The 288,358-nt window shown below is 39.3% G+C and overlaps 9 protein-coding genes across 13 annotated transcripts; 3 read left to right on the top strand and 6 right to left on the bottom strand.

Annotated features, from left to right (window-relative positions):
• Positions 1 to 34,952: 34,952 nt before the first annotated feature.
• cadm2b (cell adhesion molecule 2b) lies at positions 34,953 to 180,359 on the top strand. 3 transcript variants are annotated; one of them, XM_080054102.1, is made up of 10 exons: positions 34,953 to 35,212; positions 137,155 to 137,181; positions 153,416 to 153,565; positions 163,459 to 163,611; positions 164,406 to 164,543; positions 169,922 to 170,080; positions 170,392 to 170,482; positions 170,659 to 170,837; positions 178,383 to 178,505; positions 178,623 to 180,359. In XM_080054102.1, the coding sequence occupies exons 1-10, from the start codon at positions 35,152 to 35,154 to the stop codon at positions 178,739 to 178,741; spliced, it is 1,200 nt and encodes a 399-aa protein (XP_079910228.1). In that variant the 5' UTR covers positions 34,953 to 35,151; the 3' UTR covers positions 178,742 to 180,359. The 3 variants fall into 3 exon arrangements, with proteins under 3 accessions (XP_079910228.1, XP_079910229.1, XP_079910230.1); XM_080054103.1 differs by having other exon boundaries at positions 164,409 to 164,543; XM_080054104.1 differs by lacking the exon at positions 137,155 to 137,181.
• Positions 180,360 to 192,529: 12,170 nt separating this feature from the next.
• Positions 192,530 to 195,346, bottom strand: rwdd2b (RWD domain containing 2B). The gene is made up of 4 exons (XM_080053746.1): positions 194,972 to 195,346; positions 194,807 to 194,874; positions 193,998 to 194,366; positions 192,530 to 193,664 (listed from the first exon to the last, which is right to left on the bottom strand). The coding sequence occupies exons 1-4, from the start codon at positions 195,185 to 195,187 to the stop codon at positions 193,406 to 193,408; spliced, it is 912 nt and encodes a 303-aa protein (XP_079909872.1). The 5' UTR covers positions 195,188 to 195,346; the 3' UTR covers positions 192,530 to 193,405.
• A 147-nt stretch (positions 195,347 to 195,493) lies between these two features.
• On the top strand, positions 195,494 to 201,446 carry usp16 (ubiquitin specific peptidase 16). The gene is made up of 18 exons (XM_080025109.1): positions 195,494 to 195,728; positions 195,915 to 195,981; positions 196,073 to 196,272; positions 196,707 to 196,810; positions 196,894 to 197,006; positions 197,107 to 197,357; positions 197,443 to 197,538; positions 197,623 to 197,753; positions 197,838 to 197,925; positions 198,309 to 198,390; positions 198,530 to 198,621; positions 198,714 to 198,767; positions 198,864 to 199,031; positions 199,307 to 200,012; positions 200,166 to 200,260; positions 200,461 to 200,547; positions 200,664 to 200,811; positions 200,904 to 201,446. Exons 2-18 carry the CDS (start codon positions 195,921 to 195,923, stop codon positions 201,023 to 201,025), a joined length of 2,598 nt encoding a protein of 865 aa, XP_079881235.1. The 5' UTR covers positions 195,494 to 195,728; positions 195,915 to 195,920; the 3' UTR covers positions 201,026 to 201,446.
• Positions 201,447 to 201,554: 108 nt separating this feature from the next.
• Positions 201,555 to 206,731, top strand: LOC307271482 (transcription regulator protein BACH1-like). 2 transcript variants are annotated; one of them, XM_080053961.1, is made up of 5 exons: positions 201,555 to 201,635; positions 202,784 to 203,041; positions 203,829 to 205,001; positions 205,100 to 205,306; positions 205,565 to 206,731. In XM_080053961.1, the coding sequence occupies exons 2-5, from the start codon at positions 202,802 to 202,804 to the stop codon at positions 205,925 to 205,927; spliced, it is 1,983 nt and encodes a 660-aa protein (XP_079910087.1). In that variant the 5' UTR covers positions 201,555 to 201,635; positions 202,784 to 202,801; the 3' UTR covers positions 205,928 to 206,731. The 2 variants fall into 2 exon arrangements, with proteins under 2 accessions (XP_079910087.1, XP_079910088.1); XM_080053962.1 differs by lacking the exon at positions 201,555 to 201,635 and adding an exon at positions 201,643 to 201,728.
• Positions 206,732 to 212,891: 6,160 nt separating this feature from the next.
• Positions 212,892 to 240,075, bottom strand: LOC307271343 (glutamate receptor ionotropic, kainate 1; the record flags this gene model as incomplete). 2 transcript variants are annotated; one of them, XM_080053763.1, is made up of 16 exons in its annotated part: positions 212,892 to 213,253; positions 213,643 to 213,868; positions 214,145 to 214,362; positions 214,509 to 214,627; positions 216,080 to 216,303; positions 216,400 to 216,603; positions 216,707 to 216,820; positions 217,196 to 217,237; positions 217,613 to 217,720; positions 221,424 to 221,567; positions 222,761 to 222,934; positions 223,663 to 223,716; positions 224,268 to 224,449; positions 232,312 to 232,569; positions 232,703 to 232,870; positions 239,991 to 240,075. In XM_080053763.1, 16 exons carry the CDS (start codon positions 240,073 to 240,075, stop codon positions 212,964 to 212,966), a joined length of 2,610 nt encoding a protein of 869 aa, XP_079909889.1. In that variant the 3' UTR covers positions 212,892 to 212,963. The 2 variants fall into 2 exon arrangements, with proteins under 2 accessions (XP_079909889.1, XP_079909890.1); XM_080053764.1 differs by lacking the exon at positions 217,196 to 217,237.
• A 2,742-nt stretch (positions 240,076 to 242,817) lies between these two features.
• On the bottom strand, positions 242,818 to 243,891 carry LOC307270656 (claudin-8-like; the record flags this gene model as incomplete). The annotated part of the gene is made up of 1 exon (XM_080053506.1): positions 242,818 to 243,891. One exon carries the CDS (start codon positions 243,889 to 243,891, stop codon positions 242,818 to 242,820), a length of 1,074 nt encoding a protein of 357 aa, XP_079909632.1.
• A 364-nt stretch (positions 243,892 to 244,255) lies between these two features.
• Positions 244,256 to 246,651, bottom strand: cldn8.1 (claudin 8.1). Its single transcript, XM_080025027.1, has one exon. It carries the CDS (start codon positions 246,636 to 246,638, stop codon positions 245,859 to 245,861), a length of 780 nt encoding a protein of 259 aa, XP_079881153.1. The 5' UTR covers positions 246,639 to 246,651; the 3' UTR covers positions 244,256 to 245,858.
• A 1,739-nt stretch (positions 246,652 to 248,390) lies between these two features.
• Positions 248,391 to 249,699, bottom strand: cldn8.2 (claudin 8.2). The gene has a single exon (XM_080053487.1). It carries the CDS (start codon positions 249,674 to 249,676, stop codon positions 248,801 to 248,803), a length of 876 nt encoding a protein of 291 aa, XP_079909613.1. The 5' UTR covers positions 249,677 to 249,699; the 3' UTR covers positions 248,391 to 248,800.
• Positions 249,700 to 256,972: 7,273 nt separating this feature from the next.
• Positions 256,973 to 279,743, bottom strand: LOC307248343 (rho guanine nucleotide exchange factor TIAM1-like; the record flags this gene model as incomplete). The annotated part of the gene is made up of 25 exons (XM_080024746.1): positions 256,973 to 257,505; positions 257,992 to 258,164; positions 258,279 to 258,366; positions 258,498 to 258,603; positions 258,820 to 258,878; positions 259,037 to 259,145; positions 259,233 to 259,351; positions 259,456 to 259,635; positions 260,192 to 260,300; positions 260,396 to 260,521; positions 260,859 to 260,927; positions 262,162 to 262,347; positions 268,939 to 269,039; positions 269,457 to 269,669; positions 270,406 to 270,492; positions 270,773 to 270,854; positions 271,371 to 271,475; positions 272,832 to 273,002; positions 273,237 to 273,314; positions 273,442 to 273,588; positions 274,902 to 275,087; positions 276,457 to 276,681; positions 276,886 to 277,058; positions 277,497 to 277,953; positions 278,844 to 279,743. 25 exons carry the CDS (start codon positions 279,741 to 279,743, stop codon positions 256,973 to 256,975), a joined length of 4,782 nt encoding a protein of 1,593 aa, XP_079880872.1.
• Between the last annotated feature and the right edge of the window lie 8,615 nt (positions 279,744 to 288,358).

Genomic DNA, 288,358 nt, shown 5'->3' on the forward strand with positions numbered 1-288,358 from the left:
ATGTTAACACTCTAAAAATTAAATAAATCCTCAGTTTGTTCTGCCCAACCTTTTCATAATGTTAGGTGTAATGAACAGTGCAGTCCATAGGGGGCCACTGGGGCTGGGGCTTTAGACCTTAAAGGTGAAGTAAGCGGTTTATTTATGTTAATATAAGTGTTAAATCGCTATTTATTCATACAGTGATCACTTACAAAAGGTGTGCGTTTCATAAAGCCGATCTCTCAGTCAGCTGCTCTGCATGTAATCAGCAAATAAACTCATTGGAGGATCACAACATTTTTATCCAAACATCAGAGAAAACGCTACAAACCGAGACCTTTCTCACTAATGGTCTCACTGCCGGTGCACGCCAGAGCAACAGATGGGTGAATGTTTATTAGCCTACAATGGCGGAGCAGGTAAAAATCCTTCCCAATGTATGTTTTGATGGTTTTTATAATTTTTTTCAAACATGATGATGCTAGATAACTCGCTGCTTGAAGACCGCAGTGCATTAATGTGGGATAGGGATGAGCGAGGGGACTGCTAACTGCAGTAACTGACAGGAAGTTAGCTAAAAGAACCATTACAGCACCTTTAAGTTTTTTTTTGCTGAGTTATTATGAAGAGCTGTCAAGTTATTTATTCAAAGTTATTCAATGTCAGTTGAACATGTGGCTTTGCACTAAATTATGAATGCAAAGCCACATATGTCATGTAAGTTGGTCAAAATGTAACGCAAATCAAAAAATAAACTGCATTGATTTATGTGGCCTATAATCAGAAACAGACTTCGTGGAGCAAGATCCCATTGATTTGGGCAAAGTTTAATTTGGATAATGTTTATTTAGTGTTTTTTAGTTTTAGTTTAGTTTAGTTTAGTTTAGTTTAGTTTAGTTTAGTTTAGTTTAGTTTAGTTTAGTTTAGTTTAGTTTAGTTGTTTATAGTATCGTGGACAGTCCCCCTTTATTAACTTTACAGTAGAAGGAGCAGCTTTATCCAGGACATGGTCAAACCTTACACCCCAGCTTGTCCACTATACGCTCTGCATGTGCCAATCTGCTGGCTGCTCCCTCACTCCGAGGGTCACCATAGTCACTCGACTAAATCACGACTGTTTGTTGTCTTGGCTCCAAAATGGTGGGACGAGCTCCCCATTAACATCAGATCAGCTGATAGTTTACACATCTTCCTCCGCAGCCTTAAAACACAGCTCTTCAGGTTGCACTTTAACAAAAAAAAAATTAATAAAAAAAAATTATAATATTTGCATTTGTTACATCTCCATGTAGCACTTACGTGTGTCACTTGGTAGTTTGGTTTATTTGAAGCTATAGTACTTACGAGATTCTTGTTGTTCTGAGTTTGCATCTTCATGGTTGAATGCACTTAAAGGTGAAGTGAGCGATTTATTTACGTTAATTCTACAGTGATCACTTATGTAGTGTGCATGTTTTATAAAGCCAATCTCTCAGTCACTCGCTCTGCATGTAATCAGCAAATAAACTTTTCGGGGATCCCACTACTGATAACCAATCAGAAGAGAGAACGCTACAAACCGGCACCCGTCTCACTGCCGGTGCATGTGCAGAGTGACAGATGGGTGAATTTGTATGCGCCTACAATAGTGGAGCAGGTACAAATCCTTCCCAATGTCTGTTTTTATGGTTTTTATCATGTTTTATCACACTTATTGTCATGGTCTGGGTTGGGTTTGTCTTGTTTTGGTATCCGGGTTTCCTGTTTTATTTTGGTATGTCTGTCTTGTTCCTCCCCATGTCCTGTCAAGTTTCCCTCCTGTGCTGCTCCCTCCCCTAATGTGTTACACCTGTGTCTCGTTGTGTCTTGCATATATACTCCTTGTGTTCCTTTGTTCTTTGTCTGTGCATTATGGTTTGTCCTGTCGTTGTTGGTGAGTCTCGTCCCGTGTTTCTTGTGAACTGCGCTCTCTGTGTGTTGTTTTGCCTTCTGGCCTTTTGGCCTTTTTGCCTTGGGAGTTTTTGTCATTTTTTGAGCCTCAATAAACTACCCTTTACTTTTTACGTTCTGCATTTGGGTCCTGCTTGCCTGCCTGTCTGCCTCACCATAACACTTATGGATCTGAGATGATGCTAGATAACTCGCTGCTTGAAGACCGCAGTGCATTAATGTGGTGACGAGGGGACGAGGGAGGGTATTGCTAACTGCAGTCACTGACAGGAAGTCAGCTAAACTGACCATTCTGCTTACTGAACCTTTAATTGAAGTCGCTTTGGATAAAAGCGTCAATTAAATCAAATGTAATGTAAAAAAACTAAAATAAATTAGATGAAATTAAAAATTATAAAAAAAAAAAAAAAAGTTAAATAAGAATTAAATACATTACATTTATAATTACAGCAGACCTAAGCAAAAGGGGAAAAAGACAAACAAACGTATTGCACACATGTAAAGCAAGAACAAACAAGTAAGCAAAGCTGTTTGAAGATAACTGGATGAAGCTGCCTGTTGACTTAAACAGCACACTACAGCAAGTAAGGGACCAGGGGGGGATTTTTAAGACAGTGAGTTGATCTGCTAATCCATTATAACAGTATAAAATGTATCTGGTTTTCTCTTCCACTTCGCTTGTTCCCTTTTTTCTCCTTAAAATCTGAATCTGAGAAGGATAACCTTGCTATCATTTAGATTAAAGCCCTCTTGGAAAAGGCTGATAAATATGCATGCTGACTGAAGAAATAGTAGGGCTCTTGAAAGTGTTGTCCTTGTCACAAAATAAAACTATCCCAGCTTCTAAAGGTCACAAAGGGAGTGTCATTGTAAAGAGCCATCTGTTGGTAATAGATGAAACAAGCGTGTTACTGTCCACACCAGAAGGTTACGCCAATAAACGCTGTCTCTGTGATCCACAGCTAAATAACAAATATTTACAGGGATGTGTGGAAAGACACAGTATCCAATGACATCAACTGACAGAAATGTTAGATTTTATCTTAGGGATGTTTACTTGATGAGCTGAGGTAAGTAGTTGATTGATTTTATCTTAGCAATATGGCAAAATAAGCCGCCCATACCCGTTATATTACCCAGGCAATCAGTTTGATTCAGTTGAACGATTTTCTCAGCTGTAATGGATGACACAGAGGTTTTCTGCATTACAAATCGCAATAGTGCAGTTTATATATGCTTGTTTCACCTGCTTTTAGCTACAGGAAGCAAACATAAATCACCTGTTTGGTAGAATCTCCCTTAAAAGTTAAACTCACGCCGAGGAGAATGTGTGCTAAAATATTTCCTCACCGAAAATCTATAAAAAAGTAGTTAAACCCTGCACCACATTTTAGGGTTTCATTTTCTAAAATAGATTTTTTTCTTTCGCACAAAGTCATTAAAGGCCTAAATAACACTTCACTGATGATACAGTCATCACACACTAGGAGGCTGCACAGTCAACTATATGCTGATGGCAGTTTTAGTGAAGTAACCGATCATCCTATTGGTTAAAACAAATTACGTGGCCGTAGACAAAATAATGAAAACACTTAAAAAATATATCACAATTACAGATATGCTACAAACATGAGCTACAGGTATGCTGAGCTAAAGGAAACATTTATCAGCCATTAAGAGGCAATCTGCTCTTTGGTCCTTTTCTCAGTTTAGTAACAGAAACGGTAGCAAATATAATGAAAATGTGTAGACGACACAAGGAGCATACAAGAGAAATAAAGCTGCTTGGCTTGTGGCCTAATATAATCTCACATTGTATCAGACTTTGCAGGGGTTGTTGCTGCCAATCGGCTTTTATGTTTTGTTGTTGTTGACACTGGCCTGACCCCGGTATTAGAGATAAGACATCCATTTTTATAGATGTTTTTTTTTTGTATTTTGTCTCTGAAGATGCTTCGACAAAGATGGCTCCATGGCTTGCATCTCCTCTAACTTTAATACAGAGAGAACCAGAGTAAAAATGGCAGATTTTGTTATTATTTGTCATGAAAATACTATGCGAAAATAAAAGACTACAACCTATGACAGCATTTTGTAATTTCTGAGTAAACTGTGCCTCCATTGATTTCATCCTATTCACCCAACTTTCACCCAGATATAATCTTGTTTCCTTTCCCCAAGACACCATGGTTACGACCCTGGGCGGCCGTTATTTATTAATTCAGAAGAATTACAATGATGTTGTTGATGAAGTTTTGAGCTCTCCCTCCCTGTGGTACCAAACCGTGTGTCCCACTGCATTATCATATTCTAGTTGCAAAGACTGATGATAGGTGCAAATCACAATTGAAATACCAGTTTCAATTACCAGGGTGAATTTAATAGCCAACACAAACAAGCTTCTCATTCAACTATACTGATGTGCATATAAAAGCATGCCCTACTGATATCATCAGTAATAGAGAAAAAATACAATTTCAATACCTGTAATTATTCATCATAGCATTACAATGCATCCAGGCTGATAATTACTTCTTCCTCCATACAACACCTCTAAGGCAAAATATTGTTGCTGCTGGGAGCTAGAAGAACTCTTAAAGGTTCAGTAAGCAAAATGGTACTTTTAGCTAACTTCCTGTTAGCCAGTTAGCAGTCCCCTCCCAGGTCCCTATCACCACATTAATGCGCTGCGGTCTTCAAGCAGCGAGTAATCTAGCGTCATCTCAGATCCGTAAATGCGATTAAACATGATAATAAACATCAAAAAAGACATTGAGAAGGATTTTTACCTGCTCCGTCATTGTAGACGCATAAACATTCACCCCTCTGTTGCTCTCTGCGTGTGCACCGGCACGTTTGTTGCATTCTCTCTTCTGATTGGATATCAGGTTGTGGAATACCGGAAAAGTTTATTTGCCGATTACATGCAGAGCGGGTAACTGAGAGACCTGTGTTATGAAGCGCGCACACTATATACATAAGTGATCACTGTATGAATATATTTAACACTTATATTAACATAAATATATCGCTCGCTTCACCTTTAATGTTTTTAATATGGCATCACATGAATAGACAGAGACAGAGTACAGAATGTTCAGTCATTTATTAAACAATTAAAAACTATGAAGAGCAAAGTGGTGCATTCGTCTAAGCAGCATCTCTTTGCAGATCAAAGCTTTGAGTTGTCTTAATAGTGGTGGCTCCAATATATAATAACTGCATGCAACCGTATTAATGTGGAGCAGGGAAATGCTAAAAACCTAATTTTCTCCACACGAATCCTGAAAAAATATAAAGGTTACAGGAACAATAACTATATATTCAGTATTGTGTTTTAGGTAAAAAAATGCAAAAGAGGTTTGAGAAAAAAGCTCAACGTGTTGCATATTAAAATAGCTGCACCTCTCTGTTGCGTATTTTGTCGGAAAAGGTCAGCAAGAGGAATGATTGACTGATTTGGGAAAATGCCTCTCATGTTTCATTCACAGACAACGGCAACTATTTACATATAATTTAAGAAAACACGCTTTTAAAATGAGCCACAAATGAGAAGTTGACAGTTTGATGTGGAAATGAAATGCAAATTTATGTGCCATGTTGCCGAGGGTTATGTGAGAAAAGTATCATAGGTAAATGAGCATGACAAAAAAAAATAACACTAAGACAGAGAAACTGAAAGTTGAATCACACCATATGGATCAGAATTTATTTAGAAGTGAAAACATAGCTCCACAGATTGCAGAAAGATGGCGAGAGAAAAGTTGCTATAGCAAAAAAGATAAAACCGCATGGTATTTCCAGACTTCATGGCCAAATGTCAAGGCAAAGAGGATAGATGAATTCAATGTCAATATAGATGAACAGTGGACAGCTCAGTCTGCCATTTGAATCCATATTTTTTCAGCTAGTTTGATTTCCTGTCACAAGCACAGTCTCGGAAGATTGCAGCTCTGGTGCTGTATGTGCAGGACTTGATTGAGATAAAGATGGTGTGTTTTTGGTTGGGGAACAACCATTTGTATGGGACTGCTTGCGCGTGTGTGTGTGTGTGTGTGTGTGTGTGTGTGTGTGTGTGTGTGTGTGTTCCTGTATTGCTATCCTTCTTGGGACCTTGGCCAGTAAAATCACCTTCCATATTAGGACCTTTTGCCTAGTTAGGACCAAAATGGTGGTCCTGGTGAGGACAACCACTAGAACAGATAGAGAATGTCATTTGAACATGCCTAGTGGTGAAATCTCAAAAAAATGGTATGGACCTAAGAAGAAGGTATTTTTACAAATGTGTGTGTGTGTGGGTTTTGGAAGTGCTCCCCCTTTGGCACCTTTGTGTAATTGGTCCTAAGAAAGTAGGTATTTTTACAGACGTGTGTGTGTGTGGGATTTGGAAGTGCTCCCCCTCTGGCACCTTCGTGTAATTGCTCCTAAGAAGAAGGTATTTTTTACCAATGTGTGTATGTGTGGATTGTATTTGACTTCAGACATGTATCCATATTTACAAATTCCATGTAAGACCACAAAACTATAGAATTAATTATGATTATTATATATAATATTCCTATATATAGATGACGTTCTACACCAGGATAACTATCTGCTGTGTATTTTAGCTGTTAAATCAAATCCACACAATTTCCTTTTTATCTTTATTTTATTATATAGCACATTTAACAACAAAAAAGACGGGGACTGAAAATTCTATTTGTCTCCGGTCAGATTATCTGGTTGAATTAATTCCCTCTGCAGACATGAATTGTGTTAATATGTTAGTGATTTTTCATATATTTCCTTCTACTGAAACCATAAACAAACCATGAGTGTTTCTGCCCCGGCTCAGTCGCTCACACTGAGGTGACAATGTGAAACGCTGCTTTGCTCGGAAGAAGGCTTTGAGTGTTTCTTAAGGTGATTAAACATCAGAAGAGGAGTGATGTGTTGTCCTTTCCCTTTTCAAGTTAAAAGTAAATGCAGTTGTATTTTTAACTAGTACTATAAGTTAATGGACATGTACTTATATGGCACCTTTTTAGTCTTCTGACTACTCAAGGCGCTTACACATCAACACAGACAGTCATACTTATGGCAGAGTAGAGGCTACCTGCCCATCATCTGATCTAATCATCCAAACTGTAACTATATTCACATCCATGTGCAGCACGGGGAGCCATTTGGGGTTCAGTGTCTTGCTCATGCACACTTAGACATGCGGACCAGAGTAGCCGGGGATCGAAACACTGATCTTTTGAATGGATGACGACCTGCTCTACCGCTGAGCCTATAGTGCTACTGCTACTATAACTATACTATTGCGATCTTTACCTTTATCTACCCAGGGTAGGTTCACTGAGTACTCTTTTTCAGACTCATACATTCACACCTTAGAGCTGCCACTACCGTTTTCTATTGTTGGCCACTGAGCAGCTCCACTGGAACGGTTGGGGGTTAAGTGCCTTGCTCAAGGGCACTTCAACAGTGAGTTTGAGGGAGGGGAGAGAGTTACTTATTCTCTTTAACCCAGTAGAAAAGGTGTATATGACCTTTTCATTTTGGACTGTTAACATTAAAATAATGATGGACATGGTCTCGGCACCAGTCACCACATACTGCCAGGTGACAAAGGGCCTGACGGAGCGTGTGCCAGCCGGTTCCTCCGCTCGACCTAGCCCCCTGTGCTGTCTTTGGAGCGAGGTTGACGCTGCGTCGCCCCAAAGGACGCGTTCACCGCGAGGATGGCCGATAGAACGCACCAGTGTGCAGCTCAGCAGAAGGCTGTCATGAGTAGTGTTGTCCTGCTGGCCAGCAGCATCACTGCCATCGCAGAGCCCGACTGTCTGACTCTGGATGAATGCGCCGACGAACTGGCTAAGGCGACAGGAGCAATCCTCTGCCTCTGCACCACCAGCATGTCAGCACTTGATCCAGCATAACATGTGCCTTACAAATGTCACGCAAAGCCGTCGACCAGTGGTGGAAGAAGTACTCTACTTTTATTCAAGTAAAACTAGTAATACCTCACTGTAGAAATACTCTGTTACAAGTAAAAGTCCTGCATTCAAAATGTTACTTAAGTAAAAGTACAAAGTATCATCATGAAAAGGACCTTAGTAAAAAAAGTAAAAGTACTCATTATGCAGAATGGCCTATTTCAGAATATTATATTATCATATTGTAATTAGTGAAAGATTAATGTAAATATCACTTTAATGTTGCAGTTAACAAAGATGGTGAAAACTTTAATTACTTTAGATAGGCTACTGCTGTGTAGCTTAATCTATAACAATATATGGTATTTTGTTTTATGATAATATTTTGTATTTATATTCTGAATCTGTGAAGTAACTAGTAACTGAAGGAAGGCCTACCACATAAATGTAGTGGAGAAAAAAGTACAATATTTCCTCTGAAATGTGGTGGAGTAAAATTATAAAGTAGATTAAAATGTAAAACTCATGTAAAGTTAAAGTACCTCAAAATTGTACTAAAGTACAGTACTTAAGTAAATGTAGCCTACTTTGTCACTTTCCACCACTGCCATAGACTGTACAGTATATGCCTAAAACAGTGTGTGTGTGTGAAACACACTCGGTCCTAATAAGAACTATCATCTCATATCTCCGTGTGTGTGAAACACACTTCGGTCCTAATAAGAACTATCATCTCATATCTCCGTGTGTGTGAAACACACTTCGGTCCTAATAAGAACTATCATCTCATATCTCCGTGTGTGTGAAACACACTTCGGTCCTAACTAGACCCACTTAAATTTACCTTCCCGCTCCCCCATGATGCCAAGCATAACATAATGTTTGTGAAACACACTCGGTCCTAATAAGAACTATCAGCTCATATCTCCGCCCCCTCCACACCCCATGCTCCACACAGACTGAAACGTGCTGTGTCATAAGGGAATGCTTCTCACTGCAGTGTGACAGACAAAGAGGACCTGTGGAACTGCAAAGAAAATGGTAAGTTTTGAGTTATTCTACTATGTTCTCAATATAATATTGCACTGTTCAGTTGACTTACACAACGTTTTCACATGTAATGCGTCTGCAACTTAAAAAGAGCTAAATTGCAATGCAGTGGAATTTTACCAAGATGGCTAATTAGCCATAGCACATGTCCCAATGTAGCTAATGTCTACACATAAGCTAGCCAACATTAGCCATAGCACATGTTCCAATGTAGCTAATGTCTACACATAAGCTAGCCAACATTAGCCATAGCACATGTTCCAATGTCAAGTAAATGAGGTCTGAAGTGATGTTAGCCTACTACCAAACTATGATTTACACTCAAGGGACGTTATATATATATTTATTTTTTTACCCAATGTTGTTGTAACAGAATGTGAGTATTATAGTGTGCCAAGGCAAGTTTTAGAGGATTTTCTGGAACAAGGCTGATTTCTCCAATTATTTTGTAAATGTAGATAAATAGAGCATGGTTGATAGAGAGCCAGGGAGACTGAAACACATTATTGGTAGAATGTCAGAGGCCGTGTGGTGGGAGGGGGGGGCAGCCGTCTGTCTCTCACACGTGCAGATAGACAAAATGGCGGAGAGAACCAAGCGAGCCATAGTGTGGCTTTATTTAATCAGAACTGATGCATCATATTCACACCAGAGAATATTTGAATTAAATTATTATTGTTTTTGAAGATAATCTAATATTGAGGATAGTCTAAAAAGTTTTAAAAAATTGATCTTTGACCAGAAAAATGGTATTTAGTAAGTCAAATATTATAACCAGCATTGCAACAGTGTAATGTGATATGTCAGGCCACCATTGTAAATGAAACTCATTTGTTGTTGATGACTTGAATTTTGACTGACTCATTTGTGCTTCCAGGAGGATGACTTGTTTACACCTGACTGCTCTAAATGCCCAGGTGAGATGTAATGACATAATATGAATTTGTGTAATGGGGTTTGTAGGAATTATTTTGTAGTAGTGTAGACTATTATACTGAAACATAATCCTTAAAGCTAAACTATTTAGCTTTAGACACATGAGCCAGATGTTACATTTAATACTGTACAGCACAGGGCTCCAGACTGCGACCAAATGCTCACATTTTGAAACCATTTTTTGAGACAGTGCGATTAATTGAATTTCGATTTCGATTACAATTTTGGCTTCCCTCGATTATTAAAACAAGATAATCGTAATAAAACGATCATTGTGCCACCGGCAGTGTCTTGTGTGGTAAAAGCAGCGCACCCTTCAGTCTCCTCCTGTGTGCTACGCTCTGTCCCCCCCCCCCCCCCCCCCCCCTGAACAATGTATCTTTCATCCACGCTGGTGCGTATTGCTGTTGGGTGTTTGGAAAAATGTGTAGAAGATAAAACAAATTATAACCAGGGATATCCTGTCTGTTAGGGTTTTTGAGGGGAAGGGCTTTCGCCATCTAATGGCATTTCTTGAGCCTGGATACACAGTGCCATGTCGGCAAACTGAATGTGCGACTATAGACAAAATATACAGTGGCTGCCTCCCTCTGTGAGATTCTGTGTACAGCCGGAAAAAATACAATCACCACCTAAGCATGGACATCGTTTAAATAAATCCTCCCATTTTAATGTTCATAATGCTTTGATGCAAACAACATTACATTACGGTGGCAGCTGTGGTGAAGTTTTTTTCAGCAACTCAACCTGCATAGCAAAAAAAGCAATGAGTCAATCTTTTTGTAGATTCATACCTCCTTTATAAGTCATCATACAAATCAATGAGTGGTTCACAATCGTATCCCTAGTAAATACTCATTTTACTCTTAGGCTAAGTTGCCATCTTGAACCAAATTAACAATTTCATCTCCTGTCATTTTTGCAGCTGACTTTGACTCTCAACAGAAGGAAGAGGTAGGACATTTCCCCTTCTTTGTTTGTGTTCTTAAAATCAACTGTTAACTGCTAGTGAGGAGAATGGGTGGATTAACAAAGAGATAAGCGTTTTCTTAAAGTGTTTAAGATGTGTTTTATTCAGTGTGGATGACATTATAACTGTCAGTGACGTCAGTCAGCCGGAGCGTCTGTTTAGTAAAGTTTCCTTTTCTTTATCTCTCTGTTGTGTGAGCGTGCAAGTTGCCGCACTAAAATATCATTCCACGGTTGCAACGTGCTTTCCCTGAGTTTGTTTGCATCGCCCTTGTGAGTAAGTGCATGGAGTTTCCCGATCTCTATGATAAGTTATAATTTAAGCACGTTATTAAACAGCCACGATTCGCCGGTCACAACAGCTGGTTAACGTGTCATCACGAGCGGAGTATTGCTATTGTTCTTTTCCTGGGATCTGTATGCTGCTGTGCATGTTAAAGAAGGAAGAAAAACATGGGATAAATCCTTATTCCTCCTCTCATCATTTCATGCTTCATAGTCTGACGTTTTTGGCCTTAAGTGATGTTCTGGCCGACACTTCTGAAGTGAATCCAGTGATTGCAGATCAGCGCGCTAACGGTACATCCACCAGTTCCCTCTACTGGTGGAGATATAAGCACTACTTCAAATTCATTGAGGTCAAAGGATGTTTACTTTTGTTGAGAACTAAATACTAGAAGTGCAGGATAAACCTCTTGCTGTCTGTTGATGTGCAATACATATTGAAGGTTATGTACATTAAGTACCTGTCTGTTCTACACAGTAGGCCTAACGCAAATAGTTACTTTCCCTGGTAACTAGTTACCTCTATTTTAAAGTAATTCAGTTACTAACTCAGTTACTTTTTGAAACAAGTAGTGAGTAACTATAACTAATTACTTTTTTAAAGTAATGTTCCCAACACTGGACACAACATGAAATGGAGTACATCTGTGATATTGATACTGAGACTGCTGCAAGCCAACACAACAAATCAGACAAATGTGCCATTTTCATTTTGAGTTCTCTTAAAAAGAGATTTTCTGCTGTTTATTTTTCAGGAAAACTACTGGTATTCCAGTGACTGTGGTACTGTTTTCCTTGACCCCACTCCAAGAACCAACAGTGGAGTTGTAAGTAGTTTTTATAACTTCACATTCTAACATAAAAAGTGCCATTGTATCTGTCAAGTGACTGCTAATGTTTCACTTTAGTCAAGAACAAAAATCTAATTTTCTGCCAAACATTTAGCTCTTTCTAGTCTAAATCTTTGTTTTATATTGACATTTTCGACCTTTTTAAATGCATGCGATTTCACAAAACCAAGGCTGTTTGAATTTAGGCCTCCTCTGAATGCTTCACCTTATTTAATATTTGTATTATTGTGCAAATGACTACAGAGAGATGTACGCTTTCATTTCCAGCTAGCCTCTCTCTATCACTAACTTACATGAAAATTTAGATTGTGATTACTGATTGTGAGCATAATATTTAACAACTTGATTTGGCAGTAAATATAGTACTTCATTAGTTACAGTTATAGTGAGACTCAGACAACCCTTTGGGGCTATACATTCGAGAGGCATCTATTTGCGGACCCATGGGGAAACTGGAGCTCCACTTTGGAACGGAAATACATCACAGTTCTTCTTCTTCTTCTTCATTGGTGTTTTATGGCGGTCAGCATCCTAAGTAGTTGCATTACCGCCACCTTAGTATAACAAACTTTATTGTTATAACCTATCCCTGTCCCCTTACCCTAACCACCCTGCCTGTGATGCCTGAACCTAATCGCCAAAACAATATAGATAACACAAACCGGGTAATCGGTCTTGTTATTGTTGGATGTTGTTACTTCCTTATTCAAGAAACGGTGACGTATTTCCCGTTCAACAGTGGAGCTGCGCTTCCCCATGGGTCTGCAAATAGATACTCTTGATACATTCTGCAGACAAGGCTTTAGGAGTTTGCATATTTAACATGGTCAATACGTAAAAAGTAATTAACGTTATATTGCTTGTAATATTTTCCAAATGCTTCAGTTTAAATTGACTGATTTCCATTTTCCACTTTAGCAGACGGACATAGAGGAAATAGAGGTTCCGCCCTTATCAAGGACAGACAGCATATTTGTAAGTAAAGTTTAGGTTTAACATGTTGTACATACTTATTGTTCGGTTTAGTGGCAGGCAAATGTGTAATTTTTTGCATTAGGGTTCTCATTTTGTCCAGAGCAGCGCTCCCTCCACAGTAACCACACCGGACACAGACGTTACAGTAAAGTTCATTACTTCCAAAAAACCTCACGGAGATCAGTGAGGGCAAAACAGCTTCACCTATCAGTTTTAACAGAATATTCTCAGGTCTGTCTTTGCTAGAAACACTGAATCTGTCAGCACGTTAGCGTGTTGTTAATGGGGCAAGGGGCCTCTTAAAAATGGGGTCACTAATTTAACAATTATGCAGCCATAATTGCACCATCATTGGCCCCAATGTCCACCATAACATATTGTTCCTAAAGCTTTCCATTGGCCCTGAATAATCAGCCAAACAAATGAATTGGTTATCATGCACCATTACTATTAGGGATGTTAAACGACTCATTATTTGCGTGTCGATGTGTCGGAGGCATGAATCGTCAAATCGATCGATTTACTGTGCCATTCAAAAAAAATAAAAGGCAGTGTGCCTTTTTTTTGCGGCAGCAGCACGTAGTTGTGGTGCTGATAAACTGCGCTTTCCTTTTAAAAATTCTGCTAGATTCGAGACATAAAAACAGATTGCGGAAGCCGTTCCTGTAGACAACGTTAACGGGCAGGATACCCCCGGTTATCATTTTATTCAACAAACCACAGAGTTTTTCTGCACGGCGGCTCACTCACTCATACTTGCGAGGTCTCCCGGTGATCGTCACCATCACAGCGCTACTCGCTGCTTTGCTCGGGCGGAGGCTTTGAGTGAAGATGATTTAACATCACGGTCGTAGACGAATATTATAACTTTATGCTGCATATTCTGCTCTGCACTGTTGACCCACACCGGACAGGTTATGCGCGCACATTGCAGAAATGAAGCGCCTGCAGCGCGCTCGTGACCACACGTGAACTCGCATCACGGACGTCTCCCTTGTCCCTGAAACATTTAATAAAGTAAAACACCCGATTTACCGATTTCTATTTTTAGAGCCGTCTTGAGCACGTGTCGAAAATCGAGCCGAGAATCGACACATTGTTCACATCCCTAATTACTATACTGTCAAACCTTGATGTATTTAGAGAAGATGGGTGTATTGTGAAAATATAGTTACATTCCTTTTCCTACTGCTCAACATTTCTGTAACTCTCATGTTAAATAATCCCCTTTGTTTCTATTGCAGCTGACCAAAGAAATGCTTCGGTTCAAAGAGTGTTCATTTTCAAGCATAGACGGTAGTGAAGAAGAGAATGTCCCAGCTACATCACGCTCTAGCGAGGAAGAGGATTCAGGTGAATTCTTCTGCACTAAAAGAGGCAGTGTTTTACAAATACAAATTGTATATGGGGAATATGCCTTGGGAGGAAAAATAAGATTTTTAATTAATATCTGACAATTTTCAATATTTATATAATGTATTATGGATTAAGTGTTCTTGCAATCTTTTTTTCACAGGTGCGAAAAAGGCTAAACGAAAGTGGTCAATGGAGGAAGTGAATGCAGTTGAAGACTATCTGTTGGTTTTCATCCGAATGCGGAAGATGCCTGGAAAAGAAGATTGTGAGAGGTGCATTGCTGCTTCCCCTAACGCCCTAGCTGAGAGGGACTGGAGAGCGGTAAAGTTCTATGTGCACCACAGAATCCTTTCAGATCGGCGAGAGGGGGAGAGGGAGAGAGAGTGGGGGTGGAACGGCATCCACACACATCCTGCGTCTACCTCTGGAGCGCGTCTCCTTCCGTTTATGCTGCGTCTCTCGCGCTTTTTTCGGACACACAAGGAACGTCTTGGCAGCTGCTGCTGCTGCAGCACTGCTCCTAAAAGCCCTGTCTTTCTACATAGAGTTTTCATAGATAATTCCCGACAGTAATCCGTGCGCCCCATTGCCTTTTTTTTTTTATTATAATTTTTTGCCACATTTTCGCTTGATGGAAGTTTTATTTTGAAAGGGACACACCAGGAAATGGAGAAACTACAGTGAAAGCTGCCGGTGTGAAGTCAATATGACTCTCAGCAGAGTATTTCTTTATCAGTTAAAGCAGAGAGACCCGAGAGAGACGCGCGGCTCTCAGAATGAAACAGGCTCCTCCTCCTGAGGTGAAGGGGAGCGTCGCTGCAGACGTGCCTCCGACGCGCCTCAGCAGTGCGTCTGAGGTTGGATGTGTGCTCGCTCTAGGTTGATTACACGGTCAGTGACAAAAAGTCAGACGCAGACACGCAGTAGAGGTAGGATGTGTGTGGAGGCCGGAAGAAAGGGGGGAGTTAGCTCATACAGCAGTAAAGTTTTATAATTGTTTTAAAATGACATTAAGGGAAATTTACACATTTGTATCGCATAGATACAGTTTTTAATTTTTTTTAAATTGTGTATTTTATTTAACAATTTATCCAGTGTTCCATTTTCCAATGGTATCTACATGCAGTGGCCAAACTTGTCTCTTACACAATCAATGTCTGGCTTGGACAAATACAAACTTTAACATATAGGAGAGGGAGGGAAAGAGAGAGAAAGAGGGGGGAGGGAAGGAGAGGGAGGCAGAGACAGGAGTGAGTGGGAGAGGGAGGGAAAGAGAGAGACAGAGGGAGGGAGAGAGAGAGAGAGGGGGGAGGGAAGGAGAGGGAGGCAGAGACAGGAGGGAGAGAGAGAGAGGGGGGAGAGAGAGGGAGACAGGAGAGAGAAAGAGAGAGGGAGAGAGAGAGGGGGGAGAGGGGGAGACAGGAGGGAGAGAGATAGAGAGGGAGAGAGAGAGAGAGGGGGGAGAGAGGGAGACAAGAGGGAGAAAGAGAGAGAGAGGGAGAGAGAGGGATGGAGGGAGGGAGCTCATACAGCAGTACATGTAGGCACATTTACAGGTGTAATAGATGCAGTTTATTTTTTATTCCTTTGTTTTGTTTACAGATTGTGTATTTTATTTAATTTTTTACCACACAGTTTGTTTAAAGGCTTTTAGACCTAAAAGGCCATTGAAGGCCACAGAGTTGATATTGTCTGACATTAAAAGGATAATGTTTCTCCTGAAGTATGTTTGACTTAATTTTGTCTTTTTAAGATTGCTGGCACTATATAGTGTGTTTGCCATTTTGTAGTGGTGTTCGAATTCTCGTGGTTAATTTCATTCACTATATAGCGCACTTTAAAGTAACGACAATGCACAGCTATTGTGTGTGTACAACGCTGGAGATGATGTGGTTCTGGGTATGGTTGGCTGGAAAGGTGCAAGGATATAAGCAGGTGTGCTGATGATCACAGCAGAGGCACAGAGGCCAGAGCACAGGAGACGCATGGAAGGGAGAAATATAAGGTAAAATACTGGGCCGCAGCCATGACGGACACCATTTACTCAGAAATAGACTAAATCATAGTTGTTTCAACTCATTAAAAGTGAATCAGTATGGTTAACCTTTTTTTCAACCCATTAATGCCTGATGCTGCGCGACAGACATCAATGGGTTAAAGACGGACCTAACAAGTATAGTAAAAATATGTGGAAATTATAAAAAAATTAAATAATACTAATCTTAAATCTGAAGTTATATAAAAAAAATAGATTTTTTTTCAAGTTCAGGGGTGCAATTTAGAAGTTTCTACTATGTCTAGAAAGGGTGGTCCTAAGATGGTAGGCATTTTTGGGGTGGTCCTAAGAAGGTAACAAATACAAGACTGTGTGTGTGTGTGTGTGTGTGTGTGTGTGTGTGTGTGTGTGTGTGTGTGTGTGTGTGTGTGTGTGGAAGTGGCATCACTGCATTCTACGGAGGATAGATATTTTCAGGGGAGCAGGTTTTTCGAAACAACAGACATCTTCCAACTCGGGCTGTCAGACAGGAGTAGAGTCAGCTCTTCTGCTTGTGATTTTTTGGGGAAAAAAGGCCAATTTATTTGCATCAATGTGAAACCCATCAATCAAACCAAAAGCATAAGGCAATTGGTTTAGAACGGCATCCATCCAACAACATATTTAGTATACATGTTCTCCTGCTGATTTCAGAGTCTGTGGAACTGAACACACAACCTTATTCCTCATCAGACAATTAGGTTCCAAGCGTTTAGTGGTTTACAGTCCATGAACACCCTAAAAATATGCACTTGAAGATGCATTTTTGTTGGCACCACTCCCTCCTATATGGAGCTGTATTACTGAGACTGCTCGTACACCACTATTGTAACAGGTTTCACAAAAGGGAAATGAATGACCATTAAAATAAATTAAACCTAGTATAGCAGTTTGATCCAGGACACCAATACAGAGACAACCTCATTCTGTTGGAGATCAAATGGGACGTCAGGGATCAGTCTCCTGAAATATGGCAAGTCGTATAATTCCTCTCTTACAAAAGGACACCGTGCACTTCTCCACGAAACGCCACGGAGTGAGAAGGTTAATGCTGAGCAATAAAGGGAGTCAGGGAGAATGGGAATGAACCTAATGAGAGGCGATAAGATTCATTCCTAGCCTTCAATTTCAAGGATGGAGAAGCCGCGCCATGTCAGAAAGGACCAGAAGAGCGAGAGAGAGAGAGAGAGAGAGAGAGAGAGAGAGAGAGAGAGAGAGAGAGAGAGAGAGAAATATATCTTTAATGAAGGACATTAGTGAGGGGCGCGGAAGCACAGATATCGCTGTGTATGTGTGTGTGAGACAGTACACAAAGCATGTGCTGACTGAGCCTATAGCAGCAGACATTAGACTTGAGATTTTCCCTGATGATATATGTCTTTCTCATCACACCCATATCGCAAGACCCATTGTCTACTTTACCTGAATAATTCACAAGAGTATAGGGCTATTGAGGATATGGGCAGTGAATGCAACAGAGGCAAAGTGCTTTCCTGTTGTCTCTAGTGTGGGTTGAGGACACCATGGAGGGAAGCAGAGCCTGTATCACCACACTCAAGATTGTTGGTCGGAAAACCCACAAATAAATCATACAAGAAAATTCATTTCAAACTAGTGAGCCCATGCAGGAGAAGTGAATTGTTAACACCTGACCTCACAATATAACAGACCTAATGGTTTAAATCAAGTGGTGGGGTCTCGGGGGACGGCTTCCAAGAAAGAGGGTAAAGAGGCCAACTTTGAGCTGGGCCTCTGTGAGCGGAAGTCAAGGCTTCTTTAACAGACACAATGTAGAGGGTTGTCACATAAGGTTAGAGAAACATGATGACATTGGCCCCTCACTATTGAAGAAAATACACATCTGAGGATTATTATTCAGTGTGTGCTGTGGTCATTTATGACTTGCATGGCATACAGAAGGAATAACAAATCCCTCTTGGCTCCAGTCCCTTGACAAATCGCAATCCCACTGTGACTTAAACTCGCAGAAGGATACGCTGTCTGCCTATGTTGCAAATCAAAAAGGTTTGAGTTCAGAGGATCAGTCCATCTCCTGAAACAGGAAAATGCACAAGGGAATATGTATGCTGTGAAAATACTGGTTGAGATTAGGCTCCGACATCAACATAACCCATATTTTCCACAACAACTGCAGTGCGTTAGATCACACCTAACCATTTTTCATTGTGTTGCAGAGATGAAAGAGGCTTTAAAACAATGAAGGCATGTGCTGGATTTACATTTTACCCGCAGCCTGCCACAATGACAAGCCATGAAAAAAAAAGAAACAATGTCCACACCTTATCTGGGAAGACATAATATGAGATAATTGATTTTTAGACAGAAAGACAGAGGGTGTGCAAAAATATTCAGACACATTAAAGAAAAAAAAAAATCTTATTTTGTGTCACAAAAATACATAGGCCTACGCTACTGAGACCATGCTGTGGTATACATGATCATGTTTAGCCTTCTGTATTTGAATACATTCTATAAGTAGAAATATTTTTGATGAGTAACCTTTTCCCATTAGGCTCTTGTCCGTTTTTGGTTCCTTTTACAAGTCTTCAAGCTCAAAACAGGGATAAATGTGAGCCAGTGAACATTGCATATTAACTCAAGAGGCACATGATGTTCTCCATTAGCCTCAATGGCTGCATGAATGCCTCGGAGATCTGTATTCAGTTGAGTTTAGTAGAGTACCCATAATTTGACTGAACATGAAAATTAATATATAAGGTACATAAAAACCTTTTCAGTCAGGGCCCATTGTTGCCGACTTCCATTAAAAGGCAAGGCTACGCAAGTTTAATTATATAGCACATACACAGATGCAATTCAAAGTGCTTTACATGAAATATTTAAAAGAGAAAGGAAAAAAGAAGATGCTACAACATTTTTATACTTAATTTCACATGACACTTGTCACAGTGGTTAAAATGTTGATAGTAACGTACCTTTAATGTATCCTTTCATTAAAGGCAATTGTGAAAATTTTTTAGCTGTTCAGCTATTTATTTTTATTCAAAACCTTTTTTTTACAGATCAGTTTAAATGAAGCGTGGCTAAGTTACAGAAAAAAATATTGTCCTAGTCACTGATACATTTACAAAGGCAAATTGAGAATTTCAATGAAAAATGTATTGCTGAACAAGTATTTGACTATTCAAAATCCATAGAAACCCCAAAATACATGTAGGCCTATTGACGTTCTTGACACTGTTTTCCTTTTTGAGAAGACAAGATGAATCTTTAGAATTAATTGCTAAAAACTGTTGCACAACCATTGTTTAACATAACAAGAAATGTTGCCTAAAAGCCTTTAGCCTCCAGCCATCAGTGGCAGCACTGAGTGTAGCCAGTATGCCATGCATGACAGGCACTACTCCTGTTGCTTTAATTCACCTTTTGTAAATTGGCGGACCATTTAACTTTGCTCACTGATTCACGCTGCAATTATTATTTTTGTTGAGTGGAATTGTGCAAATTATGATAAGTGTATTTGTTCTCTAGGGCCTATTGATCAAATCTGCCTGATTGGCCACTTATAAATCCAATATGGCCGCCATTTTTCAAGATGGCCACCATGTGCCTTCCTGCTGCTCCTATTGTTGAAGCTAACTCACCTGCGGACCGACTCACCATTATGATAATGATGTGTGGCTTTTTTGGAATAATTATTTTGTTTGGAGCTTCCATTCAAGGGCTGTTTGACATATATCAGTCACAACAGTGAACTTCAGGCCAGTGGCTGGAGTTTTCTGTCCAGCCATTGACCAGCTTCACTTCACCAAGGTAAGTGATGCTTGTGCTAACATAGGGGTTGCTCCACTAACATCCTAGATAAAGAGTTTTGAAAAAAGGAATCGTGACAAAGCATTCTGCATAATCGCTAACTCTGTCTTTATTTTTCTAGGTTCATGGAGTTTTTACATGAGTATCAGTTATGGATCACTTGTTGTAGTTTAATTATATAGCACATTTCATACACAGATGCAATTCAAAGTGCTTTACATGAAATATTTAAAAGAGAAAGGAAAAAAGAAGATGCTTCAACATTTTCATACTTAATTTCACATGACACTTGTCACAGTGGTTAAAATGTTGATAGTAACGTAACGTTTTTACATGAGTATCAGTTATGGATCACTTGTTGTAGTGTAGCTGTTGGACTCCTTTAACTTTGATTCTGGTTTTATTCCCTCCTGTTGCTTCCTTTTGGGTCTTCCTATCAACTCACTGTAAACTTGGGTTTAGGAGTAATATTATACATATGTCAATGTGGCGGTTGTCTAGCCGGTCCACATTCTAAAGAATGGTTTTACTATACCATTGAATGCTGTTGTCACACTATTCATATTCGCCAAAGCATTAGGAATATTTAACTTGAAACCAATAGTTGTGTGTGACCGCTGCTCTATTCTTCATGTCATTGCATTACATCTATACAGCCCGAGAAATACGAAATAAGCGCTATAAAGTGAGAAATACATGAAATAAACCCTTAAAAAGAGAGAAAACAGACTCAGGATCAAGCATGCACATCATTAGGATTTCACACTTATGCATTTGTGCACTCTCACATGTTGACTTGCAGACTGTATAAAACGCTCAAAATTAGTTTTGGGCCCCCCTCAAATATTTTGTCGTCAGTAGGCCTATGCTTCTACAGTTTACAGATGTTACGGCCAAGTGGGAACATTTGCAAAGAAAAGAAGATAGGACCTAAAATTGAACCCTGCGGGACCCCGCCAGTTATGTCTGACGAGGAGGATGATAAATTGCCTCTAGTGAAATACAAGGTTATATGGGAAATGTAGGAGCAGAGCCAGCACAGGACTATATCTCTGATTCCCACCCTGTGCTTGAGGCAGTCAATTAGAATGGCATGATCTACATTATCAAAAGCCTCACTGAGGTCTAAAAGGATTAAGATCATGACTCCCCAGGATACACTGTTAAAATAAGTCATTTTCAGAAGGCCTATCAATGTAGCCTTTTTGAAAAAAAAAAATTCTGGTGTAAAAGCAACTTGTTAAATTTTTTTTGTTATTATTATTATTTTTTTAAATATAGCCATTTGGGAATACAGTAGGTGCACTTCTGAAAACTATGTGATCTAAACGAGGGTTGGTAGGTGAGTGAATTTAAATTTATATTACATTAAAGTCAAATGATAGCTAAATATATACAGTTTAACATGTAGAGAGCTTTTACAACCAAGTCCAGGTTGACAGCCCAATATTGAAAATGTTAGTACCTCAAATGTATTTATTTTCAACCCTAAACAGGACATAAAATCTCATGTTTTCAACAATTGATTTAAAAAATAATAAGTGGGCCCTCAGTGCCACAACTGGCAGTGGTTAATTATGAGGTTTCTCTCAACAGGAATCTCGAATTATGTTTAGTAATGCCATAAAGACAGTCTACTCTTCCATTTAAACTCAGCTTTTTCACTCACACTTTAAAGACCACCATTCTATGTGGCCTCATTCTACCATTCAAATGAGCTTGTCCACTTTGAAAGAGGCACATTACAAAGAGCGATATATGATTATTTCCATAAGTCTCAAGTTCAGGTTTGCATGTGAAATAGAATCATTCCCTCTTTGCCCTCTGAACCAATGCTTTGCTTGCAAAGGTTCTTTGAAAATGTTCAAATGGTTGATGAGGTCGCAGGAAGGGTTAGCATAATGTCTTCAAACAGCTGTGAAAAATCTTTCAATTATTGACTATTTATTCAAAAAAGAAACAAGGCATGGCAAAATCAGTACTAGAATCAAGTACGCATATCCTCCACTGTGATTTTTCATTTGCCTCAGTCGTAATATTACTGCTAAATGGCATAACGGCATCTGAGAATATATCTATTGAAATGCAACTAAAAATTAAAAATGTGATGGAGGATAGCTCACAGAAAATATTAGGGATGAAGTGTAGTAATAACACATACCATATATTTGCATTCATACAAACACATTTGCTTTGGTTAAAGAATACTTAGACCAAAGGTCTGAACGTATAATGAAATTGCTATTTATCAAATTTGCCTTTTCACAGAATAGATACTCAACAAGGGACAGAGTTTTCAATGCAGTAATAACTGTGAAATCATGCACTTGAAAAATGTAATCTGAGAGTTTTTGAACAAATATACAGTCCCTTCACTTAATGCAAAATGAAAACAGCAAAACCTTAGGTGTTTTTATAAAACTGTCTCCTCATTGATTAGCTATCTCATTTTCTCAATCTAATCTCACTAGCATTCTTTAAGGATATAACCCCTCTTATAATGTAGTCGCAAAGAAAGGTTCATAAATTAAGAATTTTACCACCAATATCTTCTGTTTTATCCCAGCATGCATTGTGCAATAAACCGGAAAACAAGCTTCACAGGTCTTTTTTTGCATGTGTTTGGAATATGAAAGAAAACTGGAACTAAAATCCCCAAGAACACTGGGATTCTTTTAGTCATGTCTTATTTAAAAATCTCCAGGTTAAATCAATAGGTTTAATATTGGTTAATGTTTTCTGAACTTCTTTCTGTCATTGTCTTCACCACCAGGAATCAAATGAACTTCCCCTCAGGCTTTGGAGGTTCACTGTAGAATGAGATACTTGGTGGAGCTGGTCACCTGCTAAATGTTTTGTTAGTTAGGCACATCGCATGTGATAGATCCATTTAGGGGATCGAATTTGGGGAAATAGAACAGACACGGATGTGATCGGCCTACATGATGTCTAATGAAGGCAAAGATTGCCTTGAAAATACATTAGGTTTAGTGATTCCCCAAATGTTTTAATTTATTTTGAAACTATGAAAGAGTAATACAGTTAAATAGGCTATGTAAATAACTACATATTGTCAATCAAGTAATTTTCATTGCAGCCATTCTACATCACTGTCTAAATGTTTAATGTCTAATCTTGAATCTTGACGTATTGTATGCCCCTGTAAAGATCTTTGAATAGCCTTGTGCCTTGTGAATTGTTCTATATAAACAAACTTGCCTTACCTTGCCTTAGTTACTGCAGTTGCTTGTTCTGATCAGTGCACTTAACAAGTTTAAACTCAGATCATCAACATAATTTTTTGGCATCAATACAAACTCAGATTAGAGCAGGGTCATTGTCATGGTCACAGTCTGCAACAACATAGCACCGATTAGTAATGCGATTCTTATGTACTAGATAATTAACCATAGTATCAGTATCTCCCTGTTTATTTTAACATGGACTAAATGTGCTGCTGACAGATTTATTAACCAGAGTTTTTAAGTAAAAGAATAATAATAATCTGTGATCTGGAAAAAACACCACCAAACAAAGAAGGGATACAAATCTCTATCTGGGTCGGTTTAGAAAGAAAATACTAGCAGCGGTTAAAGATGGGGCCTAATGTTAAATATGTAGGAAGTGGTTATTTGGTGATTTGTATGAATACTTGTGAGACAATTAATAATTCATATGGAGAGACTCTGCTGAAAACATCAAATATTATGATTTTACATACTTCAGTGTGGATCTACAGTATGTTTGTAAATATGTCTCTGGGTTCCCAATAAAAAAATTGTCTATACTTGCTCTTCTTTTGATTTTCTCTTTTAACTATTAGAACTACAATAGGGCTCCTGATGCATACAGGACCTTATGTTAGTCAAGGGCAGAGGAATATTAATAGTGCTTTTCATATACATACACATTTGCATCTCATTAATATGCAGGTTGTATACACATGCATGCATACATGCACACTTCTATGTGCCAGTTTATCAGATAACCTCCATGTTAAGGTCTGAACATAGCTAGAAGCTGATTTTGAAACTTTGATATTTTGAAGCTTTATACCTGAGATGGTTTTGTAAAATATTCTATTATTATCAATGTTTTTAATATGTCACCAAAATTGTCACTGTCAGATGTGTTGACAGGGTCCGTCAGTCATTAGGAGCCTGATTTGTGCAGCTGTCAAATCAAGTTCTTTCGAAGACTGCATACAACATCTCTTACAAATCACTACAAGATGATCTTTATCCTACATCAAGTGTGTGATGCGTGACGTTTTGTTGTGCCTTGTGTTTTGTGCGTGAAATTCCTGTGGGTCACAGTTGTTCCAACAGAAGTATTGGTTTGGGTAAAATAGAGAACAGGGATTTGAAGCATTTACATTTTTTTTAATCCTCGCTAACAATAGAACATCTGTCTACCTACATATCAAGGCTGTTCATTCACAGTTAAAAAAAACCTTTGTACAATATCTACAGTAACAGGAAAAACACAGTAGGTAATTAAATTTAGTTTTATTTAAAATAATTTGGAAATTTAACATGATACATCTCAGACATCATTGTACAACTACCAGTTAAAATTAGCCCCAACTCCCTCAAATACAGATCCATATATACACTGTGTGGGTGTGTGTGTGAGTCTGTGTGTTTGTGTGTGTGTGAGTCTCTGCTAACAGCCCAATTAATGGTGATTGCATTGTTCTACAGATGAGGTGAGAGCGGCCCATTATATGTCAGTCTGCCTTTGCCTCCTCCTCTCAGTCCCCCTGATGCGGCTCTTTTTCTGTGCAGACCTGTTTTTGGAGGAATGCCACAGATGGTGATGAGCCTTTTGTAATCCCTGTAGATTTCCACGGTTTATAAACAGCAAGACAAGCAGCAGGTCCCTCCGATTTGAACAAACACTTCTAAATCAGGGGGGGTGTTTATCATGCCTGTTTGGGACGGAGTTTGTAATTATTGCAAACAAGAGCAAACATGCAAAGAGAAATGGATTTCACAGATCTAATTGATTGAGGGGAAGAGCAGCAGATTTAGCTGATGCTATTAGATTTATTATTGTTCATAGCATCTGAACTATTCATCATCATTTCAAATGAGATGCATTCAAAGCCATATAAGGTGCATCTCATTTCCTTGGGGGTGAAATCTGAAAAACCGTTTGCACAGTTGCAAATGGCTTGTTGCTATGTAGCTCACAGAAAATAAGAGATTTCTGGCTCATAATAGGCAGGACCATGAATCTAATCCTGCATGCGCACACGCGCAGTGTATCGAGATAATTGACAAATTCCTTGGCGAAATGAAATGCTGCTGTGCACGCTGAAAGTGACATCAGTGTTTGCTTTCTGTCTGGCAAAAGAATCGCAGCATTTTGATGTATTACCTCACCCCTGCACAGAAATACATTCTTTTTGTCAGGTGAATTCCTCCCCAATTTTCCTCGCAACAAGAGGAACATAGCAAAATTGGTTTGATCCATGACATGTTGACATTTCATTTGGAGAAATCAATCAAAATCTACTAGTAAAAAGGGCACAATATTGAATGTGTCAAATGAAACTGCTGAAATGAAAAGTTTTATGGCAATGGATTTGGAATATTTATCAAGTAAATGAGATATATCAGAGAGCCACACAAATCACAGGAGAACTAATCAAGATTTTTGATTTGTTTTTATTGCAATGTTTTTAAAATGTAAGAACCAGGGGAAATTATATCTGCAAGGCTAGTTTTGCTTTCTGGTGATTGCATGTGGAAAATGTTACTGTAGACAAATTACAAATTGGAAAATATATTTTGATCAGTTTGATGGTTTGAAACTATAAAAAATCCTCCATTGTCTGTGCGTAGCACCACAATAAAGGTTGTATGTTAAGTATGCTTTTGTTTTGTGTGGTTCACCTTGTTTTAAATTTACAACCGCACGACTAGAGCGCCATCTAAAATTAGCAGCACAGTTTGAGAAACAGCAGGTAGTGCACCCTACTAATAGACTCTAGAGGTGAATTTGTCATTAGCTGAAAAGGCTAATTCACCTCTAAAGCAGATGTCTTTGTTAAAGGGAAAAAAGTAAAACCGTAAATTAAAGCGTGAGTGCTGAGAGAGAAACGTGTTGATTGGACCAAAGTAAATGTACAACAGTGCAGTACTCCACATCTGAATAGATCTAATATTGTTCCCAAAATAGGATGAAGGTTAATATCTTAACAAGCGAAGCTAGATAGGATATTAAAGCGTCTAATTTGGATTCCAGGTCATTTATTCCACTTCATCATTTTAAAGTTTGTTTCCCCAGGCAGTTTGTCCTCTGAGATCTAGCACTTCTACAGTCACAGCTACGTTTGGACCAAAGTATTTTCAATATCTGACATATTGAAGATACTCTCTTTTGGCGAGAGGTGCATATTCCGTCTGATGGGTCTGGTGTGGCACCTGTCAGGCATGCACACACCTCAGCAACACATGCATCCTAAATTTTGAAGCAGCTAAAAAGATGAGTGCATTTTCAAATTCTGTAAAGTGTAAAAATTCAAACATCAGCAGACTGTTATGTAGTGTATCAATTTGTCTGCGGTAGTTCGCTTGACCAGAAACATCATTACACAACTTAGCCTGAATGCATGTTTCTTTACGTCCTATCACTTATTTATATCAGTTTATTTGACTTTGATGTGAGCAAAGCTTGTAATTGCCTGTACCTCAGTCATCGTGTTTCCTTGATGAAATTTTAACCAGGCAATGAATTATATATTAGTTATGCATAATGCACTTATGGAATTCCACTTTTTCTCAAAAACAAAACTTAGGAAAGTGTTTTTTTTTTCAATATAAGTTGGTGGTAGCTTTCATATAATGTAATATCATATTTGCATTAAGCAAGCTCGTAGAAATTCTCTTTTTCAAACAGCATAATACCATCTGCACTATGACCCGAATGTTACAGAATAAGCAGGCTTCACTTTTCAATATGTTGACCACAGTATATTGCTGCACCCACATGGCGTCCTTCAGCGGTTTGCAGAGAGTGTATTAGTCATTCCTTTAAAAGCCTGAGGCAAGCAACAGAGCTCTTAATACTCTGGAGTGGACGCCAAAAGAAGTGGTGGCTCTAGAGGCCTGTCAAGGAACAGGTACAGTACTGTGCAGTGGGAGAAAATAAGCTTGTGTTTTAAATTTGACATACAGTCTTCTTGGGCACACAAATAAATTTTTTGCACAATAATATTTTACCTGCAGAGAGAGAAATCTGTTCCTAGCCTATGGTAGCCTATGTCTATAGTGTGAAGTTGACACACTTAACAACTTGGTAATGACTTGTATAGGCTAAGTACGAGACACTGAATAAATAGGGCTTGCTTACAGAGAATTAAGTTTTTAACAAAAAACTTCACACACATTTGCACTAATTACTACCACTGGGGCCATAATATATTTTCCTTTGCATCAGACTTCTCAGTAGTACAATAAAGTACATTTTAAAAGAAGGGTGGTGTTTGAACCCTTTCATACTTTGTTGCAGAGTGATCTTTTCTATAATCAGAACATTACTGTTGATTTACTGATCCTATTAAATTTTGCAAAGTAAAAGGGAATCAAATTCATTGTAATTCATTAAATCCATGATTCAGAAATATTTTAATTAACAGTGATCACCAGCAGCTGCTTTACTCAAATCAAATCAGTTTTATTTGTATAGCCCAAAATCACAAACACATTTGTCTCAGTGGGCTTTACATTTCATACAATATGATACAATACAATATTTACTCTATTTCAACATAATAGTCCTCATAATTTAGCTAGCTGTGTGTGACTTGGTCATTATTTTACCATATAACTTACTGGTTATAATTATGATACAAACTATAAAGTTACCAGCATGGAAAACAACTTTCCATGTCATTAGAGCACGAGTCATAGTAAACTAGTAAAGTGTGACTTTCTACTCAATCACAACCACAACAACAAAAATATAAGTTGACAACTCAGTAATTTAAGTTATAGAATATAATTATATCATTATTATTAATTCTTCTATTGATAACTTTTTGTTATTCTTTTTAATCTTCATATATTTAAAGTCCAAATTATCACCCAAACAATATTTAATACCATGCAGCCACACATATCAAGAGTTTTCTTTTGCTGCTCTATTGCACTTAGTGTGTGTGTGTGTGTGTGTGTGTGTGTGTGTGTGTGTGTGTGTGTGTGTGTGTGTGTGTGTGTGTGTGTGTGTGTGTGTGTGTGTGTGTGTGTGTGTGTGTGTGTGTGTGTGTGTGTGAAAAGGTTGGCAGAGAGAGAGAGAGAGGAGAAAGGGAGAATATGATATCAATACTACGATTGACTCAGTGGGGAGTGAGGATGTAGAGGCAGAAGCTGGCAGGCTCAGGAGATTGGCAGCAGGGAACAGATGGTCAGGAGGAGAAAGGAAACATGACCAGGATGTGTAGTTATGCAAAGATAAGCAAAGGAGGTGCTGAGAGTGCTGATGAGCTTGAGATGCCGGTATCATAATAACACACACAGCTATCCAAGTATCAAAACTTTAGGCAACGCTTACCGTGTCAGACTTCTAGAGGAGTGCGTTGCTACATAATCGTATTACTCATCACTTTAAATTTAGTGTATGATAAATAAAAGCTGTTAGACACCAGATGTGTGTGTTTGTACTTACGGCAGATATACAGTTATCGGTTTCGTTTAGGTTAATATGATAGCTGCTAAAAGTTGCCTTTTTCTTTTCATTTGAATGTGATGCAATGACCTTGAAGTTTGACGTGACATGCTATTTTATCCATGCGGTCATAATCAGAGACTGAATCTATTGTTTAAATGTAGACATTAAATGTAGCTGTATAAACAGCAGCAACACTGACCAGCACGTAACAAGGCTCGAGACCGGGGACTTAAAGTCTTGTTGTTAAGCTCACAAATAACTCCATATCAAAGTGATTCTGGCCCCAATAAGCCCAGAGCTTGAAACTCCACCACGGGCAGCTAAATCCTGAAATCAGCCCATTTTCCATGCAGTGGTCTGTGAGAACGCCAGCTGCCGTGGGCTATTGCGGACGTGAGCCCTAACACAAAGCACTTCACTCTGCATAACCAGTCCAGGGGCAAGCTTTTTGTTTGGAAAGGTATAGGAGAGAGAGGGAACGTCTTCTGGAATATGCCTCCATACTGGTCCCAAGGGGCAGCAGTATGCGTGTGCCCTTGAAAAGATGCTTGGTTTGTAAAGAAAAGACAAAAGACAAAAGGGCAGTATTGATTGAATTATAACAGCTCCACGCTCCTGGAGCAGTGCAGTAATGATACACAGTAATTACCATACACCTCTCCTTTCCCAAAAGATGACTCATCTTTCTACTGGGGGGGTGGGGGGGTTGTTGTGTCATTATATTTACTAAACATTTAGTTTGCAATTAATGATCCATACTGTGGACCTGCCCAGTAATTCTGTGATGTGAGTACAAGATACACGTTTGCACTGTGGTGCTGTGAGGGCAGTGTTGGATAATAAGGCTTTTAGGGAATAGTGTGTAAATATTTATATTCTAGTATGTTTCAAGAAAAATCTCAACTCATGTTATATCAAAATACTGTTTGAGGTTTATTGTCGGTTAATTGTTTGAATGTTGAACGAGGGTGTCCTTAGGCCTTTTCTAAACTTACTAAGATACTTGGATGACTTACAGTAATAGCTCAATAACGTATAGATCATGTGCTTTTATCTCAGCCCAGTAACATTTAGTTTTGCAAATAGATGTTCTGCATTCACATATTTAACATCTAAATTCATTCAGCTATGTCATTAAAATATGGAATATGTAGTTTTCATGATGATTCCAGTATGATGTATCTTTGTGTAATGACTGCATGAGGCCTAATGTTGCTTTGGTTCCCCTTCATCAAAGCTGAATCACTCTTCATTTGATTGCCAGTCATCCTTCTGACGGACACGTCAGTGTGTTGGCAGCATGTGGCCGTTATAAAGAATGCCTTATTTAGTAATTTTCTTTTAGATTAGTTAGTTAATTAGATTAGATAAACATATGGTTACACCTTCACTTATCAAAACCTAACAATCATGACATGGCAAGCAGTATGTTATTTGTAGGTATATGAATCTGAAGTAACATGAGGTGCATCTCCAGGCAATCAATTTGAGCAAGTGTTACAATTTTGCCGCATTTAATGACATCCTTACTGACTGAATGTTTGAGATTTCTTTTTTTGGCACAGAAAAAACCTTATTAAATCAAGCTGTTCTCAGTGTCCCATCAATAAGGCAATAAACAGATGGAATTGTATTATCGTCAGCCATCAATAGCAAATATGCTTACAGGGATGATAAGGAAACGCAAAGAGAACATAAAGCTCTCTCATCAAAGCACATGTGAGAGCAAGTGTTATTTCCCAGTGGAGCCATGACAGGAAAAGAAACATACACACACACACACACACACACACACACACACACACACAGACAGACAGACAGACAGACAGACAGACAGACAGACAGACAGACAGACAGACAGACAGACAGACAGACAGACAGACAGACAGACAGACAGACAGACAGACAGACAGACAGACAGACAGACAGACAGACAGACAGACAGACAGACAGACAGACAGACAGACAGACAGACAGACAGACAGACAGACAGACAGACAGGAGTTAAGACAACTTATGTCAATTAACAGCAGTATTTCTACATTAAGTTTAAAGGGTGCATCTTTTACAGAGTCTGACACTAATGATTGGGTGTTATTTGGTACTATATTGGCCGGAAAATATGCATTATACACCATACACACCATTAAGAGAAGTGGTATTAACTCTAAATGCTTCTCTTCATCTTTGTCTGCCACTTTCTTCTTTGGAAAATTGTAAAGCATGCTGCACATCATTACGCAGAAGTGTGATGCAGGATAATGACAATGGTTTGAGAACATAAATATTACTGCTTATCTCATTGCGATAAAGTGACTTAGAGCTAATCAAAACATATTTCCTAAGCACACTGCTGTTTACAGCCATGATCATATGAACGCATTAGAAAAGAGACATTATAAAGGAATATATCCTCAACAAAGGACATGTTAACTCTACAGTATATTTGCAGGTACAATATTATAGTAATCTCTATTCAAGTATTGGTTAAATGTTGTGCTAAATGATAACAATGAAAAAGTTCAGCACCTGAACAACATGCCAAAACATTCAAATTTGCCTGGACATCCCTCAAAGTAAAATGACTTTCAACTGTCAACAGAGGGAGACAGAAGTACTTCAAAGTGTGTCTGATGAAAATCAGGATTATAAATTGTAATCTCAGTGACATTTGCATTATGTATTTAGTACATTGGGATGGGAGGAGGGCTATAGCCTTTGTAATCCTAATGTGTAAAATACAACTGTTATTCTCCCTCAAGGTAAAAACCGGAATGCTTTGGTGACTGATACTTTTAATTGAATCTTATGAATTGATTCATTCATTACGGGTGTATTGGGAGCTCATTAGTATGAATACTGAACATTGTTATCTTAGTGCTGCTTTTTTCTGATATTTCTGAGAAACAACAACAAGCACATACTGAGAAAAAAATGTTTGATACAGCTTTTTCAATTAAGTGTGCAACTCATTGCATGCTGTGCTTGGTAAACCTAAACATTATAGGAGCGTTCCATGTTTACAGTAATTGGTTCACCTCTTTGTTTTTTGTGTTCTCTGATTAAAGGCAATTTTTTAATGGGAATCTCTAACAGCAAATGTCAAAATGAGACGTAGTCTTAGTTGCGCATTACCAATGCTTAAATTGAAGAGGAAATCATATCAGTAATATCCTACATTTTAGAGATCAACCAGTAATGGGTTTGTGAGGCCAATTCATTATAAATATCAGTATTTGCAAGTTAAGAAGTCAGCTAAACATATCATTCGGTCAAACGTAGACAAATATTTTTGATATCATTTACTATATGGCCATTTGCATGAACTCATCGGGACAGTTGAAATAAACTTTTCAATTCCCTCTGGTAGACAAACTAAGTAGGCTAATGTACATGAACATTCAATGTATTGCAACATATTGTACGGTGCCAAACATGGACCGCCTGAATGTGGATTCTATTTTTCACAAGGTTTTCTAGAATATTTACAGAATGTTTTCTTTAAAAGTAAAGAATACAATCTACAGTTTTACTTTTAAATCTGCATTTTTAAATCTGAGCAGAGGAATCACGTACCAAGGGTAAAAGTCTTAACTTTTAATGTAGTTCTTGTTTAGGTTTTGAAAGATTAAGAAAAATGTCATCCAAACTTAATGAATTGTGCACTGCGTTGTACAGTCTTTGCTGCTTAAATCACAAAGAAGATTGACACAGCTCACGTTCTGATCCTGTGTGCAGCACTTCATCACCGGAGGTGGGTATTTACATAAAGCATTCAGCCTTCACGACTGCTGTCACTCAGGCCCATCCTGAAATGGATTGTGCAGCCAGTGTGTCTGAAGGAGTCGTTTTTCAATCAACCAGGAGGATTAAATGCTATCAGTGACAAGTTACTGCATATTAATGTAATTCAGCTTAGTCCATTGTTGATTTTCTCCATTGGTCTTTGCAGACATTCTATATTTCCTGTTTTCATTTGTCAGTAAAAAACTCACTATTGTCGATGGAAACTTCAGGATCAAAAAAGTGATATTAGATATCTTTTTATATTTTATTGTAGCCCAACAGTCTGGATCCTCAAGTGTTGGTGACCTTGTTCAATATACCAATGCACACAAGGTGGCATTTAAAAGAATACAAAGAGATACAAAGCATGTATTCAGTCTAATGTCACAGATATATAGCTATGCAAAGGAAAACATGCTCCTCTGCATTACAGATCTGTGTCAGCACCCTGTGCTTTTCCGCTGAGCACACATGGTCGATACATTCTCGCCGTTTAAAAAGGTGCATGAGTAGAATCCTACTCTCAAAGATCTAATGAAATGACGAGGAATTGACCTTCAGGACACATGGGATTGATTCTTTACCATCATCCTCATGGTAATTGGCTTTATATGCTACTGCTCTGAATGGTAAGTGTGCTGTATTGAGGATGTATGTCACACACGGGCACTCAGTCCTTCAAGGTGTACAGTTCAGAAAGGCAACAATGGTTCCACAGGGACCAGAGATACGCATCATTCTCCCAGTAAAAAGCGTAGAACGCAGCATCAGCATACAGAAGTGAACGAGTGCTTGTCTTTGTAAAAGGTCCTTAATCAACCCTGTTCTGATTAAAAGCTGCAATGCATTTGCACATGCAGAAAAAACACGGCATTTATTTCTTGCTTGGCAATGATAATTAGTGCTCCAAATAAAAACTTGTTTAGATAATGAATGGCAGAGCCTCACATGTCATTCACGTGAAAAGCCTGGGCATATATTTTAGCAGCACCGCAGCTTTTTCTCAGGTGGTATGGCCAGGTCAGCAGTTTGATTTGAAGTGGGAGAGGCGTGGAAGGCCACTGTGCAAAATTGGACAAAATTCGTCCGGCAGCATGTTAAACCATGTGTAAAATCCCTGCGATGGGCTTAGAAAACGATCCCTGGTGAGCTGCTGCTTTCCCCCACCTCTGTCTTTAGGGATGGTCACACTCATTTCGGTCTACTCCTCACAGGAGCCTTTGAAGGAAGAGGGGATGTCCAGGAGCCCATTAACCTCCCTAGTGCCCTGAGAGTCCTGACACACACACACACACACACACACACACACACACACACACACACACACACACACACACACACACACACACACACACACACCCCAGGTCACGACCTCTGGGAAGCAAGCCGCCTTTTCACATAGCATGGCAGGTCTTTCTTTTTGATGACTGCATGCTGTCCTTTTTTTATTGTGTCCCAGACTCCAAGAAAGATACTCAGTGTACAGTTTTCCAAGTGATACTAAGTGTCAATTTTGCAGTGACTTTGAGGTGCCTAGTGTTGACTGGCAGGCTTGTTTGTCTGCTCATAAAGCTCATTTGACTCTAGGGCAAAAACGTCTTAAAGTCTTAAATTAGCTCTGCTAGCTGTGGGCATATGTAAATGGGTTAGTGGTGATTCTAGAGAATGTTGTTGTCAAAATCACTTTTTATCAACATCAGTGAATATCTCCTCACGATCCGCTACCTGCGGTTTGTGTGTGGTGAAAAAAAAATCCACAACCTATAGGCTCTGTAAACTGGTATGTAAACTACGATATGCAAACAAAGGGGGCCCACCTGGCCGTTTACAGAGCCTATGCTGTGTATTAACACTAGATTTTTTCAGTGCACACAAAGTGAATAGGCTACAGGCAGCATATCATGAGGAGATATTTACTCATTTTGACACAGTGATTTTGACAACAAGCATTCTCCAGCATAGCTGACTCCACCTTTAAATACTGGAACAGTGATTTTTGCACTCTCACAGTTGAGTCACACTGAGAAATAAAAAAATCTTTTTTTAAAGCTTTTAAGAGTTTAAGAAGCGGGTCTGGTGGCCTACATTGACAGGCCTAAACTATCATCATATTCCTGCATAGGCTTATTTTTCTTAATTTGCTATATTCTCCTTCTAAAACTGATGATTACCGTATTACTGATTTCCCTCTCTAAACTGGTTGTAAGCAAGTCACCCTATGTCAACGGTATAGGCTAATTGTACTTGTGACAGTTTACCGGAGATCAGAACTATTTCTAGGTGTTGTCCATTGGCGAAGCGTCTTCATTAGTCAAAAAGCGTGGGCGGGACTCTTGCTCTCTGCAGCGAGTCAAAGAGAAAAGCAATAAAGAGAGACAGGAGCTGCACTGCCGTCCGTCCTGCTAGACTACAGTTACCACTCACACAGCCCCCGGATCTGCTGAATATACACACACAGGGACTTCATCAATGTAACTCCGGTCAGTCCGAAGAAACTGCGCCGTTTACCTGGATAAGTCCAATCCCGAAGAGAAGAGAAACAGACAAGAGACAACGCGAGTGGAGTGTCGACGTGAAATTGTGAAGGAAACAAGAGAAGAATATGATTTTCAAGCAGCACTTGATCTTCATCCTTTACAGCCTCTGTGCAAGCATCTTTAAAGGTGAGCGCTGGATGTTGATGCTATAGAGAGAGACGGGCGTGGTGTGCGTGCGTGCGTGAAGGTGGTCAATGCGTTAAGTGTAAAGATCATATGTGATTTGTGACACGTTAGTTCCAAGTATTCAATACAAAGAGAATTGATTTACCAATTATAGTGATGCGTGTGTGTGTGCACGTGTGTACAGTGGTTTTTGCCCAGAGGACGGCTGTCGTTGTCTGACTGTCAAAGCCCACTGTGCTGGAATGTCTGGAAGTTAAATTGTGCAGCGCAATAGCAGAATGCGGCGTGCACAAGTTTTTTTTTTTGTATCGGGAGTGAACTTGGATGTTGCCCTTTCTTTGGCATAGGCTATTCAGTGACACAAGGGTGCAGATGAGTCGCCCGCAGTCACCTCCTATTTGTCTGCTTATCCACTTCTGTCCCCTGGCGCTGACACAGGGATGCACGGAAGGGTTGCAGCAGCTGGCTGCGTGCGTCTTGTTTGTTGTGAGATTGGTTTTCATTGAGTGGATACATGTTTAAGTCACATAGGCTACTGTGTCTGGTCTCTATGTGCCATACCCTTACGCATGACTTTAATTCGAGTCTTCGACATAACGATGACCGCATGTGAGTTGAGTTTTTTGTCTCAAGCGCGGTCATTTTACGCACTGTGTAAGTGTAGGCAGAGCGTGTGACTTGCTGTGTGTGTGTGTGTGTGTGTGTGTGTGTGTGTGTGTGTGTGTGTGTGTGTGTGTGTGTGTGTGTGTGTGTGTGTGTGTGTGTGTGTGTGTGTGTGTGTCGGTATGCAATTACTGACCGTGCAATATATGTAATAGCTCATTTAAAGTTGTGCTGCTGGGATCAGTCGCAGGTAAGGCTGGGGTTGTGATGCGTCTCTGCAGCCAGGCATCAGTGTCTCCTCATGACAACTCCCTCAACTCCCCACAGACCGTCCCGCTCTTGGACATGCTTGCTCAGCCACCGCCCTATAAGCGACCGGTGCGCAGATACCTAACGCCTATATAACTTGACCAGGGTTTCAGGTCAGAGACTCCCAAATCAAAGCAAATATTAGGCTACTAATAATTCCCCAAAATCATCGACTTTTACAAGACATTTTCTCATATGATGTTAAAAGGAAGATGTTGATGTAGTGAGAGTGAACTACATATGCTTTCAATGTTATTCCTACAAAGCTGAAAATTCATTCTTTAGAGGGTGCTCATGCTATTCCCACATTTCTTCATCTTGTCAAAAAATATATCTTTGATTTTGACAGCAACTTCACCCTTTGTCACATGGTAAATATTTTTGGTCCAAGTGTCAGACCAGTTCATGGTCAAGACACACAGCCGGGGCTCCGTTTACCTCCAGTGTTAGCCAGCTCATTGTATCCCATGTTTGCAGGCTAAAGATGGTTTGCTCTTTCAGTGGACAACATAGTTTAGATGTGCTCAACTAATCCATTCATCCTCTTCATTCCCTTTACTTAACATTATAAATTGTTGCGTTTCATTGTTAGTTCAGAATTGGGCTTTATAAGAAGGTTGGGGTCAGAATTTATGCTTTTCCTGCTCAAAACTCAATCTATAAACACTATCACACGGAAGGACTATGACTTGGTGGCTATACAACTATAAGCATGATAACCTAATATAGCTCTTGACAATAAAAAGGACATCAGAAGGCTATGGCCCATTTTTGCAACAGATTTGGGTTCATGACATCTTCATGACATCTTGCCTGAGAGAACAACTCCCAGCGAGTTGTATCATCTTGTCTGCTGAGATAGTGTCCACGTCAAGGGCTACTTAAAATATTTATGTAATGTGGAGTTTAGACACATGAGCTAGGAGGGCCCAGGGCAGTGCCTCAAACATCTGTGTAGGAAGCTCTTGGAGAGCACACACCTCCAACAAGGCTGCACAATACAATCCTCCAAATTTGTAATGAAGATGGCCAGCGATATTTAATTTGAACTGCAAATTATAAAGGGTATTTTTCAATGCAAATATGAGCAGTACTTTGAATTGTATTAGTTTGTAGGACATATTCAAATAATTCCCTTTTGTGTTCCCGCAGTGTTAAGAAATCCTTTCATTTACTGCAGGTGTGCATCTAGATCCTGTTCTGCTCCGGGCCATGGCTTAACCTTTCACCAAACTCAATTAACATCTGTAAACACTTTGTAAGATATCGCGCTCGCTAACAGACAAACAAACTAACAAATGGGACTGACAATATAACCTCCTCAGCAGAAGGTAATAAGGTGCATGCATCTTGTGTTCACACAGGGTCACAGCCTAATCGACAGTTAAATTGCAGTGCGCAGCATCACACGCTGCAGTGATACTGTAGACAAGACCTCAGCCTCAGCAGCTCTGTTCATGCTCCATAATGCTGGGCATCATTTCATGCATAGGCTCATCCGTCTTAGAACAACTACACTATTAGCAGTTTGCTTAAATGTATTGCTGGGCTCTTATCTATAGCTGCAGCCTATGGAATGCTACACTGCCTAAACGTTTAATATGCTGTAGTGACACAATAGATTCATTCTTATGTAGAGTTACTGTTTATCTTTGTTCTCCTCTCTATTGTGTTCCCTGCCTGCCTGTGCTTCTTAAGTCCTCTTGTGCTCGCATGTGCACTAGGAACTTATGCCACTGTATTAGTGAATGAGTTATATTTCACCAAAGGCAGCTAATGCTGAGTGCTGACACCTGACTGACTGGTCCAAGCCAGTGAACAGGTTAACTAGCAGGCAGGCTAGTAATGCTAATTAGCCATATGTTATTGCAATACTTCAGTCTCTTTGCAGACCTGTGGGATGGCTGTCTTCAGATAAGAAGTTTCATGAGCCGTGCATTTCTTATGTTGGCCACAGTTTCTCTGGTTTGCTCTGACATTCCGTCTACTTAAGTGTTTCATCACTTTTTTTCTTGCGAAGCCGAAAAATCTCTGCACACCACCACACTGCCAAGGGAACTTTTCTTTTGTTTGAGCACCGAGCCTTTCATCATTTCTCATATAGTCAGACATTTTGGCAAGAACAACCTGCAGGTGACATTTGAGCGTTGGTGTGTTTTTGACCATGATGCGTGGGGGCAGTAATGAGGACAAAGCGAGAATAAATAAAACTTTCTCCTTTTTATATTTTTCAAAATATATATATTTTTTTTCAGCATTTAATCTAGTGTCAAAGCTACAGACAAAAGGAGACGAGGATGCTGAGGATGAATACATCCTTCATGTGTAAACAACCTGTTTAGGGATTGAGGCGAGGCATTAAAAATGCAAAAGCATCTTGTAAAATGTTTGATAATGTCTTTGAAATATTGGCCCAAGAGAAGACCCATCCATGTTTGAGGCTTAAGACCCCGACTTTGATTATTAAATTGAATTTGTGGACATATTATGAAGTGTAGAACATGATGTCATGTTTTTCATACGAGCGCAAGCAAATATATGTATTACTTACATTGCTACACAAAGTTATTGAAAAGTTACTTGACATTTTCAGTCGTCAGACAATATATGTTTATGTAAAACTACATTTCCCCAGGAACTTTGAAAGTTTGCCAATTTTTTTTTAATCAAAACTCAATTTAATTATAATTCAAGCAGTTTTTCAGTGTTTATATTTGCATCTGGAAAGAAACATTTGAAACACAGATGTACTGGAAATCAAAGCTCTTTCAACAAAAAGAATCATGTTATCCACAATACATGTTTGAATAAGAAGACATACACACAAATGTTTTTATTTGCATTCATCATATTTAAATTCCCAACTGATAAAGCACCATAAACTGAATATTTAATATGAATCCAAACACATTTTCTGGTCTGTATGCATATGGTTGAGATTGTGTGTACTATGTCACACAATCCAATCCTATCCAATGTAAAATATGTATGCTTTGAATAAAAACAAAACTAAGCAAATGCAGCAGAGATAGGAGGATCAGAGTCAAAGTTTCTCCTTTTAGCTTCCTTGTGTCGCCTACAGTTGTGTGGGGCAGATGCCACATGGCATATTATGAGAAGCAGTGAGGAGTGTGCAGACACTCGGACTGTGGTCTGAACTGTCCTGTCAGTCCATTTGTCATTTTGATTCTACTTTGGCAGTCGGTGCATCATTTCTCAGTTCCTATAGGTGAAAATGGGCTGGGATCATGATGTACTGAAAATCTCTTTTAAAATGAATACATATTGGACCCAAGTAAAATTTAACCCTGAAAAATAACAAATAATGCAAGACACAGGGAGTCTGTGAGATGCATGCATGGGTGCATCTCCTGAATAATCAGGCAGCAGGAATAAACTGGCAGAGCCCAAGGTATGGAAGTGGGAAGGTGGTTTACATTCAAGGATACCAGTTCCTCACTGCTGAGAGTGGGCTTATCCCTGCAGAATGTCTCTCGGCTGCCAAGTTCTGCCCGACTCTGGTTTCTGTGCTGTATACCACTGCAAATGAATAATCCAGTAAAAAGGACAAATGTGCTCAAAAAGGAGCCTCTCCCGCCCCGCTTTGCTTTCTGTTGACAGATATACATCTGTAGGGATAAGCCTCAAGCCAGAGGCAAATGTGCTCAGACAAGTGGGGAACGGGCTCAAAGATTAGCTGCTACGCTGCCCCAACTACGCCGCGAGCTGTCAGTCTCTCTTCGCCATGCTTTTTGTCACAGCACTTTTACACGCCGTGCCCCCTGTGTGAGTGGGTATATGAGCTTAGCAATGAGGCTGATAGACTGGAAGGGCAATTACACTATTAAAGATTATTTTGACCCCGTATTTGAGAAAAAAGATTTGAAGAGATGTTTTCATCTTGCAGAGAAGCCTGTCTCAAGATACTCCATGATAAGTTGAATGCCACGATTGGTCACGCTGAAAAGTGGTTAAAGCAGTGCTTACATTAAGGCCCCTGGAAAGGCATTTGTGTTCACACATCTTAAAGGGGAAGTCCACCATAGCAAAACTAAACAGAATTTATATGTATTCTTTGGATCTCAGACAGCCGAGTCAATATTTCTAAACATGAACGGCTCGCTGCCGAAGCCAAGTATTTCATTTGTCATGTCATCAAGTAGCAACATGGAGCATACTCCAATTAACAACATTATGAGAGCTACTGTTTTCAAACGTGAAAGAGACTGACAGCCACGTTGATCCAAACACCCTGTGGATGGAGGCTGGCTATTAGAGTAAGATGGTGGGACATTTGTAATGCAGCTAATTGTCAGTCTATTCATGAACGTAAACACACAGGTATTTAACAAAACTGCGCTGTCACCTTTTGTGTTGCAAGTTGAAGTTGATGAATTGGGACTATCAGCAATGTGTCTTCTAAAAATGATTATAATTCAAAATAATGAATCAGGCATTCCTTAATAATAATAATACAAATAAATAATTGAACACGTAAATGACAAGGGTTTACTTTCTGTTAAGTGAACACATTAGTGAATTATTGCAGTTGTCAAACACAAGTAATAGCAAAATAAGCAGTGCAAACTGGGGTGAGGCATGCAGGCTATACCCTTTCTTTTGAAAGAAGGACCTCAACATGAAATAATTATCTAGAAAAGATTCAGTATTCGATCGTACTGTCAACACATGGACTCAAACTTTTTATGGAATCAGAATAGAATGGAAATAAAGAACACTTCTCATTATAGTTTTGATATATGATATTTGGCTGTGCTGTTGGAAAGGTGTTAGACGTGGAGGTTTATTTTAGCATTGTGCTCAAAATGAAGCCTATACTTCATTTTTTGCCTGTTTGCAGTGTTGACCTTTACCAATCTCTCTTGGCTCTCATCTCTGTTGAAGTGGGCTTTGTGCCCGACTATGGATGAGCCTCTGAATCTCATTTAGCACATGTGATGATCTCCCATTCCTCCTCCTGCTGCAGTGTCTATGAACAAAGTTAACACCTTTTTGTTCGGATATGACATCTATACTCCATTCAATGACTCAGTGGGTATGTCATACATTTTCCCAATTTTTTCTTTTGTGGGGGGAGGGGTGTTTGTTGTAGAGTGAATGTTGTATCAGATTAGAGTTGTGACACTCGTTTTTTCTGATCTGTTCCTGAGCTTTTCCTGACATTATTTTCACAGACAAATGGAAGCCATCTTCACAAATGTAGTTCTCATTCTACCAAGAAGAAAAACAAGTCTGTAAATGCAAGTGATAGAGGTGTTGGGTGCAGAATGTTAAGCATGACATATTAGGAGCATCATTATGTGTTTGCCATAATAAATGTCCTCTTGTGCTTCTGCTGTGCATGTTTGGGAGGCGTCCAAAACGACTGATTGACTATCTGAGGTATCACACTGGAGCAAACACCTGGCAGCCTGACCACAAGTGACTGTGCTCTTTTTGAGCAATGTCACGGTATTTGGCCAGTGCACAAACAAAGCAGTGAAACCTTTTGTTTAGTGTTTATTTATTTAATTCCGATATGTGTTTTCGGTTCACACAACCTTTCATTTTCGATGTTTTGTTTGTTTGAAGCTTTGATATCAAGGAACTGATGTCCTCAATGATTAGGATATTTAGGGTTAGTGCATGGGAGTGCTAAATATTTATTTTTTTAAATATAAATATGTGTGTTCATTCAGTGGTCACCGGTTTAAATGTTTCTTTTTGTATGTGCTTACACAGATCATCAATAGGATTTGCAGCACTTGGTTGCTGTGCTCATAAAGCCCCTTCAGTCGATCAGCTAGGCTGGATGCCTGAGCTCTCGATAAAGGAGCCTCTGTTGCACTATCTTTGGAAATGTAATAGCTTGCTGGAATATGTCATGCATTTTCCTAGACTTGTAAGCAGCAAATCATTGAAAACGAGTTATTTATCACATTGCTTTGTGCACAATAAAACAAAATTATAGAGCCTACAAATACATGAAAATGATTCTAATGGAAACCTGCTAAGCACAGATTATTGACTTGTGGGGGAAATCTTCTAACCATTTGTTGGGGGCATAAATGAAAACTATTCAAATTTTCACCTCAATGAATCCCTCTTATAAAGGTTGGAGCTATAGACTTTCCCAGTGTTTTGCCGGAAGCAGGCACCTGTGCACCTGGCCATCACAGAGGCCATCATACGCAGTCCACTTTGGACTTTTATGTCTCTAAATTTTTACGAAATCCGCTGGAATTTTGGGAGACATGCCAACTTTAAGAAAACACACTGCAAAATGTTACAGCTAGTTCATTAAAATTATCTTCGTGTCTGGCAATATTTCAAAGTATTTCGTGACATTTTACCATGTGCTTTTGGTTTTTCGCTACTCTCTTGTGTTGTTTTCCCTGTGAACTGCAACTGTTTATTTGCCAAGAAGCTTCATGAAAAAAATTTACCGGTCCAACCTGTTTATTTTCTTACAGCAATTACATTCGACAATTTTATTAAGTATACTTGCTTGTACCCAACAGTAGTCTTGTTCCTAATTAATTCACTGTCTGAAGGCAGTACAACATGCAACTATCTCTGTCTATGAGTCTTCAGTCCCATTTTTGATTCAGTCTTTGACAAGAGAGAATTTCACTTCTGCATCAGTGAGTAATGTTTTGCTTTGAATTATTGGTGCAGTAAAAACAAAGCCACAGAGGAGCATCCTACACATGAAACATGGCTGGCTACTTTCCAGGTTGTGCCTAGGTGATAGTTCTATATCCTATTCTTGGTTACAGCATTGACGGACTATACAAACGTTCATATAATGCTGTGTTTCCTATACTGTGTACACTTTATATAATGGCTGATTAAAAATGTCCATTGTTTTGGAGTGAAGTTTGCAGTAGTCTGCCCAGTGCATAATGTCCACTAATAAAGTATGTAGCCTGCACTGTGTGCGGCAGTAATGCAATGAATGGCATATTCTAACTGATAGTATGCTGTTAACCAGATCTGCTAATGCTTATACAAATGTAGCACTTTAAATTTTACCACAAGGGCAATGTGTTGAAATAATTAAAATAGAGAATGTCACTGCTGTGAAGGTCCTTATAAGGTGGAGTTTTTGGTTTAATCCAAAACACTCTTTGTCAAAATCAGACGCAGAGGGCTTATCCAATGGGACGGATGCTCACAGCGTTTTATATCTGGATGGCTTGAGCGCTCGTTCTGAGTGTCAAATTACATTCAAATTTAAAAACAAGCATTCTCTGGGAAACCGTATACCCAACCTTTAATGTAAACATGAGTTACAGTTTCTTTTGAATTTATTTTCCTTACTTACTATAGATGCAATGCAAAACAGACATATTGAAAACTCTGTTTCTGCTCCAGTGTAAGAACTGGAACATTATTTTTTTTCTCCATCACCATCTCTAAAAAAAAAAAAAGATAAAGACACGAAAAGCACAATCTTAAGCTCATGCATGTTTATAGCCTTTTATTGACTTCCTCTGTAAAGGCTTCCCACGGGTCTCTAACGTTGGAGTGTAGACACTGAATGCAGGCATATTTGCAAGTGAAGGTGGGGGATAAAGGCATTGAAACTCATGTCCTCATAAAGAGGGATCAGCAGTGGGAACGGGAGCTGCATACCGATGGCAGAGATGCCAATGCTCAGAGCCAGAGAGCAGCACGCTTTGCTGAGGGAAAGAAAAGGCCCAAAGCCACTAAGCTGAGAGCAAGGAGGGGAGAGAAGGGTAGGTGTGAAGCAGGAAGGCACACACACTGCAAACAGCACAGAAGAATACCGTGCTGTAATGTAAGATACAGCTGCCATTTCCTCCACTTGCTGTGACTGAAACCTGAAAGGAGTTACAGTAAAGCGGTTTTATGGTTCCGGTTAAACCATTACATGGAGAATAATAAGTCACACTGTGGTTTCATATATTTCAGATTTATATAGTTGAACAGCAAATTTGATCTATTTTTCTTCACATATTTACATGAGGAAAGAAGGCCTGAACAAGAAAAGACTATATTACCTTGGGAGATGTTTTTATGGAAAGTCTTTCACCATCTGCTGAGTGGCATTCTGAGGGTGTGTTCGCATGGAGCGTGTTAGGAGCAGTTGATTCTCACCCTGAAGCTCTGTTATTTCAGTTTTGTTTAATTTGGCAGGCATGAACTATGCATCCTAGCTACCAGGGTGCACAGAGACTAATCACTTTGAGAAAAAGGGTGTATACACACACACACACACACACACACACACACACACACACACACACACACACACACACACACACACACACACACACACACACTTGTGAAATTGTAGCAATTGGAGCTTCTCAAAATGACTCATTGTTATTGTTAAACACAGTTTGTATCTTCAGTATAGGCAAAAAGACAGAGGGAGTTTTAATTCATATATATGATTGGTCGTAGATAGGACGGGGCATTGTATTTTGCCAAGAGCAAAATGTTTCTCTTCTCAATTAATTGGGCCCAAACTGGGCTCTGGTGGGAGGGCGAAGACTTTTCTTTAAACATTATATGGAGCACCGATCACTTTTTTATTATCAATATGAAAATGTCTATAGGTTAGAAAAGTATTCACATAATGTAATAATAATAATGTTAGAATGTAGTTTAAACGTAGTGTGGATGAAAAAGAAAAAAACAATACTTGGTGTTTGCGGTATTGGAACAGCAAAGACGTCCAAATATACGATGTAAAAAGAACCTGCAGGGATCGTAAAGAAATGTTTCACCAAGTAAGCTTTTTATTTAACTGGAATTCTAGAAGAAGGAAGTTTTGAAGAATAATGTTGTGAAAATATACATAATATATATTTTCTTTTACTACTTTACGAAAGAAAGAAAAAAGGGGTCCAGATGAGTTTAATTTGTAATGACTCCATATATAATACATTCCGAGCAGTTTAATTAAGGCAATTTATTGCATATTCTCTGAGAGTTTGCATATATTAAGCATACCTTTTGTTTTAACAAATGTGTTAAGAACTTGGATTAATTACATTTCGTTATTAGAGGGTTTCGCTGTTTAATCGTTGAACAGGCAATTATCATCAATGTGTCTTAAGGGTTTTCATTTCAAACAGGGTCACTAACCTTGTAGTCTGAACATCCAAATCAAACGCCTCCAGATGTACCTAGCTAAAGCAGAGTCTTTATCCTTCTTAAACATTGAAAATTGCTTCTTTTGTGGTAATTATACCTTTAATGGGATCATTAGCAGAGCTTAAAGTCAAAATGGCCAAAGAAGTGAAAAACCCAAGTGGATATGGTGAGTAAAGGAAGAGGCAAAAGGATGAAGTCAGACCTGCTAACAGAATTGATGCTACAGCTTCTAATCAAACGTTCAAGGAGTCCAACTGTCTTCAAAAGTCCTTGTCGTCATTAACACAGTATTAACTCAATAGTAATTGATCAGATCAGGTTTCACAATAGAAAACATTTGAACCAATGAGAAGAGCACTAGACACTTTTGCTATCTGTATGATCTTTGATCCTATAAGAATCATGCCTTCACCATAGTCAGCTGTATCTGATGATACCACAGGAAAGATGTACTATTCTGGAATGTGTAGCTGAAATAGCAGGACAAAGCCAGGATGGAACCCTACAATAAGCTCTTATAATGGCCGTTCTGGATAGACCTTTTTGCAGGATCAGAGATGATTACACGTTTAGTATCCTTTAGTACTGGTGGAGTGTGAGGACATCCTGTGTGTAGCAGGTGACCTTAACTACTGGAGCTGTATCATCCCCCAGATAATGACCACTCTGAACCCCAGGAGCAGGCCTCATCCCCCATAAATACAGGGACCATATGGACTCGCAGAGGAAAGCTGCAGACAGTCACTTTTCAAATGGACGTGTACTTGTAGGGAGGCCTTTGTGCTGTGAAAAAAAAGACTGGGCTTAGCATTTTCTCAGGTTCATGGAGACTGTGTTTTGTGGAGGTTGGGGTTCAGCTACATACTGACCAAATGGAAGATGTCTCTAAAAGTGTAATGCAATTTTTTGGTGGTGTTTTTAACCTGGAGGTATTTTTAACCTGGAGGTAACAATATGGTCAGATGTACCGTTGAATCTGTGGTGGTTTGAAATTGCTCTTCAGTGTTAAACGGCAGATTCAGGGTCATTTAGCAAAATATAACGATGAATTTCTTTTTTCCAACAAAGCAAGTTTTGAAACTGTAATGTTGCAACAAGATACTTGCATAAGTATTTGTTCTGAAACCCCAGCCTTGAAGCAATGCTCAGGATGTGTTTGAAAAATGTGTGTGTTTTCTTTGAAAGAACAAATCATTCTTAAACCATTCCGGATATTGGAGCTTGAAGGCTCTTGGAGATGATTAACCAACTCTGACCATTTAATTTTTTCAAAAGCAACACTGTAGTGATTCTATATGTATAGTGTACGCCCTGATTGAACAATCACTGTCAGGTAGCGTCTTGTAGATGTACGCTCCCGGGACACAATTGCTTTTTTTTGTGGTACACTCCAACCAATTCTGTGATGCTGGGCTTGAAGCACTGACATGACTACAATCTGATGGTTTGCTTCATATGAACGAGGTTCCTAAAGGCACTGAATTCTTAAAGGTCGCACTTGCATCCATATCAAAATTGTACTTCTTGATTATCATGAATATGATGATAAATATATTACATACATGACAGTATCCTTTCACAATATATAAATAAAGCAATACATTGATTGATATTCCTTACTCCTCTTTGGTATATTTACAAAACTGTTAGCACTAAAACAATACTAAACAAATATTTAAAATCATAATGGACTTTTGCCAACAAAAACAAATTCAGGCTACTATATTGACCATTATCCACCACATCATGTTGTGTTCTGCTGATTGAATGAACTTGACAGATGGAGAGAAGTGTGTGTTTTGTAGTCATGTGAACATGTGTTGGCAACCTGGATAACATCACAGTGACTGTAGATAAGATTACATCATTGATGTAATCTTTTACTCTACTGAACACAATGCAAACTGGAGGCAACAGTGCCACATCTAAACTAGGTCTGACCTCATTTACACCTGCTTTTTACATTTAGATATGTTGTCTGGATAATGACATCTGATCACAGGCCTTTGCATTTTACCCTTAGGTTAGGGTTCTGTTTATCTTGATTTTTCCCACGCAATGTGCAAATAAGATGGGTGGAGCTGGTGATGGTAAGCTGTAGTTGGATGAGATGGAGTTAAATTGTTAGACATATTTATTGATTTAGAGTGTGCCAGACTTACACTACTGTATACATTTAACTGCATTTTCCCTATAGCGGTTAGACTTCCCGACCCATAAACGTAAACCAGGTGTAAATTGGATTCCTGTTCAGTGACTTGTTCTGTGACTGCCGAGATGACTTACGTGGTATTTCCTCATAGCTATAACTGGAGATTCACCTCCAACAAAGAAAAAAAATCCATACCAAGTAGTAGGATCTGAGGGAGGATAAAGTCTCTCCCTCTCAGAATAATGTTTTGTTGTCTGCAAAGAGTCAGTGGAGTTGTTAAGGATGTCCTGCCTGCTCAACGGGTGTGTGTGTGTGTGTGTGTGTGTGTGTGTTTGTTTTGCATGGGTGTGTCAGAGTAGAAATGTGAGACAGAGAAATAGAAGAGGAGAAGTTATTATATTGTGGCTAGAGAAATATAGGTTATACTACAAATAAAGTGAGTTGCAAGGGTAACTGGGAGACCCTTTAAGATGTTAAGTATTATTGTAGCCAGAATAATAGTATTGTAACTAGAAATAATTCTATTACTATTTTATTTTCTATTTTTTTACCAATATAGTGAGTCGCTCACAACACTCAAAATCAATATAATCACAAAGATAACAAGACAAAAATGACACACAAGACAAAAATGACACAAACACACACACACGCACACATACACACACACACACACACACACACACACACACACACACGGAAATGGAAAACATTACATTTCAACCCTGGGTTTTATCACATGTAAAAAGTTCACTGAAAGTGAAAGTATGACTGATGAAACTTGAAATTGTGTCTCACTACTTTTCTTGGTTTTGAATCACTATCAGGATCTGTAAAGAGATTCTTCTCTAACTCTGCACTGTGCTGATTCTGAATTACTTACACTATTGCCAATGGCAACACAAGAGCACTAATAGAAAATATGGGGTGTCAAGATATTCTTAGCTCCCCAAAGGCTATGTCAAATTTATCCCAGATTGGCAGACTCCAGTGGGATTTTTACATTACATTTAGTAACACTGAGACTATAACCCACTCACTCTCACTGTCATTATTGGAGAGAGTCAACAGAAAATGGTAGAAAGTTGATACATATTTTTTTTTGTATAATTATTTTTATTTTGTTTTTTTTGTAACAATAATCAAACAAACAAACAAACAACACCAGACAATACATACAAACTAAGAAAAGAGAGAAAAATAATTAAAATAAGAAAAAGGACAAATGTGTATGTTGTTCATTATTGCATGATCTCACTCACTCACACACACACACACACACACACACACACACACACACACACACACACACACACACACACACACACACACACACACACACACACACACACACACACACACACACACACACACACACACACACACACACACACACACACACGTAACATTTAAAGACACACAAAAAGAAAAATCCATGTCCTGTGATCTCCACCGTAGTTCCCCCCTCCCATCTCAGCAATGCTAGAAGCTTTATTTCTCATAGTGCCTCATAGATGCGTTTCCATACTTCATTAAATTGATTTGTTTTGTTGTTGTCTTCGGATAATGTATTTTCTATGGTCAGATAATATTTCATAAGTCCTTTCCAGTTCTTTAAAGAGGACCTATGATGCTTTTTGACTTTTATGACCTATAAACGTTGTTATGATGATTCATAGTCATGCTTAACCATACTAAATTATCAAATAATGACTTACATGCATTTCGACGTATTCCCTGCTGACCGTCTGGGGTGTCTGTGCAGAGCACTAAACACTATTCTAGCCAGTCGAGAAGTCACGTCTTCAAAGCGGTCTACCCTTTCATAATTCGTGACGTCGCATAAAAATTTGTGACGTGACCACGCGGATGTTTCCATGTATGGTAATGCTGTCACTTCCCTGTTCGCGTCTGCCTCGCGCCCTTATAGGTCCATGCTCGCGCTTCCCGCCACTGAAAGTGTTCCGGAAGGAAGGTAACCAATCACAACGGAGTGGGGTTTGCAAGAGGGGGGGGGGAGGGTAGCGGAGATGGCCGATGCACAGGCGGAGGGAGCGGAGATTGCCGAAGCACACACACTCAAGTGTTGACAGGACGTGCTGGATCGCCAAAATAAGAGAAAGAGCTTCCCGAAAATCTACATAGTTTTTTGTGATGTGATTAGTGTCAGGTTGCTCTATAGCAGTGTAAAACAAGAAATTAAGACCAGAAAAGTAGTATAATAGGTCCTCTTTAATGTAGGGGCCTCTGCATCTTTCCAGTATTTTAAAATTAGTTTCTTGTAAACAAGGGAAGAAAACATAATTTGCCATCCCATAGGGTACCTTACACCCTCGGGGTTCTGAAAAATACACAGCTGAGCTGAGAACTGCATTTTTGTTTTACAAATGGTTGATATCCATTCTTGGATTTCATTCCAACCTTTGTTCACTTTCATACAATGCCAAAAGGCGTGTATGAGAGAGTCTTGAGAGCCACACTTCACACACTGGTCAGAGGAGTCAGCATAAAACTTATGTAATTTATCTCTAGTATAATATATTCTTGTCATCAGTTTATATTGTATTAACCTGAGATTTTCATTTGTGGTAATTTTATTTGTAAGATACAAGCATTTCTTCCATTTTATATTGGCTTCTTTGAATTGGAGATCTTAAGTTGATACATATTTGATCAGTTAGAAAACAATTTTGTGTTGTAATCATGGAATTTAACTTTTCCATTCAAACTTCACCAATAACAGCAGTCAGTGTCTAAATACACTATTTTCACAATCCTAAATATTATCACTAAAGCCAATTAGTATAATTCCTTATTGAATCGCATACTTTTTTTTCTTATGATGTTGGATTGTCATCATTGTTTTTGTCAAGCAAAAAAAACATTAAAAAACCCTTGAAGATCAAATAAATGAAATTCTGCTGCATTATTTATAACGATTCTATTAATTTATGATTATGGTGAAATGTTTTTTACACTTTATGCACAATTTATATATGTCTGTAAAGATGCATATTTTAATAAACTCTTAATTGGAAACATATTCATGATTTATTTATACATTTTCCATATTTTTTTCATTGGTATGCAGAACCTTTTCAACTCTTTTGTGTATGCCACTTAATTATTTGACACTGCATGCAATGCAATGCAATGCATGGATGTGCTTTGTGTACCATACCACAGATTGAGCCGTATATTCATTTCATAATGCTTGTAAGAAGTTTCTTTGTTGACCACTAATGGAATGATATCTTGACTGTTGTAACATTCAAAGCTCATGTCCAAACTGAATTTCAAATTATTGTCCATATTAATTGCATTGCAGTAGACATTCCTTCAACACAACATTATGGCATTGACCTCATCCTGCAATACACAGAGCACCCTGTGGTTTGATATGCCTGGTAATGACGTGACATTTAGTAAGGGGAACATTACATTAATTGCACGAAAACTGACTAATTTTGAACCATGGTCTCAAAGGACGCATGCTTTAAAAGGGAATTACGTTGATGCATTATTGCTGTGAATTTATGGGAACCATGGAAACAGCACTGGCATTATGCTGTCATGAAGTCAGAGAGCACAGCTCTTACAATGGTTTCCAATAATTGGCTTAATACTTAAACATTCTAACAGATCTCTCCAAAGAACTGAGATTGCCACAAGCACTTTTTCCGTTGAAACCAACATACTCTAGTTTGTTTTAATTATTTCCGGTACCATTATTTTGACTTAAGGATTTTCTTACCTTCATCTTATACTGACCCAATTATTTGTATGCAGAGCTTTGGTGTGATGTTGTATGTATTGCTATATGGTATGAACTGCAGGTGATCATCACTTTTGAATAAACTACTACAGAGAGACTAGTGAATCAGGGACTGTGTATATGCATTAAAAGATGCCCCATGGGTGTGTCTTATCTTAATAAGTTTGGGCGTGGGAGAGAGAAAGCACCAGTCCAAGCAACATTTCAAACTGCTAATGAATCATTTTTTTTGGCATAGCATTCATTCCCTAAGCAAATTTGTTTATGACTAGTTTTTTCTTTGTTATATTGTGCTTTTAATTTACACTTATTTCCCCTGTCTGTAGCCAATACCACCCCCATAAGAGCTGCAGTCTGCTGCTTTCATCTTCTCTGATGATGCTCCAGCTATCTTTTTTTCTGTGTCCTTGGTTATTTGAGAAATTGATTCTATTTTTATTTTATATACATCAATAATTATTTACAGAACCATGCTAAGACAATAACCATATGGACGCCCATCTAAGTCTTTTTAATGTCTTATTAAAGCCAACACATCATCTACCTTTTTTCCATTTGAACTGGAATAGCTAATAACTGTAAGAGTAGATTTCATTGTTGTGGGGTGCTCAAATTATTCTTGTTACATTATAATCAAATAAAGAAGCATGCATTTCCTTTACTGTCAGGAAGGATTTATTCTCATCATCTCTCAGCAAGCGATCACGTTACAATGTTCCTTCCCTTCACCACCCCGCCCCCCCACCATCAGAAACTTAAAAGCTAAACTGATTTACCTGGGAGCAACGTCTTTGTTTATTTATTATTTAAATACACTTACAGTAATGCACTCTCCATGGACTTTTGTTGCATTCATCTGTCACTCTGAAAGGGATGTTGCCACTTGAATAGCTTGAGGACTGCTTCCAAATTAAAGATGAGGCCTTTACAAAAAAACGTTACTGCTGAAATTAGTCTACATCTAATCTCACTTCTGCAAACACTAGATGTTTGGCCCTGAAAACAAAACCTCTTGAAAAGTGCTGCTGACAGAAACTTTTGAGGACGTTTTCAATGGCTCACTGATCCTGACTAAGTCCTTACCTTTTCATTGGCTTGTGTGACATTTTGTTGCTTATAGGTTTATTTATATATCATGGAAAACAGTTCTCAGAAATACTGATAAGGGGTCATTCAAGTTAAACTTTCCAAATTGTTCCATGATGTTGTTTCGGGTGTTCTTGCTTTGACTTGCTTGTGTTCAGTTGTTATGTAATTGGCCTGCATACACAAAAGACTGCTACGGGGTGCCCATTGCTTGTGGTTTTCACTTGAGCTCTGTAAAAAAATCTTTGTTAGGCCAGGGCTACGTGTGGGGATATGAAGTTATTATACTCGTGATGAGAACAACATTTCATGAGGTACTCAAAGAAGAAGAAGGGATAAATAGTAATTACAACAGACAATGTTAACAACAAGAATAACTCAGTGGTGAGTCTGACTAATAAAACACAGTGAAGGTGACACAGGAGAGCAGGAGGGCACAAAATGGAGGTTTAACCAGTTGAGACTCAGTACAGCCTCTATCAGACGATATTTTTTTTCACAAACATCATGTCTGCCAATGAATATCGCTTTAACACATCTTTAATCAAGCTAAAAGGATCCTTATCAAAATATAAGTATAAAGTTGTAGTTATATTTTTATACAACAATATTAATGTTGGTATATGCGTTCAAAAACAGAATACATATTGCTTATGCTTAATTGCCTTGCAACCAGAGGAGAATGACTATTGTTTTCATTTTTTCAGTGTGATTTATACAAAAACATTATAAAAACGCTAATGACGACACCTATTGTTTTCACACGCAAACAGCGTTTTCACATTCAGCAACAAAAAGGCTTATCTGGTCGTGCACAGACAAACTGTGTGTGCAGCGTTAATAGCGAGACGCAGGCATCCAGTCTTAAGATCTGAACCAGCTCACATCAGCACCGTATTGAGGGTCATTGAAACACTCCAAGCAATATCCATGTTTGCTCATTATCGCCACTGGTACGAGTTTCAAGAGGGTGCTTATGCTTATCAAAGAATGAATTATCAGGCATGACATAAACAGGCATAATTAGACCATCAATCAAGTAAATTAGTTATGGATTATCTCTCTGTAATTGACCCTTTTGTATTATGGGTTCAAAGTGAAACTTAGCTGAAGGTTTTAAAAGTAGGATGGGTGGCTGGCTGTGATTTATGTTTTCTTTCCTGCCTCTTATTTATATAGTGGAGGATCCTTTTGTTATATGCTCATCAGATTCCTGCAATTACCATCTCTGTGGGCCACGCAGCTGTTGTTGTTTTGTCCCTGCTGCATTAGTGATGACGGATCTCCTTGAAATGTGTCTGAAGATTTCTTCAGGAAAGAGAATGGATGTGCACCGGCTTTTCAACAATAAATTATTTGATCTTGAAATGGGACAGGAGTTGCTGTTGTTTTTTGTACGTGATGAATCATAGGCTTATGCTCAAAGGCAAAGCTTGGCGGTGAGCAGTCCATGCCAACACGGATCCTGGAATGCTTTCTGGCCGGGCTTCTCTGAGATCTCCGAGTGAACTTGACGTATTGTATCACAGGAGATAACAACAAAAGAGCCAATGTGTGCAGATGATTTGCATTAAGGCACTGCTGGGCCTTCTGTTGTACCTGAGTGAGCTGAAAGACTTCCAGATACTTTTGGTAAAGCAAGCAACAAGAGATGGTGATTGTCACATCTTGAGATGTTTACTGCAGGGCTGTGCAAGCTTCAAACTGGAACAATCTTTGCCTCTCAAAAGTAAACATTTTCAGCTTTTCAAGGTTCTATATAATTAAACATTTTATATCTCTTGGTTCCAGACTGTTGGTCGGACAAACAAGATGTCACCTTAAGCTCAGGTTGAGAATAAATCTGTTAATTAGGAAAAAAGCAACCTTTCTGTTTGTTTAAAGACATCATTTTGAATTCATACTAGACAGTATCTACATATACCATTTTATTAGGTAGCAAACACCTCTACATTTGGACAACAAAGGTCAAGCCTGGGAGGTATTGTGATGGACCAGCAACCGTCACAGCTGAGTGCAATTGCATGAGACACCCGTCAGTCAAGCGAACGTGACCCCGAACGTACCACTCTTTATACATTAGTATCATCCAAACAGAAATGGAGCAACGTTAAAACAATTTGGCAATAGCTATTCTGAGCCACACCTCTGCAAAAAAAAAAGAAAAGAAGTTGACTTTGTATTTCCAGAGAGAAGTTGGAAGTTTTCCCATTCACTTCAAAACAGTTTTATTCATAGCCAGCATCTAGCAGCCATCAGGGAGCTGCTTCTTAAGGCACCACATTAATTTCAACATCCAGCCGTGGTTGTTGGTGCTCTAGGCTGCGTATAGCATCTGTGGACCTTGGTGTTTCTTCTTGTGCTTTTTACGATAACTGAAAGCGCCCAAAGTTTGGAGTTTAAAAGTGCAGCTTGTTCAAGACTTTAAGCCGAAATCAATTTTTTATTTTGTCAATTGCCTCATTCAAATCACATTTTCATAACTTTTACTCTTTTGTTTTCAGCACTAACCTGGATTTTAAAGCTTTTATTGATGTTCTGTTGTATGAGTCCATGGCAATAGATAAGACAACAGATGATCGTTTAACTGAAAAATATTCCTTCTCATGGTTGTTCCGTTACACTGCGAGATCGGTCTAATATCAGTATTATGTGGTATTTTTCAGTTTATTGGGTAACAAAAACTCTATAAATATCTTCTTAATGTAGCGGCAGACATTAGCAGCAGGAGACAAACATTAAGTTGTGCAACGCTGCTTTGACAATGGCCTTTGTTGTTTTTTACACAATAGGCTTCTCAGTAGTTGAAAATGTATTTTTCTCAATTAGCTTAATTTATTCTGCTTTATTGATGCACCCAGAAAGTTCATTATTCTTCTATCATATCATAACTTTTCAACTCCAATCAGCTCTAACAGACGCGATCGAGACATTTTGACATTCAAACCTAAATAGCATGAAGATAAAACTAGATAGTTGTTCCTTAATCATTATGCATCTGCTTTAGAAATGTGAACCCCTTGCATATCAGATCTTGTGCCTTAAAAATCATATTCCCTTCAGACAAAACCAGATGATGGCAAGAAAGTCAGTTGACACACCAGGAACCAGATTTTTTTTTTTACCATTACATTCATTGTTGCTGTGAGTACCAGTGTCCTCAGTACTGGATACGTGTTTTCCTGTACCAGTTGTGAAAGTAGTGAGTGTGTGTGTGTGTGTATGTGTGTGTGTGTGTGTGTGTGTGTGTGTGTGTGTGTGTGTGTGTGTGTGCGCGACGTGCGTGGGAGCTTGCAGGCAAGGCCCTTGCTGCGGATATCTGTCACTCACATTTTCCAAAGAGCTTATCACAGAGGGAACATTTTCTGCTTCACCAGTTATTTGAATTGGAATCTTTTTTTCTGTATGTCTGTGTAATACAGATTCTTACAGGATGAAATTGGAAGTTTTAACGTTCAACTTTATACTGTATAATGTGATATTAAATACTAGATTATTATTATTATTATTTGATGTAGAAATACAAAACTATTTTAAATTCATCTCACATATGTTAGAAGCATGAATGAATGGATGATGTCAAATGACAGAGGGATAGCAGACATTATTCTAATTTTACCACATTTTGAACCATGAACCGAATATTTTTCAAGATGATCTTAATTTTTACCTTCAGTGTAACTGTGTCAAAGCTATGAATTAAGTACTTTTTTGTGTGTTGGTTGAGTGTTGTCACAGCAGGCATTCATGTCAAAGCCATGATAGCAGATGGCAAAGAGATGCCTCAAGTAAAAGTCCCTTAAAGGCATCTGTTAATTGTTTTTGAAGACAAACAGGAGTAGCTGTTGTATGCAGAAGGTGTTCCTGAGCTTGACATCTTTTCTGAGTTTGATTTCATTATCATATCACCAGCTGTACTTTCCGATCACCATCAAGCATACAGTATGCAAAAGTTGCCGCAACTCCTGTGTATCTTTATGGCGTTGGAGGTCATACATCATGAATTTTGATTTCTGGTGCTCATCCCAGGGGCCCTGACTTAATGTATAGCAGTGAAACAGCAAGACAGCATAAATTATCAAGCATATATTATCAATGGTTGAGAGATTTGGATAATGAATTATGGTACATAAACACAATATAATACACAGTTGACATGGTAAATCAATATAATGTACATCTCCACAACACTTTAATTTAATTTCAACAACAACATAGCAATGTCATGAGCACTTATCTGGCGCTCTGATATATCTTAATTGAAATTCATTTAAATAATATCAAAATACATCTTAACTATTTATTTGAGGTCAGCTGATTTCCTCAAATGGGTCTTAGCAGTGATGAAATTAACTGCCTGCAGATCCTCGCCACACAATTGAATGATAAAGGTTAAATCGTCTGGTCTGTTGTGGACTTTTGAAGAAATGTCAGATTTAATGTATGTCAATGCAGTGGCAACCCTTACTCATGATCGATGTTCGACTAGTAACCAAAATAATAAATATCAAATTGTATCCCGACATTCATAATTGTTGTATTTTTACTTCCCACTGCTGCTTGAATGCATTGCCTGCCACACATTGATTTGGCCTTTGTATGCACTGACAAGCCCCATACTAATTCCCAGAGTAAGATATTCAGCCATTGCCCTTTTTAACAGCCCAAAGTTTCCTCACCAACTTTACGTTAATAACCAATCAGCCCCAGAGTCCGGTGTTGTGTTGTTGCCTGGAATTTATTTGTCCTCCCATAAATTATTCAGTATTTTTGCATCGACTAACTGCCATACCTTTAAGGTTGCGAATCCAAGGCCTTGGCACACCTTGCATGTTAATATGGCAGGACTCACAAGGTGAAAGTGGATCCCGAAATGACCATGGCTTTAGTAGAGTTAACCACAAGAAGCAGAAGTTGTGTCATGTTCCTCCTTATTCTCGACTTTTTGTTGTGCTGAGAGATCTGTACATACATTTTCCAGTCCTGTGCTTTAAGCCTATTGCTATTAAGAGGCTAAGTAACAGCTTGTTGGGCAGAATGTCAGATTATTGCACTGTGGAAGTCTTCTTTGTTGTCAGGCCAACGTAGGGTGAGGTATCATGACCTGTCACCATCATGATGTCAATGCAGATCCTCACTCCATCTGTCTATAAACATTTACTGTGATACCACTCTGACACTCAATGCAATTACAAGCGACTGACAGAGGCATGGCAGCCCGCGGCCGAGATAAAACAAGCTCACAGGGAACCATATTGCTTGCGTTCGATCTTGCTGCTTGTCAGGAAATGAAATTGAACCAGTTTGCTTTGGCAGAGGGGTATACTACAAAGCAAACTCAACAGAGCCCGGCTCTCTTTTTTTGATCTGGTTCAACATAACACATACCCTCGCCAGAGCCGGCCCAAGCCTTCAGGGGGCCCTAAGCGAAATATGATTAGGGGGCCCCTCTCCAATGTTAGCGCTGCTAAAACTATAGATCTGTGTTAAATATCATTCACACACCCAGTGTTTTCCGCTAGTGCCTCCACTGTGCGGCTGTGCGAAAATATTAGACAGCCGAGATTCAGACCCTCGTAGGGGGGTCCGGGGGTATGCCCCCCCGGGAGATTTTTTTAACCTTTTTAAAGTGAAATGCATGAATCTGGTGCACTTTGAGAGGAAAATTAAGAGGCTAAATCTGAGAAATTTTGTGTGAACAAATAATTTGGAGACACTGGGTCAGATGAATTAGAAGCTATTGAAGAAGGACACATGGATTTTCCATAAAAATATTAATATAAAATAAAATATTATGGAGGGTCCTCTGGGTTGGGCTTGGAGCTCTTTTTCTTTTACGGGACATATTTCTCTGTAATATAATGAATGCATTTAAATGCAGTGTGAGGAACGAAGCAGAATAACTCTGTTGTCCAGCTACTGTATCTTTTTTTCCACAGACAAGGCTGAAATAGGCTATAGACTATACACAGTGCATGGGCAACTGAGGGCAGCCCCATTTCCAATTGTTTTTAAATAAACTCAATACACTGTGCATGGATGTGAACGTGACATAATCACATAATTTCGGATTTCCTCCCAGATGAACTGATTACATTTTTAGGCTATTCATTATCTAGACCAAAACATTTTATTCCTTTTTTTGTATGATAACTCACATTTGCATAATATGATGTTAATATCAAACACACAAACTAAAAAAAAAAAAAAAAAAAAAAAAATTTTTTTTTTTTTTTTTTTTTTTTTTTTAGGGGGCCCCCCAGGCAGTCGGGGGCCCTAAGCGGCCGCTTAGTTCGCTTATGCCTCGGGCCGGCTCTGACCCTCGCTCAGAGCTAACCGGTATCACGAAGGCAGTTATCAACCTCTTATGTTGAACGAGGGTTTCAGCTTCAGGCTCGGTGCGCGTCCCCATAAGAGGGGGCGTTTGGCCGTCATTTGACTCTGCTTCCGCACAGACTGGACTGATCTTGTGCCGCTAACTTTTTAAGGCCAGGACACACCAGTCCGACTACCCGAAAATGGTGACTGCCGATTCAGGGAGCTCCAGTCTTCCCGTCGCTGCCGAAAAAGTGCAAAGAACACACCAAACCGACTGTTGCCTTTCCGTACGCTCTGCGCTTGCGCGGGACGTAATGTCTCCATAACAGCAGGCGGCGCTAATCTGTATTGTGGCCCGAAAAAATACGGAAGCCGGAAATGATGGGACGGCTCTCTAGTCCATAAACATAGATAGAAATACGTATTTATATTTATGGACCATAAAGAGCACCATTTTTAGCAAAGAGTGTCGAGCATGGTGTCGAGCAGTCAACAAGGGTTGATGCATGTGAGTACTCGTTGAACGAAACAAACAAACACATTAAAACGATGGCTAACTGTTGTTAGCTGTTTGTGCTACCCGCCTCACTTCCGGGCTTCACTGATTCGCTAGCCCTCCACAAATCAAATTGCTCAAACTGAAAGACTGTCCGCCGCCGATTGAACATGTTCAATCGGCTCAAAAGAAGCCCGACGACATCAACTACGACCGATTTCACGGCACACACCAAACAGATTCGTGCCTCCGTCCCCTCGAAACTCTACGACGGCGATTATCGGGCCGGTGTGTCCTGGCCTTTAGACCGCTTTAGACTCAACAGACCTCGCTCAGCCCTTAATCTCGCTTCGTAGTATACCCCTCTGGTGTCATGTCTTTGTTGTTGTTGTTATTGTTGTTATTGTTGTGGGCCCCTCAGACCACTTTCCTTTTTTTCACAGAAGGTACAAAGCTACTATAGTTGGTCAAGAAACACAAACGAGAGTGTGTTGTGCTAGACGAGCAGGTTTTATTAAAGCAGGAATGCCCATGACAGCCTTGTTGCTATTGTCCATTGGTATGAGAATCATCAGTGGATAGGCCATACAGACAGATGTAATGTGACGGCAAATTGAAATAGAATAAAAGCTAGCAGGATAATTGTCAGGTGAGTCAGCTGCTCATTACACTGTTAAAATGTTACAATATACGTAAAACATAGTTAAAACTTTAAAGTTCAATTTACTCATCAATTATAACTGTAATATTTAATGTGACATTGTAAAGTATAACATGAGTTCATATAATTATTTTCAAATGTAAATCATGGATTTATAAATAAGATTAATTACTTCTGTCAAGTCATAGTGCCATGCTACCAAATTGAATTGTATTCCATGTAAGAAGATTGCAAGAAAAGTTTATAGAGCTTGAAACTGGTTCAAGGACAAATACATCTCTGTGTGGGTATATCAATCTTTTTATAATGTTGTTGAGACTGTGCACTCCCACTAACTGAGTATGGCATTTTAAAGCTGAAGGTTACTAATCCTCTTAGTTTTCCCTGTTACCTTAAACTAAAAAATCTAATTGAATTGTCTGAGCAAACTTTATCCCAAACATCAGCTTTAAGCTTCCTAGAAAAAGCTGGACACTAAAGCTAATTTATTCCTCGCTAAGCATCTCGCCTCCCACCAGCCACTGAAAAAAAAAAGTATTCTAGGTCAGAGTAATGCTGTTTACTGAGGTCATGATAGATAACCAGTAATGAAGACCTTCAAACTTTCAAAAATTGAAATGGCTATCTTCTGCTGCCACCTGGGGCTAACCGGAATGCCAAGTTTCCTTCTGCAGGTCTTAAGCAAAGTAAAGACCTAGGGATGAGCAGGTAATACGTGTTTTGGAGGAAGTATTTTCACACAAGCCTTTGCTGTGAACGTAAATTGGCGATTGAATAATTTTCCTTGTGTACATGTGCTTTGGTTGTGGATGTGCTATAGGAAGTAAATCTGTTTTAGTTAGTTTAGTTAGTTGTGTACGATACTGCATATTCTGTTTCTATCATTGTCAGTTGACACCACTGCTGATATTAACTATCCTGTTTTGAACAGTTCCAGTCATTGCAACCAGAATGTCAAACAGTAACTTCTTGCCTCTCAGAGGATTTTTCCTGGAAAGACCTACCTATAATTTTCGTCAGAAATGTATTCATGTTCAAAATGAACGGGAATGACTGTAAACGGTTGAAGTCCCTCAATAAATGGGCAAAAAAGAAGTGATTCTTCCTGTCTGAAGCACACAATCATCACTTTACACCGATCTCCGTGGAAAAGAAATCTGTTAACTAGAAGTGCATCTTTATTGAACTATGGTGAGTGAGAGTATCCGTCTGACCGTTTGCAGTTTCAGTGTGCTGACATCAGCCATCTCGCTTCTTAAACTGCCTTTTAGCTCAGGTACAGAATAGTGCTGATGCGGTGGCTGCAAGCAGGCCAGTTTGTTCTTATCTAAATGTATTCAGGCATGGATTTCTAGCCACACATGTTAACATCCAGTCCCACCATACCTCATTCAAAAAACAATCCCACCTGGGCTGCCAAGCACTACTACAGTATTATAATACTGATCATCAAGAAGCTTCTCTGGTGCAGCTGAAGGTTACGTGCCTTGCTTATGGGCAGCTTTATGGTAATCATTATGTTTTTTTTTCAGGAGATACATTGATTTGACCCAGTGACGTCCTGTTTAACAGGTTGCATTACTGGATTAGGTTTAATGCTGCCTCTGTAGTTTTAACCTGCAGGCTAAAATGGACTGTTTTTTATCATGAATATTGACAGCTTATTGCAGCCCAGTGCATCTGAATGTTTTAAAGCCAAAGGAAATTACTTATTCATGGTCAAATATTAGCCAGTAATTGTTAGCCATGTTGACACAACGTCAGGAAGCATTTAGATTAACGTATGACCCTTCAAAATGTGTGTTCTGATCGATGGTTCACACAAAATGGCAAATTGTGTTTTTGACACAGATTATTGATAACATGAGAGTAAAGGATCTTCATTCATTGGTCATTGTTTTTTGACCAATTATTTCTAACTTAAGTTTTATCCAAACTGAAATTCTTGACCTGATGACAAATGTAGAGGAAAGTCAGAGGATCATTAAAATTGCTACTACATAAAAATATTGGTGTGAACTTTCACGGCAATCCAACCCAATAGCTGTCGAGACATTTTCCTGAAATGGACCTCATTGTGGCTCTAGAAGAAAAGACAAGGGTTCACCAAAGGGACTTATCTGACCCAATTCTGTAGCAATACATTCAAAAGTTATTGAGAAATTGCACACTGACAACAATTATTAACCTCATGGTGGCGCTAGAGGCTAAACACACTGTTATTATTATTCTGTATTGGTTTCCCATTCCACTGGAATCTGCTGCACTGTGTTGCCTAATGTCGTCAAAAGTGTGACTGACTGACAAGACTTGACCCTTTTTCCAGGGTGCCACTGTTGTGCCAAGTCATTCCAAAGAGCTTAGACGGGTCAGCTCACCCAAATGATATAAAAACACCTAAGGGGAGTTCCAGTTATCCCCTGAGGTGCTTGGCCTGGTCTTATTGTCTCAAGGTTTTGACCTATGCATCGCTCAGATTTATTCTGCCACCCCATAACAGTGTGGGAGAATGACTCTCAAAGCTGGATATTGTTAGCAACAAGTGAGAAACTGTGTGTGTGTGTGCGTTTATTAGTTTTTATAATATGAGCGAAGTAAACCCTTTTACTTCAAACATTTTTGTACTTTTGTAGCTTCATAAATCACTTGAAGCCTGGGCGGATTATCAGTACATTGAGGATTCTATGTTTGCTCACCTCTGCATGCCCTAGCGGTTGTGTAAATCTGCTAAGCGAGATAACCAACACAGTTTGCAAGAAGTCAGGTAAAAACGTACACTATCTCAGGCAAAAAAAAAGAGGAAGAATTATATATTCAATCTGATTTTCGACTCTAAGGCATTAGCAATATGTTGTGTGTTTGCATCCCCCATTGCTTTGTAAGTAACTCTCAAATCAGGAAGATAATCATTCTTATTCTTATAATAAAATATGATAAGACGGTAAGATGTGACATTTCCAGGAATTATCAACAGTACAGCTGCTCTATTGAACCTAGAGATCTATTGGTTAAGAACAATTCAGAGAATTCGAGACACTAACTAATCTTCTTACGTATTCAACCAGTTTAGCACCCATCTAAACATACTTATCCTTGTAGGCTTTTATTTTGCTCAGCTGAGAGTTTGTCTCAATTATGCAGCATTGACTGAGCTCTGTAGTAGACAAGTGCTGAAGGTTGCTTTTGCAAAGTGCCTTACATATTCAGGCAAAGGACAGTTTTCAAATAAACTATATTTCATTCTTGGCTCTCAAAATCTATTTGATGTGCTCTATAGAGGTTAAAATATTTGGGCTTAAAGTTCAATTAAGTTGCCCCACAATCAGGCAGAAAATAAACATAGTGCATGATGCTCTGGCTCATGTTGCTTCTTGTATATAGTATACACAATAAACTGTTTGATGGAATCATCCCATGCCATGTGTGCAGTGGCAGTCAATATTAATTACAATTCACTGAAAATGTATATCCTTTCATTATGGCTACACAATTACTCAGTCATCAGTGTTGAGCATTTAGTATTAGATTATAAAGTAGAATGTGAGAATCAATTGTCAATTTCTAAATTAAAGTCTACTTGTTTTAATTTCTGTGTCAGAAGAAAAGCGTTTCACATATCTTCTTGTCTGGCGCAGAGAATCAGTGAGCAGGACGTACTGTTGGTTTATGCTGGAAACTCTGCTATGCAGTGATGTCTCATTAGCATTTTGATTTAATGTAAACAGCATTATTCCTGTGCATTGTACATGTCATAATGTAATTAAAATATGTTTATTTTCGTATTGATGATGACTGAAAGCACTCAAAGTAGCTATGTATCTAGAGACACTACTGTATATGGCAGTGCAATACACATTAAATGAGTTTTATATTTATAATTTTATACGTCATAGAGTACCAATGGCAAAAGCAGTCAAAAGTCAAAATGTTCTGGTTGACTTTAAACTGGGTGAACGGATTTCCATTTAAAAAAACATAATGAAGGGCAGAACAGCGGGGTGTCTGGATAATGTGTCAAGTCAATTTTATTTACAGCATATAGCCCAGTATCACAAATAACAATTTCCCTCATGGGGCTTTATTGTGCCACAATCCTATGTGTTTATTGTAGCAGAATTGAAGACATATTTTAATTCAAAGCATAAGAACTAAAATAAATCGTGGTGGAAAATAAAACAGCAAAAAAAGCGAAGTTTAAGTGATGAAAATAGATGTCAGAATGTAGCTACAAATAACATATAATACACATAGCATTTTCTGACTTCATTTGAAAATACTACAACAACTTCTTTGCTAAGTTACCCCTCCAGCTTCATGGAAAAGGTATTTGTGACTATATACCAAAATATGTTAGAAATGCACTGGAGTATCGGTATGGATTTTTTTTATAGCAAACTTTTCACATTCCTCTTTAATATTAAACATCAATGTGCATTGGGAGTTTAAACAATTTCAAAGGAGACAGTCCCTCGCCAGCAAGAAGTCACAAAATAAGCACCAAACTATTTTAATATTTCACTGAAAGACTGAGAAAAATATAGCACTGTCAGCAATAGTGGGGATATGCATCAGTGGTCACATAGGCGGGAAGAAGTAATGTTAAAGCAAGTCCTGAAGATGCATCTTGAATGCAAATGACTATGAACGGCTGCTGTAGCAAGAAAGTCCCCTGCGTTAAAGATAACACATTGCAGCCCCCTGTCTCGATAATGCCCCTGTTCAGCTATCAGATAATTGTTTAGTAAACTAGACGCTAATAAACAAGAGATTTTAAATTGGTCATGCTCCTTGCTGGTCAAAGTCAAATGAACTGTCAGGAACCTATGAGCTCATTTCCATATTGTTTGCGGTTGTATAATGACTCAAAATTAGCTTCTAATTAAATCTGAAGAATTCACACTTGACTGCAGACAATGTGTGTGGGTGTGTGTGTGTGTGTGTGTGTATGTGGCGGCTGCATCCACAGAAATTCATTTAGCAGTTCTTCACAGAGGAGGCATGTTATAATGAGTGATACACTCAAGCAAAAAAATAAAACACCATCAAGGATCAAGTTTACTATACGTATAGGTAAATGTGTATATCTGATGCAATACAAGCCGCAGAAATGTTTTTTTTCTTATTTGAGTCTAGTTTTGATGTGATGATAAATATAGGAGTAATTAAATGAAACCTCTGTTAATTTGCACAGATATGTTCCCAAAAACCCTTTTAACAAGTTCGACAGAAAGAAAGTCAGTAGATCACTTATAGTTTATCTGTTATCCGTGGATTTTACCTCTGCATTTCAAATGTGCTTTTCCTCATCTTTGTCTTATTCTGCCAGCTACTGCATGGAGCATGGCCATACAAATCTCTTATCAATAAACGATATGGGTTAGCGAATGAACGCATTCAGTCAACAAACATGTAGGATGCACCAAAGTAAGTGCATTAATAGTTGCCATTTGAGTTGCTTCTTTTGCAGAGTTTAAACTGAATGTATCATTATTTATATGGCTATTGGCTTGTGTTGTCCATTTTACATGAATATCACTCGTCGATGTTTGGTAACTAATTGCACAGCAAGCTCATTTGGCCAATTTGCTAATTTAATGCTCAATGTAAGTGCATTCCTGTAAACTATTCAGCTACTTTGGCTGTACGGATGGCAGATGGTTTCATTTGTATGTGGTCGTTAAACCACATGTCCTCCGCGCTGATCGGTTATTTAAAATTTGCATTTAAATGTGTTTGACCTTGAGACTTTGCACACGCTGCCTCCTCTTTGTTGCTTCACACCTTTAATTGGCTAATTATTTTGGGTTTTGTGCTCAGCCTGCTTCATTTTACTGCATTTTTGTTTTTGCTTCCTCATGTGTTGCTGTTGGTGGGTGATTAGGCAGGAGATTTGTTGGTGTCGGATTTTCTAATTTAATTTTTAATTTTTTGGATTCAGTGAATCGTTGATGAAATTGTGAAATGTGCGATAAAGCCTAAGGTCCGGTGCTGCCTAAGGGCCTGGTGCTGCTTTATTAAAAGATAGACAGGTTAGAGGATTAACATTATCTAAATAATTGACCGAGTGTGACTTCTGTGGTTTTGGTTTGTCGGAATAAAACAAATATGATAAACAGTCCCTCAGAAAGTCTACCCGGGGATCACAGCCGATCTCGCCACAAACACAGTACAGTTGGCAGGTAAGAATGGGAGCCCAGACTGAAACTGCTGAGTGAAATTAAACAAATATTGGAGTATTGTCGTCTGAATTGACACAGGCTTTTGAAGCATTGGAGGCTTTAGTGGTTTGGCAGAGGTGTTTTTCTTGCTTATCAACAGCAAAATCGTTTTATGATTCTCAAACCTGTCAATTGTTCATACTTGACAGCTACCGACACCTATTCTTTCAGTGGTTTTGTGCTAAAGCTCACCTTCAGCTGACAGAGGATGACATTTGTCTTGTGCATTAGATAGAATTGCACATGACAAATCCTGCAGGAGGAGCCAGCTATAGGATAGAATCTTTCCAAGTCTGCAGAAACACAGACAGAAATGCCTCCTAAGCTTAAAGCTCAGCATTACAGCGTATTTTTCTGAGTAACAAAGATGAAGACATTTTAAAGGGAGAACAAAGGTAGAACTTGTGCTTTTTTTGTTATCTTAGGCACAGGGACGCTGCACTGAATATCTAAGATTTTGTTTGATAAAAACCTGCAATTCCATTTTCGAGGTTCATATTGTGTTGTTAGACTGCCTGGGTTATATAAAGGCACTCACTGATGAAGGCTATTACTAGCCTGGCTCCGCCCGCCCGCCTACTTCCGGCCAAATTTCATTTTCCCTTCAGTAGTCAGTCTGGGTGTACAGCGCATTTCCCAGATTCTCCGGAGAATCTACAATCGTCCAATCAGCGAACAGAGCGAGTGGCTGAGAACGCTCCAGTTTCAGTTGAATGCTGCGTTCCTTTATACTCGGAAGAAGGAGATTTCCGACTTGGTAGTTCCGAGTTCCAACCTGTCTGTGTTCCAGTGCATCTGCTCGCGAAAGTATGGACGCCTAAAACCTTTCTCGTCCAAATAACTAAACGTTAGGCTCCAACAAGTTACCGTTGCCAGGTACCGGTAGATTCATAGACTACAATATGTAGTGAAGTCGGAAATTTCCGAGTTCCCTGTCCAACTGAAACGCACCGCCAGAAGCCGGCTCATGACACACGTGATGGCCAAACGTGATGCGATTGGTTGGCTAATCCAGAGTGGCACTGGGCAGATCCAATAGTTTTAAACTTCGACAGACACCCACCTCCAAGTGAGTGAACGTTTGCCAATTACAGCACTTCCAGACCTTCTGTACAAATGAAATGAAGTACGATGGTCTGGTTGGACCAGGCTAGGCTATTACTGCACCAGTCAATGAATTAATGTTAATTTAGTTGAAAAACATTCTGGCCTGCAAAGCAGTACCATGGCAGATACAAAAAGAAATACATGGAAATGATTAGCTTGTTGATTCATCTCTGATTTCTGTAACAAATTACATTTTAATTTGACATCAAACAAGGCCTTTCAGTCAGTCACCTTGGAAGCACTGTGATCCTCCTCATCAGGAACATTAGCATGCGGTGATGACGCCTGCAGCCTTATATGCTCAATGCCAAAGAGCTGTCGCAATAACAGATTGTTATTTTGCTCAGCCGTCCACCTGGGCCCAAACCCTGGCCACAATGGGGATTGTTTACATCCCAGTAAGCTGGTGACACAGATAGGCAAAGCCTTATTCGGTGAGAGGGCATGTAAGCAATCAGGTTCGTTTAAGTAGACATACATATTCAAAGCAGATGGAAATTGGTCTTTTGAGGATCAGTGATGAAAGCCGTTGCAATATCTAAGTGCAGTTCTGGAAGAACTGGTCTCAGATATAGATAAAGACATACGTCTCTTCTCATGTCCATCATATCTTTCTGTCTCCCGTCGATATGATCTAAACACAGCTTGCAGGTTTGAGGAGCTTTTCACGCAGCCTGCCCACTTTTATTGGAGCAATTTGCTGCTTGATAAAAGGAAATACAAACTGATTGTGTTCTGAATAGTATACATACATCTACATTCCATGTTCCAGATAAGATGTTAATTGTGATGTTTTGGATGCACAATAGCATTCAGGTTTAACTATAAGAAGGATAGAGGTTTCCATATCCCTGCCAGCCAATGAAAACTGTACATGATTCTATTGAGTCAGCCCAAATTAAGAATTCATGTGTTGTACACATGGATCAGACTCGACCATCAAACAGAGATCAGGACAGTAAATGCATATATGTTCATTTAGATATGAAAACCACTCATAAGCAGTTTTTATAGTCGCTGAAGAAAATGTTCGAAATCCTTTCCCCATTATGTGATGCAAGCCTGATGAAGAATAACTGAAATTTAAAATGTCAAGGAACCTCTTCATCTTATTCCATCTTTTATTAGACTTTTATTAGGAATCCATCTCCCGCAGCATTGCAATTTCAAGCTGCATGAGAAGTGTTTTTGATGCTCTCTCTTAGTTGGCTGTGTATTGTGTTTATTATTCCGATTGTTAAGCACCCTGTTGCTTTTAAGGCTTTATGCAATACGGCCGGGCAATATTTTTTCTCATCCCTTTAATTGATTGGCTGATGCTTTCAGACTGAGCCTGTTCATCCCGTTAACTCTCAATGCCTCACAGGTTGTTTTTTTTGTATGTAGGCAAGGCCATCTGGTTTTGTCTAAACTCTTACCGGCGTACTTTTCAGCAATACGAGACGATTCCAGGGGAACATAATTACCGGTACAGCTTCTTGAAATACATTTTCACAGACTATATTCACAAGTCTCACACAACCCTTTTTGCCAATTTGCTATTTTTCCTAATTATATAAAAGTTTTAATTGATGTTTTGATATCCTGAAATCCAATATTGAGGTGTATGATATTCCAAACTTGTAATACCGACTTCACAGTTGAGGTGCAAGCACTGTGGAGGATGGCATTAGTGACTTCCTGGGATGAGTTGAAGGTTGATCACACTAAGTTAAGTAGAAGATGTGGCATATCAGATATAATTAGATTCATTGCTTGACTTAACAAGGTGTCTGAACATTTTGATTTTGTTCAACAATGATGGATGTTTTTTTCCAAATACTTATTCAGGGATATTAATCATTAGCTACTGGGGCCCTTGAGCTGTCATATTCAATAATATCACAAGTAGGACAATTCTCTCCAAACAGAGACCAAAATACCAAGTGCTCCACGCTGTAAACAAATGCAATAACAAATGAATGATAGATGTGTAAGACCAAAACAACAGATAATTTCCACATTTCATACATAGAGCATACAGTCTCGAGGGGCAATCAACTTTTTGTTGCAACTTGCAACACTACCATTTTGACTGTAACACTGTAAAACATTACCTAGTTCAGCTACCTGATCTTGATTTGGGGTTGTGTGGTATTGCAACATTAGAAGGTGCAGACCTTTTAACAGAACTCATGGAGAAGAGGATAACCCTTCTCTCAGGGGACCGGGAAGTCCCAAGATCAACAACATGAAAAAATAATGAGTTCAGCCTCTAAAAATGCAACCACAGCAGAGTAACGTAATGATACAAGCTGGGCCCTATGTTCATACTGGCTGCGCTTTATGGTCAGCGTTTCTCCCCCGTATCCCACTTCAGCTCTTTATTGTAAATGACCAAGACTGAAAGGCAGATGTACCGAGCAAATTGATTAGTGTTGCTCTGATACATATGGAGGACTTTAGATTGTGTGACCTGCTGGTTAAATGTTCACTGGGTTGTTTTAACAGCATCTCATCATGTTGATGCTGATCAATATGATTGTTTTTTTTATTCCAAGGGAATTTGTTAATAGTTAATCATTTTGTTAAGTCAGCATGTCAGTACTGGTCTCTGGTTTGTATTTCCCTCTGGGGACACAGGGGTTATGCCTCTTATTTCCCCTCAAATCCAGTTTTTACTCTGAAGATAAAACTTGGGCAAGTTAAGGAAATTGTTCTAAATATTGTTACTACTAACGGGTGCTATAATCTGGATGAGAAAACTTTCAAATACAACGTAAAAAACAGATACTAATAGGTTTTTCCCTTTTTTCAGCTGTTCACAATGTGACACTAAAATATTTTCCATGCACACAACAGCACTAGAACTTCTGCCTTCTTCTCCTCAATGTCTTGCCAAAAACGGATTTTCAACCAAACCTTACTCATCAAAACCCAAAGATTGGGAAGTATAGTTTGTTTGAATCTGTCCACTCCTCAAACCAAACATGTGCATTTCTTAATGCATCCATGCATCTTCACGAGATGACAGTAAAACCTGCAAAGTCTTGAGATCATCAGAGTTGTAGAGCAATTAAGTAGGCTACCTCCTGCATTTTGACAGACATTTTCTATGATATCTCCTTAAAGATTGTATTAGCCTTATCTTCTAGATCCTGATTCCTTAGTACAGTAGCCTACCTCAAACAGTATAAAAACAGTAACCAAAGTAACTTTTTTGTTTTGTTTTCTGCCTTAAATTTCTCTGATACATATACTGAAAACAATCTGACCGCCAGTGGTGAACATAAATTACTTTGTATTAGTAATGTCCCAGGTTGATGACTAGCCTTGTCAGACCAGGTACAAAAGTGTGCTGAAAAATGATTCTGTTGTTGCAAAGTGAAATATTGCCTGTACAGAAGCCGAGTAAATTGTTCTTTTCCACCATTTGTTGTGAATTTTTTTTCTCAAATGGTTGAAAGAAAAAATAGCCTACCCTACATGCTGTCTTGAATTATTATCTATAACAATGAATATTTTTGTATAGCGCGATCATGTGATGGTATCCTTACAGCACTGATGGATGAGACTCAAGAGTTAAATTCTTTTTAGATTGTGTAGGTTTATGCAGTGTTATTTTAGCAGTCTCTTCCGGCTTTCCCTGTTCTTTTCGGGTAGACGGATGATGCTGGAGTATGGGCACAGTGAGGGCAATGGAGTGTGGCTTGCCTCAACCCTGTCACTTTGATAGAGTGAATACATTGTGAGAGATAATGGAAACTTTCTATTCAGCGAGGGCTGGAATAAAGAGAGCCTTCCTACTCATTCATCAACATTGATTACTGTACAGCCCATGGCCTGGAAAGAGCATGGGAGCACCACTTCTTACAAAGACTCTGCTGAATTGCAGGTAGAGGAATCAGAAAACAACAAAAGTGCAATACTGGCCTTTTACGAAACATCACCCCAATTTGTTTTAAGGTGACGCTGTACACAAGATCTGAAACACTGGGCTTTAGGTTGATAAGGAAGGTTGTAGCATTGGAGAAACAACCAGCAATAATGTTGCTACACTGTATTGATTGTACAACAGGGTGCATTGCAGTTGCTAAAATGTTATTGAATGTACGCATGCAACACAAAAGGCCAAAGTTAATAGTGTGTTAATAAGTTAATAGTTTTGTCAGCACTTTACATGAGGCAAGTGCTGTTCACGTCTTATGTACAATGTCAATGACAAAACACCTTTGTCCTCAAACATATTGAAACACTGATACGGTATGTATGTTTTGTCATAGAGAAGACATTTCAAGATAAGTTACACACTTCACCTCAGTGTGATAGTTTGATAGCCGGTCTACTTCCTCTCACATGGGGATCTTGATAGTAATATTCACCTTAAGTTGTTTAGACAGCTGGCCCAAGAGGACATTTTTCAGGATCTGGAGAATATTTTAACAGGGAATATCATATTAAACATTTTACATTATTGAAAAGAATGATCATTGAAAACCATTTTTCTTACAATAATGTAAAAAAAGAGAAAAACAGAACATGTGTTGGTTCTAGCTTCTCAAGTCTGAGAAGCTAGAACCAACACATATTTGGCACTTCTGCTTGATAATTGACCTGGATTCATCACAGTTATTTGATTTGGTTTGATTTAATGCAGTAGTTCCCTATGTTGTGAAGGCCCTTGTGTAAAGTCACTACTCATTTGCCGCAATCCCCCTTTTTTTTCATTGCACTCAGACTCCTTTCAAGCAAATGGGTTAAGACAGGGTATGGTCAACATCTGTGGCCTTGTGTGTGAAGGATTTGCTTTCTGAGCTGCTGAATGTGAAGTACTTCAAGTTTCAAGTGACAATCAGAAACAATCTGAAAACATCCTTTTTCCTCCGGTGCTTGATGAAGCCGAGGCAGCGGCGATAATTGTTATTATATGATGAGCTGTTTACTTCGTCATGCTCTAGTGGTGCTTGTTTGTCAATATTATCCTTCGTCCAGCAGGTACTGTTTATCGCTCGCCTTATGGCTGAGCACCTTGTGTTCCGCACTTCAATCAGAACTTGTTCATTCTGCATAACTCGCCTGTATTTGTCCTATCACACCGCAAGTTGGCTATCACCTGAAAACACTTCAAGCTAAACAGACCTCATTTCCTTATTCATTTGTTTGGGCCAAAGCGTGAGAGAAGCCGACTGCTGGCAAAGCTTGCATCGCTGGGCTGCCTTCTTTACCTCCCCTGGGTAATGTTTTTTCAATCCAAAGCCTCTAATATCCAGTGGAGGTGAACTGTAGCAGGATGTAGGAATAGTTTATGTTGGAAAACATGAACAAAGAGAGAAATGATCATGTAGACTCACACATTCACACCTCATTGGTTAACATAAGGTCTAAATTAAAGCGTTTAAGAAAAGCTTTTTTCTTTCTTGTGGCAGTAAGCTTGATAACCAATGTGTTTTAGTTTGATATTATTTCATTTCCGTTGTCTGTAGCATAGTAAGGGCTCTGCTCTACAGCTCTGTGGCCAGAGGCTTGTGGCGCATACAAAACAATTCAGAGAAGCAACGTAAATAGGGATGGATATAAAAACAGACAGCAGACATGATAGCTGTCATGTACACATGTGTCACATACACATCGCTTTTCTCACTCACTTGTTCTTGGGTAAAACTGAGGTACAGTATTTGAGTAATCAGTATGCAAAGGCATGTTTACTCTGCATTTGCATTGATATGCTTGCCTTCACAGATATAATTACACACAGCAGACACGGACCAAAATGGATGAAACTTACAGTAGCAAAATACATTTCTCCTCATGAGTCACTGCTTGCAGATACATTTCAAGGTTTCAGACTCTGCCAGAGGGAAAGCTTTTTTTTTGTGTGACACGTCGTCTCGGCAGTAATGCCACCGCAATAGCTTACAATCAGAACAATAAGAAAATGTTGCTGAGTAAGCTGCCGTGTGTTCACGTGAGAGCAGGACCCATCTGCTTTCCCTATACAGCTGGAGTCTGAGCTGACCCATTGAAACGCTTTTAGTTGAGTCTGGTTTTCCAGGCATATCTTCTGAAGGGCCTTTGCTGGTTAGTCAATTGAGAGATATGGCAATCTCACAGTAGCAATGTAGTACATAATAATGGCAGCAACATAGAACTAATTATTTTTTGAGTATATCAATTAATAATTTAAAAAAGAAGAAGAAATAGGAGCAAATGATTGTACAGCTTTGTCTTAGGAAGTCAAGAAATCCTTGATTGATATGTCCGTGTGATGTATGAACTAATTAAAAGATACACAGGAGTGCAAAGGAGCAGCCAGTGCCTTTCGGCAGGTAAACAAAGACGTGAATATGAAGAGTGATCTGTGTAACAACAGCTGCTGCTTGCATAAAGTACATGTATCGGCCTGATTGGTTGCACTGTTTAGCATAATGCAAGTATTGCAAGGTGGTAATTCCCCAGCGAGAAATTGTTTTAGAGGAGATGGCAAGCAGATGTGTCTTACGAGGGATGGTGCATATGCAAAGATTCTAATGTGGCTTTCTGCAAAGTGGGTGACGGCTCACCTGCGTAAGCACTTCCACACAAACACCAAAATGGAATAGAAAAGTCCCAGCAATACGCCCACTTGGACACAAAACCTAGTTTCTAATCTCAACAGCATTCCTTTAGGTAGAACACAGATGCACTTTCAGCTTATCGGATCCCCTACCATTTCCATTTGGCACCAGGATACTGTAGCCTCTCCGCCATCCCTGTGATGCAGATATATCAAGACACAGGACTAGAGTGGGATATCTCACTTCCTCATCATCTATACGGCTCACGCTGTGATGAACTTATGAAGTCTTATCTTACCCACCAGGATATAGAGATCGACTTACAAACTCGGACACAGACATAAAGAATTGTATTTGACCTTGAAGATGGGCAATTGGGCTCAATAGAACATGGAGTCGAATCCACTAATAGTTCAGTCCTAAGAGACATGTCACATGGCAATAAATGGCAATAATTAGTGCTTATTTGTTTTTATTTCACGCGTTTATGTTTGTTCTGACACGAATGCATTTGTTAATAAAATTCCTGTATATCAACTCGACTTATGAGTTTCAAAAAAAGCGCTTTATAAATACAATATCTTAGTATTATTATCTCCAACATAAAGGATTATAGGTTTAAATGGCAGAGAAGAAGCTGCCTGTTTTCCAGCAGCCTGTGAATGAGCGCGCTGCAGTCAAATTTCAGCACACTACTACTGTGGGTTTATTAAATATGTTGGATACTGGGTGGGAAGACAAATATGTCCTTCACACATAAAGGATTAGATCTTATCAGCTTGTGTTCCCCCACAGCCAGCCCAGCCCACTCAGTGTACACCACAGGACTGCATAGTTAAGCAAACAGAGAAAGCCTGGAGTCGGGTGTGGTCGCTGGCAGGCCTATGAGGATGAGCAAGGAGAAACTCTGGGAGAGATTGCAGGAATAATACTTGTTTATGTAGCCTGTTTTTGTATGAGGTCCTGCCCACATCTCAATTTTGTGTGTGTGTGTGTGTGTGTGTGTGTGTGCGTGTGTGTGTGTGTGTGTGTGTAAAAGGAAGAGACACTCAGATCATAGCCGTTTTATCGATTAGCTTTTGCTTTCAGTGGTGCTGCTTAGTTATTCATTCAGACTGCCTCCTTTATGTTTGTCAATATCATAATATGCATGCCGCTGTCATTGTTTTCTGCTGTTTCTGCTATTTTTTTTCGCTCAAGCAGAAAGTGGGAAAAAAGAAAAAATCTCCATTTTCTGGGCTTTATTATTGCTTTCTATACCAAGCAGCACTGAATGGTGTATGCAATTGAATCCAAATTGATCAGACTGTACACTACATTATATGAATTAATGTTCTATTTGATTATATACAACATTTAAAAGGCTCAATCTTGTGAATATGATCACTTAAGGTCAAATTCAACTCCAAAATGTGTTAGAAGCTGCACCAGAGTCAACCTCACTGTAGGTTTCCTGGTATTCGGTTGGCCAGCAAACAAGGGGCTGTAATTGATGGAGCAGGTAAGCCTATCCTGGAAGCAAGCTGAGCTGGTCTCCATAGATAGCAGCATACATCATGCCCACTGCAGAGTTGCTAATGGTATTTATTATGAGCCAAAGTGTTTTGCTGGTCCTGACTGAGTATGTTCATTATGTCTTGTATGCTTTTCAAGGTAATGACTGAACCCAAAGCCAAATATAACAAACAACACAGTCACCTTAAACTCAACTAACAATTTCGTATTTTTTAAATTTATTTTGTGTTGCTACCTATCTGTTTTAAAGGGAAAAGGAGGAGGATAAAAAGACAAGAATTAGGATTAACACAACCTCAAACTGCCACGTTTCAATTGAGTTCCAAGTCTTCATCCAGCAACATAATAAATTAACAAAAACAATAACATTGATATTAAAAATGTAAGATCCAGTACGTTAGAAACAGCACAGATAATTGGAATAATTAGTTCTTCCTCACCATAAAGGTGATTTTAAAAGTGCTTCAATTCAAAAGTACCTCACCTCACCCACAGACTTGATTTTGTTTTGTTTTTTATAAACTCTGTTGATGATGATTCAATGTGTGCACCTGCTCAATCAGTGGAGGTGTTAGCACAGGATTAATTAAGGAATCAGATGCCTGAATGATGATGTGGGTGAAACGGGTGATGAGGAGGCTAAACTTGATTGCAAGTTTACTATAGTAAAGTGTTGTTTCTGCAGACACAAAAGAAAGTACACCACAGAACTTTCTTTAGTTTTGATCAAGCTTTTTTGTTCAGTGGGATCTAGGGCTCGCTTGTTATTGCCACCTACTTTCTTCAATGCCACATCCATTTAATTGGATAGAAAATAGAGTGAAAGTGGGTGCAAAGACTTGGTAAAATACATCATTCTAAACCCTCCCATTACGTGCCATGTGGGAAAGAGAAATTAAATCTGCTGTTGACTTGTGGGTTTATCAGCAGTCCCAATACCCTTGGCGGAGACCCCTGTTGCTTGACTTAAGCGCTGCATGTGGCCAAGGCCATGTTTGTCTTTCTTCAAAAGATATTAGCCTTTATAATTGAGATGGGAGAGTTGGCATCCAGGCCTCAAAATGTCCCATTTCGTAGCACTGCGTCGAGCAAATTAAGTTAATGTTCTGAATGTAAGATTGCAGCCATGAGAATAATAAGCACTCAATCTTTGTGTAAATACATAATCAAGTTGTCATCAAAAAATGAAAAGCTTGCAGAAAGAAACAGGCTATTACATTCTAATTTAATATAAAATGACAATTACCCCATGGGTTCGTCAGTTGCCGCAAGTCCTCACAGTTTGCCTTCTATCAAGTTTAGACAGCCATTTATTCAGATTGGTATAGTGTGTGTGTCAACAGTCATTAAATAAATATAGACACTGAGAAATCTATTTCATTGGAAAAAAATTACATGTCGGACATTATCAAGTGTTGAGATATCTTGTTTTGACCGGCTGTAGCCAATAAATTGACAAAATGATTGCCGTGGATTAGAGAATAACTTGGATATTAGTCAGAGATGGCAGACACCAGATCTTTGTCTTTCCCGTTCGTAGGGGGCTTATATATACGACCCCATTATAATCAAGGAGAATCAGCAAACTTTACATTTGTGTTGAAGCTGGGAGCTCTGTCTCAATTACGTGTGAATCCTGACCCCGAAATTCACCTAAAATCATGCTCAGAGGGCTCTCAGGAAACTCTGCATAACACACTATGCTTTTTAGGAAAGGCAGGTCCCCCACAGCTGAGGTGAAGTTGTAGATCTTTATCAACATAACTAAAAAGACGTGTGATTCTAGTCAGAGGAGATGACCTGCACCGTTTTCTTATCTTCATAAATGCATTTACCACCCAATGCTTGCATAAGGCGGATTGATTCACAGCCTACGAAACACGAAACACACATATGAATGCACAATATTCAGTTTAAATCTGTAATAATTAACATATCCAAGCATGGAGGGAATTTGTCAAAAGTGATAAGCTGTAATATAATGCACTAATGCACTTATGATAAAATGTGCTGGGACAGTTATTTTAATGAATTACATATAACAGTGTCATAAACTATTAATGATGCATTATTTTTTCTGTCATGCAGTTGTTATGTAATTGTGAAGATCTCATTATGCACTAATTTCTTAGTTTGCAATTGAAGCACAGTGTTTTCCATATAGCACTGAGAAATTATAATGTTAATCATTGTTTGTTTACAGAAATATTTTTGGTTTCCACTGAAAGGGGAACAAAGTAAATATAGTCTGCTCATAGAATAAGAACATTCTCATTCATTATTGGCCTTTATAATATGACCATTCATTTTCTACATAGAAACTGGACCACTGACTTCTCAAGTGATTCATTGATATTTGCAGGAGCCATGCATCTCACCTGTTATCCTGGTTAAGATTTTGAAAAACAAGTATGTTCTTAAATCAGTTGGATCGGTTCATTTTAAGTTCTGAACATTTTACTGGCAGCCCAGTGCTTAAAATAAAGAATTATGAGATGATACCACTGTGCTGAACAGTGCTTTATATTTTTAACAACATCACATTGGCAGGGCAGTGAGTTCAGCCTGTATTGTTTAAAAAAAAATGTTTCCTAGTGTCTGAAACGAGTGGCTGAGAAAGCATCTATGTAGCGTTTTAGAGTTGGTGCCTGTGGCTGTCAGTTTGGTTACAAAGACATTGGATCTGGCCAGATTCTCACTGCAATCCTTTTTGGACTAGACAGATGGATGGTAGTCATATGCCAAAGATTATGCCAACCAGTGGTCAATGATATGGCAGATGGGTGGGAACCTTGTGAAGCATCCCATTAGCTATGTGGTATAAGTGTTATCTAAGTACTTTTTACTTTGGGATCGTTATGAATGGAAATCACTTTTTTTTCTAAAAATGCTGGAATCAGTATTTCCTGTAATGCAACTTTTAAAATCCACCATGGTCATTTAAAGTCACGAGTGGCCTGGTTTACATTACCTCTTTTTGAGTTAGACCATTCAAATAAATGAAATAATTATATGGAATAATAGCTCAAATGATGTATGTTTAAAAATCCTGTCGGATTCCTTATTCAATTATGGCTGAATTGTCAGGGGTATGGGTAAATGATAGTCCACTGATGTTGAATAATTAGATTAAGACAATAATAGGATTCAATATATTTCTTTGTCCTCTGTGGCAGATATTTTAATAGGAGTTGAGACCCTACCAGGCCATTAGCCAGATGGGTCAGAGCAACTTAATCTCCTAACAATGTCTTCAATGGAGCAAATGACCTAATTAGCTGCATAATACAGAGCAAACCATACAGTGAGTCGCGAATGAAACAATTAAGTTGTAGTTTTCTATTTAAGTGTCATGATTATACTTGATTTAATTGAGCAGTAAAACAGACAAGTTGTGTGAGGCATGACGCCCTTTCAAACAAAATGCTAAAATAAATCTCAAAATTAGGACTATTCTGATTAATAATTATTATTTTCTTCCTCACAACTGTTGACCCTTTTGACCCAAACTCAGACTGCTCAATATACAAGGCTCCTAAATAAACTTCCTCTCGGATTTTTCTCATGGATTTGAATACAGAATGACTTGACTAGGAGGTGATAACTCGCTCAGTTAACCTCTATTCTCTTTAAGTGATCTCAAAAAAGAGTCTTACTCATAAAGCATCTCAAATCCCCTGTGGCTGCCATCGTGGATTTCTGCTCATCTGGCAACGTAACATGGATCATTTGTTTTGGGATACAACTGATTAGCTTTTATTTACTCAAACTCAGTGTGCTTTGACAAGCTGCTCCGTCGATATAGGAAGTACGGCGTAACGGGCTCGACACATGGTGGGCGACGGAAGACAAAGCCTGATGAGATATGCTGCTGATGAACACAGCACCAGAGTGGGTCGTGGTGCTAGAGGTGTTTGGTGTGCAATTGTGTTTTGCATTTAAGGTTTTAAAACATAAAAATTAATACGGACAAAATGTTTCGTATGATACTGTACATAATATGAATTTATATTTTCCGCTGGGTTGTGACACCAGACCAAACAAATCACAGGTCCATGTTTTGTGTTGGAACCAAAATTAAGAATATTACTTTTGTGATCTTCGGAGGCAACGTTGCCTTTTATTTTTTTCGATATATGGTGCAAGTACACTGCAATCATGGGAAGAGATGCAACTGGTTACCTGGTATGATTTTATGAGATTTGAACTACTGTGTCTTAATGCCTTAATGCATTGCACACATAATGAAGTTATATGCCGCACATTGTGATATTGTTATTTTAAAGTAAACGTCCTCAAACAGCAAACATCTCTGCTCGAGGACAGACAGTGAACTGATGCGATTTATTTCAAGATTAACAAGTCATTTACTATCGGCTTTCGCCCAAATGAGGTCAACTGTAATTCAACTGCAGTTATCCATTTATAACACTGGAGGTGCTGCAGCGTGCACCCTGTTCTGTAAATCTTGAAAATGCATATAACCATACATTTTTTTTTTGTGTTTGCAGCTAATAATCCGGCTGCACACAATGGCTGTGATACTGACTGACAGTAGCTATCTGTCCCGTTTATGCAACCTGGTCTCACGAAATCTCGTGGTATAGTACACGAAATTTAATCTATTGAATCGTGTACACAAGGACGATTCTTTGTTATTTTTCGTGGTGGTCCGGACGATCTGAATTCCAATGCATTTCAATAGGAATAACTATCGTCTGGCCGACCACGACTTTGAAACATAGTTGGGATATTTCATGTCGTCCTGCGAAGCACGAAATTTGTTCCGGTATCCTGGAAGCGGAGCACAGCGCTGCATTGATTTTCTTTTTTTATAATTAATTAGGCTATTTATAGCCTCTATGTGGTCGAGATTATTTTAAAATAGATGCATGGGATCCGATTATCTTCTAAATGTTGCTGTATGTTTTTTGGGATCGTTTTCCAACATTGTTGGTTCGTTACAGAGCCGTGTGTCAAAAGCAATTGACAACGATATGATGTTGGCAACGACATTCTGAAGTCTCGGGGCGGCTCGGAGACGCTCGTGGTTGCTCGGGCGGCGCCTGATTCAGACCTTTGACCTCCGTTACGAATCAATGTGCGACGAAACAAGAGGGGGATGGAGTCTTTCCGGTAAGTTTGTTAGCTTCCTGTAATATTTTTTTTCTAAATTAGCGTTTTTATCAGGTGTTAATCTGTTTTTTGGCGATGTTTCTGTAAATCACGCAACATTAAGTTGGTTCAGTTTCATGTTTAAGTTACAGTCAATTTGCAAATGATTCTGGAAGATGTTATTTAAGTCTACCTTGTATAAAGCTATGGTCACATGCTAACGTAAAAGCTAGCTAGTGCTATGGTGCTATCAGATGGTATTTAAAAGGTGCTTTCGCTCCAATACAGTCCAATCCTCATCATTCATGTCAATTTTATTCTAATTAGCAATACACAGATGTGGAAAAATACAGAATGAAACTGTAATTTTTAAAATAAGTGAATAGTGAAATAACAGCCAGTAATAATAATATATGCTTATACATATTTACTAGTTGTCTATTCTGACTGGTAATGGGTCAGTGTTGGCATTAAACCATCAACATTACAAAAATTCGAGGTAAATTATATTAGAAGGTGCTTCTTAATATAAGGTAATATATGAACGTGCCATTTTGTCATTCTGCCTTTTAGCAAAAATTGTCCTTGTTTTTATTTTTTATTGTGATTGTCCTTTTTTTTTGTCTTTTTCTGTTTTATATTTGTCTAAAATATGGCATCTGAGTCAAATAGACAATTGAAAGAATGGCTGGAGGCGGGGGAAGCCTTGATGGAGGAGTTAGCAACTAAAAAAGTAATTTTATTTTTCTGTAACATCTGCATTATAGGATTTACCTTAAAGTATTTTAAATGTATAATGTCCCTGCTCCACTACAGGTAATTATATTATCCTTGTTTTTACTTCTATCGTTCAAAGGAAGCAAAGAGCCACGGAGTCGAGGCTCGCATGTGTCCTGGAGGAGGAGAGATCAGGGGCCTCATTTATAAAGGTGTGCGTAGAAACCTTCCCAAAACATTGGTTGCGTTCCGAATCGCATACTCTTTCTTTTTTCTATTCTACATACTACATCCGACGATAAAAATAATCTAGTTAGGATGCAGTATGCATACTATTGGGACATACTTTACTCTCTTATTTCATCATAACATTGCGCCTTGATCTTGCTTTTATATCCGTCGCATCCCCGTTTGTTTTCATATGGAGGCTTCGTCGATGTGACTTCACGTGCGCACTGGATTGTGGGTCAGAATCCCCCAAATAGGATGCAGTTTTCAACACTAACAATCTTGGCCGCATGACGTAGGACATCCGGGTACTTCTAACCATCCTAAATCTGGCCACAAGAATCGGGACATCCTAAATCTTTTTTCTACATACTATATAGTAGAAAGTATGCTATTCGGAACGCAACCAATGCGTTCACACAAAGCCAAGAATGTGCTGCGCAAAAAAAAGTTGAGATGTATAAAACTGTGCGGCGCACAGTTGCACGCAATCTTCCCTTTATAATTACCCACCTGCGGTGAATTGTGCGCGGACGATCTCCGCCCCGTGTCATCCCACTTCACCTCCCAGTTTCATCCCACAATCTACCATACATGGCGAATGCTAAATAGCTCCTGAATATGATGACGCACTTAATAAGCACAGCATTTTGACTGACATGAGAAAAAAAGGGAGGCAACCGGCCGCAACTGGCCTCCTAACCCCTAACCCTTCACAATTTTCAGTCAGTCACTAATAATTTTTCCTCCATGTTTTGTGTATTCAGTTGAACCTGCCGGCCCCAGGGAGCTTCCAGAAGTGGACGCGCCACAGGCGACGGAGATTTCTCAGGAGGTCCCTAGTCTTGGTATGCATATTTAATTGTGAAATCTTGTATACAGTCAACCAATCCACAAATGTTATTACGGTAATAGATCAGTGTAACTGACTCCTTTTTCCCCATATAAGATAAACAGCTTCAGAATCTCAGAGACCTTCTGAGTTCGGTTACTGTCCCAGAATCAGCAGAACAGGAGGAGGACACACCAACGGTATGTTTCCTCTTCCTTTTGCTTTTTGTATCCCACCAGAAGGTGATGGGATGTCATGCATGGAAATGGTTTACTATTGTACTTATGTGCTGTGATGTTCAGATAGTGGTCAAATATGATTTTCTGTTTTCAGCTTCATACAACCTGTGATTGCCCACTGTGTGCTCTCCAAATTCTTCGTACAAATGGACCCCGGGGATAAAGGATTTGCTTGAATGCAGATACTGGCCAGCAACCACCAGCTGCCAAATCCTGTTCAAGTTTGATTTCTTCACATCATTCGAGCAGATGAATTTGGCCAGCCCAGCTTTATCGCAACAAGCATTCATCAAAATGCTTGAACACCAATCCGGTTGCACAGGTAAGAACTTTCTTTTTTTCATTAGCAAGAATTTTATATTCCAAACTTAAAGATCTTTCATTGACAAAGGTTATACCATTGTGGTTCCAGACAGCACGTATCTTTTGGGAGTTTGCATTCTGCAGTTTCAAGAAAGATGAACTGTGCCTGGTAGAGCATTTTCAATGTCCGGCATGAACACCAAACATGCTGGCTATATCAGAATACGGGAATTGGAAGTATTACCGCTTCAGGAAGTCCAAAGGGTCAGTGAAATAATAATTTTCTCCTTTAGATGAATGATGTAGAAGCTGAACTACATTTCGCAAATGGTTAACTTACCGTATGCATTTTCTCAGGCAGGATCTGAGAAATGTATCCCTAGTCGTTTGGCATTAAATATTTAATCAATCAACCTTTATTTATACTCAGGGACACTGTAGTTTCCCTCATTTGCAGTGATATCGAGTTTAAAAGTAACAAACAGAATATGCAATACTGTTGGAGAGGAGGTGGAGCAGGTCAACAGCTTCCTCTCAAGGGCAGCTCTCACCACAAAGTATATGACCAAGTCAGGTTAGTTTAAGGATGAGTGTATGCTTTGAAAAAAAATATTATATTATTATATTGTATGCTTTTGGAAAAAAAAATATTCAGCAAAGATTACAACATAAAACTAAACAAACAGCAGATAGATACTTGAATAAAAACAAGACCAAAGATCAAATGGCACCATATCTGGTCAAATTAAACATAAGATACAGATTACACTTTAGGGCTTATATATGCATTTTTGCCCTTTTTAATATTCTAAATAGAATACACAGGGCAGAAGTGGAAGCAGACAACCTTGAGCGTCTCAAACAAGATCTCAACATCTCACTGGAGGGTGTTAGAAGTCATGTTAGAAGTCAGGCAATGGGCTACCACTGGTATGTTATATGATGGTTGGGGTGTACATTCACTTTTGGTTTCATGTTTTTTAATGGTCATCTTTGCTTGTTTTGTTTTTTCTTCGAGAGACATGGAGCTCAGAGTAGCCAAGATGGGTTCCAGAGAGAAATTGACGAGATTATCTTCTCTCTAAGAAGAAGAAAGCATGACCTCGATCAACAAAACGGTATTTGCTATTATGTGACTCAAGCTTTTTTCTTAGTTTAGTTTAATTTTCACCATGTTTTTTGTAATTACTATGTCATATTACAGACAGTAACCAAACAAGGCAGAGGAAAAGAAGGAGACTTGGAGAGCTAAAAAATAAACTCCAAGAGAGGTTACTGCACTACAACACCATTGCTGCCAGTGAAGATAAAATCGACACTGGCGCAGCATGCAGTCTCTCTGGTCACTTCATCCTGCCTTGGGAAGCACAAGGAGATGGTAAGCAAAGTTTGATATCGTATAAATTCAAGTATAAACATCTGAGCCTCACTATCAATACTATCAGCTAAGGGCGGAAAGGTCTGGAAATAGTGTGTGGAAAAAGTAGGAAATCTGGACGAGCGTAAAATTGAATGGACAATACTGGCAAAAGAGATGAAACATGTTTATGCCTGTTGAAAGATTGTTAAATTACTTGTATTGGCTTTACATTCGTACCGTGGCCATGCACGATTTGAAAATCATTTTATATTTTACTTCATTTGGTTTACTGTAGCTGCTCTCCTCCTCGTGTGTGTTTTGAGAGAGTTGATCCCCACTAACCCTCCAACCAACAAAAAGTGGAAAATATTCAGTTTTTGATTTTACAATACGTTTTCATTATTAGCTGCAATGCTATCCTCCAAATGGGGAAACCATGGTGAAAAATGTTTAGTGTTTTGATTTTGTCACAGGAAGCAGGCCGCGATCAAGAAGCTCCTTCTTCAGGAGATACTGGACTACAACTGTCTGGACTCCACCACAGCGAGCATTGATGTCGCTGTGAAGGAGCATTCGCTGTGATGGAGCATTCATGGCAGTGGTATATCAAGTTTTCAGATGCTTCATAACAGTTTAGGGGACTGCTATAAAGAGTAAACTAAACTAAGTAATAACATTGATTTTTATTTGATTTATCTGTGCTTTCATATGTCCTTCTGTGTGTCCTTCTGTTCATATTAAGTATGTATTTCATTTTGTGAAAAAGTAAATGTTTGTAGTTGCTACAATTTTGTAATGTTATTATGCAATATTGTCTAATGTATAAATACAACTTTTTGATTTCCTTAGCAAACATTTCCATGAAGAAAAGCATTCATGACCAGGCAATGCTTACTAGGAGGCTGCAAGAGGAGAAGGGAATTTTTGGTCGTGGAAACACTGCACATGGTTGCAGAACCAGGCAGTGGTTCTGAAGGAGAAGTTGGCTGAGCAGGGTAAGTTAAAAATAAACATTTATATATGCATTTAGGAATGTGTTTTAAATTAAATCTTAGTTTTTAAGTTTGAATTGGAGAGACCGTTTTATTCCACTGATGTTTTGTTGCCTTGTGAAGTAATCTTATTATGTTTATGTCTGTAATGATATCTCTTTTGTATTTTGAGATGGAGACCAGGGAAATCAGGGACTTGGCTGTCTGCTCAAAAGAAGGCATTCAGAGGTGTTGGAAAGCCTGCAGGAGGCCCTCAACCTCTACAAGACCGCTTTTGGTCCAGAGGCCTCTCTTCTAGATGCCAGGGGGGAAGAAGAGAGTGGCCTTAGCCGTCCAGACAGCAGTGAAGATGAAGAGGGTAACATGATTTAAGTTATATACGTATGTATTGATGTTTGTTTGTTTTAATATTTGTTTCACAAACATAGACAATTAACTATTGAATTTACTTTTGAATGATTAGTTATTTGTGTTTTTAGAAGTGTTACACACCTAGTCAATTCTGAAACATTTTAGCTTCAGTTTGTATTCTTACCTCGTGTTTTTGTCCACTTCCCAAGATTGAAGCTGTACAAAGTATTGCGGTTAAGCCTTCGACTGTCATTCTGGAACACAGTCTTTCTTTCCAGTCACCTATCAACTGCATCACCAAATCCACCATCCAGCATCTCCAAGCTTCAGGCCACATTGGAAGACACTAGCAGAGATCATCTGTGCCTTCATCACGCTATCATGCTGCACTTTTGGAAACTTTTAAGAAATACAAAATTGTCAACTGTGCACTAGGGCTGTCCCCGACTAAGAAATTATCTAGTCCATTCCGATTGGAGAAGTCATCCATATAGTCAATTGATCGTCGATCTATATTTAAAATTGTCAGACCACAATGGTGATTTATAAATGCACAATGAGGGCCTCTACACATTACAGTTTTTTTTCGATTGCTAACCTACAGTGGGCACAACAGTCACTGGAGCTGAACAGTTCACTTCACCTGCAAAATAGGCTCAGTAGACCAAACACTATGAACCAGCCTCATTGAGATAACACACTGTCACTCAGAATATGCTCAGAGTACAAACACTAGCATCAAACCCCAATACACAAATTACAAACTTTTAATCTTTACAGTTTCGAATAATTTGAGTTACTTCAAACAAATTACGTAATATTTTCTGTGATGAAAAAGTGAAATTCTTTCACATTAAATTGTTTATTTTATAACATAACAGTTTTTAGGAAGACAAAAATAAATGGAAATCAGAAGTTTGCTTCAATAGATACACATGTTGTATATTTTATTGACAACATTTACAAATGTTGTATATATCTGTGTAAATAATATATAATTGTTATACAGAAATCAATTCCTGTAATGTTGTCATTTACTGCAGGTGATGTGAACTGTTCAGCTCCAGAGACTGTTGGTAGTGCAGACTGTAGTTAGAGTTTTGCACATTGAGCTACAGTTGTGCCCACTGTGGTTTAGCGATCGAAAAAAACTGTATTGGTCCAGTTGAAATTGCAATATACAGTGTTTAAAATGCTCCAGGATGAAATCCATTCTGTTTTGAATGTGTGGTTTACAGTTGTGACAGCAGTGTGTTATCATTTGAACAAAGTGCTGGAAATACACAGTGTTGTTCAGATTGTGATAAAAGCCAACAGCTAAGTGTGTAGATTTTGAAAATTGTGTTTAAGTTTTTTACCCTCTTTCACAAGCTTTCTGTAGGCAATTGTTCATTTTCACACAATGCTCTTTTTGTCAATTTCTTGCTGTATAATAGTTTCCCAGTAGAAGAAAAGTTAAACAGAGGCAACTGTGGAGATAATCCCCCTCCTTGTTGCAGGCTTTTCGTCCAGTGACTTCAAAGGAGACAGTGTCACTGTTCACACTCCACATAAGTCCCAAGACAGTTTGAGTTTAATTGTTCAATCAACCTGTTTAAATCTTTGTGAACATAATTAATGTATTTTCACTTGTTTTGGAAGGAAAAAGGAGATCCAACACTTAAGGTGAGTGCTGGATCTACGGTACTGTTTTCAACCGAGTGAATACTTATCAAACCTACCTGCATCTTTGTTACCTGATGGTTTGAATATACATACAGTATTATTAAATGAACTTGTGGAATAAAATAAACAATTTTAAAAACCTGTCTGTTTTTAATTTCCCATACCTCCTTTTACACAAAAACATAAGTGAGCTACAATATTAGAACCAATTTTGATGGTGCTTTGTGTAAGTGTATGTGCCATTAAATACTTTGAAATCAGTGCACACAAGTTCATGGCAAAAAGAAATGCTTCACATAGTCAAGCATTAGCTTGGTTTTTTATATATGACCACGCATGTAGTTTTTAAATATATATAAATAAATATAAACTACAAGACCAAGGTTGATAGCATGGTATGTTGTGTGTGTATTTCATGGCACATTCAAAATTGCTGGCTGTTTTTGACTGAAACGAGTGCAGACAGATAAAAAGCAGATTGCAAAAGCCTCAAATGGTCATTAATTTTCTTGGTTAGGATATAATACAATAATAAAACAAATGTGATTGCATTGTAGGCCTATGCTATTGTTATGCCGTTATGTTAAATAGTATACAGATTTGATTGCATTGCTATGTGTAGTTAATATGCTATACATCCTAAGAAATTACACCATAACCTATAGGCCTAACTACACCTTATTGGGTCAATATTGCTCATTTGTTTATTAATTTAAAAAAAGTGTGTGTGGGGGGTTGTCTTAATCTTTTAAAGTTACCCTACATTTAGACCTATATAATTGTTTCTGCTTTATGCCATCTCGTGTATTTGTCTGTGTGAATCTTATTAAATATTAATACACGTAGTTCATATAGCACTTCATAACTCAATATTAACAAATGGCATACAATACATGTACACCTAATGTACAGACAATAATGATAAAACAAAGGAGTAAAAGAGTAATGTAAAATAAATTCTAGGCCTATGTAGTCATTGTTTCTGTCAACATCCTGAGTTGTCTGTCTATGTGTTCATTTACATGATGGACCTCCTCTTTCCCTGCAGTAAAGGAAAGGCTAAGGCCTAAGCAATAAAAACAAAATTAGACAAACACCTTCACTTCACACATTGACATTCCCTAAAATCATATTACCATCATGTCACAAAAACCACAAGTATAAAATAAAGTAGCCTATCAATATGAGGGCTTATTTTAAGAAATAAAAAAGTGATGAGACTGGGTATGTTTGGGATGTGGTTGAGTCTACAGCGGATAGGCCTATAGCCTAGGCTACATGTAGGCCTACTTCATATGGCTTTCTCTGCTTGAGTTCTTTCCATTTTTCCAGCTATAAAAGTCTGCAGCAAGATCTCTCATCTTTTTATTTGTCCCTCCAATGTTTAAATAAAATCTTAAAATACAAAACAAATAAAGCAAAATGAGACATTAGACTTCCTTCCCCGTGGGTAGTGAATTAAAAAAGGGCCACATCCTCCCCTTCAACTCTGTATTTCAAAACAGGAAACATGCAGGCTAGCGGTAGACTGTTCAACGTGACATGTTACTGTCCAGGTCGAGGCCTTCCCAACTATAGACTGCATTTGTAAAAACTGTACAACACATTTTTAATTTGCTCATATAATTTCAATATCTCACAAGCCATCCAGAGCTCTTTGAGGTGATAATCTGACAGGGGACAGAATAATCAATCAATCTATCATCTCTCATCTCTGTCTATGATCTGTGATCTTTATCTTTTGAAAATGTTTCTCATTTTATGGACACACACAGACACTGTCTGAAGCGTGGGCTTTATAGGCTTGATGCTGTGACCATGAAATGAACATTTTTAAATCTTTGTCTTAGAGGGAAACAAAACATATCGTTGGAAAGGTCTCGACCTACAATGTAACATTATGTCAGTGAGAGGATTCTACTGGGCTCCTACTCAGAAATAATGACCTTTGAACCTTGACCTTAGTGCATTCTTGAAGGCTCATAACTCAGCAACGAAAGGTGATACAGCCATGGTACTAACAGTTATAGAAAGTACCCGGCCTAGGCTATCATGTGATAAAATAGACAACTAAGGGCAATATAAAATGTGGGTATAAATAACATTTCAACCATTTAATTATAATATATTTAAAATATGTTAACAGAAATGTGTAAAGCATCACATTAAACACCTCACAGAACCCTCAATTTAGAATATTTAAGTCCCAATTTTTTTTTAAACTCAAATATTTTTTGAAAACTACATTTCCCAGAGATGCGTCATCCACTCTTATACTGTAGTTAGCCATAGTTGTAGTTCTTTCTTGTTTTCGAGCTAGGGTTAGGGCAACGGTGTTCAAAATATGTGTTACTAAATATATAACTTATCTGTAACAGACATAAACTGTATGTTACTGCCGAACTTGTAGATACACTGCAATGAAAAGATCTATATCGCAAAACCAGTATAAATTATAGTTTTTTTGTGACATATTCGCTGGCATTATAGAAGTGGGGTATTTGGGTCCATAGTTCTGGTTGTTTGCAAATTAGGGTTGCGAAAACATATATCTATTGGATCATATATGCTGTATTTAGGGGAGCCGATCTCATTATAACACTCAAGCGAGTTGATCTCACTTAGAAATTGTTAATGTGTTGTCTACTTAAGATATTTTAGCCAGTAATGTTAAAACCGTTGCCGAACGCGCTAGTTCCGCCACAACTATGCCCGGCGGAAATCGTCTGATGACCCGCCGCGCCGGAGTCCTCCTCATGCCCCTTGGTAGTGCAGCGGAGGAAGCCCACACTGCCCTTGTATTGTAGTGTGTCTACGACTTATTCCTTTTGAGTAAATATGAAGGTGTAATCCGGGTGAACTTGTGGACATGCCGCTGTTATACTGGGGAATGTTGGGAACTGACCAAAAGCAATGCGTTTGATTCAGATGCCAATAAAATAGCCTAAGCCTAAAGTGGGCTACAACACTGTTATGTTGAAAGCCGACGTGAGCTGAAGCTCATGTGTTGTGTTTGAAATGTCTTTTTATTAATCACTTTTAATCAGTTGTCAAATTTGTATTCTGCACAAAGGTTTTTCGAACAAAGCAGACTGGCGTTGTGTCGTCTCTATAGCAACGACAGCTGAGGATTATGGGTAGTGTAGTGGCTTCAGGATACTTCGTGGTGCCAGGTCCTCCGTTATCCAATGTGATGGATGCGCAGTGTCAGACTGACATCAACTCCTTGCATGGGTTCAGGCCACACAGGCACGTTGCTGGACGATACTGCTTTGGCATGCTGACCTTTGAACCTTGACATCGGCTTACAATTCAACTAAATAGGCTGAAAACATATTGCTATTGGTACAGAAAAAACATGACCTCAGCGGTTGTCAGTAGGCCTTTAGCCTGCTTATATATTTGATGCTGCAAATAGCATAAGGATCCAATAGTTTATGATAATGATGTACAGTATGACTGTGAGGTTAGGTAGACTTGAAATGCATTACTCCATTAACAGAACATAGAATCAATGTAAATGTAAGCAGAAAAATTAGAACATAGTACCCAGTATTAAATAAATGAAGTAGGCTATTTTTTAATTTAAGCCTCCCTGAAGTTAAACTCTATTGAGTCTTTACTAATTGGAGGTTGTCATCTCTACAGTATAGAAACAAGAACAATGTTAATAAATATGCAGAAACAAATTTAGTATTGAGTTGATATATTTTATTCAATTGAATCCTTTGGCTGCCAGGAATTGGCCCATGTCTCACCACTGAAAACAGAAATAATGTCTGTAAAGCATGTATCATTACAGAAGATGGGTTTAAAGGCAACAAGTAAGTAAGTAAGTAGTTAAAAGTAAATAGTAAGTAACAGTAATAATAACTAACATTAACAGAGTTAAATATTGTAAAAGTGCATAAGTAATGCAAGCTAGAGCGGTAATAAAATAAAGACTTGTTGGTAGAATAGCATGTAAGTGTAGGCGCTTGGTAGTGACTACAAGGTACGAGATGAAGCAGAAAAACATCAGAATACAAACCATTCTGGACATGGCTCCCAGGCAACCAGTATTTCAGCTTTGCCCTATGAAGAGATACAAACAACAAACAATAAACATTAATTATTTTGTTTTTACCTTTCACTTTTGAGTGTCATTAATACAATAACATTGTTCTTTACAGTATTTGATGTTGTATTTATTGTTTGACAAACTGTCTGTATATGTACATCAGTCACAACAGATGAAGAAAATACCAGATGAAGAAAATACCTATCATCATGGTTCGCATTGCCACTACATGCTGCACGCTTATACATCCTACAGCACAGCACACAGTACAGTACAGTGTCTAACCTTTTTGACTCTTTTTCCAATCACATCCTTGATGGGGAAAACCTGCATACTGGTGTGGTAGGAGCAATCTGTGAACATCCAAACAATAATTGTTATAGTAACAAAATTAATTAATTTATGATTGAGACTTTAGTAGCTGAGATATGATATGATTTGATATTTTGAGGTTGTCTGTTATTAGTAAATAACTGTTAAAAGTAGTAAAACACAACAAAAATCAATAGAACCATCACGAATAACCAGAGGGGTATACTACGAAGCGAGATTAAGGGCTGAGCGAGGTCTGTTGCCAGAGTTTTCAGTATCACGAAAGGTGGCTCTCTTTCTACCTGGCTAGATCACCGTGGTAACAGAGGCTGCACGGCTAACCTGCCCAGACCAGTTTTTGTTGCAGAGTTTGAGCTTAAATTCGGCTCTTAGAGCGCTGCCCTTTAAGGAAACTACACATTTTGAAATCCCGCGGACCTGACTATATTGTCTGAGCAATACTTCTCACTGAGTAAACTAGTTAAATCAGTAAACGTATTGATCAGTAAGTAAATGAACGAAACGAGGCCGTGGCATAAGGCTTACATTAGAGTGAATTGTAACATCGCGCTGCGGCTTTTTGCCACATGCATAGTTATTGATGCAGAAAATGTAAAATAGCCTAGACCTAGCTACTGTATGCAGCGCCACTCTATGTTCTCACCTCAAATGATTTTACCTGGCGATCTACACACACTGGCTCTTAATGAAGCGTTCTATAAAATCACAGGTTGTAACATTATTTCACTGTAGGCTTCTTTCTTTTCCTCAGTAGCGATTACAGTTGGGACGTGACAGGTGACAGCTGTCACAGTTCGGACATCACTGCAGACTCGCAGGTTAAGCTTCTCACAGTAGATTCATATTTGTCCGGAAAATACAGACTACAGGTTTTGTATCGAGGCTATTTATTTTAATGGTATTTATAAGATGCAAATAAAGGGCTATTAGCCTAAATCAAAATCAAAATTGTATTCATTTTGATGTGGCCCAAAACTACAGTGGTTTTCCACATAGGCTATGCTATTCATTAGGGGACAGTGTCAGACTTAAATCAGATTATTAAGTGTAGGATTATCATTCAACTAGGCTAAATGGTGTACTGTTTAAATCAGAGTTCAACCTTTAATTGCTTTATAATGTCACGTTACGCACTGCGAGAATGATCTGTAAAATAAATTAATCAATTCAGTAGCCCAATTTTCTGACAACATTCCACTATCTCCTTATTTGCAGTAAGAATTTTTTTCGGCTCTTTGTTTTCTGCTGTTCTGTGATAATTCAGACTGACAAACTCTTCCTCTTGAGTGAAGTCAGCGAAGTCAGCTGCTCGCAATCAGTCCGTTAGTGTAAAGTTAGCGGCACAAGATCAGTCCAGTCTGTGCGGAAGCAGAGTCAAATGACGGCCAAACGCCCCCTCTCATGGGGACGCGCACAGAGCCTGAAGCTGAAACCCTCGTTCAACATAAGAGGTTGATAACTGCCTTCGTGATACCGGTTAGCTCTGAGCGAGGGTATGTGTTATGTTGAACCAGATCAAAAAAAGAGAGCCGGGCTCTGTTGAGTTTGTTTCTTAGTATACCCCTCAGAGGGGTGTACTACGAAGCAAACTCAACAGAGCCCGGCTCTCTTTTCTGCATCTGGTTCAACATAACACAAACCCTTGCTCAGCACTAACTGGTGTCACGAAGGCAGTTATCAACCTCTTATGTTGAACGAGGGTTTCAGCTTCAGGCTCTGTGCGCGTCCCCATTAAAGGGGCGTTGAATGAGTCATTTGACTCCGCTTCCGCACAGAATGGACTGATCTTGTGCCGCTAACTTTACACAAACGGACTGATTGCGAACAGCTGACATAAAAAAAGAAGTGTCCCGCTTACTTCACTCATTCAAGAGGAAGAGTTTGTCAGTCTGAACAATCACAGAACAGCAGACACAGAGCTGTCAGCAAAACTGTTACTGCAAATAAGGAGAGAGTGGAATGCGGTCAGAACATAGGCTGTTTGACATTAAAAGGAATTAAATGTCAAACTGGAGTCAGAAGATTTTAACACTACACCATTTAATTTACACTATACAGGCTGACTTTTCTATATTTTTACACTGTAGGCTTGTCCCACTCAATCATGTAATTTAGGCTACTGTAGCCTATGTCTGACACTGTCCAGTAATGAACGGAGTATGTGGGAATCACTTTAGTTTTGGGCCACATCAAAATTAAAATATGTTTTAATTATTTGTGATAAATACACCACAAACTAATACGCCTAAATATAAAGCATGTGCTCTCTGTAAATATTTCGGACAAATACTGTCCAGCAGCTTCAGTGAACCTGTGAGTCTGCAGCGATGTCTTATGTGACAGCTGTCACTGAAGTCCCAAACCTGACGCTACTGATAAAAAATAAATAAATAAACACAGTGCACTAATGTTGCAACCTAGATTGTATGCTTCTTTAATACCCAGTGTGTTTAAATGGCCAGGTAACATTACAAACATATTCAGTTAGAGCAAGAACAGCTTTGCATACAGTGGGCTATTTTATATTTTCTGCAATAACTGAATGCATGTAAAAAATACATCACAGCACATAAGTACAATAGTAAACCATTTCCATGCATGACATCCCATCACTTTCTGGTGGGATACAAAAAGCAAAAGGAAGAGGAAACATACCGTTGGTGTGTCCTCCTCCTGTTCTGCTGATTCTGGGACAGTAACCGAACTCAGAAGGTCTCTGAGATTCTGAAGCTGTTTATCTTATATGGGGAAAAAGGAGTCAGTTACACTGATCTATTACCGTAATAACATTTGTGGATTGGTTGACTGTATACAAGATTTCACAATTAAATATGCATACCAAGACTAGGGACCTCCTGAGAAATCTCCGTCGCCTGTGGCGCGTCCACTTCTGGAAGCTCCCTGGGGCCGGCAGGTTCAACTGAATACACAAAACATGGAGGAAAAATTATTAGTGACTGACTGAAAATTGTGAAGGGTTAGGGGTTAGGAGGCCAGTTGCGGCCGGTTGCCTCCCTTTTTTTCTCATGTCAGTCAAAATGCTGTGCTTATTAAGTGCGTCATCATATTCAGGAGCTATTTAGCATTCGCCATGTATGGTAGATTGTGGGATGAAACTGGGAGGTGAAGTGGGATGACACGGGGCGGAGATCGTCCGCGCACAATTCACCGCAGGTGGGTAATTATAAAGGGAAGATTGCGTGCAACTGTGCGCCGCACAGTTTTATACATCTCAACTTTTTTTTGCGCAGCACATTCTTGGCTTTGTGTGAACGCATTGGTTGCGTTCCGAATAGCATACTTTCTACTATATAGTATGTAGAAAAAAGATTTAGGATGTCCCGATTCTTGTGGCCAGATTTAGGATGGTTAGAAGTACCCGGATGTCCTACGTCATGCGGCCAAGATTGTTAGTGTTGAAAACTGCATCCTATTTGGGGGATTCTGACCCACAATCCAGTGCGCACGTGAAGTCACATCGACGAAGCCTCCATATGAAAACAAACGGGGATGCGACGGATATAAAAGCAAGATCAAGGCGCAATGTTATGATGAAATAAGAGAGTAAAGTATGTCCCAATAGTATGCATACTGCATCCTAACTAGATTATTTTTATCGTCGGATGTAGTATGTAGAATAGAAAAAAGAAAGAGTATGCGATTCGGAACGCAACCAATGTTTTGGGAAGGTTTCTACGCACACCTTTATAAATGAGGCCCCTGATCTCTCCTCCTCCAGGACACATGCGAGCCTCGACTCCGTGGCTCTTTGCTTCCTTTGAACGATAGAAGTAAAAACAAGGATAATATAATTACCTGTAGTGGAGCAGGGACATTATACATTTAAAATACTTTAAGGTAAATCCTATAATGCAGATGTTACAGAAAAATAAAATTACTTTTTTAGTTGCTAACTCCTCCATCAAGGCTTCCCCCGCCTCCAGCCATTCTTTCAATTGTCTATTTGACTCAGATGCCATATTTTAGACAAATATAAAACAGAAAAAGACAAAAAAAAAAGGACAATCACAATAAAAAATAAAAACAAGGACAATTTTTGCTAAAAGGCAGAATGACAAAATGGCACGTTCATATATTACCTTATATTAAGAAGCACCTTCTAATATAATTTACCTCGAATTTTTGTAATGTTGATGGTTTAATGCCAACACTGACCCATTACCAGTCAGAATAGACAACTAGTAAATATGTATAAGCATATATTATTATTACTGGCTGTTATTTCACTATTCACTTATTTTAAAAATTACAGTTTCATTCTGTATTTTTCCACATCTGTGTATTGCTAATTAGAATAAAATTGACATGAATGATGAGGATTGGACTGTATTGGAGCGAAAGCACCTTTTAAATACCATCTGATAGCACCATAGCACTAGCTAGCTTTTACGTTAGCATGTGACCATAGCTTTATACAAGGTAGACTTAAATAACATCTTCCAGAATCATTTGCAAATTGACTGTAACTTAAACATGAAACTGAACCAACTTAATGTTGCGTGATTTACAGAAACATCGCCAAAAAACAGATTAACACCTGATAAAAACGCTAATTTAGAAAAAAAATATTACAGGAAGCTAACAAACTTACCGGAAAGACTCCATCCCCCTCTTGTTTCGTCGCACATTGATTCGTAACGGAGGTCAAAGGTCTGAATCAGGCGCCGCCCGAGCAACCACGAGCGTCTCCGAGCCGCCCCGAGACTTCAGAATGTCGTTGCCAACATCATATCGTTGTCAATTGCTTTTGACACACGGCTCTGTAACGAACCAACAATGTTGGAAAACGATCCCAAAAAACATACAGCAACATTTAGAAGATAATCGGATCCCATGCATCTATTTTAAAATAATCTCGACCACATAGAGGCTATAAATAGCCTAATTAATTATAAAAAAAGAAAATCAATGCAGCGCTGTGCTCCGCTTCCAGGATACCGGAACAAATTTCGTGCTTCGCAGGACGACATGAAATATCCCAACTATGTTTCAAAGTCGTGGTCGGCCAGACGATAGTTATTCCTATTGAAATGCATTGGAATTCAGATCGTCCGGACCACCACGAAAAATAACAAAGAATCGTCCTTGTGTACACGATTCAATAGATTAAATTTCGTGTACTATACCACGAGATTTCGTGAGACCAGGTTGGTTTATGAGCACGAGGGATTGTGGGAATAGCACATCTTTACACTCACCCAACAACCACCCACAGCCTTGTTTGACATCATCTCATGCGGCCTGCTGTTAGGTATGAATGAATTGTGTTTATGTGGAGAAATTGCCGCTACATTCGTGAGGAGACTTTATTAGGCCTTGCAGGCAACCTGGATGTTCACAGAGTGGGTGTCATTTCCAGTTGAAGTGGCCATTGTGAGATGGTTTTATTGTGTCCATGTGGCAGCTTTTGTGTTCTCTGTTTCTTTGTTATCCTGGAACTGCAGCCAAAACAACATGCAAAAATTAAGAGACGTTTCTATTTTTTAGGGAAAAATACTTAGAGGAGAAGAAAAATACAAAAAAAGTTGAGTAGGTCAATGTGTAGGCTACTAGGTTGTTTTATGAAGTAAACTGTTCTTCCAGATGCTTTCTTAGCTCTTATCAGTAGATGGCTGTAGAGAAGGTGGGGACAGATGCACAAGGTCCAAGGTCACTTGGAGTACACATTGGGGCTATAAATTCATATGTACCAGTGCAATCTGTCCTTGTTGTTTCATTGTGTTTTTCTCTTTCTCATGAATACCTACAGACAAGGTGACATCATGTTGTGGTATTTCCTTCTTACTATATATGGAAAGCACATGCAGGTCACATTCATTGTCCTTAGTGTGAATGATTGTCTGTTGAGGCCCAATGATTAACTGGTGAGTCGTCAATGTGTATCCCTGCCTTCGGCTCCATGTGTACTGGGATTGTCTCTTGTGACCCTGAATAACAATAAGGGGGAGATTTAATTATTTATTTTATATTCTTCATTTTCCAATCTGATTGAAACAGCTATGTACTGACTAAAGCGTATTTTGGATATGATGCACTGGCTGCACAGTGAATGATGGGGCTTCCCTTTCAATCGCATTAGCCAAAGTCCACCTCAGATGCTTCCTCAGAAACAAGCTTCTGGGAATGTTGAGCAGTTTGCCCATTCTCTCTCTTTTCAAAGCTCATATGTATTATTACCTGTAATAAGGGAATTCTTTCAGGCAAATACACACAATGAGGTTAGCTTTTTTTAATTCAAATATACTGCATTAATATCTTATTTTAGTATTGAAGGTTATTTTCACCGCCATCGTTTGAACATTGACATGCGTAAAGCTTATTTTTCTTCATAGCTACTGTAATCTTGCAGTTTGGGATAATGCCATTATTTTTCTTCTGAACCCCACCAATGTGTTTTCTTCCTTTTCTGCCCAGAAGTAAAATTGCCACGATTGTCACGCGTGTCTGTCTGTTGAGATTCCACAGTCCTTTGTCACGTCCCTATTTTCATTTCATCCATCGATCATAAGTTGTTTATTTATTTATATAGGTTGAAAACAAGACTCATTTGTTTTTGACAGATGCTTGTTCTGGGGCATCGGCCAAAACTCAGCTTGATTTTCTGGATTGTCAAGCGTGACTTGGGGTTTATACTTTGTTGTCAGACAAACAAAATAGTTCATTTGGCACATTTGGTGAATAATTATCTCTCCTCAAAGAGATTTAAATTGTTGAACCTGTTTTGGTTGGTGGTGTCGTAGGGGTATGCAATGGTTATTGTCTGGAACAGGGCTTTGGTGTTACTTGTTAGTTTGGCTGTCGCTGTCATAAAGCCCAGATGTACAGTAGCTATAGTGCTGTTTAAAATACTACCGGTACATAAAGCACCAATTGTGGTCGGATTCCAGGGCTGTTTGGATTGTACAATCACCAGAATAACAGCAGACATATTTTGAAAGATGGAGGATGTTTTTCATTTGCTTTCTGGGGCAGTCGTACATTTATGTGCTGATGTTGTGGGAAGATTTAAGCGGGCCGATCAGGAATCCCTTGAGATTTGACAAGTCATGCCCTTCATGCAAGCGCTGTTAATTATGTGTTTAATCATTTAGGATGTCTTTACTTTCAATCTTAATAACTCACCCTTTCCCCTCAAGCACTTAGCAAACACACTAGATTAGCAGTCATGTTTGAAGGTATATCTCTAAAGGTGACGGCAATGTCATTTTTTTACAGGGCATTAACATTGGTGCTGGGGCTGAGATTTTATGTGGGCTTATATTGGAATAAAACGCATGTGATTTACAAAGCGGAAAGGAAAGCAGAGTGACATCTATTTACTGTTGCCGCGGCAGCCCCCCAGTAATCAGATTTAATCCGCGCAGGTAGCTAATAAGCTTTTATCACAGAGGAGGTTTTATTCCTTCCTTTGTGTGCGGATGGAGGGACCGTTAACGAACACATTGCTCTCCTCGCTGACAGCGGTGTGTTTATTCAACTGTTTAACATCAATTGAAGGGGTCTGCCTGCACTAAAAGCCTCTTTAAGGAGCAACAATGCACACATGATGCTGAGTTGATTGTGCATTGAAATTAGAACAATTCTCATCAAATTTCTTGTTTTTACTCTTCTTTTAATCCTGAAATGAATAAGATTTCCGGGGGGGACTCAAAAGTAAGATCTGCTTTGTTTAGTCAGCGGTTTATCTTCTTCACAGTTTACAGTCCAAACAACATCAATTCATTGTTACCTCAGAGAAATGTGTGTGCCACATGTTTCCCCTCTCCACTTTGAGATGAATGCTGTTGCATCGTTGGGGCTTTATTTTCTTAGCTTTGATAACGCTGAATTGTTGCAAATCTTTTTTATCCACACAGATGTTTTGCAGCAGCAGTCGGTAGTTAACAGCTCACACAGCCTTGCTTTAGGCAGATGGCGTATACGTCTGAGGACCGGTTCAATCACTGGAGGCTTTCATGTGTCAATGAATTTTGAACAGTGACCTCTGTGACTCGGTGGCACGCGGGATATGTGTTCTGCAGGTTGCAACGCTAATCTGGGTTGAAGTCAAAACAGGGGAATGTATTAGCACTGCTGCGTACATGCATAACACATTCCCCATCTCAGCCACATTTTTAAATGCTTTTGAGTATTCTTGAGGTGTCTGCAAGGATATTTGGAGGTGAGTTTAATTAGAGCACAACTCCCCGCTGCAGTGCTGGCAAAAGAATGCATAATAGCTCGAAGACACAAGAAAGGCGATTTATAAGCTTGACATGGTTTTGATTTCTTAACTCTTTACTTTATTTGTTTACTTTTCCAGACGGTAGGTGTAGAAAGTAAATAACTTTCTGTCATGGCTCTGATAAGTATTATGACAGACATTGAATTACCTTGTTTATGATGAATGTGTTTTATTTTATTTATTTATTTAACAAAAAATTGAGGTTTTTCTTTCTTTCTGTGTTTGGCATGTAAATGAAGTGTTCAAATATGAGCAAAAGGCAATTGATTTGTCCTCTCCTCTGGGAATGAGCCAGCCACAGTCTGCAGCATGACAACACAAAGGAAGGCTAATCGTTGGTCACCTACATCTTGGCCAAATGTTGGCTCGCCTCAAACATCACACCAAATAATGGAAGTGGGCCAAGGAATAATTCATTATCACACAGCTGCCAAAGCCATTGCAACCTTGACAATATAATAATGTAGGGTTATACATTTTGTACGGGGGTTCAATTAAATGTAAAAAAAAAAGTAATTTCCAGATTAAATATGTATTTATGACTGGAGGATCAGTGTGTACGTAGATGATAATACATTGTCTTGATGGCTCTTTTAAGTCACAGTAATTCTCCAAGACCTTACAGTCCAGTGTTGCATTTAAACTGAGCTCCACTGAAAGAAACTGGGTTAATGGAGTTTTAACATGCTCATGAGGAAAGTTTCCCCCTTTTTAAATGCTTTTTGTGGATTGAGCATACCTGTGAGAGATGGTTTTCATATTGAATGACATTCTTGTTCCCAGATGAGTCGTTTGCGGATGAGGAGCAATGAGCTCTCCCTCTCAGTCGGTTTATTGAGAACAGCCTGTTTCTGCACACCTGTTCTGGAGATACAGGGCAGCTCTCCGACACCATCATGAACATTGCCGGGAGTTTTTTCTATGTTTGAAAAGTGTGAGAATCAAGGTTCAATCAAGTATTACTGGCAAGGCCACAACCCCTATTTTAGGATATTAAATGTTGTTTGACTGGAATATTCGCACATCCAGCTATTTCAGATGCAGGTGAGTTGGATAGCAATACACACTGGTCCAGCGCTTAGGATATTGACGATGCAATAAGTACGATTTCTACTGTTCAATAGCATAACATCGCTTTAATACTGTACATCTTAACCAATCATAAGAATGCCTTTGCTACAGTAAGGGATCTGTCTACTGGTAAAGTAGTATTATTACTGCAGTTTTTGCTTCATAACTTGCGTATATTGTATGCATTTTACAAAAGTAGACGTATACAGTACATGTCAAAAGATGTTTGTTTTTTTAATCTCTCACCCAGTTCTAATTAGCTAGTTTAATAATCTCTACTGTAAAATATTGTTTAATGTTGAATAGAGGCTTCTGTAAAATGTAACCAACAGATTTTAGATTAAGTTTCTGGTGAAAACTGTTTAAGTAAATTCTGTGGATCATCTTGAGACATTGTTTGTGGCACAAGACACCATTGCAATTTAATATTCAAAGTATTGTTTTAATGGCTTCAAGAAGTACAACCAACAATATATCCAACTCCATTTTATTGGGTGGTCAGAATTTGGTTGAGGGCTAAATGATCAAATGAACTGACCTTTTAACATTGCTTTTTTTTAGCATATAAGGCCACCATTGAAACTATAAATATGATAATGTATGCACAACTTGACTGACCCTTTGTTTTAAAAAAATATAACGTAGCTACCCTTGACACATTAAAACAAAATAAACGATAAAGCAACAGGTCAGCACCTTAGTACTTAATTACATAGCAACGTGAGGTGAATATAATATAGGTACCAATATTCCAAGTTTGTTACAACTTTTCCTTTGTTCAACAGGTTTCCTCGTTCTTTATTTTATATGTAAATTGTGGAACAATTTTGAAGGCGAATGGATAGCGTTGTTGTTCCCTGCGGGCTATTCTCAACATGGAAGCAGAGCAGGGTGACCTCTCTCTCTCTGTCTCTCTTGATGTGGCGTTCAGGTATGAATCAGACAGCCAGCTGTGACGGCTGATCATGAAAGCTGTCAGCCAGAGAAGTTTTCAAGGCAGTCGAGGTTCATCGGAAACTGCTTCCCAGCAAGATTGATGCCCGGGCTGCGTTGAGGGATTGCTCTCTGGTGCAGTCATCGGGCGCAGAGATTGAGGCTCACCCATGGCAGAGCAATGGTGACAAGACTCATCACCAGGGAATTATAATGGAGAGAATATAGGGAGATGGAAAACACAAGACCCATATTCAATCAATCCTGTTTACTTTAAATTGCGAAAGCGCACCACATTGAAGGATCAGAGTACAGTAAAACAGGAAGCCTGCCTGAGGCTAGCTAGCTTTTTATTCTCAGTGATGATGTTTGTTTGACAGTAGATTCTGTTTTTCTACTGACTGTTGCCTGATGTGTGGAATAGCACAGCATCCCAGTGGTTCAAACCAGAAAAAAATTGTGGCTTAAACAAATGGCAGCAAAGCCCAAGTTCCCCATGCATTTGTCTATTTTGTCCATTGATGGATGTTGGTAATTCCTAGTTTAGATTCTGTAGATGGAGGAAAACAAGCAACAAGAGCTTAAAAAGATGCATTTCAGCTGATTTTTTGTTCGCAGTTGCAGTCCACAACAGGCTTGTTTAACAGTGCATGGTATGGAGGGGAGTGCTCCACTGTCATTGTGCCACACAGAAATGTCCAATTCTGCTAATGTGTGGGTCTGGTACATCCATAATGTGGCTCTTGATAAGAAAGGCATTCATTTTCTCATTCAAAGGCTGATACAGAGTTTGTTTTGCCACTTTTATTCAGCAACAATTTTTCATCAAAGATAAAAATGTTGTCATTCTTTACAAATGCGGTTTAAAAAATGTACCAATATTTCTTTCTACATTTATTTTTCTTTGTGGTCAATTGTTCATCACTCTCATCCTCTCTCATCGTTTAATTGACTTTGACAGAAAATGACTACGCTATTTTTTGTATAGATGGGCTTTCCAGACAATTATTTAAGCTGAGTGAACTATTATCTCTCAACTAATTCCTCCACCTATTCCATCCAAGAGGTACTGAAGGTCATTCATCTGTCTGGCTCTATTTTTCCCCCTTTGCTTTGTTGTTGAGTTGCTTTTCCAATATGTGAGGAGAGTCATTTCGTTCAATACACCGCCTGCCCCTGCACTTCTGCTCGGCACAGTGATAAATCACAACACAGAGAAACAGAACTTTATTTGCATTCAGCTCCCATCCTCTTTTGAAGCTGCAGATTTGGAATTGAATTTTTCCCCTCCCAGCTCTCTCTTTTCTCTCTTCAGTAAGAGGCTATGATCTCAGCTTTGAGCTATCTAACTTATTTTTATGGGGAAACCTGATTCAGCATGAATCTGTTAAAGCACAGGGAACATTTGCATACCCGTATACATGCTATTTGCAGGTTAACATGTCCACAGCTCACTGGCAGATATATCTAGAAGGAGGGGAATCTGTTTTAGTTCAGTAGTCTTTCAATCCAGTTAAAACATTCGAAAACACATAGTCATTTATGTCACTGTAAGTTATGGTGATTACTATGAGAGGGGAGAGGATGACACCCACCTCCAGATTTTGAAAGATAAACAGTGGGGGACAAGTGGCAAGGTGTTGACTGGCCCCCGCTTCTGACTTTTCAGACTGCAAAGAGAATCTATCACGTCCAAGAGGCCATAGCCTCCAGCACACTCCAGATTGCACCCTCTGCATACATGCTCTCACACACACATACACGATGAAGGGCTGGGCCCATTCCACTTGAGCGCTCTCGGTGGCAGAGAGGGTATATACTCCCTGTGACAGTGGCACTCTGTTGTCGTCCTGGAGACGGACCTCAGCCCCTCCAATCTGCCATTGCTGCCGAGAGCTGGCCCGCACCTAGCCCTGTGTGCTGTGACCTTCATGTCCGACAAGCAGAGGTGAAAAGCGGAGGGATCCTGGAACAACAGCCTCCACCCAGCCTCATAACAGACCATTTTTCCTCTATTTATTCGTTCTGAGCGAATTACAGATAATTTTCTATTCATCTGTGAGTCAAATGAATCCAAAGTGTTAGAGCCAGCAGGCTAATCTGCTTTGCTCCTGATCCTGTTTGAAAATGACTGACACAGTGCTGATAAAGCCCGAGCAAATTCAAAGCTCAGGCCACAGCTTCACCTGAAGATGCCAAGAGATTGTTCCCTCTGGATCCATTTCAATGAGCCAGGGTTTGGAAACACAGGAAAAACACACACATTGATCTCCCAATTATTTCCCATTTCAACCTTTTTTTTTACCGAATGTATTTTCAATTACACCTGAGATTCAGGACAGACTTTATTCTTCTTGGATTTCATATTTACCCCATGATGAAAAAAAACAGCTATACATTTTCCTGTATATAGTTTCATAGTGATAAGCAATTGGTGGCTGTAAGTAAAATACTGTTGGGCATTGTCAATATGGATGCAAATCATGCTAAAGTATTCAAAAAATCAGCTCCACAAATATTATATGCAATGCAAAGTTGCTATCAGCAACTTGCAGCAGACCTTTAACTTAGAGACAGAACAAACTGTGCAGTTTAATTAACAGTCAGAAAAGTTTCCTAATAGGATTCCACTGTGTCAGCGCGGTAGCACTGGTTATAGGATTGTTCTGAAGAGTCACAAGTTACTTAAGTCATTAACATCACTGCCTTCACATACATGGTTGTATGCACCGCTGGCCTAGGCACTATTAAATACATTTAGCATGCCGTGATTAGATCCTGAGTGAAGGCATTATGTGAAAAAATTGATTTGATCCCTTGAATAATCATTCTAGCCCTCTTTAATGTAGTCAATACAGTGGGCAGTAATGAGTAGCATGCAGGATTGCATTAGAGGTCTTTCGACACTCCACTGCGTCCCCGATTGCTTTAGGCACAGACATCCCTCCTTGCTAGGCCTAATGAAGCATTGCGCACTCCTGTGGCAGCTTACTCAATCTCCCCCTCTGTGGCTGCATTGTCTGAGCAGAAACCCTGTGTGGGGAGGTTCAAGGTGTGGGCCCAACTTCCCATCAGGAGTTCACAAAGTTTACAGAAGATGCCATCTGTTTAGGTGCTGCAACTTGGGTTCAGTCAGAGTTGAATGCTTTTGTTTTGGTGTGTCAGTGTTTTTTACACTTTGTTTGATTCATGATGAGAGAGACATACTGAATTATGTATGGTGGTTCTGAAATGGCATCATCTGTAAACTGTGTGTCTTTGTTCTCTGCTTCCTAAATCTTTAGCTTGTTACAGGGGCATTGATAACACAAGATGACAGGACAATTGTTCTTGTTTTTTATTTTGTTTTTTTGTTTCGGGAAAGGGTGAATAATAAAAAAACAAACAAACATGTAATGTTAAAACTACAAGAAAATCCTTAATCAGAAACATATTGATGACGTTTCTTAATCATCCAGGTTATAAAATTACAAAATCAAACTAGAAATCCCGCGGAGATTTGGAAAGTACGGGCCGCCCCCGCGCGAATCGGGGAAGGAAAAAAATCACGGCCGACCCCCGCGGTCCCAGAGGCTTTACCGTAGAGCGACGCGAGCCGCGCACGTCCGACAAACGATGAGTCGATCGGAGTCGGGGGGAAAGGGGCGTGGCCCGGCAAACATTGCGTCGGCGAATGACGGTTTTCGCATTTGTGGCGCCCCCCGCGGGTTAACCTCGACAAGCATAGAGGGACACGCTACCGTACGTCTTCCGCACGTATCCTGCGAGTTTCACGACGAGAGGACCTACGGTCAACGAGTTATGGCCAATTTGTAATTAAGCCCCGCCCCTGCGTAAACGTTGTAGTCAATGGCGGCCATGTTTTTGAAGCTATCCTACTAATATTTTTCGGAGACGTGCGTCATAGTCCCCCGGGGCTTCGTGAGACATTTGGTGTTGATGGAGTAACACTTGAAAAAGTTGTGGATAAAACCCTTTTTTTCAGTTTATGCCAATTAGCCGAAAGTATTTCCAGGTTGACTCTTATGGTCCGAGAGGCTTTTTTGTAGAGCACCCTAAAATACACCAGTGTGAGAAATTTCAAGTCAATCGGATTTACGGTGTGCGGGGCGCGGCCTCTCAAACTTTCTTCAGTCGGGGATTAATAACAGCGCCCCCTACCGGAAACTAAAAAAAAATTCCTTTGAGCGAAATTGTAGAGCACCATGAGCTGTACATGTGTAATCAATTTCAAGTCAATCGGAGTCGGGTGACCTTTGTGGCACCCCCTATGGGTTAATCGCGATAAGCTTCGAGGGACATGCTACCACATGACCTCTGCACACACCCAGCAAGTTTGATGATGATAGGACCTACGGTTAAGGAGTTATGGCCAATTTGTGGATAGGCCCCGCCCATTTGTGGCGCCCCCTTTGGGTTAATGTCGATATGCTTTGATGGACATGCTACCACATGACTTCTGCACATACCCAGCAAGTTTCATGATGATAGGACCTACGGTTAAGGAGTTATGGCCAACGTGTTATTATGCCCCGCCCCTGCGTAAACGTTTTGGTCAATGGCGGCCATGTTTTTCAAGTTGTACTACTAATCTTTTACGGGTATGTTTATTGTAGTCCCCCGGGGCTTCACGAGAAATTTGGTGTCGATACAGTCAAATTGCAGAAAGTTGTGGATAACACGCTGTTTTTCACTTTATGCTAATTAGCGGGAAATATTCCCTGAAGACTTTTTATGGTCCCAGAGGCTTTTTTGTAGAGCACCCTAACATACACCTGTGTGAGAAGTTTCAAGTCAATCGGAGTTACGGCGTGCGGGGCGTGGCCTCTCAAAGTTCTTTCAGTCGGGACTTCATAACAGCGCCCCCTAGCGGAAATCGGAAAAACTGTATAATAGCACACCCCGTGGGGTGGGGACGCACGTTGTGTGGAATTTTTGCGTTTCTACGTGCAACGGTGTGGGAGGAGAAGCAGCTAGAAATTTGAGGCAGAATAAGAAGTAAGAAGTAAGAAGATAAAGTATGGTGGAGAGTAATAATTACGGGTCCTCTGTAAACAGAGGACCCGTACTTAATTATCCAACACTACCAGAACTACCTTGGCCGCGTTTCCCAGAATCGATCGTTCTTTGGGGCCAAAGAAGGGTCGAAAGAAGGGTTCGCCAAAGAACGAGCGTTAAGATACGGGTGTTTCCCAGATGCCATCTTAAGTGCCTTCTTTGGAGAACGCGTAAGTTGAAGCGAAAGAAGCTCTTTGGTGGGAGCTGTCCACCGCGGTCGTGCTGAAACTGAATAAATCGATGCCAGGCGAATCGATCACCCACCTCTTTATCAGCGCATAAGTCACACACAGCGCCCCGTGGTCTCCCCCACACAGGTGGAATTAGGCTACGCATGTAGGCTAACGTGTGTGTGGGTGCGGGTGTGTGTGGCAACAAGTGTATCAAAGTAGTAATCAAGCCCATTAGCGCATATATACCCCGTGGATATAGGCACACACATGTGATGTGAGAATGGAAGAAAGCGGCAGCAAAATAAACAAGCGGGCACCGTCGTTTACCGCGGAGGAGTTGGGCGTCTTAGTGGACGAGGTCTGGCAGCACCGGGCAGTTTTATTCGGGGGAACAAGGGGCAAAAAGAACATCACGGTGAAGAACCGTGTTAGGCAGGCCATAGCCGAAAATATGTCCCCCTCCAGCCCATGTGGCCTGCGTGACTGGCGTGCTGTGAGGAAGAAGTGGCAGGAGTTCCAGAACCAAACAAAAAGGAAGAGTGAGAAGGTTTCACTAATCAATCTCCCTTCGTTGCAGGTGATGCAGACGCAGTAAAGACAGCGCGGAGTAACCCCTCCCCCATATGGTTTCAATAAACTATTTTGGTTTCTTTTCAACCATGTATTGTGTGGATCATTTTGCATTGAAATGAGGGTGTCAAACCTAGCAACAAAAAGTCCCAGGGAATTTGTAATGTATCTAAGCGTAGGTTAATGACGTGTGCGTATTGTGCGCCCTTTCAACAGCATTCCAGTGCCAGACTTTCAGGTAAAGCACCCGGACACTGCAGCAATAATCATAGTGTGCAGGACGTTACATGTAGCCTACATCTGCTGGTTCTGTTTATTTATTTCAGCCTTCAGGCCTGAGAGTTGATATGGGTGATGTGTGGTGGTTGTGGGTTTATGGTTTAGTCAGTGCTTGGTGACTGGTGGTGAAGAGGTAGGGGCTGCGGGTTGTTGGACCGGGCTGAAGGCAAAATTGCAGCGGGTTGCTCTGGATGTGTGGAGAAACCAGAGAGATCAGCCGTTGGATCTCCGCACGGGGCAGCCGGTACTTTGCCTGGACGGCCCGGTCTGATAGCACGTCCAGTGGGGAGAAGTGCCGACGCACGTATGCATTTATGTAAACCGTCTGGCTTCGCGCACGGCGAGGCTGTTGGTTCGCAGCGAGAAGGTGTTGTATTGCAGCCATGGTTTCTCACACGCGCGGACTTTGGCAACGCCTTTAGCAGGTGGAGCCGCTCTGAATGAGGTTCAGCTGAGTTCAATTAAATCTGTTTCTTTGATATCTGTGAAATGCCACAGGGTTGTTGATGTTTTTTTTGTGTGTAGTAGTACTATAAACTCACATGTGTGTGGAAAACGTAAACGTCTAATTCATTAAAACATTTTTTTTCTTTACTATTAGTCTATGTTTCTTGCGCCAGTGGTCCGCATTGAGCATTGTTTTATTATTTCGAAAAGTGAAGGAAATAAATTTCCCTGACGCGGCATGATCACTGACGATTTGGTCGCTAAGAAAGGTTGAAAGAGTGGGTCAGCTCCGTCTGTCAGTTCCATCTTAGTGAAAGTACTACTTTCGCTAAGAACGAATCTGGGAAACGCATTCTTCTTTCACAGCGTTCTTAAGAGCGCTCCAAAGTAGTACTTTGCCCAAAGAGGCTCTTAACGATTCTGGGAAACGCGGCCCTTGTTTATTTTATATTTCTCTCGCATTGTTGCTCCCCTTCTGACAGGTAGGATTTGGAAAATTTAAATATAGTTCCCTATTCAGGCACTGACTAACACATACGTATAGTAGTAGCCTACTTTGAAAAACTATGACTTTTGCAGACAAAACATTATTTATTTTTTAAGAGGGTCAGAGAGAAGGCTGCATGTCCAGTGGCAGCATTGCTTGGAAAATAGTTGAAGCATAAATGCAGAAGAAAAGGAATTCTTGTTGATGGCTTCCACCGTAGGTTGGGTCTCCTCACTTGTCAGAGTTTGCCAAACTGGATGCCAACAGCAACTATCCAAAAAGTTTGACAGCTGATTTTTTTCTGAAATTTTTGAAAGACTTGACATTGCTGAACAATGTCTTGCTTTATTTTTTTTTATGATAATACAGTAGAGTCAGCGAGTGCTTCACCAGATGTCATCACATTGTTGTGTTTATGTTGGCGTGTTGAGGATTGAAACATTGTTATAGAAATGCATTACCACCCTTCATTAAACTGAGACCAATCGCAGGCAGGATTATACAAATGAGCCCTGATATGAGAATCGGTATGCCCAGGACAGAATGCCAACAGTGCCAAGAAGAGCTGGCTGGGAAGCCCTCACTCAGAGCCAATAGTCTCTGGCTCCAGCAGTGGAGAGCATGTGTTGGTTTCCATGTTGGAGTTACTTTGCATTTTCTCTCCCGACAGTCTTCATCATCTGTTTGGAGATCGAAGACGTAATTGGGGAATATGTCAGCGTGGAGATAAAAAGGTAGTCATTGACTCCTTTTAGAGAAGGCTTTCTATTCTTATGGTTCGACCAATTCAGTGCAATGGTCCATTTTTTAGAACAATCACAATGCAAATTCACAATGCAAATCAATCAAATAATAACCTTAGCCCATCTGTGCATCCCTGTTCTTTTATCACATCAGACTGTTTACAACCTGGCACACGCACACAGAAGCATACTATACAGACACAGAGAGGGAGGGCAATGACACCCAGTCATTAGCAACATATTTTCAGAGAAATCTGTTGCTGAAACTGTTGCAATTAATCTACACAGCTTGTTATTTCACAAAGAAATCTGAGCCACCATGATAAGCCGGCTGCATAAAATGAAGGGATAAATTAAATACACTCCATTTTTAGATGCAAATGTAGACAATTCAAACAATCTAATTCAGTATTTCACAAATAAAATAAAGAAACATTAAGTGGGCTCCTTGGAGTAAGAATAATCCCATCAGCTCGGAGAGAGAGATCGGTACATGCGCATTAGCTCCAAGTGTGCTCATATCCCCACACACTAAAGATGGACATCTTCCCAAGTGGGCACCATCAGGCACATTTTTTATATTCTTGCCATAAGGAAGAGCTTTCATAAGGCGCATAAGCATCTCTGAGTGTGTGGCTGTCTGGGGAAGTAAAGCCTCCACAGGGCCGGAGTTAATGGCCATATTGCCTGCAGCTCTACCGGGGGAGGAATGAGTGTTGCCGGAGGCCACTGTCAGCAGAGGAGGGCTCAGCGCAGTACTTGTCATGGCTCCTATACAGTCTAAAAAGCACTTTGAGATCCCCTAGCCCAACGGAGCGCTTTCCCAAGTATTGGCAGAGGGAAAATCCAACCAAAACTACTTTTCTGCAACAAAGCTCTGAAAGTCTTCTCCGTGAAATGATGATGATTAGATGACAGCGGCACCCCAGACATGCTCCGGTTTTGAAAATTAGACCGTATCAATTATTCAAAGATTCACCTGGCTTCTTTGCTTGCCTCCTCGCCCGAAGATTCTACTCCTTTCAAACCTCTATGGGACGTTCGCGATGTGGCAGAGGCAGCTTGTATGGATGGCTGTGTAAAACAAGAACAACATTAAATTTGACTGATGTCCTGTGTATCTATAATTAAACCGAACATTGTCCCTAGGGCTAGATATATATCAGAAGAGATGAGTCGGGCTATGGGCCTTTGGAACACATGAAGTAATGCCCATGGCTTCTAAGCACTTTGTCAGGGAAGCCACAGATCACATTGTGCAGACCCCATGGCACCAAAGACCACCACTGGGCCGTGGACAGTATTACAGAATGGCCTGTGGTTCTGATGTGATATAGAGTTTACCCTGAGGACATGCTACACAGAAAAAATAGCTATTTCTCTCGTATGGCCAGTCTCTCAGTGATGTATTGTACATAATTCCAAATGAGTGGAAATGTGTGGCTTTCTTTAATAGCCTTTAGCATCTCACAGTACAGAGTGTTGGATTACTGATGCCTTTTTAAGTGAGCGGGCTCTTTCCGTTTCTTTGATATCAAACTGTGTGTTTGCAGGATTGTGATGAAAGCCAAAATGGATCACAGAGCTTTTCCAGTCTTTTTTCCCCCCGTGTAGTGTGTTCATAATGTTTATATAGATTGGGGATAGTATTTACAGTCTGTCTTCCCTAGCCGTGGACTTACACCTTGCCTTTAGCTTTGGAGTGTGGAAGGAGAGAAAATTGTTTTGATGGACGCATCACTGAGAGCTCCAGAGGACTGTCTGAGCTCTCTGTGAGGGATTATACAGAGGTTAGTGTAAGAGGTGCTTCTCACTTCAGCTAAGCACTTATGAGACCAGGCAAATGTTGTAAGATAGTATATGTATGTACAGTGACATAGCAGTGATATAAGTGAAGTTGCTAGAGCTTTTCTTTTTTAGTTTCTGCATTGCTGCTGTCCATTTCCATCGAACCACTAGTCATTATAGTCTAAAAAAAAAACGCTGTGAAAGCCATAGGGTTCTACCATTTGTAGATATCTCATCTCTTGCATAATAATTTAACAGAGGCATTTGGCACTGGAAATGACAGCTAAATCTAAGGTCAAAAAGTAGACGGAAAGGAAGCTGTGGATTTTGGTGCAGCTGAGCGCTGATAGTCGATGCCAACATATTGGGCATCTCTGGTTGCTCTTTCTGGATGCCTCCTGGGTCCCTCTGGGGGAAGAAACATGATCAGATTTATAGGGCAACAGCTGCCACCCCGCTTTCTTCAAGCTACTGCAGAGAGATTTGTTAGTATTCACTCTCATCACTGATAATCTGATCCCATTTCTGACAGAGCAGTATAATGACGATAATTCTTATGAGTGTCAGCTTATCCTTGACTGCTTCAGTAGACCAGTTAATTTAAGAGTATGGCTTCCTACCCTCACACAACAGAGAGGGTGTGTGTGTGTGTGTGTCCATATGGATATTCTTGACACAGCCAGAGAATTTGAGTATACAGAGGTGTTTAAGTGGTGTCATACGCTGTAGCCGTCCTGATGCACATTGATCTGTCTGCACAAGGTTCATTCATTGAACGTACAATTTGCGGTTTTTGAAATGCTCACAACGTACAAGTCTGTTCTAGTTTTGGTGAACCCAGGCGGTGTTTTGTTTCAGTCGATCCATACGCAGATTATTCTGTTAAGGACGATGAGATTTTTTCCATCTCTTCAATTTTTTTCCATTGTGTGTTCTGTCTTTTAACAGTTGTTGTTCAAATCTGTTCTTGTCAGTTGCAGAACATGCAAAACATATAGACATGCCAAATGTGATGCAATGCTTCAATTTACAAATCAGGTCAAGATGTGGCAACTTTGAACTCCAGAAATTAAGAAATGAAAATAATGCTTGATTACTTAATTGGAAATAATCAGCTAATAATATCGTTTTCAAACACAACACTTTGAGTGAGGGGATTCCAAATAATGTGTACTTTTAAATTGTATTATTTTAAAGAGGTTCAACAGCAGTATGTGCAATGGAGTTTGTTTACATGTTGTGGTGTTTCAGCTTTTACTTATTCACATGTGTCCTAACCTTAAAAGCACAGCACTGTCTTACCAATCGTAAAAAAGTGAATATGTGTTTTAACAAAAGAGTGGTGTTCCCTTCTCATTCATTGTTTCATCTGAATAATTTTAGAAGCCAAAGAGTATTTTCTGAAATAACGTTGCAACCTGCAAGATGTAACACAGCTCACTGGAGTGGTCCCAACTCTACAGTTATAAGAACTAGTCAATATCTCATTCTCAACACTTCTTCATCCACTTGTGGTTAAAGTATTCACATTAGAACAACTTAAAGGACAAGTAGTTGCAGTTGTATCATTGGAAACAATTAACAATCCCTAGTGAAAACACTATCAGCTGCAGTATATGGAGAAGAGGGCTTCAGCGTTTTGCCATACTGGCTCCCAATGTGCAAGTCATTTGAGCGGCGTGTTTGGCTGGAGAGTTGGAGGAGTTATTGCAGTGAGTTATGGCTGGGAGTCCTGGAAAGCCAAGGCTCGATAGTTCCAGCAAAAGAGAACCTCCATGCTGAGCCGATGATACAGTCTAGTGGAACTCCAGCGATTTGTGTTCCTCTGTTTGCTGCCTTCTGCTTCCTCGCCAAAATTGGATAGCGTCCTCCTGTCATGAGTCATTGGTTCTTTTCAGAGATGTTAAACCTGTTCAATCTGGCTCCTCCTTGTGTGCCGATGGAATTGAATGAACAGAAAGGCTTGTAGAAACAGAATGATGTGTTGCTATTCATGAAAGAACACAAAGGTGATAGCTTTTCCCCAAGTTACGTCTCTTAAATCGTAAACAGAAAAATACAGCAAATACACTTTACCAATGTGGATGGTTGATTCTTGAAATACAGATCTTAGAGCTAGCAGACCATGCTTTTACTCAGTTTGACCCTCCCTAAACACACACATACACACACACACACACACACACACACACACACACACACACACACTTAAACACACAAAATAATTGAACTGCTGTTCAACTAGCTCAGTATCATACAGTATTGCTAAGAGACTCATTAGTTGTCTTTATTTGCCATGGATCCTAGCCCAGATGCTTATGCTACAGTAGTTATGTCAGGCCAAGCTGCTGGTGTCAAAGTTAATGGTACAGTAGGTGTATCAGTATGAAATGTGCGATGAGTGCACTTTCTTTCTCCCTCCAAAAGAGGAATAATGAAGTACATGGTCCGTGTTCCCCATGGGAGGTGTAATTTTCGTTTGCGCACCTGACAGTCTGTGAAGTGCATTCCTTTATCAGGAGCAGAGAACATGATTTATTTGCAATGCTATTTTTGCCTGACCTAATTGGACATTATTTGCATCACATCAATGGCAAGTGTAAAATACAAAAGGAATATCAAAGTGAAATATTTTCCCCCATAGCTGAAAACACAGACATTGAGGCTTTACAGTGGATTCTGAAGTACTTTATGCTTGCTGTCCTTGGTTAAGTGTTATATTACCAAACTCTGTTGGCTAAACCCTCCACACAGAATCATGAATTAACTTTGAGAAAACACAGACGGGGACAGAGACATATTGCAACAAATGTAGTTTCATCCTTATACCCTTTGTTGAGCTTGATTACTTGACCGTAGCACCCTAGCTGTGCTCACATGTGGCCAGATAAACGGATGTTCCGTCACCCGTGTCAACAAATCATCATAAAATGTTGGTTTACTCTTGAGGGGTTCTGATGCTGTTCCAACCTTCACTTTTACTGTAGTTCATGTGTAAAATGTTGTTGGCGCTGCAATCTGCAGAGTCCAATATCTGCCACACTGTAAAACCAGAGCAATCTCTCCTCGCGGCGCTGTTATGGGATGTTGATTTCACAACAGATGTGCCAGTAATGTGGCCCAGATACTGGAGCTGCTGGTGGTATTATAGGCTGGTATAAACTGAGGCCTTGTAAGTCACGCTTAACTTCATCAACGATATCATGATCTGTCCAAAACAGCCCCCCCCCCAACCCACCCACACACACACACACACACACACACACATACAGTGATTTCAAACGGTCTTTTGCAAAAGCTTATTGAGAAACCCAACTTTGTTAATGTATATTGATTTTGAACTATTGTAGACCAGGTTTCTAAAGGCTTTAAGTGTTTGTTCTTTGATATGATGCAAAGCAGTAGCTTGAATTGGGAATTGGCTGAAGTAAGTATGCTCAACTCTATTAGCTTAAGCAGACCGTGTCTCAGAGGTGTCTTTTAGCCTCATTAGCTGCAGTAAAAATGTATGTTTTTGTTCTCTTCTCAAACAATATAATGTATGTTCTTTGTGCTTCCAACAAGGCGCTTTTTCAGTATGTGAGATCAGATTCAGTGCATACGTCTTGCTCAACAAAATAACTGGTGTGTTTGATTTTTTTTAACAGGTTTATGAGCGTTTCCTCAAACCTAATGTTGTACTTTACTTTATGTTGCACTTTCGATTATGTGCGTGGATATGTTAAAGCCCCATTAATCATTTCATATTACCACTGAATCAAATGACTCTATGTAATGTGAATGGGTTCGCTGTTAGCCTTCAACCCGTAAAGAGTAAGTCACGATAGTTTTCGCTGACTCCAGATGAGTCAGCACTGGAACTGGAAGTTGTAGCCAATATAGGGCAGAGTGTATATGTAATGGGAAATGGAAATGCAAATGCAAACTCTCATTGCAGCTGCAGAAAATGTTTGCTGTTGCCTTTGTAAACTCAGCTCTTACATAACCATAATAATAATTGTCATACTCTTCTATTCAAAACAGAGGGATTCTAGCACATAAGTTAAGACATGTGAGTAGGAGAGGGAAGATTAGTCCAAAAAGGTGAATTCCTGTACAAAGTTTTAATACATAGCAACATTTTGGTACCAGGCCTTCATCCAGCAAACCCTGGTACTGAAACGTTTCTGCAAGTAAGACAGGGTGCGGGAAAATGCTGTTATATTCAAACAACACAAAGGTTTTGCCAATAGATGCAATACAATTTGACTTCCTTATATAAATGTAATTAATTACTAAACACTAACAGCAATAATGCTGAACCCAACCAAAACTGCACTGACGTACTGTAGGTGAGTTCAAGAGCTTAAAACTGGCATATCTCTCCTGCATTTCCAGCTGCAGTTGGTTCATTTTCTGGATGCTGAAACATGACAGTGATTGCACTGTTGAATCCATGACTACTGCATCCATTAGGAACATAACAGGCTATCATGAATGAGCCCATAATCAACAATTGGTGTTAATAATGTGATAAAGATGACATGAATCTTAACCAGGTGCAGTTTGGCTTGTTTAATTGAAGCGAGATAAGCAGTTAAACGGTTAGTAAAAATTGGAAGACAGTCTCATCTCTGATATGGGTAAATATTTTTCGTATGCTCTTTTGAAATTCGGCGAAAACAGTCAGTACAGACTTCGGTTTGACCCTTGGTAAATTAAACGCTTAGTATTTTGAAATCGGTGGCATGTTGTACCAAGAAAAAATATATTTACCTACAGTAATTGCTATTTATTGCTATTAATTTATCATATTGTGCATTTGGAATTCAAAGGGAAGCACATTTGGAAACGTTGCAAAGGTTGCAGATGTTTATCTCAAACAAAATAAACTGGTTGAAATTGATTCATTGTAATATGTGGTAATTGATAGAGATCCTTGTTAGTCATACTGTGGAGAAGAGAACAACTATTACAAATGTATATTACATGAAATAACAATTGTCTTACATTTTCACAGAAAAACCTAACTTTCTGCCGTCAGTTGGTATTTTTATTTCAATAATCCATCTTTGTTTTTAAATCGTATGTTTTCAAAATGTAGATTTTAAATGAAAACCATATTCAGTAACTTGTTTGAATTCAGAGTGACTTTCACCATTCATCTTTTCATCTCCAATTTCATTTCAAATCATCCATTTGCACAATTATCTTTAACTTTTATTTGACCCGTTTATTATTTTAGTCTTGATCACCTAAATAATTCTAATTTCTGTACATATAACATTTACCACTTTTGATGTGAACACCTTTATATCAAATCTACCCTGGGTGTAGTAGGTAGACCTGACATTCTAAGCTCACAAGGTTAATCTCTCCCGACAGCCAACTGCAGGCAATCAATCTGTGGAGAGGAAGAGTATTCTCTCTGTCCATCTTGTGAAGAGTGTGATGGAGGGCTCAGCGAGGGACATCACTTAGCCGGAACCCCACCCAGACTCGGCCCTTCTCTCCAGGGGCCGAAATGATACTTGAGCACCGGCGTGTGAACGGCCCCTTCCCACCACCATGCATCCATCACTACAGACACATTGCAATCGAGACACATTAGTCGATGGGGATTTTATTTTAATTGCAAAGATGTTGCTTGGAAGGTGGTGGGTTGACAAAAGCTGCAGGGTAAACACCTCGCCATGCCTTTTTTTGTGACATGTAGTTAACACAGACATGATGAATAATAGCCCGCATCACAGAGCGTTCTGTAGTCAAGGGCATTCAGTGTGGCTTGACTGGGATGACTGCTGAACTGACAATGCTGATAAAATTGAAGCTCTTGTTTTTCTGTCAACAAGGGGACATGAGCAAATCTGATGATTGTTAGTCTATGAAGGAAACATCAGGAAGACTGTCACATATATCAGTTATGACAAAACTGATACATGTGCAAAATTACACACTGCACAGGGGGCAGACATGCCAGTGATATGGACACAGGGGCGGAGATCTGAATATGTTGAAGTTGTTGTAATGAGAATTGTGAGAAGAACCATGCCCTGAAAAAAGCAGTCAATAGTTATGTATTTCCTCAGGAGTGAAGAATGAAGCCATGAATACATAATTGAACAAAGGCAAAAAAAAATTGTCCAGTACAAAACAACAACAAGCCCTGCAAGACCCATTGGTATTAGACGCTTGGGCAAAACTAATTCCACTTTCTCTTGAATGTTGCCCCATGGGGAATAACACTTTGTGGCAATACAAAATGCTTTATGAGCAGAAAAGTTGCTGTTAATTCAAAATGGATGGAATTCTTTAGCACAAAAAAGTACCACTGCTCATGCGATAGCAATAATGAACATACCGAGCCTTATCTTAAAGCAGCGGCTTCACCCCTAGACCTCGGCAAATGGTGGATTAGAGAGCTATAATTATCAGACACGGTGTGAGAAAACTTTATTTGTTAGCATTATCTTAGTTCATGATGTCAGCCTTGACTTGATTAACTCCTCCAGTGACGAGTGAATGAGGTTATGAGCCTTATCAGGTGGAATGTGCCTGGGAGCTGCTGTGCTGTTTTCCTCTTTGCCTTTGTCAGTCATGAAGACCTTCTTATTGATGGCTGGGGTCCGGGAGGCTAAAGCGATACAGTTTTAATGGCAGCCGTGCAGATACTGTCCTCTGCGCGCAGCACTGTTAAAACCTTTTGTTCTTCTTGCCTCCAAGCAAACAAGCCTTTAATCAACTTCAAGACCTTGTACTGAATAGCGGCTTTAGAGATCTGTTAATGAAAGCAATGAAGTAGCGCATACTCTTGTGTCCACAGGCGAGGATTGTCTGCTCGACACATTGTGAAAAGATATTTGTAAAAGCTATCATGATCCAAACAACTTATGTCTCCCCTCATACCCTTGGCATCTTCCTAGGTGGACAGACTGAAATGGTGCAACGCAGCCGTGGTGACAGATGAGGTGTTTGTTCTTAGCTGTAGATGTCTGTGGCAATCTGGGCAAAAAACAGCAGATTATACATGATGGATGAACAGCGTTGACATACACTTTGAGTGCAGACTGCAGAAAGTGTAATAAGTAGGCTATAGATTGCATCCATTTCATATGGATTCAGTAAATCTCTTCTTATCATACGCTGAAAGCCATAACATGTTGAATGCACCTTATTACAGTAATGCCGCAACACCGCCAGAAGACGCAAGTACAAGGGCAAATAATATCAACAACAGAAAATATTTCAAAGTTATAGAGATGCTAAGCTGCTGACTGGTTTCCAGGAATGTTCCTTTCACAAAATACAGGAATAATCATGAAGGCATGGCAGACGTGGTGAGCCCCTTTCCTTTTCCTACAGAAGAAAACAAAGACCCCGCTGTTTGATGCCATGGTTACCTTCATACATATGGATCTCTCAGCTGCTTCTGAGAGCATTGTTCTAACCCATATGAATCATTGTCAGCTGCTACTTTTAAATGATTAGAACTGTTTTTTTCCTGATCAGTTATAAGAGGAAGTTGAGGTTAGTGTGTGAGAATGTAGTTTGAATAAATACTTATTCTGTTAATTGAAAAGTTAAATGTGGATGTGCCCTTGCAGTTAGTCCAGGGCAATGTCCCTTTCATCCTTTTCTACAGCTATGGGTTATTCAGAACTATATCCCATATCGTTTCCAAAGGCCTTTTAGTAACTGTAATCTGTGGATGGTGCAGTATCAAGGTGAATGTGTGTCTTTTTCTCTTTCTATTCGCTGTGACATGTTGCAGAAAGACTGGATGCCCTCAGAGCACAACTTTGATGATAGCTTGTGATAGCCGGCCCAGGTGCGAGAATAACATTAGACCTGCTGGACAGGTGGCAATGCGAGAGAGGAGGGCTTGGAGGCTCAATAATGAGGGCTATGCCAGCTAGACCCCCATCTGCTGCCATGCACAAAAAACTCTGATCTATTAAATTGCAGCACACTCTAGTTTTGTCACAGATGAGAAAATGTCTACTCCTCCAAAGTGTGATCGTGGGGTTTCTAGTGCTATTAAGCCATTATAAGTCACCTGTTCATAAAAAAGAAAAACACATTTTAATGAGCCATCTTTAATCTTATAGTTGAATAATATTTTGGTTGACAGCTTTGTTCTCATGAGGATTACCTATATTTGAAAGGCAGAGCAGCTGGTGTTTTTTCTTTTTTTCACAAAGAGCATATCACATTATTCTTCCTATACTGTACCTGCTCTGTACTTCTCCATGCTAATCTACAGGGAAGCTATTTTTAAAGAGCCCACTCAGCCTGTGTGTTTACTAATTAGAATATGTGGCAGTGCTCATAGGAGGAGGCCTCAAAGGCAGTGAAATGCAGTGAAGCCAGAGATAAGAACTCCCTAAAAACAGTCAATAAAACAGGTCCTGTTGCTCAAACCCATTTTCACTTTCTAAAAGATCAGTTAAAACAAATGACAAAATTCATATTTATTTGATGCAACACAACCCAGGTTCAATGCAGATGAATGGATGTGCATGTGTGGTGCTCTCTGCTTTAAAAACGGACACATATCGCAATTGTGTTTTACAATGACATTTATACTATATTACTTAGACATGACATGAAAAGATTCAACACCTATTATATTTAAACTTTTTGGCAGAAATACGTTTAATTGCTGCTTGATTGACGTGGGATTATTTAGGGACGTAAATTAGAAGTGCTAACTGTTACCTACACACTAATTATTACAATGATGATAAATATTACCTTGACTTCATGAGTTGATTTAAGGGATTGAAATTCTGTAATGGCCAATCAATCTTCTTCCAAAACACACACAACAATCACCTGATCCATCTGAAAGCACCTTAAAAGAAATTAAAAGGTTTAAAAGGAGAGCATAGTAGTGTGTGGAGGTCAGTGTTGGAGATTTTGATTTAAGTGGATTCAACATTAAGTGTGTGTGCATGCTCTGCCTTCTGCTTATGTCACGTTGAAAGTCTACTTTGACAATAACACAGTGGTTGTGTCATGAATAATCCAGCATGTAAGGATTCGCATGGATAAGTATTGCCTTCCATTTACTATCTTGTTTGTTTTGCCATGGTCTGCATCTGCACTCTCTTTTTCTTTCGAACCATTTCCTTTAAAGGTGTTACGAGGAACTTTTAAAAAATTTATTTTCCTCTGATGCACACATTTAATGCAACATCAAACAAGACCATCAGTGCTTAAGAATGCTGTTTAATATAGTTGTTCTTGATGCCTTTCTCATGGGTTTACTCACCCAGAACCAACAGCTGGTGTAGTAAAAACAATACCGCCTCTGTCCAAAAGGGGGTGCAAGAATGAACACAAACTGAAAGTTACTTGGAGCACCTTTAATGCAGTAAACCTAGCTATATACAAAATAAAGCTGCTAATGCTAAATATGTTTTTTCTCTTTGTTCTTTCTTTTGTGGCGCTGCTTGTATAATATTTATTGTTTTAGAAGGGAAAGCAAGAATCTGTTTGGGATAAAGTGTGAAGTATGGCTCTGGGAAGTTGAGCTACTGGGAACGACCCTGTCGACGGGGATGTTTTTAGAGGCAAGCGGTTTCCCTTGTATTTCTCACTGTCAAACAAGCGGTTGCTGTGTTGCCAGAACCGACAGTGTGTGCATGGTGTCAGAGCAAAGTGAATTCCCACATATCCTTCCGAGAAGCAGTCTTGGGGCTGCGTCGTCTGGCTCAGTTCCAGCAGACACATCGTCTCATCCACAGCAGCAGGGCGTGTCTCTGGTCACACTGGTCATTGCTCCACCACTCTCTCCTCTCATCCTCCAGCCGACTTGTCCCGACTTGCCTGTATAAATGTGAAGAGAGGTTTGCTCAGTGTGTCATCAAAACAGTGACATTATGTCATCATCCCACTCGAGTATTGATCATACCGCTAGATAATGTCCCAGCGCTAGTTTCACAACAAGTAATTGCTGGTTCAGAGTGAAGCTAATTTCTCACTCAGTCTCCTAAAGCTATACATGCATTGACAGTGACAGAGGGGAACAATGAAAGCTGTACAAAGCTGCTGTTTTAAACACAAATTCATTGTTTTGCACTACAAGTATTGTAAATTGTATTCATTAAAACATATACTTCAATGTGGGGGAAATTATGGATATTAGTTTGTATAGTATGATTAAATTTCCTGTTCTCGTTATAATTAATAATAGTGAATTATGTATTACCCACATTAGAGTCATAACTTAAGAGTAAGGTATGATATCAACATAATAATGACGAAGAAAAAAATTGGGAAAGGAAACCAAAATAAAATAAAATTAATCAATGTCTGACCACAATAATAATGACAGGGGTTTTCACTTTCTGGCTAAAATGGATTTCACAGTCCAATTAAAGACAAAAGAAGGCTTCTGATGCCCAAATCATATGAATGTTGTTTTTGTATTTTTTCGGTGCACAGAGAGGCTCTGACCAGCTGGCACCAAGCAGTGACTAAAAGTCTTGCCATGAGTCAAAAAATGAAGGGTCTGTTTGGTCATGCTGAATCTCCTTTTATCAGTGAACCATTAAATATTCCTAACTGCTCTCAGTGGGAATTATTTAGACGTGAACTCAAAATTACGCAGGCAATCAACAAAATATGAGGCACATTGTGCCAAAACACTGCCACAAAAACACAAGAGCTTTAAACAGCCATTCTGCCTTGGTGTCTCTCATTATAAAATACACCAGTATAAAGTATTGAAGATACACATAACGGTTCTTTCCTTAAAAGTACAGTTTTTAAATGTTCTTTAGTCATTTTGGCGTTCATTTACCGACTCTCTGACCCATGCACCACCTTCACTTGTCCAAGGGAAGGTGTTTGCACTCACTTCGTCTCTATGCAATGACATAGTAGGCTACTTGTTATTCACCAATATCTTATTGAAATAATGTGCAGTAATATTCAATTAAAATAATATCAAAATAAATGGTTGCACCACAAGCATAACTAATGGATTTTTGACTGGGGCCACAGTAGCTGTTAATTGCATTACTTAGCCTAATGCTGTAAAGCAATGACATGAAGGAAGTTATTAGTTTCACTAGTTTAATTTGTTGTTATGGTCTTGATCAGCACTATCTTTGCAACACACGAAACAAACATGGTTTACTAGAATATTCTCAATTTAGAGACAAATGTTCACTGGCATAAGAAAAGGTCTACTGACCGATTGAAAATAATTTAAAAGTAATTAAACAATATTGAGAATGTGTGAATAAAAATGTGGAATTGCTCTGTTACAATGATACCTGGTCTGTGAAAAGACTGTTAGGTAGAAGTTTAACTGGAGTATCTGTGTGGGATTTAATTCCACTGCTCCTGACCAACGTCCCTCTTGCCTTGTGTATCTGCCTGGTTGTACTGTTGGCACCTGCTTTGGGCACCTGCCTTTCTTCACTCCTTTCCATGAGCCTCTGAGGGTTTTCCTGCTGTTGGAATTATGGGCGACACGGCCTTAAAAAATGCAACTTTGAAGGGGGGCGACCAACCACTGCTTGAAAAAGCATTCTATTAAGACCACAACATCCCAAAGATGTAGTCCCTTGGGCTCCTGGATAGCCGATATTTCAAAATGCAATGGGGTCTTGGAAGCCGGTGTTTGGAGTATAGGGTCTCAGCAGGTTAACTATCCAGAGTTAGGCCCCATCACTCATGAATAGGCTCCAGCTCTAAAGTTTCAAGAATGAGGGTGGGTGGTGAAATTCCCAGGTAGCCCTGCTGGAGTCTCGGTCCAAAGGCAGATTCTTGAAAAAAATGAATTACTCCCCTTGCCACAGGCAGCCCTACATCAGTGACTTGGAAACAGTAATTGGCATCTGCATCAGACGGCAGCACCATGGAAATACTAGTTTTATATTTTAACAAGAGCACTGTGACCCTGGGTAGGGTGGAGGCTGGGTGACAATGGGGTTCACATTCAATTGAGCCGACACAGCATGAAAAATTGATTTCCTGCAAGAACTCAGTAATGATGGCTCTTGAATGTGTTCTCCTTAGGAAGAGGTATGGAATTATATTGGTTGGTTTAAAGAAGATAATTCCTTCTCCACTAGCCAAATCTGCTATAAGTGCTTGTTAGCAGGGTTTAATTGGGCCAAATTACACACAAAAAGCTCAAAGTAACTGAAATCCTATTGTATTTAGAAAACGAGTCACTGAAAAGCCTGTAATTTAAAGACATGCAAATCAAAAAACCAAAAAAATAAAATCAAAGAAGAAAAACATTTTAATACCAATGTTTGCTTTTCTTTTTCAACATCAAATTCCAATAACATTGTTATGTTATTAATTTCCATAACAACTGATTATGTCAATAATGCCACATAACAATTCTGCTCTTAAGCTTCTGAGAGTGTGACGTTCCTCTCATTGTAACATCACCAAACGCATCATGTTGTCATTCTAATCAAGTTCTCAATCCAGGCTGATATGTCACGAAAGCACCATCAGTGTTTGAGAGCCTGTGTGATTTATGAAGCATCTTTTTCATATCAAGGTGTAAGTTGATGCTTCCCAACGGCTTTAAGGAGGACACTTTGAGAATGTGAACAGATTCATCAAAGTAGATTATCTTTGTGGCTGAAAGTACTCTTCAGAGGTTGACCTTCTTTAGAATTTCATCTCTAAAACATGGAACACATATGTGAGTGTGTTGAAAGATAAGGGGCTGTATGCTAGGAGATTAATGGTGTGTGTGTGTGTGTGTGTGTGTGTGTGTGTGTGTGTGTGTGTGTGTGTGTGTGTGTGTGTGTGTGTGTGTGTGTGTGTGTGTGTGTGTGTGTGTGTGTGTGTGTGTGTGTGTGTGTGTGTGTGTGTGTGTGTGTGTGTGTGTGTGTGTGTGTGTGGCAACATGTAAAACATATCGCTATCCAGTTCTGCCACAGAACATATCTGAATAAATAGCATTTAATTATTTAGTTGAAGGGGTTGTCACAAGTGATAGTCTGCTCTGTCCCATTTTCTGGTAGGTAATGTCCTTGAGAAAGTAACCTAATCTTCATCCTCCATTACCATCTGTTTTTTTGCCCACGAGGCATGAGAGGCCTGAATAGATATGACATGACGGACCAATGACAAATCAAAGTAAGGAGGCTTGACCTAAGAGTTCATTCAATTATTCATATAACTTCACCCAATGTGGGTCCCATATGTAGCCTCAAAACTTGTCTTAACTTTTAAAAAATTACTTCAATTCAATAGATGTGACATTGATTTTCTCCAAGTGAACAGCATTGTCAGCATTTCTCAGCTTGAAAATCCTGTTTGTGGAAAACAAGGGCATGGGCTGTTTTTGTTTGTTTTATCTTTTTCACATTTACCATGACAACACAGTACAGGGGAAACTATCCTAAACAGTTGGAACCTGGCCTATGATGGCTGCCATGCGCCATGCAGGCTCTTCAACCCCCATGACTACATCCAAAACTGACTTCCACTCATATCAAGACAACTGTTAATACTCTATAATTTTTGTGTTTGTATATTATTCCTCTCAACAGCAGAAGAAAATGTGATGAGAAGTTGTAACACAGGAAAGTACAGAATTGATGGCATTGTCACTCCCTCATGCTGTTCACCACAGCTCTCTTGAGATTGCTTTCCTAAATACAAGGTTACGTTTTGAACATAGATGGTCTCCTGTGGAACCAATTCATGACAACACACACTTTTTGCATAAATATGCTCATGGAGTGTCATTTTTGCATCATTAAGGTCTTGTTCCTGTATAGTCTTCCAGCAACATTTTTTAAAGCGCACTGCATATTGCCATTTTCGGCCCAATTTAAACTGCATAGTCCAGTGCTGTGGCTGCTATCAAGGTATAAAATCAAAGTATACAGTATATTGCATGCTTGTAAATACATTCAAAAACAAAAAGTCTACTGACTTTGCTAATTTAGATATGATGCTAGTAAAAAACATAGTTGATTGCATAGTAACACCATTCACTTATATCTGCAACCAATCTTTCCTCACAGGAATTTTCCCAAATGCAATGAAAACTGCTAAAGTAATTCCAATCTTCAAAAGTGGAGACAGACATCAATTCACAAACTATAGACCAATCTCTCTGCTCTCACAATTCTCAAAAATAATTGAAAAATTGTTTGTTACAAGATTAGATAATTTTATAGAGAAGCATCATCTATTGAGCGACCACCAGTACGGTTTCAGAAGCAATATGTCCACCTCAATGGCAGTGATGGAGCTGGTTGAAGGGATATCTACTGCAATAGACAACAGGGAATATACAGTTGGGGTTTTTATCGACCTAAAGAAGGCTTTCGACACAATTGACCATGGTATACTCTTGGAAAAAATTGAAAGATATGGTGTAAGAGGCATTGCTCATAACTGGCTTAAAAGTTACCTTGATGATAGAGACCAATATGTGCATATGTATAATGTAGACTCTGACTTGCAAAAAGTAACGCATGGGGTCCCACAGGGCTCTGTGCTGGGTCCTAAACTTTTTATTATGTACATTAATGATTTATGTGACGTCTCAAAATTACTAAAGTGTGTTTTGTTTGCGGATGACACCAGTTTGCACTGCTCTGGAAAAGACCTTGAGCAGCTCCTGGATGCAGTGGAAAACGAATTAACAATTCTAAAGAAGTGGTTTGACATTAATAAGCTGTCTTTGAACCTAAAAAAAACAAAATTTATCATCTTTGGCAATAAGAAAATTAATGAACAGGCTAAACTTAAGATTAATGATGTTGAAATTGAGCGTGTAAATGAAAATATTTTTTTGGGAACCATAATCGATAATAAACTTAACTGGAAACCACAGATAAATAATATAAAATCAAAAATATCAAAAACCATTGCAATATTGTATAAAATGAAAAATATTTTAAATCAGAACTCACTATATATATTGTATTGCTCCCTCATTCTTCCTTACATCACTTACTGTGTTGAGGTATGGGGTAACGCATATAAAACAAACATCAACCAAATTTTTTTACTGCAAAAAAAAGCCATAAGAATTGTAAATCATGCTAACTATTATGCATCAACAAATCCTCTTTTCATTAAACTCCACGCCTTGAAATTAGAAGATCTAGCTGTCCTTAGAACGGCAGTTGTAATGTACAAGGCACATCACAGAACACTTCCGCACTGCATCCAGAAGCTGTTTGGGGCTAGAGATGGTCACTACCAATTAAGAGGCGCACATATGTTTAGAAGTGCAGGGGCAAGAACGGACACTAAGAGTAGGTGCATTTCCGTTAAAGGTATCAACCTATGGAACCAATTGGACTGTGAACTAAAAACGTGCAACTCTATTAAAAAATTCAAAAGGAATTTCAAAACCAAGGTAATAGAAAGATATAAAGCGTCATTATGACTTTGTTTTTGCTTTGTTTTATTTTTTTAGTTTTTTTTGTTGTTTTTCTTTTTTTCGAATTATTATATTGTATTATGTGTTGTGTTATATTATGTTATCTTATCTTATGTTGTATTCATGGTAAATAATGTTTATAGTATATTATATTCATATTTATGGTATATTTATAATATTGTGTCATCTTATGTTAGATTGTATTATGTTATATTGTATCTTATTATATTATATTATGTTCTGTTATGTTATGCTATGTTGTGTAAGCGTAGAAAATGATATATTTTAGAGGTTAAAATATGAATATATATATTATATTTTTAGTGTATTATATTTATAGTATTATATTATATTATATTGAATTATGTCATATTATATCTTGTTGTATTGTATTATATTATATTGTGTATTTGCAGAGAGTTATATATTTGTAAACGTTAAAAAAAAAATATATATATATATAGTATATATACAGTATATGTATTTTTCTTTTATAGATATAATTAATAATGGTAAATGAAGGTGTTAATAATGAACTTACTATTATTGTAAAAAGGGTCGGCATAATAAGCCTCGGCTTCAGCCTAGACCTTTTCGGCCATTTTTTTTTTTTTTTTTTTTTTTTTATTGATCGCATGTGATGTGCTTTGATGGACCGAAATAAATATTTTTACTACTACTACTACTACTACTTACTACTACTACTTAGTAGACTGAAAGTACAAATTCTAATCTCCAAAGTTATTGTAATATTATTGCTTTATAGGTCTGAATTAAATAATGTGCAGGTATGTATCATATACACTTGTGATGAACCTTGTTTCAAACCTTATTGTTTCACACTGATGGTAAAATTGTGGTATGGAATTATGCTTTTCCCTTCTGTGCTATATGAATGTATGAAGGCTGCAATGTCACTATCATGCTAGACTGGAGGTCGAGTGGTGTGTGTGTGTGTGTGTGTGTGTGTGTGTGTGCACGTGCGTGCGTGTGTGTGTGTGTGCACGTGCACGTGCATGTGCAAGCCTGCCATTATCCTGGGGCTTGGCAGATAAAGACTTCGGAGGTTTGGGTCCTGGATTGCCCTAAGCGGGGACCCTCATCTGCATGCACAGGGCTTCTGCAAGGGTATTGGTGCAGCCACATAATGTCAAGCAATTTTCTGTAACAAGGAAATTTGATTTCTAGTAGAGCAGGGAGTTGAGATGGGCACTCCAAAATCACTTTGAAACATCTCGGCTTATATGAAATACAGCTCAGCTGGACTGAAGCGTATCCTCATGGCATGGTGTCGTGCACCCTGTGGCGGGCACTCCATAAACCATCTTACAGGTAATGCTGAGTGATAGTGGAACTGCAGGCACAGAGGTTGTCTTTGTTGTGGAATGTTTTTTCTCTATCATGACTGCCATAGAATCAGGATTTTCTTTTTTGGTTATCACAATTAAGCACAGAAGGTTTGGCCTGTTTTAGGATTTCTTTTACCCTCCTGGTTTGTTTGAAAGGTGCAGACAGCACACATGTCGGGCATGAGTAAGCTTGCGTCTATTCATATTAAATTACAGGTCTGAATCTTTTATGTTGCTGCATTGAAAACATGTTATTAAAACGTCCGTTGAAAAGGCATTGTTGTGTCTAATGGGCTAATAAAATGCTAAATCCTGAGAGGTTGTGCCTGAGGCAAAAAACAAAGATTTGATTAAAGAATCATGGTAAAGTCCAAGGCTGCTATGGACAGAAGTGTGTAAAAGAAAAGAAAAAGAAAAGTAATCGGCATCACGTAATGGCAAAGGCTTGGTCTTCTTCTTGGCAACAATCTGACAGTGGAAGCCATGACTCCTTTTCTTGCCGGCGTGAATAATGGCTTCATACAAGACACTAAAACTAAGCATGAATTAAAGAAAGGGGAGAATTTCTACCATAGCTGTGACTTTAAACATCTTCTTTACCAAGGATTGGTACCATGTTTAAGGTGGCATTGATACTAGCAGTTGGACGATGAGCACTCAGTACCTGCTTGCATTAAAATGGCAGTGCTGCCAGTTAAAAAGCCTCTGTGTGTATTAGGTGATTAATTATATAAGTTATAACATGAATATTTCAACAGACAGAGCCAAATTAAACTGAACAAATTGTCTAAAATAGTGGTCTTAAAAGTTTCCCACTGTTTGATGTTCAAGATATAGGGGAGAACGGGGTAATCTGAGCCACATTTTACATTTGCTCCCCTCTAAGCGAACTAAAATGATTTATCACTCAAATTTACACATTTCCCATTAATTCAGGATGTTTCCTAGAAATGGGCATTAGCAGAATTTTTTCAAGACAAAGGGCAGTGAAAATATGATTGTTTAAAAAAAAAAGTTGTCATGTGGCTCACTTTACCCCAGCTGTGGGGTAAACTGATCCACTTACTTTTTCCACTCTGAAACTACCATAACAACACATAATGTAACAGTAAGAATCCTGAAAGCTAGCCACACATTCCAGAACTAATGTCGGACTAGTAAAAGAATGATGGGGTTTGGTCAATTAAGCAAAGCACATTTTCTAAACACTTGAAAGTAACTCTGAACAAAATCAAATACAACATATTATAATTCAAAATGTTTTAATAAGATTCAAATGAAAGATAGAACCAGTTAGATTAGAACACAGTCTGGGGGTCAGAACACAGGACCCTTAGAGCCAGCTAGTGTCTGGGGGTCAAAGCATAGGAAAATCAGAACCAGCGAGAACAGCCTGGGACTCGGAACACAGGAGAAGACCCAACTGGATTATAACATCAGCCTGTCATACTCTACAACTAGGCCTACTCTACATTCCAGCCCTGAAGGTTACAGGGAAAGATGAGAAGGTGCTCTTTCCGTGTGGTTGCCCCAGGTCGTCTTCCTGGTGTATTTCTTTGGCATGATGGCTTTTCTACAATGTGTATGACATTAAAATAAAACATATGTCATGTAATATTACATTAAAATATGTTTAAGACTAAACTTAACTTGTGCCTCATGGTGGGGGAAAGTGAGACAGTGGCTCACTTTCCCCCACAGCATTTGGCTCACTTTCCCCCACCACCACAATTTGAGAAAAAACTACCTCTCTTAGCATTTCAGGCTAATCTTCAGTTATCAGCATCACATGGTTTCATATGTTGGTAGTTCATCAACACGTATGATAGAAGTTTTTCTACGTGAATACATTTGCTTTGGCACAACAGTTGATTAAGTTGACAGCAAGAAAATTAAAAAAAAAAAAAAACATGCTTACCACAGCACAATGAGGTCCTCTCTTTCAGGGCCAAGGGGAAATGAGAGGGGCTTGAAAACATATATCTCACATGACCGCAAATGTTTTCCGTTGCCTAGATACAGGGGGTGGCTCACATTACCCGATGTCTCAGATTCCCCCGTTCTCCCCTACAGTATTTTGAAGTCAGGTTCAGTCACGCTTTAAGGGTGTATTCACACTGGGAAAGTCCGCTAGTTCACTTGCTTTGGTCCAGACCAAATAGAGTTTTGATTTTTTTTTGTTTGGTGTGGTCCACTTTCATATTGCCCCTTTTGCAAGTGAACCAGCATTACGAAGCAAAACCACACGTGATCTGAGGTCATTCATTCATTGGACAGACATTCTGGGGTGGAGAGAAACAGGAAGTACGAAGTTAAAACTGCAAAATATATATCATTGATATAATATGGGGTTAAAAATTAAAAAATGGCCTACATCTAACCTATAAATAAAGAGGAAAAACATCAAATTATTGTTGTTTCATATGGTTATAATATGTAGCCCTATGTCAATGCCACGTTATGTGGCTTGTAGCCTATAATGTGAAACATAATTTTTACTGTATTTTTGGTGCTGGACGCGCGTCATGCGAGAAGAATAGGCTCAAACTGACACTCAGCTGATTAAGCTGTGTATCAGCTGGGTCAGCGCAGTTCAGCTCCAAACTGACACGGGGATAGTATTGACGGTCCCGTACATGGGAAGCAAAATAAAAACACACATTTCTTGCGCAGCGTGAACCTGTTGGCACTGTGCAAGAGACGCTCCCCTCTCCTTCATCTGATCGCTGAACACATTCAGCATGTTAATGCGTCCTCTCGATCAAATGTAATATATCGTTCTGGGCTCCCGGTCAAACCACAACTTATCGTCCTAACAATGGCGACAACAACACTTTCCCATAATGTGAAGCTGACGGCTATTTATTAAAAAAGAAAAGAAAGAAAAGGCACAGTGCCTCCTGCATTTGGGTCGGATCGAGTCCGGACAAATTCACACCACAAACGAACTGCAGCAGAGTGCGTTTGGAAACGCACCGAGACTACCTCTTCAGCTGGGTCTCGGAGCGTTTGTTTGGTCCGCCCCCGAGTGCGATTGCTGTATTCACACCTGCCTGAAAGATGCGCACCGAAGGCAGAAGTGCATCTGAGTTCGTTTCAACCGAACTAAACACGGCATGTGTGAATACACCCTAAGAATATGTTCAGAGAACCATACTGTACTTCTCCAAACCGTCTGTTTGGTCTCAATGTGCGATTGTGGTCACTTTGTAAATCCCTCTTGAGCTTCTTATTTCCAGAGGTGGATTTCTACTTTGTTGAAATGAGTCTCTTGGCTGTCGTCGCCCTGAGCATGGTAAGATCTTTGTACAGCTGTGGGTAGATGCAGCATTGAATTTAATAGACAAAAATTGCAGGTTGAGCTCAACTGGCATTTAAATTAAAATGTTTTAATCATACCCTGCATGTATTGAAAATGTATGTGAAAGAGTGCTTTCTGCAACACATGGCAGTAGATCTTGTATAAATAAATAGACTAGCTTAACTCAAGAAGAGTTTTTTTATTTATTTTTTAAATCGTAAACTTTTCTTTTCTTTTCTTTTTTCTTTGCAATACCAGTGGGACATTTAAACAACATTTAAGGTCTTATTCAACAGCACACAGTAGCTGCTATACCATGACACTGCTGCGGAAAAAAACAACAACTGTTTTCTCAATTACTCTCGCTTGCTTTCTCATGCTTCTGTTGCTCTAACTGGAGGGACGCTCGCATACTCCGTTACATGAAGTGCTCCAATGGAAACACAGTAGACAAGATGAGAAAATTGAAGAAGGAATTGGTTCGGGGTTTAGTCGGGAGGTACAATATGTGTGCCTGTAATGCCTTTCACAGTGTTTCAATTGTGGTGTTTTCATTGGACATGTGCGGCCAGTAGAATAGTGATCATGCTTGTCTTGCTCTGAAGGGAGTTGCTGTTGTATATGATGGACCTATTTTAATCCAGTCATTCATTTGGTATTATCGCTGTAAAAAGATGGAAGCAGTGACCGTTTCTTACAGCTCAACCTAATCAATAATCCACCAAACACTACATTATTCACAAACTCCTGGACACAGTTGAGAGGATATTACAGCTGTTAAACTTTACCAGTTGGGCCACATTGTGTTAGAAAGTTTCTACTTTTGGTATTACCACTAACAGCTTTGTGTTGATCTATTGTAATTGGCCAACATATACAGTAAGTCCTCCAACACAAAACAGCATTGATTTTCAAATAAGAGCTGAACTAGGGCAGATTGTATTATCTCAAATAAAAACTGTGGTACTATCCTTTAAGCAGGATGGGGTTAGTTGAGATGTTATTAATACTGATATTGGTAATGAATGATACACATTTAAAGTAATTGCCTGACGTCGACAGCTTTGTCATGATGTGGGAACGGTAAGTAGCTTGAATATCCTGCAAGGTTATAATGATTGAACGTTATATAAATACCGATAGAAGGACCATATGTCCAAGAGCTTATCAATATTATGGTACTGGCAGACAGGAACCTATTTAGTTAAAATTCTCAATGCCCACCATGTCTTTACCATGCGACACTTACATTTCTCTGACAGAATGAGACTCTACAAATGCTCTATGTTTACTCTAAAATAAATCCAAGTGCCCAATATAAAAAGTATATATAAATAGTGCCCTGTAATACTGCAGCATCAAACTAATGACTAGTAGTGAAAACGATCAACAGAAAAGCAACAACCTCATTTAATACTCCATTGATCGTTTTTAAGTCAAAAGAATTTTGAAAATGTAAAAAAAAAAACAATGAATAAAAAAATAATCATTGACGGATTACTTAGTGATGTGAAAATACAGATGATGAAGCACTTTACTATTTGATTAAAAATACTAAATGTCCTCCTTTCAGAGAAAGAGCAAATTACTGATGTTATCTCACAGGATTTCTGGTATTTTGATGCCCGTATACATTTCTGCTACATGCTGCTACATGCTGCTGCTGCTGTGTAACGGCCACCAACATGCACATCTGCCCAGAGAGGCCTTTAAAACTGCCTTGTGATTCCACTTGTGAGCGTGTGTGTGTGTGTGTGAGCTGAATATGATGAGGTTCTTCACTGTCAAGGGGTTACTCACAGCCGTGTTTTCCCAGGAGAGTTTGTTGTGTGTGACACTGGCAGAGGTAGAGCAGTTACGCCGGCGATGGCCAGCAGAAGGTACAGAGGCCAGCTCTCAGAGGACAAAAATCTCGCTGGTCTGTAAAACTAATCACCTCAGGGACCAGTGACTATTCCATTTCGTTATAGGCCTGGCATCCCTACTTCAAAAATAAAATAAAGTATGACAGAAAAAAGAATTTACTTAATTATTGAGCTTCACACAAAGCAAATACAGCTAACAGACAGGCTAGTAAACTAAATCCATATCCAACTGACCAAAATTCCCATATTTCTGCCTTGTTGTGTTCGTCCCTTCTTATTGCCTTCTTATCTCATTGTCATTGATATGCTATTATCCATTTTATTGTTTTTCTTCCGACACATATTGCATTAATCCGTCTTGTGTGGGATCCCTGTTTATGATGCACACTGTTCCTTCCATTTCAAGGTGTTCTTCCCTGAGGTTGTTAGGTAAAGCAATGTAAGCTAATGTGTCATGTGCTCTTCTTGTATTGGGTTGTGTGTAACCTTTTGAATGCCTAGATTTATCTGCCATTAACTGAGATTATTTGAGGTATGGTTTGCTATAAATAGATACATATTAGGGCTGTCCCCCTGCCAGGAGAATCGGATCTACCTCTTCAATACAGAGATTCAACCATTCGCGGTAGGCATAGGCAATCAGAAAAGTGTACTGGAGTTAAGTTTTTTGTAGATTTGATAAAGTTCATGACATAATGTTTTAACATATGAAAGCATTAGATTTTTCTCTTACAATAAAGTCTGTAACTTACTGCTCTGAAAAGCTCAGCTGATGTCATGAACAAAAGCAGTAATTTGCAGTATTTCTTCATTGTAGTTTATTTGATAAATACACTCACACATTTAACCATGCGATAAATGTTAAACACATTGACATTCTTCAGAGAAGTGTGTTGTGAAGTGCCCTCCTATAGATGTTCAGAGGAAGTCCTCTTAGGAATGTCAAAGTGTTATATTTTCAAGATATAATTTATTGATATGCTTGCCATGTGCTTGCAAACATTTCCAGTTCACAGCGAGGAGAATCTTATCATGGTGTCTGACTTTGTCAACACTATTAAATTTAGAGGGAGTCAAAGATTAATAACTTCGACGTAAGGAGAAAATGGTAAGAGGCGCAGGCTTGGGAGCATACAGAAAGATTAATGAGTTTCAAAAACAATGAATTTTCCATTAGATAGTAGAATGGCAGGCGGTACTTGTTTGCTCATCCCAGTTCCTTCATCAGATAAAAGCTTGTTCAAGGATCACCAATAAATGACCTATTTTTGTAGATCAACATTTTGTCCTGTCTGCAGACCTCAGATTTTAAGCCAGAAATACTTTTTTTCTGCAAGGCTTCTTTCCCCCTTTAGCTATGGGTATTTTAATGAGCAAAATTATTACTATTTTTACTGGATGTTTGGCCTGGCCTGGCCTGGTATAATCAGGTGAAATTGGCCTTGTGGAGGCTGGGTGGTAACTGAGGGAAAACGCTGGTTGCAGGACATGCTTTTAGCCTCAGCTTACCTAATCATAAATGTACCAACATGTAAACACACACGTGCACACGCACGCATTCACGCACGCACACACACGCACGCTCACACACGCAATCCCTCTCACAAACAACCTTGCTTCTAAAACAGCCTTCTCTGCAAACATGTCATTATTCTTATGATGGATGCCCAGCAGTTCTCAAATATCAGCATTGGAGAAACACATGAATGCAGCATTGATGAGCATGTTGAATACAGATGCAACTTTGAGCACAGAAAGATGGTAAAAAGACAAAAATGAACAATGACAACAACAGAAACAAATGAGATGTAGTGTGAACAATGTCACCGGCACCTCTAGCTTGAAGGAAACGGCGGCCTGCGTAGATGTTAGATATTTTCCATAATAAACGGTATGTGTCATCACACAATGGATTCATAGACCAGAGATGGACAATTCTAAATTCTACAAGAGGAGCTTATTTTTCGAGGAGCAAAGAAGTGCTCTTGTCAGTCAACCGCTGCGTTCCAAAGAAACAGCACATATTATTATCCTGCCCCTGGATAAAAACCTCCAGTCCTGCTTCACCTTCAGCTCTTTCAGAGGCTTCATTCAGGGCAGGCCCGGTTCTAGTCAGTTAGATTAGGGTGGGCCTGTAGAAATTTTTGGTGGGCACACTGGGCAGAGAGACCGAAGATGCGAGCGCGCGCACAGAATTTTTTTGCCCTTGTAAGATCTCTGCTTCTGCTTTTTGGCACATTTACTGTGAATTGTGTAGAACACAATATGCAAATAAACTTTGAGTGTTGCAGTGTGGGAGATTTGATTCTTGCATGTTTTTTTTCCAAAATGTTTTTGAATAACATGTAATATACATTATATACAACATAATGTATATATTTTTTTAATCGCAGTATTAACTGTAGGCAGCCTGAGCTGATTGAAGAGAAAGCTTTGGGACTGGGCAACCTGGATGGTGGTAGTCCAGAGCTATATACTATACACACTATATAGATATATAGTCTTTCCACTATTGGCTCCGATGTCCAGCTGGGTGAAAATAGTAGCCAGCCGAGGTCACGACCCTGCTAGAGGGGTCCGGGGGTATGCCCCCCCGGGAGATTTGTTTTATCTTTTTAAAGTGAAATGCCAAATGGTTTAAAATCCAGGAATTGATCTAGTTCTATGACTGACAATCAAGATACATAAACATTCGCTCATTTAGAAATCTAGGTAAAAATAACAGCAGAAAGTGCAACTTATGGGATGCATATAAAGAATAAAACTCATGTAAACCAGTTAAAACAGTTAAGAAGTACGATATAAACCACAATAACTGCTGATCCTGTAAGCAAAATCTCTTCAACATTCCTTGAGAAATCAGATGTTAACTCTCAAGTATTATAACCTCCTATAACTCACAGATACAGTAGTAAGATCTTTCTGGAGGACCAGAAGTCAGTATTTGGTCCTATGGTTTTAACTTTGGTCTGCTTTTATTCCTGCAATGCCTTCTATGTGTTTGGCTATGTCAGTTATTATTCTTTTGTACGATGCAGCTGAGAGTGTATTTTCTTACATCCTCTGTTAATGCCCTTGGATTTTTAACTTACCCATACAATCTGATCTACACATTAAATTACCAAGTAGTGACAATGACCCGAAGTGAACAGTAAGTTGGTGAAATACCCTCATTCAAGAGGTAACACTATATTTAAGCGTCTTTGAGCTCATGTTAAGTGCTTTATGCAATGAGTCCTTTTCAACAACAGAGGTTTTGTATCTACTGTTAATCTCTTCTGGTTTGAAGACTTTGGTAACAATGTTTTGTCCTCATTACATCTACCTAAGTGTCTCTACCTGAAAGACAGCTAATCACCTTCCTTTATGGTACCACGGGTGACCAACAAAGGCGGTTTCACCAGTGATGATCAAAGGAAATTGATTTCCTATCTACCATGTTACCCTTAGTATTGGACAATAAATTATCATGGAAAGTGAAAGTTGAAAGCTGTTGAGTAGAATTCTTCCTTTGCCCTGTCAGACAGATTAGCCTGTAAGAAGAAAGGTTTACAAATGATACAGCCTTTAGTTGTTTGGATTATTTGCGATGTACCCTGATCCTTTATCTATACCTAACACTACAGCTATAATAAGTATTAATGATCAATTAAAAAAGCATATTTAACAGAATAACCCATGACACAGTAAATAAATAGCAAATGTGCAAATATGGAGGGAGACATTGTGAGTTTTTTTTTGGTTGTACTTGCTGTATCCATACATCAGACATTTGACATTTGATAATTGCTTTGGATAGCCTGTATCATGGTGGTGTGCCATTGTCCCAAGATGCTGCAGTCAAATGTTGTTTAGTATTGCCACTGTCTTAAAGTGTTATCATAACTGTGAAGCGAGACTGCAAAAACAAACAAAAAAGCCTTAAGAATACCTCAGTCTCCGTTTGATTAGCCATCTGAACGTCCCATTGATGTTTAGTCCTTCCATTTGACATGCCATGACAGGATAGAGTATAAATTAACATGGACTACTTGCATTTCTACATTCACACCATTTATTCTAATACTTCCTGTCACTGTGGGTGGAGCAAATAATCATCATTCTATCAATGTTCTCCTTCATTCCTATCTAACCTGCTGTTTCCTTGCTTTCCCCCCTCATGCTATCAGTGGCTGGGACAAAAAGCAAAGCGAAAGGTGAGTTATTGCCTCCATTTTCTTGCTACATGATTTATGTTGCACACAGTTCCCAATAAACAATGTTTGGATCGCTCTTTTATCTCCCCCCCGGATTCAGGGAAGCATTAACATACACTGCTTTCTTGCTGCAAAGCTTTCCGAGTCTTTTTTAACCTTTATTTTTTTCCCCTGGGAGAGCTTGGCTAAACATGCTTGGTCTTTTCTCAGACACAAGCTGCTTCACATATGTATAGATTCACATGTTGTTCACACACACCAGGGAGCGGCCCACCTCGCCCAGTCATGCTTCTCCTCTATTTGGCCACTGTGCAGCTCCACTGGAGCAGCTGGGGCGTTGTTCTTGGTTCAAGGACACCTCAATGGTGGAGAGAGGAGAGCGTTTTTTTCATTTGCTATTCCAACTCGTATTGATCCCAGACAAACTGTGCATTACAACTGGAGACCTTCTGCTCACGAGCTTCATATGCTTCTTTTACTTTTTATTTTAGAGCTGTCCTATTGTAGTTAATGCGTTGTCTTGATTTTTGGTGGTGTGGGTATTCACTTCATTGCAATTTGAACCTGATCTATTGCTTAGTAAATTGTCATTTTCAGATCCATTATGCCCTGAGCGGTGAAGGCCAGCACTGTGTTTTTTTTCTTCATTTTTTTGCTGCTCATAATTTACTTCTACTTTTTCGATAAAAAAATCATGCTACAGAATACTTGATGATTTACAGACCTATTTATCTTCCTTTTATATTGGATATACATTTCATTGTATTGTTCATGTTCTTACTGGCTGATGCTATTCTAGAATCCTATCATCAATACCCCAGGGATGACTCTGCCTGTAACGTTATTGATGCCAGTGTTTTTTGCGGTTACTGATGGATTCTGTAAAAAAAAAAAAAAAAAAATGCTAGTATTCTGGCTTGTTTGCATTGGTTGTAGTGGACCAGTTTGCAATATGAGGAGCCTTTCTGTCATTCCTGTGTTGTACAGTGAAATAAAATACAGCTTCCTAACATGACTTACTTCATATACTCATGCATTATTTATGCTACTGTTTGTTTCTTTGTGTTGTTTTTGGACATGACTTCAACCAAACCCACTGATTAATGTTGCTAATGTTCCCGAGTGAACGGCGTGTTTGTTTTGGGGGCTTTTCTCCCGTTTTTTGAAAATGCAGTTTTCTAATTACAGAAGTAATTAGGGGGCTAGTTTTTGATTAACAGAAGACACACATTCAGCATTCGTAGCTCCTGGAATTTAGTTCAACATAGGGTTTCTCAACAGCACTCTAATTACCGTTAATAACTTTTATTAATAACAATGAAGATAATGAACATAACCACATGTAACAGTCTTAAATATTGATTAATGGATTTTGCATGTTAATAATTGCTATGTAATTTGTAGTGTAACTGTTCAAATAAATAAAAAACATGAGGCCTGGAAGAATCATATTGGAAGTTGTCATTATGATGGAAAACAAACCTCCATATTTATTTACCGAAAGCTTACGAATGCATTTTTTCTTTCGTTCTCTGGGGACTCACCTGAGCGTGTGCTTTGACCAGTGGCAGAGCAGAGAAAATGAGAATAATTTATTAAAGTGTAGACACTGTGCAAAGAGAGTAAATTGAGAGTAAACTGCTACACCAGAGAACATTTCATAGCAATCTCAAACTCATTTATTTTCAGTAGCAAGCTGTACTAGTGAATCTTCTGCAAAGCAAATGGTAGACTATGTAGTCTCTCCTCTAATTGTAACCCATATGGCAGCTGAAGCTGAAATAACAGATGGTTTTTTGCATGTATGTCTGTTATGTAACCATCATGAAGGGTGTATTCAGGCATGTACATTGTGGATTTAAAAGCATTTCAAATAAGTCAAGTCGAGTCAAAGTGTATTTATATAGTTATATACAAGTGCTATACACAATGCAAAACAACATATAAGCAACATGAAAAATAGAAACACAATAATAGGAGCATAATGAAATGTCAAAATGTCAAACACAACTTGCATTAAAAGCCAGCGCAAACGGGTCCATTGTGAGCAGCGATTTAAATAATATGTTTCTGATAGAGGTTGTGTTGCTTTATTGGAGGGCCGCGCAAGGATTCTCAGTGTGATATGGTTGTATTGAACATCTTAAAGGGATATATGTTTCTGACCACATTATTCAGTGGGCTTTGTGGAGACAGAAGATTAATGCACATATCTCACAGGACTGTCTATGTTAGTAATACTTGAAGGACATGTGGTTTTAAATCATTCCTACCCTCTTTGCTCATCAGATTTGAAAGGAATTCTATACTTGAAGTTAATGCAAAACGTTTCAGCATAATTTGCAATCAAGCAAATTGTGTTCCAGTGAAGTCTTGTTAATTAATGAATGTATCAATCTGTTAGCGGTCCTCTAGATTTGAGTTGATCACTATTGTGAGCCGGTGTTGTTGTTGTTGTCTCATTGTTTTTAACCATGTTGTGATATAATCTTCTTTATAATCAGTCTCCTTGCTCAGTGTGTAAGGGAATGCCGGGATTTGACAAAAACAATTATTCCAAAGTTTGTTCAAGGCACCTCACCGTACAGTCCTGTAAGTTCTGTAACACTAGTTGAACTTGTACTTTCCTCTTTCACCTAGAGAAAGTACAGTATTTCTGACCCACTTTTCTGAAGCTGATGTATCGCCACTTTCCGCTTCCTCCTTTTTCTCCTGCACAGCAAAAAAAAAAAAAAAACCCTGCTAAGAGTTTCCCCCAGCAGGGATATTTGTTGCCAGTTCTGTGGATTGTCCACCTCCTACATTCCCTCCTATCTCCCCCACTGTGGCAAATCACAGGGAAAGACGGCACTCAGTACCAACCTCTGAGTCAAGGGAGGTTCCCTTTTGCTCAGGTGCTACTCAGTAACAGGCAGTCAGGCACCAAATGTCCTTTTTGATGGAGGGTAAAGCTGACAGACAGCCACTCCTTCTTGATCCCTTTATAGGACTTGTAACAGCTCAATCAACTGACTGCCTCTTTTAAGATCCTGAACGGTGGCGACTGTGAATACAATGCTGAGCTGATATGTCGTTGCCCTGGGATGTTCGGTTATTGCAACATGTACACACATAACGTGCATAATCTACTGTGAATGGTTCCTATTTACATCTGATGGAAGCATTGTAAAAAACAAATACAATCCCAGAGCAGATAAAGGATATAGTCCAATGTGTCTTGATAAGAAAAAATCCAGACACATTTAATGCAAGAAAAATTCACATATGATTTTTCAAAAAACCTCCAGGAGCCATTTGCACCTGGAATCAAAACATCCTTCTTGTTCACACAAGTGATGGAGACATGTAGTGTCTCCTCCACATGGTACGGTATTGTGTCCTTTGCCTCATGGCATTTGTACTTTGTTGCCAGATGCAATTTGGGTGTGGAAGGTAGTACATTATTAATGTGGGCAAAACTAATCACAGCCTTTGCTTTTAACATTATTACATGTGGATTTTCTGTGACTGAATAAATTGTATTTCGGAAGGCCTGTAGACTAGGACAACAAAATAATCCCTGTTGATTTCAAATTGTGACATTATCTAAAGCCGACTGTATTCAATACAGCAGTGGTGCAGTTTTAAAACACGGATCACATTGGACAGGCAATTTACAGATTAGCTTCAGTTAATGGAACATATTTAGTGCTAATTTTCTCCTGCCCTTAAATAGTTGCCTAAATCTATCTAATCAACGAGGCTGATAGCTTTTCAAATTGCAGAGCATGTTGTGTTCCTCAGATCAGCAGGTTTTCATGAATATAAGATGCATTTCTGTTTTCAACCAATAGAGGCTTAAATTACACTGTCAGTGTAGATTATTGTTGTTTTTCCTTTAGTGACCTTTCAGTCATTATAAAAATAAATGACATGAAATATATTTTTGCTCTTGTTTTTCCCTCTTAAGACTGTTCATAAAAGGTCACTCTAGGTGAAAACAATCAGAAATGATAGGGTATAACTACACAGGCCATTTAATTAAAGCAGCCTGTTATCTATCTCGTAACCCTTCACTGGGAAAGCATTTCCTTTATCAACACTTACACTATAAGGGAGTTAATGAATGTGTCAGCGAGCATATTATATTCAGATGTTACGCAAATGACAAGTGCGACCAGATTCATCTTCACCTTATATTCAACCTTTTAATGTGCCTTTTCCCTTTTATACTGACCTTATATTTTCATTGTTTTAATTTAAATCTGCAGTTCAACTTGATCAGAAGGCCTTATTTTATATTTTCGTTTTGTGTGGAAAAACGGATATATTTAGTCATTTTCACATAATTTCCTTCCTTTCCCTACTCACACAAATTTGCAATGTTCTATTATGTGTTCCAAATAAATAAGCAATTAGCACCAGCCCCTAACAAAGCTGTTGCAATCTCAAGACTATTGAAAATTGTGACAGTCGGTAACCACAGAAGGGGTTTGCATGCATTAGTATTCTGCATGCTGGCAACATCTAGCATACATGTTTTAGAAGTGGTCTTATTTGGACTGTAGTGAATGGAACATGTTGTTCACATATATGCTTCAAAGAGTGTTGGTGCACTCAACATATAGTATGGAATATAAATGTGCAGAGCATTTCATTTTGATATCTGTTTTCAAGTAGCAGCTAAGGCCGAAGCAAAATACCATTAATAGCAACGTCTGGTTTTTGAAAATTGTGTCATATACTCATTATTAAAGAGGACCTATTATACTACTTTTCTGGTCTTAATTTCTTGTTTTACACTGCTATAGAGCAACCTGACACGAATCACATCACAAAAAACTATGTAGATTTTCGGGAAGCTCTTTCTCTTATTTTGGCGATCCAGCACGTCCTGTCAACACTTGAGTGTGTGTGCTTCGGGCATCTCCGCTCCCTCCGGCTGTGCTTCGGCAATCTTCGCTCCCCTCCCCCCCCCTCCTGCAAACCCCACTCCGTTGTGATTGGTTACCTTCCTTCCGGAACACTTTCAGTGGCGGGAAGCGCGAGCATGGACCTATAAGGGCGCGAGGCAGACGCGAACAGGGAAGTGACAGCATTACCATACATGGAAACATCCGCGTGGTGACGTCACAAATTTTTATGCGACGTCACAAATTATGAAAGGGTAGACCGCTTTGAAGACGTGACTTCTCGACTGGCTAGAATAGTGTTTAGTGTTTAATTGAGGGTGATATGTAATAATGTTCAGTCATCTTACACAGAAGGCTCAGCATTAATCTAATTCACTTCACGCCCATAGGGAGCGGTGTTGTTGGTTTTGGCAGGAGGACCACATAAATCGTATACTGAGCGATAATATCAATACTACTGTGGAGCATCATGCAATGGGCAGCTATTAATGTGGACAGCCTGAAAGCAACACATTCAGGCCAATGTATTGGCATGCTGAGCTGTAGCAATAACTTTGAAGTTTAAAAATGACCCAGTTTTAATCCCAAACCTTTTTTAAAGTTATCTTAAACATGTACTTATCACCTTGTATGAATCACTGACGTCTCTAGAGTTGAGGTTGTGCATTCATATCAGAGATGAATCACATACATTTAAGAAATTCTTCTTCAAAACAAACATAAAACTGCAAAAAACAACCATACTGACATTTTCTCTAGAATACTGTTGAAGCAAACTTAAGACTTGCACTCTTGACTGCAGTCTGGCTCTGTGGTAATCTAACGTGTTGTAAATGCTAAATCAATGTGTTAGGCTCAGGAGATCTGCTGTAAATATGTTCTCTATGTTAGTGAGTAATTGTTAAGTTCAGATGTAGACCAGTTCTGCAAAAGTGTGCTGTAAAAAAGTACGCCTACACCTACCTGCAGTTCTTGACCATGCAAATTCATATCAAGTGGAATATTTTAAGCTAATTTTCAGGTGACCCATTGATACATAATGGCAACTGATCAAAAGTGCAATATTCATTTATGTCGGGCAATAAAATGACAATAAAATCTAAAATTACTGGAAAACAGCCATAAGTGGAAATATGCATCAGCTATATTTACTACAGTCATGCACTTACCTCTGGTAGCAAGAGTATTTACAAAATATATAGAAGCTGCAGTTTATGGCGCTGTTGTTAATTTGTCTTCAGATTAAATTTAATTTAACTTAAATTTATGTTTTGTGTATTTTGTATAGTTTCCCCCCTTAACCCTCTTGTCTGCAAGTTGAACCAAACACTTTCACTGTTACAGCTCCCAAGTTGCCTGAATAGAAATGCTCTTATCACAGAGGCCTATGTGATTGAAACAGATTTGCCTGGATTTCATTATAACTTCAGAATGCTGCTCTTTGCAGCGACGTGGGGATATAAAATATTAAAACCTCCTGAAATATATGGGGGTTTTTAGTGGACAACTGAGCATAACTTGGAAGCCCAAATATCACTAGCTTCACAGATTTGAATTTATCTCATGTTGTATTGTTACAGTTCCCTCTGTTCAATCTTATGTCCTACTTCAGTAGCCTTATGGGAAATACTAAGAGACCATTACCAAATAAACGGGAAATTATTTCCCTTGACATATCTGTATTGTTAGAGTGGCCTGTTTGGGCCTGCTGGGCTGTGTGTGGAGGGTTGAGGAACTGATTATTCATTTGTGATATCTGATTGTTGTTTGGTTGACTGGTCGTAATGGTTTTTATTTTATTTATTCATTTTTATGTTCCCTCAAAGTGATGAGGTGACGGTCATCTGGTTTCTCCCTTCAATAGTTTAATAAAGGACTGTAGAAAAAACCAAAATGAGAGTTGCTTTATTTATTCACTTCAATCACATAGCCTACTTTTGCTTTAACCACACTATATCCATTGTTTAATGCTGTTCATTGTTACTTTTTCCAACCTTTAAAAAGAGTTAAGTTAGGTATTCACAGGTAAATGGCTCACCCTGGTGCATTTGTATTTCAACTAACAGAAGTTGAAAAGTGCCTGTCAAAATAGCAATAAAAACAACTTGAATTTGAAAGGGCCTTCTTTGTTCAGGTGGGATTTTAGAGGCGATGATAGTGATTTAGCAGCCTGAGCTTGTCTGGCAGGACATTTCACAGCCTAGGTGTCCTGACGGTGAAATCCAGTCATCTTTCATCTTGAGCCCCAGACTTAGAAACTGCCGAGAGCCATGCCTGTGGTGCTAAAGCTGCACCCAGACTCATGAGGGGCCAAAAGGTCACATACATGGCTGAGGGCAAGGCCTTGACAATCCATAAAAGTAATCAATAAAATCGTGACAGTAAAAAAAATAAAATCTTGATTGGTTGCCAAAGTGGGTGTAACATGGCTCCTTCACTTAGTCCTGGCCAAGAAGCATTGCTTGTATTAAGGCATGACAGGTAGAAGACATGAAGACATAAAAGCATGTACGAATCTCTCAATAGTAGGACAATTTCATCTTGGCAGGATCCCTAAGTTGAAGAAAAACATAACTGGTTCAAAATGAGGAATGCCACCCTACATTTATGCTTGTTTTGAATGTCAAAAGGACTTTTTGAAAAGCATTCAGTAGAAGTGAAAGGAGTTTCAGCTTTGTCAGATTTGAACAGAATTTATACTGTGAGGAATGTAGTCCAGTTCACCAGCTGAATAAGTTGTGTGAAACAGCTTACTTGGAAAGGAAACATCCGTATGCCTGTTATTTATCAAGTATTGAGAAAAAAATTGGTCGCAGAACTGACCTTGGTGTATATCACATGGAACTTAAGAGGTGAAGGGATCACGGTCACCTAAAGAAATTATATTCTTGTCATTGGTTATATGGAATTTCCCACAGTTCCCCACTTTTCATTTAAAGGCCAGGACACACCGGTCCGAAAACCCGAAAATGGAGTCCGCTGTTTCAGGCAGCTCCAGTCTGCCCGTTGCGGCCAAAAAAGTGCCAAGAACACACCGAGCCGACTACTGACTTTCCGTACGCTCTGCGCTTGCGCGGGACGTAATGTCTCTATAACAGCAGGCGGCGCTAATCTGTATTGTGGCCCAAAAAAATACGGAAGCTGGAAATGATGGGACAGCTCTCTAGACCATAAACATAGATAGAAATACGTATTTATATGTATGGACCATAAAGAGCACCATTTTTAGCAGAGAGTGTCGAGCATGATGTCGAGCAGTCAACAAGGGTTGATGCATGTGAGTACTCGCTGAACGAAACAAACAAACACATTAAAACAATGGCTAACTATTGTTAGCTGTTTGTGCTACCCGCCTCACTTCCGGGCTTTGCTGATTCGCTAGCCCTCCACCAATCAAATTGCTCCAACTGAAAGACTGCCCGCCGCCGATTGGACATGTTCAATCGGCTCAAAAGAAGCCCGACGACATCTACGACGACCGACGTCACGGCACACACCGAACAGATTCGTGTCCCCGCCCCTTCCAGACTCTCCGACGGCGATTATCGGGCCGGTGTGTCCTGGCCTTAAAATGATCTATACGTTTGATTGGGATGTTTGGAGGGATGGAGAAACACTTTCACATTTTTCACATATACTTGATCTCTATTGAAAGCATGCTAGCAGATAATTGAAAGTTTGTTATTATTAGAGTTGCTTAGAAATTATTTTTCTCTGGAACCTTTTGAGATAAGAAGCGATGAGTATATGTTCTCAGTAAGTGAGAAAGGTTGAATCAAGGTTGGCTTTCTTCCGAGGAGGTTATACTGAGGTGTAAAATATGGGACACAACCATTAGTCCTTGAGTTATTTACAACAAAGAAGGTAGTTTGTGTTATAACCTTTGTGCCCTGTTTGAAGAATTTAGTAGGTGTAATGTCTGGTGCACTGGTGGACGTGTCATGTGTGATTAAGTGTCCATTAGCTCTTGTGGAGAAAGTGACTGAGCCAAGTGAGGACAGGTTATTCCAACACAAGTGAAAGTCAAGTAACACCCAGAATACACAGGATGTAAGCCACACACTTTTACAAAACTTCACACTGAGCTGGAACAGAGAGCTGCCTGTATTTGTCTCACATGGGAGACGGCAAACTCCATTATTTTTTTGTTCTCTCCACCACGGAATGCACCCCACAAGAGGCTTCAAGTTTTAATTAAATGGAATATTTATACACTGCGGATGTTCAACTTTCTCACTCTCTCAACATGCGGGCAAATAGGCGACACAGTTTAGAGTTAGCCAATTAATTACAATTTTGTCAAGTCACAGCAATTTCAGTGATTAATTACTATGTTCTCTGGAGTATATTTTCTGGTTAAATACCTTGGGAATATTGATGCAAAAAGATTTCAGCTTCACGGCAATAACAGTGTTCACAAAATGATGATTCACTTTTCCTTTAAAAAATATATATATACAAAAAGATATAAATAAAGAAACATATATATATATATATATATATATATATATATATATATATATATACATGTATTTTTATATGTATTTATATATATATATATATATATATATATATGTATACATGTGTTTTTATATGTATTTATATATGTATATATTATATATGTGTGTGTATGGACGTTTATATGTATTTATTTTAGATATGACAACTATTTACAGACATAATGATCACATATTTTACATATTTGCTCACTTATATTCAAGGTCAAGTTTTACTCTCACTTTAAAAAAGGAAAGACATCAGACCTGTTAAAGGAATATCTTGAACCTGAAAATTCAAGGCATCAAACAATTAAAAAATTATTTTACTTTAGACTTTTACCCGTTCACGTTTTTATCATGCCATTTAGGTATAGTGGTAGAATTAAAATAATCTTCTTAACATTATTTGAATGGGTAAACAGTATAGCCTTAATTGTCCACTCCATAAGATAGTCTTGATTGAAAGAGACAAATATCTAATTATGATTATAGTTTACAGAAATGAAAGAGACAAATATGTATGTATGATTATAGTTTACAGAAATGTTTTAGAAGAATCATATGTAATCAAAATACATTAAAGGTCAGGCAGCTTTTACATTTCAATATTAAGAAATAATTTCAGATATTAAGTTTTCTGTGCATATGTAATTTGTAGATATATTCCATCATGTTGCTTTTTGTCATTGGCAAGCATTGTATGACTCGTTAGTATGCAGAGCGGCCCCGCACCTCCAGCTTCTCTATTTGCAAAGAAGCCCTTGTAAAATCAAGCACCAGCGGTGAACTTGTGGTTTGATAAACTGCCTGGAATTAATCTCATATGGAAATTAATAATCATTGTTATTCAATAATGAATGGAGGCATCGGCCATTTCTTGAACTATCTTCTGAGTTATTTGTTTTCTTTTTATCCTGCCTGCAGTTTACAGTTTACTCTGCAGTGGTGTGCTTGACTGCTCTCCAGCCATTCATCAAGGCACTGCTTTCCATTATTTGGTGCAGTCAGCTGAAACTGAGAAAGGCTTTTGGGGTGGTATGGCTCATTCTTCCTCCACTAACTCTCTGCTCTTCTCAACAGAGATGTTCCTAGTATTTTTTCACCCTATGCCCTGGAACAGTGGTCAAACTGGTCATTAGAAAAGTCAGTGGAATTCTATATGCAACACGGTTCCCAAATAACCAGGCTTTCAGACATGGTTTCCCAACATGCTGGAATTTTTATATCAAGAGAGAAAAAAAGACATTTACACATCATTAATAATGATAAAACACTCAATTTACATTCATTGGCTCACTCTCTTCCTTTCAAGTATAGTCACAAACATGTCTATCTCCCTCATATTAACATTTTCTAGATAGTATACCCACCCATTCCACAAGACTCGCAAAAATCAATAACCAACGTATCATATTTTTGGCTTCTAATATTGGCAGACTCGGATTCCATCAGGCTTCGGTCTGAGCTGCATTCTGATAACAGCATGAAGGGAGTCTGGTTGAGATGAAATGAAACAGTTTATCATTAAGGCAAACTCAAAAAGCATGCCATTCTGAACATCCGTATTCATATGTATTCGTATTCTCTATACCTGCTGCCAAAGCCTCATCCCATGCTGAGATGTATAGAGATGACGAGCAGAAATCTATATCAAATCTGTGAAATAACAGACATCGGTTTCTGCGGCTCCCCTTTAAATTCTGACCATCAAATATTTGTGTTTACGATGAAGATTATATCTGCTCTGCTTCATTTACATTTCTACTTAATTTCAGCTGTGCAGGTAAATATTTTGATTCCAGAGGCCGTATCGCTTGATCCCGTATGAAAGTTAATGTCACAGTGGAGAGATGTGTCAGCGGCATTGTGACTGTGTGCACCACAGCAAACAACTTGACTAATCTGGTGTGTGCTGACATTGTGACTGATGATCAGTGTGTGCTGCTGGCCCTACCTGAATGTGGACCATAATCTCAAGGCTCAGGGTGAGATTGCCAGTTGCAGCCTTCACTGGGGTGGGTTCTTTGCTTTAGCACTAAAAAAAATAAAAAAATAAATAAAAGCAGCAGCAGCCCTCAGATCCATGTGACTGTCATAAAAAAAAACATTGTGAAAAGGGGAAAGCACTGCCAAGGGACCAATTATAGCTTTAAGAGTATAAGGCCCATAAACAGGCTGATGTTGGAATTGTTTTTGAAAATTTTTTTAAAGCACATGCCCACAAGACAAAAAAAAACAAAAAAAAAACGCTTGGATTTTGATTGATTAGGTAAATTTTTATGTAAAGATAAGTTCCCTTTTTTAGTTCAGGGTGCATCACTCCATGTTTTCAATCTTAACCTCCCTTTCTCAGAAGCTGTAGGGAGACTGGATTGAAAAGAGGGAGAGGCAGAGACTAACACTGATGTGACTTATCACATATTGAATTTTTCTTTTACTGAAACACTTCATGATATCCATGGATTCAAGGAGCAGAGTTGCCAGCATAAAAAAGCAAACGCTGATGGTATTCATGTTTTAGAGGGCACCAGCTCCTTTCATCAAGATGTCTCGGGTAATACTCGATCTTTACCTCTCCTATTTGTTGTCATGGCTGTCAGGTTGTATGTGCACTGTAAATATGTGCGAGCTGTCAACCTGCAGCTGGCCTTGACTGACAAGAAGTTGTTCCCTCTCATATGATATAATACATCTGAGTGCTAGGAAATATATACAGCAACAGGCCCGGTTCTAGACAGTTAGATTAGGGTGGGCCTGTAGAAATTTTAGGTGGGCACACTGGGCAGAGAGACCGAAGATGCGAGTGCGCGCGCAGAGCGCGCAAGCCAATTTTTTTTGCCCTTGTAAGATATCTGCGTCGGCTTTTTGGCACATTTACTAAATCAGGAATTTTGTGTGAACAAATAATTTGGAGACACTGGGTCGGATGAATTAGAAGCTATTGAAGAAAGACACATGGATTTTCCATAGAAATATAAATTTGAAATAAAATATTATGCAGGGTCCTCTGGGATGGGCTTGGTGCTCTTTTTCTTTTACGGGACATATTGTTCTGTAATATAATGAATTAATTTAAATGCAGTGAGAGGAACGAAGCAGAAGAACGCTGTTGTCCAGTTATCTTTTTTTCCACAGATGAGGCTGAAATAGGCTATAGACTACAGTATACACAGTGCATGGCAACTGAGGGCAGCCCCATTTTCAAACATTTTTAAATAAACTCAATGCACACTGTGCATGCCATAGACTTGAACGTGACGTGATCAGTTAACCTCGGATTACCTCCCAGATTAACTGATTCAATTATTAAGCTATTAACTATCTACCAAAACATTGTATTCCTTTTATTGTATGATAATTTACATTTACATAATGTGATGTTAATATCAAACACACAAACTTAAAAAAAAAAAAAAAAATAAAAAGAAAAATTGGGGGGGCCCCCCTGGCAGTCGGGACCCTAAGCAACCGCTCATTCGCTTATGCCTCGGGCCGGCTCTGTTGACCAGTGACCACTATAAACGGGTGGGTAACTTGAAGGCAGGCTGTCCTGCCCAGTGCCCACCCAATAATACAATTAGAAGCAATGCATGATAATGGTATATTCTTTAGTATTAATTAATTGTCTGAATTATATTTGACATTTTCTTGGACAGCGAATGAACAGGTCCCTCCGAAAGTGGGCCTGGACTTCCACCTTAAAAAAAATAAATAAATAAAAAATATTTTTCTTGATTGGGTGGGCACAGCCCACATTTGGGTGGGCACGGCCCACCCTGGCCCCTGGCTAGCGCCGGCCCTGTACAGCAATGCCCAGTACTAAAGCCTTCTAGCCTGAAGAACTTACATGTTTTGTGTTAAAGGGAAGGTCTACCCGCTCCCTCCCCCCTTCAATGCATTTTGCAAACGTGAATGGTTTATTCCTTATTTCATCACTGCATTTCACTGAGTCGTTTTGTATCATCAGTGGAGCAGACAACCTTCATACCTCCATTACTTCTCTCAAAACAGTTTGTTCCCTTTCACCAGAATTCACTTTCTTAGAAGCTTTTATTGTATATTTCCTTACCTGCCGTATTTATTGTTTATTTACTTTTAAAGCCACATTGTGTTGATTCTGTTTTATTCCAATGTGACATTGTTGACAGCTTATAGCAGTTTAAATTACAGCTAACCTGACATAGTAATAATAATTTGGATACCAACTGCAAATTGTGTTGTGTTGTCAAATTACCCAAGTGCAAAAAAAAGATGACGATAAAAATTATAAATACTTAAAACCTTAACAGGTACATTACAATGTATAGGCCCTTTTCACACCCAGCATTTCGACATGTTGTAGAAAGGATTACAGTTATTAATAACATTTAAAATGGCTGTATTGTAGTAATGAAGTGTTATAATAGTGACATGACAATGAGCCAGCATGCACAACATCAGGGTCCTGAAATTTAAGCGGCTAAATTGAATTCAGCCATGATTGGTTGTACGATTTACACCTGTGCTTTTGCTTACTGTGACATGAAAACATTTGCCTGAGACAGATGTCTGTCAAAGTTTGTCTCATCAGACAAAATAAGTGAAAACCCATGTTTGGTTGTCCAATGGGCGTTTATGGTCTTAACTATTACTTTCAAATGATTACTCAGATTCTTGTTAATAACTTTCCTTGTGCTTTTACCCATACTACTTTGTTCAAGAGGTAACACCCCTGTATTACCAATGTGTTATTATTTTCTCCTTGTTTCCTTTTTAATTATCCTGGGATTATAGCAACGCAAGATATTAAATGTTTATATTCCTCTTGGTTGTGCTGTTAAATCGCCACCACATCTTTTTGAACAAAATGTGCCACAAGTTATACAAGTTAATTCAATATGTTGTTTGGAATATCTCCTTGTCACACATCTGAACATATGCTTCTTTAAAGCAAGGTCAGTGTACAGGGTCAAAAAGCACAGTGTAGCATTCTTGGAGCAATTTCTAGTTCAGTGACTTTCCAGAATATCGTTTGACACTGCAGTGCAGAAGTAAGGCCGACCACCCTCCAATCACCATCTCAAAAGAAATGAAATACGCTTTGTAGTTGGCTCTGGGGATTACGTTTCCACAGAAAGGACAGCATTTGCCACACTCTACACTGCTACAGAATGTGCAGAAAGTGGAATTTCATGAATGTATTAGGTGAAGCCCATGCTAGCTGCAGTGCACACAACAGCACACTAACCTACACTGACACTTTTTTATAAAGAAAACACTCACAATACGGGTGTACTTCTGATAATTCAAACAGCCTTTATTGGCCTTGGAGGCATAATTAAAAGGAATTTCAGATTCAGAACAGATTTTTGCTGAAACAATCCTGCAGAGAGATGAGAGTTCAATTAATTTGTTAGGATTGAATTTTTTTCAGATTATTTTTGTGAATAGTAAGCATTGTACACTGAAGACAGACAGCAAATATAGTTGATAGACGTTGGGGTAGGCCTACATGATATGACAACTTTGTTTTAAAGATATGCAGGAACTGACGACAACACCTCCACATTTCCCCCACTAACAATGTATGCACATTCATTTCTCCATTGCTGGTAGTGATTTATACCTTTCTGACATGTAGCGAACTGTGTTTGAATTACTGATGGTGACATCTTTTTTTATGTGATTGTGTGATATTGGGTGTATTGAGAATATAAGTAATGTGCGCTGTTGAAATCATTTTCCATTTACTTTTTATAGTGATCCTCACTTTCACCTCTTTCTGACAATGGTCTCAATCAGGACATTCAAGTTCAAGGAAGGTCCACAAAACTTTGTCTGTCACCGCCTACTATGCTTTCCAATCCGGGCTGGTTTAATGAGGCAGACAGCTGCTCCCTTAGTAGAAATGTCCCTGTGGTTAACTGTACCTTGGAGTAATGACAGAGACAATGTCACCTTCAAATAACCACAGGATAAACAAAACAGCCTTTTGAAATAAAAAGAGAACATGCACAAAGATAAGCTTGTGGACAGTGGAATACTCCCAACCAAATACAGCCCATTCAGCTTCAAGCATGAACTCAAGAGCACTACAGTTGTTGTTTACTGTTGTCATCCTTAAAAAGGGCCAGTCTGCCCAGGTTCATATTAGCCCTGCAACACTTTATCTTAACACACTGGCCTGCAAAAGAACATTGGTTTTAGACGTGTGTTTTCTGAGCTTGGCAGAGTTCAATAAAGCACAGGATAGAAACGCTTCTGCAATGTAACTAGGGGGACGACAAATACAAATGTGGAATAAAAAGGTGAAAAATCCAGCAAAGCTGGGGTGATTAGGCCTCATTTGGATGTCTTCTGCACACTGTTACGAGCGTCTGTATCAGGGCAAGGCAGCCGCTCGGATCGAAGGCCCACAGTGTCTAGGATTATGTGTCAATTTACCACCCAGCTGCAGCTCCGGACTCTACAGCAGAACATGACTACCTCTAATTAGGCCATGCTACCAATTAGGGCCCGGCAATAAGGCAGCGAGGGAGACACTCTGGGAGAGTAAAACCTACTTTTGTATCCATCACACAAAAAAAAACACACTGTTTTCTAGCTCCAACAGCTGTCGAAGGCTGGACTCCACATCAACCAGGCTTTTAGTACGCTATCTTTGGTTTTACGCTGATGTAATGAAGGCATCAATGTAAAAGAGCAATATGATGACAGAATTTAAATTCTGAAATGTCTTGAGTCTGAATGGTACGTTAATGTGATAGAATGAAAAGGTGAAGAGAAGTCATAATTAGCACAAAACCTCAATCTATTCATGTCACGGTTACAATGACCTTAATCTTTGTCTCTTAATCCCAACAGGTAGCCAAGGTCAGTTCCCCATAACTCAGAATGTGACGGTGGTGGAGGGGGGCACAGCCAACATGACCTGTCGTGTGGATCTTAATGATAACACTTCCCTCCAGTGGTCAAACCCTGCACAACAGACCCTGTTCTTTGGGGACAAAAAAGGTGAGTAATAATCCTGGTGCATAATGGATGTAATGATAAAATGATGAGATATGATAAGGATGTCTGCGGCAGATTATATTAGTACAGAAGCCCTCTTCATCAATTTTCCAAAATTGAAATGTACAAAGGTGTTTCAGCCTGCCTGCGAGCACACACTGAGTGAATACATCAGGGTAAAGACAGGATAAGAGGGAAATGCAGTTATTCCTAATATCAAAGCAGACTTTTAATGAATTTGTCGCTTTTGATGTCCCAGGGCACAAACCTAACGTAAATAGACTGTTTTCGAATGGAGCTTTTGTAATCACGCAACACTGACAGCGTTGTTTACAACACAGTAACGCCTGTGGATCATGAGATGATTGGGCTTAATTAGCATTTTAGCTGCCCTACATTTGTATTGCTGTTTGGATGTCATTGAAAAGGAAGCACACCGTTGCAACCTCGTGAAACAAGGCCCGAGCCAGAGTGAATCATAATGGGCTCTCACCAGCTAAATCCAATTTAAAGGTGACAGAGGTCTGGAGTTGATAAATTGGAATTGGGGTGAAAGGCAGTACACAGCGGACTGGTCTTGTAAAGGTTGGGGTGTTCATCTTCAGTGTTTCTCACAGCATATTAGCCGTTTCATTTATGCTGTAGCTGCTAATACAATATCATTGGTTCAATGATTGACGATTAACTTTCCCTTTGAATAACAATTGATAGGGGAGAGAGAGAGACCCCAGAGTGAACCAGCAGAATGAGAGTCAAAGTCTGGTTTGAAGGAATACTTTGTCCCTCACAAGTGATTTGATTTAGTAATGAGGTCTTAGGTGTTGTATTAGGTGGAATTACTTCCAACTACAATTAAACGAAAGTTAACTCATTCTTATACTCTATATAATTATAATTATTATTTGGTGTTCAATGGTTTTTGAAAAATCACGTTATTCAATCAGAAACAAACAAAAAAAGACAACGTTGTACCTTAACGAGATGTTCCACATGAAGACTCATTTTAATCTTTTGGTTATTTCATTATGCCTAAATGAAGCCAGTTAAAATGGTCTTCTTCATATGTCCCATCCCCTGCGAATGCAGAGCAATAATCTGTATACCCAGATGTAAAACCAAACCAGAATGCAGCTGGTGTATGCTTGTAAGGAAGACCTTGGAGAGCACCATATGTATGAGCCACTTTGCCCTTTTTGGGCCGCCATTTATATTGCATGACAGAATCCTTTTCCACAGCAATACGGACGACAAAATGAATGTATTCCACTCAGCAGAGGTTGCCAGGGCTAAGTGTGGGAACACTTCCTCTCCATCTCCTTTTAAACAGCCAAATGAAAAGCTTTATTGGCACAACTAATACGATGCCTGTGAGGCCATCAGGAGAAACGGGAGGCGTGGAACAACACAGGCTTCACGCGAGGAAGAGGGTGGGACACCTGGGAAGAAATATCTGCTCTGCCAAATCACCAGTTAATTGCTTGGCAGAGGGTTGCAACTGTCCTTCTTCCCCCGTTTGTTGTGCCCTCTTGTATTAGCCAATGGAAAGTGTTAGATTCAACCTTGTGCTACCTTTCAGTCACTGTTTGATGCATATGCAAGTTTACCCCAATATCTATTCACAAAGGTTGTTTGCCATTGTGTGTAATCAAAAGGAAATTCAGCTTTTACGGCTTTTGTTTTATTCGTTATGCCCAAAACATATAAGTCATGATGATAAAAATACATCTGCTGTTCTGTCCTGAATTAGACAAAACGCTCTCTGTGAAATCTGCGCTCGCTCCTTCCCTCAAGCTCGGTATTAGAGATAAGGGCATTTGTCTGAATGTGTTTGGAGTTTGATATAAAATAGCGATGAAGGAAAGGGAGTATTAAAATGACCTTTTAAATCCTTTGGAACAGTAACAGTGGAGTAAAGAGAAACATATGATAACAGAGAAAAGCTGAGGTTCTGTAAAATATCAATTGAGTTTGACAACTGCTGGGTAAACTAAGACACAATCTGATCTTTGCCCCGACTATAATTTGTTCCATTTTAATTCAGGTCTGAAAAAAAAATTAGAATATGAAAAAAAGAGTAGCTTTACCAGCCAAGGAGAAAAGGGATTTATTTTTCTTTCCAGAATCTAGAGGACACACTGAATACTATTTATAAGTAAGCTTCAGTGTAACATTAACAAAAGCAAGTGTGTATCTTTTGCATCAAATATTATTCATACATGAGTGCCAGTAATGCAAGTCCTAGTATTTGATTGATGGAAAAGCTTCTTTGTCAGTGTCTTCTTCAACTGTGTGCAGGCCATTTGAATGACCTGGTCTGGAAAAAAGATATTAGTCATATGGTTAAAAGAAACAAACGTCCGACAATTTGTGTTCTTAGTCAACCATTAACCCCCACGTCCTCAATTAGATATTTTGCTTACTTGACAGTACATCTGCTTTGTTTGACCACACATATGTGAACATGGGGTCATTTAAAGCAGTATCACCAATACATGATGCACAGTCAGTGATTTGTGTGGTAAGGACAGTCTCTAATAATTACAGGACTACTCCAATTAACCTTTGTTTAATTGAATTGCAACATGCAACCGAAGAAGGATCGCGATGGCGCACTATTAGTTTATAAACCCATTGAGAGTGCTCAGATACAGTTAAATAATCATAGAACATAATCTCAATTTGTCCTACAAGCTGTGACCTACAAGTTGTCTACACAGCAATGTCACATGTCGTCACATAGATCTGGAAGCAGGAAAGAGATATGTGGTTGCGGACGGGAAGGAGGAAATCACGTGCAGGAGACAGCTCAATGGCTTAATGTATATTTGGTGAGAGTGTAAATGATAAGAGCAGCCCTATATCTCATCCCCTCCCATAAAAGGGTCAGTCAAACCTCATCCAAGAGAGTGTTAACCTTGCTGGATTCCCAAAGCTAATCCATATGGGTTGGACTGTCTCTGCACATTTGTCTAAAGCCGAACACAGCCCTCCTCTTCTATCATGCCAGCTGCTTCGTTGGCACGCTCCTCCTCATCCATTATGTATATCTGAGTCTTGGTCGATCGTTGCCACCTCAGAGGCTTCAGACTACACTATGGCAAAGACCGGCATGCAGATTCCTACACACTACTGTCTGCGACAACAGAAATAGATCCCCTTAAAGGTTGAGTCAGCGATTCTGGAAAATGCTTGTTGTCAAAATTACCTTTTGTCTAAATCAGTAAATAAGTCCATATGATCCGCTACCTGTCCGCACCGTGTTTGCAAGGTTAAAAACTGGTGTTAATACACAGCCTAGGCTCTGTAAACGTGCTTGTTTGTAGTTATGGTGGACCACCTTTGTTTACATACCCTTACATACATAAGAGCCAAGGTGATGTATTAACACCATATTTCTTTTTCAGAGCGCACACAGTACAGACAGGTTGTGGATTATGAGCAGATATTCACTGAATTTGACAAAAACTGATTTTCACAAAGCTTTCTCAAGAATCGCTTGCTCCACCTTTAATAACCAGACATACAAATCATTCATACATTCGGCCAAATAGCGGGTACTGTTAAAGGCAGCGTCTCTGCGCTGCGCTGTAACAATGAGGAAATCGATATGGACCAAATGCCTTTTGTAGAATTATCTCTTTTACATGTTGCCTGGGTTATGAGCAGTGTTGGGAACGTTACTTTAAAAAAGTAATTAGTTATAGTTACTCACTACTTTTTCCAAAAAGTAACTGAGTTAGTAACTGAATTACTTTATAATAGAAGTAACTAATTACCAGGGAAAGTAACTATTTGCCTACTGTAAAAAAAAAAAAAAAAAAAAAAAGTTGCTAGGCCTAGGCTATATGTCAACACATTTGGATTTTTCCGAGCAATTTTCACAAGTCAGTTGAAATGAGTAGAACAGACAGGTAGGCCTACTTGTAGGCTACATAACCTTCAATATTTATTGCACATCAACAGACAGCAATAGGTTTATCCTGCACTTCAAGTATTTTATTCTCAACAAAAGTAGCCTAGTAGAGGAAACTGCTGAATGTACCGTGCTGATCTGCTATATCACTGGATTCACTTCAGGGGTGTCGGCTAAAACACCACTTAAGGCCAAAAACGTCAGACTATGAAGCATGAGACGATGAGAGGAGGAGTAAGGATTTATCCTATGTTTATTTCCTTCTTTAACATGCACAGCAGCATACAGATCCCAGGAAAATAACAGTAGCAATATTCGTCTCGTGATGACACGCTAAACAGCTGTTGCAACTGGCGAATCGCGGCCGTTTAATAACGTGCATAAATCATAATTTATAGAGATCGGGAAACTCCATGCACTTACTCACAAGGGCGACGCAAACAAACTCAGGGAGAGCACGTCTCAACCGTGGATTGATAGGTGGTTACTGCGGCAACGTACGGTACACGCTCACACAACAGAGAGAGAAAGAAAAAGAAACTTCACTAAACAGGCGCTCCGGCTGACTGATGTGACGGCGCTAACTGACAGTTATGTCATCCACACTGAATAAAACACAACTTAAAACACACCGGTCTCCTCACTAGCAGTTTGTGTAGTATGGAGCCACGGGTGCGTTCGGATTACACAGTTTATTCAATCAATTCATAGTAACGCACCGCATTTAACGTTCAGTAACGATAACGGCGTTGTAACGGCGGAAAAAGTAATTAGTTAGATTACCCCGTTACTGAAAAAAGAACGGCGTTATCTAACGCCGTTATTTTAAACGGCGTTATTCCCAACACTGGTTATGAGTTATTATTACTGAGCAGGACAAATGAGAGCAGATCTTCATTATGATTTACTGCCCGTTTGGCTTCTGTGGGAAAAGGATAAAACCTAAATGGCGATGCGGCAGAGAATGGTAATGACACTACTGGAGGCATTTGGGATGGAAGCAGAATCCTTTGTCAGATACAGTGAATATGAATAATGCAGTTAATGGGAAGCTACCTTAGGTTGCATGTCATAGGCAGCTAACAAATTGTCCATTTGATCTACAGTATCATATAAATATGTGCCGTGGCACATTGAACATCACTTTTCCTCATCTCAATTCCATCTCTCGAAAGTTTATGGTTCATCATTCATGACATTTAATTGGGGCATTCAGCCTGGATCATAAAGGTCACAAAGCAAAATTGATCTTAATTGGCTTGGAGTAATCAAAATGCTGTTATGTGCTTAATGAATGCTCTAATGTGAACATAAAAACATTCATTAGCTTGAGAGAATGAAGGATAATTACCAAGGATGCAATTACTGGAGTGAGCACCAATGAAAGCCCATTCAAAAGCCCATTCTAGTAAACACACAACATTTGATTGTGGGTCTGTTGTAAGTGTAGTGGACACTTGTCTCAGATATCTGTGTATATACGTATGTATTCTCAGTATTAGATTGACTTTAGCATATTCAGATGATAGAATATTATTATCATGAAGTGTATTTAATAAACGGATGTGTCAGGTGATCATTGCCCACATGTTCTTCAAATTTCTTTAGAAGTTTGTTCAAGTGTTTTGTTTACTTTTCAGTTGTTGCTGGTGAAAAAATGCAGAAGGGCTTTTCATGGTCACAGCTTATGTCCTCCTTCAGGGACTTGTGGGCTTTTAAGTGTACACTAGGTTCACTGAAATGTGAATCGAAACATTATGACTCGCTTATGTGAAGAGCCACTCTTGCTCTGTGACACTGCACTCTCATGTATAATGTATACCAGCTTGTTATAATAATGAGGAAAAAGTTGTATTAAATTCATATTAAACGTTTAAAACCTGCCTAAAGAATGTTTACAACATGACAAGTCATTGAATAATTTTTTATTGGAATATGTATTTGAAAACCCTATAATGTGTAAAACTGAATTAAAAACCAACATCATTATGTAACTCCACTGGCACTAAATGAAATTTAGAGAGTTAATGATACAAAGGGTCTCAAATCCCACAGTGTTCAATCAAGCTGATGTCAGTAGGCTGAAAATGGACAGACCAAAATATATTAATTCTAATTATTCACCACTTGAAGAGGGGACATAGTATGGCTGCTGGGAGAATCCCTCCCTCTTTCCCCCGCTTCTTCAAGCGCTGAAAATGAGTCCAATTTGAGTAGCATCTGCTCTGTGGGATCTCTGAGAGTGCGGGCAGTAACAATGGCCCTCTGGAACAAGGCCCTTTCCTTCTCTTAATTGCAGCCACATGTGTGGTGGGAAACAGCCCCCTGCCTGCACCACTAGCCCTGGAACGCATCCAGAATCGCCCACACAGTCACTGAGCAAGCACAGCCAGCAGCAAACACACTCTAATTGCAAAGAGTTGAGCGCCTGGCTGGAGAGCGAGGGGGGGTGCGCCAGGACCCTGTTTTCTCGCTGAAGGACAGCTAGGGCTTTCACATTCCAGGACTGGCTCAAAGTGGTTAGAGGCCATGCAAAATGGGCCAAATGGGGACAATCGGGATTGCGGATGTAACATATTTTGGCTGAACCCGAGAGCCATTGGCTGGCTTCCAAGACTAATGGATAGATGTAGAATGTCCTTTTCTATCTGTATTGTCAGGACATACTTCATCGTTTTGGATCAGAAACATTGGTAAACATCTGTCTGCTACTCAGTGGAGTGCATAAGTGAATGCCTTGTGATAAGTGCACTTCCAGTTCTTCTGCTTCCAGTTTTATCTGGACAGAGCTAAAATAATACATTTAACAGCTGTGTTTCACATATTTTTGGAAATTCAAATACTGTAAGTTGAAGCAAAATTGACCAATGTTGATAAACTCAACCTGACAAACTACAGTTCCCTTAGGAGAACTCAGAATGGTCCCCCACTCACACGGTCGATGGTGCAAAGGGCTGTCAAGGAAACAAGGCAACCATTACTTTGAATCAAAGGGCCATAGCAACAGTATGCCTTGCCCTGAGGGGGAACCGTGGTGTCAGTTTTACTGATTTGAGACAGCCTTGGTAAGGCCTCCATCACGAGAGATGTACTGCACATTAAGCTGCCATGCTGCAAGGCTGTAGCATACACAAGGTCAGGGTGCTGATTTATGCTTCGTCCTAAGCAGAATGAACAGCGCGGGAGCTATCTAGGGTTTGAGGGAAATGAACCTTTTCATCACATTGATTTCCTAAAGCACCTGGAAAAAAGCTTTGTCAGCCGCTGGGTCTGATTGTGACGGATCTACCCACAATCTGGGCCTCTAGCCTGGATTGGATTCTACTAGTATGGTTTCCTGGCCATATGCCGTTGGAGTAATACATGACACTTGTCTTTGGGTTATTCAAACCTTTGTACGTCTCATTCTATCAATATGTCATCGATTCAGGTGCTGTGTAGTGCCAGTGGCAAAAATGCATCAGTCAATTCCATCTTTTGTCTACCTGTAAGTTGTTTCCCAGTGACTACTTGTCGCACAAACTATTTCAATCAGTATTTCAGCTATACTGACAGTTAGGTTTTATTTGGTTTCGATTAGAAAGTGGTATTGTATGGTAGATGGAAAACATAAAGAGTATAGCCTATTTGGTACTTTAACTGTCACTTAAAATAATCAATAGTCTGGGTTTTTAAAGTGATACATTATCACTTTTAAAGGCATTATAAAGATGGTTATTTCATATAAACTGCTGCTGTAGTCAGCTAAGGTGCATGTGTCAATGGATAGGAAAGATGATTAGTTTTAGCAGAGAAATTGAAAGGCCACAGAAATGTCAAGCATGTCTCTTGTACCATAATCCACAGCTCTGATATCAAGCCATATGCTCAATGTGTTCCAAATAGTTGTAATGATTGTAAAATATTGCTTAATATACTACTATGGAGTTTAGTGGCAATGGTGCAACATGGATGCTCCAGCCATATTTGGCCAACACGATGGCTTTTTGTAACACATTAAGCACATGGTTGGACTACAGAGAAGTGGATCATGCCGCAGTAGTTACCGTAGTTAGTTTTTATATGTGCCTTTTGATTTTGTAATTGTGTTCTTTAATTATGTTGATTTTTTTCCCGGAAATCCTTGTCAACTTCAAATCTGTTTGCAACGCACATAATACTTTGAAGCTGATAAAAGGAAAATTATTTTGCTCTTTTTACTGCTACAGATTTTGAGTCGAATATCACTTAACCCTGTTATGTCGGTTTATCCTTAACAAATCCCTCTTAGGAAACGGCCTTAAGATTTACCAGAAATGATCATGCTTTGAGTAGCAAGGGGTTATAAAAAAAAAGTCTGTCTCTCCCCGTCTTTTCCCTGTGCGTAGCAGTGATAGAGGGATATCGGGCCATGGGAAGTAATGTATGTCATCTTGTCCAAAGCTTTGATCCTCCTCTCACCCTTTCCTTCCATATCTTTTGAGTTCCTGTATGATGTTTGCTTGGACCCCATCACCTCTCCAATGCATTCATCCACCAAAGGGTGCTTTGCTGGTTTCTGCCAGAGCCTCTGGGCATTCTCAAGCTCTGTACTGTAGTGGGAATGCTCAACTACAGAGAACATGAGGCAGCTTTGTATCAGGATGCGGTGTGCTACAGTAAGACTATCAAATGTTTGTATTAAGCCCCTTAGCACATACTAAGCTGGCACTCTGATGGCACAGCATGTTATTAAATTGTAATTCTTGCTTGAAAATTGTCTCATTTACGCTACTCTTTATTCTTGGATAACAAAGAGTCCCTACAAGAAACTCTTAGATCCATTACTATCTTTATAGCAGATCTGTATTTTTCTCTTTATAGTATGTGTGCGATTATAAGATAGTCATCATCAAATTATATGGTGTAATTGAAGCTGAAGAACTGAGTGATAATGACCTGTATCAACGTAAATCTGGGAGCCAATATAATTCAATTGTGTATCACATGTCTGCTGTGTATGTTTATCTCTAAAATCAAATGAAAAGAGGGAGCAGCAGGTGATTAATGATGTTCATAGAGATGTCTTCTTTATATGACGCCATTTTACATTGGCGTCATGTTGATTCAATTCTAATCAACACCAACTTCTGCTGCATTTTGTCAGATTTCCTCTGTGTAGTACGATCCAATATGGGTTCAAATAACTTCAGATGTGAGAGAGAGAGAGAGTTGGCCAGGCCTAAAAGGAGAGGATTAAGAATGTGTAATGTATTCAATGAAGAGCACCTTCCTTCCTGCCCTCTGTGGTTGGTCGCTTGTAGGAGCAGGTGATTCTGAATTTGAAATTGTATGAGAGATGACAAGTGCAAAGTGACCTTTTTCAGCTTAGCTGCTTGGTTTTCTCAGCTTTATGAGGGTGTAGTCACATCTGAATGAGAAGTGATGTTAAGTATCCAGTATCTAAAAGGTGGAAAAATCATCATAGTGAAAATGATAGCGATGAAGCTTAACAAACATTATATTGAATTATTGGTTAGCCCTTATCTGCCCTGTATTCTGTAATTATTAAGCCTTTTTCACAGTAACGATATACTAACTGGCCAGGGCAGGTTTTGGTATCAATGTTCAAAATGTGAGATTGGTAAATGTGTTAAAGTGAGTCTAAATCAATACCAATAATGTAAGTGATTACACCATAACAGATATTGTAATATAGGACAACAAGCTTTTTTCTGCTTCATTGCATACCACTGATGCCTCCTGTATTGTCGACAACTATGAATAAGACTGTCAGCCTAGAATGCAAATGTAAACAAAATGTTTCAACCATTGGCCACACTATGGGTTTGCAGCATTTGACAACTATTTGTGATAAGTGAAAGCACGGTGCATTCACCCACTTTCTGGTAAAGGTCATCTGCATTACCAATGGTACTTCTAACAGTTAATTACCATAGAAGAATTCCGCCAGCACTTGCCCATTAGTGAACTCTGTTTCTGTCTCTGTTTTTTCCTTCTCCAGCTCTGAGGGACCACAGAATCGAGCTGGTGCGAGCCTCATCGCAGGAGCTCACAATCAGAATCAGTGACGTCAGCCTGTCAGACGAGGGCATGTACACCTGCTCGCTCTTCACCATGCCTGTCAAGACCACCAAGGCCTTCCTCACTGTTCTGGGTAAGGATGTCCATTTTGGTCCGGTCTCCACAGGCCCAATTACTTGTGGCTAATTCGTCACGCTCTGACAGCATGAATCCCTGCATAGAGCCTGTTGATTTACTTCACCATTCACTAAAATATCATCCATGCATTATATTTTCCCATTGTCAACCAGAATTATGGATGACAGATAAGCTTGTGAGCTAGGGTTACTATATTTAATTTTCTGCAATGCAGGAGAGCCACAAAAAACTTAGGACAGACATGTCTGTTAAAGAAAGTTCGGAAATAGTAGACTAATAAAAGTCAACTCCCATACACTGCTACAGTTACAGTACATGTATTTAGATGTACATTTGTGTTACTTTTGTCAGGCATCTCACAGCTGGGGGCAAAGTAGCCACGGTCATTTGGAAGAAAATATTTTGGGCCACTTTTAAAAATAAACTTAAAAATTCAACTTCAACTTAAATTATATATTTATTTTTCATATTTAGTTACCATTTATGGTGAGTTATCTGTTTTTCATAATTCATTTTTTTCTGGTTTGTCAGTTGTTTATCATCCTATATGACCTTCCCTAAAATAACTAACTTTGGGGGGTCGGGGGGGATACAGTAAATGTTAAATTAGACCTTGAAACTGGGAGAAGAAGGCATGACTATCTCAAAATAAATAACTGTCAATCAGTTAATAATTTTATATTGTTGGAGGAATACCTATAACTCCACTCTGCGGGTTCCTACTCAGCTCATAATACACTACACATGTATTCAGTGTGCTATTTATAATTACATTTCCATGTGCCAAAGGAGTTCCAGGACGGCCGGAGATCAAAGGATTCACCAAGCCTGCCATGGAGGGGGACGCCATCACCCTGACGTGCACCACAGCGGGCAGCAAACCAGCCGCCAACATCCGCTGGTTCAGAAATGACAAGGAGGTCCAAGGTAAGCATGTGGATTTCACTGAGCGCTGTATCCCGTTACCACTCGTACACCCTCCTAGAGACATCATTACTGTCAAGTCATTCAGCTGCTGCATTCCTTTGTGCTCATATTCTTGCATTGTTCCCCTGGCCAGGAGTTTGGCGCTACTATGATTCGCCTGGCACACAGCCAGCTTCGCTATGCTGTCGCTAGAAGCTGTCCAAATGTTGCTGGACTGTGGCAGAGCCGTCCACACATTTCACTACCTGACCAACGACTGCCTGTTATTGATTCTAATTATAGAGTTAGGTGTATATCAACAGCAAAGTCTGCACAGCGTTCTGTTTTCTGTGTTAATGGCAATATTGTAATGATTTACTGTTGCAGGTTGATTATAGGAACACAAATCAATGCTATAGGTCATTATCAAGAAATTAAAATGTCAACTCTAGAGTTTTCTCTTGTGCTGATGCTTGCTTTAAATGTGCATTTATATAGAACAGAGAAACAGCAAATCCTCACGTTTGAAACCAGCAGATGTTTTACATTTTTGTTCTAGAAAAATTAGAAACAGTTGATTTATTGTCACAACTTTGTTCATTCCTTTAGCTGAGAGACTCACAGACAAAGTAGTTAATTCACAAATCGTTTGAATGTTGGTCAAGTATGCCATTGGGGGGAATCATACTTTAGAGGAAATCTTTTGCTCCTAAACAGACTTCGAGAGGAAGAGCCTCTTCAGAACCTGAGTGCAACAATGTACTGCTCACAGTTTGAGACAGACTGTGTGCCTAATGTTTTGTGTTCAGCTGAAAAGACATAGGTGTTAATTTGACCCAAGGTTTCAAATTATTTTTCCTTCCAGCCATAGCACTGTTTGCATGTGATGAGTTGGTCTTGCCGAGCTTTCAGTTGAATCTGCAGATGCATTATATCATTTAACAGCAGCAATTACAGTAGATAAGTTAAATGAGTCAAGAAGGATTCAAGAGCATATAAGAAAGGCCACATAACTATCTTCACCCCCAAATGAAAAGAAAAGTGACAGAAAGAATGTATTAGGTAGCAGATGGCGCAGTGCATCAATGTGTACTACTGATCACACGTGGTTTCACACTGTGTGCCTTACAAGCTTTCACTTTCTTGTATACCTCTTAGCAAACTGTCTGAAGCTCTGCGCTTCTTACCGCTTTTATCACTGTCTCATTGCTGCTTTAAAGCACAAAAAAAGACAAAAACATTAAGAAATAGGAATGGAATGTTTTCCTCAATTTATTGTCAGAGGTAAGCTGTGTGTGTGTGGAGTTCTTTAATGTAATGGAGCCTGCTGCAGCGACTCCGTGTGACAGTTGCTCTTTATTGAAGATTTGCACCACAGAGCTTCTTCTTGGTGGTTCTGTCTGTGTCTGCCCAACATGGCAAGATGATTGATGGGAGAGTGGCTGGGATATGAAGTTTGCTTGTTGAAATGACATGCACGTAGACTCCTGAAAGGCCAGTGGAGAGCTGGCACACAGCATCACAACAGGACTGGCTGTCCATCACAAGTAGAAACTGAGATGATTTTATTTTAATGTTTTTCTTTATGTCTTGATATATACACAGATAACTTCTGAAAGCTCAACACCAATATATTATTCTTAAAATATGTGGACATATCCACAACTTAACTCGTGGCTCTAACTATCCTTGTTTGTGGGTAAAAATTAAAATGTAATGCCTACATCCCACGCCAAAGTTAGCTAGCTTCACAAAATTTCAAAAAGGTAATTCAAATAAAAAGACAATTACCTACATTGATGTATGAATTGATGTTGGATATGACACTGACGATGATTAGTATGTGATGAGTGAATATACACATGTTTTTTTCTTTTTTAAACCACTATCATCAAATCTATCTCAGCTGGTGTCTTGTTTCTGCTTTCGAGAGTTCTATCCTGCGTACCTTGGGTTTTATTAAGCCGCTTGGGCAAACAGACCTGGTGTGATGCACCTCCAAAGACGGATCAAGAACAAAGCGGAGACTCCAGGGCTCAACTTAAAAACTTTATTTTCATGTCAAAGTGTCAAACAGGAGGAATGTCAGTTCTCTGGATCTTAGCCCTTCATAGATGCTACTATAAAGCATCCTTTAGTGACTACTGGGAGCAGCGTGTTCTGCCATTGGTTTTTCCGTGGTAGATCTTTGCCATCAGTGTCTGCTGTCAGTCAAATAAATCCCCTCTGGGTAACCAGTCAACAAAAGCCCCAAGATGACAGCAGGTGTAATGGCAAAAACATGTTCTATTTATTTCATGCTCTGATGATTTGTTTTTTCAACAATTTATATTAGAAGCACACAGCATTACACACATCAGAATGCAACTGTCATCAAGTGTCAAATAATTTGCTTGCAGAGCATAGAGCCATACAAATGACTTGTGTCGCTGAGTGACAGCTTGGCTTCAAATTGTAATCTATTGAGGACAAACCCACTGTTGTTCTCATTTCATACATAAGGTTTTTCACAATGAAACAACAAAGCACATTCAAATACAGCACAGCTCCAACCTGGTGGCTAATTTTATATTTGGTTATGAAATATATCAAGACATCGTAAATCAAGAGGATAAATGTATACTATATTATTATTTTGGTGTTAAATCTATGCAGTCCTTTATTTTGAATCAGCTCCCAGACTGTTCTGTAGGATCAAGCAGTGCACAGATGAAATATCACAAACTTTCATTTTTTTCTTTCATTTTTGGCACCTCAGTTTTACAGCAAAAAAACACATCTCTAGCCCCCTGCTGTTTGCTAATTGTTTATACCAAATGTTGCCAACTCATCGACTTCGTTGCAACTTTCTTGTCAAATGTGAAGAGCAAGAAATGTAGCAACTTTCTCTAGTAAGTGGAGTAACATGTTCACGACCAAATAATTCAGTTGGCTCAGCTGATTTATGTTTGCACTACAAGCTTCTCTAATCTAAGGAGATATGATTAAAGTATTCAACACCTGTAGCCCTCATCAGCAGGAATGATCTATGTGTTGCTGCACTGCTTTCCCTAGACATGTCTTCAATTATCCGTCTTAACATCAGTTGACATCCTCTAAAAACACAGGATGAGGCACATTACAGTGAATTTATTTTAGGCAATCTAGACCAGCTTTTCCACTGCAAGTGCAATTATGAATAACTTTAATGCAAAAAAAATCTGTGTAGGCTAACTCTTAAGAATTTAGTTAAAGATTGTATAAACCATTAAAATTTAGAGGCCTGAAAGCAATGGAGGAAGTTAGGTTGTGGATTAAAAAAAGGATCAAATTGTTATGCCGGTGTTCCTTCAAAGCTAAGGACAACAACAAACATAATACTAATATGAGAGGAAGCTGATATGTAAGTGATTAAAACAGACCTGACTAACTTTATCATTATTCTTATTAAACTATACTAGGCCTTCAAAATCAAAATTCACCACTGAAGTTGCACCATGTTATAACAGACGTGGAGGTGGTGATTTCGCCCCCAGGTGCCTGAATGAAGAGCTGCTTGCCTCTCGGGGATCTGGTTCAAAGCAGGTGCACCTGTGCACATTCACATTCTTACGAAAGCTGCCTCAGCACACTCTCTGGCAATGCTGGCAGCCGCCTTGGAACAGACTGACAGCTTCTCTTTGGCAGTTCTGAGGCTGCAGGCGTCTTGATGAATGTGAAGAAAAGCTGGAAAGATTTGTGTTTGACTCCACATATCTACTTACTATGCCTCCTGTGTACTTCAGGGCCAAATACAAGGCCTCTGACTTCACTGTTTACTCAAATAATATTTGATGTGTTTGAAATTAGGTTTCAAAAATAATCTCATTTGTGATGCATTAATCAATATGGGCAGTATATCCTGCAGGCAGGTGAGGTGTGATGTGAAATGGTGATTTTCTTGTTTCTTCTTCTTCCTCCATCATCTTGTTTGTCCTTGTCTTCTTGCTGTTTTTACTTGACTAAGTTTCACCTTTTTCCATTTTATTGTCACATATACAAAATACAACAGTTAATATCAATAAAATCCAGTAAGATTGATTGATGCTAGTGTAACTTAACATGGAAAGATAAATCAAAACAAAGACCAAATCATCAACCGTTTCTTTTCTTAGCTGATTAAAAACGTGTTTATTTTTTTGTCAAGTAATTTTAATGAAAAAGTATCACTCTGAGATAATTGTAGTGAGTACACAAGAAGTACTATCATTGAATCTGAAATCTGAGAAAAAATACAGGTAGTAGAAGAACCAGATGTAGCAGTATTACTAGCAGTCATAGTAGTGGTGTCAATGGCAAGTCCAATAAAGGACACATCTCCCTGCAGATGACAAAATCAAAAAGACTCAGTGGAGTGGAACAAATGGGTCAGATCAGCCCGAAATGATGATGATGCCTTGCCCTTGCCGTGTGTGTGTGTATGTGTGTGTGTGTGTGTGTGTGTGTGTGTGTGTGTGTGTGTGTGTGTGTGTGTGTGTGTGTGTGTGTGTGTGTGTGTGTGTGTGTGTGTGTGTGTGTGTGTGTGTGTGTGTGTGTGTGTATTTGTAAGTAAAGTGAGTATATATGTACGTGTGTATTGATTGACCTGGGTTTGTGCTAGATGGAAGGGGAAGTGTGTGTGTGTGTGGGGGGGGGGGGGTTCTAAGGGGGTGAGGAGGGTATAGCAGCTCCAGTGAAAAGTCCTTTTGAGGCTGTTGTGAAGTAATTCCTTCATCCCTTTTGAATTGTGCGGCTGTAGCCTTGTACAGCTGTTCCCTGCGAAAAAAAGTTACACTACTAATGTTGATAGGAGAGCCACAGGAACCTGCAAAGAATCGCTTCCAATTATAAGTTAAAAGCCTTCTCTAAATGAACACGGGGCATGGAATGAACCAGCACAAATCAAGATCTGAAGCTGTGTAAAGGGTGAATTTGGGCCTAGAACTAAGGCAAAGAAAGGAAAGGTGCGAGAATACAACTATGGAAATCCACTGTGCAACTGCTGAGGGAGTGTGTTGGCCTGTTTGTGTTGACTGGGATGTTTGAGAGACAGTCCTGGAGGAGCAAACATAGCCAGCCAACCGAGTCAGCGCTCCTACTGCTCTCCCCTCACTATTCACTGTACTTTGACTTGACTTTCAAATGCCAAAGATTTTTCTCCCTCAAAGGAGATGCAGAGAAAAACAACAACAACAACACTGCAGCTTTCTTTTGCCGGCAAAGAAACTTCTTGAACTAAAATGTCACATATTAGTACCGTACAAGCTGATATATTTGTTTCCCCGCAGCTCTTTCAAAAATGCTTTTATTGTATGAAGGGCTTGCACAAAACCAAGAACTGTTGCCAAATAATGTTACTAATAGTGCCTTTGACACTGGTTCGTGTCTCTGACTTTCTGCAGGCACTTCTAAGGTGAACGCCACAGGGAAATCATTCACTGTTAAGAGTAGCCTCCAGTTCCAGGTGGACAGACGGGACGATGGAGTTGCCTACACCTGCAGCGTGGAGCATGTGTCTCTGTCCAACCCTTACATGACAACGGAGGTCCTGGTGGTCCACTGTGAGTGCAGTCACACACACCCTGCAAAGCTGGATTAGGCGCAAGATTACTATTGAGAAGAAATACAAGGATTGTATATTACATTTATGTCTGCAGATTTAGTTTTTGCATTCGCTCAGGATTAGTGTAGGATTAGTTTGCAGGTAAGGGATTAGCCCCAAAGCAGAACAGTTATACGGGCTAAAGCTAAGAGCTGTCCAATGGGTAAGGAACTAACTGCTGTACTTTGTCAGTGTTAAAGTTGAAGACTCTAACACACACAGTGTAATACTGTTTGATTGTGTTGTTGTTGTTAATTTTACTCCTTGCAGATGCTCCCCATCTGGAGATCAGACATTCAGTGATTATTCCACAGGAAGGGCAATACTTCAAATTGGAGTGCGTTTCCATAGGCAACCCAAAGTAAGTTGTCATTGATTTATGGCTTCAATTAGGTGGCAGATACTTAAATGAAAATTGGCAGAAATTCAACATAAAATGTGATTCCTTTTCTTTTGTTCATTCATTAATACTTTAGATTATGGAAATCACAAGCAGCATGATAAAAAATAAAATACTGTTCATATTTTGTTTTCCAGACCTGAGCCCTTGCTGTGGTCTAAAGATGGAGGAGAGCTGCCAGACATCGAACGTATGATTGTGGAGGGCAAGGAACTAACCATCACCACACTAAACAAAACAGACAATGGCACATACCGCTGCGAGGCCAGCAACCACCTGGGGACAAGCACTGCTGAATATGTACTATTTGTATATGGTGGGTACAGTAATGGCTATTGCCTTGTCACGGATGATCCGTTTTGCTGTTTCTTTAAGACTTTGTAGCACACTGTGTACTAACTCAAAGAGGAGGCTGGTGTTCATTACAAAGATTCAAGGCCACCAGAGGGTTTGTCAGTCAGCATAATAACAAAGCAATTATAGATACTGTAAATACCAAAGTTTCTTTCAATAGAAGTAGATGAAGTCCGTTATCTCCTGGAATCTTTCTGTCAGACAATCAAATGAACACAATGACTGTTGGAGACATATTTATGGAAACTTTTTGATTACATTTTTGAATGACAAGTAGGTTGATGAATTCCATGTTCAACTTCAATCCTTCAACAGTCATTGGTGAATCTTTCTGAATTCTGATTCTATTTCAAACCTTGCCACCATGTAAAGGATTTTTTTTCTTACTCTTTGTGGCCAAAATACAATCAATAATTCATAAATTATATTAATCACTGTGTTGGACCATGCAGTGTAGGTACAGATTGATTTGTCATGTTTCCAATACATGACCTGCAACTTATCTTGTATAGAAATTAATGAAAACCAATTGCTGCCTGGAAAATAAAAACACATTTATCTCTAAAATTTAGCAACATTACAAAAGTACAGCACTTTTCAACCTTTGTAGGATGCACACTCACACACCAGTGGATCCTCCTTAGATATTAACCTTAACATGATTACATTCCACTTTCTGCTGTGGAAATTCACGATTGGATAAAATAAGACGAGGGGTGACCACAAATGTAATATTGAGTTAATTTTCAAGTCTAAAGTTGAATTTTTTTGTAATTTTGTGGTTGAGATATATACAATTAAGGCTAATTACATTTTCAGACCACCACTGATCCAGGTCGCCAGTTCAGAGACCATTTTGATCAGAATTCACTTTTAAATCCTGCTTGAAATTGTGCAGGATAACCAAGTTTACCTCACTGTACCGTTCATATCGCTCCACAGGTTTAGCTTTTGGACTCTTCCTAAGGAAAACAGGAAAAGGAAACAGGGAAAAAGTGTTAAGGGTGCAGAATTTAGCCTTCGAGTACCTGCTGGAGGAGAGATAAGTTAATCCCGAGACAGTGGAGTGGCTGAGAGAAGAAAGACAGCATGGTGCAGGGAAGGGATCATTAAGGCCTCCTTAAAACGTTTATCAACTGCAGCCAAGCCAAAAACAAGGACAGTGTATTAAAATTCCACATGGATTTATTTGTTTCCAATTTTGCCAATTTAACAGTGCAGCTTGTTTGGTAGCGACTTATGACAGCTCAGACGCAGGATTTATTCATGCTCACAAGTAGTTGGTGGATGCAAAACAGCTTCTTTATTCGATTTTAAAGGCAGAGGCTTTTGGGCAGGGAAAGCCTTCAGCTTGCTATGAATTCCGGCTACTCCATATCATCCTGTCAAAATCTCTGAGCCATGTGCTGGAAAAAGTTTGAATCCTCAAATTTCACAGTCCAAAAGATTTATTTTAAATATTTTAAATCAAACAGAAACATTAAAAACGTGTTCATACACCTGGGTTGTGAATTAAACGTGTGTGTGCCTGGGAACTGTTTTCCCAGGCACACACATTTCATATTAACAGATGAAATTACATGTTATTCCAATCAGCAAGTGTTTGTCATTCATGCATTATGCTTTCTATTTTGTGTAACATCATTATTTTCTGTATGACATTTTCTGTTTTTCTTTTACATGTTCAAAATAAAACATTTAAATCAATCAATCAGTCAAATAGTTAGAGGAAAAAAACGCTGCAGCTCTCTCACATTAAACACAAAGGTTCTGGTTACTAGGGAAGGATGAGAAATTGAGTTGAGCGGGTTAAAAGATGTGTGAGACGGGCTCATTTCCACTGATGATGACAGTCATTCTTCAGAGCTACAGCGTGTCTGGGTGAATACTTACCAGGTCTCTTCGGATCATCTCAGCCTCTAAGCCGAATTTGCTAATGACAGGAGAGCTTAGAAGCAATAAATGTCATCGCTCCGCTGCGATTTATCACCGTCTGCAATTACCCTCCTTCACACACTCTTTTAAGTAAAGCAAGGAAACAATGTATATGATAATAACTATGAGTGAGATTTTAGGGAGATGGAAACAGACAGAGAGTTTGGTCGTTTTTCACTCATTGTACAATTTTCACCTCAATAAGCATGGTTGCTTATCAATTTTTACACACATTGAAATTGAATCGATGTTAGAAATATTAGTCCTTCATGCCTAACACAACCTTTTCCCAAAGATATTGCTGAAATAATTCACTCATTCAGAGCTTGAGTCATTTGAGTAGGCCTCACTCTTTTATTTTTATCATCGGAATAATTTTTCAATTATTTTGCCTGTATTCACTGGAGGGAAAGACCGGAATCAACAGCACACAGCACCAGCCATGTGCACTAAATCAATTTGTGTACCGTTTTGATATTCCTGTAAGCTTTCTCATGTTAGGCTTGCTCCCCATGGGGAAGTTTTGTTTTGCTCCCTGTTGTTCCTGTTTTCGTTAAGCAGACGTCATCACCTTAGCGCCTCCATGTTAAGCTCCCATGCCTCCCTCTCTCCAGCCGCTAGTCTTCCAATCTGCTAATGCCCACATTCCCACATCACAGCTGCGTTTTCTTGCACCCGCTCCATGGCACCGCCTCAATGCTCCATGCACTCCCATACATGACACCAAACACACACTTGATGATTGATGAGCTAACAAACAGGCTTTGAGCTAAAAAAAAAACTGCATTGTTTTACTGGAAGAATTCAATACTCAATTTATTCTGTTTTCTCCTTTCAAATTTCTTTTTTATAGACAGCCCTCTTACCTCAAACGCCTGTGTATTAATGTTTCTGATTTGTTTTATTATTGGTAGCTGATCGAATGCAGACTCTGTTTGGCCTTATCAGGTAGGCAGCTGTCAGGTTGCTGTGTGTAAATCATTGCACAAAGATACATCTTTTCAGAAGAAAATAGAAAGCATGAGTTAAAATACTTTTGTTCTTAACATTTATGACTTTGAACTCATGAATTTATGTTTGAAGGTTCAAATCACACACTCCATGGGCCACATCTACTAAGAATGGATTGCGAGTGCTATACGCTATAGCTCCATGAATTGCTGCAAAATAGCATGTGAAATAGCGCCCCCAATCTGCCCCGTTTCAGCACCGTATCCACTTAGGAATTTGCACTAAGTATATACCGGCGCCGACACGCCCTCTTATGTTTACTTCACTTCTTCTCTCTTTATGGACTTGGTGTTAAAGTGTCTGTGTATGACTTTGCCATATTCAGCCACCACACAAAAGTAACTTAGATTTGGAATGTGCTTTAAATTAGCCAAAATCACATGTATGTGTAATCTAAAGGCCTGGCAAACATGCATTGACTTTCTCATAAAATTGTAGTGCAGTGCCTAGTTGGATTTATAGATGCATGTTACCGTAGTGGCCCTCGTCCTTTTTGTCTGCTCCAAGGAATGGTACCGTAACAGCACGGAAAGATGTGCACCAAAGCCCAATTGGCTTGACCAGATTTTCACAGTTTTGTACAGAACTGTGCTGATCTAAACAACTCCACACTCTGCACTGCATGCACTCTGATCCTCAGCAACACATCCTCTAATGTGAAGTAGAATAACCAGAAACTCAGAGGACAGATGTACACACACATTTATAAAAACTATTGTTGTATTGTCTAACTCCATGGCGGATCTGACAGCCTTTGTTAGCACAACTGTCGGCCAGTGGAATAGCTTGAATGTGTATTATATTGACTGCATGCATGAGGGTCCTTGTGCACATGCACAATACAAACACAACCCATTCATAAAGACTTTGATAGCATAGCAGTACTAGTGGCAAGAATGTGGCAAGCGTTACCTTTTATTATTCTCATATTATTCTCTGATAATAATCCAGAAAGTAGATAAAGTGAAAGCCGGGACTTCAGATTTCTGAGCAACTAATATTTTTCGTTGAACTGTATCTTACCTGATTAAGTAGATGAAAAGTCTTAAAGGGATTGCTTTCCCACAATATTAACCCATTGATGACGGCTGCTGCGCGATGCCACATTGGCTCTCCTGCCTGATGCTGCATCGTGCAGCATTATTACTTTATCTAATTTTCATGGCATTCCCAGCATTGAATGCACTGTCATTGGTTCAAATACACATGAGGTGGGTTTTGTTGATTTTTTTAAGACCACGTGACCACCCAAAAGTTGTGTGGTTTGCCGAAAATCATGTCAATCAAAAAAATAAGAAATAAAAAAAATAATAAAAAAAATACGCCAGCTATGTCGGCGACAGAACAGTTAGTGGCGTTTGGTGCGCACAATCAAGGTCTACTATAGACTACTGACGAAAATCACACAACACATTGCATCTATTTATTAACAATATTTAATAATTTTCTAATTCATCTAATTTTGACGATTTTTAGAAATATTTGTTGGTTTGTAAGCGCTAAGGGAGCATGTTTAAATAAAACCTGTGAACCTTAACTTTTAAATGTATTTTATTTCATGTTTCTATGTGCTACACAGGCTTAGATATTAAGGTTTTGGTAGACTTGACAATTCGTACTATTTTTTCAGAAAACCCTCAGGCATTAAGGACATGCATCCTAGATTGCCATAGTCATCAATGGGTTAAAGTGTAAAAGTATAAAACCTTTTTTTTCTTCTAATTTCCCTCTAGTACTTTAGGCATGCAGCTAGTTTTGGTTCATTTGTTCCTATGTCTGCTTCCACACTAAAACAATAACTGGGAGAGGAATTTCATTTCTGTTGCACAAAGCATGAAAAACAATTTGCAGCTACAACTCGTACAAAACGTTACAGACCTGAGCCAATACCAAAAATATTTGCTTAAATATGCTTATTTGTAATCTTCGGTGAAGTGGCACTATAAAGGATGTACATTGCCATTTACACACCAAAAAGCTCTCTGTGTTCACATGTGTTGTTCATCTTGATCTTGTCGATTTAAACAGCTTCTGTTGAGCGTGCATGTACGTCTGAGGACAAGATTCGGACAAAAAAAAAAGCAACTCAGCAAATCAGACCACGCTAACGTCTCATGTTTTATTTTGAACGTTGTGGTCACCTCTTTTATCATGGTTGTTGTTCCCCCTCATCTTCCCTTTACTGCTGTCAATGTCTGCAACCATGGCAACAGCCAAAGACTTTCCAGGGCCAACAACAGGTAAATATCCCAACTAGACAAATCATTTCAAGACAGATTTACAGTGTGTGTGATGCTGGGGATGTGGATCTGGGTCAGGACACATCATGACCTCCACACAGCATGAGCCAAACCATCACCCTGCATGGATGCTCACTCCGCTGCTGACGCCAGCTGCTTTCTCTCCAGCCATGTCACACAGGCTGCATAAGTTATCACACAGAACGTCTCTGGTTTGGGTCCGTCTTTGCACAATGGAATGAATAGACAGCTCTATCTGAGTGGAGCTGGGACGGCTGGAGATTGTATCTGTGCCAATGTGTAAATATTTGATTTCAGATGGTGTGATAACAGCAGAAATGGAATGGGAAGTCCAAAATTGATATTGTTAACACGACATCTCTGCATGTCTGTGTCTGGCCTGGGAGAGGGATCCTTTCTCTGTAGCTCTTCTTGAGGTTTTCTTCCACTTTTTCCTGATAAAGTGGGTTTGGGGTGGAAAGCTTTTCCTTATCCATATCGAGGGTCTAAGGGATTGTGAGATTGTAAAGTCCCCCTGTACTGAGGCAAATTGGAATTTGTGATATTGGGCAATAACAATTCGGTTTACTTAATGCAATTCTTTGTTGAAAACTCTATCTCTCACATCTCTGATCACGTAGTTTTTGGAATTGATTTATTTCACCATACTTTTCCAGGTATATTCATGAGTTTAGTTTTGATAGGGTAATTTATTTGTGGGAGACATGTTTTTTTTAAAGGTTTGAAATCTTTGGTTGTGTGAAACGGTATATCAGTCGTTGATGTCTTTCTGTGACCGTGCGGAGTTTCGTAAATGTCAATTTACTGTTTCAAGAAATTTTATATTTTTGACTCAAGTTTGTTCTAGGACTGACTTAAGAATAATCAGTGTATTAACATTGAAACCACATCTCTGATCACGTAGTTCTTGGACATTATTTCTGTAAACCATACTTTCCCAGGTTTATTCAAGAGCTATGTGCATAACATGTGGTTGCAGCAATTTAGTTTGATAGGGAAATGTATTTGTGAGATACCTATTTGTATAAGGTTTGAAATAGTTGGTTGTGTCTATGAGTCATTGATGTATCTCTGTGACAGTGTGGAGTTTCGTGTCACCTTATTGTTAGAAGAAATCTAATATTTTCAACCACCTTCATTTAAAATGCTGCCTTAAGATACAGTATTGACCTAAGAATAAACAGTGCATTAATATCGGAATTAAAGCTCAAATATTGGGTATTTGTATAAATACTTAATTTTTCATTTACTCACACTTTTGGGGGAAAGCATAAGAAATGTGTTGTGTTGAGATGAGAAGTTCAACTGCAGTGTTCAACTGCAGTGCAGAAAGAATCAGTTCAGCTTGCCTGATTCCTTTAAGCAGTGTACACCAGCCGAGTGTGTAATGAAAATTGCTTACGCCCCTTGTTGACAGTGAAATCACCCGTAGAGATCATTATATCCATTGACATGCAACCAGGTTTGAGTTAATTCAACTGTTGTATGAAAAGAGTTATTTTTAAGTCTGAAGCACCTGGTTGCGAGTCCCTGATAAAACAATTGTGTTGGTTCTTTTCTGCATGGAGTTAAATAAACTGCATGTATCACAAATGCATCTCAAATCCAGCTTTGGGTTGCTGAGAATGAGGGTTGCATTCTGTTAACGGGAGTATAATAATGAGGGTTGTAGGAACATCCCCGCCGTCATTTTCCAGGGTCACTTTGCAAATCAGAGCACAAACCATATCCATTTATCAGCTTGAGATAATGGGAGCACACAAGGTGCACAGTAAAGACACATCCACTTACAGTTTATCACAAGACGGACACAAAGGCATGCTCCTGCTTGGGAAACCTTCAGCTTGCTCTCTGACTCGAGGACACCTCATGTTAAATAACACTTGTTAAAAAAAACTAAAATAAGATCATTAGAAGCACAGTCTGGGGAAAATATCAAAGATGGCTTGCATTGGGACTTTGGCAAACACTAAAACATCACAGTTTCTAGCCGTAAACTGCTGTAGAAAATGACACATTTTGGGATTTAGTATTTACTGTGATTACATGTTTTTAAAACTCAATTCAAACACTTGAAAGCAGTGATGTCAGGTTGCTCTAAATATGACAGCTCATGTGGGACAATTATGTTTTGTGTTTTGAAACTGACATCTTGATTTCTTTTAGAATAATTGCAGGAGTACACTTTTTTCATTTCAATAAGAAATAAATACACCTGCTTTAGACAGCAGTGAAAACAACTTGCATTATCCCTTCCCTTTTCCTGTGTGCCCTTTATCTCTGATTCTGTCTCGTTTCAGATCCCAACGCTTTAGGACAGCATGGACCTGACCACGCTTTGATCGGAGGTGTTGTTGCAGTGGTGGTTTTCATCACCTTGTGTCTCATAATAGTTCTTGGACGGTATCTGGCCAGACACAAAGGTAAGCGGTCACTCGAGCTATACTTTTAAAAAACTATTTTCTAGCTTGGAGTGAATGTATATGTCTAGCCCTTTTCAGCAGATGGATAACTTTCTGTTGCTCTCTGTATATCTACAGGCACGTATCTAACGCACGAGGCCAAAGGAGCAGAGGACGCCCCCGACGCAGACACAGCCATTATCAATGCTGAGGGCAACCATGTGCATGCAGAGGAAAAGAAAGAGTACTTCATTTAGACTTCTATCACTCTTTTCTGTCGTTTCATGGCTACTTTTGACTGCTACACATTTGCTTTATTTATTATTTTGTTAGTCTTGGATATGCTTATTTTCAAAGCATTCACTGACAATATAGCCTTTCACTTTGGTAATGTACAATTGGATTATTGTCCATTTCAGTTTTTTAACGGTGCCTAAATGCTGTACATTTTTTATTCATCTTTTTCATTGCTTGCTTTAACTTTTTTTCTCTCCTCTCTCACTTCATTTTTTTAAATTTATCTCTCAAGCAACATGAAATGTGCTTTAATTAAAGTCAGAGCCACGTCTGAGCTTTTCAAACGGTTTTGCTTTAAGAGCCGAATATGATTCAAATAAACACACCTATTTATCAAACCTTAACATCTAAATAATCTTTTTAGGGATTAAACAGTGATTTAGGACGTTGCCTAGAGCTCACCCCACCGCAGCCATCCTGCATACGTTCAGAAAATCCTAAAACAAAGCAGGCACTTTGACAAAGAAATCATAGAAGCACAGTCTATGTGCTTGTCACTCAACTCCCTCTTGGCACTGTCTGTATATTTCAGCGTTGATTTAATTTAGTTTTCGCTCACGATGTTGAATTGTACCAACAGAGTACGAAGTTAGAAAAATTAAAGCACAAAGTCTGAGGACTAACATGATCGGAAAACACTTCAAATGTTGTCTCAGGATTCAATATGAGTCTAGATGGAGAGATGGTGTCAGACACTTGATGAGGATTTCAGTACACTTGCAGATATTGTCACGGATGAGGAAATGTAATTTTGTTTGGTGATTTGATGTAATATCCAAACCGGAATGAGTGGAACCTTGTGGGGGTTCATTATTTATGTTTTAATTTTATTGAACAACTATGCTCAATGTGTGGATATTGCTGTAAAATACTTTGCTAACGTGAATATTGGTGAACAATATCGTTGAATCTTGAGGTCCCTGACGCATTACAATTTGTATATTGGCATATACAGTATTTAAGGTATTTCAGAAATCTTCATTTCCCCCCCATTTATCTTACAAAAGGTTGTGTTGCCAAAAGGCCTGTAAATAATGTGTAAGTATTCAATTTTAGTAAAAGACAAAATACTGGTTATAGCTTTTAATTTCACGTCATATCAGTTTCAGTCACTTTGATGAGATTGTTTTCCCACTTTTGAAGATTTTTTCGAACAGGGATTATAATGAATTGCTTTAAATGTCAAAAGAGAAAAGAAAAAAAAAAGAATTCTGGTCAAAGTATATGTATTTATTATTACTATTGATTGACATTTATTATACAATACTATATTGATTGATATTATTGCTGTTACTGAAGTAGTTGTTTGACATTAACTTTTGACATTTTTTAATTCTATAACTTATCATAAAAAAAACAATACAAGGATCACCGTTATGGCCTTTGAGTTTGCTGCAAACAGTACTAATGACATGTTGAGGCATTGGTGAATCAGACATGCCCTCACTGTATATAGTCACTGTATCAAAGACATTAAACCACATTGGCAATGCTCATACATGTTATTTTGTTAGTTCAATATAATGCTATAAATAACTCATTTTGTACAAAGTTTTAATCGCTGTAATTAATTTGCTTTTTATGGGGGATGTGTGAGGTTTGCTTTTTTCTCAGTATTGAATATTCATTTTTCAACTATGCCACTGTAAAAAAATAAAAAAATAAAAAAGAGAGACGAAGTGCGGATTAAAATATGAACAACTTGAAAACTGCCATTTTGTTGTGAATACGTTTGTACTGTGAAATGCTCTTAAGTGATTCTAAAAGACAGTGCTATTACCCACAGCCACAATATCAGTCTGCATATTCACATTTATATAAGAGGGACCATATGCTGATGGACAGCACAGCATTATGACCAAAGCAGCTCTGTAATTCTTATTCTAAGCAACTGTTGAGTATTACTCAGCCTTTAGTATTACTAATATATGCAAAGTGTTGAAGGCTTAAAAAAACAACTGAAAAGCTCCCCAGGAATATAGCCCAAGGATCTCAGCTTTCCTTGTGATGTGCGTATTAATACAGGGTAACAAAAGAAAGGCTTGAGTCTCGCCAAATTCCTTCCCGTCTCAGTGGAGCTGTGTTCGATATGCTTGAAGTGGCGGAATGAAACCACCCGCAGATGTCAACGCAGCAGACTGCTGTTAGCCTTGTTTAACAAACTTTGGAGAGGAAGTAGACTTGGCAAGGGATACTGGAGGCAAGCCACTTTGTGATTTGATATCATGGTCAAGGATGTTAGGAAGCAGCTGATTACTTTGATCGGAAGTAAAATGATAACACTTAGGAGGAAACTTTAGATCATTGAAAAGCAAATATTAATAGAATCTTAAAAACGAAAAAGATAAATGGGTTAAATTATCTTAATAGATGTGGGTCACAAGATGTAAAAATAAGAAGAAAACTAATAGAATAAACAGTAAGTAGTAAAATAGAGTGGAAGCAATTGTGCAATTAATGAAGCATGAAGATGGTGCAGTGTCTTTGTGATGGTGTGATATAGGTATAAGCATTCATGTCTTCTGAATTAATGTTATGGATTACAGCAGGATAAATATGTTCTATAGATAGGATGCATGAATAAAAAAGTAAATAAAAATAATCAAACTCTAACCCTAGGCCCATGAAAATACCATTAATACAAGAGGGAAGAGGCATGTAAAGTCCGAAAATATACTTCCTTTTTATCAAAAAGGGCCCTCGGGACATGAAATCTACCAACCTGTAGAAGAGCAATATAAAATATATACCTTGTTAAACGTATATTTAACTAAAGCAAATGACAAATATAGTATATCTCATTAGGTAGTAATCTAGATATGTATAAAAAACATAAGAAAGTAAAAAAAATAAAAGGAAGAATGAAAGCATCTTTCCATTATCACTTCTCCAATGACAAAGATGAACTTTTTTTAAATTTGAGGATGGATATAATGGCGTAGTGCAGATTACTGGGCTCATATTAAATATCTCGACATCCTTAAAGGGAGATCTCGTTCCAGGACACAGGGCACAAGTCATTATGATTCCCCATTCTTCAGCTCCCATTGACCTTGAGCATAATGTTGCTTCCCAGCAGACTAATGTTGCCATTAACAACAGACTGTCCGGCCAACCATCTGCCTGCTTCACACAGCGCCTCGCTCCCCTCCTTCTCCTCTCTCTCAGAGACCGTTCCCAATGCACATTCCATAATCATTACCAACAAAAGCCCAGCCAGTTCAAATAAACATCAGCTTCCACTATCATACTCCTTCGCATTATTAAAAGCGCAGTGCTTCGTTAAGCTATGCAAATTGAGATGGAATGTCTTAGATAATGCCTGGCAGAAAATAATGCTAAGAATCCATCATAATTTAGTAATTGGATATCGAGAAGGGGAAATACTCTTGTGCAATTGTGAATAGTGAGTTGGAAAATGGATTTTCTCTTTTACCCTTGAAATGTGAGAACCATACCCTGGGCAATGTAACAATTACAGAATGACCTCTGAGGAGGCCGTGTAAGTCTTACTAAACTGAAGAAACTGATCCCCACTGTACCCTGTAGGCAGGATCCATATCAGTCCTCCAGCTCACAATAAGCTCTTATCATAGCAGAACAGAAGTCACTGACAAAATCCTTAAGGGACAAATTGGACAAATCTACAAAAAAAGATATATATATATATATAGGGGAGAGTGGCCTAAGTTGTGCATTTTGGAAGTTGTGCCACCCCTTGTTTCTAGAAAACCGTGGAAGAAATTGGAAATGTGACCACATATTTAAGAAGAGCCATCCATTTGACTCATCTTGTAAAGAAGGGAGACACAAGGAATAAGATATAAGCACATTTAAGCTAAAAAAAACTGTGTTTTGCCTTTCAAAGTAAAATTTCCATGATCAAGGTTTTTTGATTATTGTGTCTGAACACTTATAGACAAGTTTGAAAACATTTGACACATGTTTTAGTGCTTTGGTATGCTACATTTTGAGTCTATACAGTTAGCACGATGTCAGCCCTAAATTGCTGCATCATGCTTATTATCCAAATTTCTGGGATTGGGATGATTTGTGCCAAAGGGCCTAGGTGAGTTATAAGTAAGTAAGTAAGTAAAATATATTTATAAAAGCACATTTATGACAGTTTGCACTGTCCAAAGTGCTGTACATAGTGCATTCAGTAGATAAACAATTAAGGTAAAATAACAATAACCAAAATAAAAGACGTAAAGCCCATACATCCAAATAAACACAGATAGTAGTGCAGAGGTAAGATAGTTAATGGGGAGGAAACACCAGGGTGTACATATGGGTTTTGAGCCTTGATTTAAAGGCAGAAATGTAGAGGGAATCACATTTGTCAGGTGGCAGTTGGTTCCACAAGCACGGAGCAACTAGTGCAAAGTACATTTCTGAGAGTTGTGCCAGTGGCATGGCTGTATACGCTGGTCACCAAAAGAAAGTGATTGTCTACAGTAGCTCAGAAGAGAGTGACATCTCAATTCCACTTAACGACACCACTGATGAGAGTTCAGATGGCCAGAAAGATGATGATGGTGACTTTGTCATTATGAGCTTTGCAGGTAAAACCATTAGATCTGCTAGGCCTTGTTTAAGAAAATTGTCCTTCAATCTTTGTCAACTATTTACTTTATTTACTTTAAATACACCTTAAATAAGTTATTGTCTAATGGATTTGTCTTGCATTACAGTTTATGAGATATATAGCAATGGCACAATTTGCCCCATGGTATTCTCTCCAACCGCACAATTTACACCACACCGGGGGCAAGTTGTGCAACAAGACAACTTTTTTTCCGAAAGCTATATTTCTTCAACAGTTTATTCCAGATCCAAAGTTTTTATTGCCAGGGATGCACAACACCCTGAAATATATGTACATATTTGAGTTGGAGCCTTTACTGTCAAGGCCTTACTTTAAAGTCACTTTGAGTGAAAAGTTGCACAACATAGGCCACTCTCCCCTACTGTATAAATACTGTATGTATATATATATATATATATATATATATATATATATATATATATATAAATTATATACTATATAAATTATATATATATAAATTATTACACTTAACATATTATGTCTAAAGCCCAATCCTCATTTAGCAATATTGAACAGTGACTATTTAACTAACACACCTTGCAGTTGTGTTTCCAGTAATGTACAATCAAATAGTACGACTGAGTGTGTTACTTACGTAGTATTTGTTTTAGTCTCGACTTCAAGATGTTTTTAACAGTAACTTGGACCAGACTGTTATCAACACAATTTGTTATTTTCTTTTTCATCTCACAGTTTTGCTGTAGATTAGTGACAACTGGATGAGTTTTAGCAGGACTGTACAAGAAAATCCCTCCAAGCAATGGTCCTTCTTTGGATTAACAGAAATAACAGTAATTCCACTTGTTTTCACTATCCAAGCATGTAAATTGCCTTCTGTAATTCATTTGGCTATTTGCTGGGGAAGTACAAGGATAAACGGATTTCAAAGATGGAGAAGGACTGCAAAGCAAATGCTTTACGCTCAACAGAACTGATTAAGAAACTGCTGTACTCTGGATCATGTTTTAGTAACAGATGTAATACTTATTAGTGACACTGTGAAATTAACCAATGATTCCTCCAAACCTTGAGTCAGAATTATATTTACGATAACAATAATCACAACATTCCCAACTGGAAAAGAAAATTCACCAAACTATTTTCATTATATTGTGTGATATATTCGTATTGCCTGCCAGGCAGTGCACATATTTTGGAAGAGTTTAATTGTAATCACAGCATCGCACCCACAAGATGATGTACAGAGAGACGAGAGAGGAAGATGAAATTCAAATGCTTTTTATTATCATCCTTTTCATTTTTAGAACTTTTTTGTGAGGAGTCTGTCATCGTTGCCCTTAGAAGCCAAGGGTTGCATTGTTTATGTAAATTGTTTTGTCTTTGATTGGCAGCTCATTCTAATGGAGAATCTGGTGGAATAATAATGGCATGTCAACGCTGCTGCTATGTTGGAAAAGGAGTCATTGCAGAAAAAATATCACGACGATGCCAACTGGCGATGCAGGATGCTGGATCAAAATACCCACAGCTAAATTAGCTTTAAAAGTTAAAAGTTATCTCACTTTTTTACACGTTCAAACAGTAGATTTTCATGTAAAGCTAAAGGTGGAGCACACAACTGAGCCTCTCTGTCGCCCCTTTTGACTTATAGCGGCAACATTCACGCCTCATCTGTATATCGCCCCTGCTGAATCGGAGGCCTGTCGGATATTATCTTGAGATATGTTTTGCCTAATCACATTTGACGAGATTAAACAGATCACTCACACTTCCACTTGTGACAGGGCCGAGGAGAAGTTAGAAGGAGTCAAATGATCTGGAACAAAGAACATGAGCTTGTGTATCCCCCTGGATGCATCACCATGCCATTAGTCTAGATGAATGTGTACAGTCAGATACAATTCCCTTGTTTGCTGCATGAGGGCTCCCATTTTGTGAGGCTGCGGCAGCGGCGGCTCCGCTGTTCCAACCAGGCCACATGCAGGCCCGTGGATTGATGATTGAAACGGGGCTACCCACTGTATTTTAAGCTCATTCATCCACACTCTGTGGTGGTGCAGCTTTAAATAGCCCGCCCTGGGATTGTCTGTCCGTGCCATTTGATTTATTTTACTTTGTATTTTTAGATCTAATTAACACAAACTTTTCTGTATTGTTTGGTTGCATTTTGAATTGTGCAGACCCCAGGAGAATACATTAAGGGAAGCCTTGTCTTCTCGGGGGGGAAAAGCCAGTACCTGTGGCATAACATAAGGTATGCAATAAATAGCGTGCCATCTGTTTGGATTTGAGCACTGGAGATTCTTCCAGGGAACTCACTAGAGACTTAATTAAAGTCGGAGTATTAGAGAGTGGGAGACTGATGTTCCTCCAATAAAGTGACAGCTGCAGGAAATCTTAGCATAAGTTTGATAACAGAGATTAATTCTTCTGGAGAGTGAAAAGACAGTGCTGCACTTGTTTCATAAGATATCATTGTGATGCTTTTTCTAGTGGTGTTTTGTTGCTATCCAATCAAACAAAGTTTTGTAAGCTTTCTTAAATGCTGGGTGTCATTTATCCTGGTGGGGCCTGCTATTACCAGCTCATGTGAAAATCTGATGAAAACACAGGAGGTTTTGTATGTTCACACACAGGAAATATCTGACTGTGGAAGAGATGTGCTAGTGGCTAAAGGGAGCCAGTGGATGAGTGGATAACAAGCTACCATTTTTAGGAAAGACAATGTGTTGTGGCTCACAGTCACATTTTAGCTAAATCAACAATGCCTAACTCTCATTGTCTGCACTGCTGGAGGAAAAATGTGAACTGCAAAACATGGGTAAACTTTGACATAAACCTATGTGGTTGACAGCAGAGTTTTATTAGTGTGTTTGTATTTAGTATTAAAGCCCTCCTGATTGCATCACTGATGCGCGCGACTAAGGGATTATTGTGAAGTTTACGTGAACAACTGGATGATGTCCTTAAGCCATATAGAAAGGAATGTTAATCATTAGTTTCATGGCCAGGAGAACAGTGAATAGGATTCATAGAAATTAAAGAAACAAAACTATTTCAACTACATATCTTATTTAAAAACCATAACAACATTTCTCATGTGTATGCTATTATGGGAATTTAATTTTCAAATAACAAACCCTCTCCAGTAAAAAAAACAAATATTGATGTGTAAACATGGTGTTGAAAAGGATGCTGCTGCCTGGATGTGGGTGGACATCACGTGTTGGGATCAATCTCATTATCGGCATGGTCTCCCTCTCCCTCCTCTGGATATTTTCTGTTTTTCAGTATGTATAGTAATGGCGTAAAATGATGAAGATTACTAATTTAATAGCCGCTGGTTTAAAATAGCATCAGAAACCACAACATTTAGATCTAATTAACACAGTGCTCAATGCACTGCTATTTGCACTTTACTTTTATTTATTGCATAAATAATAGCACATTCATACGTGTAAATGAAAGTGTAAAGTAAATATATATTCTTCTTATTTAAATGTTTTCTGGCAGACTAGATACTGCAAGGCCTGTTGACCCCAACAGACAGTTTTACATGTTTCACATCAAACATGAAAAACATGCATGCTGTGACCGCCAGTTAGCACCAGCGTCACTAAATCCACCAAAACAGTCTTCAGAAAAAAACACATAATTATCGTTTACAGAAAAATACAGTAAGCCTGATGGGTGAATGTATAAATTCTTGAAATGAAGGAAACATTCACATAGAAAATTAATCCCTGCACTGATCGGATTACACACACACAAGCGGTTCTTGTATTTGTATTAAAGCACTTTGCAAACATAAATCATTCTTGAGAATTGGTCAACGGGTGACATAGCACCCTGCAAGCATATAAGAAAGAACTTTTCTTGATGTATTGGGTTGTATCTGTTATAGAGTGCATACAAAAAGAGGGGAAGGGCCAGTGGGACTGCTGAGGCTTGAATACTTCTTCCTAGAGCAATGTGCCAGTCGTTTTTATGATGCCAGTCAGTGTGATGGTGAGCCTCTGGGATTACTCCAGACAGGCAACCCAGTAAGACAACTGATTAAATAGTAGAAAATGTTTAATTCAGCCGTATTTAGTATTCATGGGACGGACAGCCATACAAGAGTTCACCTTGAGGGGTCATCGGGAGAGGAGGTCCTGAATCCCAAAGAGCTGTCAGGACTAGTTTCCACACAGCACTTGGAAACACAACTGATTGTGTTTTTAATTGCTTTGATTATCAAGTTTACTTTGGCTAAAATGGAAATGGTAATGAAACACATGGCGAATTAACAAACTGATATGCCGCGAAAATGAATAAAGTTGTGACATTGTGACAGATTTCCTAATAATCGAAATCAATGCTGAACTTCAAGTGGTGGATATAAATGAATACATTCTTCATGCATTCAATCCACTATTCTATTGCATCACAGTCAACTTTAATATGCTTGTGTGCATGTTTAATGGCATTATAGAGTATCTTGCAAAATATTAAGGGAAAATATGTGCACATGACTGGCTGCGTTATGTGGACAATATTTGACTATGAAAATAACTGCTTAAGTCACCACATGTATTATATCACAGTAGAACTCATGTTCCAAAATAACTTGTGGAGGAGTGGAGCACAACTGTGCTACATCTAAGGAATCTGTGGTATGATTAATGCCTATCTAAAAGGACCCTGTACTGTGGATTATTTCTGATATTGCAACAAATTACCGCAAAGAACAATTAATATTGTACTCGTTATGTACAGAACAATGTGGGATGAAGCCAGCGTGGGGTAAATTTTTTTTCAGCACTTAGAACATTTCTTATATAAATAAGAAATATATTTCTTGCATAAGTCTGAAAATTCTTCATCATAATATTCACAAAGCCTTCTGTTCAGTGTTTGCAGCTCCAGAAATTCAAAACAATACTATTTATATTAGCTAGGCTCTGTGAAAGAGTGCCAGCTATAGAGACATGATGAAATCCCTGTGTTGAAATACCTCAGTGTGACGTTCAAAACTAATTCAATTATATGCATCACCAGTTCAATAGACCTACAGAATTGGGTTATTGTCTGAAAGGATGAAAAAAAAAATCCCAGTAAATCATGTGTGAATGAAGTTTAATGTAAAAATTATTTCCATAAAGAGTTGCCAAAATGGGCTTCAAGAACAAAGGATGTGGTTTCTGCAGTCATTTGCCAAGCTATTTACTCGGCATCAACTATAGATCCTATTTACTATGAATCTTCAAAGGTATTCCTATAGTGGGGAGATAATATGGTGCACTTTTCACCCAAACATGTATCCTTGCTTTAATGAGCCAATGCAGTATAAGCAAAGCAAAAATACTTTCCCTTTTTTCCCCCCATTTGAATTTAATTGATTACATTCATTTTAGACATATCAATACTAATCAAACACAATTGTATTCCCAATTAAGAAAAATAAAAAGCGTATTACATATATTCCATTTCTATGCCTGAAAAGGAGTATGTAGAAGTATAAAACTTATTGTAAAATGTATTGAATGTCATGTTTTTGTACTGCATGAATGAGAGGGACCTAAATTAAAAAGTTATCATGTAACTCCAGTGAGGGCAAAGAACAGACAAGGTTTAAGAAGAGCATAGCAGAAACGTAATTTTTTAAAGTGCAACACATAAATGCAGAATTACATCTGTTGCTGCCTTATTATACTGTATGCTGGCTCATTAAATCATGGCCACGTATTGGTTTTGATCTATAGCTCATTGCGTCAAACATGCGGTTTGTACATCTGTGGAAAGTCAATATGGAAGACGAGCTTTATAGTGAGAACCAGCAGATTCCAGACATGTTGTCAACTTGTCAGTGGGTAAATGTCTCGAACAGCAAAGTTGAGCGATTTTTAAATCTGACACGTTTCTTCCCCCAAATAAACCAACAGTATAAGGATTAGAGTATGCAATGAATTATACCAAGCAATATTATCAGTGTCGCAGAACAATGAAACGCTGTATGGCAGGTAAGTGGAATCAATGTGAACATCACCCCAACATGCCCCAACCTGCACAACCTTGTCTCTGATAATGACGTTAGAGTCACAGAGACCCTGATCAGAGGCGATAGCACAGCGCCCCAGAGATTACCAGATACTCAGAGCAGAACCTTGATCTGCTGAGCCATCACATTGACATAGATTAAGAGGCCTCTGTGTACTTCTGTACAACTATCAGTGTAACTTGTGTGTATACAGTGCAGTCTGCGAGTTGACTTTGACATTATCCATTGTCTTGGGTCTGCACTATACAGAAATGAAGGGAAATAATGACTTGAGTTAAAGTGTTGATCCTCAGCTTTAACAGTGTTATTGTGAATACAGTTTAGAGATCGGACTTAACCCTTGACAGGAAATTGCATAGTAAAGGCGCCGTAATCAAGCTGCTGCGCTCCTGCATTCCTTTTCATGTGTACGCTTTGATTGGAATGGTCTCTCTCTTTCCAGGAAGGTTAATGTTTTATTGCATTAATGTGTGTGCATTTTTCTAATGTAAGTGGATGTTGATTTCATTTCAGATGAGGTAATTCCTCCTCCTCGCTATAAATGGCTGTAGATCATGCCTAATAAGAGATGAAGTCTTTGTCTGTAAAGAAATGGCAGCCATTAAGATGTTATTTTAAAGTTTATTTTAATTGTAACTTTTGTTCCCCTGCAATTGATCCATTCAATTTACTGTATCTGATGTTGATGTCAGCATCATTAAACTAACCTTGCAGTCATTGTTACATTTAATATATAACATGCTCAACACTCTTATGGCCTGCTCTGTTTATCTATCAGGAGATTAGGAAATAGAGTTGGAGAATATAGAAGCTAAAGGTCAGACAGTTACAACAACTATAATATAGCTGGTAAGGACTAACGACTTGACATGTCATGGTGTTATTGAACTGTATTGACAAGCAAGTGTTAATGACTAGCACTATGGCTGTAGCTGCAGAACAGGTCAATAAAACCGCTCCATTGCCTTAATCAATATTGGAGACAAGTTAAAACCATTCAAAACTTTACTTTGTTTACTAGTTCAGCAATTAACCTCTGGATGGAGGGAACAGGTGACTATGACCAAGGTATGTTGACATCTTTATACTTGGCTTTTCAGATAAGGTTAGAATGGTGTCATTTACTTTCTTAATACTCTACAACAGTAAATGGTAAATGGTAAATGCACTCAACTTATATAGCGCTTTCTAGCCGATTTTCTCAGCCCCAAAGCGCTTTACATATCTTACCACATTCACGTAAGCATAGAGCAATTAAAGGTTTTGTACTGAGTCAAACATTCATCCTCAGGTGTTATGTGTATTAGCACATAGACATGTTCAAGTCGATCTTAAGGACATGTATTCTGCTGTTCTTTATGTCTGCTATTATATAGCTATGTCAGTGAAGGACTGAGGAGCCATACCAGAATTATGAAAGAAAAAAATCAATGAAGCATCTTCAAAGTCATGTGTGCATGCATGGAATGAAAGAGAGTAATGGTGTGACTGTGAGTAGAACAAATTCTGCCTTAATGGTGAGTTATTTCAAATTTGGCAAATAGTCTCCATTGGTCATCGCTTCATTGAACCTATATATGATGTACATTACACTATTTAATTAAATCACAGCAGGTGATATTTAAATGTAGCAAAGAGGCGCTATCATCAGCTCTTTGAAGACGTATACCGATTGATGTACGGCTAAATAAAACTCTACACAGATAAAACTAAGGTGCTAGCAGCAGTTAATTGATTGAGAGCCCTTGGACATTTTAAAGCTAGTGATACATACATGCAAATATTACCCAAATTATTTGATTCTTTATGTGTCAAAGTATTTTTGCTTAGTGCTTATAAAACGTTAAGTGCTTGTGTTTCCTGTAATATATGTTTGTTTGATCTTCCAATATTAAAGTTTTTCCTAAATATATTGATTACATGTTCTGTTTTCACAGCTACTTCAGTTATGAATCTGTCCACAGGTAAGAGCTGGATCTACTGTATTGTGGATGTGTTTTTACCTAGTTAGAAGACAACATAAATAAATCAATGCAGTTTAAAGTGAATCAATCCTGCCTATATAGCAGTGGGAAGACTGTTTTGTTATAGCTATATACTGATTGAGGGGGATGAATGCATCCATTGACTGATTCAGCTTGGAGACCTTTTGGTAGAAATGCAAAGCTGAGAAATGGATATTAGACCCGAAATGCAGAATGAGGGGGAGGAATAGGATGCTGATTTTGATTATCAAGTCTTAGGGGACAAGTTGGAGTTGTTGATGCACCGGGGAGTTGAGCTTTCCACGATAAACAAACAGAAGACTCCTCTGATGAGTCTTCGGTTGAGGCGAGTTAGAAGTCTGATTGGAGTAAGTATCCACTCTCTAAAGGGAAAAACAAGGAACCCCTTACATTAGGAAAAGCAGAACAAAACAGGACTGGCACCAGGACAACCAGCTGAGGCCAGTGACTCAAATCTGGATGAGCAACCCCTACTCATGGCCATCTCTGGACCTGGCATGTGTTCATTAGTTAACAATTGTTAGATACATGCTTTAAAAATCATTACTGTTCAAAACAATATACAAAAAATAAACAGCGTAGAAGTGTGAGCTATTTTAAAACGTTTACAGAGAAACTCCTTGCTGTTGTGAAATGTACAAGGCCACATATATAAGCTTTTTACTTTCTTACTTGACATTGAAATATGATTGTTGGCATTAAATAATATTCATATTTGCTCCAAACAACAGCTGACATTTTTTTCTATACCAAATCTTTATTGTACTATTGCTCAGTTTTTCTTAAAAAGGTACAATACATTTTAAAGTCATTTCTGGATCCAGGTTATGTATTGATTTAAGGTAAATAATGTTAAATAACCAGAAGTCATGGCTAACATGTAAGGATGCCATCTTTTCATAATTCAATCATATAATGCTGCCATCTGCTGGGCAATGTGGACCAAGCAAAAAAAGTATATAAAATGCCATTAAATATTCAACATTATCTTCATCTTTGTAATTTACATTTTGTGATATAACTCTATGTTAAGCCAGACTTTGCAAGGTATTTGAGAAGAAATCTATCACTACAGCCCTGGTAAAAAAGACAGTAAAGTACAATAGGCTGATTTTCATTTATTTAATCCGTTTTTTGTAATGCTCAGTCAGGGGTCAAACTCCTTTGAGGATATCATTTTCATAGGTATATTTTACAGCATTAGAACATATGCAGTATACCGTGTGAGATTAACACTTATGTGTGTATGTGACAACAATGGCCTGATAATAGAGTTTCAAAGATGCAGTATGTTCTTACTGTGTATAAGGAGCGCAGTACAAAATATCCATAAATACCATATATTTGAAAGTTTTCACATTTACAATGAATCGATATCTACATAAAAAATGTATGTATTTTGAATTTCCATCTCAGTCTTAGGAGGGATGAAAATAAGGTTCATAGTCAATCAACAACTGTTTTAATTGCAAATGTGTAACCCACAATTATGCACAATTTATCTAAGGACTAATCACTCAAAGAAAATTGGAAAGAGACTATACACAGCTTCGTTATTTATAATTCACAAGAGGAAAATCACCAGATTTCATAAACAGATATCTAGCATATTGTTGACTAATGTGGTATCAGACCTGAAAATCTTTTAATAGCCTGGTATTAATACACAATAGTGCCATTTTCAGAAGAAAGACCCAGGTTTGATCTGCAGCACATGGGGGAGTATTAAAATTGCAATCATAACAGGTCCTTGAAAAAATCTTAATGTTTTTTCATGAAAAATATACCTATTAGCTTAAAAGAGAGAGAACTTTTATTTCCCAAAGTGCGTAATGTTCTTTCTGTCTTTTCTCTCAAAGTGGTCCCAGGTTTATCCATAAAAAGGTATTATTCAGCACAGAATCCATGTATGTGTTTGCATCTTCTTCTGAATACAATGAGGAGAAGTGACTTCAACGTCAAGGCACTAGTCAAATACCAATGTATATTTATTTACTAGGTCCGACCCTTACCTCCCTTCAATTCCAAAATACATCTGAAATATGTCACAACAGCCTTTCTCGTTTAAAAACTGGTAGAGCAGCCCAAGGTCCATGTGATTGCCTCTGTTCCCATGGGGTTCAAACATAGCCTCTTCAAAGCCTGTGAACTTGCGCAAGGAGTCTATAATACTTTCACTAGTCCTGCTGTCCTCGTCACCCTGAAGATTGAGGGGAACATCCTCCCTATGTCGAATCATGATCTTCTTCCATGTCAGAACCTTCACTCTGTGAAAGTGGAAAAAAGTTTGGAAAAATTATAAACCTGGCATCATAAGCAGGCTGAGACATCATCAGCTGCTAAAAATAACAACACTCAAGAAGTGAAATGTCTTTTCAGTGCATTCCTTTATATATTGATATTGCTTGCTGTACAACGTTGTACCAAAGTCTATGTACTGTATATGTTTTATTTGATTTATTTATCTTTTGTAATTTTTCTTGAACTGCCAGATGTTCATTTAGGGAGTTGATTTTTCTCTTTGTAACATGGCTGACTGTTACTTCATTATGTTTATTGTAGAAACTCAATAAAGATATGTTTAAAAAAAACAAAGATACCTGGACCAGAAGTCCTCGCAGGCCGACTGAGGACCTTCCACACACACAATGCCAGGCTTCCCAGGCATGCTGAACCCGGACAGGCCCAGCTCTTTGGACCACTCCAAGATGTTCTTCCTCTTTGTCTTGTTGTAGATGTGGTGACTGTAAATCCACAGCCGGCTGAACACGTCCTGTTGCTGTGGAGAGGCAGACTCTTTCTTAGGAGCCGGTGATACAGATAAGCTCTTATTTATGAAGAGCTGCAGGTTGTCTTTGACCCAGTCCACAGCAGGCAACACACACACTTCCCCCTGGCAGTTTTCCACGAGGTATGCGTTGAGATCTGAGTGGAGCTGCGTCTGCTGGGCCCGGCTCAGACTGGCACACCTAGGGCACGAATAAAACATGCTGTGAGAAAGATTCACACAAGATTCAAGGCCGCTTCGAATTGGAAGTTTTTCATCCGTGAGAGCAAAAGTTTTAGTTTTCTTAGCCTCATTTTACTCCAGTAAAATACATTTCTCTCTTGTTTTTAACCCACGTTTAAGCAAATATTTTATACCAGTGCATTTTATCTTTTGTTTTATAGTTGTTTGTTGATTGTGCATCCGAATTTGATGTTGAATGATATATGACTTGATTAAAAAAACTAGATAGAGATATAGATAGATAGATAGATAGATAGATAGATAGATAGATAGATAGATAGATAGATAGATAGATAGATAGATAGATAGATAGATAGATAGATAGATAGATAGATAGATAGATAGATAGATAGATAGATAGATGGATGTGAAGTGTTCATTACATGAATGGTGGCTTACCGGACAGTTATCTCTGCTGACACACTGGGATATTCGGATGGGTAAGCACAGGATAGAATGACATCCATCTGAACGGAGGAACACCATGAGAAACAAAAGGAAATCATTATGTTTTAGGGAAGGTTAATATAACACTGACATAGTATGACTTTATTATTCAGTTACCCTCTCCATGGTGGCAGTGTCCAGCTTCTGTTTGATGAGGAACTGAGGTCTGGAGGAAGGAGGGGGGCTGTCTGTGGTGTCGGAGCCCTCCACATAGTCCCTGAGCTCAGCCAGAGCCAGCTGGTCTGTGAACTCCATCTCCTCCTGGGTGGGGAACATGCTGGTCAGCAGCTCGAGCTCTGCAAGCTGAGACTCAGCCCACTCCAAGTAGGACATGCTGATAAAGGCACAAAACTAGAGTGCACGTTATTACTGTAATAGCCTACATAAACGACCACTCTTTTTAAGACAATGTCTGTCTCCACAGGTCTTGTCAAGCGTGGGATATTTATCCTACGCTATATATCTAAATAAGAAATATAACAAGCAGGCTGGTTAAACACCTGAACTACTTAAGTAATAATCGCACTGCTATTGCTGTACTGTACCTTGGATAGTACTCGAGCTTTGTTTCACCCGGAGTGTTTCAAGCGACGCACACCGGAAGTACACGTACCGGGCCGGGCAGCAGAGCAGAAACCATACAGAAACAGCGACACCGTCACATTTTTTGTTCCTCTGTTGTCTGCGGCATGTGTCAGCTGTAGTTTTTTCCCTGCTAAATTAGCTAAGTTTCTTTTTTGTTTGTGGCGAATTTGAAATTATGAAGACGCGTGTAATCAGTTGTCTACGTTAGCTATGTCGATGTACGAAGATTTATCCACACAAAGAAGTACACGAAAGTAAAATCTCAAAGTGAGGTGTTCCGTCTGTGACAGTAAGTTGAATGGACCATGATTATGGTGGGGTTACACATTGCATTGCTTAGTTGTTGGCTTATTGTACTAAATTGTGTTAAGAAGTATTATAATCTGATGTAGTAGTTGATAGCCAAATCTAGCCTTAATTCAGATTAATGCTGTGTCTGAGTCCCATTCATTGGTCATTCTGTGATTTCCGTTAGGTGAACATGGGGAAGAAAAGGCAGAAGGACAAAAGCTCTAGGGAGGACGATGATATTGACCTGACAGGTAAAGAATATAGCATCATATTCATGTCACATGACGTAGGGTGAATGTCCTAACTTGTCTTGTATGTATTTATATTGTTTTATTGTCATAGGTCCATCCTGCAGACATATTAAGAAAGGAACAGAACAAACTCTCCTGAAGAAACTCTCTGGCAATGCAGATTGGACGAGTTGTCAGGATTGTTATCAAGAAGAAAATAAAGAAAACCTTGACACCACCATGCCACAAGAAGACCCAGAAGAGGAACAAGAAACAGCAGCCGTATGGATGTGCTTGAAATGTGGCCATAAAGTGAGTTTAATAAACCTATCACATGGTTTCCACAGATCCTTAGAAAGTTGTAATAATAATGAACAGTTATTAAATCGAAAAAAATATTAGCATTTACTATGTGACACATTATAATATTGGTTTTCATTTTGGTTGTGTATTTTGAATTACCATAAATAAAATAATGACATATAAAATTAAAAAACATATTTTCATCTATCTTCTAACTGTTTCTACCAAAGAAACCATATTAACCCATATTAACTAATATTTGTCTATATTTTTGTTTATTTTCAAATTGGTCTTTAATGTTATTCTTATTAGCATTGGAACACTCTTAAAACTCTTGAATCGATCTTGCCTTAAGCTGTAGGAACCCTGCATTAATCAATTAGATTTTGACAGTATATGAAATGATTATTTTACTAAATGACCAAATGTATCTTTTCTCTTAGGGATGTGGGCGACACTCTGAGAAGCAGCATGCCATCAAACACTATGAGACTCCTCGGTCTGATCCACATTGCCTGGTGATCAGTCTGGACAACTGGAGTGTGTGGTGAGTGTTTATCACAGATGTAATAAGTTATGCTGGAAATGAGAAGCACCTGTTCTGTTTTACAAGGGTTGCCAAACTTGCAGGTGTTACATATGTGATGATGAAGTCCAGTACTCCAAAACTGGACAATTGGCTCAGCTGATCACCAACCTGAAAAAGCAAGCTTCTGCAGAACCCACAATCAGACCGCAGAAAAGTAGGTCCTATTGCAAAAGTTTACGACAATCTTTTTTTTTTATTGGTCAAATTGTATTATCTCTATAACCATGTCAACCATGTTGTGTTTGGTCCTTAAGGAGTTAAGGAGGAAGACGTCTTATTGGCAGTTGAACAGCAGATAGACACTGACCAGAAGATAGAAACTACAAAACCAGAGGAAAGTGAGGCAAAGGAAAACAAAGAAAACAAGGACCGTCAAAAGAAAAACGTCAAGAAGGAGAGTGTTGTGAAATCTCAAAAGTTTGGTACATCTGAAGACACCAGTGGTGTTTCAGTGAAAGGGCTGAGCAACCTGGGAAATACATGTTTCTTTAATGCAGTCATGCAGGTAAGATGTTGCTTTAAAAAAATGCCAAATGAAAAAAGTACTACATTTTAAAGTTGTTATTGATTGCTCTCATTTTCTTTCCCAGAGTCTCTCTCAAACACAGCTCTTAAGACAGACGCTCAACAAAGTGACAGAGGAGAAAATCAGTCTTGACATTGAACCTGTTGCGTCCTCAGATCTGGTGTGTTACCATTATTCTTTAAATGTTTGTGTTTGACCGAATATTACTAGAAGACTCACTTCAATGTTTTTATTACGATTGCAGGAGCCCATCACAGTGCGGTTAGAACAGCCTGGATCCCTGACTTTGTCTATGTGTCAAACACTCAATGAGATCAAGGAATGTAAGAAGGGTGTAGTAACACCAAGGGAGTTGTTCTCACAAGTTTGTAAAAAGTGAGTGCAACTTTATGTTCATTTTTTTAAATGTGCTTTCTAACATCATTGCATTAAGCATTGTTCATCATCTCCTCTCTGCAGGGCTGCCAGGTTCAAAGGCTTTCAGCAGCAAGATAGCCAGGAGCTGCTGCGCTACCTTCTAGATGGGATGCGAGCTGAAGAAATCAAAGTATGCTTTCTATGTATTAAGCCTGTGAAAGGTTTACACTTGAAATAGACAGTGTATCTGTCCATGTGGATAATGTTACGTTACTGTATGTTGTATTGACAACAGAAAAGCACTGCAAATCAAAGACAAATTATGAATTCATTCCAAATAATTGTGGCTAAATGGCCTTTTTTCCCTCTCATTAAATAGCCCTAAAGATTAGTTTTTATAGAGAGACTTGGATAGTTTCCTGTTGAGGTTTCATCAGAGCATAATCAGAGTGTTAGGTGTCTTTCTTAGATTCTGTGAAAATGTTGTACATCTTATATCAGCAAGATAATCTTCAAATACATTATCAAAAGGTTATTTGTATCATCATTTAAAGATTGTGTTTGTCTCTACAGAGAGTAAGTTCAGGGATCATTGCGGCGTTGAAAGAAACTAAAAAAAGCACAGATGGAGAGCAGCTGAAAACACTAGTCAAAGGTAAGTAACTGGGCTATAAACAACTTGTTGTAAATGTCATGTAAGCAAACATAAACTTTGTTGCAGTCTTATGTAGTATGCCGTCCCGGCACACCTACCGGTTCAATATTGCCCTCTAACTATTAAGTTCTGGTTTCAGAGTACGAGAAAAATGGATTTCCGAAAAACTTTGTCGACCAAGTTTTTGGCGGGGAAATGACCAGCACTATAATGTGTCAGCAGTGTAAAACGGTATGTATTGTAAACAAAAATGTGAGAATGGGAGAACCTGTCAGCAGCATGTCAATGTCAAGCTAAATGGCCACAAATGTTTGCACTTATAGGTGTCTGTGGTCACAGAGATGTTTTTGGATCTTTCCCTTCCTGTTTCTGATGAGGTAAAACCCTTATGAGTGTTTTTTTGACAATTTGTTGGTCAATTATTCATTCATGTTTTATCAGTGTTAATTGCATGATATGACTACATCTTACAGGCATACAGAAAGAAGAACCAGAAAAAAGCTGTTAAGAGCACCAGTGAGTCGAGCCAGGAGGGCAGGAACAGTCCTGCTTTGACTAATGGAAACGATGACACTACCAATGCGTCTGGCAGCAAATACCAGCAGAAGAAATTCAAGAAGCAGGCAAAGAAGCAAGCAAAGGTAACTCACTGAATGTACTGTAGTGGAAGCTTTGTTTCCCTTTGCCTTTAAAGGTGGACTCTGGGGGAAAATACAGTGTTAATACACAGCCTAGGCTCTGTAAAGGGTATCTAAACAAAGGGACCATCCGTAGCTTGCAACATGCCCTTTAACAGAGTCTAGACTAGGTATTAACATTGGCTCCACCTTTAATTCATATTTTAGATGGATGGATGAAGGTTGAATCATTGTGCAGAATAAACTAAATAGTCTGTAATGTTTCTTTGTCTCTACAGCAACATAAGAGGCAGCAGAAGATTGAGGGCAGAGTCACTTTGGACAGTCTCACATCACCGGACCACTCAGTGAACAAACTGACCGATCCTACTGCAGATATAAATGATGGGGAAAATGCTGAAAATGAAACGCATGAAGAAGCCTCGATGAGTGAAGAAAATCCTGCACCAATCAGTGAGTCGGAAAAGGATCAGACGAACCTTGACGTGGTTGGGGACGAGAGCAAAAACGAAGAGGACGTCGAGGATTCAATTATTGACTGCGATTCGTCAGCTACGTCATCGGCCAGCAACCGATTTACTCTGTTATCGGAGGACCAGCATTCAAAGGAAGAGCACTTAAAGGACGACAGCCTGGTAGACGATGACAAAACATCCGAAATGGACCAGGAAGGAGAGGAGCACTCAGAGTTGGTGAGTGAAATGGAGAGAGTAACCCTGGACGAGGCCTTTATTGAAGAATCCGATTCCTTGGAAGAAAGTATGGAAGAAGAGGAGCCCCCAGAGGCTAAAGAGTACACTGTCACAAGTCAGGACCCAGAGCTGGCCTTCCACACTCTGGCCTCCAGGACAGCTCCTGACAAACAGGAGTGTTCAGTGCAGTCCTGCCTGTTTCAGTTCACAGAGGTGGAAACTCTCACGCAGAACAACAGCCTGCTATGTGTCACCTGCACCAAACGACAGACGAACAAAGGCAAAGCTGAAGGTATGTTCTCCATAATCAAGTTTGACCAAATGTTGATATGCCTTTGTTCTGAAAAAGGTCCTGTATATATAAAAAATCTAAGTGAATTTAGTGCATAACGGTATCACAAATCCAGTCATTCTCATCAATTTTCTTTGTTTTTGAAATCTTAAGGTTCCAAGAAAAGTGTTTACACTGATGCCTTGAAGCAGATGCTGATCTCCTCTCTCCCACCAGTGCTTACTCTTCACTTGAAGAGATTTCAACAGGTAAATAGTTACATTTATTTTTGTAAAGGTTCAGCATCTGTATACTATAGATCCAGTTTCTATTCACATAGCTTTGAACCAACTATTTAAAGAGCATAATACATTGTTCTATTGTATTGATCCAATTTATTTATTTTTCTAAGGCACTGAAACACTTTTTATAAAGTTTTAATGAGATTCTTTCTATGGTTTCCCTCTAGAGTGGATACAGTATTTGTAAGGTGAACAGACATGTCCAGTTTCCCTTGATCCTGGACTTAGCTACCTTTTGTGGGGTAAAATGCAAGGTAAATATCGGAATGAACAGCTTTTTAATGAATGTCATTAGTCTTATAGAAATATTTTTAAAATATGCCATTGTTTATTGTAGTCCGAGCACTAATAAAAGATTGTTTCCAAATAGAACGTGACTGAGGGAGATACTCAGATTTTGTACAGTTTGTACGGGATCGTGGAGCACAGTGGAACAATGAGGTCAGGTCATTACACAGCGTATGTGAAAGCCCGACCTGAGTGCCCTAAACCCGCTTCCAACGGACTTGCAGAAAAAGGTGCGTGAACTCTGCCCTGACAATCTATAAAATAATAACTCAGTCTCAATATTTTTAAGTATCTCCACTAACTTATCACTTCTTTTGTTTAGGAGATGCAGAGCCACACAGAGGATCATGGTTCCATATCAGCGACACAAGCGTTCAGCCAGTGAGCGAGAGTAAAGTCCAGAGTTGCCAAGCCTACCTCCTCTTCTATGAGAGAATCCTCTAATCGATCCGTGCCTAACGACTCAGGAAATCCTAACAAAGCAACCCGCTGCTGCCTCAGCTGCATAGTATATACATCTCAACCTGTTGACCAACATTGGCCTGTTTTTTTCAGTGACTCCAAGAGGGATGTGATGAAATGATATTGATTACACACAAGGACATTTGACAGTATTGACATTTTCACCATTAAACTGTCACACATCGTTTAAAGTAGTAAACAAGACAGTAGTATGTTGTTTCAGAATCATGAGTAGATGGCAAGGTGTGCAATGAAAGTAAAGATAGACATTGAACAGATTGGATTTGTATTTTTTACACATAACAAAAACAATTTCAAGAGTCAAATTAACTTTGTGGGAAATTATGAATTGTAAAACTATTTATAAGTCTATTTTTTATCAATATTGTGTATTAAATGCTTCAAAATGAGAGAAGTGTCTTCTGTCATGTCTTGTGTGTTGGCATTCTGACTCCTGCATTGCGCATGCGCAGTAAGTGCTGACAGCTTCTGCTTCTTATTGTCACATGACGAGAGAAAAGTCGGGCTCCGGGTGGCCAGAACCGTCTGCACAATATTTACGAATGGCAGTGTTATCAAGCTGACATGGCAGGTCGGTGAACAACATTGCCTATTAAATTAATATTAAAAAGGTTTATTTCTGCAGCTTTCGTTTTGGCAGCGGACAAGCAGACATGTTCGCTAGGTACAGTAGATAACTATGGCTAAAGGTCTGGCCTAGCTCAAAGTCTCTGTTTTGATAACATTTTCGAACATTATCGTTGAATTAATATCTATGTAAACATGTTGTTAGTCGTCGTTAGTAAGGTAACGCCTTTGTCCTAACTTTGTTAGCTGTTCCGCTACGCCTCTCTCTCACACGGGGCCCAGTTGGGTAATTTTGCTAGTTAAACATGAATCAGCATTTTAAACTTGCTGTCCAAGTTAAAGAGATGTATGAAATTGATCTCGGCTGGATTAACTGTTAGACTATTAACTCTGTTACAAGTGTCTATAGCTTACAGTACAATGTCCACATTCGTTCCTGTAGGCTATTTAGCTAAGATCATATATTAATATTTATTTTGTGCTGCCAGAATTATTGGAGCATGTTCACTAGAGATTTCCTGGAATAATCGTAGGCCTACTAATAGTAAGCTTCTAAAATGCATATCTCTCTCACCCTAAGGTTAATACTAGTCTTTAATGAGAAGGCATAGTGTCCTGCATAAAAACAGGCCATTCGTCTGTTCTGTGACCCTTGCTGCTGCTTATAACAATGATAACACTTAAGTTAAGTTCTTGCCGCAAGGTGATAAAAGACAGTAAATTGCGCACGTATATGGATTTTATAGAACCATACAATTCCCCATTTGTGTGGCCAAGATGAACGATCACAGATGCCTTATTTGATAGGTTCCTTTCGACCTAAAGGGGTCACCCTCATAACTGTATGGAAATGTGCTTGATGGCTCTTTATGATTGTGTAATAAGGCATCGCCACCTGCTAAAGACAGAATACACTGAATAACTGACCTTTATTTAGAAAATGTAGCTATCTTCGAATTATTATTAAATTAAAAGGCCATCACCGATCCAGTGCAAAGTTGACATCTTCAACTTTCTTGTTCGGATCTATTAACAATAAAAAAACCTGGATGTATTCAGTTAACTATCATAGAAAAGTAAAGCATATTCACATTTGAGAAGCCTGAACTGGTTTCTGATCCACTTATCTCTTTTTGACTCCCTCTGTCACAGGCTGAGCTTGTAAGAACCATGTCACTCCAGGCTGCTCGCATGTCAGTGTTCACCTTCCAGTCTGCGGTGCACAGCGCCCATGTGCTCCAGTGTCTGAATGAGCAGAGGCAGCAGGACGTGCTATGCGATGTGACGGTGGTGGTGGATGACAAGTGTTTCCGGGCCCACTGCTCTGTCTTGGCTTCCTGCAGCCAATACTTCCAGAGCAGGATTACCAATGTCACCAGACAGAATCCCATCATCACCTTGCCGGACGAGGTCGGTGTCCTAGTGTTTAGCTGAAACCATTTGTGAAAAATTGACTATGCAAATGATTTGGTCTGTGCATTAATCTATTGTGATATCCCTAATATGTGCCACTGTTGCATTCAGTCACTTTGAATTAACGAGTGATCAGAAGCTTTTTAAGGAAAGGCAGCTCTTTACCATGAGCACCAATACATTAAGATAAAGTACATAATCAGCACAATATAAATAATGCACTTTGGCATCCTAAAAGAAGGGAGCTCATCCATGATTGCCTGCCATACTCAATCTGTGAATAGATTAATTGTTCAATTTAGCAAGATGCAATATATGTACGTGCAGAGAATGAATGCAAGATCAACCACCAAAACATGTTTGGAGTGGACAAGAGTCAAGACCATATTGTTATATATCACATGGGCTAGAAAACTTGTTTTGGACAGTATGATACAGATTTGCATAGGGAAATGCAGTCCCTTGAATATTATTTTATGTCCAGCAGTAGAGGACTTTGGGTAACACGACTGTTAACCTGATTTGTAGCCTTTGCACTGTACCACATGACTGTACACACATAGGCCTACTGTTAAAACATTACATCTATCGGCCCTGTAGAAAATAATCACATTATACTCTGAGAAAGGTCAGCATCAGTTTTTATATGAAGCTGTAAGTTACATATTTGTGTTTCAAACATCCCCTAATATATATTTCCTATTTTCCTTCATTAGCTGGCCACATTTCTAGTATTGCAATAATGTATTAACTCAACCATTTGCTGCATGTCATTTCCCCACAGGTGACCGTGGAGGGGTTTGAACCTTTGCTTGAGTTTGCCTACACATCAAAGCTGCCCTTCACCAAAGAAAACATCCACGCCATTCACAGCAGTGCAGAGTTTTTAGGATTCCATAACTTGGAGTCTGCCTGCTTTGATTTCCTCATCCCCAAGTTTTCTGAAGGCAAAGGAACCTCGCTGGAGGCTAGGCGCAAAGCCTGTTGTCGGAGCCATCGGGATCCCAGTGCCAGTTCTGGCTCAGGTCTAGTGAGCAGCCAACCAAAATCATTTGAGTCACACAGCTCAGTGCCTTCAGGAGGAGATGAACAAGCAGCAGACTTCCCACCACAGTGTCCTCTGAGCACACAGGGTCAGACAAGCGGCGGGGAGAATGAACACTTCAGTTTGGAGAACTGCGGCCCACAAATGGCCCCCTTATCCCTGGAGTTAACAGCAGACGTGTGCCCCATGCTGTCTTTGCCGTGCCCGGACTCAGACAAGCCACATCATCCGTCTCCGTTTTGCGAAAAAGACATTTTAGCAATAGGAGACAACGTATGTAATCAAAGTGAGTTGAGTTTGGCAGACTGTGGCTTACCCTGCGAGCTGTCGACCCCAGGCAGCGATGTCAATCCTCCAGAGCTCATCGAGCCGGCGAGCAGCGATGGTAAACAGACTGTTGAGACACTCGGTGCTGAAACAAACTGTAACCGTGGTTCGTGTTCACTCAACACACCAGGGGCGGGAGATTGCAGTGAGTTATCGGAAGAGAGTGAGTCTGGCCTCGGACAGGGGATGGCAGGTGATCTCTCAGACCCTACGCTAACTTCTCTAGACCATGAAGAGGGATTTGGGGAGAGGAGCAGCGTGGAGAGGGAGGTGGCCGAGCATCTGGCTAAAGGGTTTTGGTCTGACATATGTACGTCTCAGGCTAACCCACTCCCCCTGGATCCCATGGACCAAAACACCAAAGCGTCCGACTTCCATTGGCTGAAGCAGCTGGACCTGAGCTCCAGTGTAGGAGACTGTCCCTTCTTTAAGGACCTGGGGACAGGTGATGACACCGCTCCACGTAACGACAGCCTGTCCCAGTCGGAGAAGAGCCCCTACATGTCCTCCTCTCTCAACTCAGGGGAAGACTCAGACCTGGACACAGATGGAGATACTGAGGCCAACAACAAGAGAGCAGCAGAGGTCATTGTGATAACCGTACCCAGTTGATACCTATTGTTTTGATAGTTAAAGATAAACAGTTAAGTAGAAATAATTATCCTCAACTCTGTGCTCTACAGATTCATCTGCCGTTCCCGGTGGAGCAGATCTCAGCACTGAGCCGCAGTGCCTTCCAGCAGCTTCTGAGGAACCATCAGCTGACCCCAGATCAGCTGGAGTTTGTCCATGACGTCCGTCGACGAAGCAAAAACCGCGACGCTGCACAGCGCTGCCGAAAGAGGAAACAAGACAGCATACAGCACCTGGAATGTGAAATCAAAAGATTAGTAAGTTGCCTCTACCATGTCCGGTATTCTCAACATGTTGTGAAACAGCCATAAGGACTTTTTTAACTTTATTGATCTCTAGTGGTGACAAGTATGAATGAACTGTAGCAATTTGGTTGGAGGTACTTTCGTTTTCCAAACAAGTTTCTGGCACAGTCCCCACCGCTACTTTCACTTATGCTCATTTACATAATGAAACTAAAAACTATGATGAATACTGGAGTAAGTGAATTAACTGCATTGTCATTCTCTCTGCAGAAGAGTGAGAAAGAGCGGCTGCAGCTGGAGCAGACTGAGCTGGAGCACAACCTGGAAGAGACGCGGCAGAGTCTGTGCGGTCTATGCAAGAGTGTCAGCATGGAGTCTGGCTCTGAGCAGGAAGACCACTTGCAGCTTCTGGCCAAGCTCTCCTCCCCTGGCCTTGTGGGTAAAGATGACCAAGAGTCCCAGATCACTATCGAAATGGTAAGTTCTTCAGAGTGCGACCCGAGCAAGCTGCCTGCAGGCTGTGTTCAAACTGCTGCACCACAGACAGAGGAGGCTGGTTCTCCACAGAGCTGCTCCGATCCTGTGGCTCTGCTTAACTCCTGTCTGGGCATTACCGGTAACAACATCCTATAAATGGACTCAATTTCTATTTTAATTTCTAATCATGCAAGACCACAGAGCAGGGCTGGGACTCTGAGTATATACTGTAATATCCCCTTTTGGGATAGATATTCTTTCCTGTGTATTTCACTGAATGATGCTCTGCCTGATAACGATATCTTAAAGTTACATAGAGAAATGTCACATCCAATTTCTCTTATGTATAATATGCATCTCACTGTAATTAACAGCATTCAGTATTCATCATTTTGAAATTGCAATTTTTTTTTATGTGATTCCAAAATGGTACAATTTCCTAAAGTCAATGAATAAGGTAATTTCTCAGGAAAATTATTAACCTGACTCTTTTTTATTGCTAAAATAATACTCACTGCACACCCATCTCCTATCTACTCTATGACAATAAGACATCCTGTTGGATACTTTTTCTATCATTCTAACCTTGACATATACTGTTATTCCACCTCTATACTGTTTCTCTGAATAAATATGCAGAGCACTAACATAACTTTTTACAGAAGATTGCAATGTATTGTTACAGTAAACCTTAATTCTGCAGCAGTATTTGAATGCTAGTGCATGGTTTGTATAGATAACTCAGCTTACCCTGATATTTGAGCAATGGTTCTAGTGTTTCCAAAAGTATTACAGGGGATAATCATGGGATTTGATGCAAAACGTGCCTTATGCAATACTATAGTATCGATACAGATACAGTAAATAAAGTCAATGTTTGTGTATTTTTGTCTCAAGCACTGTTGCACATTAACCCATAGCCCATATTTAGGGCATTCTCTTATGTTTAGATCTGTCATGTTGAGTATATTTTATCAAATGCTTTCATGGTATAAAGATTCAAATAAAAAATGTTTTGTTACCACAATGTTTTAGTTTTTTTCCCATCTAGAAAGTTATATGAATATACTACTATTGATGCACAGTACTGCAGTTTGGCCAGTAGATGGAAGCGCAGCGCTATACCGCACTGACTGACCTAGAGCGATATAACAGGATACATTGTTTGTTCTGTAGCGGTTCTGATCCTCCAGACTTCAGCCCTAAGTGAAACGCATGAGAGCTCCTTCCAGCCACATAAAAATATAAAACAAAAACAGATTTGATGGACAATATGCCTCCATAATATTGAACAACAAATGCCTCTTCAAATATTACCAACAAATGCCCCTTCAAACATAATTGATACGTAAAAAAAATAAAAAAATCCACAAAGTTGTATTTATATAAACAAAAATGCTTGTGTGCAGAAATAAAAATACTTTTCAAAGTACAAAATAAAGTCGGCAGGTGCTCTGCTATTGTGTGGCATATCCTTTGCACAATGCACACGCTTTTCCTTAAGCAGGTTACAACATGAACTCTCTTAGAAAAATGGCAGAAAACCCTATTCCCCCTCAATATTTGTGTATTTGTAAGGTGTTGTGTGTGTTAGGTCTGCTGATCTTTTGCCAGTTCACAATGGGGCAGTCGCAATGTGCTAGTGCTGAATGACCCCTTCCTAGAAAGAAAGCTTTACAAGTAAAAATAAATGTAGGCATGGACTCTTGAAGAACAGGGAGTTGTTTCAGAACTAGCCTACTAGTTTTCATTCATAAACAAACCTATATGTGTAACCTCACATGCTGTTTTCATGAAGCAAAGCACCTCATTGAACTGACATTCTTGTTTTGTAGGCTGCAGATGGGGTACAAAAGTGTGCGTTGTCCTATTTAAGAGAATAAAATATCTTACACAGTATCATACACCCTCATACCAAGCAGAATTTAAAAAAAAAACAACCATTGTAGGAAGGCCCCTTCAAAATTGATGAAGCTGTTTTGTCAAGATGTTCTTGTTCTCTGATATGCATTCCCTACTTCTCCGAGTTTGTAGAGTGCACTTGTCTTGTAGTTTTGTGTCCTTTCAAATAGCTAGTGTAGCACTTGGGGAAATGAAAGAAAAACGCAATCTCATCGTGTTTGTTTCGGAACAATCCTCAAGGTTAGAGTAGTACAGCGGAAACCCTGTAGCGACTTAATAAAACAAGGACCTATGAGATACTCTGTGAGAAGTCAGCTCACACAGACACACACACATACACACAACTGACACACAAAGCTGCAATTCTAAACTCAACAAGTGGTGTTGCATCTAAAAGTCAAAAGGATTAGATGATGATAATGCCATAGAGAGAAGATATCATGTCCCTGTGCTGCCATGACACACATCTGTAGAAATGTGCCATGGCCTCAAATTTGGCTTCACCTTCAAATACCGCAGCACACCACCAAAGCCGCTATTTGGATTTTGGCGCATTGTAGTGCAAAAAGTAAGATTATCCTCTTCTGCAGGCTACACAGGAAGAGAAACTTGATTTGAGGAGGAAGCAGCTGTGCGGCATGGCGAGGTCAGAGGCCTATAATCCGCGGCCTCATTCATGCGAGATTAAAAACCTGCTCTGAGTTCTGATTAAGATCGCAGGGTTAGAAGATTAAAGACCAGCAAACAAAATGAAAGCAGTTTAAGCCCAATCCTGGAATTCATCAGAATACCAAAACCTTAAACTGTCATTACAACGTGAGATTAATGCAAAGCTCCCTTGAACTCTCTATCTGTCTTCTTCATGCATCTCCTTGAGTCTATATTGACTTTTTTGCAAAAAAATCTGCATGATAATTAATTTTGTTCTTTTCATTTTCTCCACTCCTTTTCTGATTTTTTTCTCTCATTGAAATAATTTGTTTTAATCATAGGGCAACATTGTCAGTTTGAATTTGTTCAGATTTCTGTCAATAAAATCACAATTTTTTTTTGTCACACATGGTTTTATTTTATAAGGGGAATACTTATGTTCCTTTCACCTACTTTTCACATTGATTCCATTCATTATCTTCTGACAGACAGACTCTGCTGTAATTAGGTAGCAAGGATTAGGAAACAGGAGGCGAGTGGGAAAAACAAGGATTAGAATAAAACATCTGGGAGTTGGCTGGATTGCTAAAGCAGAGAATATATATGCTAATAAGTCTGACGGAGGACACTATTCAATGTGGCACCCATGGAGCTCACTGGACTTCTCCTGGGGGCTAATACTGACATATTTTTTAGTGCCACGGATACAAATGTTGTCTATTGATAGTGAAAGCATTATTGTTGCCAAAATAACTTTTTCATTTTGACTTTTATTGTGAGACAAACACGAGTTGTCCGAAAGAGCTCACGATCATTCCTTTCATTTGGAACATTGGAACAATTTAGACCAAATCCTGGATATGATATTTGCTTCATCTCAGTAAACACCAGGTTATAGATTGTCAAGTCGAGTCAAGTCAATTTGATTTGAACAATGCATCTTATCTTATGTAAATAAAAGTAGTGGCACTTCTGCTACAGGCTCTTTGATGCAGAGCTAAAGATGGACATCCATATAGAAATGGGGTTTCTTTAGCAGGAGTCAAAATCCTAGAAAAAGACACAATACAACCAGCATAACGTCCATGACCTTCTTGCAACACATCATAAATCTTATAAGCTGTTGAGCGACTGTATCCTAACTGATTACATGCTGCAGTCACCATGAACTTCATTTGGGGGCGAGCGCAGAGAAGGGGGCTGTATCCCATTGACAGGATTATATAACTGAGGACCATAATACTGTAATCTCCCAGAGACTGAGAGAAACAAGGAGACATACTGACCCCCGCTATAGCTAGCACTCTGGCCTGTAACTCTCAGATCAATTAACAGCTTGTTGTAATAGTGACACATTACATTCACACTTCTTTTTTCATTTATTTACTGTCCTCACGGTGTTGGATTAGTTACACTAAGGACAAGGAAAAGCGCTTATCCGGACAAGATCTGACAGAAGAGGTCAACCAGACATGGGGAAATTTTCAGAATGATCAGTGTTAAGAGCGATTAGGTAAATAAATTATGCATGCAATTCTGCCAAGAACCTTGGTTTTTAATTAAATCTGCTTTTTGAGGGTCAGATTCAAAATGTAATTTTATGTATACATATTTTCTTTTCAGTTTTGCAGTGAAAACATTTTAGAGGAAGCCTTCATCCTTCGTACAAAGTCCTATGCAGTAGATTGTTCATGCATTAGATGTGTGCTGTTGATGTCCATGGGGAAAAAGTCCAATATCTGCCTATATTCTCCTTGGCAGCTGGGACATCAAGAATATCTCATGTCCGAAAATAACAATTAGATCCTCAGTTGCTCATTCATTTGAGTGCAATATCTCGGAAACATTTAACATCCATTACAAAATGTTGTCAAAAGATGAGAAGTTAACTTGTGCAATTCAGCCGAAGCCCTCTAGTAGTGGCAGTTAGTGGTAGTTGAAACTGCTGTTGTTATGCACAATTTAAAAATAACAAGTTTTAACAAAGATTTGAGAATCATCCGTATGACTCGATTTTTATTAATTAATAGATCAGCTTTAAATTAAAATTAAATAAAAACTCAAACCCCTTAAGAAGTGCAAACTGGTTATATTCTTTAGTTTTTTGTGGCATAGGAAAACTGTTTAGACTCAACCTTTGCTTGGATTGTTATCTTCATAGTCGTATGCCTCCTTTACAGGACTGAAAGGAATTTACTGAAAAGAAGGATAGACACTGGCTAAATTGAAAAGCAAAACACCAAACAAAATTTTAAAAATAATTTAAAAAAAATCTTCATCGTCTCAGTTGTGTTCCAATTGATTGTTTGATTTGGGGGTAGTGTTATACCTTTCCAGTGACTGAGACAACTCTAAAAACCACTGTTGCCAGATTTGGAAGTGAACGCCCACAAATTGAATTTGTGGGCGTTCACTTCCAAATTAGCATTATTTGGAAGGAAGCAGTGCTGTATGCGCAGTGCAAGACATCTGTAAATAATGATAACCGATACACCTTTTCCATTTGTTAATTTACTTACAGTGGGTATTTGTGATATGGCATTAGACACAAAAAAAATTATTATAATATGTTAAATTGTTCCTCATAAAGCCCACGCAACTGCCTCAGTCATAATCATTTCAAACCTGAAATTATCTCACATCACCCTGAATGTGACACAAATCCTATAATGCAGAGACAAAACAAGCAACACTCAGTATTACCTGTCAGATTTCGGACATGAAGAATTTCATTACTTGGATTTACATTACTAGGATGTTCTAATCTGTGAGAGCACAGCCTGTACTCTTGTGTTTAATACTGTATGTGTTTGTAATCCATAACCTAATGAGGATGTTATTTAACAACCTAAGCCTGAGTGAGGTTTGTGTGGGCCTGTTAGAAGCTGAAAGCAGGCAAAGAAAAGGGACATTTAAGAAATACAAGAGCTACTGCTGAGCCAGTGGTATGTGTAATTTGCCAAAGTGATGTATCGTCAGCGATTCTGGAGAATGCTTGTTGTCAAACTAAATTTTTATCAAAAAATCAGTGAACATCCCCTTTCGATCTGCTACCTAATCGTACTGTGTGTGCGCTGAAAGAAAAAACAACAGTGACAGCCTATTGACTCTGTAAATTGGCATGTAAACAAAGTGAACAAAAAATGTCCGTTTACAGAACCTAGGTTGTCTATTATTAAGACTGGATTTCTATTCAGCGCACACACAGTACGGACAGGTTGCGGATCGTGATGATATATTCACTGATTTTGACAACAAGCATTCTCCAGAATAGCTGATTCCACCTGACCACAAGTCAAGGTGCCATCTCTTCATATCTTATTTGCCAATGAATACATGACTGGATGCAATGCTTTACACCAGCAGTCATTTGCAAATACGTAGTTGCATAATAGTGGCTTGTCTGAAGTACTTAACAATACAAGAAACTTTAATATATGAAAATAAGACCTTTGTGACGTACAGTGTATGTGAGCATGTCAAAAGAATATGTGTAGTATATGTTTTCAATAGTGCAGGCCCACAACAATAATAAGCAAGCCTGAGGTTACGTAACATCAAAGCCCCTGATCTTTGATAACAGTACTGTGTCTCATTACATGTGTTCCCCAGATGTGACCAAAACAAATGATTGAAAGAGCACTCTAAAGTATCACAACTTTCAAATATGCAAAATGGGGTATCCACAACTTGAAAGACACTCATTTTCCAAGACCTCAGATCCCCTTCGCTGTAACCCGAAAGTTTCTTGAATAAAATGAAAAGCTTGTGATAATGTCTCCATCAAACCGCTGAAAACGCTGTGCATTTAGAGGAAGGGAACAATCAAAAACAACCAGAAATACAAGTTTAAAGGATGTAATGTTCTCACATAACTTTAGTCATTCTGAAACAATTCCAATTTGACAGAACTTATACATGAATGTTTATGTATTTCTTATGATACAAAAATCCAAAAAACTAAAACAAAGCATAGACAGTAAGTACTGTAACTGATGGCCTGAGTGTCAAGCAACTTGAAGAAAACCTTGAGGCAGCACTCAATCATAAACAAATTGGAAACATCCATCACTGAAAAAGTCAAGATTTCTTTTTAAATACATAAGTAAATACAAAAGTGGTATGAAGTTGTGTTGTTATGTCAAAGTCTCTGTGCGCTATGAATATGAAAATGGCAAACATTTTATAACAGAATACTTTCAAACCTACTGCAGTTGTTAAAATGTGTACACCAAACATATCTCAAAGGATACCACTTACCCACAATATCATGTCATGACAATGATTTTTTCCCCACACAAACAACGTTACAATGTTACAGAAAAAAAAACAGCAAGGCCAAGATGGTCAAGTGTCATGGTGTCAAAAGTCAACAACCATCTGTCATCATAAAAAGGGGTTCAAATCTATTTATCCAATTAAGACTAAAATGTCCATGTGCTCTACATCAAAACTACTGAAAACACGAAAAAGCCGCATTAAAAAGTATTTGCTTTTTGATTGTAACAATGCAGTTCAACACATTCAGACTTCAAATTTGTTGTTTGCCAAGTGTTTACTGTGGCCCTCAGAAGACAAAAAGACTACACAAATGTGTCATAGGTCCGTAACAGTCATCGGTCAAGTCCACTATAGTGTGTTAATACTTGTTGTGCCATTCGCATTGACCAACACTAACTTCCTCAATGTCCAAGTTTTTACGGGATTTGTAAATGAACTCTCCAATGGCTACAAAAACTGAGAGGACCAGTCCAGCTGCCAGCACAATAAAGATTCCCCCTATGTTCTCCACACCCAGAGCACTGGCCTCTTTGCTGTCCTCCTCTGGGCAGCCATTTCCTCTCCACCACTTCTCCTTCATCATGTGCAGCTTCCCTTCCTCCTGAAGCTGCAAGATGGCAATAGTAATCTTGTCTCTGTAAGGAGAGCCTAAAGCAGAAGACAGCAGCAGGATAAAACACGGGATTATTGCCATTTCCAGCCATATAACGGTTTTAAAGGTGGAGTCAGCAATTCTGAGGAACACTTGTTGTCAAAATCACTATTTGTCTAAATCAGTGAATATCTCCCCACGATCCTCCACCTGTCTGTAGTGTGCGTGCGCTAAAAAACAGTAGCTAGCAACATACCCGTTTATAGAGCCTAGGTTGTGTATTAAAACTGTTTTTTTTCTTCAGCGCACACACAATACACACTGGTAGCGATCGTTAGGGGATATTCATGGTTTTACAAAAGGTGATTTTGACAACAAGCATTCTCTAAAATCGCTGACTCCACCTTTAAGTGTAGCTGTGTAGTTTATTACTCATCTCTCTTACCAATCGGGGTTCCCACTCCATAGCCCTTAGAATCTATCAAGCCTCCGATCTGTGTGAGGTTGCAGTTGCGCTGGCTGATGTACTCGATGCTGGTGGACTCCATCAGAAGAGCGTAGTCTGTGGTTAGAACCCGCTGAATGCCCTCCCGGTTGTTTTTCACCAAAGCTGTGTTTTTCCTGCTGCTCATGAATGCCCACATTTTCTCGTAAGTGGAGATCTTAGATTTCTGTTGAATCAGATTTGGAGTTATTGGAAGTTTGGAATAATCATACTGATGCATGGAAGTGTGTACACATCTGCCCATTTTGTTAAGCTGCATGTGAGAGTGCCAAGTTCCTAAGAGGCTGACCTTTAACCTTAAGGTTTTTTATCCATGTGTAATGTTACTGTAATGGCTGAGGAATGAAGGCCCAAGGGTACATATTGTCAGGTCAATTAAAATCAAATGCGGTGTTTGCATTCCTCCTCTCCATTATTTACTGCACAGCGGAAAGAAGATTACCTTGAAAAAGGTCATGGTGGAGCCGTCTCTCACAGCACCATACTCTATTTTGGTTTGCTTGGCCAAGTCGTCTGCAGAGTCGATTGGCGAGTCCATTCTCTCCACAGTGAGGAAGGCAGCCAAGTTGGCAGTGTAAGAGGAGATGATGATCAATGTAAAGAACCACCATATTCCACCAACTATCCTCGTAGAGAGAGCCTTAGGCATCAATTCGGATCCTAAGATAACAAAGAGAGACTCATTATGAATTCTACAAACAAATACATCATGAGACAATGATGACTACGGTATGCAACAAAACATAGCCATGGTGGTTGAAGGTGCTCTAGGACAGGACTTATTCTTTTAGTTATAGTTAGCATACCTTGCTGCATAAGTGCTCCAACTCCAAACCAGACACTATTTATTAGCGTGAAGTTGTTTTCAACCACATCTGAGTCTGGGTTGCAGGGATGAGGGTTGTACCACTCGTAGGGAGTAAACCTGAAGACAAAGAATAAAAAAATGCAAAATTAATTTGGATATGTATAGGGGAGAACGGGGGAATCTGAGGCATCGGGTAATGTGAGCCACCCCCTGTATCTAGGAAACGGAAAACATTTGTGGTCATGTGAGATATATGTTTTCAAGCCCCTCTCATTTCCCCATGGCCCTGAAAGAGAGGACCTCATGGTGCTGTGATAAGCATGTTTTTTTCACCAAAATAGGTATTTTGCATGTAAAAGTAAATGTTCTTGCTGTCAACTTAATCAACTGTTGTGCCAAAGCAAATGTATTCACGTAGAAAAACTTCTATCAAACGTGTTGATGAACTACCAACATATGAAACCATGTGATGCTGATAACTGAAGATTAGCCTGAAATGCTAAGAGAGGTAGTTTTTTCTCAAATTGTGGTGGTGGGGGAAAGTGAGCCAAATGCTGTGGGGGAAAGTGAGCCACTGTCTCACTTTCCCCCACCATGAGGCACAAGTTAAGTTTAGTCTTAAACATATTTTAATGTAATATTACATAACATATGTTTTATTTTAATGTCATACACATTGTAGAAAAGCCATCATGCCAAGGAAATACACCAGGAAGACGACCTGGGGCAACCACACGGAAAGAGCACCTTCTCATCTTTCCCTGTAACCTTCAGGGCTGGAATGTAGAGTAGGCCTAGTTGTAGAGTATGACAGGCTGATGTTATAATCCAGTTGGGTCTTCTCCTGTGTTCTGAGTCCCAGGCTGTTCTCGCTGGTTCTGATTTTCCTATGCTTTGACCCCAAGACACTAGCTGGCTCTAAGGGTCCTGTGTTCTGACCCCCAGACTGTGTTCTAATCTAACTGGTTCTATATTTCATTTGAATCTTATTAAAACCTTTTGAATTATAATATGTTGTATTTGATTTTGTTCAGAGTTACTTTCAAGTGTTTAGAAAATTTGCTTTGCTTAATTGACCAAATCCCATCATTCTTTTACTAGTCCGACATTAGTTCTGGAATGTGTGGCTAGCTTTCAGGATTCTTACTGTTACAATATGTGTTGTTATGGTAGTTTCAGAGTGGAAAGGGTAAGTGGATCAGTTTACCACACAGCTGGGGTAAAGTGAGCCACATGACAACTTTTTTAAAAACAATCATATTTTCACTGCCATTTGTCTTGAAAAAATTCTGCTAATGCCCATTTCTAGGAAACATCCTGAATTAATGGGAAATGTGTAAATTTGAGTGATAAATCATTTTAGCTCCCTTAGAGGGGAGCAAATGTAAAAAGTGGCTCAGATTACCCCGTTCTCCCCTATACTGTATATGTTAACTTAGCAACATCTACTATAGTTACTGTAAATGTGCTAGGTCACCTATTTAAGCTTGTCAAATGTATTTTTAGCAAAACATATACCATCTGTGAAGCAAATCAAAGTTTTCACGTTTTCTTTAAGTGGCAGTTTACCTAGCAATCACAAACAGCACACAGCTGACGCCGAGGCATGCCAGAAGAACATACATCCAGATATCAGGAGACAGGGGGTTGAGGAAGGAGAACACTCCTGGATTGGTGCCGTTGGGTTTGTGGTACAGGATGCTGATCCCCAGTGTCATGAAGGGCTTGGAGAAATCTATCACCTTTTCCCTCACATAGGTGATGGTGAGAGGGGCCACAGCGAGGTCAGCCACCTAGTAGACAACAAATAAACCAAGCAGGGCCACAGTCAAATAAATACTGCCCAACACTTGCATATTCTCTTGCTTATTATACCGATTGGTACTCACATGGTCAATGAGTTCTCGCACCATGCCGTTCCACTCCCCCTTGTCATTCTGAGCTCCATATTTGCCATCAGTCACCAGTTTGACCTCATAGGTGAAGCCCAAAATGTTGGAGAGCTCTTTGAGCAGGTCCAGACAGTATCCCTCAAAGCGATCATTTCCATACAGCGGCTTATCAGATTTCTTATACATAACATAGGGATTTTCCTGGAACAAGGCAGATTATAGACATAATTAGTTTTATCCAGACTGTGCTGAAATAGTGCTACTAGCCAGATATCAGTAAGCCTATTCTTTTTTAAATTCTTACCAGAATGGTTGTAACAACGAGAGTCCTGTTGGCCATTGAGTCGGTCACATTTGTGGATGAGTCCTTGTTGCTTTCTGTTAGATTAAGGCCTGTCAGCGAGTTCCAAACGCCAATCTGTGAAGAATAAAATATAAAAATAACCACACTGTCTACACATCAAGGATCCATATACCTTCACATGATCAAGGTAATCAATGCAAAGAAGGGAAAAGAAACAAGTACTAGGAAAGCAGATAAATTACAATGGAAGAACAAACAAGGATTAGAATAGAGGAGAAAAAATGAGACGAACATGAAAAACAATATCTAATTAAACTCGAAATGGCATGTCAGGTCCAGAAATGTTGATTTCAACATTTCCACTGACCAGTGCCAAAAACCTTTTCTTTTTTTTTCAGAAAAAGGGGGAGGGGACATCACACTGGTGGTGTACAATAAGGAAAATGTGTCAATATTCCTTTAGTCTGCCTGGGCAGCTAAAGTACAGACCTTTTTCCAAACTTTATTCAGGCGGCTGCTGCCCGCGATTGTCTTGCAGAAATAATAAAGAGAAACATTTTAATCACACAGCCCTGAACTTAAAGGGGGGAAAAAATCAATAAACAATGGATGAATTTTGGCAGCATGTCAATGTGATTAGAGGAACATCCACAAACTTTTGAGCTTAAAATGACAGCTACAACTATTTGCAAAAACTACGTGTAATAGCAGTTATAGGCATAATTAGGACAACTGAATTTTGTTTCACAGACAAGTCATCTTCCCTCAACTTCAGAAGAAAAAGAGGTTAGAGTGAACAGCAATGGCCCTGTTTGTCTATATTTGTCTGACTCCTTTCAGCTCTTCTGGATCATAAAAGCCTGTACTGACCACACTGACAGTACAGACACGGGTCAGATAGTTCACCTTCTCCAAGCCATCTTCCTTCAGGCTGATGACATCTAAATCAAATTCTTTCCGCAAGCCGTCTGTCTTGTTTATAGTAATTTGTCCCGTCAAGCCGTTCCATTGTGCCTGTGGCAAAGAGAGGGCGGAAAACAAAAACAATTATTGTCATATACTGTACACAAATGCAAAGTCAAGCAGAGGCCTGGAAAAATTTTAATAATTCAAAAAATATGAATAATTGATGAGTGTCACATTAGGGAAGGACCATTGACCAAAAAAACTGCATCACAATGCCCTATTTGCATTTGTTGGATCCTTAATATAAATATTTAGCCTCTCTAACGTATTAGACTGTGATGTAAACGGAACAGGCAGTCATGGCCTGTGTCAGAGCAGAGAGCAGCAGGAGGGCAAAGGAGCTCAGAGATATTTGAATACAGTTGATAATGAAGTGAGCTCCGAGGAATAACAGTCAGGTTAAATCTCTATTACAAAGGGTTTATAGAAATAAGCTGCATTTCCATTCTTTGCTGACAGAGGAAGCTGAGAGGCCAGTTTCATTATGCGTTGATGGCATAGTTGCACATCATTATGCCAACTGTAAATTTGCAAATGGTCATGCTATGGCATGGCACGATTTAAACTGTTTCTGTCTGGAAATCATAGTGTCCTGAAAATAAAAATAAAGGAAAAGCTTATCCCAAAACACAAAGTTTAATGTATTAAACCTGATTAGAAGCATGTGGAAAGGGCAGATCTGACAAACAAACAAAACAAATACTGCTTCTCCCTCCTGAACTGTGTTACTTGTGATAACCTTGGTGTCCACTGAAAAAGGTAGTTCTCAGTGAAAGTGATCACAACAGAGCCTGTGGATTATTGTCAGTGAAGGGTAAAAGTAACAAAGCTTTTTTACGATTGAAAAGGGACACACTTTTTTCAGTAAGCAGAAGCCGGAAATAACAAAAGAACAGCAAAATACTTTTGGGAAATAAAGCTTTTGTATGGAATTCTTTTATTATTTACCGCATATAATACTGGCAGAAGCTCCAAACGCCCACAAATCATACTGAAGTTCTCTAAATGAATACATTGCTTTACGGGTAAGAGGGAAAGGTTGTATTGGGTCGGAAGGTGAACTGTCCCTCACTGCAAAAATGTATTGTAATACAATTTTATATCTGTTTGAGTAATGGTTAACTAATTCAGTGTAATGCTACACCATGCAGTATATTCTTCAAAATACTCCAAACTGACAGCCAAATTGTTTGCTAGAAATCAGTAACAGGTGTAATAACAGATTCCAAACAGCACTGCACCTTTCGTCATCTTGTTCTTACAACCTTTAAATAGGAACTTGCATCAGTCAGTTTTTAAGTGAAAATTATTTCATCAATCTCCTGGAACTAAATCAAAGCTATCCTGAGCCAACAAGCAAGAAACAATATATATATATATATATATATATATATATATATATATATATATATATATATATATATATATATATATATATATATGTGTGTGTGTGTGTGTGTGTGTGTGTGTGTGTGTGTGTGTGTGTGTAGTTCATTCACTTATCATTCTGAGGTGTTACACTGCTTCACAAGCTTTGCATTATGAGTAACAATTTAAAATGAAATTCACGTTGGCTCTAAAAGACATGTTGATGTTACTGACTGTGGTACGCACACATCCATAGTACACACACACGCACACCCACCCTCACACACACACACACACACACACACACATTAAACGAAAGATTAAACTTGATGACATCCCCTTTGAAAAGGTTGTGACACCAGTTTCTAATGCAAAGATCTGTTGCATGTATAGAAGGTTACAGGGTATCGTTTAGTGAAGTTGCTCTTCGATTAGATTGCTTCACACAGTTCTATTGCACATATATGTGAGGCCTATTGGACCACTAAGTCCAGATTTATTCCTGTCATTAAGTCTCCTTTTAAATCCTCACCAATCAAAAGCGTCCCTGTCTCATCCCTGTGTCGGTGTCATTACTGTACATGTAATGATGACATTGATCTTCTTGGATTGGGAAAATCCAGATGATAAAAGACTTAAACCTCACTGAACATACATGAATAAACAGGACAGAGCAGCAGCATCATAGTAAGAAAAACACATGCTTGCTTCTTGCACTACTTTTGTATTTGTTGTATTTTGTTAAATATAGTTAAGTTTGGCAACAATTTTGAACATGTTTCCGCGTCAGCCAGAGAATGCAGAAATAATACACGCAGTTACCCAACGTCAAATGTAATCACAGCCCCCTAGTCAAGTCAGGCATTGGCAGAATCTACACAACGCACACTAGCATAAAACAGAGGACAGGCACTGGAAATCCTTGACATACATTACATGTAAGTCTTAGAAACAGTGAAAACATGTTTGTCTGCATTTTGACATTGAACTAAAATGCAATGCACAACTTTTATTTTCTTATGGGTAAAAATGAGTCTTGGCAGGTATGCTTAGTCTTAACAGCATAACCACACACTCATAACTTATTTCAATCTTATTTCAATCAAAAAAATCCTCTGGTTTTTCCTAATAACCATTCAACTGTTTTGCCTGTTTGCTTGCCACTAAACTCTGCTGTCATTTCAGACATTTCTCCAGCCGCCCCATCTCAAACTGCCAACACACCTGCTCCTCATTCTCCCATTCAGCCTCCTTACTATAAATTCTGACAATTTATTTCTCAGATCCCTGTGTGATTGTCCATCATGCTTTTGTTTGCCTTTACACTGATAAAAACTTGTATGGTCAACTTTGGAAAATAGTGGCTGCTACAGTGAAAAATACATATGATTTGTAGTTAAATGTGCCAAAACATGGAGGGAAAATGTCAATGTGGTCGTTTCAAATGAAATACTGTGCAATAAAAACAATGCCTCTTAGAAGATATAGTATAGGCCGTCACTTCCATTGAGTAGAAGACAGAACAAAACAGTGTTAATCACCAATGCACAACAAGCTCATCTGGAAGGAACACCTAAGTGTGTTAATGTAAAAGTGCTGATGACAGGTCTAATCACAGACAGATACAGTATCTGCTGAGGCCATTCAGTTGAGGAGCTGTTTACTCTACTACCTGCTGTCTGGGATCTTTGTCATTGCCCATATAATTCAGTATTTCCATCCCAACTCATAACCGAAAAGCTAATTTGTTTGATGAAATATGATGCAATATAACTGGAAGATATAAGAGCCTATTCATTTCAGGCTAATATGTTAGCAGAGACGAGACTGTCTGCTTCCATAATTTAACTGGGATGTTTCCTAGTAGCCAGACAGACTGACTGCATGATATTCGAACTGTCGCTGTTTGCATCTGTCTCATTGTGTTCCTGTTCTCGTCTGTCAGATCAATATTTCATGCAGATTTTGATACTTTTTTCCATTTGCAATTAAACTTCAGGATACTTGTTATTATGGCATCCCACAATCTCAAAACAGTATTATGATATTTTATTATCTCACCCTGTTTGCAATCAACATTCAAAATAAAAGCTCCACACACACAAACACACACACACACACACACACACACACACACACACACACACACACACACAAACACACACACACACACACACACACACACACACACACACACACACACACACACACACACACACACACACACACACACACACACACACATTTATCACATCTGATTTAACTCTATTATTGAGGATCCTTCGCCCAAGGAAATGCGATAAAGGCGGCAGACAGTGAAAGGGATGGATGTATTGGTGGAGAAAGAGTGGCAGTGTGTCACACATGAATAAACCAAACTCACATCTTTGAGCATGTTGATGAAGCGTGATCCAAAGCGCCAGGGTTTGTGTCTGTGGCACTGCAGGGAGCTGACAGTGATCTGGGAGGTGCGTTGAGAGGCGGCAGCCACCATGTACACAGCATCGTACATCAGAGCAGCTTCACTCTGAAAGAGACACACGGCCGTGGTAAAATTCATATTCATAAAACAAAGTTCTCTAGGTCCATCCCAGACATCAATATTTTTCTCATTGAATTTAACATGTACATGGGCAATTTAAGACTCATGAAAAACTAAAAAAGTGAACATACGCTGTTATATTACAATGATTGTTTTCTGTAGCCCTTGGTTAAATTATATTTAATCTACAGTATATAATGATTGTTTTATGTTAGAAACCCTATTTTTATATTTATTTACTATTTGTAATAGTATAAACGTTAATGTTTTGGTTTATTTTGTTTAATGGATGTTGCGCTGATTGTCTGAGCATTTCTGATTATTATGTTCAGAATGAAAATCAAGAATTGAAAAGGAGAAGAAAAACAAGCCTGCCAAAATCCATCATCAGTAGCGCTGACCCATCATGTAGTGCACTTACTGTATCACATCAGGACCGTTGAGGCACATGCAAGCACCGCAGGGTTCCTAAAAGCATAACCAAAAAACTGCAGTGCTAGCTTCATTCACTGCATGGGGAGCAATCAGACAGGTCCACACAACAGGCCAAAGTTAGCACAATTCAGTGAGCAATTTTAGTCAAAGCCCCTTTGTGATTGTACACACAATCAGAGAGCAACAAGGTGGATTGCTGTACTCTGATTCAAGTGGCAACGATTAGGGGCTGCATTTCATTTTCCATATAATCTCTCAGTGACGATGTCTGGAATTTTTGAGTGGCCTTATTTTTGGCCAAGTTTAAGAAGCAAAGTTAGCAATATGTAAATAGAATGTCACATTTCCATATAATAACCCTATTTCCCTCTGATTGTGAAATGTTTTGAAAATGATGTTTATTCCTCCTATGTTTATTCCTCCAACCCCGATGTAAAGGACTTGGTCTGATTTTTCCAAACAAACGGACTAAAACAAATCAAAGGAAAACTGTGTAAAAATCAAATTGGCTGAAAAAAGAGTGATGGTTTCCATCACTAGCTCAGACTATCAATATATTTTCCATTCATTGTCTGACTTTATCTTGGCTAAATGGGCTTCCAAGGACCTGTTGAATGTTTTGCTTACAGCATGTAAGCATCAGGGAGGACATGGTCAACATTGGTGTCAACCACTAAACACCACAGCCCTTTGCTCGTGGTAGACCTTTTGACATGAGGAGTATATGGTAAAGGTCAACTCACTGTCATCATCCCCTCCATCATTCCGGTCTCGGCTTTGGAGGGAGCCTGCAGTCGCTCCATGGCCCACCTCTCCACCACAGAGGCCACCTGAGGGTTGTCTATGTTCAGCAGTCTGAAGCCCGTCATGTTCACCCCACTGTAGCGGTACGGCTCCAGGTCCAGGGAGAACAGATCCTTCACAAGTACAAACATTGTCATCATAAATTAGTTATTTATTTGTCTACTATTTATTTATCTATATTTATATCTTCAACTTTTTTCTAAATTATGATGTCTGTCCAACAATATGCTAAAATGGCTCCTCTCAGTCCACACTACATTGGACTATTCCATTATATTACTACTGTGAATCTGCTGAATTATTCAGCAGGAGAATTTTAGTAAACAAAAAAACAGATTGCCGTACAGTAAAATTAAGAGAAGCTACCATAGCGGTGTGAAAAGGAGAAGGGAGTGTGTCAAAGTGACTAAATCCACCCCTGCATCCAAAAGTAGATGAGACTTACTAAGCAAGGGTGAAGGGACTCTTGATTAAAAGAGGGAAGAGTATGCAGTATAATACCATGGAATTATGCCAAGGACACTGAAAACATGCTGCAATCTTATTATAAAACAAACCAGATGTTAGAGTTCAGCTGCATAATCTTTGCATAACAGAATCTCTAGAAGAACATACACATCTCTAGCCTGTGTAGGATAAAAGGACATTTAATTAAGACAATGGAGCAGTGTCTAAGCACATGGCATGTTACCACAGACATATCTATTTGGTTTATCGATACAGTTTTAAAGGGAAACGTCAAGAGTCTAACTTATTTGTGCAAATATGTGAGATAAAACAATATTCATGTGTTTTTTAAGATGGAGAAATTTCAAAAATGGTTCTTTAATAGTTTTCTTACCAGTGTGGTGAAGAAGAAGTGGTAATATTCAGTCATCATCCCCATGGACAAGATCTAAATAGGATGAGAGATGGCATGGTTCACATTTTAAATCTGACTGTACATACACACCACAGTTTTGCTCTGGCCAGGATCAGAAATATTTTCTTGCCCTGACACCATCCAATGACATCTACACTCAGGGCAAATTTAACATTCCGACCATTTTTTGTAATTGTCTCATTTTGTATTGTTTGCATGGTTTGCTTCAACAAGTATCAGGGTGACCATGTGCATGTTAGAGTAGTGTTTCCAATTAATCTTCTGTGAAGCTTTCGATTCTCAATGTGTATAAGGCTCAAGAAATAGGCTCTGCTTGGATTTGGAAATGAACACAGGATTTCTGAAGGGGATAGAATTTGACTTATCTTGCGCATAGTGAATATTAAAACCAAGAGCAATGCGGAAGCATGAAAATAACACAGGGACTAGTCTAATCTGAGAAATTCTAATTGGATTTCTGACAATTGCATTTTTGTTGTCCCGTTTTGAACTAAACCCTGAGTACAATGATGTCTGCCCAGTGTAGACTTGACATGACGCGGGTAGATGTTGGTGTGACTCACCTGCTTGAGAACATCAGCTGTTGTTTGGTAAGTGCAGTCAAAGATGACGTAGAATTCCTTCCCCTTCTTCATCTCTTTCAACAGAGGACGGGCATCTTTACTTCCTGTTGGCAGCTGGCGGATCTTGATTTTAATGCTGTATCTGGATGGAGCTTTGATCAACTCTTGCAAACGAATCAGTCCTTCAATCAAAAGAAAAGAAAACAATCGTTAGTCTCAACAATCACATACTAAAAAAAACAAAAAAACACCATGTGTATACTTTTAACTATGAAGTATTCCATATTAAAAAGTTAATGTGCAAATAACTGTGTAATTAAACAAACAGTTCTGGATTGTGTTGGAGTGTTTTTGCTTGAATAGTATTACATTTTTGAAAATGCATCTGCGTCATTGACTGCATGTTATATGCCTGATGTCAACATTTCAATGCAGATAATCATCATTCATGTAGAGGTGTTCCAATATCTTCCATTATTGCAGTTTACAGCCATTTAGCTGAGAATATGGACAGAAAAACAAAAATGCATTTAATAAAACATTTTCATACACTGATGAAAGAGGCCCTTGAGGAGAGACCCACTGATTTCAAGTTAAGGGGCAGTTTCTAGCAAGGCTCACCTCCAATGGGTTTGAATTTCCAATGCATGATAAACAACTTTCTCAGCAGCAAATAACCGGAAATAACTTATGAGTACTGTAGGAAGTTGAACGTTTAGGTTAAGTCTGATCATGATCGTCTCGATTAGTTCACCATCAAGTGTTAGCCTGCTTTTAGTCAACATTGAAACTAGTTTCACTAATTTTACATTGCAGTTCCCAACTGTGGGCGCCAGAGGGAATTGCACCCTTGACTTCACATGCCTATTTACGATAGAGATAGACTGTATATAAAAAAGGTATTCACGGACAACTTGCGTTATTAACATCATCAAACTTTTTACAAGAACTATGTTTATAATTTCTAATAAATTAAATGCAACAGTATGTAGGCATATCTCCTTTTTAATCATGTAGCCTGCACACTAATATATCCTATGCAAATTGCAATAACTGTAACTTATTACAATTCATAACTGTAATAATCTGAACTGCTGAACCTTGTTTGAAGTTTTTATTTTAATCTAATTTTTCACATTTCCAAATAAAGCCCTACCAGATAGGCTACAATTTGGTATGTATGAAATTTAAATTATTCTCTCCGTTAGTTAATTTGAAAGCTGTTGTTTGGTCACTTTATTTTGAAAATAAAACCGGAAACGTAACAATCTGTTCTGTGATCTTTTTGACGCAAAAGTGACTATTTTTGGGCTGCAGTTTCTCCATGTGACCACTAAAAAGGGAGTAAACACGCATGATGAAATACCGCTACAACATATACAGGTAGCATCTGGCGTTGGCTAGCCCTGTACTAGTATAATTACTCAGAGTATAAAACGATCAGGCCCACATGTTCTGCTACTTGTTATGGCCGTTAGTCAGTAAGCTGACTAGCCTACCTCTGTCTGTATTGATGCTAACTTGACGAAATTGATGTTGCAGTTCTTCCTTGTGACCACTGGAGGGCGACAAAACACTCGTTTCTAAATACTTCACCTAATAAAGTCCATAGCTAGCGTCAAGGCATGTAGGCTACTAGTGTTTGCTCAATAATGTTTCCCTGGCAACATTTTATATCCACAGAGGTGAACCTTATATCACAAAAGTCACTTAAATGAAATCACATCTAAACAATATCGTCTGAACTGCTGAACCAAATGGAACCTACGCAGTTAAACTTATTTCAGATGAACCCTTGACATATTTACTGTAAGTCATAAGCTCTTTTATATAGTGACACATCAAATTAACTTACTTTAATAATGTGTGAGTCCTTGTATTTAGCTTGATTCATTGCGATTTATATCTATTACTGGAGTGGTTCCTATCTCTGCTGCCTAGAACCGCTCGATGCTAATTTTTCCAAAATATCCTCTATATTTCTGCAATATAAAATTGGGATTTCTGCCCCCGAGTGGTCACAACGAGGAACTGCAACACCTTAAATTCGTCAAGCGAAATCATTTGGGAAATAAGAGAAGGTAGAAACATCCGGTGAATACTTTCAAAATAAAATTATCATAGGAACGTTACGCAAATAGCAAGGAGGGGGCCTCGTCGATTGTTGTTGGCACGTCATTATGATGCTTTGAAGAATAGTTGCCTTTGTATTTCGAGCTAAACAAAACAAGAGTATGACACTGTTTATAACTAGCTTACTTTTTAAGCAGGTTAAAGTGGCTTGCAAAACTAGTGGATGGTTTTTTTGGGGGGCGGCAGGAAAAAAAGTCAGAGGAACATTTTCAGCAGCACAGGTAGACAAATGTCCACGCAGATAGCAATGGCGGGGGTTTTGAAACAATTAATCATTTTTAACAGCAGGATTTTAATGTTCAAGAGTTTTTATTAGTTGGTTTCTGAATTCTGACTGCCTCATTTTGTTTGGAATGCTAGCATAAGCTGCATGTAATGTCTGTTTTGATGCTAACTTGACTTGACCAATTTGATGCTGCAGTCCCTCACAGTGACCGCCGGAGGGCGACAAAACACTCGTTTCTAAATACGTCACCTAATAAAGACCATAGCTAGCGTCAAGGCATGTAGGCTAGTGTTGCTCAATAATGTTTCCCTGGCAACATTTTATATCCACAGAGGTGAACTTAATATCCCAAAAGTCACTTAAATGAAATCACATCTAAACAATATCGTCTGAACTGCTGAACCAAATGGAACCTACGCAGTTAAACTTATTTCAGATGAACCCTTGACATATTTACTGTAAGTCATTAGCTCTTTTATATAGTGACACATCAAATTAACTTACTTTAATAATGTGTGAGTCCTTGTATTTAGCTTGATTCATTGCGATTTATATCTATTACTGGAGTGGTTCCTATCTCTGCTGCCTAGAACCGCTAGATGCTAGATTCTCCAAAATATCCTCTATATTTGTGCAATATAAAATTGGGATTTCTGCCACCCAGTGGTCACAACGAGGAACTGCAACACCTTAAATTCGTCAAGAGAAATCATTTGGGAAATAAGAGAAGGTAGAAACATCCGGTGAATACTTTCAAAATAAAATTATCATAGGAATGTTACACAAATAGCAAGGAGGGGGCCTCGTCGATTGTTGTTGGCACGTCATTATGATGCTTTGAAGAATAGTTGCCTTTGTATTTCGAGCTAAACAAAACAAGAGTATGACACTGTTTATAATTTTTAAGCAGGTTAAAGTGGCTTGCAAAACTAGTGGATGGTTTTTTTGGGGGGCGGCAGGAAAAAAAAGTCAGAGGAACATTTTCAGCAGCATAGGTAGACAAATGTCCACGCAGATAGCAATGGCGGGGGTTTTGAAACAATTAATCATTTTTAACAGCAGGATTTTAATGTTCAAGAGTTTTTATTAGTTGGTTTCTGAATTCTGCATAAGCGGCATGTAATGTCTGTTTTGATGCTAACTTGACTTGACCAATTTGATGCTGCGGTCCCTCACCGTGACCGCCGGAGGGCGACAAAACACTCGTTTCTAAATACTTCACCCAATAAATTCCATAGCTAGAGTCAAGGCATGTAGGCTGGTGTTGCTCAATAATGTTTCCCTGGCAACATTTTATATCCACAGAGGTGAACTTAATATCCTAAAAGTCACTTAAATGAAATCACATCTAAACAATATCGTCTGAACTGCTGAACCAAATGGAACCTATGCAGTTAAACTTGTTTCAGATGAACCCTTGACATATTAACTGTGCTCTTTTATATTGTTACGACACATAAAATAGACTAACTGTAATAATGTTTGTGTCCTTGTACTTAGCTTGATTCATTGCGATTTATATCTGCAACTGGTTCCTACCTCTATGACCTAGAACCGCTCGATGCTAAATTTTCCAAAATATCCTCTATATTTCTGCAATACAACATTGGGATTTCTGCCCTCCAGTGGTCAGAACGAGGAACTGCAACAAATACAATTTGTCACGCGAAATCATTTGGGAAATAAGAGTATGTAGAAAAATCCGGTGAAAACTTTAAAAATAAAATAATCAACTACGCTGGTTTAAGGCGTACGGTGGCGCTGAGCATTCACCAAATAAAAAAAAGTTTCACTGCAGGATCTCGTAATTACGAGATAATATCTCGTAATTACGAGATAAGGATCTCGTAATTACGAGATAAGGATCTCGTAATTACGAGATAAGGATCGCCCTCTCATTCATCAATAACGATGTCTGTGTGTGTGTATTTGTGTGCAGACGAGGTGAACCTAGCCATAGGAAAACGTAGGCAATAGCCTTGGTTTCCGGACTACAATGGGCCCCATAATCAATAAACTTATTTTAAATATTTGTTTAGGCTACTGTTCATTCATTAATCAGCGATCGCATCGGGTAGGCTACTGAGGGACACACTTTCGGCTTTACGCCCGTGATCAGCTGCTGACGTCCGACTGGGCTTTTCTCCTGAACAGTCCAAGTGACTGCATATCTGCACAAAGTTGACATGGCTATCATTGTCATGCCCTCCTTGTAGAAAGTTCTTATGTGTTTGTATGAGTCATGGATTACACCGAGTTTAACGACTGCATTTAATCAAAGCATTCAATAAAACTGCGTTCCGATACAGTAACAAACAGGAGGTAAAAGTGAACTAGCCCACCGGGCATTCTGATTGGATGAGGCAACACAGTACGGTGGCTCCGGTGGCTCATAATGAACAAACTGCATATACAAAGTGAAAGTGTGTCCCTCATTTCCCAATGCGATCGCTGATTAATGAATGAACAGTAAACAAATATTTAAAATAATTGTATTGATTATGGGGCCCATTGTAGTCCGGAAACCAAGGCTATTGCCTACGTTTTCCTATGGCTAGGTTCACCTCGTCTGCACACAAACACACACACACACACACACACACACACACACACACACACATCGTTATTGATGAATGAGAGGGTGATCCTTATCTCGTAATTACGAGATCCTTATCTCGTAATTACGAGATCTTTATCTCGTAATTACGAGATACTTATCTCGTAATTACGAGATAATTATCTCGTAATTACGAGATCCTTATCTCGTAATTACGAGATATTATCTCGTAATTACGAGATCCTGCTCTGAAACTTTTTTTTATTTGGTGAATGCTCAGCGCCACCGTAAAGGCGCACTTTCAATATGGCAATAGGAATGTTAAGCACAATAGCAAGGAAAGGGCCTTCGTAGATTGTTGTTGTCATGACATTATGGTGCTGTGAAGAATATATGCCTCGAGCTAAAGAAAACTAGCGTATGACACTGTGTATTACTAGTTTACTGTTTAAGCAGTCTAAAGTGGCTTGCAAAACAAGTGGATGAGTTTTTTGGAGCGGCCAGGAAAAAAGCCATAGGAACATTTTCAGCAGCGTAGGTGGATTCATGTCAACGCAGAGAGTGATGGCGGGAGTTTTGAAATGACGAACAATTTTTAAAAGCAGGATTTTAATGTTCAGGACTTGATATTAGTTAGTTTCTGAATTCTCACCGCCTCATTTGGTTTTAGAGGAATGCTAGCTTAAGTTGCATGTACTGACTGTTTTGATGCTAACTTGAACAATGTGATGCTGCAGTCTCTCCCCGTGACCGCTGGAGGGCGACAAAACACTCGTTTCTAAATACCTCACATAATATTTTCCTTAGCGTCAAGGCATACACTGGCTTGGTGCAACATTTTATGCACCGAGCATAGGCGAGGTGAACTTTAAAACACTAAAATCACCAAAATGAAACTCTTCATCCAAACAATATCTCTTAATAAATAACGTGTCTTGTCTTGTAGTAGGGTACAGTATAAGTGAACTGTCTGGACTGCTGAACCACTCATCTAGGCTAACTTGTTCCTACAGCTGGTTTCTTGAACCGCTCGCTAGTTTCCACCATAATGTTCTATATTTATCTTAGATAGTATATAAAAGATATTCATGCAATAAGAAATTGTGTTTTTTTGCCCGTTGTGGCCACAACGAGGAACTTCATCACATTTAATTCGTCAAGCGACATCATTGGGAAAATAAGGGTATGGAGAAACATCCGGTAAATACTTTCAAAATAAAACGACCAACTACGCTGGTTTTCTTTATGGGTCCATGGTTTAGAGACGCCCTTTAATATGGGAATTTGTATGTTACGCTCATACAGGTGTAAGGAGGCCTCGTTGGCACGACGTTTTGGTGCGTTGAAGAAAAATATCTATTTTGAGCTAAACAAAACTAGCACATGACACTCATTATTAGTAGGCTATTTAAGCAGGCTACAGTGGCTAGCAAAACTAGTGGATTATATCTCTTTGTGGGCCAGGGAAATAGCCCAGAGGACATTTCAACTGCATGTCTATGCAGAGAGCAATGGCGGGAGTTTTGAAACAGTAAATTATGTTTCACAGCATGGTTTCAATGTTTAATCTTCTCTTTTCTCAGGTGCATTGTGTTTCAAGGGAATATTAGTGACTGCTCTCTTCACATCTCGACATCACTTGAATTTTCCTACAATTTCCTGTGGAGGAGTCTGCCCTGCTGAGAGGAATGCATGAGTGAGAGAACAATCACAATGTCAAAGAAGCTCCTTCAAAGGTAAGACTCATTGTCTATTGTGTGCTTTTTGTATTTGAGCGTTCAGTGATAACACTCTCTAACCCATGCATCTGTAGTATGCCTAATAATTGGATACTTACATTTGTATGTATTTCTTTGTATTAATTTAGTAAATGTCTGTAGGAATCTTAATACATTATATAGGCCTACAGTGTTACAGCAACATGCACATGGAGAAATATGTTTTTCTATTAGCTGTAGTTTTGCTGCTCAGTGGTTGGTGAGATCATTGGTGTGTGTAGTTGTGCTTTGATTCTGTGAGTGCAGTTGTTGTGGTAGCCTGCAGCACACATTGATGAGCGAGGTTGTGTTACTGTAACTACACAGCAGGAGCTTGATGTTGTGGGATAATTGCCTTCTCAGGTATATGCATTGTTTTGACTTAGGCCTAACATGGCATATGAATACAGTATCATTTCAGTTATTGTGATGTTTTATGAATATATGTAGTTGCGATGATTTTTGCATCAATACACTGTAAATCTGTGGTATAAAGTAAACCATAGTGCCTTCCCTTAGCAGGAAACTCAGTACTTGTTTATTTTGTTGTTGTCCCATAATGGAGCATTTTCCCGTTGTTCCCTATGAAAATTGGCTTTGTTCTATCTGGCCATATTTGAAGTTAAATTAACAATAGCGGTTAGTTGAGTTTGAGTATAGCTTGTTATTATAGCTTAAGCAATTATTATTTTCGCATTCAACAACTACAGCTCCTATGGGATTTTGAGATGTGCTCTAGACCTGTGAGTGCTGTTAAATTACACTCCTTAAAGTTCAATAAATATTTACCTTATTGCAACCATTCCACATCCCTTCTCATCACTTAGCTTTGACTTTTAAAAAAAAAGAAAACGACGGTCCTTCCTGCCTAGCAACAACAAACAGCACTTGTTGTGTTGCTGTAGTGTTAGGTTTCACCCCTTGGCCCATATAGATTACTGTATCGCACAAACATTGTACAGTAAACATATAAAAAGCTTTCATTCTTGTAAAAGCACTCATACTGCCATCAGTTTTTTAAATATATGTGATATCATTTGATACTACGTAGTTTGTGTGTTTCTTGCAACCCATAAGAGTCTCTAAAAGACTGCTGCTCAGGATTTTGTGCTTTACTGCTGATTTAATGGTGGAGTCAGCAATTCTGGAGAATCACTTGTTGTCAAACGCGGTGAATATCTACTCGTGATCAGCTACCAGTCCATACTGTGTGAGCACTGAAAAAACATCCAGTGTTAATACACAGCCTGGGTATTCACTAGTTTTTTAACAAGTGTTCTCCAGAATTGTTGACTCCACCTTTGAATTGCTACTTTTCCATTGGGGATTAAAACCACGTGTGTCCTGTCATCAAATCTCCTCTGGACTCACCAATTGCATCCTCATAGACAACAGTGACCGCCTTCCACTTGTAGTACTGCACTATGTCCAGCACAGCTCGGCTGATGGAGGTGTATTCAGGATAGAGGTTGATGTAGAAGCTGTCTTTGTTGTCCACCGACGGGTGTTTCCAGCGTGTTTGGATGTGAGGGACTTCCAGGGCGTTACAAATGGACTGGACCGCGCTGACAGATGAGCTGTGAGACGGGCCAAAAACGGCCCCAACACCCAGAGCCAACTGGTCGCAGGCTGAGGTCATAAAACAGGGAAGGGAGAGAGAAATGAACAAATAGGAGAGACGCTAGTGTGAAAACCAATCTGTTTTTTTTGCTGATTGATTCTTCACCATGAAAAAGCTTTCAGAATTAAACAACATCCTTACCTCGTCTCGAGGCCTCAAAACTGTCAAATAGGTTTATTCTCTGGATGTCATAGGTCAATGTGGTGTTTGGCATTAATGTCCGATTCCTGTTTATGTTGGTAACAGCAAATTTAAAGGCCAGTTCCTCAACACTAATGGGATCATTCTCAAGTGTTTCAAAGATGCCCCCTGTAGAAAGAGAGAAGAAACAGGGGAGGTGAGAGCTAGCCAGGAGTCAGTTTGAGTTACTTCAATCAATGTTGTTTTTCACTTCCATTACAGCTTTTTAAAATGTATTTTTTTTAATCAAGTTTGAAAGCTGCAGACAGTTGTATAATGTGGCCCAATGTTCTTTGTACGTCCACCACATAAAGCTCCTGAAGGACCTGGTTGCGATGACAGGATTTACACTTGACCTTTACTGACTTCACACTATTTCCATGGCCTAAATTTCACAAGCAGACACAAAAGTAAGTGGGATGATTCTGTTTGGAAGACATGCCACACATTTAGTTCATTATAGGCCAGCTACACAGCTAATACATCCACATGCAGTAATACTTCACTACTACTAATACTAATCACGGCATACATTAAAATGTATCGCATATCGTCTTTTTGCTCCCAATATTTTAACGGTTATCCTTTCTAGATGAGAAGCTGCACCCGTTTCATATTACAATCCTTTTCATTTTACCGCTCTAGAGACATCAGTAAGTAACCCTCAATGAAACCCATGTGCTTGTGGTTTATGGTATCACATAGCCAAGTCCCAAAATATAATGTAATTTACTGTAAAGTGGTTAAAGGCTTAGTGTTTCTGCTCAGGATGCAAAAAACACTCTTCTCTATATTCTTCCTCTCAGCTGATTAGTTGCCATTTTTATTTTGGGCACAATGTTTTGTTGTAAATTCAAGTTGTGGAAGAAGTCCCATGCATTGATTTACTGCTACTTGACTGGGCCAAAATCTTATTATTGTGAAATTGACTGCTAATTCTTTACTAATCCAGCATTGCTTTAAGTGTTTAAACTACAGTACCGGTATTTAACCTCCAGAGGTGTGTTTTATAGAGAAGTTGCTCATTGTCCATTCAGATTGCTCTGGAATAGGACCATGATGCTGCAGTCGATTGACGTCAATGACTCTTTTCATGTAGGATATTAGCATATTATAAGATTTAACATTTTTAATGTAGTAAAACATAATCATCAGCATGCAAAAGGGATTTCTTCGCCTCCCCAGTGCTAATTTTAAGTACAAATTTACAGCTGAGAGCTCAACCAAGTTTAACATGTCATTTTTAAATGTGACACTTTTGTGTTTCATATTCAGGGCTACTTTTAATATTGATTTCATGATCAATTAATTGTTGATTTAGTTTTTTTAATGAAAAAAAGCAATCAAAATCCTCCATAAGTATCCTTATGACTTGTTTATTCTAACATTTCAAAATCAAAAGATAATCTGTTTACAATAAACAGAGGAAAGCCGCACAACCTCAAATTTAAGAAGCCAATTACAGGCATTTATTTTCTTTGAAAAAGTTCTAGCATTAAAGAGATGCTCAAACTTGTCAATAATGTTTTCATCAATTGTATCAGCTAATCATTTTAGCTAACACATTGTAATTATTCTGAAAATAATGACCAAATATCAGAGTAATTGAAAAAGCACCAAGAAGAGGCATTATAAAGTATAAACAAGCAAGGAAGGACTGACAAACATAATAAACACACACACTTTTTAAGCAGCACATAACACTTGTATGCTGTCTTTTCTAGTTCATTTGACGAAACTCCCTCAGTAGGTGCAGTCTGACTATATCCTTGTACATAGGACGAGCCGGTGAACACTGACCAATAATTTAAAAATTAGCTGGGACCACGACATTTTATTTCAAGATGCATTTCTCTTTAAAATAAAATCACTTTTCAGAAGGCTGTGTGTGGCAGAGCCGCAGGGAGGGAGGAGCTTGTTTTAGATTTGAGAAGATCATTCGGAAAACCATCCAACTCTTAATCCACCGTGCTGCTCCAGATAGATGACGGGTCTACATAGCATATATTATTCCAGCCAGACACAAGCATTATAAACAATGTTTTACATAAAACAAAGCATGAAAGACATACAAATTAAGGCCAGGAAAATTCTGGATTGTCACCACCTGCATATAGGTTGAGCGGACTCATGTGAGATTCAGATTCCTTATCCACACTGAAAATGCCCCTGCACGACGATTACACCCACTCCTTTCAAATGTATATAATTTAAAACATCAGGGCCTTCAGTGGCGGTGAGTTCACGATAACATTTTTGTTCTCAGCCCACTAACTTTTATTGTCACGAGTGCAGACAGAAACAAGGCCAGTTCTGAACAATGAGTCATTTTCTTATCCTAAATGCATGTAAAATTAAATAAAATTACTTACAACACCGACCATGATTACACAAGACTAAAGGAAGGTATTTTAAAAACTCTGCAACTGTCCCAATTGTTAATCAATAGTCATATTAACTATGAACACAAATAATAAAGATTCTATTTCGATTCTGCAACAGTTTACATCTGACCTCAACACCGCGGCTACAGATGGCAATAGGTCCTGTGAAATTGTGATTGATTTGGAAGGCGTGGGCCTTTTTAAAAAAGCTCCCCTTGAGTCCTTGATTGTGAATGACCTTTTTCTTTGGTGTAGCATAGCCTCAACCCCCAAACTGAGAGGGCCTTGTCTGGACTCCCTGGTCACTAAAAGCATGCTTGAAAGTGCCAATCCTAATTATGGTTACCAAGCCTCAGTGAGCAGCTGCTAGGATGCTGTTTATGTTCTTATTTCTATCTACAGGAATATAAAAATCTCAGGCCAACATACTAAAACCTTCTCCGTAATAAGCCTATAGAGAATATATTCATCTCAGCGTCTTTGATGTGTTTCCTTCAAGGTGTTGTGTTAAGATAAAAGGGGAAATAAACATGAGTTGAGTTGGTGTTTAACAAATGTCTAAAGTACAAAAATATGTACTGCACGCATATGGAAAGTTTATTTCAAGGTAAATAATACCAAAACTAATGAGGCTAAAAGCTAATAATGACAATAGCATAATTTTAGTTCTCTATCACTCCTTCAAATAAAAATAATTTGGCTTATAAATTCAGCATTTATCAGAAGCAATTAATTGTATATTTATACATTTATGTACAGTACCATTACAACCCAGTCTATTTAATTAGCCTTGACTGTAACCTCATTGATCATCCTGCAACAGGTCACTAAGCCTAAGTTCAAATGAAACAACAGATCTATTTGAAACAGACAGATGTATATTTGGTTGTAGGGTTTAAGCTATATAAACTATTTACACACAGATAAAGATCATATATCAATTATTATATTGCACTGATCACTTATTCATTTGGAGCTTTGGAGCTTTGTGGAAAGCACATGTATCTCTCTGTGTGTCCACCTGAGATTGGATCTTAAATTTATGTTTTAAGTATAATGAGCTTCTTGATTTCCAGAGTGCTTGGACTGATTGCTGGTCCAAGCAATCAGTGCTGCTCCACATTTCCAAAGCACCACTAGAAAATGTTAACTGTTTTAAAGTGGCTGAGCTCTTAGCCAAAAACATATTTTGAGCAGACAAATTATTAAGCTACCTGAGGTGGTTATATACACTGCATGAGGAGATGACTGGTCCAGCTGTGAGCTTGGTTATTGGGCTGCAAACAGAGTACTAAAGCTCAGCTAGCTCAGTATCATGCTTATGACCACCATGAACCAAGCAGACAACTGGAGAGAAGCACCAACCAAATTTTACCTCATTATTAAGAAAATAAGTAGATATGCACGATAATATCAGCAATATTGATTATCGCTGCAATCAGGTGTGGGGAAAAGAGAGTATGTACAGTATACAGTATATCGATACCGGGCACTAAGTGAGGCCAAATGAGTTGTACAATATCGTCAAATCAAATTAGGGCATTCAATTCAATAGTGTGCATTCCTAAAAATAAGCTTTTATATTCAGGAGGATGAAAACTGAGGCAGGAAATGACAATCTTATTTCTACATGCTTTTTAAATTAAAATACCTCACACACACTCGGCACATTTCACCAGGAAAATAAATTAGTTTTTCGTTTTACCCAAGACATTTCTCATACTATCAACTATTATTATCTAAGATGTATGTGAAATGAACCTATAAAACTTTGAATGCATCTAAATACATTAGTTGAAATTCATCCATTTTCCTGTTGAAAACCTACACCCCACCTGAGGGTCCAAACAGGAACAAATGTTCAGTTCATAACATAATCAGTGTTTTAAATTGGAACCCAGCTAATATCGATGAGGATATTTGAGTTTTTTAAATTTTTTTATATAGATGTTAGGTCCCCTTGCATTCAGTAATGAAATAATTGTGACCAAGTAGTTTGTACTGAGTGGGATACTTTATACAACTTTCTTTCATAGATGAACCGTTTATATCCTTTATAAACCAAATGTTTAGTTATCACATCAAATCTTTAACACATTTAATTTTTAGACATGATGCTGTGGCCACTGGCCTCCTGTAACAATCCTGCCTGGACACAACCACACACAGCTGTGTGTTAGCTTTTTGAGTTAACCTAAACAAGATTGGTCATAGGATCATGGCTTAGTGCACCTTTATGGTCTGCACTTCTATATTCCATGGAGTACAGTACCACAAACCAACACAGTAAATGTAATTAGTTTCAATACTGGTGGATATAAAATGATGAATAAGCATGTCACGCTTTAACGTTTGCAGATGAGACATGGATCTATTCATTCAATATAGGCTATTAGCAAGCAAGCAAATGGTTGAAAAAGTTATCTTGAGATAGACAATTTATTGTTCATTTGTCAATACTCAAGAATGAAATCTTCTTTATTCAGTCTTAAAAATGCAATAAAATAAAATATATATGAAAAGCTGTATATTAAAGCCCTGCTTTTTTTGCAAGGAAAAGCCATTGGAACACTTGTGGAGTTAACTGTTTTCTATCAGGGCTTTATGATTGACACAATTTATAAAGTGTAATGAAAATTCTTGCTATAGCTACCATTAATTAATTTCTGATAATTTCAAGATCACTGACTCTCCATCTCATCTTTTATAGGCCAGACAATGCTGTGGGGTGATGCATGCTACGAGGTCACAAAAACAAAAGATTCAGCTTGTGCTGCAGGCATATGCTGATAAACCCTTAGGCTTGCTTTTTATAGGCTTCTGTTCCTCCCTTCCTGTGCAGAAATCAAGAAGTATAACAGTGTTCAGGTTTAGGGCTCTGGGTTGGACAATTTTGAATCCAGAAACCTAAAGTAAAAGGTTAAGTTTAAGAGACCGATCCGTAGAGCCTGATTGTCATCTGTGATTTTGTGACTCCATTATCAATTATCACATGAAGGGGAGTCTTTTAAGGCAGAGGAACACAATGACGTAGTGTTTTGCCCCATCCTGGGCCAGTTCCCAGTGAGCCCCCCTCCCCCCCCCCCCCCCCCCACCAGCTCCACTCCAACCTGGGCCCGTGCCAGACTGTGAATGAATGAGGAGGTCCTAACCAGTCTACTATCTTCGTTTGATGTGGCACACTGAGGTTTCTCTGTTCTTAGGATAGCTGCTTGCAACCTACCACCAAAACATTTAGTCAGAATAATGATGTAAAATCAACCTCCATTAAAAAAAAATACAAACATTGGATGTAAGAATATTAAACAGGAAGACAATTACAACAAATTAGATTTCTGTGACCAAAGGTAGTTCATGAATAGACAAATCTGATATCAACATATAGAGTATGCAAGCTATGAAACAGGAATTTCACAAACAGCAACAGAGTGGAGGTCAAGCCACAAGCTCCTGCTTCTGTGCTCTCCCGAGTGATGAGATTTGGTCACTGCCTAAGTACCATATTTGGGGAAGAGACTTTCTGCATAAAGAAGATTAGTGTTAGTTGTTTAAGGGCTTGCGGGAGAAGATTTACCATTATTACCAACCCCAGTGAAAAGAGGGGAAGCCAGTCACAATCTGATGCCAACACTTTGCCAAAGACAGAGAAATGTTAATTGAAAGGAGTCACGCACCATATGGGAGAGATTATTATGTGTGCGGGGTCAAGAAGAGAACGACAAAGATTAGGTGACCTCTGAGAGTGATAGATGATTTGAAGAGATTAACAATATGGAGCACAGATCGGGACTGTTAGGACAGGATGGTGGTGGCGCTAGCCTATTAGCCTTTAAAGTTATGCAATGCCACAAGTCTGATTGTTAAAGTCTTTAGAAGTAGAGGAAATTAAGAAAAAAAAAACAGAGTCGCCCTTGGCGTTGAACAGAGCAGCACGCTTGAGGCCCAAATTAAAAGTCATTTTTGTGATGCAATCTTCTACCCATTAGAGGAATAGTGATAACCAACTGGAGAGGAGCAGACAGCATTAATTTTCTGGCAAACACTGTCTCATTGTCTCAAAGTTACATCAGAAATCAAAGGGGGAAAGTCAGAGCAAGAGCTTTAATTTGTCTAATTACTAGTGCACTGCACAGTAAAGTTGAAAGCATTTCTCGTCAACTCTTAAAAGACCACTTTAGACCCAGATTCAAATTTGCAGATGTCATTGGCCAAGACTAGATAACTTTTGAGTTTGTGAGGTAGAGGAAGAGTGAAGCAAATATAACAACGTTTCTCTGAGAAAGCCTTTGATTCTTCAGCTCTGTATCCATTTCACATTCCTCTGTGCCAAAGACCTTATCATGCCAACAATACATGCTGTCAGTTGCAGCATTAAGCCAACTTAATCACTCATCTGCCTCTGACCCACGCAGTAAACATGGACGAGACCCTGGCATTAGCCAACCAAAGTGGATTTACATGAGGATTTTGATGAAAAACAATAGACTGGACAACCCAGCATTCTGTCAGGATCTCCTTTATGAAAAACATTTAAAAAATCCAATAATGAAACTTGTAAGGATACTGTATAGACATCACAATTTTTTTTGCTCTAAATTGCTATCCTTGCATGACATCCAGATGTATAATCTCTGCATTTGTCATATTGGCTGTCACCTTTAGAAAGTATATAGTACACGTGTCGTACTTACAGGCATTGTAAGTGATACAACATTGCAAACATTATTATAAAACAAAATTATGATAATGCCACAAATAAAAGTGTTTTAATTCCATCACTAGTCAAACATTAAACAAGTGGGAAGTCTGTACATTAATAGTCAAAAGGAATAACATATAAAGAAACTGATGAGCTTCCCACTTACCAATTCTCAGGACTTGCTGCGAAGTGAGCCAAAACTCAGCCATAAAGTACAGCAGTGAAAATAACATTCCCTTCCTTTTCGCCATGGTACTCCCTCCAGAGTTGAATTTAACATTGATATCAGTTTTTCTGCCCTCGGTAGTTCATGCTGATAACTTGCCGGTCCTTGTATCCGAAACGAAAATCAACTGGCATCCGACCCACATCCATCCCTCACACATTGTGATGAGAACAAACAACAACATTAAACACCCACTCCACTTGCAGCTGTCCCTGATCAAAATAACTCCAGTTTTCCCATTCTACAATCCTCCATGTGCAAGTAAGGTGTTGCTTTCCATATTCACAGTACATACATTCCTCTTGTGTTTTTCTTCTTCTTCACTTGAACTGTAGACTGCAACTGAGGAGGAGTACTGTGCACCATGCTCCTGCTGTCAAGCCTGCACAAATACAAGTAGCATTTCTGTCTACAGATTTCAAAATAAAAGATTAATTGCCAACTGTGTGGCAAAAATAGAGGCAATCAACATGTTTTAAGAGGAATTGGGTTCATATATATTTTGGCCATTAAATATCTATATGAAACGTAAAATAAATAAAAATCAAGCATACAACACAACTTTAATGCAAACCATCATCCTCTACTTTTATCTATATTTTAGTCTTTACATTTCCCTCAAAATCATAAAAGTCGTTATCGTAAAACTCTGTTAGTTCGCTTTTTTCTCAGTCCTTTGCTGTTTTACCTAATGTCTTAGAATATGTGTATTCATTATCCTTCTCCCGAACATACAAGTATACCCATTTCATGTGTTGCTTATTTGTCAATTTCATCAATTTCGAGATGTGAGTTTTCTTTTGCAAATGTTTAGATGAATTTTTCTGCATCTGCTGGTATCTAAATTACACACTTTTTCAATGCTTTTATTATGGAATCAAGCTTGCCTTGTTTCCGGTCTCACTCACAGTCTTTGGCTGACTTTACACAGCTGCGCATCCCTCCCGTGCAGGCGCTCAATTGAGGGCACCGCCAAGCTTCTAATCCTCAAACATGGATACGTCCTGAAGATTAACTTCAAATCTGGCAACATTCGACCTCAACAACGTCTTTGGTACACCGAGGAATGATTAAGTCTTTGCTCCAGTCCTGATGACTACGCACATCTAATCCTCAAACTGGTCTGTGATGCTCCCTTGAAGACCTCAACTTATTTATTTGACATTGTTTCATAGTCAAATAAAATGTGTTCACATTACTTTAACCCCCTTTCCCTCCCCCCCTGAAACAGGTTTGGTTGCTCAGCGATCAGCGAGTAGTAATGATGCGCCATACCACTAAACCCCAGGCGAGTGAAACGCATCAGAGGGGGTTTGATGGGCTTCTTGGATCCAACTAATAAGTAAAATTACAGACTGATGTTTGAGAATTATTTCTTGATTTCCACACAAAATAATGAAGAATATCTTTAATTGTGTTTTCTGGGAGAAAATATTTCAACAAAGGGTGCTTTTCAATTTTAAGTAGATCTAGTTAAATGTAAATCATGACAGAATATAGCCATCGTGTTTTGGCTTGTGTTTCAGAAACACAATTTTAATAAACCTATGATTTAATTCTAAAAGCTAACATCCCCTAAAGGTCAAAGTCCGTATGCCATGTTGTTTATCCTTTGCCTATATGGGCTGTAGCCTAGGGTTTCATGTTCAGTTCATTCCCCTTATATGAAGATGTTCCAAGTAAAGCCTCAGCTAATGAAATGCAGTGAAAGGATGGCCTCAGACCTGCAGTGATTGTCCAGGGTTTAGGAAAACTTAACACATTCTCTGGCGCCACCTAGTGGTAAATAATGACTTTGTTTAAGATTGTTGCAGGGCACCATGATGAAAGCATTTTAATGTAGTAATCAACACATGATGTATTTGCTCTTGTTGAAGCAGATTTGTATATAATCTAACTTCAATGGCTCTGAGCTATGTATCTGTGACAGATTTGAAACAACACTCATAAGTCTACGTTATTTAGTGACATGTATTCAATCATTCATTAGTTCAATTCTACTAATTTTAATAGTTTATTTCCATATTGCAAACCAGATTAGCAAACATTATGAGACACATGCTTACCAGGTTGCCAAATCCATTGTAGGGCTTATACATACTCTGACTAACAGAACTCCATATCTTTAGAAAACTGCTGCCCTTAAAGACAAAGGTGCTGAGTGAATGGCTGTCCCTTCAAACTGCATCTTCACCCAAAATTTGTAAAGCATACAAAATATAACAAATAACTTATTAAGTTAGTTGATGTTATACTTCAGCACTGCATGGCTACATCTTGATAGTAAAATACATTTAAAAATAGATAAAAACACACTAACATGTGGATAATTACCACAATACTTGAACAATGGTTACAAAGATGTAAAACATAAGGATACAATGTTCCAAACATGATTACTCATGAATGTCCCTACTTTGGAAAAGTACACCCATATCAGGGCTTCATGAAAACACCCTGATGCCATCTTTATTTACACCAACAACAACAGCAGTTTTGTTTATCCCAATCAAATCACCCATACTTTGTTTTGCATAATACAAATATTTATAATATAAACATTCCAAGTAAAAGTATAAAACAGTTCAAATAAACAATATCTAGTCTTGACATTAGGATAGTCCTTTTATAAGCAGAGATAACATAATTCACCTTGATCTTGCAATCAATGTGCAGCAATTTAAAGTAAGCTGATGGACTATAAAAGCAAAGGGCTTTGTGTCTGTAAAGTTTAAGCAGCTTCGAAAAACATATTCAGGATTTTTCCCTATATATACACACCACCACCACTGCTCCGACTGTGGGACTCTGGTTGAATTTTTGATGCTTTATATCCAACGAAAACAGGGGTTTGTGGGACTGCATGAAAACTGGACTGGTAGGACAAAGAGGGATTTCCGGTATAAGTCAGTGAATATTGCGGGGAGTTTTGGCTCATGTACAAGGAGTTGCCTGGTGTATACAGGCTTCCGACATGGTTAGCACTCCGCATGGAGGAATGGTGATATAACAGCGACGCATTTTCAGGCAGAGCAGGGTTATAGACAACCGAAGGGTTGATTAATGATCCATTATATGTCATTACTTGAGGGACGTTTTGCATTGGTGTTGCAAATTGTTGTCTATCAGAGCCATTGTTGTGCAGAGAAGGCGGATATGCAGTAGATTGGACGCTGGCAGCACTGGAGATGGGATGATACCTCATTGGCATACCTGGTGCTGGTTTGTAACTGAGCAGATGGGATGGATGGTACACATTGAAATGTCCTTTGTCTTGGGGTATACGGCGGCAGACAAACAACATGCCTGAGGCAAAAAGGAAGGCGCCGGTCAACCAACCGATGTAGAGCGCTTCTCCCAGCTCCCTCCTCTGGGCATCAATTAGCAAAGGATTGTAGAAATCTGTGATGATGACATGAGCTGTCCACGACACAGGGATAAAGACACAGATACAGGCCATGAACTGCATACCACCTGCAACCATAAGGATGATGGTCTTAGCCCAATCGTTTCCCTGTAAACAGGAAATACAACGCATGCCTGCCAGAGCCACAATGAGCCCCAGCCCGGACAAGGCCAGCGAGCAGCACATCAGACCCCTGGCTGCTTGTAAGTCCGGGGGCAGGAACAGCAAGGAGTCGTACACCTTACACTGCATCCGGATGTTGGCCTGTCGGTAGCAGTTCATCCACAAGCCTTCCCAGCGGGTTTCCATCACGATTATGTTCTCCTCAATGAAAGCCGTCACCTTCCACATAGGCATCCCTGTAGTAGCCGCCGCCCCGATCAGCCCAAGCAGTCCGACACACATTGCGGCTATCTCTAAAACACCTTGAACCATTGTGCCTAGTGCAAGGGTTCAGCTGTGTCCAAATTCTAAATTAGGTCAGCAAAAGGTTGACAATAGAGTCCGAGCGGTGTCCAAGGCAGAGAGGATCTGACATGGTTTGTAAGCTGTAAGACGTGGTTTGTTGTGGGAATATGCTTTGCTGTCACTTGGTTGGCTCAGAGCAATAGGGGTAAAGAGGACCTCTGCTTATTTTGTGTTTATGGTTCCTCTGGGTATAGTGTTATATCTGTGCCATCAGCTTCTCCAGCAGAACAACAAACAAGATATACAAGACACATCAAAAAGTGCTCACAACTTCAGAAAGTTTTTTCAAATTTCACAATATTTATTCACCATCATTTTGTGACTTAAAAAAATTCAGACGCAAACAAATATAAATGAACACATGAGCTCCTGCAGTATATCTGTTGTCCACTGGGGAGCAGAGATGACTTCCAGGTTGATGAAACAGGGTTTCAGCTCAAATAACTCAGTCCAAATACATTTACAGACAGAAACATAATACAAGTTAGAAAATGACATGTTACGCAACTAGGGCTGTGACAAAGATATAACATAGATAATCAGATTGATGGTTTGGTTGAAACCTTAAGCAAAAATAGAGATGGACAAGATTCTCATTGCATCATCAAATATTTTCACTGTGAAGCAGCAATGAAATGGCTGAACGTTTACTGTAAACTGTTTTTCTTTTCTGTCAGAAAATATGAAAACATCCAGTGTAACAGGAATTGATATTGAGACAATTGTAATTTTAACTGTTAAGCACCAGTGAAAGTGAAATGATGAACCAAAGTATAAAAGAGTTTATGTATAAATATCACTTAACAGAGATTAAAACAATTAGGTCTGAAGCGCTCCGTAACTACATTCAAAGTGACTTGCAAATTCTGATCACATGATCATGCTGTCAGGTTGTCTCTGTCTGAATTCTTCACAAACACTTGGCTGTCCGGTTACGTTTCCTCTAAATCCACACCTTTTAACAAGCAGTCTTAAACCTGAATCACATGTTTACTCAACCTGGCTCACTTCCCAACAGCCACAGGCTATCATAGCAAACTTAAATAGACTCACAGTTGTCTTCTGATTAGAAACCAATGTTTGTGTATAGTTCTTACACAATCACTCACCAATAACAATGTACTGTCCTAAGGGTAGTGTAATGAGAATTCCTTGGTAACATAGTTGTGGATCATGTGTCTAATACTTTACAATTGGTAGAATCTGAACATAAAAGTATGAGGGCTATTAGCATTGGGGTGATAGGCGCAAATGAGAGATTATTTGTGCTCCACAGATGTGTTGATAACACGTCTGTAAAAAACATTTTTTTATCTGTGTGTTTTCTTGACAGGGTAGGGTTTTGAATTTAAACACACAACTAAGGCACAGCTTATGTTGAAGGTTCAAGGAAATGGGATGAAAAATCTGAAGTATTACTGTCTGTATAACTACATAGCTCAGTCCTATATGCCATCAACAACAAAAAGCATTTTAACAGTTAACACACACAAATAAAATTGTAACATTACTCATAGATTCATTGTTGCAAGAACATACACATTTGTTAAATTTATATAAAAACAATTATACTGACAGTAAAAAATAATTATTCAACACATACAAATAAAAATGCATCTGGTAGCATACATGGGTGTATAAAGTTAAGTTTATAAGTATGATGTAAATCTTTAGTAAACATTTAAGTTGTGCTCTTTAACAAGCCATACTCTTCAAACAATGTAAAAAGAGTGATTAGCAGACATCCATATAATCCGATCCATTTAATTCACAGTACATGTATTTGAAATGTTTCTTTTAACCTGAAATACACCTTCTGACTTTTGAAATGTGTCATATCTCACTGCCACAGCAAACCCATATTACAAAAGAAATTGTTTCATAGAGTCAGTCACCATACCTGTGATCAACATTACCTCGATAAATTTAAGTGTTCAGAGATAAGCCACCCCACTGTGTACAGAGGGGTATGGGGAATGGTAGCTGTAGTTGGTTGAAGGATGTCTTGACAACATTGGCTGAGGCCGGGGCTGTGGTTGTGGAAGCATCACCAGCTGCTGCGGCTGTAGTTGCTGTAGTTGCTGTGGAGGATAGGACAAGTAGTCAGAGGCCCTTGAGTACACATACCTCTGTGAACTTTTGTCTTCGGATTGCAGGTTGCAACAAATAAACATGCATCCTCCAACAAACAAAAAAAAGGAGGCCACCCAGCCGATATAGAGAGCCTCTCCTAGCTCCCTGCGCTGTGCGTCGATCAGCAGCGGGTTGTAGAAGTCCCTGATGATGACGTGACCTGTCCAGGACACAGGGATTAGGACGCAGATGCAAGCTAGGATGATCATGCTTCCTGAAATAATTAGGACCAGTCGCTTGGATCGATCGTCGTTTTCAATGCATGACGTGCACTGCAGCCCTACCAAACTGATCAGCAGACCGAGCCCAGCCAGCGCGAGAGCACAACACATGAGACCCCGTGCTGCCTGTAGGTCGGGAGGCAGGGCCAGGAGAGAGTCATACACCTTACACTGCATTCTGATGTCGGCCTGCCGATAGCAGTTCATCCACAGACCCTCGTAGCGAGTCTCAAACACAATGATGTTCTCTCCAATGAAGGCTGTCACACGCCACATCGGCATCCCAGTGCTTGCTGACGTCATGATCACCCCAATCAGGGTCAATATCAGACCCACTAACTCCAGTGCTGAGTTGGCCATCCTGTACTCCTCTTATTCCTCCAAGCCCTTACATATAATAATGTGCATACACAGTGCGACTATAGAAGGAAGAAGTAGATTCCCTCTATGGAGTGGCTTTGCATCCTTGTGGAAGAGGAGGAGCAGGTGCTGCCTCCTCCCAGTGGACAGGACACCAGAACGGGAGGGGTGGGAACTGTGGCCTGTTGCTAGGAAACATAATCCCTGAGGCCTTTTTGTCTTTGTACACCTAACCTGTAAGCCGCCACTTTGTTTATTCAGAGGTCTCCATTTACATTCTCGGGTGACACTTTACAGGAAGCTTCCATTTTTATTAGGTGCTTATTAACAAGTTGGACATGAAAGAAGTTTGTCTTTTCATAGCTATCTTTTACCTTTTTAAAAGAATCCCACATTAATGTATTACCAGTAACAACAATAGATATTGATCAGCTCTGGGGCTTAACCCATTCTTTGTCCTATTTGAACTGAAAATAAATTAATTAAACCTGTATTTATACTCGAGACATTAATACAATAACATCGAGTCAAACAAAACAATTCAAACGTGAAAACAACAACAAAGAGATCTATAAACAAAGTAAAGGCCCACAACGACATTTAATAGTGGATACAAAATTGAAAATGTTAGCTAAATAACCTTCAGATTACTAGAAAGCCCTAGGATCATAAAATAATAATTGAATTCATAAAACAATAAGATAATAAAAATGAGACAGTGAAGTCTGCAATTTAAATTATGTGAATGAAAATACAATATAATTATTTAAAACAATTACAAGTAGTGTTTAGCAGGTTTAAAATAACATGGCTAAATTGGTTATGAATGTATTGATTTTTCAATTGACGCTGTAATTTATTCCAGGAGTCAGAGGCACTGCTAGTCTTTCCCAGTTCAGACTGGACTTTTGGAACATAAAGCATGAGCATGTCTGTGGAGCGGGTCCAATAAAGCTCAGCTGAAATTTGCAGCATTGCTGTCAGATAATGTGGTAGCTTCCCGGGCAAAGCTTTGTAAATAAAACATACCAGTGAGAGTCAAATCTATCTTTCAGAGGACCACCCAACCTTTTCATATAAAACACAAGAGGTGTGTGATAAGAATCTCCTGTGATGAACCTTAAAGCAGAGTGAAAAAAAGTCAAGGAGTTAAAAATATGTATGGGATGCATACCGGCGGTAAACACATCGCCATAATCCAAGACAAAAATCATCACATTACTGTGAAGTTCCTCAATTAACAGGGTATTACAAAACAATAAAACACCAAATATTAGCAGACAAAGCGCTTGGTAATCACACTTCTATATCACTGCACTGGGTGAGAGTGTGTTGGTTTGCAGGCATGTGTGTGGGTTTCTGTGTGTGTCTGTGTTAATGTGTGTGTCATGGGATGGGGTAATACTTGTGTATCCATGTGTCACTGTCAGTATTACATTTCTTGTCTGGGTCTCATGTGTCCATCTGTGCTCAAAAGCTGGCTGTTGCAGCTCTGTCTTGGTTTAAAAAAAATCTGTTGACAAGTTTGCATTGTGGATGGGCCTGTTTGAACAGACTGGTTGTACCAGTTTAGGCACCGACAACAATGATGACAGCACACTAACTTTCCACTAACACACTAATGAAACAGGAGCAGTTTCAGTACAAACTTTTGAATCCCAGGCAAACTAAAGGCATTGGCCATTATGTATACAGCTTTACCTCACATCTGACGAAACCCCTGACAAATAAATACAGATACTTTTTTTTCTCAACATTATCCCTTTATTGTAAACAAAAGTATGTACATTTTACAACAAACATTCAACAGTAAACACAAAACATATGGAGGCATATTATCTGAAAAACGCCTAGTGCACAATTTGTTCTCAAAGAGCATGCCAGCAGAGGCTATTAAGACAGCAGTGATATCAACTGTTAACTATTGTGTCATCACGGATTGAAAATACTGTCTACATGACTTCTATTTTCATGGAAGCAGACATAGTCATACAGTACAGTTCATCATGGTCAAAAAACACGCACATCTGTGAATTATGAATTTCAATTTCTGAAATACACTTTGCCCTCTTTGACAAAATAATAAAAGATTTGGTACTTTCCAGTGACAGTCTTTGGTAATATTGTTAGTCTAAAATGGTCCTGGTATTTGATTTACCAATCTAGTACTGACTGGGTAAGTATGAAACAGATCCTGGCGGGGGTGCAGAATAGGCAGGCTGGTAGGTGTATGCTGGCTGGTATGTATACGGCTGGTAACTATATCCAGGTTGGTAGATATTTTCCGCAGGGTTGTATACAACCCTCTCATCTTCTTCCTGGGTGCGGGGAGCGTGACGGCACAGCAGGATCACTCCGGCAGTAAAAAGAAGAGCTGAGGTCACCCAGCCGATGTAAAGAGCTTCGCCTAGCTCTCTGCGCTGGGCATCGATCAGCAATGGGTTGTAGAAATCTCTGATGATGACATGGCCGGTCCAGGACACGGGGATTAGGGTAGTGACGCAGGCCAGAAGGAACAGACAGCCTCCAGCCACAAGAACAATGTGCTTGGTGCGAGCCCGATGGTCCACCACTTTGGTACACTTCATCCCCACTGCTGAAACGACGAGGGCAAAGACGCTCACGGCCACGGAGGCGCACATCAGACCTCTAGCGGCCTGGAGGTCAGGGGGCAGAAACAGTAGGGAATCATACACCTTGCACTGCATCCTGATGTTCGCTTGTCTGTAGCAGTTCATCCACAAACCCTCCCAACGGGTCTCCATGACAATTATGTTCTCCTCGATGAAGGCTGTTACCTTCCACATCGGCAGGCCTGTCACGGCTGCCACTCCGATAAGTCCAATGAAACCAATGACCAGGGCCACTACCTCACAACAGATGGCGTCCTGACGGTCCTTCTTCTCAATCCTCTGTTTTTCCTCATATACAGAGTCTTGATAATCTGCATAGGCCTGGGCCTGCTTCTCATCATAGTAAGTGCCAGCGTAAGATTGAGGTGGCTTGCCGTAGGCACTGTAGGCCGCGTAAGAGGCCATTACAGCTATCACTGCACTCTCCCAGCTCAAGAAACAAATCTGAGGAGGTAAGCAAGTCAAGGAACTTATATACCCACAAAAAAATGCAAACGATGTAATGCAACCATACTGGTTGAGCTGCTTTACAGACAGATACATGGGGACACAACAAAGAGTGTGGCTTCTTTCAAATGCAGATTTACTCCCAGAACTACTCACAGACAACCGTTTGGTGTTGTGATTATTGATTTAAAAAAAAGTTAAGGGATCTGAATACAGTCAAAGTTTAACAAAGTGGGGGTTTATTTCTCTTAAAATTCTGCCAAAATAAATTTCTACAAAGTTCAAATTCTGCATAGAACAATGTTTTTGTAAACTAATAACATATTCTGGACAGCAACAGGAAAGCTTCAATGAACTATTGTGCAAGCAGTTTTATATTGATTAGTTTTATTTTACTCTTGTCCCTACATGCATTATATGATCATTTTATGATCTGCATTCCCTCTCATCTTTATTTCTGATGTATCCTGTCTGGACCTTTGCTGTGATTATTTCAGCGTGATGGAGGCTGACATCCTAGGTGTGTGGCGCAACCCTAAACTTCTTGAAGGGTTTCAGGTAAAACTATCATATAATTGTTTTCATCCTGACAACTCCTTGACTCAAATTAGCATTGAGTAATCAAGAGCCAGACTTAACTGATCCATTGTTAGTCTTCCTTCCATTTGACCATGTCAACCATTAGGTGTAGAGTAGCTCATTTTGTGTATACAACTCAGACAAAGCCCTGGCATTGCTCTGAGCAGGATGCTCTGGTCTTCTCTCCATGCATGAATGCTGACCATAATCATCTGTATTGTCTTTTTGAAACTAAGTAAAGATTTTTTTCATATTGGACTATAAACGTGAAAAATACACACAATGTCATCATCACTAGTTCTGGATGGATTATGGAACTGTTGTCTGTCTCAAACCAAAAGTTGATCACATGTTGTATGTCTGTGTTGTCCTTCCTATGTAAACTGAGCTGATGAAAAGTTGTTGAACACAGAAACTTGAGTAGGATTGGTTTCATGCGAACACTGTATTGTCCGTTTGCCAACAGTTCTCACCTTATAACCTTGTCTGCCATACATACATCCTCCTGCCCTATAAAACATAAAAACCAGAGTGTTTTATGTAAATGCATGTGTGTAGATAATCCGTCTATGCACTGACTTGAGTTTTAACTGTGCACCTAATTTTAGGTTTGTATGTACAAGGAAATTGCAAGCAGTAGAAGTGAGAGGTATGTGGAGTGTTAAATGTGGTTGGTTGAAAGCTTGTATGTCATGCTTTTGTCGGAAGGAAAAATACAAATAACTCTTCAAAAAAAGGCAATCATACAAGCAAATGTAGAATCAAACCTTTATTTATTTGTTGATTTTTGGTTTGTTTGATGTGATTACCTGACCTTAAGACATTACCAGATGGAAAGTTTTAGGGACAATTGAGCTGGTTAAAAGTGACTTGACAGTTGAGTCACTCATCCCTATGATAACATACATTTGGAACAATCTATTTTATTGTTAAAAACGTTACAGTATTACATTGACACCAATTAGGCATATCCAGGTACGAATTGTTTTATATGTAGGCTACATCAAATATAATTTAAATATTTTGGTCTAAATGCAACTGGGCAGTGCAAACAATGAAGATCGAGACCTTAAGTGCGATAAGAAAAACAAGTACAACAGTGGTTTAAACTGTTAGTGATAAACATGTGCACATACTATAAGTAGTGAAAACAAATACATATTTACAGACAGTGGCGTGCACAGACATTTTGGGGGGCAGGTGCTCATTGCAAAAAAAAGGGCACAATATATTCTATCGATGAATGACCAAATCATTTTAAGGGTACTTGTACAAAATCCCCCCCTGGCCTAATGACTTTTAATACCCGGCCACACAGAGTGTTTCTCAAAGGAATTTGGGAGACTGTGTTTGGGACCCTGGACCTTCTAGGGATGTCCGGGGCACAAGGCTACATTGGGAATTGCCTGTTTGTCATTTAGCAAATAAATTACTGCATGTGTTAATTATATAGCCTAAAGTAAACCTAAACAACACTAAATATTCAGCATACTGATAGATTCACATGCTGTACCAATGACAAACTCCGCCGACATTAGTTGTGTTCATCACGTCATATCTATTTTTTTTTTTTTTGGCTAGCTTGTTAAGCAGGACAGTCGGCTAATTTATGCTCAGCTGTGTGGCGCTGCATGATATAGGCTACTTTATAACAGAGACAAATAAATGCAAGTTATAGCTTGGCAACTGAAGCTTAGGGGGCAAACAATACACTCTTGACTCCATTCAATGTATGTGTTACCTCGCTGATGGGGCAGGGCAGGCGCAAGAGTAGGTGTGTGTGTGCAGCAGCTGCGGCAACGCGCCTCCGTTTGTGTCCACTCTGCGCGTTCACGTTGACAAAGGAAGTGTGTGCGGAGGAGGAGGGGGGGCATATTTATTGGGGCATTATTGTCAAACGTTTTTAATTGTTGAGCATTTATAGATGATAATGTCGGCATGGGCCACATACACTGTAAAAAAAAAAAAAAAACGAACTTCCAGATTTTTTTTTTTTCAAAAGGGCACTTGATTGGGCCAGGGGAAAAGGGCAGGTGCTTCAGCACCACTTCAGGTCTACCTGTGCACGCCACTGTTTACAGACCTTGCACACTCTTGACATCACCTTGTGACTCTCTTCAGCATCTTTCAATGTAAGAGATATGTGAAGTAGAATTTGTACATTTTAGGCTGGTATAGTACAGCTATTTACACATAATGTTGATGCTAATACAAGCTAGAAGGTTTCCTCAGTCTCCAGATGCACACACTCTTCTTTCCTTTTGTCCCTTGTTGACCTAAAATACGCAGCATAGGGCTCTTCCTCCTTTTAATCTAAGCATGCTGTACCTGAACAGAACAACGATCATGTGGATCAGCAGAATACCAGAAGTGGCCCGGCCAATGAAGAGGGCCACCCCTAGCTCCACTTCTTGACTATCCAGCACCATTGGGTTCTATAATTCTCAGATTACAGTATGGCCCACCCAGCTGATAGGGATGAGTGTAGTCAAGAAAGACAGCAGATACAAATGATGCTCAGGACCAGGGCCAAGACATGATGGGGTCCAGCGAGGGAACCTGCTGACATCAGATGTCAGCTCGAGGGACCTGTAGTCATTCTGTGTAGAGGTAGAGTTGTTTATTTGGAACCAGTATGAGTGTTGGGTGTATACAACTGGAAGGGGATTTCACACAGCTCCAGAGACTTGTTGAATATATGTGTGAAGATGGGGGTGAGCTGGTCTGCATAGGCTTTTAGATGCAAGGGAGACATTCCATCTGAGCCTTGTGTTAAAATAAGTAGATTTTTCTTGATAAGTTGATTTTTGTGACTTAAAGGTTTAACTGATAAAGCCCAAGATGCTATACATAATGGGCTTTGAAAACTCTACAAACGCAGTTCAGTTGGATACAATAAGTGGGTTTAAAACTGTATGACTGTTCTTATTTCATGAAAAGTTGACATTTCGGTAATTTCGGTAACCTTACTGTAATGTATTGCCTAGTGCTTTACCCAATTTACCTCTAGAATGACCAGATTCATGTAGTGTGGCAATAATTGACACAGCGTTCTTACTCATAACAAAAAGATTGCCATGCTGCAATGAAACCAATCAAATTGTAACATGTTTTAACTAAGACTACATTTTTTAAAAACATGACCAGGTAGAGGGCCTGGTTGCAGATAAGGAGTAAATGTTTTAAAACCACGATTCCATTGTTCCTAACAAGAGCCACTCCTGTATTCCAACGTCAGTTGGTCTAGCAAAGGTAACGCCCTATTGGTCAACCTGTTTGGGAGAAGTAGAAGAGACAGAAAGAGAGAGAGAGAGACAGATATGCAGCAGGAAAGGGTCATGAACAGGAACAGAAACTGGTAAGCCTGTTCAACAGGTTTGCTGAGTGATACTATCGTCACATCCGTAGCTGCTTCGAATGTAAACAGATAAATGTGTTGTGAAGTCATTTCCATAAATATGTGTTTCCAAGCTGCCTGTACGTGGAGTTTTGGATATTGATGTGTGATTAAATAGGGGAAAAAAATTATCCAAAATACAGTCACTGAATACACACTAATGTGCAAATTGGCGCTGGTTCATCAAGTACACAGACTATGTGTGCCACCTGCTGTATGTCAATGTGACTACACATTATTTGGCCACAGTATGTTGCATATATTTTAGAAGAAATTTAATTTAATGTAATTTCCTTAAATTTCTTCCACTGCCTACAGCCACTCCTATTTTAGTGTTCAATTAGAGATTCAGTGATGATCTGCTCAGGCAAATTAAGTTTGTGTCATTTTATCTCAGGTATGATATGACTCTGTTCTTTCAAAGCAAGAGCATTGACAAAGAAACCCTTTCGCATCTCAGCACTCTGTCATTGAGCACTGCTGCAGACACTATTGTTGCAGATCTACAGCACAATGATATCTAAAGTGATCTTTTGCCTTTCTTAAAAGGAGCAGCATTGCTTTTGTTGTGGAGGAGGCTGAGCCTGGAATGAGGAGTGAGCCTGGGCAACAGCTTGTCCACAGAGCTCAGAGACAAAAAAGCGTATAGGGCTTTGAGAACCGTTGATTATAGTGCCACCCCATGTCAGCTTTAAATCACTGATGAAATAGTTTTTTACAAAACAGTTGAAGGGGAAGACGGGTGTTGCACCACCAGTAGCAGGATGGGACTTAACCCACACCAGAGGAAAGTCCATGTTACCTAACTCATGAGTTTTGCTTTGTACAGCTGCCACTAAAGGACATCTAAGACTCAGCTAAAAATGTTCAGACTTGTGCACTTTGTAGTTTGGTTTATCTGAAGCTATAGTACTTGCGGGATTTTAGTTTTTCTGAGTTTGTACCTTCATGGTTGAATGCACTTATTGGAAGTCACTTTGGATAGTTATTTTTTTTAGTAACTACTACATAGTTCTTTTTATATATTTTTTAAGTAACTACTACATAGTTATGCATTACCTACTACATTGTTTTTTTTAGTAACTACTAAAAAGTTATGCATTACCTACTACGTTTTTTAGATTTTTTTTAGTAACTACCATTACCTAATATTTCACTAAAACAGTAACTCCCAGTCTGTGTATCAGTAACTAATCAATAGTGATTGAATCCCAGTCAAATAACTTTTCAATAACTATTATGTAGTAGTTTTTATTTATACTCGAGAGATCAATTGAGGGGTGACCGTCATTTTCAACAAACAATAACTATATAGTAGTTACTATCTTGGTATAGTTACTGAATAACTATGTATGTAGAAGTAGGTAATGTAGTGACTAAAACAAAACTTTAAAAAAACTTTGTAGCAGTCACTAAAAATGTAAAACTTAAAAAAAAATGCATAACTATGTAGTAGTTACAACAAATGCATAACTATGTAGTAGTTACAACAAAAAACCTATGTAGTAGGTAATGCATACCTATGTAGTAGTTACTATAATATTGTGTACCTTAATGTAAAGTGTTAACCTGTCATTAACAATCAAAATGTAGTTCAGTTGTTAAGCCGTGGTCCCACCACCTGAAGGAACAAGGTATTTCCCTTCCTCATCAACTGCAAACTTGTCAAGTGCCATTTAGAAACAGGATGGACGATATGAAAGAAGCACTATATAACACAAAAGCACTCCCTCTTTGTTGGATTGTGGCGCAAAAACCCAGTTATGAGTATTTTAGTCACAGCTTCCTTGATCCTTTCTGTGATAATAGGGCCTTTTAGCTCCTTCAACATCAGACATTAAATCAGTAGTGACCTGCAAACACACAAAGTGGTTCTTACTGTCTGAAGATTCAGCTGTAAGGTTACCTATTGTTGGACTGTTTTGTTTTTATGGGTTCTTTGAGGCAGGAGAGCTTTGATTAGTTCTGCCTTCTCAGGCACGGCTAAGCACATTGGACAGTTATGTGTTCCTCACTTCACAAAATAGTTTTGCAGCTACGACGTCTGCAGAGCAGAAGGGAATGAGTTAGGCTGTTGGATTAAACCACATAAACCAATGAATCATTAAAGGTGCTATAAGTAAGAAACAACTGTATTTATTATGATATCAATACATTTTTCTATATATACACACACAGTAATAAAAATGCAGTCTTAGTAGCACAATGAGTTGTTTACAAGTATGACTTATTTCACTGTTCAGGCATACTGCAAGTCTTTCCCCTTGATTGCTTGAGCAAATTTGGACTTTCTTTGTGAAAAAGTGATGACTTTTGTTTTTGCTAACAAATACATTTACATATGAATAAATAAATACAATGCTAGGTAAATTCATTGATGGTGAACAATCGTTTGAAACACACACACAACCTTTCAAAATAGCTGATGTGCAAATTCTCCACAATACAGAGTGTGTTAAGAATGAAATGTAACACTGAGCGTCTTTTAAATGGCAATACTAAAGAGCAAAAAGGTAAAATACGAGAAAATTGTTTCACAGTAAACAAAAACATGAAACAGCAAATTCAAGTAAAACAGGATTATGTTAAGTTAAAACATATTAACACCTCTAGCCTTCGTGACAGAGGCTATTACATAATTCCACTATTAAATGTAACAAAATAACAAACAAAATATTTTTTGGGCTAAAAAGATAGCTCATGGTCTATAAAACAAGAGATCAAAATCATCTTATACATAACCAGAATATCCATTCCCAAAACATGTCAGTGTATATTCATGTGTAAATGTACAAGTACAGTAAACTATGCAAGACAAGACTGTCCTTTGCAATTATTCTATTTCTTTAAAAAGGACAAATAATATACAGCCCTTTACTATGATAATATCTCTGAGTCGCACAGACATAACAAATATTAATGTTCTCACAATACCCAAATTTGGCAACAGCAGGCAGGACTATAGAATGCTGCCCAAATGTGCAAACCATGCCAATCAAAGCAACTGATTAGATTCCATGATTGTACCATTAGTTCATCTTTCGAAGCTTACACTTGACTTCTATGTAACAGCATTGATTTGGGAAAAAGCTCTCTCATTCTGGATCCCTGTATTGCTCCACTGATGATCTTACCTGTACAAAAAGCATTCAGCAAAAGTAAGGTAAGGAAGGATATATCTTCTACTAGCTGTGTGATCTATGTCAATGCCCATGCATTGCTTGTGAAGTTTGATCTGTATGGAGCCAATGTGAAGCTTTCTCTTTCCCTTCCAGCTTTTATTTGCCACAGTCTGGGGACGACTCAGATTGCTTCCTTCGAACCCAAATCGCATAATTTTCTGCTTGACTTTGATCCTCCACATTGTCAGCGATCGCGGTGCTCTGCTTCACATCATCAGGTGTCTCACTGACCGTTGGGGACTTGAGGCTCTCGCTCTCCTCTGTGTCCTCAGCCTCCAAGGACAAAGCCATGATGGGGGCCTCCAGGTCGGCCTCGGTGGATTGCACTCTGCGTATTTGGCAGAGCTCCTCATCCTCATCACTAAGGATGTCTGTCTCTTTCACCTCTTCCTGGTCCTCGTATTCTTCCAGGTCGAACTGTTCTTCCACCCAGCGGTCTGTGTCACCTGCTAACTCAGGTTCCTGCTTTGGATCTGGTTCGTTGGTTCGTTCCTGCAGCTTATTTGAGTTGGGCTCATGTGGTGAAGCCAAGTCCTGTTCGGGTTCGCCGTCAAAAACAATGTCTGTGTCTATGGTGAAACGGTTGCGAACTAACTTTCTCCTGCCTAGAGTCCTGCTTGGGACGGATGCTGCAAAACAACAAAAGAGAAAATGCATAACTAATAGAAATCACTCAATTAAAACTTCCAGGTCAATACCTCTGATTCGGCAACAAAACATTGGTATTAGTAAAGTTATTTTAACATTCTGAGCACTATTTAATAATGTAGTTCACTTAATACTAAACAATGAGTTTCTGGTGTACAGCAGATAATAATGCCAGATTTAACAAAGGTTGTCCTTCTGGACTGGGTTGAGTTTAACATTATTCTACTTGAAAAAAACTAAAACGCCTTGTTTTAAAATGATGAACTTGCTTGTATTTTGAGGCAGATGCAGATATCTTACCACATATTAATTACATCTATACATGTGGTTGAAACCATGAACGAAAAGCTCAGATTTAAAAACAAAAAAAAGGTTTCTCACTACACAGAAACATCCTATATTGGCAAGGTTAGAGGGAACAAATTCAGAAACGGGACACTTTGTGCTGTAGGATGAATGGTGTTTACCTGCTCTATTGACAGTGGGACGGGCTCCCTTCAGGGCACAGAGGCGCTTTCCTCCAAAGGGCACATACTGCTGGTTAAGGGGTAAGCTCTCTGTTTTAAGGAGCTGCCGGCGATGCTTTTCCCTCAAGATGGAATGGACTGTCTTCAGAAAGTCTTTTCTACTCTCTGGAGAGCTAAGGGAGATAGAAGGGAACGTTATCAGTATGTCACTCTATAGATAGCAGCAGACAGGACTGTATCAGTGCACGCTTCAATCTGCAGTGGAATTCAGCGTCCGAGATCCTTACCTACAGCACAGCTGAAATGCCCTCTCTGGTCTTCCCTCTGACTCAGACTTTATATGGACAATCTCACACACAGCTGAGCTTTCGCCATCTGAGGAAGAATTCAGCATTTGTGATCTCATGTACAATGCAATCTCGTATGTAATCATTTATGGAATTTATAATGATGAAAACATCAGTACTTTGAAAACAGTACTGTACAGTATTCCTTAAGTAATCTACCTGCATTGGCCACGGATCTGACTTGAAGGGCGTCTGTTGGGATCATGTGACGGTATCGGAAAGGGTCTTTTTCCTCTGATGAAGTAGAGACTCGATGGGAGCCGCCCTACAATCATGCAAAAAAAGACATTGTGAATTCCTTCCTACAAAACTATGCTTCTAAAACAAGCTGCATCCAGTTCTAACCCTTTACATATGACCCACTGTGCTAATTTTGAAAGTGACACATTGGCAAAGTGAATAAGTAAAGCTGTAAAAAATATGTAATATCTTGAAAGGGCTTTGGTGTTGCTGGTGGCTTTTTGCTTTTGTGAAAACATACCATTTTCTTTTTCTGCTTGGATCCATCCTTGCATACAAAGACCACTGCCGTCTTAAACACTAAAAAGCAATGGGAAAAAACATCCGGTATGAAGCTCCAGTTTCCTTTTCAAATCAAAATGTGGAGCAGTACTAGTGTTAACATAAGAATGGTCATGTTTACTTCGACATATTAAGTCATACTTAATCCATAATCGTGAAACTCATCTGCGACATACCAAATGTAGCCATCTGGGGCTCTTTCTTCCATTTTCCTAAGGAGGCAGGGGGGTTGAGCCAGGTCACACTAGTGTGGAGTAGCAGATCCCCCATGGACAGATCAGCAACCTGACAAAAGCAGTACAAAGTCAATATCCACTCCACATGTACTCTTTAGTTTACAGAATAGAGCCAAGACACTTTTCTCCAACCTACCTCTTTCTTTTCACCACTCTGCTCGGTGATGAGCTGATCGAACACTGCTCCAAACTCCTCATGGATCTTCTGCATCTCGTTGATGTGGCTGGCAACTTTGTTCATGGCTTTCATGGCAACTGTGGACGAAACAAAAACGTTGAATTGTTTGTCCCAATGCATTCACCCACGTTCTCCTCTGTCAAAATGATGTCATCATCTTCTCAGGCAGACCAGCTCTTACCATCAAGGTGGTAGTGCTCTTCACTGTCTGGGTCTGTGAGCGAGTAGAGCTCCTTCAGTAGAAGGGGATACTTCAGTACCCTCTGGATGGGTTTGATCAGGTACGACTCCAGCGTGGAAGAGTGCTGCTGCTTGGGGTTGCGCTCATCAAGGAAGGCCTTGAAATCGAGATCTGTTTTTGCTATAACGACCAATAAAGAACACTTAATGCAACATTTCCCACAATTGATGCGTTTGCATGCACATATACGATCATATTCAGACGAGTAAGTATTTTACTTTACTTTGTCTTGCATTAGAAATTACTTGCAGAAATGAGTAAACCGTTTCAGGCTTTTTGTGGATTCATTCAAACCAAGAACAGGCAGCCATAAGTGGGCAGTAAAATCTGTTAATTGTTTTAAATACAGCTTTTTCAAAATATCACCACTAACCAAAGTATGGCCAGTAACTAGATGACTCCTTAAATGTAAATGCAAACAAAAGTATTACAGGGAGTGGGTGTACAAGCAATACTTCAACACTGCTCATTAAATATCATACAATGTTGCAGAGCCTTTTAGCTCAGGGAGCCACAAGCTTCAAAGTATGCAGAGGTCAAATGGACAACTATATGGCTGACAACTCTGCAGAGCAGATTTATGGAGCCTTGCAGGATATGGCAGATGGTTGATGGGTAAATACATCCTTCCCTTTGAGCCAAGGAGGAATGTCGACCCAAGAGCACATTTACTCACCCTTTACAAGGACCTTAGGGACTTTGGTGTGGCTGGCGCAGAAAGCACTGTAGATTTTAAAGCGGTCTGCATAGTACAGGAAAGAGCCTCCCAGGGAAAAGAGGATTTTCTGCAAAAAGGCGAAGAAACGTTACGTGGTATTATTAAAGAGTTAATATGTGATTTTGAATCTTTTGGTGTATGTTTCACTAAGAGAGGGTGTACCTTAAACTGATCCACTCTCTCAAGCTTCTCTAGATCTGGAACAAGTCTGGTTCCGTCTTCCAGGGTCTTGAGAAACTCAACCTGGAAATCTATCATTTCCGGCAAGTTCCCAAAAAGTACATCCAGCTGAGGAAAAGGCATTTAAGCAATGTCAATCATTTGTCAATATTTAATAGAATTATATTCATAATATTCTTATCTTTGTGTAATGCCTCCAAAACTAATCCCTTGCTACTGTTGGACCATGGAAATTCTCAAAACGTAAAGCAATTTCATTAGTGCAAAAGAAAAACATGTTTTCGCTTTGCAAACCTCCCCCTCTCTTCATCGTTCACCCATCTTGTCCTTGATCACAGTTATTATCCACATGATTATATAACCCTCTTTTCTTTGAATATTTCAACCGTGTTGGCATTTAAAAGCCAACTACCCATCAATGGCTCATGGAAAACGTTTGACATACCTCATCTTGGGAGAGAAAGGTCTCTTTCTGCAATGGGGTTAAATATCTCCCAATGAGGCAATTGAGATCCTGCAACACAAGAAGAAATTATGTTTTTTTTAGGATTTAGGATTTCCCTAGTCATTACCTGAAATACAGACATAGAAAAAACAGCAGCTTACATAAGGCCTACATATTCCTCACAACAAAACAGTAATCAAGTAGAAGGGTAAGTCTGAGAGTCCATTCAAGACCAAAGACAGAGGAGCTGGTGGATGGCTTGTGGAAAGCACATGTAAACCCAATTAAATAAATGATTGATTCAAGTTACCTTAACTGACCAATAAAAAGCCTTTGAGATTCATTAGTAACTTGTCAAAAAAAGAGACATGCCAGAGTACTTGCCTAGAAATATACTAACTTAAATATTACCTTGTAAATCTAATAATCAACTCAATCAACCCCTAATTAACTTTATAAGATTGGATAATACAGTATGCCCATTTTAAGAAATGACTGGTTGATGCATTGGAAGATAAAATGTCTAAATTGAATAAATAAATGAATATTAACACGTTTCATTCTAAAATATTTTGAATTATGAATCCTTTTAAATTGGTCACATAATAAAGTCAAAGTGTTTAAAGAATCGTGTGAAAATCTTTACATGTGTGCAACAGCAGTCACATGGTTTGTTTAACTAACTAAGTCTACAGCATTTGGCAAATCAGCTAACTGGCATACAACTTACACAAGCAACCTTTTGTAGAATTGGTTATTTTACATTAATTACTTCAGTTAACATCTTTCTTCGTTTTCATTATTTTGTCTACTCCTTTATCACCTAAGCAATTGACCTGCCAAGTCACATTAATGCAAAACGGACAAACAAAATGCATCAAAATGTCCACTTGAGCGTGGTTAATTGGAACAAATGGCCCATGATCACTAGAATCAACTATCTTAGAAGGTTCCACAATACACCACAATGTGATTTATATAATAAGTATATGTGCCCCTTGTAATGAGGTATAACATTTTAGATAGCATTGACATTATCCCATTATATGCCCTCGCTAACCAGGTTGCCCTGATACATGTTTATACTGCGCAGAAATAAGATTAGGCAATATTCAGGCAAGGACACAGCTGTGTCCCCCTCATATCTCCTGGGACACATAGATAAATATGGATTGGTCATGTGGAATAGGAAATGTGTAGGACTAACTCAACCTAATGCAGACAGAAACACAGATAGACAGGAGGAACACATGCATGCTCACAAAGACCACCTGCCCTTTCGATTAAGATGAGTGATACTGACTTTGACATAGGTGCGTTCCGTCTCCACGAGTTCGCAAATGACTTTGCGGAGCTTGTCGGCGTCGGAGAGCTGTCGTAGAAGTGCAGGAGGTGGGAAAGATGAGTCCGGGCTGGGCGAAGAGGACACACACTCCGAGGGATTCATGTCATGGAGACTGCGGCAGAAAGCAGCAACTTGCTCTGTACTCTGCGAATTGAAGTGAGTTTGAAGAAAAAAGTGTGATTTAATAAATTATCCGACTCCCACTTCAAGACATAGAAAGTAAAATCCAAATATTGATCAAACAGCAGCACAAAAGCAGCACCTCAAATATTAGCTTGCAGGCGTTACTGCCCACCTACTGGTGTGCATAGATTCATGACTGTGCAGAGACTGAGCCTGGAAAGAGGGAGTTCTAAAAAAATCATTTGCACTAATTTGGTCTATTTTCAGGCTGTCATAACAATGACTCCCCGCCTCCATCTCTTTCGCTCACGTCCATCCTTTCCCTGGGTTTTCCTCCTACTGACGGATTGGTTGTGTAATGATTCATCCCTTTCACAATATCAAAATATACACACACACAACAGTGTCTGTAAACATACAGTGTGGTTTCTGTGGAGACCAGCCTTGACATTATACATCATTTCAACAGAAATAGACCCCTCAGCAACAGCCTACATGGATGAACTAATAGTTACTTACTGACAACAGGCTACAGCCTCATCAGCCATAAAAACGATATCTGTCATTGTGTCAGTCTGTCAATACAAATACAAGAGAGAAAGCGCATAGATTCAACCCATGTTTTATTTCATGAGGAAATAATGTAATAGATCAAACACTTCTTATTTTAAAGCAGATTAATTATAAAGTAATGGAAAAAGCTGCAGGGAGAAGGCTGTTACGGCCACATAAAAAAGGAACCACTAGAAGCGAATGACTTCCTGAATGCATGACAAAAAGCTGTGAGCCATCTTGTAATGTACGTTTTTTTTAGGCCAGACAGAAACAAATTATCCTGTCACACCTACGAGTTCCTCTGGGAAATAATAATAATTATAAATTATAATAATTATATAGCCTCCACACAGCTAAAAAAGATAGAATGTTATCATTCACAGATAAAAATAATTTAAGATCTGAGCTTGTGGTATCTCATCAGTCTACACATCTGATGGCACTGTTTTTCCAATCGTGATATTTTCACCAATACACTGGTTAAATCTGTTGTGAGCAGCTGCAAATAGCAATTTGTCAACTTTGATTTTCTTACTCATTACAAAATGTAAACCACAGCAAGCACCAAATGTAATCTCGATGATTTACAAACTATTTGAATGTGGTGGTTTTAAAAAGTCATGTGCATGACATTTGACTATTCTCCCAAACATCTGTTCATTAACACATGGTCTTGCTGGTGATGAGAATCCATAATTTGTTTACACCAAAATAAAACACAAATACCAAAACATTTCTTCCGTACATCACGTCTGTATTTCCTGCCGAACTTCACTGATGCAATAATGTATATTCAACCCAAATGAACGTTCAAGTGCAGTATGACTACAAAAAGAAACCTAACACATTAAAACCACATACAATTTTGCAACCCACCCAAAAAGATGTAAAGCAAAGAAAAGAGAAAATATCATATATAATACATGGGTGATTATGTCCTGCCCAATTAGTCAACTGAGCCTAGTACACCACAGTCACAGTTCAGTCATGATCTTCACAATCTAGGCTTATTAACACTGTGGCAGCTTTGGTTGAATGGACAGTGATGACATGGCAGAGATAGAGAGAGAAAGAAGAGGAGGGGGGTTCAAAGCGTTAAATGTTTTATAAGAGGCTGTCATGAGATGCCAGAAATGCGCATTCCCCCTATACTGAATGAAATATAGATTAGGAACCATTAAAAACCAAGATTGCAAATCTGCGATCTGAAACCGAGGTAATACTGAGACTCAAGGTGCCAATTAAAAACATCCTACAACAGTCCCAATGGCCAGTTCATCAAAGTCACATTAAGTCCAAGTTTCTAATACAATCAGTGTTTTGTTTTGGCAATCCCATGGATTTACTCCAGTGATCATGGGGCAACTCTGCGACACAAAAGTGACTCAGCTTCCTGTTCTGACTGTAGCAGCCAAGAGGAGGTGTGAAAGAAACGCTGAGATGAAGGTGTTTTACTCTCACTGGAATAAGACCACAACATCTTGCATATCTATCACAGCAGCAACAAGAGCTACTCAGGTAAAACGAAGGGATACAAAGAAGGATCTCACCAGATGAAGCATGTCATAGATGGAGTCTGAGGAGGAGCGCTTGCAGGGCTTGCTCCCCTTCAGGACGGACATAGCCAGGTGCAGGTTTAAGTGCCCAAGAGAAAAAAAGACTCCGGGTTTTTGGTAAGAGTCCAATCTACACTGTGGCTTTTCAACACATTCCTCAGCTCTCTTGTCTTGCCTCCGTTTCAAAAGGAGAAGCTGCTGTGGTGCTTGTGATGGGAGAATGAGTGAAGCTGCTCAGCCTCCTCCTCTACGCCCACAAGCACTTAAAGCCTTCCAACTGCTCTTCTTTTCGCCTTCAGAGTCTGCGATAGTTATGTCTGTCGCTGATACTCTGCTGTGTTCTCTGCCTCTCGCTCTTCTTCACCAGCTGGGTAAACTCAGGCACACAGTGTGAGTGTGAAGATCTGGCCAACCCCAGTAGCATTGTAAATGAGTCTTGATAACCATCCAGACCGGGGAGAGAGCATTAGAGCAGGAGGGAAGGAGTCTCCTCCTCAAGGTTGCAGCGGATTTCAGGAATAAGCGGAGAGGGAAGGGGGGTTTGCAAAGAATAAGCTGCAGGGTAGGGTGAACTTAGAAACAACTGCTATGGGAGGGTTTTCAGGACGAAAATTAAGAGTGGGAAATGTTTGGGCGTGCTGAAATGTATTTAATTATATGCAATGAGGAACAAATCAAATATGTTGAATTCACAACCCCAGAAAAGGCCCTTATGCTCTTGTGTGCCCTTGTTCCCCTTAGTAAGTAGTTTTCACAACAACCTGATAAAGAGCACTAATTTGTATATACCGAGAGTTTATGGCAAAGTGGACTTTTGGCTGTTATTCAAAACACAAAATATCCCACAACTGCATTGCATGCTTGTCTATTAAGAATACATCATGTTCACTTCTATGATACTGTTCTCACTGTAGTTGCCTGGTGAAAGATAGTCACAAAATGGGGGACAACAGGAAGACTAGCGACTACTCTGTGGAAGATAATGGGGATCCAAATAAAGAATGGAGAATAAAACGGTGAGTAGTGTTCTGAATGTATACCACTAAAGCCCGACAACTAACCAATGACCATATGAATGCAGCCAGCCAGAACAGATGAAAGGGCTGAGAAATAGACAATGGAGACCTGGGGCCTGTTTCAGGTAGCTGGTTTTGAGGCAACCCAGAGTTTGTTCGCTCTGAGTTGGTGGAAACTCTGGGTTTTCCGTTTCAGGTAGCAGGTTCAGTGCAACCGAGAGTCAGTTACTGCGGCAACATACGCCGTGGGTCTAACCTGCTGGATAGGTGGTTAGACCTACCCGAGTTTGTTTTCACTTTACGCCGCAGCTCCGACTGAAGAAAGAGTGTCACTGTCACACGCGTCCCTGTACAGTTTGAAGCAAAATCACTCCATAGAAATCTCCATCGGGATGTTTTTATCATTTCCTGATGATTTTACGTTTGACCAATCATTTATCTGATCAGTAGCCTTGTTCTCAGCCCTCGGTCCGTTCATATAGGCGGCCACCTTACACATCGTGACATGCTCTACATTCAGATTAATAAACCTATTTGTAGCCTATTGTATGTTTTTTAACGTCTGTGCCACTGAACAGATTTATGTCAGGTGGATTCATGTAACGCTGCGGCTGCACGCGATCGTTGTAGTTCACTTGTGCGATCCTAAAGTCACAGACAAGCCTCGTTAAATAGCCTAATATGAATATAAAAATGATATAATAATTTAAACTGTGATCACTTGAGGAAAATGGATCTGGTAATAAATCAATCAGGCTCTTCAATGGAAACTGTCACCTAATGTGTCTTGACGTTAATGTATTTCACTCCCCATTTAAAAGAAGCGACAGTCTGTTCTGTTTACTGCACAGTAGGCTTTAGGCACTGTCAGCAATGCTGTGCCGCGCCAGCTTTATTACTTTACAGCTGATATGCGTAACTTTTTAAAATAGACTATGGCTTCTCATACGGAAGCGAAATGATTATCTTGACAAAAAATGTTTGCTCTGTTTTTTTTCTGAATTGCCGAGGAGATTAGATCAGAGTTATGAGACAATATCCCGTTAATTCTTCTCCATAGGCTACCATAAGCTCATTCGTTAATATTTCTAACTCTAGTGGGAGGAGCGGAGATTTCTTTTTTTCTTTTTTGAGAAGTGGAGAAGTGGGAGGATCAATCATTTGTTTCTTCTGTTTCCATGGTGAATCATGTTATCAGCGATCCATTGACGATGGCTTTTATGCACACGCTCCACCCAGAGTGAACACGCTCAGAGTTGATAAACCCAACGCTGATCCACTGTTCTGAAACCGAAAACCCAGAGTTGCTTATCAACCCTGCGCTCTGAGTTTACCAACTCAGAGCGCAGGGTTAAACCCAGAGTATGTAAAACCAGCTACCTGAAACAGGCCCCTGAACACAAATAACTTGTTTAGCAACCAGGTAGAAGTGTTACAATGGCTTTTTTTGCCATTTGGTGCAATGACTAGGACAGGTTGTCCAACATTTGATTTTGAGAAATTTGCAGGGACTAGAGGGGGGTTATCACTCTTTGCTTGAGACATTGAAAGTAATAAATCCCTGGGCAAGTTCACTTTACATTCACTACACAACTTATGGAAACAAAACAACAACTTGGTGGCGTTTAGGTTACAAGTTTAGGAAAGTTTGATGCAAAAAGAAGTTACAAGAAATAAACTCATTGTGGTGTACAGAAGGAAGACAAAATAGATGATCTTATGCAAACATTTCTATGATTATGTTCCGTTAGTGTGGTTGCAATTTCAGACATAATTACAGCCTTTCAAATACAAAGACTTCAATATATCTTTGATGAATCATAGTCTGCACATTGTTAAAAGTGTTGTTGAAGGTTTTCAAAGACAAAGGTAATTTAGCACATCTATCTTCAAAGAAAGGGGAGTGGTAGTCAACATTTAAAAAGAAAAAAAGTTTAAGATAAAAAACTATTTAATAAGACAAAAGACCACTTAAACCTCCACTTGAATCAATCCTCACATTTTCCCTCTTTTTATTTCTCAAGTTACATTTACTCTATATTTACATTTTCTCAACATAATACAAATGAGTCATCCTGACCCAAAACACTTCCATCCCAAATGTAAGCTTAAAGCCACTACGAGTAACATGGCACGTTGGCGTCCCCTTTGGACAAAAGCGGTAGTATTTTTACGACGCCCGCTGTCGCAAAGCTGTTTTCTAGCTCGTGCCAGGCGTGCGAGTGTGAACTGAGAAGGGCGCAATATAGTGCATGTCCGTGTGTTGAAAGTGTGAGTACTCTTTTCGGCTCCGTGAGAGTGGTTTTGACACTGCATCAACTAATGCCAGTCAGTGCTACACACACCTGATTGCAATGAGTTGATGCAGCAGCGTCACCTAACTACTCTCTCTCTCACGGAGCTGACACAGAGGTCCTCACAGAAAGCGAATGAACGAGAGATGGCAGTTAGTATGGATCACGGTGAGGTAATGTATTTGTGTTGTTGATGTAAATAATGACTATTTCAGATAATGGTTATCTGATGATGGTGAAGCAAAGCAAACTTTGTGTTAGTACCAACCGCTCATTCATTTAGGAGTAAACACTGCAGTCTAGTTTCGCTCTCGTGAAATTGTATACACGTTGCTTGGCAACGCCCTCGTCCCGCCCGTAGCCTATATCACTCTCCCTTTTAGCTTTTCTTCATTGCATTCTCTTTTTTTTCTTTGATGGTTCAGCCCCGTTATCAGTCATTATGACGACAAATAACTGTCTCAAACAAGGCTCCCGCTCCCCTTCCCTCACCTGGAGGGATAGGCTTCTCAAATCGCGTTGCTGCTCCACACTGAAATCGGCGACCAATACGGATATGTGACCATAGAGCCTGCACGAGCGAACCGAAAATCGGACTGGGTGTGCGACCAGACCAAAAGCAGTAATAAAAACTATATAAAAACGTCTTTCTTTGCACTGATGGTCTCGTCTGCTGTTAAAGGTAATTTATGATTATCAGAGGAAACATGAGGCTGTTTAAAAGATATTTAAATGTTACTCGTAGCCGCTTTAATCAAAGCCAGTCCATCACTTGGCTGATATAAGTGAAAACTTCACCATGCCTTGAGTCTCTGATGCGTGAGAAATGTAGGTCGCTTTTGATTTTCAATGTAGCAGGAACTACTTAATATAGTAAAAACAGCTTTCTCTCATTTAAGCAAAGAAAACACCTGATGCAATTTGAATCAAGAAGTATGGGGTTAACAGCTAAATAATACACTGTTAAACAGGACACTGCACTGCTTTCCTAAGCAACATACAATGAGCCAGTAACAGATGGTGGCTCATGCTGTCTAGAAGCAAGCTCTTTTTAAGTGCTATTTTTATTATAACAGAGCTGGGAGGGATGCTCTCGAGCACAAGGACAGGAGCCAGCCAGCACATCGTTTTAAAGATCTCTGGAATTTTACTCAGTCAGAAAGCAAACAAATAGGGAAATGGGGTTCTTACCTTTCTGCACTCATCAAAGTCACTGAAGATATCAGAGTCGTCGTCCAGGCTGTCTCCGGAGCTCTCAAGCAACAGTCCCACCCCGTCATCCAGGATATCCTCTGCAACGAACACAACTGTCATTAAATACTGTATAGGATTTAAGATCAGTGTATTTTTCCAAGAACATAAAGTACATTAAACAATAGTGTCCTTTCCCTGTCATTTTTATTAAGATTTAAGACCCTTAATGTAAAACATGTTGGCCACTATGGACAGAGTGTGGCTGTTGCATACTGCTGAGAGCGTCCTTTTCCTCCCTAATTAAGACCATGTAGCTTCCCCATGTTTGCATACATTAATGAATTAAACCTTTTGTCACTGAGGACACTTTTGCTTTCTGCTGACAAGGAATGAAAAATCAAGACTTGAGAGCTGCCTACTTCTCTTTTGTAACTTTGGATGTAAAGTGATTACTATCCAGGTGTCATTGTTAACATGACCATACTGTAACAGTCTTGTACTTAAGTGCTGCTCACCTTGACTCTGGGAGAAGATGTCAGTGTACAGATCTTCCTCTGCGTCCGAGCGGCGTGGCGGCAGGTAGCACAGCTGGCGGCGGTCCCCAGAAGGCAGGGTGTTGACTGTTAAAGCCAGCGAGGCTTGAGAAAATGCTGCTTTCATGTCAGAGAAGTTCAGACTGTAAGAGTCTTTGCCATTCAGCTGAAGTATTTCATCCCCTGCGTTTAGACCTGCAAAACCAGAACATTGTCAGCTTAGATTCCATTTACTGCATCTCATGCATCAATGCACTAAATAAACAGCATCTACTTTCCTAAAGTAAGAGAGGTAACAACAAGCTCTCATTTCTAGCATTGATTGACTATTAAAGTTCTTATCAAGATAAGATGGCATTTTTGTAAGAAACCAAAACAAAGTTAAATACTGCTTTTGATGGCATCAGTTGCATTGCTTATTCATATTTTCTTTGCCTTTTAGACCTAAAAGCGTGAGCAACTTCTCTTTGCACTTTGAAGTGTCAGCTGCTGAGAGTGAAAATATCATATTTTTGCACGAAATGATCACTCCTTGTGCTCCGCCTGTGTTATATAAAGAACTCCAGCATGATATTTTGACATTATTCAAACCAGCAGCCTAACTTTGTAGCAGGCGTGCAAATGTGAGGCAGCTGTGGTGAGATGTTCAGTGTCCTCCTTCACAAAGGCCATTGACAGGCAGTGTAGTTATGATTATAGTAATCACGACCCTTGAGAACGGATCCATTCTCTGAAACCTTCCATGCTCATGAAAAAAAACATGCTATTGCATTTTTAAGGGTAAATAGGAGAAATGTATATTGGCCTTGATGTGAGAAAAAAGCTTGTTTGTAAAACATTGGTAACAGAGCAGAAAAACTGCTAATGCACCCTAGCACATATTGAGTGTCTTTGAATGGAGTTCATTTGAAGAAAAGGAAGGGTAATGAACCTTTGGCAAAAGCTAATCCACCCGCCTTCACATCAGTAATGTAGAGCTGCTGTACTCCGTCCTCCTCCACCACGGAAATAGAGAAACCTGGAGGAGGAAAAGGAGAGGCAGAGAGGCGAGAAGATGAGAGAGGGCAATACAAGGGGAACTCTTATATAAAATATACATCAGAGGGATTTGTGCAGTACAAATGAACATGGTCTGTCAAAAAAAAAATAGGTCATCTATTGGTCGAGGAAAGCAATTCTGTTCAAAACAACAGCATCACTTATGAAATCTTTGACATTGGCTTAATTTTCTTGACATAAAAAATCATATATTCGTCAATCTAAGTGCAACTACACAAATTAATTAAAATGGTTCCTACCATAACCAATCATGCAGGATTCATCTCTGTCAAACTGGATGACTTTTGTTATTTTGGAACAGAGCTCAATTTCTTTGTAAAGCTGCAAAGAACAAAAATAGGTTATTATATAAATCATGAAACAACGGACCACATTATTCATATTCTGGGGGGTGGGTTAGCACAGATGAAGTGTTATTGTTCTGTTTTCTTAGACAAAGTAGCTCCAACAAAGACTTTCTGCAGGATGGTCTATGACGTTTCACTATTACATGATGTGAATACAAAGGTCGCTACAGATATAGTTTATTTAGGCTGTCCATGGATACAGTAGTTTATTTTTTGATTTGATGCATGGTCCTCCCTCGCATGCAGTTTTCCAGAGAAAACATATGAAGTAGAAATTATACGAATACAAAACCTATAAGTAATTCACCACAACAAAAAGCTTTAATGGTCTCTATTGTTTTCCATAATGTGTTTTCTCACACATTCTAATACAATTTGTAGTGTTTGTTTTACATTTTTATTTATTAATTTAGCTTTAATAATCTTGAAAGGTTTGGCAGAGAAGACGGGATAAGATGTTCTTGAGATGTTTAAGCAGGTAGTTACATACCAAGTCGCAAACATCCTCTTCTGGTTTTGGAATGTAGAATTGTACTTGGTTTTCTATCAGGAATTTGAGTCGTAAGTAGTGCTTGGTGGGATCGAGCTGATGAGCCTGTGGGATGAGGAAAAAAAGACAGAGGTTTAGCTGTGTGATCCCTTTAACTTGACAGCAGCTTCTCAGTGACTCATTCTTTGTTGATAGACATACAAGTGAACAAAGGTATCCAGCAACAACATAGTCTTTGTTACAAATAAGATAATTGATTCTTCAATAGCAAAGTCAGTTTGTTTTTACTGATCTTTTTGACTCTGCTTGTCACACTTGTAGTTAAATGGCCTTCATTTCAGAAGTCCTCTGTATGTGTTTCTAAGGGTGTATTCACACTGGGAAAGTCCGCTAGTGCACTTGCTTTGGTCCAGACCAAATAGAGTTTTGATTTTTTTTGTTTGGTGTGGTCCACTTTCATATTGCCCCTTTTGCAAGTGAACCAGCATTACGAAGCAAAACCACACGTGATCTGAGGTCATTCATTCATTGGACAGACATTCTGGGGTGGAGAGAAACAGGAAGCACGAAGTTTAAACTGCGAAATATATATCATTGATATAATATGGGGCTAAAAATAATAAAAGGGCCTACATCTAACCTATAAATAAAGAGGAAAAACATCAAATTATTGTTGTTTCATATGGTCATAATGTGTAGCCTTATGTCAAGGCCACGTTATGTGGCTTGTAGCCTACGATGTGAAACATAATTTTTACTGTATTTTTGGTGCTGGATGCGCGTCACGCGAGAAGAATAGGCTCAAGCTGACACTCAGCTGATTAAGCTGTGTATCAGCTGGGTCGGCGCAGTTCAGCTCCAAACTGACACGGGGATAGTATTGACGGTCCCGTACATGGGAAGCAAAATAAAAACACACACTTCTTGCGCAGCGTGAACCTGTTGGCACTGTGCGAGAGACGCTCCCCTCTCCTTCATCTGATCGCTGAACACATTCAGCATTTATATTGTTCTGGGCTCCCGGTCAAACCACAACTAATCTTCCTAATAATGGTGACAATAACACTTTCCCATAATGTGAAGCTGACGGCTATTTATTAAAAAAGAAAAGAAAGAAAAGGCACAGTGCCTCCTGCATTTGGGTCGGATCGAGTCCGAACAAATTCACACCACAAACGAACTGCAGCAGAGTGCGTTTGGAAACGCATCGAGACTACCTCTTCAGCTGGGTCTCGGAGCGTTTGTTTGGTCTGCACCCGAGTGCGATTGCTGTATTCACACCTGCCTGAAAGATGCGCACCGAAGGCAGAAGTGCATCTGAGTTCGTTTCAACCGAACTAAACACGGCATGTGTGAATACACCCTAAGTGTATTTACATCTTTGTCATGCAAACATCACTGGAGTGAAACGTGAACCTGATGGTAAGGTCAGGTCATTTGAGGCTAGGTAGGCACCATTACCTTGCAGATTGTTTCCAGAACACAGAGCGCCGACTCCCCTGGCTGGATGATGGTTAGCACCGGCTGGTCATTTGGCAGACATACCCAGGAGGGGGTGAGGTGGTCAGGGACCCAAATGTCACTTTCCGTGCTGGGCCGTGGAAGGCTTTTCACTGTTCCATCCTCACTTTTCTTTGAACATATAAATATATATGGTCAATACACCAACAGAGCAGTTGGAATACATTCATCAAATTACTTTACATTTGCTTAAAATGAATGCAATCCAAATTATACCCTCTATCATCCCTGACAAATATAGGGCTAATATTTAAATCATGTCATTGTTGGTAAGTACAATTTGACAGATATTTGAACCAATCCATACTATTATATTAATGAAAACAGACAATGATTGTTACTTACTGTGTGCTCCCTGATAGGATCAACATATATGCCATCAACAGGCTTTTTCACTGGCTCTTCGCCATCAGCAAAGACCTGCTGGGACAAAAAGAAGGTCCAGTGGTAATAACTCAGGCAGAAATGTGGAGGACAAATGTTTGTGTGCCTTTGGCAGTTCTATCGATCTCTCTGAAACTTAGAAATAACTGTAGAATTTGGCTCAGACCTGGTTGATACTGGGATGGGCTTTTGTTTTTTTCTTCGAGGTAGTGTCAAGACCCCAGAGAGAGGAGAACCTGCTCTTGCGCTTGCTGCAGGAACGAGACATGGCTTGTGTTCGCCGTCTCACTCCAGTCTCTGTGCGCGCTGCCACCTGTAAAAACATTATTAAGAGGTCTTTAAAAATGGATGTAACATATTTCCAATTTTTTTTACATTTTCCATCAACAAATTAAAAATGTACTATAAATTAGAACTTATATGGTTAAATAAATAAGGAAAATGGGTAACATGGACCTCTATTATAAATTAACACAAATAGATAGCTGTCATGTCAATAATACACTTAAGCGATGGGCGAATTTTTACACATCCTGTCATTTAAATTGGCTACTCTTTTGTGCAAACGGTAATAAAAAGGTAATATATGTTGACTCAAATTGAATCAAAACCTAACCTAGTCACACTACTATATTTGGACATTGCTGACACAGGTTTTTATAGAAGTAGAGATGAGCAGAGATGAGCAAAGTAGAAGATAGTGAAACTGTGGGATGGATACATGAGGGGAGGAGGGAGCTGTTACATAGTGTTTTTTATTGGCCGTACCACCCTGCTATCTGGCATCTCAAACAACAGCTTGCTCCAAAGCAATGCGTTGGTGGTGAGGGAAAAAAGTACAAACACATCTCCAAAAATGTAAGAGATATTTTCATGCACTGTAGAGTGCATAACCTCAGTACAGCAGTGGGAGGCCTTAACTGAATCAAAACCTCCCAAACAGGTACGTGAGACACTGGCTCCAAAATAGCAGTAATCATGGAAAACAAAGAGGCTCGCAGTCGCACAAGCGCGCACACACACACACACACACACACACACAGGGTCAGCAATTTTCTGCCAGGCCAGCTCAGGTTCTTTTTTCCCCTGAATACATACTCATTCAGAAGTTCAATGCTTTCACTCCAGTGGGAGGAGCGGAGAAGTGGTAGGAATGAACCCTTTTTTCTCTTGTTGTCATGGAAAATCATGCTATAAGGGTTCCATTGATGATTTAGTCACACACACACACACACACTTAACTCAGGGTGAACATACTCTGATTGAACTAACTTCGATCAGCTGTTCTTAAACCAGAACTCTGGGGTTATTAGTCAACTCAGAGTTCACAGTTTTACTCAGTTTGATTAACATGTTCTTGAAATAGGCCCCAGTTGTACTAAGTGATGGCAGTGTGTATATTGAGGAAGATACATTATATTCTCTGTGTCCAATCTAAGGAATATAAGGGCAGCATAATGTATATTAGAAAGATCATCTTACAACTGTAATTATAGCTGCCAATAATATTCCCTGATTGTTACATAAACTAATATGTTATATAAAAGCATGTCATGACATTGCATCATATAACCAGATGAAAAGGATCCTTAAATAAACATGAAGAAACAGAAAGGTGATATTTACCAGTGCATGGAAAGAGGAGACAGAGAATATACCCAGTCGACCCATTGCCAGCTTGGTGGGGCGAGACGCAAAGGCCAGGAGGCGTTTGGGGTTGGGCAGCTCTCCTCCCTGCAAACTGGCCAAGTAGCACCTGAAGCGGAACAGATCCATGTGAAACTGCTCCAGGTTCTGCTCCCACAGGAAGATCTGCAAGAGTAAGAGGAACACAACAGCACATCCAGTCAACTTGTTCATCAAGGCTCTCGTTAGTCAACTTCAAGATGGAGCACCTTCTCTCTCCCCCTAGAAAGCTCTGTTACCAGCTTGCTCAAAGTGTTGCCACTCTGCGCTCTGTGTTCGTAATGGTTTCATGTTTACTGGGGCAGTAGAGCAGGACATTGTGACCATGACCCTCCCAGTCATGGTTCTCCTGCTCTGGTGTGTTGGAAGAGGCGGCCAGCACCATGGCGGAAGGCTCTGTGTCACTGCCAAGTAGCCCAGGGACGAGAAAGAAACAATACTGCACATTCCACTGGCAGATAGATGCTGGGAGCGTTTCATCTGTTAAAAGGAGCAGGCCCTATATCCATTCAGCTCGGCACAATGTGAAACCTGACACTGCCAAACAGAACCGCTCCAACCAGTCACAACCTAACCAACCAAACAAAGGCCATTCGATCTCCCCTCTCTGTAAACAGACCTATTAAAGACAATTTGAGCTTTGCAATTAATTAAAAGAATGGCATGCTATCGCCTGGTGCCAACTGCTTACTGTGTTTAAAAAATAAAAAGCAATCCTATTACCAAAAGATGTGTAGCATCCGCAGGTCGTAGCAGATGATATCTCTGAGATCTGTTACTTAATCCCCTCAAACTACTGCCTGCTTTATTTTCCTTCTCCTGTTTCTTTAACAACTTGGGTGCATTTATATTGTAACACTTACTTACATGAGATCCTTTAAATTAAAGCAACAAAACAAACTTATTTAACAAAAAATGCATAACCTGAATATGTTCTTGCAAAATAATTGTTATAGTAACTACTGTATAGCAGCATATCAGTATGAGTGAAAAACATCCTGAGTGCTGTTTGCTTTTAAGGTGAAGTGTAAGTTCTTCCTAGGAGCAAATCTCATACTCTTTGTAGTTCAACAGTTGTGCCAACAATCAGGAAGAGCACAGCAGGAGGTTGATGGCAAGAGTTCTTGTGTTGATGATATTTACTGCTACTTCAATAAATAAGAAATAATGCTTGTCTTTTATCTCCTGGCTAGTTAAGTTGCTTATCAGCTCAGATAAGTTTTAAATAGGAAAAGTACTCTTTATAAATGTTGAATTGAAAAATACATTTGTTAATTTGAATGTAATCTGCATTAACAAGCTTGCATTTACATTTTTAAAATGCCCTGAAAACTATCAATGTGCAACATTTTGAAAAACAACTTCTACCCGAGAAGTTTGCTTGATATCGTCTGACCTCCACAGAGAACCAATAGACCCCTCCAGTCAAGATAATATTTCAACCTTCACTCTGTGAGGGAAGAGCTGTGAGGTAGGAAAGGAGCATTGAACCTACTTGGTCTAGAATCGTCTTTCTCTTCTTGGTGTCAGTAACCGCAGACAGCTGCATGTCTCCCATCTTTTTCATCTTCTCGTCCATGTCTATCTTCTGCTCCAGCTTCTTGATCTCAGCGCGAAGCAGGCGCACCGTGTCCTCTCTGTGGTGCTGGCGGGCGACGGCAGTGGCACATGCAGAGTGGATGGCTGTTATCCAGTTCTCCAGCTCCGTCTGGCTGCATGTCTGCGTTGGGACGGCAAAAGGTCAGAGGTTGAACAACAAAGCAACTCCTTGACATTCAAAATAAGAAAGCTCTTTGCTTGCTTTTCCTGTGTTGATTTCGCTGCTAATTATAATACCAAAACAGGATTTAAAACATCCTGAAGGGGAGGAAAACATATAGGTCAAGGTAATCACAGACAAGATGAGATAAAGGCCTTTTCTTACCTGAAACAGAAAAGCATCTCCCAGGGAGTTGCTGAGACAGAACACATAGTCCTTTTTGGGATGCTCCGGTACAGCCTGGACAATACTGTTTTCTACCCAGATGGCATGTTTGGGAATACTGTTGTTGTCGATCCCTGAACGGCCATCAGTCTCATAGAAGAATAGAGTGCAACCTAGACAACAAAAACAAAGCTTTACTTAGTTAACAGCACAAATGCTTGCTGGCCCAAATCTTAAAGACTAATAATAATACTCATGTTGTTTTTTAAAGCCAGATTTGCTCAAGCGACTGAATTCTGCTCTCAAGTGGCCAACATTAAGAAGTGCAGCATGGCTGACTTATCAGCAAGTGATGCATCATGATCATTAGAGTTCTTCTTTAATTTCAAGCCCACTCAAGAGACATACAATGTAATAATGCAGTCTGCATCATGCTTAAATTAAAGCTTGGTTTACTGAGTTTTTGTTAGATAAGGTTAATTATTTTATAAATAACAAAGCTAGGAAATGTACCCTCATCAAAAGGTTGAGCTATGTTGACTGAGCTGTATTGATACTAAGTTCATGGGATAACATGTAAATGTTATGGACACATCGAGGGCATAACAAACCTTTCAGGGAAACCCAGTAAGACTTCCACTTGCGCCTCGTGGCCGACTCCACTTTCTTGTTTTTCTTATGTACGAGGAAGTTCTTGACAGCGAGCCTGCCAGCTTTGCGCACCATCCCCTGGGCAACGCTTAGCAACGGGTCAGACTGGTAGGCGGAGCTCATGGTGCTCTGCTCGTCACTCAGGGCGGACGTCGCCTCCTCCAGACTCTCGGTCTGGCACGAGCTCATCTCCAGTTCCTGGCGAAAGTTTTCGTACACGCCCTGTACACACTCGCTGGTCCCCCCGCCGCTGCTACTCCCGCTGTCACTGCCAGCGAACATGCTCCTGCCGGCCGCCGAACACACAGAGAAGGAGGCTGACATGGTCTTGTAGCGTCGGGACTGGTGCTCTGCCTCAGCTGTCACCCCGTCAATGCCACTGTCATCATACTCGCTGCCCTCCCCAGCTGTGACATCCTGTGTCATGGTGGAAGCACAAGACAGGTGAGACGGCATGAAACACACATTGTTGTCATTACTAAGAAGAAAGCCTCAACAACTCCTACCCTGACTGAGGACTACACTGTCTCTGTAGATACAGGATGCAGCCATTCTCCTTATGTTGCAAAAAAGTTACTACAGATGCCTTAGAAGAGTCCCTTGGTTGCTTAATCCTGAAGTTCTGCTCCAAGTTAATTCCTCACAGAAATAGATCTGATGTTGTCCGAGGGCAGCGTGCCCTCCCTGTGGCACCACAGGGTCTGCCCTCTCCTACCCACATGGCCAAAGCCTCCTGGGAGATGAAGGGGGTTACACCGAGCTTGGTATCACCATCTGGTCACATGACCAATCATGCGCACCAGAGCACCATTCACCAGGGCTAACGGTGCCCCGCAGTGACAGGGCCACCATACACATTTTACTGTTACATTCTTCCACAGGCCTCCCCTCATTATCATAACAAAAGACTGCGGCATTTTAAACTGGGGGTGACTTTAAACTGAGACTCCTCTCCCAAGGAAAAAACAACAGTTTCATCAGGAAACGAAACACATTGCTCCCCTGATATAAGCGGTCTTTTCACGCGTAATCTGTTTCAGCAGCTTATTATCTGTGAGCTGAATGCAGCAGGGGAAATGCTTGGACACAATGGGGGTAAAAATTAATGAGGGGAGCTGTCTCCAGACTGCATTGAGATTCTCCACAGCCTTTCAATACTCTGAAATGATCACACATGCTCATTGGAAAGAGCTTCACTAGTTCAGGTCCCTGAGATTTATCAAACTTGACAAACATCAAACAGACATGGATAAACTGTTTACATTATCAATGATAGAGGAAATTGTTTGTTCAAATCTACATCTTACCTGTATAGTCCTGGCCCTCCTGCCTTGCATACTGGCACACATGGCAGCTTGATGGCTGCTCAGGCCTTCAGAAAGGCAGTGGGAACGTCGGCAGGGGAGTGTGTATGCACAATAGCTGTTCCCATCCTCTTCTGATAGAGAGAGCACCTTATCGTCCTCGCCCTCCCGGATAGCCCTGTTGCCATCGTGCCACTTGGCATATCGACGATGGGTTTGCTGGCGAGCAGGGTTCTTCTGGCTGTACAGCTCGTCGAGAGAGTTTGCCCTGTCGGCAGAATCTGCAGACTGTAGGTGGCAGTCATTCAGGTCCCTTTCATGGGCCGTGTCTATGATCTCCTCTGTGCTGGTCAGGTGCTCTTGACTAAGGTCCGACATTGAGAACTCTAGGCTGTCATCTCGCCACATGTCTGCAGACTTGGACCTCTTCTTCTTGAAGCTTACTGTCTCTTTAGAGCCGTCCTGAGTTTTCTGGAGGTAGGTTACCTCACCTGTGTACACGTCTTCATCCTGCTCCTCCTCTGCAGTGGGGGCGGGTAGGGTTATATGCATCGTATTCATGTGAACAGAGGGACTCGCCGGGTCATTGTGAAAGGACACAGGCCGCAGGTTCATGGCCACACGGTCTACCCAAATGGGGCTTCCAAAGTCAGGGAGTATATTTGTTTCATTGAAGGGCTCCAGGCCATTGTCAGCCAGGGATTGTGGGATACTGGGGGTGCTACTTGAGCGCGTACTCGTCTCAGAGTTTCTGTGCTCTATTTTCCCTGATGAAGCATGTCGAGAGCGTCTGGACTGCTTGTTGGAGATGCGAAGAGACCGAGACATGTGCTTACGTGACAAATAGCCATGTTCGTTACCATAGAGGGCATGGTCCCCATTCTGGCTCTCGACATTTCCCATGATTCAGAGGCTGAATGGAAAAAAAACATACAGGGTCAATAACTTCAAAAGAGCTTAAAACGTATACAGAACATTTCTTACAGAGAGATGCTAGAACCTGAATAACAGATTATTTTCTGACTGATAGCCTACCTGCAGGATCGTAACAATTGTTCAGGCATTTTGTTTGTCACTGGATCTTCATACAGTTTGGTTCATCAGCTGCTCGTACGATTCACAAAGATCTGCAAACAGATATAACAGTTGAGAAATCAATTTGAATGCTTTGCCATGTGTGATTCTAATTATGCATACCGTTAAAAGTAAATACTAGCTTGTGTTAAAGAAATCTGCAGCTACAGATGGAAATGTTAACATTGTTTTATGTGTCCATAGAGGTCTATGTTTGGCTTTGAAGCAAAAGTTAAAAAAGTTGGGCACAAAGCTAAAGCTGGACCCAATATCCCTGCATATACTCTAAGAGCATACTGTATGCAACTTTTATCCAGGCAACTTGAATAACAATACTTAAAGGAATATAGGGATGATCAATAAGATCAACACATGTTTGAGCATTTTTTAACTAAAACTAAGCTTATTAAAAACCATGTTCTTAATACTGAACTACAAAATCATTACATGACTGGCCCTTTACTTCATTTGTTCACTGATCGACAAATGTGCCAGTAATTGTCCCAAATATATATCTTCTTTTGTACCCCATTACAACTGGTATATTAACTCCTTAGCAACGTCCTTGTGGGAAATTGCAAATTGGCCCTTAAAACTCTGATGCGGATCAGAAAAAGAAGTCAAGGAGTTTAAATTCAGAAAAAGCAGAACAGTGTAGCAAATGTAGCTTGATCATTGCTTATTATGTTGCTTTTTCATTCGTCACTTAACAGGAAAGAAAAAAAAGTTTTAGTCAAGCCAGCACCCTCAGTCTGAAAGGAAGTGATCCACTCAGCCCCTTTAAACATGCACAGGGGTTGTGTGAAGTGGAGGGGATGTAATGAAAACATGGGCACTGTGACAGCCTGAGTGAACATGAGTTATTCAGAGCTGTAGTGAGCCGTCCATGTAGCATCGTTGTCATCTGTTCTCAAGCACTACGTCCTGCGTTAGAGAGGACTGGGAGGGGAAGGGAAGGGGGAAACTCATAAGTTTGCCCCATAATGCACATTTGGATTCAATCGACCTGATTTTAGCCTGGACAACCTTCTCCAAAGAAGGTCTTTTTGCATGCCTGGGACTAATAACAGATGGGACAAAAGATTAACTAACAAGCTGCGGCTGTTCCTCCTGATGTGTGCTGGGTCCCCCCTCCTTATAGGACAGACCCTTTGGGGGGTGCAGTGCTTTTGCGTGTATAGCCAACACAGAGTGGTGGGAGCCCAACCCTCTGCTGCTGCATGCACTCAGGCTTTACTGTGTGAAGAGGGGTGTTACATAAAGTGGAGCTGACCCCGTTTTTCTACCTTATGTTGCCCACTTCCCCCTCTGTATTCTGCTCACTCATCACACCTCACTACTAGTCCTGCAATGCACAATGTTTGATGCTGATGGACGTCCATTAGTTTTCCGACTAACTATGCAGTTTATAGCCTGTTTCATTCAGTCATATTTGGTAGGAGGAAAAAGAACGTAAAAGGAAGAGCGACAGAACCATGAAATGCCACTGCACTCATTACAGGAAATGAGATGAGATTTACTGAGGGACCCAAATGTGCTCACAAAATGCTAGCAAAGACATTATACGAAGGGCTACATCTAGACTTGTTTTTACCTGTTATACTACACTGTTCTCGTATGTGTAAAGGTGAAAGTTTAATGGCTCTGCAGATGTCATCCCTGGAGAGAAACAACATACTAAGTGTATGTGCCCATATCACCACTTGGTGAGAGGTCCACTGTTCTTTTGCAAAACTGTAAATACAATAAAATAAAGCCCTATAAAAATCTTTATGGCAGGTCTAACAGTCAGTATTCATGGATGGAGTCTCTGCTATTTATAGGTTAACTATGTTGCTCAGCTGGATTTTCTAATGCTCTCAGTAATTCTGATGGTAATGATGATGTGAAATTGTCCAGAAAATAATTTGACTGTTTAAAACTGAGATTAGGGGCTCAAATAGCAGAATATGTGGTTTCTTCAGTCAGTTAAATTATGATAAACCACTGTGCAGTGGCCTTAAATGTGGTCATTAAATATTTATTAAAACAAAAAACAGAATATTCCTGTGGCATTGTTCAAGTGCAACAACACTTCCTATTTGACTATATATTGTCTGTCCTTTAAATCTCTCTCACTTGTATTGTCCTGTTCAGTTTAGAAAAGGCAGCCCCGAATGGAACAATAAACAAACAAGAACAATTTGGCTCAAACTCACATATTATGAATAGTCATAATTAATGGTTCAGTTTGGGCAAATCCACTCATCCACTGTCAAATCAACATGTTCTTTTGGACAACAAATTTCAAATCTTAACTGCACATAGGGCACCATCCAAATCTGTCATTGGATCCTTATTAGTTAGAGTTTACACAAAGATAACAGCCCTCTTCATAGAAAAGTAATTTTTTCAGTAGGATCAATGACGAATCAGCAGGCTTCTTTTAAAAGAGATAAGAGAACTCGGAATATCTGAACATAGTTTTTTCCAAAGAAGGTCTGACAAACAAGAACAGAGATAGTAAAAATCATCGATGATTCAGATGTTGAAACACAGGGATTCATTTAACATTTCACTGCATTTGAGTAACCAGAATATCCAAATATAAAAGGTTAAAATGGCCTCAGTTCCCTAACACTACATTCTCTAAAGCTGCAATGCACCGAATCCATTATCAGCTCGTCATTAATAAATGAGGAAGAAATACCAAGGTTGGAAAAGATGTTCTAAGGCACCAAATCCCCAGGAAGAGCTAGTGGGTTCTTCTAGAAATACCCACTAATAACACAGCTTTGTAAGTATGTTTCTTCACTACAGTCCTTCTTACTCCACTAAGTACATTACTAAATGTCAGCAGGCATGTATACTCACACAGGACAGCAGAAGTCTCAGAGGATGTATCTGTTACCCGCTCTTAATGAAATACATAACCGCAGTAGATTCCAGCCACCCACAGATCACAAAGAAGAATACATTTTATTGTGACTCAAGATTAGCAATACGACGGCATCTGGGAAAAAGCACACAAGTCACCACAGCCACTTTGTTAGTTGTAAAGAGTTAGTACAAGAAAAGCAATAAGCAGCTGATGTGCAAACAAACATAAAAAGTTGCACGAACATGTGAAGACCATTGGGATATTGGTTATATTGTGTTGTTGTCACTATCTAGCGCGCGCGTGTGTGTGTGTGTGTGTGTGTGTGTGTGTGTGTGTGTGTGTGTGTGAAAAGGCTTAAATTCTAGAAAAAATTATTCTACTTTACCAGAGATATCAAACTCTCTTCTCTTGTCTTTTTCCAGCATCCATTTCATTCCTTGAAGTGAAAAGCCCATTTATATTCAGAATAGGGGTGTGCACGTGTACACGTGTACACGTGTAACCGTTTAGTAAATCATAACCGTTTAGGAAAAATCAATAAACGAAAACCGTTTTTTTTTTTTTTTTTTTTTTTTTCAAATTTCAAAGTTTTTAAATATGTTCTGGAGACACGCGTTTATTGATTTTACATCACTAATAAACTAATTGGGCAGGATAAAAGCTAGTCTGCCGAGAATCTGTCTGTCCCTCGGCGAGTGTGTGTGAGTGAGTGTGTGTATCGGCGCACACACACACACACACGGGGAGTCGCCGTGCTGGGACTCGACTCACAGCCACGGAAGAGTGATGAAAGATAACCTAAAGATTAAAGTTACCCGGTTGACGTGAACTACGCTCGTAAGTAGCCCGAACAATAACACCTGTTCAACATGCATTTAACGTGGACATGTAGAAAGCGATAGGCTATATTAATCAGGAAATGAATGTAGCGCGATTATGACGGCGAACGTGTGTGTGTGTGTGTGTGTGTGTGTGTGTGTGTGTGTGTGTGTGTGTGTGTGTGTGTGTGTACCATGGACCTATTATAAGAGGTGTGTAAACGAGCGTAGTTTATAGCCCCTTTTACACAGCCAGTGAAAGCCGGGAATATGCCGGCCTTTCGGCCCTCCGCCCTGCTGTATAAATGCGACAGTTGCGGAACGAGGGAAGAAAGGTGCGAGTGATCGTTCCAGGAATTTTACTACCTCGGGGGGTAGTAAGATTCCCGACACGATCAGTTCCGCCTCTCTGTTTAAATGCTCCAGCTTGTTGATGCGGAACTGGGGGGCGTTTGACGTTCCATAGTCTACGTTCTAAACATGCGACCATGTTAGCAGTTGAAGGACGTGTGTTTAACATTAACCACGGCGGCCTGATGTCCCGTAAAAATCACCAAATAAAAGGAACGGCGTATAATCTAGCTGATCATAAGGTCCGTTGCTCAATCCAAACCCCCGCGCTTCATTTTGCAGAGTGTATGAGTCTATTTCTGCCCAGGAGAAGTTGTACAATGGGAAAGCTAGGCTAGGCTAAGTAAGGGATAAAGTATGGCGAACGGGTCACTTGCTAGAAATAAAGACCGACAAGCTGAAGCAGGAGCCCGACGCGCAGCGGAGGGCTCTTGCTCTAGGTTCTTATGTAACTAAAACGTAGTTCAGTACGCCAGTAAATAGGAACGACCAAGGAACGATGGAATAGTCTGCTCGCCCCGCTAGACTGTCTGCTTCAGCTGACTGAAGGCTCGGGCTCAGCTGTTAGCCACAGAGCTACTGTTTTGCTAACACAACTCAAGACTCGCACACTCTACAAATAATAATTCTAATCGGCCAATATGTTTAACAAGAGTTCCATCTAGCTAACAAAGCATTATCCCCCAACATAAATAACACAATTCATGGAGAAAATTACTGCGGAACGTTTACATTGCGGGCTGCAGCCTGAAGTTACTGTCTTAATATGCGGCCAAACGTACTCACATCGTCTTGACTGGATTCCGCCGCCGCTATTATTATCCTAAGTCTGAGCGTATATCCACACTTTATTTCTGCCTACAGTAACGTGACTTCACACACTGTGTGTATGTTTATGTCTGTCTCACAAAGAGACTCGCTCACAACCAACCTGTCACACAAACACAGACAGACACAGAGGTGAAGCAGTGAGCAGCGGAGTGATTTTTGTCAGTTTGGTTAACGGTCCCAGTGATGTTGGACTCAGCGCGTAGCGAGATCAACTGGCACATCGTGGGGACAGTAAAATACGGCCCTCTTACTGCAAGCTCCAGCACTTCTGCTCTCAATTCACCGGCCAGTATTGTTGTTGTAAAGCAGCTGACCGGCGCGGCGCTAAATGTTTACGTCACACCTGACGCTGTTTACAAGCACCTCTTTCATTCCGGAACGCTGTGTAAAAGGAGCTACTGATGCGCCAGCAGGCTGGCGTTGCTTGGTTCTGTGTAAATAACACAGAAGCAAGCAAAGCCGGCATATTGGAGTGATGTTGTTCCGTCAATATGCCGCAATCTCTGTGTAAAAGGGGCTCATGTCAATTGTGTGTTTACAGGCGAACGAACGCGTGTGTGTGTGTGTGTGTGTGTGTGTGTGCGCGCGCGCGCGCGCCTACAAGACGGCGGGGGCACCAGGACAATGACGTCACGGTTAACCGTGTACACGAAAAAAAAGGGGTCGTGTAACCGTTTACAATTTTTTGTAACCGTTCACACCCCTAATTCAGAACTCTGCAGATTTGTTTTCCAACCCATGCAGATTGTGACTTATTTACTGTCAGAGCCACTGTGAATGTTACAAATTATCAGCAAATAATAATTTTAATGCAAACATTTAGGGTTTAGCTTTGGTCTCGTAGGCAGTGGCCAAAACTGAGATTTTCCTTTTAAAGAAATACTCTCAAGTATCTCAATGTATCTGCAAACAGTATAGGAACGTAAATGTCACATTCTGATTTATACCAGTGCCACTCTATTTCATAGCAATGATTTTGATGATATCTTGAACTGTTTTGGGAGAGTCACGTTCATATTTTCGTTCCATGTGCCGTGGGATTTTGTCATCCCTGAAAAATGTGACAGGTAGATTTAAGGCCCTTTTGTTATTAAAGGCCACTTAAAAGCCCAGCTTATATTTGACGAATACTTGGGCCTGTTAGAGCAGGAACAAGGGAGAACTGGTCTAACCCCCACCTGCTTTAGTTCTCCTCTAGATCCCCAAGGACAAAAATGTCACGTTGCTTGTATCATTTCAGAAACTGAAAATGCTTGCCTCAAGGCCAAATTATAACTTATGGACTTTCAAAACAAGGTAGAACCTATTGACAGCGTGAAACACCTGGTCACACATTCCTATACTCATGAGCTTTATGGAGAGAACACACATTACTCTAATGCTCCAGATAAATCTTAAGATATTGGAAATGACTTGGCTGCGTTACCCAGACATCTGAAACGTAATGCAGCAATTCAAAGAATAAATTGAGCACGATTCAGATTCAATCTGATTTTGACTATATAAATTGCTCTAACTTCTTGCAGACACTATGCTGTCATTACACCCCATATACTGGTGAAAAGCAAGAATGCACTGGACTGACTAGTTACAAGCTCCAACACAAAACCCTGTAATCTGAACACTCCAGCATCAAGAGATAATAACACAGGTAGTTGTGTGTAGGAGGAGGGTGGAGGGTTTACCAACGAAAGACAGCAGCTCACATTTCCCTGCTGATGTAGTCATATGCTTCCGTGCGAATGGAAGATCCAAACAGCAATCTTCTGTTCTCACAACTTGTTTTCTGCTACAGAATGCTCAACTGTGTTTGGGGTCTATTAGGCCAGAGGAAATTATTTTGCATCAACAGAGCATGCATCCTCTTTCAAATTATTCACGTCTGTGAGAAACATCCGTACCAGAGTAGCATTTATTTGGGATATTCATGAACAAAACAAGAAGTTCCTCCAGTCTTCATTTGATAGCTCCACTGAAAACTATATGCCGATATTATCTAGCCAAAGAGTAGTTTTCTGACTTGGGTCTGTAGCCCTAGAAACCCTGAATAGCAGACCGCTAGAAAGGGGGGCTTTCAGTGATAATGAAAGCCGCAAACTTGTCTTGGAAAAGCTTTGTGCCAAGTCATGGCACAAAACAACGAGCTAGCCAGCATTAGAAGCATCCAGCCATGATTTATACAGCTTTATTCAAAATCTGTTTGTATATCTGTACACAAAGATACAAAACCATTGGAAAAATGTAACGCAATATTAACCCAAATAAATTACTGCCTTTGCATTAGCCGTTTGCAACAGCAACTCTTGTAACAATAATTGTCTTGACCAAGTAGCAGTTGAGTAAAATGTGAACATTACGCTCCTAAAACATTTTTCAGCAACCATCCACCCAGACATTTCCATTTGCAGTGGAATTGATTTCATATTTCAGAATTTTGGCAGCAAATGCTGTTGCTGTGTGCAACCTGCCTGACCTCTGTCATGAGCGGATCAAGTGGTCTTGTGTTAAGGGACTTTGTTAATGTAGGAGAGCAGCTTTTAGAGGGATGCCAGCACATATCAAGCAGAATAATGGCTGACAGTTCAGCTGGTTAGAGACCTGCCAAGACAGAAGCAACCATTGGTAAAGGTGGATGCTGTAGATCAGCAATTTCACCTAGGATTCTCAGTACAAAAAGGTAGATTGTTGTGCAATTCACACCGAGTTAAGTTTCTATTTATGACAGCAGATATGGTGGAAGATTTTAATGAGTTAGAACCCTTATTATTTTTCGTATTAAACTGAAAAGTGTAATATCGTCTGAGCTATTCTCAAGATCGGATATTACTTCTTACAAAACCCCTGACTCAGTATGCTCCCCTACAAAAACAAATCGATTTAAGTGTACAATGTACAAGCCTAAACACGCTGACCTAATGTGTAGTTCATATTTTGATATTAACACTTACTATTTACTCTGTCTCTTCAATGACATAAGTCAAATACACCTTTTTACATCTCAATATACTAAACATGCATCTATGGGAGTTGGTGCTGCAGTTTTTGTTCATGTTAAGTATCAAATAGGACAAGTCCTAATTGTGCAAAACATGTGTTATTTAAAAAAGGTTATATATTATTTGTAATAGATCTGCAGGCACTGATTTGTGAGCCATTTGTTGCGCAGCAGCTGGCGATGTTTAGCCTGGTGACACCTTTGTCTCTACCCGTGTTTTCTCAAGGCACTATTTGCAGAGGTCAGTGCTTCCGCTGTTGTTTAAGCTGCATGGGGTTCGTGTGAAGCAGATGCTGCAGGTTTTGTTGGGCCAACAAATCTTCTTTTTTTCCACTATACAGGCTTATCAATTCTGTATACATTTTTATGGCGACTGGTAGCAATTTAATTTAACAAAAGTTTTTTATTTTTTGCATTTATATTGCCTGATATTTTTGCCCATATTTCCCTGCAAAAACTAAAACAAACTCTCTTTTTAACTTGGAACCTAGTTATTTAGCACAGGTTGTAACAGGAGATCGTCAACTTAGCATTGAAATGAGATATAAATGTAAAGTGATCACAATGATTAAAATGATGTAGCAACCTT

This window comes from Ammodytes marinus, assembly GCF_949987685.1.
Source record: "Ammodytes marinus genome assembly, chromosome: 3".
In the NCBI taxonomy this organism is placed as follows: domain Eukaryota; kingdom Metazoa; phylum Chordata; class Actinopteri; order Uranoscopiformes; family Ammodytidae; genus Ammodytes; species Ammodytes marinus.

What these genes read in the sequence shown, in the direction of transcription:
- LOC307271482 (XM_080053961.1), top strand. Translation starts at nt 202,802, where the DNA reads ATGTCACTCCAGGCTGCTCGCATGTCAGTGTTCACCTTCCAGTCTGCG. An exon ending in TCATCACCTTGCCGGACGAG is followed by an intron (nt 203,042 to 203,828) that starts GTCGGTGTCCTA and finishes ATTTCCCCACAG; the next exon opens with GTGACCGTGGAGGGGTTTGA. An exon ending in AATGTGAAATCAAAAGATTA is followed by an intron (nt 205,307 to 205,564) that starts GTAAGTTGCCTC and finishes TTCTCTCTGCAG; the next exon opens with AAGAGTGAGAAAGAGCGGCT.
- rwdd2b (XM_080053746.1), bottom strand. Translation starts at nt 195,187, where the DNA reads ATGTCCTACTTGGAGTGGGCTGAGTCTCAGCTTGCAGAGCTCGAGCTG. An exon ending in TCAGCAGAGATAACTGTCCG is followed by an intron (nt 194,367 to 194,806) that starts GTAAGCCACCAT and finishes TTCGTGCCCTAG; the next exon opens with GTGTGCCAGTCTGAGCCGGG. An exon ending in TGCGAGGACTTCTGGTCCAG is followed by an intron (nt 193,665 to 193,997) that starts GTATCTTTGTTT and finishes CCACTTTCACAG; the next exon opens with AGTGAAGGTTCTGACATGGA.
- usp16 (XM_080025109.1), top strand. Translation starts at nt 195,921, where the DNA reads ATGGGGAAGAAAAGGCAGAAGGACAAAAGCTCTAGGGAGGACGATGAT. An exon ending in CTGGACAACTGGAGTGTGTG is followed by an intron (nt 196,811 to 196,893) that starts GTGAGTGTTTAT and finishes CCAAACTTGCAG; the next exon opens with GTGTTACATATGTGATGATG. An exon ending in CCCTTCCTGTTTCTGATGAG is followed by an intron (nt 198,768 to 198,863) that starts GTAAAACCCTTA and finishes TACATCTTACAG; the next exon opens with GCATACAGAAAGAAGAACCA.
- cldn8.1 (XM_080025027.1), bottom strand. Translation starts at nt 246,638, where the DNA reads ATGGCCAACTCAGCACTGGAGTTAGTGGGTCTGATATTGACCCTGATT.
- cadm2b (XM_080054102.1), top strand. Translation starts at nt 35,152, where the DNA reads ATGATTTTCAAGCAGCACTTGATCTTCATCCTTTACAGCCTCTGTGCA. An exon ending in GGCCTTCCTCACTGTTCTGG is followed by an intron (nt 163,612 to 164,405) that starts GTAAGGATGTCC and finishes CATGTGCCAAAG; the next exon opens with GAGTTCCAGGACGGCCGGAG. An exon ending in AAATGACAAGGAGGTCCAAG is followed by an intron (nt 164,544 to 169,921) that starts GTAAGCATGTGG and finishes GACTTTCTGCAG; the next exon opens with GCACTTCTAAGGTGAACGCC.
- cldn8.2 (XM_080053487.1), bottom strand. Translation starts at nt 249,676, where the DNA reads ATGGCCTCTTACGCGGCCTACAGTGCCTACGGCAAGCCACCTCAATCT.